The sequence below is a fragment of the Falco peregrinus genome, chromosome 8 (assembly GCF_023634155.1).
Source record: "Falco peregrinus isolate bFalPer1 chromosome 8, bFalPer1.pri, whole genome shotgun sequence".
In the NCBI taxonomy this organism is placed as follows: Eukaryota; Metazoa; Chordata; class Aves; order Falconiformes; family Falconidae; genus Falco; species Falco peregrinus.
Window position 1 is genome coordinate 5315334 of NC_073728.1, and position 288358 is coordinate 5603691.

At 39.1% G+C, this 288358-nt stretch overlaps 2 protein-coding genes across 2 annotated transcripts; one reads left to right on the top strand and one right to left on the bottom strand.

The window, feature by feature from the left end:
- Nucleotides 1-22693: 22693 nt before the first annotated feature.
- Nucleotides 22694-135732, top strand: COL5A2 (collagen type V alpha 2 chain). The gene is made up of 54 exons (XM_055812464.1): nt 22694-23264; nt 80421-80645; nt 82059-82072; nt 83385-83417; nt 84033-84065; nt 84744-84797; nt 88760-88870; nt 90611-90688; nt 92711-92755; nt 93264-93317; nt 93986-94039; nt 95433-95486; nt 97880-97933; nt 98677-98730; nt 99943-99987; nt 101187-101240; nt 102112-102156; nt 105200-105253; nt 106899-106997; nt 107446-107490; nt 107593-107691; nt 108129-108182; nt 109284-109391; nt 109889-109942; nt 110642-110740; nt 111469-111522; nt 112038-112136; nt 112246-112299; nt 112397-112450; nt 112948-113001; nt 113600-113653; nt 113974-114018; nt 114471-114569; nt 116252-116359; nt 116484-116537; nt 118318-118371; nt 118499-118552; nt 119578-119631; nt 120468-120575; nt 120683-120736; nt 120930-120983; nt 122078-122239; nt 122360-122467; nt 123425-123532; nt 123711-123764; nt 124096-124203; nt 124294-124347; nt 125642-125749; nt 126633-126686; nt 127392-127499; nt 129485-129776; nt 130700-130887; nt 132805-133029; nt 133901-135732. The coding sequence occupies exons 1-54, from the start codon at nt 23165-23167 to the stop codon at nt 134045-134047; spliced, it is 4488 nt and encodes a 1495-aa protein (XP_055668439.1). The 5' UTR covers nt 22694-23164; the 3' UTR covers nt 134048-135732.
- A 9654-nt stretch (nt 135733-145386) lies between these two features.
- On the bottom strand, nt 145387-198363 carry COL3A1 (collagen type III alpha 1 chain). Its single transcript, XM_055812349.1, has 51 exons — nt 198149-198363; nt 180057-180262; nt 178183-178218; nt 177440-177556; nt 175252-175326; nt 171575-171640; nt 170898-170951; nt 170621-170674; nt 169861-169914; nt 169650-169703; nt 169163-169216; nt 168606-168650; nt 168358-168411; nt 167337-167381; nt 166551-166604; nt 165970-166068; nt 165803-165847; nt 165582-165680; nt 164798-164851; nt 164555-164662; nt 163286-163339; nt 163060-163158; nt 161857-161910; nt 161403-161501; nt 161201-161254; nt 161011-161064; nt 160444-160497; nt 160023-160076; nt 159763-159807; nt 159573-159671; nt 159369-159476; nt 158776-158829; nt 157700-157753; nt 157544-157597; nt 156910-156963; nt 156468-156575; nt 156243-156296; nt 155679-155732; nt 154088-154249; nt 153846-153953; nt 152932-153039; nt 152493-152546; nt 152222-152329; nt 151557-151610; nt 151348-151455; nt 150051-150104; nt 149707-149814; nt 148741-149020; nt 148047-148234; nt 147616-147858; nt 145387-146599 (listed from the first exon to the last, which is right to left on the bottom strand). Exons 1-51 carry the CDS (start codon nt 198225-198227, stop codon nt 146453-146455), a joined length of 4380 nt encoding a protein of 1459 aa, XP_055668324.1. The 5' UTR covers nt 198228-198363; the 3' UTR covers nt 145387-146452.
- Between the last annotated feature and the right edge of the window lie 89995 nt (nt 198364-288358).

Sequence of the window (288358 nt, forward strand, 5' to 3'; positions counted from 1 at the left end):
AGATGCTTTCACTGTCATTGTACTAATAACTGAACTAATAGTAAGTGGGAGCTAAAGAAATTAAGATAAAAATCCACTCTTCTATTACATTTAATGACTTGAATCAAATGTTCATAGCTAGTTCCTGGGAAAAAGTTGCAGGAACTACAAATAATGTTTTTCACCTTTTGAACTCCATCCTTCTTGGTGTCCTGATGTGATCTCTGAGATATTCATCTTTAATTAAACTAGTATGGCCATTCCTAAGTCTGTGAGAACAGTCATAAAAAATGTAGCACAGTCCCTCTCCCTCCCCCCGCTTTGCTGAAGTAAAATGCAGACATTAGTATTTACAGCTGGAGGTTAAAACCCTTCACAAGGAGCAAGAAAGATGAGTCATTCCTGATTCATTTAATTATCTGGTTCTCCTTAGTCTTGTGGTGTGCAGCATCTCTCTAGCTGTCAAATTTTTGGCAACCGGTGTCCCAGTAAGTGTAATAGGCAGTTTCTTCTTTCTCTTAAGTGAAAATACAGCTGTCACTCCTGAGGGTGAAAGCAGGCAGGTTTGCAGTGGCCCCAAACCACGTCCTAAATGACATGGTTTAAGTCCCACAAATGCTTGTCAAGTGCTCCATCACCATCGGAGAACCAGCCTGCTGTTTGCTGCAGAAAGCAAATACATGATCATTTGGAGCCTTCTGTTCGATGGCACATGGCTGTTTCCTTCTATCCTGCGCAGCCGCAAATGTGGCAAGGCATCTCCTCTACAAGCGTAGGTAGGAAGAAATTCCATCAGATGATGAAATTTCTCAAAACTGTGTATCTTAGACAAATGCTTTCCTTGGCAGCATAGTTTCATGACTTGATCAGTCAGTGATGAGTATAAATTATATTCGTTCAGAACCCTCAGAGCTGTAGGAAAGCCAAACTGGCTTTCCAGGTTAAAAATAAGGCAGACTGAAGTGATAGTCCTATTTAAGAATAGTTAATAGTATCAGGGTGCAAGAAGATGGTCTATTGAAAAGTGTCTGTAAAATTATACCAAAACATAAAAGTAAATATAATATAATATATATTAAAAATTAATCCCATATCTATTAAGAAAGAGAAAATTACATCTCTGTTTATGGAATGATTTCATGTAACCATACAGCAGGATACAAATTCAATGAAATGACAGTGTAGAAAACAGTATTGCACAATTACTATGTTTTGTGTTTCCATGATGGACAGATAGATTTCTCTGCCTGGAAATGCCTTTAATATAATTGCTTCCTCTGTACATGCCATTCAGGTGACATGTCTAGCAAAAAGACAAAAAGAAAGCGTCCACAGGGAAATCCTGCACGTAAGTTGGGCGTGGCTGATGGAAGGGCAGCCTATTACAGCGTCTTATATCACGGTGGCAGGGCAGAATCATTCATCACTCTTTTTAAAGAGCAAGGATATGAGTTAATTGCATTTGTCCTTCCACATCAGGGTTCAGGTACCAAGTATAAAGAGGGCTGCCTGAAGTTTACTATCCATTAGACTTGCAGTGATAGAAAACCATTACAGTAGTGGGAAACTGAGTACAGAAAGAGTTCCAAAGGAAAAAGTTTCTCGTTTTATACAGTTCCTCAGTCTGTGTGGGTTCCCCGCTCACCAGAGAGCGTCCACAGAAGCTTGGCGAGGCAGGAAATGATGCGTAAATCATTACTGTAAGGTCAGTAAATTCACTGCTGGAAGTTAAAAGTTATTTGTGATCAGAGAATAGAAGTAAAAGCTATCAAATAGAGGCTGCAGAATTCAAATAAAATTTGAACAAGCAGACAAACTTTCTAACATGATCTGTGTGATTCTACGTTACGTTAATAAAGCTAATTTTATATTTGCCTGTTAGGTCTTTTCTGGAAATAAAAAATAGTTCCCACGTTAAAGGCAATATTTCTTTTTCTTTTTTTTATTGGAAGCTTTTACCCTCTGTATTTGTACCGAGTGATACTTCAGGTAAACCTATAAAATTTCACGTATGAAACTTAACTGCTGTCCTCCTACTTTTCTGCCAGCAGCCAACATGCTCCTGGCACCATAGCTGCTCTCGGATTCTTAACCCCGTTTGTTAGATGGATCTGGTACGTGGGCTTTTGGAGTGGGAGAGGAGCAATAGCACTGCAGAGCTCTCGGAGACTGCGTGCTGCCTACTTACGTTCCTGTGTAGCCCCCTGCACTTACCCACCCTTGTGTTACTTGCGAGCCGGGATGCAGCACACTCCTATCCAGGCTGGATAGGTATTTCACCATCAGGTGTGCCCAGATGGTTGACAAAGTGTGTGATGCCCAAGAGGCTTATTCAAGGAGTCTCACTTAATTCAAGAGCCCTGGTTAGCTCCCTGTTACCTGCTCATACTGTTACGTAAAGCTCGCTTCGCTTTCGTATTACAGAGCTCTCAGGACATGGACAGAGTCTTGGGAAGTAGCTTTACCCCACTCCGCAGCTAAAACACTGGCTCATAGAAGGAACTCAAGGTTTGATTTCTACTTCAGCTTTCTTCTGGAGCCTGTAATTTGTGGGTGTCCTACACAACTGACAAAAAACCAAAGTGCTTTTCCCCTGTGGGAGATCAACAGCCGGCATGTTCCTTCCTGCTCTGGGGCTGTGACTATCACATGATCACATGGAGGTTTTTAGGCACACAAATTAATTTAATGTTTTTCCTTGTCTCTTCTTTCCTCATTGTACTTATTTTGCATGTTTCTGCTTAATTCTTTCTTACATCTGAGTCGGGATGTCTCCCTTAGTGCCTATGGCCTTCATCTGATTACCAAGGAATGGTGTTAGGATGCTGAATTTACTGGCTCCAAACCCTCCTCTTCCCTCGGTAGCTCAAATTAAAGTGAATTACTTCTACATTATAAAAATAATTGAAACAGAAGACCTGAGCAGCACTGAGGACAGGAATGCTTTTGTGTGGAGGATGGTATGTGGGATTTTTTTTCTTTTTTTTCTTTTTCAAGACATGTAACCCATAGTGGTAGTCATCCAAAAATGTTTTTACGCATTTTGAGCTTGCACACCCAGGAATGATAGTGTACCTAAGGCAATGAATGGCCTTGGCTCTAGTTTTGCCTACTGCTGGCCTGTTCTTTTAAGCTTTGCCTGGTGTTGGTTTGGGGTGTGTTTTGTTTTGGTTTTGTGGTTTGTTTTTTTTTTTTTTTTTGTAAAGTGTAATGGTTTGACTTCTGGGCTATCAACTGCATTTGTCATGCAAATTAAGTATCTGACGTTTTTCTACACAGGCAAAGTGATGAAACACTCTGTTGCTATTGGCAAGCTTAGGTCAGGTATTGCTGATACTCCATATGGATCAGTGTGACCTGTCATGATATTCCATAATGTGGATTTTCCACTGTTTTCCAACATATTATCTGTGACTATATGCAGTTCTTAGTTATTGCTTAATTTCCCTTCAGTTAATTGCTAATCAGTTAATTTCAGATTTTTGGGTGTTGTGTTATGCTATAAACTATCCCCCCAATGTAACTGAAATATTTTTAAAAGGTTGAGGGCTGGATGGTTACCGATATCACTGGCAATTACCTGAGAATATTTTCACTCCACCTAAGTCAGACTCTATCGTGGATAATGATAAGTGGATTGTAAATGTGCTTATTTTTTTGAAAGTTCGTTATTCCAAAGAAACTTTGGCTTTTGAAAAGAAAGCTTCATTTTTACGTGTTTTGTGGCTCAGTTTTACTAGACTTAATTGAGGTCATAGCAATAACTGACTTAATTTATATGGCATTGGGGTGATAATTAAAAACTTAGATACAAAGAGTAGTCTGAAAATAAGCTGTCACTGAGCATCAGGTATAGATTATGGGCTCAATTAGGCTTCTTGTAATACTGAACCATACTAACAAAACTGGATCGGGGGGAGAGAGAAACTTATTTTTGCTAATGTGTGTCTGTGTTTCTGTGCTGCAAAGTAGGTGCTGACTAGGCACAGCGTTGTTACCAATCCATGCGGACATTCTTGGGATTTTCAGACATGGGTGGATTCAAGACAATGAAATCATTGGGACAGAGTCTTTGCATGGAAATTGTCCAATAAATGAGTAGAGTGAGTGGTTCTGGGCACCATACAAATGTAGGGAGTGAAGTGTAATTTAAATCAATACATTTGTTCGGTGGTTTTCTCTACTGATGCAATGCTTCCCTTCCAGGAGAGCAGGAAAGAGGATACAAGACAGGCATTTCTGAGTTGTCTGCCTTTGTTTCCCCTCCCTCTCCCTTCCCTCTTTGAAATAATAATAATAATAAAAAAAGGATCACTTGTAGTGAGGTTTGAGGCTCACCGTGCATTCACCATACTGTCTGTAGTGAAGTGCGGCCCTTTCTCCCCACAGTCTTGCTTTTCTCTGGGAATTGTGAACAAAGTCACTTTGGAGAGGAAGTTCGGTAGGGGGGTAAGGAGAGGAGGAAAGAGATTAAAACAATACAGTGTGGAAATATAAAGCACGTAGATAAGAAATCCTGGTTAGGAGGCTAAATATTTGTAAGCTCTCTTTGTGAGTATATGCCATAGCATTAGGTGAAACCATTGGCATAACAAAACCACTGTTATTGATTTCAGTTCTGGTCAAGACCTTCAGTCTTGAGTATCTTCCTTTCTTGTCTGAAACCAGGTGAGGTTCTGCTATCTTCTCGTCCCTTTCCCCTGCCTGTGTCTTAATAACCTTGTTTAACGGCAGTGTTCCAGTGTGTGGGTACGTGATAAGCTGATATATGAGTACCAGTTCACTGCACAGGGTTGAGACTTTTAGGAAGGATAAAAAAACCCCAGAAAGAAGTGTCAGGCTTAGACAGCTGGAGTTTTTAGGATGCGTCAGCTTATCAGCTGTGGGCAGAAAACAAGAAATCCTTGTCCATTTTCTAGGCTGCTCTACTGATGTGTGTCTGTGTGTTGGGAAGAGCTGAAATACTTTTATCCTAAACCCAAGGCACAGGTACCAAAGCATGAAAATTAGGGAATAAAGTAACTGGGCAATAAATACCATTGCATGGAATTAATGCCATTGCACAGTATTATAAAGCAAGGTATAGAATTGGCCTAGTTATGCAAATATTTTCAAAAGTAATTTTGGGTAAGTAAAGCTGTACTGCACCCCAAACACAGTATTGTTTCCCCTCCCCAAATCTGCCAAACACTCCTGAGCTTGGAGGGAAATAGGACCTTTTCTAAAATATATATTTAAAGAAGTGACCAAGCACAAGGAGTGTCCACGTAAATCGTGTTTTCTTCCAGCTTTGGCAGTTGTACGTTATCTTGTACTTAGGCAACATAATTTTATGCCAAGTTACTTTGGTTGACTTTGTTTGCTTGAAATACCTGTGGCAACCTCTCAGTTCATGGTCTTTGAGGTGACATGATGCATCTCAGTGACACGTTCATCTGAATGCAGTTGGAGAATTTTAAAAATAAGATCACTTTTACCTTTTAAAATAAAACTATCAAGGCAATAGTTTTGCAATTACTTCAGTTGCTTTCAAGAAATGTTATTTTTAAATGATCTTTTGCACATCCTCCAAAGATGAAAAAGCTTTGAAGTTTCATTTTATTAATACCTTGAGTTTTAAACCATGTTGATTTACTTTGGAACCATCTCTTCACTGGACATAAATAAAAAACAACTGCAAAAATGGAAAGCAAGTTGTAGTTTTCTGTCTCTCTTGTTTGCTTTTCACTTGATTTTCACTCTTTCTCTTTTTTCTTTTTCTCTTCAAATTACCAATATCTACTAGGTTAATTAAAAATAAGGATTCCTTTTTTGAGTTAAGTAGTAGACCATGCATTAAATTTGAGAAATATATCGGACATCCTTTCACAAGGCTTATGCCATTATATCTGCAAATTACAAAAGGTACTATTATTTCCTCAGAGCTTTCTTAGAGTCAGGAATACCAAGCTGATGAGTCAGAACCTCTTCACATTTCGCCTTTTAATAATTTTCCAGTTGCAATGGTTGTCTGTGGTGGTTTTTCTAAACCCCATAAATGTAAAAAAAAATTTCTAATTAAGTGGAAACAGACTGAAATGTGACTCATCCTACTTGTCAGGGATTGGTTTGCTGATGTAATTTTGCTTTCTATAGCCAAAACTTGGGAATAGTTATAACTAGACTAAGATGATATTATATTTCTATTCAAGTAAATTAAATCTCAATACTTTTAAAGAAAATTTTTCATGGGAATTACTTTCTTTCAGTCATCCTGTTATGAAGTAAATCTGAGCACTCCTCAAATCAGTCCTGTACTCCTGCACATCACATGAACCTCTTATTAGAGTTTACAAATCCAGTGGAGAATTTTTGAATGAAACAGCAGCTTTTATGCTCCATCAAGAGGGTTTCCTAGCAGATGACTGTGCAGCTGTAGTAACCTCATTGTTCAGGGCGAAGTGAGATTCTGCTTAGCATAACGCTGGATTTCCACCCTCCCTCTGTATTTTCTGGGGAACCTGGTTAAGAGGCAGAAGAAATACATTTTCAATGTTGCATTGCTTAAGAAATACACAAGGAGTTAATTTTTGAAAAGTTATAATTTCTTTGGTTCCAAAATGCCTTAGCTCACAGTCTCTTTGCTTGATTTATTATTTTATTAGCCTTGCTGGGAAAACAGACTTTTAAATACTTATGGGAGAAAGGGAGGAGGAGGAGGGAGGGAGGAGCAAACAGATGAGCATCTGAGAGAAGATCCTGTGAAATAAAATCAGCTTTTTGGGACACCACTGCAAAGTGAGTCATGCATTTGGTTAGGGACTCGTGGAAGTGGGACTGTTTAAAGGAGACAGCTGAGGGATGGCCCGAAGGGGAAAGGCAGGCAGAATGCTTGCTGTCTGATGAAAAGGGGAAATGTCAGGCATGTCTGCCACTTGAAGAAGGTGGGATGCTAAAGTGGGATGATTTATTTCATTCTGCTCATCTGGCCAGAATTGTCATCTTTGTAATTTGCAGATCTTTCAGTGTCCTAGGCTGGGTGCTTGCACTTAGCCTGCACAGGGGAGCCGCCTTCGGAGCCCTAAGCCTTGGCTCTGTGCTGGCCCAGGTGCATTCCCAAGGGAGTCACGCCTCCATTCTCTCTTTTCCTTAGCCCTTCTCCTGGATGCCTCCAGGGTGGAATCTTGCTGCTGTGTGTTCACTTACACATGCCTTATTCTCAGATCCAGTACCCTCCTTAGCCAGGACGTCAGCCTGTGACCTGCCATTTCCCTGGTCTTTTACCACGCATACGGCACGGAGTACAAGTGGAAGTCATTTGTACAGCATTAGTTGTAGAAATAAAAACTCACAGTTTAGGAATCCCTCTGGCAAAGTCGGGAAGTTGTGTTTCTGTGCCACAGCCTCTTCTAGCAACCATGCTACTCTTTAGTGTCTGATTAGCCAGAAATTGGGATGCATTTCTGCCTCTCTCGTTAGCTGCCACTGTTGCTGCGAGCCAGCATGCCGATACAGCTGGAAGGGAGTGTGCATGGAGAGCGGAGGGTGGCAGTGAGGTACACAGTGGAAAACATTTCTGTATGGAAAATAGGGACTGCAGGTACTTTGTGGGTACGTGCCATCTCCTTGCTTGCGCCTTGTGGTGTTAAACCAAATGTCTTGGATTTCAATTTATAGGTTTGCAGAAATAACAAATTAGCACAAAGATCTGAAATTGAATGTTCTCTTCAAGTGATGACTTTCAAAATATTATTACATGATGCAACATCGCTCACTAGAGAAATGGCAAATGTTAATTATTATTCATTGAAGTTACTAAGCTGTCCGTGCGCTCTCGTAACCCAGCAGATCCTGCCAGCTGCCCAGTTCATAAAATGGAACACGTCTCTCATTCACAGAAATAATTACTTTTGTCAGCATATTCTCTGTGACAGAAAATTTAGGCATGACTTAATGTGGCCTGGGATTATATTAACTACCGTATCGTTAACAAATGGTATGAAAAAGCAATACCACACGTTCAGCACCTATTTCCTTTACAAAATAGCGATATAGCTCACTTTTGGCCAACGTTCAAATACTGCGAGATGGGGCAAGTGGTAAAGGAATGTGAACAGAAATATTACAGCTGAATATGTAACGTATGATGTGCAGTCGGGCAGGGCAGTAGGGCAGGGAGGACCAGCAGGAGCTGGAATATCGATTCCATGGTAGTTCCCTCCTCAGCCTTGTGGGAACGATGTGTTGCTGTGCCTGAGATCAGCGTGTGCCCAGCTGCCAGGGCTCTGCAGAGGAACTGGTTGTGGTTCCCCTTGTCCTCTGCTTGGCTCTGCCTTAGCCCTGACCTGCTGTGAAAGCTGCTAGGGCTTTCATAGCAATTTAAAGTGATGCATTTGAAACCCTAGTGAGGGGAGTCCTAAGGAACATCTGCCAAACAAGGGGATGGGTTGTGTCCAACCCCTTATGCTGCTGCATGAGCCCTCCTGGTATCATCTCTACGTGCAGAGAGCGGAGCAGCTATGTCCATGCCCAGTTCCCCTCTTTCTAAGGGAGTGGGAAAGCTCAGAGAGCGAGAGGCTGAGCTGATCAGATGCACCCTCCTTCAAATTGGCACACGGGAGGCTACCAGCCCGAGTCCCTTGCTGCCCCCCGGCAGCATCGACACAACTGGAGGAGCTGCCACGTTGTAAGCCACAGCTGTTTGCAGCTCCCTATCTCATAACCAGAGCTAAGCCTCAAGCTAACATGAGCCCAAAGCCAAAAAAGCTGACTAGTCTGCTGAAACATACTATGGTTTTTCCCATTTTAAAATGTAATCTGGCCTACAGTCATAAAAGAGCCAGGAAAATGAGCAGTCATTCAAGAAGAGCTGCAGCTGTAGGCAAGTGTGTCTTGCCCTCAACAAATACGTGTAATGTCTAGTAAGTTTAATGAGACTTACACAGGTGCATTGATGACCTTGGGATTTCAAAATATTTTATGATTTTTGTTTGAACACTAGTGACTGAATTTTCCAAGCCTGGCACACAGCTGGTTTTCTCACAAAAATATATGTATATCTCCAGTTAACTATTTAAACCTTTCTTCACTTCTACAATGGGAACAGAGGATTGCACAGATGAAGAATTGTGCTGATTTTATTCCATTTGCACAAACAAGTTCTTTAATTAGTCCTTAAGTTCCTGAGTATACACATAATTATAATGCTGACCCAATTCACAGAAGTTCTGCATTCATCAAAGTGTGAAAAAATATTTACTTGAATCCTTTGCTAGCTCTTGTTTAAAAGTTCATTTGCATTTAAAGGTATACCATGACGGTACCGCACGGATGTGGAAAGGTATTCACTGGGAACTCTGAGCTAGCTGGCTAAATGGCAAATTACTTTAGTGCCTTAGGCATACACTTTGCTTTCAGAGATGGAGAAAACAGGTCAGTTTTGAGAATTCCAGGACCAGCAGAGAGAACTTGCCGAAGGACTGAGTTTCACAGGGCTGCTGCAGATCATCATGAATGTCTGCTAAAGAAGCAGCAGGTTAAACTTCAGTTATGTCTGTCCTTAATATTACAGATAAACTCACTTTCAAATAAAGATAGGATAAAACATTAAGACTTCACTTGTCAAGGTGAATATTGGACGCCTATATATTTAGGGTAGAATACTGTAGACAAGCCAAGCTATAGGATTAAAACCTTCCAGTAGTCCCTGCATAAATGTGAGTGAACACCAGACAGAACTATTTTTGGAATGTCCTTCTTATAGACAGTGGAGAATGATTTCCATGAGGGCTGATTAGTACCATAAACTTAATTTTTAATATCACTTAAAGTAATTGTTTCTGCAGTTCCTTTGAGTCATTTCTCAGCGTCATTAGAAAACAGCATTTGTCTTTTGCTTTTCTGACAGTTGCTGACCTCTGTGTTCAGAAAGGGAACTTTGTGCTGGCTCGAATCTGACTGTGAAAATGTGACTTTAGGTAAAGCTTGGAAATAAACAATTGCAAGCAGTCTTTAGATGGACTGAGGGATTTTACCGAAAGATCCACTCTTATAGAAACTAATGGTCCTTTGGGTACCACACATGGTATCTGGAGTTGCACAAACATTACAATAAGCATTGAAGGAGCATGCTATTGAAAATGATCTGACTTCATGAAAATAAAGGAATGATTCTAAATTATGTATCTGTTCTTTTCTTTCCCTTGTAGCATAACTTGGGGTATGTAGAGGGTTTTTTGGTTGGGTTTTTTTTTTGGTTTGGTGGTTTGTGGTTTTTTTTTTTTATTATTTCTGATACTTTAGATCTTGTAAAAAAAGTGCAGGATTCAGCTGTGTTCCTGTTTATACAGGCTTGTTCTCTGCCAAAGCAAACATTCGTCTGTGTGCCACCCTAAATACTTCCTCTGGTCTATGCGTGCATGTTAAGTTCAGCTTGGTCTTCTGATGGTCTGTTATAACGTATATGTAAGGTGGTGGGCTCTTAAAATTCTTTGGTTTAGGTTTAGCAGCAATTATTTGAACAGCCATTACAAGACTGTCATACCAACAGTGTGTTGGGCTCTCATAACCTCTACCTGCGGCTGTGGAGGATGTCAAATGCTCTATCTGGCTTATTTTTTGTCCACAGAATCTGTATTTCTTTATTTCACTGTTGACACACGGGCGGTTTGCCTCCAGCTGTGGTGGCAGGCATTTTCAAGGACGTGCTTTAGCAGGTCACTGGGCTGAATTTCTTCTAGCACTGATAGCGATGCTGCAGTGCAACGAGCCCTCTGGGATCTGTAGGTCCCACCCTCATTGGAAAGGGCTTGATTACGCAGATCGAGAGGTGATTTTTTCAGGGGCCTAAAAATTCTCTGACGAGGATATAAATAGTGTTCTTAAAAGTCTGTGGCACTGAGGAGAGGTCAGGAGTAACTTCCCCCCCCCCCCCCCCCCCCCCCCCCCGCTTCTGTGTGTTTTCTCTATATTAAAGTACTCTTGCAAGGTTATTCAGAAGAGCCTGTGTGCAAGCCTGAATCTAAGGTTTCAAAAAGGCTTAAAAAAAAAAAAAAAAAAAGGAGAGAAAGATATATTGAGTAAACTCAGCAAGGCCTGGAGAATGTTGAAGCCCAAGAAATATTTGACTAAATGCTTGTGACTTTTAAAGAGTTTGCCACATCCTTGAGTCAACACCTGCATGGAACCTTGCTGACTTCTGTGGGGCTTGTGACAGCTTTGACAACTATTCCTAAGAGAGTGTTGCAAGATAAGGCTGGGATCAATGTCTAGTTCATGTCAGGACTTTAGCTCTGACATGTAAGTGCTTGCTTTCTCTTCAGAGGGACATTGTCACAGGCTTCTTGAATGAAAATAAATGAGGTCAAGATTTTACATTTTTTCTCTTTATTCTCAGTAGAATAGGGCTAAGATTTCATGCCAGTCTCTTATTCTTGGGTATAAATCTAGAAACAGTTGGAAGAAGCAGATGATAAATCTGGAAAATTCTTCCACCTTCACTAGAAATGCATATGAATTGCCAAATTTTCTACTGCAGGTTATATGAGTGTATATTAGATAATAATAATAGATATTTAAAGCTTGTATTCCAGGTGCAAAAAGTAAGCTTTTATTAACATTAAGCAAAAGCATCTGTTCCGTCCTGCTTGAAGGTATCATTTGTGCAATTTAAACTTTACACTTCACAAGAGAATTACTGCAGTGTCGAATGTTGGAAGCATACCAAAGAAGTTGAAACAGCTTTTTCATCTGTGTTTTCTATCCAGTCTATGAGATGTTTGAATATAGGCATAAACATCACAATGAGACACTTAATTCCCGGTATCCTAAAATCTGTAGAACGTAAGTACTTTGTATTTAGGCCTCTTTTCTTAACAAATATGTGATTTGGAACGTATTTAGGAGACAGTATTATGTGAGGTTGTATTATTTGGCTTTGCTTATTTAATCCTTTTGAAGGTAACATGAAAGATTGTTAGGAATACCATAATGATACTGTAAAATGATAATACAAGATGAGACATCTCTAACCAACAAGCACGATTACAAGACACGCGAGTTGCAATGAGCTCATACCTATACTTCGTGTCGGTGGATGTGTTTGTGCTTGGGTTAAGTGAATAAAGCTTAGTCCAATAAAGTTTGAATATATGTGACAATTATAACTATAAAGTAGCGGACATGGAATAAAGCAGGCACAAGAAGTGTTAAAAACGTGACTTTCTATTGCAGGCCGGCAGAGCAGCCTGTAAGGCCGGGGCTGTGTCCCTGCGGGAGGCTCAGGAGCTGGTCTGCTCCCTGGGTTGCGGTGGGACACCGCACTGAGGGGTATCTTCCCATGTGCCTGGGAGGTCTGGGCAGGGGATCTGCATGGTAAATGCGTTAAGTGATGGAAATTGGCACAGTGAAAGAGAAAGAGGTCTGTGGGTTTTATCCGTGTTTTGTCCGGGGTTTTTGTATACACAGCTAAGTCTGCGTGGGCTTCACTCTGTGCAGCGGTGTTTGGACTTTTTTTTTTTTTTTTTTGCGTGCTGAACTAATGTGGGTGTAAACAAATGTCCTGGGGGATTTGAGGGAGAGTATGTGTGACATGGTATGGTACTTTTAAAGTACTTGAATACAAATTCTTTATACAAACCCTTGCTTTCTAACAAGAACCCTACATTTTTCCCCAGATACCAGTCATTAGCTGAGGGGAAAAAGGAAAGTCCAGTCACCCACTGTGGCTATTTTTTATCTCTGACTCCATTTTAAACCCTTACTGAATCAAGGGTTACATGGTGACTTTGTGTTCACGTGCTGCTGTGCCCTCAAGTTGAAGTATTTTACCTGCTGTCAGAAAAGACATCTTCAACAGGGAGACCGTTTATTTTTTTTTACCTACCATGGGAATTTTAGGGGTAGGGATCTTTGAGAAATAAATAAGTTATGCTACTAAGGAAATGTAAAATGATCTTTAAGCATTAATAACTATTTTATAAAACATCTGAAGCTCATCTGAGCTGTCATTCTTTAAAAAGGGTAAGAGGCTGGTTTCCTGAAATACATCATGAAAGCAATCAGTTGAGGCAAAATAAAACATACCAGTGAACAAGGAGGGTAGGTATTCCCCTGAACAATCTGTTTCAGCCCATTAACCAGTTGAAAATCCTCTTGCTGATGGGCCATAGCTTTGAAAATAAGCCTACCTCATAAAGAGTTCTGAAATACAATTTTTAAAAAAGGCTCAGTTAACACATTTTTTTCACAGCAAAAATTAAATGTGAATTTGATGGATTGTTTCTGAGTAAACTATGTTTTCAATTAGCACTTAAACTTGATGGATTGTTTCTGAGTAAACTATGTTTTCAGTTAGCACTTAATCTTTAAAGGCAGTGGGAAATGTGCTCCACACATGTATTCAAATCATAGTGCAATAAAGCTCATAAAAGCTATAAAATATTGGAAAGAGGACAGCATGGAAAGGAAATGGAAAAGTAAAGGAGGCAGAATGGACCTTTCTCCTTAATAAATCTGTTTTGCATTCTGTGTTTGAATCTAAAGTAACCAGGCAACTGTACTGACATTTATCTAATATTGTCCTGGGCTTATAGTTCCAATAGTGACACCAACACCCATGGTGCTAGAGCTATAGATGTCTTGGAGAAAGTTCTTGCTTTAGTTTTGTGTGAGCATGATTCATAAATCCAAGTCTGATATCCTTGACTCACACTAACGTTGATTCTTCCTCTTTTTTTTGTCTGTTACTTCCTTCTGCTGTTGTTGCTTTCCCCCTTTCTTTTATTAATCATCCATAATTTGGTCAATGTTGACAGAGTCTTTTCCTTGCTGCTTCCAAGAAAGAGAAATGCAATGTCCATGTCAACATGGGAAATGCTAGAATACATTGAAAATATGACAAGTTTTCCTTTTTTGTGTGGGTTTTTTTTTTTAAATGCTTTTAAATGTTTTGTTGTGGTTTTTGGTTTTTTTCCTCATTCCCTGGTTTTCCATTTGCCAGGCCTTACTGTCTGATAGAAATGGATCCTATTTTCCAGAAGAGGACTCGCTTTTGAGAGAGAATAGTCAGTATATAAATCACATTTTCCTGCTGGAAGAAAAACAACACTGGAAACAATCTAAAAAGATCATCTAGACTTTCCATCCTTTAAAGCAGGATAAACCCTATATGCATTATTCCTGGCCGTGTTTATCCAACGTTTTCTTTATAGGGCTCTCAGGAGGGGGCAAGCATAAGCTGCTCATCACCGTTTGTTGCTCTGGCCCCATGCAGCTGGTCGAGGGAAGTGCTCCAGATTCTGTGCATGCACAGAAAGACCACACTTGGTACAAAAGAAACCAAGATGCACATAGAAGAGAAAGGCCTACAAGTAGCTGAAGGAGCAGTGACTTGCCTGGCTAGGGCTGCTGATACACTGATGAGGTGTACAGTTTCTTTTAGTCAGTATGTATAGTTTCTCTTGGTCTGCTTTTGTTCCTCACCTCAAAAAAATTTGCACAATTCTGCATTCTCATTCTTTTGAGTGCTCAAGAGGGACAGAGTGATAGTGTAAAAGATGGCACCAAAGTAGTACAGATGTGTGCTTGTGCTGAGGATTTGAACCATAGTTTGTTTATTTTAGAAACGAGAGATTGGCTGGGACTACTACTGCTGCTAGCTACTACTACCACTTGTCAGGAGGGTGTTATGTTCAACACCCCAAGCAGGGGGATGCCTGTTTCTGTATCAACTTTTTTAGTTAATTAAACAGTGTATGAAAAGATTGTTTGAAAGGGTTAGAAACATCCATCCTGAGAGAAAACATGAATTCTGGAGCTGAACTATTGCTTCAACAGGGCCAGAGTTTCCCCATGGTGACTGCTGCTTTGATATGGTGTTGAGGATATCTGCTCCAAAATTATTAAATTTGTTTTTCTTTCTGGTTGTTACAAATATTAATTAAAGATATTAAATAATGCATTTTAAGAAGATTGCCTTACAAAAAGCTGAGCAATTCCAGTAAGATGCCCTGAGCAAGCTAAATTCCTTTTGTGAATGGAGCTGACACTTTTCCCAATTTTTGAGAGTAAGTGAAATCAAATGCTCTTTGACTATCCAGGAGAAAACCAGTATGATTAAAAATGGAGATTTTCTGGCAAATGTAAATGTAATGTATGACATTATATCAAACATTCACTAAACATCTGCTAAGGTTTTTCTTTTTACATGAGAGACAACATCCTGTGCAGATAGATCCCTTCAGTCCTCCTTCATAGTGTGTGTAAAGTCACAGGCCCTTTGTTTCGCATGGATGGAGTAATGAGTATGGTTTTGTAGGGGAGGAAAAAGTATTCTTTAGTTCGGTGGCCCTTTCCCTCGGTGCTTCCCTCTTAAGGGGGGGAATTCTCCTTGGCCTCAGCTCTACTTTTGGCTTGCATGGTGCCTCATCTGCTCAAGACAGTCCCTTCTGCAGACCACCCAGGGTGGTTCCCCCGTCGCTCCCTGGCAGATGGCAGGCTGAGAGCAACTGCTGAAAAAGTCTCATGTTTAAGCTAACCAACAAATTCCAGTATGTTTGGTTACCTTGGGGTTTATCTTATTTAGCAACTTAGTCTGCAGGGCTTGACCAGTAACTAACTTTCCTTGACACATTATATATACATACACACACACACACACACATATATATATATATATTTTTTTTCCTCTAAGGTTAATTTTACCATAGACTTACTGTGAGTAGCCTGGTGATTCTGAAATCCATCCTGGAGTGCTGATGCTGCTTCACCTATTCTCAATCCAAATCTGTAAGCCAACTCTGTTAATTGGCACATGGCGTGTACAGGCTTTTTTCAACATTTTAATTTTGCTGGGAAGTAAGGTGTAACTGGGGAGCGATGTGGTATGTAAGACTGCATCCTGAGCTTCCTGGTCTTGTTATGGGTAAGAATTTTGCTACAGACTTTATTCCCCAGGCCTGTCTCAAGTAAATGACTCTGTCAGCTTTGGATGTTCCACAGAATTAGCTATAAAGCTGAAGATCAATGCTTTAAAAAATAATAATGAAGTGTAACGATAGGGAAAAGAAAACAATTGGCCAGCGTATTTACTAGGCTTTGGTCAAATACTATGCAGTCTTAATTTGCAGCTGATGTTATGTTAGTCCATGAGACCAAAAATGGAAACCATGTGCTTTTGCCTTACCCAAACTGAAACTATTATAGAGCCAGGAGAGCTGAACATAGGTCTGGGCAGTGTCTTGTGATAATGTGGCTATTTTGCTTCCGATAGTGGAGGGCACATGCTCTTAGGGCCTTGCAAATAAATACTAGTGAATATAGGGTTCCACCTGTATGCAGCTTTTGATAAGGGTGTGGGCAGTAAGGGTATAAACGATATCCACATCGTCTTCCTATCTTCACTGGGTCATTAATGCTCCTCACACTTTGTGAGAATAAATTCTATAAAATGTTTGAATATGTGAAACCTGTGGTAATTACATCAATTTTAAATACCAGCAACAGATAAAAAACTTCAATAACTGTGGGTATAATCAATACATAAGGTTTTAATCATGCCCTTAGTTAACACAATTTAAACTCTAAATGACAGATACGGTGTTTTGTTTCTTAAAGACATGCCATGCTATACTAGGTCATGATGACAAGTTACCAAAGGGCTCATTTTGTGCTTGGGGCTGCAGTGAGCATATTAAAGCACAGTTCGGTTGTCTGGTACCTGTGACAGTAAGATGAAATAGTTCTATGTAGTCTTAGACATAGATTTTTAAATAAAAGAATGCCAGTGAAATGGATATAAAACAAACACTGTAGTCATCTTTTAAAACTGTGGATAAAGCTTTGAGGTGTTGACTAAGTAACCTTGAGCCTCAACACAGCTTATAACAAGCCTAACCCTAAAAGAGAAGAGAGGCTTGAAAATAAGCTTCCAGCTAAGTTCTTTGTTTATGGTCCTGTTGATTTCACTATTCCCTGGGTCAGAAAAATGATTGGAGATGGGAATCTGCTTGTTGGATGGGACTTTACGTTTGCATGCACCTTCAGTCAATGAGAAAGTACAGAGTAAACTATCTTAGGGTCTCAAGGTAAATTAACATTTAAAGAAAAAAAATATGTGAAGGCTTATAATCAGTTGGAGCCTATCTGAATTACATATTAGCATGTGCCCTTGCCATTTAAGCGAGTAGCTTGCTGTGACCCTTTTATGTTTTCACTTAATCAGTTTAAGTTCTTACGCAGAAGAAAGCTAGCTTGACAATGAATTTGTAATAAACAATGAAGTAACGATGCTGGTTTTCCTGTGCTAGGTAAAGAATAAGTGTAAATTACAGAAGGACTTCATGCAAGACTTTCCCTAATTATTCTTGATATTTTGCTTAGATTAATGCCGAGTTTCATTTAATTGAGGCATTCTGAAGGAAAGGCTGCCAGTGCTAATAACCTTACTGAGCTTATTGCGTTTGGAATCGCCCGTAGCAGAAGCAGATTTATGGTGACTGACATAATCCAAGACCCCACACCAGCAGTCTAATAGCAAAGTATCATCCTACTTCCCCAAATTAAAACTAACTGAAACATTACAAAGTTTGAATGTAACCAAGAAAGAGATATTTCCTCCCTCTTTTCTTTAAGGATTTACATTCATTTATTAAACCTTCCTACCCAAAAGCTGATGGGAAAATTCTGCAAGTGGGCAGTAACATTGCTGACGTAGCATTGTTTAAATTTCTAGCTGATACTGGATTTTTTTAGTGGATTTCTCAGCAGGAAGATTAGGATTTTGAGGTGATGCAGTCTGGGATCTAGTCTGTTTAAAGATCTGACTTAAAAGTAATATCATGTTCCTCTGTTTATGTTCTTGCCAATTTCTGTAGTTTCCTATTACATTTTCTTATTTTAAAGTACAGAATTTTCTGTCCTTTTACTATGTGAAAGACCTGTATAAAACAAGAAAACTGATTCCTTATGCAGTAAAGGGTCTTAAAAGTGCAAACTGAACACACTTCAAAGGAAGGGAACTATTTTTCTCTGGTACATTATTTCAGTCATATTCATTTTAATGGTTAATTCTAAGAACTAAGAGTAAAATATTTAATATGGACTATATTCTTGTGAGTTAAAAATGTGGTATGTCAATTTGCTGCTTTTTTTTTCTTTTAAGCTAAGTGTGTGATCGAAGAGCTTATACAAGGTGGAAATTTCAAACAGCACTTACTATGAATTTAACTGCCTACATAAAATTTGATAGCTTAAGCCAATGTGAGAGTTGCTCGCTTTGGTGAAACTGCGGCTTTTAAAAATCTTGCTGGTTTTTGAACAGATAATTTTTGAATTTGAGTACAGCTTCTTATCGATTTCCACAATTTCACCAATTTGCTATTGCTGCTAAAGACTGGTAGAGGATCTTTTTTGTAGCAGATAGCTTGGTCGTTTTTTGTCAGCTAGGTATAAATTTAAGACAAGAGCACTGTCACACTGTATGTAACAGTGTGAAAGGTCATTAAACTATTGAACAGAGACCCTCATGGATATTGGGATTTTAATTACTCATATGTATGCATCCTGTGAAGCATCCTAAGCTAACATTTGGGTTTTTTGGCCTGACTTGCAGATTTTTGAAAGGTGTAAGCGTGTGAATTATACTTCAATGTATTTCTGAGTCTTCACAATTACCTAATAGTATTCCCTGGCTTCATCTAACACCCAAAATGCTCTTTGACTCTTGAATAACTTTGAATTTCAGGTGTGATTTTTAGGTTAGATAACGTACAGTCCATACTTATTGGCTAAACCATAGGAATGGATATTAACAGACTGGATATTAGGAAGTATTTAGGTTTTGTTTTTTGTTTTTTGTTTTTTGTTTTTTTCCCAGAGTACTGTATCTTGACATGTCTAGAAGTGTCCTATCTTTGGGGACAGCCATTGCTTCATGAAGACATTTTAGAGCATATCATAAAGAAGCACACACTGCTTTTGTGCAAAGATTTTGCTCTTGTCATTTGCCTTCATTTGATATAAAGAATCCTGCAGATGGGAAAACATCTGGTTCCTCTAGCGTAAAGCATGAAACACGTCTCCTGTAAGGAAAGGCTGAGGGGGTTGGGGTTGTTCAGCCTGGAGAAGAGAAGCCTCTGGAGAGACCTTATCACGGCCTTTCAGTACCTACAGGGGGCTTATAAGAAAGATGGGGACAGACACTTTAGCAGGGCCTGGGGTGACAGGACAAGGGTTAATGGCTTTAAACTAAAAGAAGGTAGATTCAGACTAGATGTAAGGAGGAAATTTGTTATGATGAAGGTGGTGAAACACTGGCACCAGTGTCCCAGAGAGGTGGTAGATGCCCCATCCGTGGAAACACTCAAGGTCAGGTTGGAAGGGCTCTGAACAACCTGATCTAGTTGAAGATGTCTGCTCATTGCAGGAACTTGGGCTAAATGATCTTTAAATATCCCTTCCGACCCTAACTATTCTATGATTCCATTAGAAAGTGATCTTTTAATTATGTCATAACACTTTTTCATCTTCTGGGTGTCGAAAAGCAGCCACGAATTAGTATCTGAGACCATTCCAATTTCAAAATGTCTCCTGCTGGTAGAAAGAGCCTGGCTTTGTGTCCTCTGTTTCCAAATCTACTGCGATGGACTAGACAAAAAAATTTTTAGTCCTACCACTCCTGCAGTGGGTCTGTCTACTAAATCTGGGTTTGGTACATACTGTAAGCTTAATGTATAACAATGAGTAGAGTGAAAGTGTGTTGGAAGGGAACCAGCTCCTGGAGTTGGGGCTCTGGATTCTCCTCCCAAGGAATTTTCATCTTGTGTAAGTTTTCATTGGCACAGAAGAGAAATGAGCTCCAAAAAGTCTGTATCTGGCTTTACTTCTACTCAATGTTTGACCTTAGGCTAGTTTGCTAAATTCATTCCTCTGTTCTTACAGAATCCTAATAATTGATGGAAAAAGTGAAAAGTGGTTGGAGATAAGTTGCTGCATAAATATACAGTATTATTCTATGCAACGTTGGTTTCTCCCCTATGGAGAGGAGGAGGGGGGAGGTGACACTGAGCATACTTGGAATTATTTATCTGCCCACTCTTAATTGCCTAGTTTGACTCTGTATGCAGTGGTGCTAACGAAAGAATTTCTCTCACTTGTATCCAATGTGATGCTATCAAATAACTTAGGCTTAGAAGTGAATTTGTTTAAATGAAGAATGATAGGCTTAATGACTACTTATGACGCTTGGAATAAAATTGAAAACCTCTTCAAATGCAGATTCATGATGAAAGGAAGTGTTTTAAGGAGGAATTAAGGGGATGGATTCACTAAGTAATTTACATCCTTTTCTATTGTGTGTTCATCTGTTTTAGTTACGTGGCATAATTTGTTGGTGAGACAAAGGCAGAAATAGATTTGAAGGGCAACTTTCAGATATTGCTGTAGGAATCTCTCCAAAGGAGAGTCTAGGCTTGAAATGACAGAAGGTACCTTTGAAAATCTCTGTGTCCTCAGAAAAGAGTTCCATTAAAAATGGCAAAAGGGGTTCTTTTGATATTTTTTTTTTTCTTTCCCTCCCCCTCAGTGAGCTGTTGTAGGGGGGAAATATGTCACCATAATTCTATACTGGTTTTGTTCTGGGGTTTGCTTCAGGCTATAAGAAAGAAAGATTGTAAGGCTTATTCTTGCTGTGAATACACTGAGAATTTACCAACTTGTTGCAGCCTTGAGACTTGGGGAAATAAGTGTGAGTGATTGCTATTTAATTTTGAGGACAAAGTTAGCAACTATAAAGGCAAGGTTTACCACTGTGTGGCTGCGTCTGTGATACTGTGGTAGAGTCTGAATTCCCTGTGGTTTCACTGCAGCCTTCCCCAGGCTGCATGGAGGACTTTCAGCTGAGATGACTCTGAGCAGTTGTCAGCTTTATTATAAGAGGTCTCACATAAATCCCTTCCAGTTAGTAGCATATAGTTCAGAAACACCTATGTGGTTGTCTTAATGGTTTTTCATCAACAGGCACAGGAGACTTTTCAAAATGCTGTCCATAGTCTCAGCCTTTCTCCTCTTAAATTATTAACATTGAAATTTCTGCACGTAATACTGCAAGAGACAGGTTACCTCTAACTGTGCAAAACCTTGAGTTGTGTGGCTTTTACCATGTGTTATTTTCCTTTTCTAATGTATATAGTGGTTTTGCATCGTGTGATGTCACGTAGTGCTTTAGCGATGGCAGCGTGCTGTTATGGCTGAAAGCTCTCTCGTTTGCTGCTTTCTCATAACTAATGTGCATATAGAACAGTGCAAATGGCAAAGGTCACATCTGGTTCTAGACCAGATGCATCATCTCAAACACCTGATGTTTCCAGCCAGCACCATATAACATCAGCTTTCCAAGGGAGATTTCCTGGGGTTCTGCTGAAGTATTACATCTAAAACATAGGACTTTTGACACTAGTGACCCAGTGCAAGTACTCATGAAGCTGTCAAAACAGAATTTCACCTACAGCTGGGCAGGTTAACAATGTTACCTTTTGGTTTTCCAGTTCTGAGTTTCTCAGCTGATACTCAGTGATTGTTTGATTTTTCAAAATAAAATTGCAGTGGCTTGCACAGCTTCAGTATTTCTATTCTTTCTCCTGGTTACCACTCTTGAACAACAGGGAGGAGACTACCCTCCTGCAATCAAACCTTGTATGGGTTTAAGACTGCTGAGTCAAGACTGCTTGGTGCAAGAGAGCAGTGAATTTTGATTTTGTTCTCTTTCAGCATATTTTTACATCAATCTCTGTTTTTTTTTAGTTAGAGTGGGTTGAATGTAGTATGGCAGTGCTATACCATTTTCTGAGTTACCTTTCTTCCTCTGGGCATGCTGCTCTTTTGAAGAGACAGGAGAAGGCTTGATGGGCTTTAGGATTCTGCATCACTGGGAAGTGCTAAATCATGCTGGGATAACCAGACTGCTTCCAGTCCGCACGAATGCAAGTGGAGAGGTTTACTTCTCACCATATCCACTTTGTATGGCATTGTTCTCAAGCTGAAATGGCTGAAGATGGAAAACCTTCCAACAGATGAATCTGTGTTTCCCTGCAGCAGGTAGCATTCTTAGCAAATGAGGGGATTAGTGATGGAACTTCCTTTACACAGACCATTAGCACTGTGGGAAGAAGAAAACCTGGCATCCTACTCCCAGTTGCAAGTGATCCAAAAGGAGAGATTTTCTCAGTGCCTGCGCTAGAATGCTAATTCAGGCACGTTGTTGAGGGCTAAATATTAGGCTGGGGCTCAGGTAAGTTTCCAGTGTTCAGGGAATAGGAGTGGAGAGCCTCGGAGAACAGCAGGCGGTTGGATAGTTTGGGTTGTCATTCTGCTGTTAGAAGTATCGAGTGCCTTCCAGAGGTTTGCAAGAGTCTTCCCAGCTGATAGACAGTAAATAGAGAACATGCCAAGCATCTGAGGAAAGATTATTTGGAAAACTGGGAGAGATGATTCCCCTTTGGGGGGAAAGGGTGGTTATTTACAGGTTCCCTAAACAAGCTGCCTTGATAGCTCTGTGGCCCCTCTGAGGGACTGGTCTCATGTTTGATAATGCAGCTACAGCAAGGCGGGGGGGCAGTTATCAAGGGAGAGGAGGAAATCCTCCTCTCGGCAAGCTGGAAGGGATCAAGTTCCTAGTATGGGAATCTGCTCCAAAAGGGGCTATACCCTCTGTTCCCAGAAAGCCTGGGCTGGGTGTGTTAAAAGCAGAGCTTTCCCTCCCTGACAGCTTCATCCTGAGCTATGCTTTTGCTTTCGTAATAAATGGTCCTGGCCCAGCATATACACTGCACAGCAGCAGGAAAATATCCTGCAAGTGTAGTCGTAAAGAGAAAAGTTCAAGGAAGAGTGAAGCCAGCTCTGATTCGGTTATTTACCATCAATCAGGCTGTTGCTTGGCAGGGAGTGGATGATTAGGAGCTTGAATGAGCTGAAAAGGGGCAGGAAGAGAAGTGGAGGCAGCATTCTTCCTATTTAAAGCTGCATCCCCTGAAAGGAGTGTTTGCAGACTGCGCTGGAGCTGGTGCTGAAAAAAAAAGGGCTCGCAGACTTTGTGCTGGAACTGATGCTGAAAGGCAGCGAGACTCCCCAGCTGGCTTCATGGTGCTAAAATAACCTTATGTTTCTGCGCTTTTTGCTGCCCAGGAGGATACATGCCTCATAGCTAGGCGTGATGGCAATCTGGGTACAAACGAGAACTTTTTTCATCCTTGTTGCTTTATTAGGCCGATTTGTAACCATAAAAGCGCAAGAGGAGGAAGAATATGACGCTGGTGAGTTTCTCGCTCTCCCTCTAGAATGATTATAGTAATTCCCCGCTCTGTGCACGCAGTGGGCTCGCCGTGTGATCTGGGTGGTAAGCGGACTGGAAAACCTCTGGGGTGGAAGGGTAACAGGAGTTTTGCTTTTATAGACGTAAGTGAAGGGGGCTGAGAGGTTTGCGTCTCCAGCTTCTGGCCAGGAGACGGAGGGAGCTTGGAGCCGGGGCTCCGCGGGCGGCAGGCGGTGGGGTTGCGGGGGGCTGAGCCCCGCTGTCCCGGCTGGGGGGGCTGGGTCCTGCTGCCCACCCGGGGCTGCGGCCGTGGGGACGGTTGCAACAAAAGAAAGTGCCGGGGACGGGGCTGAAGGGAGAGCAAGCTGAGCTGGGAGAAGTAAACACAGAAGCCTCGCGCAGGGCGGAGTCGTTTGCGCTGAGCTACATCTGCATTCTCACATTCTTTGTTTTAGGGAAATAGAGAAACGTGGATTTCCTTAACTCCCCCCTCCTTTTTCCTCCTTTCTTTATTTTTCTTCTTTTTTCTTTTCTTTTTTTCTCTTCTTTTTTCCTCCTTTTTTCTTCCTTTTTAAATCTTTTTCCTTCTTTTAATCTTTTTTCCTTTTTTAAAAAACTTTTTTTTGTTGTTCTCTTTTTTTTTTTTTTTTTTTTTTTCTTTCTTTCTCCCCTGCCGCCTTTTCCTCTCCCTCTCTTTCCCCCTTTGCCTCCTTCCCCTGCTGTCGCTGGCGGGGCTGCCTGCTCCCCACCTTGGCAGAGCCGCGCTGGGTCCGGTCCCTAGCAAGCTCTGTGGGTGCAGGAGGGCTGGCAAGCTGCCTACCTGACCTGTGTAACCTGCGCTCCCTTGGGCTGCTTTCTGGCTGTCTGGATGTAATATTGGTCCAGTGCCTGAGAAAGGGAGACTGGTGGTCAGGGGAACGCGCTGTGCCAGCGCCCTTCCATCACTCCGGCTGGATGTCCTGCTGTACGTTGATTTCCTGAAATGTGAGCAGGCTGGTTACAGGACACTCCGTAGCTGTTGTACTCCTGAACGTACTTGCTAGGCTTCTCATACGTAACACCGGCTTCTATTCCAAATAATACCTAACAAAGGGATGAATACATTCCCCTACAATAGAACTCACAGTTATTTTATTGTGTGTTTTCAAGAGTTTTTCATTTTTCTCGTAACTGAACTTTTCTGATAATACGCGGCATTGCACAAGTGAGGAGGAATCAAAGCCCGATGAATAAAACAACACAGTAATTCTGAAACTTTTGTTCTACAAAGCAAAATGAGACTGTCCTGACTCTGCACAGCTGTGGAAGAAGTCCCATAGAGGGGGCACTTTGTATAATTTTCGGAGTATAATTCATGTACTTGCCATAAAGGGAGGCGAATATTATGCGTGTTTCGGTTACATATAACGCCCAAGAAAACACTTGTGAAAATATTGGCTTCATTTTTTGGTATCTGTTTTGTAAAAATGATAGCTTTTTTGCTGCTTAAAAAGAAAAAAAGACAGGTTTTATGTGAGATTTCTGTGGGGTTATTATGGGTCATTCACTAGTTTGTTGCTGTTATGGAAATTAGGGGATGAGCCAGTAATGTAGCAACACCTTCTGGGATGTACTTCCCATACGCTGATGGCTGAGAAAACGGAGAGGTACGTGGTAAGTCAGAGAGCAAAACATGTTGTAATGAATTAGTGACATCTGTTTGCACTTACTTCACTTATTCGTCTTCCTGTTTGAGAATGTAATAGCCCGTCTACCATTCAACAGTGTTCATTTTATTAAAAAAAAAATACAAACCCAAGCTATTTGAGTGTGTTGTGTGGGATGGTGCACAGTGAGGAAGAAGAGGGGGCGGTACATCCTACACATTGGTCTGGTTTAACTGTATAAACAAGGGGTTTAAATTTTTATTTAGCTCCTGATTGAAGCCCGCAGAAGCTGCAGAACGGGCAGGTTTTTACCCTTAGTTTGTCTTGGGTTTGGTACTTGTGCAGAGGTCTGACATTAGTGTACATTGTATTGTGCTGCAGCTGCTTCACTTCTCCACATTCAGTTGGTCCAGTGTGTCACCTGAATACAAGTGTTGTGGTAGACAAATATTGGAGGCATCTGTGGAAGCAGGGAAGGTGCTTCAGGAAGCTTATGTTAGAAAAAAACTGTCAGACTGCCAGAAAGTACATATACTAGTGTTTTACTGGTCATTTTTCATGCCAAATCCGAGAAAAAAACCATGAAGGACTAAACACCAGTTACCAACCTCAACCACAGTAGAAGAAAGAAATAGTTTTGGCAGATCTATGTTACAGAATTTATCAGGATAAGGGTGTGATATTGACAGATAAGTTGATTATAGTAAAGCAGGTAAAATGGTTGAAAACCAGTTTAATGTAAGCGCCATAATACTACCTCAGGACAAGTATACTGCTTAACATTTTCTTTTTTTGGCACTTACCATTGCTGTGCTTTTAAGTAACGCCAGTTTCTATATTAATTTTTTTCTCTTGGAACCATTGCAGATTGATCTGTTTTGTTCAGGAACGCTTGGCTGGTAGTGCTAGATAGTACACACACTTAAAAGGCAGGTAAAACCCTGGAAAACAGGCACTTTCAAACCTAGTGCAACAAAATTGGTCATCTTGAGATGGGCTGTTTTAAATGTGCCTATTTAAAAGTTATTTAGGAATAAAGTCGGCATTGCAAAATCCTAGAAAGACTGGAAGATCCTGGGTTTAATTCCTGTGTAGGGGCCCAGACTAGCTGAGAAATGCAGTAGGGCTAAAAACTGCCTAGGAGATGGCTGAAATTATGTGCCATTTAAGCCCTGAACACTTGGAAGCCCTGAATATTTGATGTAGGGATATCCACATGCTGTATGATTCCTCTTTCCTTAGGACTCAGGATAGAGGAAACTACTAGCAGTGCATGCTGCTGGGACCCTTTTCCCTCTACCTGTGAGGGTAAATGTGATTGCTTTCTTCAGAAAAGTTGTTTAAGAAAACTAGGAACACGCCTTCAGTGGAAAATCTGTTAACTTGAATCAGGGCTGAAATTGGGGGAATCGGCTCCTTCAAAAGGATTTGCCTGTGCCAAATTGCACATGGGCATGGCAGTGATGGTCCGTTGCCACCATCCCCTGTATTTCTCACTGCAGTCCTCCACTTGCCTTTAGGTTCTCATCAGTTTCTACAACACACCCTTGTCTGTGAATTTTGTGGCGATTTATCCTTCCCTGTCCCACTCCTGTAGTGTCAGCCCCACTTCAGCTGAGATGTGAGCCCTGGTATGAATTTAAAAGTATCTAATTTGCCTGGTTCAACAGCGTGAGCTAGCAAAGACAAACAATGGCCATTCCATTTGAGTTCATGTTTCTCTTTGCCTTCTCTGAATTCTCCAGGTCTTTCACTTTGCCTGGAAACTAGGCAAAGGAGAGAGGAGGATGGTCTGGCCTTAATGGAGACAGAAACAGCTCAGTTGGCTGAATAGGGGCTATTAAATATGTCCATTATTCCCTCACTGATATTAGTAGCCTCTTTTCTCCCTAAAGATGATGTCTCTGTTGCACAGTCTCCTCGCTGGGGCAAGTGTTGGGTATATGATGGCAAGGGAAATTCAGCTGTAGCTAGGAGGAGGTAAGCGAGTAACTGAGCATTCATGCCAGATGGTTCGTTGGTTTTTATGGGTCTTTCATCTTTGTAAATAGTCCTCAACGCTCCTAAGGAGAAGGATAATGATTTTATATGAAAGATGTGGGGACGAAATCGGTCTTGCTAATTCTCACAGTTTTAGCAAGAATCTTATGATACTTGGAATCATAGAATTGTTTAGATTGGAAAAGATGTTTAAGATCACTGAGTCCACCTGTTAACACAGCAGTGCCAAGGCCACCACTGAACCATGTCCTTAAGGGCTGCATCTGTGTGTTTTTTAAACCCCTCCAGGGATGGTGACCCTACCGCCTCCCTGGGCAGCCTGTCCCAGGGCTTCACCGCCCTTTTGGTGGAGAAATGTTCCCTCACACCCAACCTAAACCTCCCCTGGCGCAGGGAGGTTTACTGGGAATTCACAGTTCTTTGGGGTCTGACTTACGACTCCAGAATATTTGTGGTTGTGTTCCCTGCCTGTAAAAGTGTGGGAAGGAGATTCTACAGAGAAATTTCCCCAAGAAGAGTCTTCAAGAATATTCTTCCTGCTCAGACTAAGCAAACTTGTGCTCAAAGATATGGAATACGTAAAACTGAGGGTCATGTTAAGCTCTCCATATTAGCTTGTTTTTTTTAGAAAATACTTTGTGGTTGAAGAATAATTGTGTACTGTGGTCGTTAGTGCAGGCATATTTTTTTTGCCACAGTGTTTACAGATACAGATTATTGCCAAATGGTCATTTCATGCTCTCGTTTGCATTTTGGCACGCTCACACTTCATTTCTTAGTGAAGTCCTTTCATTTTTGTAATTTGTTTCAATATGATAACGTTTTATTTAGGTTTTTTGTTAATGTAAAACATTGCAGGATTGGTTCTGTTTAACAATCGTGTATATATAAACATAAAAATAAGCCCTTTTCAATTTGTTAACTCTTTAGAAGTTTTCAGAAAAAATAAATGTCCACTAAACCCCTCAATTTGTAATAAGATTTACCCAGGAAACCCTGCTTAGGAGCAGCTCCTGGTATATGAATAGTATTTAGTATTTCTCTCTGAGTTAACTAGAAGTTATATCATTTTTCTGTGGTTAGAATTAGAACTGGTCAACTCACCACATTACTTGGGTTTTGGTGTTTTGTGAGACAAGCAGCACAGGGATTCTTGTGTGTACGTGTGGGGGAGCAGAAACTCTGAAGGCAGACCTTCATGCAAGACTATGATCCTTTAAAAAAAACCGAGCAGATGTTCATGGCCTGTGTGCAACTATTTTTCCATATACAGAGAAAGGCAATGAACTCAGTGCCAAAAAATAATAAAGTAATAATAAAAAAATAGTCGAAATTCCAGCCAGAGGCATGTGATCTATCCTTATATGTACACTGATTGTTTCACCCATGTTTATCTTTGTGACCCTGCACATTTTTGTGTGTAAATTCCTGGTGATATACTATATTTTTCTCAGAAATTCTTCTTCGAAAGAATAAATGAAGGTGCCAATCCAGTGGATTCTCAGTTGGGTCAAGGAAGAGAGGCTGGGCTTGCACTTGAACTTATTTTATAGACAAAAGAACCGATTCTTAATCTAATGCACAGGCCAAAACCAAGTATCCTTGAGTGTAAAATGAGTAAGTTAATCAGATTAACTCAGAATTTCAGTTTTCAACAAAGGCTTCTTGGAGTTTGAACTTTCAGAGCACGAGGAAAGATTGTTGTACTGGCAGCCTGAAATCTCAAACTGCAACAGATCCGCCTTGTTAAACCGCCCTTTGAAGCCCTGGTGAGACTGTAACGTGCAGGAGGTCAGATACGATTTGAACTGCAACGTCTGATGCATTGATTCAAAGGGTAATGAGAAAGGAATGAGGAAAATGTGTTTGTTTCTGTCGTCAAAAATAAGTGTTAAGAAATCAGGTACTTTCAAGCTGGAGAAAAATGGCTTCTAAGTCACATAACACCTTGAGGATGAGAGGTACCTCAGAGGCGATGCTGTGTACTGTTTACATCTTTAATGTAATCAATACGTTGTGTCACAGATTATTCTGTGATTTATGCTTTTCCTGACTTAAATTCTGAGAAATGTGAAGAGTTAGTGCTGTTGCTGAGCTACCAGAAAGGATAAACCAGTGATACTGTCTATAGAAGTGACACAACAATTTGTTCATATAAATTCTTTTTTTATAGGTTGATTTATAGTTACAAAAACAATAGCATGCAGTAGGCTTTGGATGCTGATAAGCCCCCAGTGCTATGGTAATTAAAATATCCAAACCATTACTTACAATTATCTTTTCTTAGTAAGCAACGTACATTTTTCATAGCCTGCTGTGCTGTCTTTTATTCATGTAGTGAGAAACAATTCCATTATTCCACTACCCCACCCGCGTTTGCTGCGGAAAGGTCATGTGTTATATAAGCATGAAGACTAAGAATGGTTGTCAGAGGGCCAGCGGTGGGATGCTCCCTGTACGGGGAACCTCTATTCATGCACACCCTTGGGATTCCTTGTTTATTAGCTGCTGAAGATAGGTCTTGTCTTTGGAGGGCTGGTCTAAGCGTTGTTCCTTGGCCATGCTGCTGCCAGCTCAAACTTGATTGGAGTTTTGGAGAATTTGTGTTTTTTCTGCAGCTTTGTGTAAATAGTACAGTTGGGAGAATGACGTAATGGGGTTGGTTTTATACTGAAAAAATTCCACGGTGTTTTGTGTCTTTGCTAGTTTTCATTTATAGCCTTTGGATTATGTAACGGTAGCATGGGGGGACTAAAGAATTAATTTGAATCTCTGTGCCCCTGTTTTTTTGGATAATGTGACTGAGCAGAAACACAAGCAGCGACTGATACTGCTGGCAGGAATTCAGAGTTTTGGACATGAACTCGCTTAGAGTAGGAACAGAAGAGTAAACTGTCTCTCGGAGGCCTGTTCCCTGCTGTGCGGTAGATGTCTGGCTGAGAAGGTCCGTACAGTATCTTCTCCAACTGCTCTTTGGCCAGGAGCTGCCTGCCAGCGTCCTTCGGCAGGCTGCCCGTCTGAAGGGAGGCATTAACGGCACAATGGCAGCATGGTGCGGCGAGGGATTAAGGGAGATAAAAGGTATCGTCCTGAGTCTTTCCTGGGCCAGTTGCTCCAAGGTGAATACTGCACATTAGATGGTAACAAAAATAGAAGCTAAAAGCCAGGAAGAAACTGTTCCTCATTTAAGAAGGCCTGTCCCTGGATAGTTGTGTTACTACAGGTAACCTCAGAGGTTATGCTGAGGGTTTTGTTTAAAGCCGTCCTCCCTCTTCCAAGAAACCATAGAAGACCTTGACTGATATTTAATCACTTTCTAGTCTGAAGTCTTATGTCTCTTGTCCTGTTAAATATCCCAGTAGGTCAAGAAAAAATTTTTAAGGAAAAAAATAAAGCGGAAGCAGTGAACAGAAGCTGTGCTTGCTTGCTTGATTGCCTGTTTTCCACCCAGCTTTTCACAAATATTTCCTTTACAGGCTTCTACCAAATCTCTTGATCTGATGAAAATGTGATGTAATGACGTACTGATTGCTATCTTATGATAATTATTTTTGTCTCATTTTCTGTCTGTTTTAAAGTGTTATTTTTGTCAGCTGCAGTGCCTTAAGCATTCCAAATACTGAGTCTCGCATGCTCGATGGTTGGATAACAGCATTCCGTGGCGCATTGTTGAGATAAATAATTGAAATCTCACTGGCAAGAGGAACTTACTTCAGACTAGGATATATGATTAGGTTTGTTAGACATATAAGGATGATTTAGCCATCTTTAAGCCATCAGCGCTATTTTAGGTAAATCAAGTTACCTTGAATGATGAACATTCAGTTGACCCAAATTATGAATTTTAATTATCAGTAACAAGTAATACAATAAATAAAAATGTATTTTTTTTAATACAGTATGATCTATATTTGGCTTTCTCACATTAATGATGAGCCTCTTAGTAGGAAAGATACCACTGAGTGGCCGGATCATCTCACTCCTCCTCTAAAACTCCTGGCTGTTTTCTGAAATTCCTCTTCCCATCACAAAATGAGAACATACTTTAATGTCACTTATCTTCACGTGTGTCCCAGACCCAATGGTAGTGATGCTTTGCACAAGAGGTTAAGGTCAAGAAAGGAGAGCATTCTCTGTGGCAGCTGTGACCAGACCCATAGAAACCTGCCAACTAGATGAACTGAAACAGCGATTAACCGCTGAGGGCTCCAGCTAGCAAACCACCTTGTGGTTCTGGGGTTGTCCTGGCTTAATGTTACCTAACAGCATGGCTGCTGATCCCAAACTGGCTGAAGGTGCCTTTATTTAATAATGTATTATTGCTACAAGGCAAGCTCACTTATTACAGTTCTGGAAAAATCCTGATTTATTCAACAGGAACTTTGAAAATCAGTTAGACTTCAGGTCTTTGGAGATAGGAACAGATCTTTCCAAAATAGTTTAGGAGTCAGACTTGCAGATGGGACTGTAGCATCCCTAAGGGAGGACTTGAGCATCATTCATTGTGTGCACTGTTGAATTATAACTAACTTGGTTGTTGTTACCGGGCAAGGACGTTGCAGAGTTCCTGTTCCTGCCCCCCCCCCCCCCCCCCCAATAATTTTAAAAGGCTTTATGCTGTGTTGATGTAAAAATGAAAAATGTTTGATTGCTAGTAAAGCATTTGGCTCACTTTCTTAGGAAATCTTAAAGTTAGTATTGGCTTGAATGTTGCTGTGGTGAGCGGTGGGAGAATTAAATAAAGGTGTGTGATTGAGTAATGTATCTTCATTGTGGATGGAACCTCATGGGTTCACAGACAGTCTTCTGTAATCTGGACCAGGAAAGAAACAGGATGTTAACAAAATTCACAGATGATAATGAGTAATGAAATACTTGCCATCTGCGCAAAAATATGGGTAAGAAATACAAAGAAGAGAATTATCTTTAAAACGTGTAAGCTGGAGTGATGAAAACGACAGAGTTTGCGTTGTGCTCTGTAATCAGAGCAGGCTAAAACTAAGGAGGCTCTTCTTTGGCACATAGTAGGAATCGGTGAAGAGAAATGTGGTTCTTAGGATCCATTAGGCAGAAAAACACAAGGAAAAGAATGAGAGGCTTTTTTTCATCCTTCAGTAATCAAGTCCAATGTCAGCTTATGCGGTAATTTATGGGGGAAAAAAAAGGTGATAAAATGGAAATTTAGGTGACCCAGACTTGAATAAGACAGATGTTCTGAGGACTGAATGTCTTTTATTTGAGGTTTTTGCCATGTGCACACCTGCCAGACTGAGTAATCCTCAGTGTGTCCAAAGCTTTGAGAAGGGAAGATGAAGGGAAGCAAAAGAAGCAGGAGCTTCCAGAGAGGCATGGGGTGCCAGGTGCGGCTCGTGCCTCTTGAGGAGCTCTCGGCTCTGCGCGACTGAGGTGTTATTACCCTATTGTGACCTCAGGGTGAGGAAAAGGAGTGAAAATAGTTTGCATTTTCCACTCCTTCAGAGGCACAGACAGGAAGTAGTATCTCTCTTCCTTTGTATTAATTTTCCATTGAAGGAATGGCTTCTTTTATTACAAAATCCCCAAACCCAACACACTCTAATGCATGCATTGAAAATCTAGTGGTTTCTGAAAGCAAAGGTAATCAACTTCATGATGCAGTTAAAGAACCTGCAATGTTGAAGTTGTATTTTCTTTAACTCACGCAGACCGTACAAGAGCTTTTCACATGCTATATATCCAAATTGACAGTGTTTCTTCAGGCCTGTGAGGCGTTAAAACAATGTTTTTAACAAAGGGCTTACAAGTCAGAATTGTTGCATTATGCCTGCTTTGTATCTTATGGCACACAGCATCTGACATGTTAGCTATCCTATATTTTAATGATTGCTCGAACTGAGTCCCGAAGAGGAATCCATGTGGCAACAACTTCTGAAGACACCGTTAAGACTTTTACCGACTTTGTGTTCAAATCATAGCACTTTTGATGTCATCATTCCAAACATATCATACAAAAGACTCTAGGTTTTATATGTGAGATCTCATTTTGTCCATTAGTGCCGCCCCTTCCCCCCCCCCCCCCCCCCAATCTTAGTAAAAAAATATTTCAATTTCAAATTGCATGCACTAGGTAAAGAACACAATTCTGAATGTAGCTTATTGCTTCCTATTTATTTTAAAAATCGGTAATGTAGAACTCTCTCAAATTAGGAATGTTTGGGGTTACCAGTATACATGCTAAAATTCTAAAAATAAAATCATGTATATTTGTAACTTAATGTGCGTTAAATTTTAGAGTAGTGTAATAGGGAATGCATTTTATATATACACAGATATATATACACACACACATATATATAAAGTGTGGTGTCTTAAGACATCAGACATTCCCACTGTATAGGAACTACATTGCAAGGCAGATGCATCTCGCTGGTGAAAGTAATAGAGGATGATTTCCAGATGTTTAAATGCTTGCTTTGGCAAGAGTCAGAAAATACTGGAACACGCATTGGCAACAAAGGAAGAGAAGAGCTTGATGTAAGAGGCACCAAGCGTGGTGACAAGCAAGGCAGAACATGGAAAATGGAGCTATGTGGAGAAGGAAGAGCCAACACAACTGTATGGCTGCAGGGGCAGCACTGAATCTTGGAATTGTGCTGATGATTGGCAGAGTGCCTTCGGAAGCCCGCTTCAGGAATTAGAACTGAGATTAGGGAAATTGTCCTTTACCTTTTAAAACTTTTGCTGTAGTGATAGAAAATTTTATCTAAACCTGACCGCTGAGATTGAGTAGCTTGAGCATGCTTTGATTTCATGGTACCTTAAAGTGCAGGACCCTCCTATGAATTTGTGCGGTGCTGAGCACAAAGCATCCTTGATCTCAAATGAAGCCTGAGGGTACTACTGTAATATATGTACTGAGTCACCATGCTAATAATATATTTCTTCAATTGCATGGATTTTCGTGTTGAATAGCTGACTAGTTTCAGAAGTGGAATCTGGCTCCTCAGCAAAGAAATCTCTAGACAGTGAATCACACCTCTGTAGCCGTACCATGTTGTATCAAAATGTTCCCACTCCTTGGTTTTTTTTTTTTATTATTTTTTTGGGGGGGCAGGGTGCGATGGTGGGGAGAGAAGACTTAAACCTTGTTCTCCTCAAGCTGTGCATGGTTGCCCTTATGAAGAATGCTAGGGCCAGCCAGTGCTCTAATTTTTATTAGTAATATCTTTGTAACAGTTTTAGAATTGAGGCTATAGAGCACTTAGGGGTTTTTTTTGGTTGTGGGTATTTTTTTTTTTTCTTTCTTTCTTTTTCCAGCTGTTCTCTGTCTCTTTGAGCCTTCCCTGGTTTCCTAGGAAACCTTTGCAGGACAGAATTTGTCTATTTTATAGGCACTGTGCAAGATAGGCAGTTTATTTTGTTTGTGTTTGAAAGTAATGAATACAGAAAGTAAATATTTGGTGATCTAAATCTGCCATTCAGGAGAGTAATTTGGAAATCTGACTTGAAGCACATGAATAGCCTTATTTCTTGTAGTGAGGTGACTTCTGCGTAGTTTGTTTGCCCCTTAATGAATTAAAACTTTCATTATTTCAGTTTTTCATGTAAAAGAGGGCAACAGACATCAGGATCTATTTGTCTGAAGTAAGTATGAATTAGGAAAATTGACAGCAGTGAGTTACTTGTAATAAAAGAGTAGTTAGAAATCTTTTATCAATTACACTGAAAAATGTTAAGTGCACATAGAGATGATTTTCGTATAAGCAGTGTTTTTAAAATCTGTTATCCCTGGAGTATTAGAGCTATGCAGGCTTTCTGTAATAACCCCCCCAGACGAAGTCGTGCTGAGTTTTGCTATCCTTTTGCACAGATTCATGTGATTTTGACCGAAGATTGCTTTCAGTTGTGAGCAAATGTCACTACACAAACACAGCCTGGTTTCTGGTTTCAGGGGGACCCAAGGGAATCTCAGAGGCTTTGCTTTGAGTTTTCTCCATGCTCAGGTCTGACACAGAAAAAATCTTTGCATCATCTCAGTACAGAAAAGCAAGTTAAGGCTTTCAGGGTTCTAAAGATGGTCCACGTGCTTAGTATGACAGATGAACATCTGGTAAATTTTACATGAAGCTACAGGATGTTCAATAAAGACTTAAAACTGGGACAGAATTAAGCATGCCTGATCTGGATAGTGACTTGACATTTGGTGTGTGTAACATCCTAATCTGTAGCTCTGCCTGGGAGAAAGCCGCTGAGCGATGGCAGGAGGAGGAAATGTGACTGTGCCTGGGAAGGGGAGGCTCCTGCCGTCCCGCTTGCTAACAGGACATAGCTGTGGCTTAGGCTGTCTTATAAATGTCAGCGAGCGTTGCCTCAATGCCATGAGAAGAAACTTTCTGGTGTGATAGTTCCCTGCCTTTCTCCTACTGGGACAGGAATCAACTGAGAAATTCATGGCACACAGGGTTTCAAAATGCGATGTGAGAGAGCAAGATCCTGCTGCTCTGCTTCATGTCTGCATCAAATGTCCCTGCTTTCAAAACCCCGATTACTTCATTGGTACTACTTGGCGAGTAGGGGTCCCTTGAGAAAAGGAGTAAGACTTTTTAAAATGTTATTTATATTTTAGTCTACTTATCCTGTAGCTTAAATGTTTCAACTTCTGAAAAAGAAGTCTGAAAACATAGCTAAACCACATTACTGCTTTTGAGGTAAAGTTGGTCTGTACCCTGAAGGATGATGAGTTGAAGGGAAAGCATATGCTGTTAGGTAGGTAGTATTGTTACCCAGACTTACTAGCCACCGATACTCAGATTAGCTGGGACACTCCTAGGATCCAGGAGTGTGTAGCTTCCTCAAATAGTTACTTAAGGGCTTTGTTCTTGGAGAAAGCTGTGAGGCACTGTGCAGCAGTTACTGCAGTGAACTACAGGGTGAGTATAGGCCGTCTTGGGTCCGTGTGTAAAGGCCATTCTCCAGTTTGTCCGGTGTTTCCACCCCCAAGCAAGAAAAAAGGTTTGAATGGATCCCTACTCTCTCCCAGTGTAATGGTATAAAACTGAACCTGGGTAGGATTAATAGAGTGGTTCATCTTCTGGCTTTCAGTTGTTTACTTTGAAACCATAGGTTTGAGGCTGGGTTAGCAAAAGGGTAGACTTTTACTAAAAGTAGTTTCTAGGGACTGTTTGTTAGAACTATTGGCTTATACTTCTGGTCACAAAAAATAGGAATCAGAATGATTTTTAATTTTTTCCCTGAGTTGGATTTTGTTTCTTCATAAAATGGCTAAATTAACTCTCCATCTTATTCTTGGAAGGGTGTGTGTGTCTGCATTCTTTTTTTAATTTTTCTTTATTCTAATCTCCTCCCTCATGCAGGCTGAAAGACTGAAATTCCTCCTTGAAGTATGCAAGACTTAGAATTCTCGAAGTCATTTGTTTATACAGTGTGATGCAGTTCACAATGAAATGTAAATACCAGGACTCTGATGCTCCTGCTTTTGCAGCTAGCATTGATTTAAATCTGTTTATTAAAATGGCAGAATGAGCTTTAGGTCATTTTGTCACAGTCAGGCAAGACAAATAGGTAATTATTATAAGCCCTTTTGATACCTAACAAACCGTGATGTTTGAGGCTAGATCTTGCTTAGACCTGGTTCCCTTAGTCCTTGTCTCAGTAGGTAGAAGGTGAGGTTTTTTCCAGGGGTGGTGATGGTGGTATAAGTTTTCTTGTTTTTTTTTTTGGGGGGGGGAGTTTTGTTGTCTGTGTGGTTTTTTTTGTTGTTTTTTTTTTGTGGTGGTGGTGTGTGTGGGGTGGGGTGGTTTTTTTTGTTTTGCTTGTTGGTGTTTTGTTTTGGTTGGTTTGGTTTGATTTGGTTGCCATTTTCCTTTTTATTTTATCTTCCCCCTGGAGTTACCTAGTATAAATAAGGGGATCTGGCAAATGGTTTCAGAGCTAACGCAGGAGAAACTTTTCTTGCCCCTTTGTGTGTCCCATAAAAGCAATCCTTCGAGTACTGCTAGCCTTGCTCTGAGATGACAACAACAAATGGTATCCCACAACTCTGGTTAAGGCAAGTTTAATAAAAGAAATTGCATCAGTTGTTGCTGACAGTAGCCTCTGTCACATTGAAAAACATAGCTAATATCTTTGGCTTGTTTAGGAATAGCAGAATCAATTTTTCAGGAATACAGGTATTAAAAAGAAGAAGCAACAGCTGTGTAACCTGTAGGTCATTACAGACGCTATACCATTACAGCAATTAGAGTGGGTTTTTTTATGCAATGCAGCACAATCTCTTTGGGCATCTGAAATGTTTCTTTTAAGTCTTAATCAACTAAATATATTCCCTGTTCCTAAAGGGTGATGTAGGCGTGTGCCATTCTTCATGTATAGCTGTGCTATACATTTTTGTAGCCCAGTAGTAGATTTGGGGCTGGGAGAAGTTGCAGATCTAGTCATTATCCCTACTGATAGATGTACTACTGAAGAACACAAAATATTTCTTCAAAATGCCTTTTCCCTCTGTTCTACCTTACACTAGTTTTCTTGGGGTTTTTTTTTCCTTCTTTGTTTTCCTGTTCCTATCCTGTGGGAGACACGTGGGAGCCTGCTACCAGACAGCTCTGGTTTTGGAAATGGAATTGTCTTCATGCAAATTGCCCGACAGGCATTGTTTTTCTTTCAGTACAACTAAATGCACTCACTGCCGTACTATGACGAGTCTGACATGCTTGCAAAATACAGGGTTTTGTAGCCTGTGAAGTCTCTGCTATGTTGTATGCGATTAAAGCTCAAGTTACACGGTGCGCCAGTGCTTTAGGTGGTGCTTACTCAGAGAAACTTTCTGCAGCAAGAAGTGTGACTGGTGCCATGGAACATCCCTTATCTACTGAAAAGGAAAGATTTGGTGAAGCCTTGAATAGGCTGGTGTATGTGTTATTTAGGCTCTGTAAGAATGTTAAGAAGAAAAGAATAGAGAGTAGAAAAAATTTAAACATATTACAACTTCCATTGATCCAAACCGACTTTCCATTTTTGATTAAGGAGTATTCTCCCTGAGTTGCTGTGCGTTTGAGTTCTCTGTTTTTGTAACATGAATAGTGCAGCAATTACCTGAAATTAGTAAGCTGTTTGTTGTGTAGGAGTTTTCTAGTCAGTTTAAAGTGTTACCTGTATTCATAAGAAATTAATATTAAAAATTATGGTACCAGGACCTCAGGTGCTTGAGGTCTGATTTTAAGGGACTGAGTTTCTAAAGCAAGTTGTGAAGCCTGTGTGCAGCATAGTCTAGTTCAGCAGAATGCACCTCTGAGCCAGCACTACAGGCTCCTCTGATCCGTGCATCTTGGCGCTCAAACTCCCACAATGATTTTGTTCTTCAAGCACTGGTAGTTTTAAAACAGGAAGTAGAAAGTGGAAGATAAATTTTTCTCAAGATCTATTAACGTGCCTCGTTGATCGTATTTTAATATTCCTGTCTTAAGGAGAGTTTGAAATGGATTTTATTTCTGGATTATTTTGAAAGTATCGTATTTCTCTGTCATAGTAAAATGACAACCCCTTCCAAAACAGTCTACATACCAATGCCTTGTGCCTAAGTTTGGGTGTAAGGATGTTGCACTGCTCGTAAATAGGGGAATGGAAATGTAGAGCAATGAGATGTCTATCTCCAGCTGGTTCTGAATATTCTCTTTGGATGCTGATGAGGAGCACGCAGCAGGGAAGGCCCTCCCTACAGGTATATTCACGTAGTGACCACCTTTTGGGTAAGGGTCTTTCACAGTGAGCTCTAGACATCTGCTTTACGTCAGGAATGTTTGAACGTATAGCTCAGTGGCAAGAGGATGTCTTGCAAAAGGCTGTCACACATTTTCTTATGCTCTTTGGAAGACACTTCTCTTACCAGAGAGATGATTTAACTGCATGCTGTTCTGTTCTTTGACTGTTTATTAATAGATGAACATCTGGGATTTAATTTATTGCCCTTCAGATATTCTGAAGAGTAATTATGTTCTGAATGGAGCAATCGCAGGCTTTGTACCTTACAAGCTGGCTGCTCTGCCTCTGTGCCGGTCGCCGGTCTCCTCAGGGTGTATTGTTTTTGAGGAGAGCCTGCCAGTAACGAACGAGGCCTGTTTTCCATATTGACCTCAAACTGTACATAATTACCTAAATCCAGCCAACCATAACAATGAGGTGTGCATAGAAAATATGCTTCATAGAGGCATTTTATAGAGCTTGCAGTGCAGTTAAGTTGAAATTACATAGCTATTTATGGGAAATGTATGGTTAGTTATGCCCTCTGCTGCGCCTTCCCTCAGTTCCACGCCACAAAAGAAACACATCAGCTGTATCAGCACTGCTGTGAGGTTGGCTGCTGCCGTATTTTGGCTGGAAACGGTATTATTGAACAATAGGAATGCCTTTACGTCATTCTTTAATACCTTTGCAATAATGCTCATTTCCCAATGAGAGCAAGTTTAGCATAAAATGAATTTATTCTTTGACATTTTTAGTGCAGTCAATCAAGAGAGTCATTGCTCTGTATTCGTAAACATCTCCTGCCCGCTCCAGGCTTGATTGGCGAGCCTGTTGCTCAGCCCACAGTTAAGGGCCAGGGCATTAGGACTCTTACGAAGGTGCAGTTTCTCTCCAAAGTATGAGTGGGATGATGGAGGGAACTTCACTCTGGCAATGTGACATTTACTTAAGGCAGCGGAGCAGGATTTGGGCTTGCATGTGACTGGACATCCCTGCTGCTGAGCTGCCCCCTTCTTAGGGTGAGAAACGTGTTTTGGGCAGGGAATTTGCTTTTATTTGACTAAGATGTTGAATTTCTTCATTTTGCATGCCAGTTTTCCTTGCTCTGAGCAAGCTGAATAGTGACCAAATGAAAGTTCTTTTCATTGTAGGTGAATTACTTTGAGGGTAAAAATGAAGAATTGGTTTGTCTCCTATATACGGATTCCCATTTGTGAAAGAAACAATTAGTAAACTGATGATTGATTGATGATCCTAATTATGATACTGAGCTGACCTCTTCGTTGAAAAAGTTGAATAAACATGCCCATTTTTCTTGTTGTCCTTGATAGACTAGCATGAAAGTAAACAAAAGGATTAATTTCACATGAATGTTTCTAACAGTGGCGTTTTATTCCCACAACTAAGCTGATTGTGGAGTGGAAACTTAACTACGCATTTGATTCTTGTTCGACTTGGCACTGAACTAGCAACTCTAGGTATTTTACATGTAGTAGAAATATTTTTCATGCAGTAGGCATTGAAATAGCTTGAGGGAGAGACACCTGTGCAGATTTTCTGTATAACAAAGATAATAAACACTTTATTTGAATGTGTTATTAACAATTTTGTTGGGTTTGTGTTTTTGTGAGGTGTGGGGTTTTTTTGTTTTTTTGTTTTTTTGTTTTTTTTTTTAATGCAGCTCTCGGGAGGTTCATGTATTTTATTTATTTTTCCCTTTGGTCTGCAGTATGTAATATAAGTTCAGAGCTTGGGTGTGGCCGTAGGAAAATTGCTTGGAAATCAAAATCCCTGGAGCCGGTGCTGAGACCCAGGAGCAGTTGCTCATCCCAGGGTGACATCCAGGCTGCCGCTGTGTGCAGTGAGCCTGCTCTCCTTTCTTCTAGGCTGGCACCTTTAAATGCTTAAGCCAGTCTTTGTTATTTCTGAAATCAGCACAGAACCAGTGAAATAAAGGCAAGCCACCGTTTATTTACTTCAGCTTTCATGAAGCAGGCCTATCCCAAGCCCTAGGCAACCTGCCATCAATTATCCACACAATTCATAACAATGAAAGCAAAAAAGCAGCAAACCATACCCACATTTGCCAACTGCCTTGGCTTAGGGGAAATGAAATCATCCAGCCCCTTATGTTCCCTTAGGGCCTGCAACTCTGCCCCTATCAAACATTTGTTCCAAAAACAAGCTATGTCTCTGTTGGAGTTAAAAATGTACATCTTAATATATTGCAACAGATCATGAAATTTCCTAGCTTAGAAAGCCGGCAGTGCCAAGCTCCTCTTCTATAGACTATAATTTCCTTTCTGAAGAGAGAAGAAGCATCTGGACCTACTCAGTCCCCAGTGCAGTATTCCTCCTCCACGTCAGCAAGCTGGAGCTCCAGTGCGACTGGCCAGGGTCAGCTGTGGACTGCCTGGAATCTTCTTATTAAACAAGCCCAGAGTTTTGGATCTGGACCAAACCCCAGAACTGAACACACTGGGACGTTTGAAAAGTCCTTTTTCAAAACCAGAACTCTGTTGCAAAAGGTCATCGATGCACGCTGTGGACATTTCCCTGTCTGCTCTGAGTCTCAGACCTCAAGTACAAAAACTTCTCCCAGCAGAACTAACATTAAAAACTCAATTAACAGAGGGTTTTTCTTTCATTCATCTGTGCAACGAACAAGGGAAATAGGCTATGTTTTAACTTCTTGAGACCAGAATTAAACTGGCAGTTTAGGATTATTTTGGTTTAGTTAGAAAATATTGTTTAAAATGTTTGTTCTCAGCCACTGTCTCTTGGTAGAAATTTTCCAGTAATTAAACTTCTGTCAAAGGCCATAGTTGAATTGTGATAATACGAAGTTATAATGGGATGAATGGTAGATTTTTAATTTTGTGGAGAAGATGGTGTGATGTCTAATATCTGTCCTGGTTCTGTCTCCCTGGTTCTTTCTAGACTACTGTTCTTCTGACTTTGCTAAGAGAAAATACAGTAACATTATTCTTTGCACCAGATTAATGCAAGAATTGTTGGCCACTGACAGGCTAGGGTGGATGGAGATGTACAAATGGGACTCTCGGTAGATGTTGATTGGGGAGATTTGAACAAGATGCCCCCAATGGAGACGAATTGTCTCCTGACCCTATTGGCCTTAAAAAAAACCCACCCCAAAACCTCACACTAAAAGCACAACACCCACACCCCTCCAGCACCCCCAGAAAGACCCAACAGCAGTCTGGGCTTCCCGGTTTTCTAGATGCTGTGTTTGAAGCCAGCTCCCACCCAGCACTTTTCCAAAAGGCTTGGCTGAGCAGTGCTGAAACTGCCTGCATCTGTAGCGTGGATTCTTTGGGGTTATTTTTCAACACCAAACAATTTTGCAGTATGTTCTTCCTTTGATTGCAATGTCATACTTGGGTAACTAATGCATGAAAAAATGCACTGTCAAGTCAGATTATTTGACTTACTGTCATGACACTTCTGTTCGGAAGAGGCAGATCTGGGAATGGATCTTCATCTGGTGTGAATTACAGTGCTTCCATTACTTCAGTGGAATAACTTACACAAGCCAAAGGTCTGCAACATTATCCAGAGACCAGGTGTGCCACATGTTTTGGGTTTTTCTCCCCATTGTCTGTAAAACTGCAATGTATGTATTAATGACTGGAGGCTTTCTAGCGTGGTGCTGATCTGTTCGTTGTGGTGTGTGTAGCTAATGTTAATCACAGTTAGCAATCATGCAATGAAAATATTATCCTTGCTAATGCTTACCTTGCATATAAAGTACATCCGTAAATTTGGAAGTATTCCCTTACCTCCAGGCTGTAATTTGGGGATAGGAGAAACTCCCATAATGCACACACATTTAAAGTGAAAAAAAAACCCCAACAAACCCAACAAAAACACACACACAAAAAACCAAAACCACCAACAAGAAAAAAACAAATAAAAATGTAACAATTCATTGTTTGCTACTTTTTGGGCCTTCCTCCAATGCAGCCCTGAAATGCCTGAATTAACGCTTGGATTAGGGCCTTGTCCTGTTGTTGGGATGCCGTTAGTGGGCAGTTCCACAGTTTGCTATGTCCTAATTAGAGAACGTGAGAGAGACGTGCTCTCCCCTCCGGGGTGAGACGCCAGGCCCAGCTTTGACCTCACACGAGTGCTCAGTTGATGCGTTTCAGAAACCACGTAATGTTACGGGTGAAAATGGCTGGATGTAGAGCCTGGTGAAGCTTGCATCAGGTTCAAATGTGGGCAATGATACAGGCAGGTTTCGGTGCATTAATTCCTAATCTGTAGCAGATTATCTAGTATTTTCACCGACACCGCTGTAAACTTTTGGAAAGAGGACCAGATCTTTTTGCCTGATCGCTAAGGACTTGGTTAAGTTCTCACTGGGGCTTCCAAGTGTTGCCATAAAATAGATGCTGATGGTACTAATAAAACTACTAGTAATAGTAGCCATAGGAAGCTGGGCTGTCTCCTCCTGACTGAAATGTTTTATTATTTAAATAAAGTATTAGGACATCATCAAGCTTATGGTCCAGTAAAATGAATAAAATTAAACAGATTATTTATGTCCATGAATAACCATGTCATTCTTTCACATATTTTATGTTAAGCAGAAAAGCAGCTGATAAGATTAACATACAGATAAGAAGTTCAGGTAAATACAATTAGCTTGAGATCACGTCATATCCATATAGAAATTCCCTGATTGCTATGTGACACTTAATAGCATGGGGCAAGCTATAAAGCACATATAAAGGAATCTGTGTATGCATATGTGAGATAAAAGTAAAAAAAATGTTTATTACATTGCTGCTGAATGAATATTAGTGTAAATCATTTAAAAAGAAAAACAAGACATTGTGAATGTTGGCATGGTGAGATGTTATTTCTTTTCTTTCCCAACTTTTATGGGAACATTTAGGAACAATTTCCGCTTTAAAGATTCTTTCTTTTGTGGTCAAATTGCTGTATTTCCAAAGAAGAAGAAGCAGAAAACTGTATAAAATAAATTTAACTTGTTTTGAAAAATTAAGCTTTTAATTTCATCAAACTTTACTAGAAAAAAATGTACTTAAACATCAGGCTTTTTACCATTGGGAACTTTCTGAACTGATTTCCATGCCTAAGTATTCCTTAAAGCGATGAGATAAACAACCCCTGGCTCTTTCACAGTCTGTAGCTGCTTTTCTCCAAAGCTGGGAAGATCACCGCCCAGTGCCAGCTCATACCATCGATCATTGTCCCCGCTACAGTGCTGCCATGGATGTTTCCAGTATTGCTGACTTGATTCAAAATTTATGTAAATGGGTGAAAATGGACACAGGGCCAAAGAATTCACAAACCATGAAACTGGAGCAGGGGAAGAGTCGGGTCCTGTGTTGGGAGGAGATTTGTTGCTTTGCTGGTTCCTTGCTTTGCAGGATCCTAGGCCAGGACTGAAATGGGGAGGGTGAGGGGTGAGGAAGGGAAAAGGGAACTATATCTTTCTTTTAGCCTTGCTCTAAGTCAGCACACATTTCCATTAAAGCTTAAGGTTTTTTTTTTTCTTTTAAAGAGCCTCAATTTCTGTGCTATTTTTAGTGTTCTCTAGAACTGGCCCAAAGCTAAGTCATGTGGGTGGATGTAAGTTATTGTTAAATATTATTTATTTGTTAATAATACACCTTGTGTTCCAGAACAAAAATAACCAACGAAATGTACATAAACAAAGTATATTAATGGCATGACCTACTCTTGCAGCTGAGTATCACATCTTGAGATGTGATTTTTCCCTCCCCTCTTAAATGACTCTCTTCATTCCCCCTCACCGCCCCCACCCCCTTTAATAACATAACAGAAAAGGGCTGTAGTAGTTTGGGAAAATAGAAATACAGAGTATGACAATGACATCAGCTTTCTAAAATTCCATTCTGATAAGCATATGATTTTTTTTCTTTAATTCATATTTTTTTTCCAGTGGATAACATAAATGAAAAAGGCTGTAGTAGTTTGGGAAAAAGGAAGTATGAAGTATGACACTGACATCAGCTTTCTAAAATTCCATTCTGACAAGTAATTTCTTTAGTTACATTAGATCTGGACACAAGTGCAATCAAAATATTTTGTAGCCAGTACGGAGAGGCAGGAAATGCTGTTAATCTTTGTGGTCTGTGGTATTTATTTTTATAGCTATGGATTAAAGCAGTCTCATATGGTTGGTATGTTGAAGCTGAGAAGACATATATTTGATAGTACTTAATATCTTGGCATCACATCGGTTTCCATAATTGCCTTTTCATTATACTATGCTGCTGCTTTTTCTTTTCCAGTGAACCAGATATCACACTGGCAGTTACCTGAGGAGATAGGACTGGCTCACTGTATTAATATCTCTACTGTGAATGTAAAGATGGCAAAACCCTTTCAAAAGAAAAAAAAAATTAAATTTTACTTTTTCTATATTTATAAATTAATTCAAAGTAAAAAGTTTAATTTATTTGCTTATTTATTGTTCTACCTATTTGGGACATTCTTTGCCTCCAGTGCTAGAAGTGTGAGAACTTAAGAGTTCTAAATCTGAATGTCAGGAGTGTAGCTTTTCGTTTGGAAACATTTCTGAGTTGAGGTATGTTTGTCACTGCAGTGTAAGGAAAAAGACCACAGGTTCTGGCTGGTATTGCTGGAGAGTCAAGATACACAGTTCATTAAAAAAAAAAAAAAAAAAAAAAAAAAGTTGTGCTTTCCCATTGTTAGCGGTCTCTGGTTGTGTTCAAGGCAGTGTAAGTAACTGTGTAGCAGCTGATGCTCTTTTCATGACTGTGCTGATAAAGCTTTAGTGTGGAGAAATTACATTTCTTTTAGAGATATGGAGGGGACTGATGATAGACAGAAGTTTGTAGAGCAGAAGAAACAAGCAAAACTTACTGTGTAGTATTTAAGAGTAACATCTGTTCAAAAAGTGTGCATAGCAAGTTTAAAAAAATGGCTGTGGAGTATGTGTGTAGAAAGGAAACCAGTGGTATCCACCTAGACTGGAACTAAGCAAGTTGGAGGCAACCAGAAGCCATTTTTTCCACTGAAACAGCCACACCAAAGGATGAGATCCTTGCAGCAGAACTGCTTTGAGGAAAAAAGTACAAAAACTTGGGTACTGAACATCCATTGTTTGGACTTGATAATGGCTTTGCCAGCTCACGAGAAGAAATCAGACTGAAGCAGTACATTTGCTTGGTTGTTGTCTTCTGGCTCTCCCAGCTTTAGTTCGTTGAGCATGACAAAATATGACATGCAGTGTGTTACAGAGACTTTTGGCTGTGAAGTGCATAGTTTGGTCATTTTCAAGTTAAACTGAAAAAAACCAAAACCCACATACTTGTGGAGTGTCTGATAAAAACTGATGGATTTTTTTTTTTACTCAGTGGATGAAAGAGTAGGTGCTTGGATGCGTTCTTTCACTACTGGTGGTATTGCATGTGACGTAGCTGTATTTGCAGGTAATGGATATCTCACTCAAAAATCTCTAAGGTGCTTTTAAAAATTATTAGCAAAATGCGCTAGAGATATATAACTTGCTTGAGAAATATAACTCCATTCTTGCAGTATAATTAATCTCATTATAGTCCATTTCATTTATTTCATGACTTTTTAAGCAAAAGTGACAAGAAGTGAGGTGTGTGAGAGAGAAACTGGAACTAAAATGGTGACTAGGAGATGGCCAGATGATGTAAACCTAAAAAGTGAGCTTGGTCTTCTGGTGATATTATTTGTAGTGATGCGCTTTAGTCAGCTTGCTAACTCAGAGGGACTCACCTTACTTCAAAATTGGAGGAAGGTAAGCCCAGTTCCTTCAGATGTTTTTAGGACATGGCCAGAGAGGCAGATGAAATACAACATTACCCTTGGCAAACTTTAGGAACAAATTTCTTCACGTGGAACAGAACTGCATGACTTGTTACAATATATGATAAAACAAGCAATGGTGAAACAATCACAGAATATCTCAAGTTAAGGGACCCATAAGGATTGTTGAGTCCAACTCCTATGTTAAATGTTCCATGTTAACACCCAAATCAGCATTGCTGTTGAGAAGAAACTGAGCAACACAATAGGTTTCAGTTTGATATTGAAAACGCTTGCCGATTTTATAAAAGCTATTAAATTACACAAATTAGATGTTAAATAGAATCTAGCTAAAAAAAACCAAAAAAAGGTTATTTCCAACAGTGCAGACTAAGGTCAGCTTTCTGAAAAGTGACCTCTGGTTGGCCAGCCACAAAAAAAAAAAAAAAAAAAAAAAAAGGAAGGAATGTACTTGATGAGTAGCTGAGCTGTCCTCAAAGTATCTCAAGATGAATAGGCCTACTATTTCAGAGAGGTAAAGATTTCAGTGTTCTAAATTGGGAGACTTTTAGGCCTGAATTTGAAAGGAGCAATTTATTTGCCCTTTTTACTTCAGGTTGAGTGGTAGTTGTACATCATTTCATTAGAAAACAACAATAAAAGAAATCTTTCCAGCTGAGCAACCAGAAACAAGGGACAACTTTCAAATATTACACATTCTGCTACTCTAAAAGAGGAACAAAGTAATATTATATAACCTAGGGGTTTTTTTGAAACTTCAAAGTGCTTAATATCTTTTGATGGGATTAATTATGTCTTGAAAATATTTTATGTAAATTAAATGCCATCTTAGATTATTGCTGTTTCGTGGTACAATAGAAAAAGGTCTCCTTAAATTATGAATTTCACAAATATTTTTCTTGCAGAATATTAATCATAACTAAAACATAGCATGCTGAAATAATATTTACACATTTGAAATACTTAAGAATATATACATAATATATGTCTAATATAGAATTTATGTAATGCAAAGGTAAGCATCCTAATCTCTTTAGGAAGATATTGTGCAGGAACCTTAGCAGAGTCTGTCTTCTCAGAATTCATTCAATGAACAGAAAAAGAAATCAGCAGGAAAAACTAAATTTCTAAAGAGGTATCTGAATGTTTTCAGCATTAGTAATTTTTAGGCACGGTATCTGCGAATGCTGTCCCTGATTCCATTATGTGTGGTGCTACATCAGAGATTTGAAGTACCTAGGGATTAGCTACCAAACTCTGCCCTTTCTCCTGAAGGCACTACGTATCAGCAAAATATTTCCAATTTCATTAAAATTTGCAGCAAATGGTTTGTGTTAATTATGCAAACTAAATTCCTGGTAAATGATTTTCATGTTCCTAATACAACAAAAGACAAAGAATGGCTTAGGGCTCTAAATAATTTTACAACTGGAAGATTACCTAATAATTTGATTTGAATTCAGACATCAGGCTTTTGCAAAGCCAGACATGTGCAAGCTGAAACTGGAGTTGAGTCAAACCAAAGCACAAGTTATTCTACAGATATAAAAAAACACCTCCCAGCCCCGTGTGTAGGTTTTTCAAAAGTAGCATGAAGCTTGCGGGCTGGTGCCAACTGGGATCCTGAGTAGAACAGCATGACCGAACCTGCCAGTGAAACTGTGTGACAGCCTGTTGGATGTGGACAGGCGTTTGCACTCCTTAGAAAAGATGTTTTTCTCTAAGTCAAGAGAGGACCCTAAATATTGTTAATAAACTGAGGGTCAATGAATACAGCCACAAGTGAATTCCTCCTATGCTTACCTTAGTCAAAGTGGTTATGCAGACAGTATGCCTTTATCTATTGACAGTGGGTTTATCTCACTTTAATAAATCTACTGAACAGTTACAAAAATAAAAATAATAAATGGCAAATAAATTTCATTCTCAACAGCTTATTATTTTGGGGATTATTTTGTGAGCCGGGGATAACTAAGTAACAGGACTATGTAAAATTAAATGGGGCCGTTACCTGCTTTAGATACGCTGGGGCTATGGACACAGATAAATTGCTGTATGGACTCCCTCACAGGAGCACTGAATCGGTTTTCCCAGTCAGCACAACCTACTTGTTTTTATTCCATCCAGCCAAATAGTCTATTTTTTGATTTACTTCAGGGTGACACTGCCATGCTGTGCTGGATCCGGGATCAAATGCTTGCCTAGATGCAGGCATCTAGGGCCACTTGTGCAGCTGTAGTGTCCCCTGCTTTGCCTTCAGCTGCTAGCCTGGAAGACTGTGGGTCCCTCTGCATGTCCTGTGTTGTATCTGCTAGCCTTACTCAGAGGTTTCGCGTGCTTTGGCATGTAAAATATTACTAGATGACCTATATGTAAGCAACTGAATCGAGTCCAGTATATTGATGAATGTGTCCCTGTGCTAAGTTTTTCTTCTGCACTATCTGTATGTGGTTTTGTGCCTGCTTTGCACTTGAAGTAATAATTCAGACTTTATTTTTGTCGTGTGCAATCCCGCAACTGTTTTCTTGGAAGGTAATTCACAGACTCATTTAAGTTACTAACGCATTATAGAGCAGTATTTTGAATCTTATAAAATGCCAAGACATTCCTTGACTGAAGCATCTATTTTACCTGAAATTTTAATTAGTGTGAAGAGTTCATTAGAGAATTAGACAACTAATAAAGGTAGTGCAACTACAGAGTAAAACCAAGCACATTAATACTTGCATATGCTAAATCTATATTGAGAGGCTAACAGAACCAATAGAAAGCTGTATAACGTGTCATGAGGAACGCAGCCCAGAGCAAGGCGCCCCGGTTCCTGAGACTGAGCATCAGTCCTTGAAGGAAGTTGAGGATGTATCAGCCCAAAGGACCAAGTAAGAGGAGCCCAGGTTACAAGGGAGATGTGTAGAGCAGGAGAGCCAGAAGCTAGAGCAGGAACAAGGGCTCAGGAATCAAATTCAGCTGTAGCAGGATGTATGTCAGGCAGAAAGTAAACCCAACAGCCTCGCCTTACATAAATAGCATCTCCGACATGTCAGGATTTCAGTTTGAGGAAAATTGACTGTGAGTAGTGCAGACCTGCCAGAACCTGACAGTAAACATGCGACCAGTGGCAGGCCAGGACTCATCATTAAGCTTTTTCTGTTCTCGTGACTTGGAAAGGATTTTACAACTAAATACCTGAGGTCCCTTTTATTTATAATTGAGTTGTTTTCCACAAGGTGGGAAGGTAAACTAAGTTCAGATTGCTTGAAAATGCAAAAAAGGAGTGTTCCGTTTGACATGGTTGGATCAATGAATACAATGAATGCTTGGTACACCTGAAGTTGAGTAAATGTGAATTTATTAGCCGTGGAAGGCTTTTATGTTGTTTTGTGTGAGTATGTAGATGTTTTGTGGGAGGAGGATGTAGGAGCAAAGTTAGGATCTGGAACATGTTTACATGCTTCTTACACATCTAATGCTGATGTCAGGCTTTTCTTGGAAACTGGGGAAACTCATATGCAGTTAATTAAAGCTTGGTTACTAATAAAGCATTTTGAAATGGAAAACTAGAACTAAACACAAGGAACAATCTGATGCTGACAATATTAGATGAGGTTAATGTCATGAAACTGAAATATAGTTAATGCTGTGTTGCTCATAAAGATCTCATTTAGTTTTATGAAAAGTTAGCTGTTACAAATCTAAAACATGACTGCATAAGGACACATATTGCTAAGGTTGACTGCTGTTAAGCCCATATTTTATATGTAGAAGACCATAACCTCCCAAAACCAATAGATTAAATGCAGCCAAAATGTGGGAGGATGTTTTCTGTTTCTGTGCGGAGCAAATGAGCAGGTTGGCTTATAAGCACACGTGCACGGTTATTGCATTGACCCCTCGCTGCTCTCTGCAGGACCCGCGTTTGAGCGCACAGCCAAGACCTTCCCCTCAGCTCCATGGTTTATACATATTTGGTCATAGAATCATTTAGGTTGGAAAAGATCTCTGAGATCATCATCAGGTCCAACTGTTAACCCAGCACTGCCAAGCCCATCGCTAAACCATGTCCTTAAGCACCACAGCTACATGGGTTTTGAACACCTCCAGGGATGGTGACTCCACCATGCCCCTGGAGCCTGTTCCAATGCTTGACAACCCTTTTGGTGAGGAAATGTTTCCTAATATCCCATTTAAACCTCCCCTGGCATTACTTGCGGCTGTTCCCTCTTGTCCTGTTGCTTGTTACTTGGGAGAAGTGACTGACACACACACACACACACACACACCCCTACAGCCCCCGTCAGGCAGTTGTAGAGAGGTCCTGTAGGTCCTGTTTGAACAATCAAGTCTACATGCCCAAATGGGGTGCATGTGCAGCTTTACAGAGGAAAAGAATACCAGCTCATATGAAAAACTGTTCTGCAAGTCTTGTTTACACGTGCAGAGTTAATTAGCCCGGCTTTTTTTTTGTATGTGTTTGATGTAGGAAAATCTAATAGCTTGTGATGCCTCCACTTGCATCTTATTCATTTTGTTGTAAGGTTTACTTGGTACTCTGTGCGGAATGCTTGCAAGGAGGCTGTGGTTCTGTAGACACTGTGAAACCTGTCACTAAAGTAGAGTCATCCTGTATGTACTAGGGTCACAAATGAAATGGTGTTGCAGTGGTTTCATTGCACTTTCCAGCAAGCAAAACTCCGTGGGAACAGTGGAGTCTTGGCGATGTGACTTTTCCTCCCCTGCAAGCTGTGGTGGGGGCCTGGATCTGCTGAGAGAGGGTATCTAGCCACATCATGCCTTTTTCAGATGTAAGCCTCACACTCCGTGACTCAGACCTTGCTGGGAGGTGTGATCCAGCCACCACAACCTGAAAAGCTGCAAGATTTAAAGCAAGGAAGATTCAAGGTAGACAGCGTAAAAAAGCCTCTCGCGCAAGGAACGCTCATGTGAAGGTAGGGAGGAGGAATTCAGAGTTTTACATTCGTTCTTCTGCTCCACATGGCTTCTGCAGCGATGGCAGCAGGCCAGTGTCTTTGGTCTTCGTTATGGCTCGTTAGCATATGCAGTCAGCTACTGCAGTGCTAGTGCACAGGTTCTGGGTACTGCATGTTTTTTACTACAGTAATAAAGTGTAGAATATATAGGTTACAGTTTGCTTCATGCCTTTCATTTTTTTTTTTTTACCCTTGCATGAAAGATGTCAATGAGTTGGGCTGCAGTGGTGGGAACATGACAGGGTCTCTTTTTTTTGGAAAGTTGAGAGGATAAACCAAAGCAGAGTCTTCCTAAACGGTAGGATATGAGGAAATAAAGAGTTCAGGACACACTTCTAGCAAGGGACAACATACACATCAGGAACAAACACCTTGGTAGGCTATTTCAACATTATCAGAACTTTTCTATAGATTCAACTGAAAGTTTTAAACTTGAGATGACCTTTTTCTAGACTTCAAACTGGGATGGAACTCCATTTGGTTTATGGTAAAAGGCAAATATGTACTTGTCCATGAACAATTGCACTCTTTCTTTAACGTATAGATTTTTAGATTGATCTTCTCTGATTCAGTCTTTGGCATAAAAGTTCTACAACAGGGTATTAATGAATAAAACTGTGTATAATGGTAATGAGGCATTTTTTATAGATGCCCTTTGTCTATTTAGTTTCAGCTGCTTAAAACTGCAGTGTTTTAGTGGTTAGCAGGTGTATTGATAATTAAATAATTAAGTGCCAATTAAGTAATAAACACCAAAGGTAATTTTGGATTATTATCAGCCATCAAAATGAGTTTGTGTATTCTAAGTGAATCTATGAACTGCTTCAGTAGTATGAGATGAAATAAATTTGGGAACTGATTTTGTGCCAAAGTGAACAAAAAGATAGCTGTGTCCTCAGTGCCAAGAAGATGTGTTTTCACCACTAGATAATTAATATGCATTTACTCATGACAGTGTAGAAAAACAGCCTGGATTTTACTGTAAAGTAACTGTGAGATAGTGTTACTACAGTTATGGCTGATCTCATCTCCACTGGGATTTTACAGTACGTTTTTAATACTAGTTTTCCCACTGTAAAAAACAAACAAAAAATCCCACCAAAACAAAAAAATAAAAATAACTCTTCTGCTCCCAGTCAAAGAAACCAAATTTTTATTTATATAGGTTTTTTTATTATTTTTTAAGAATTAACTCTTAATCTATAGTTTTTCTTTTCCTAACCAAACACAATTCTATTCAGGAACGTGAATAAGACAGGACTAGTTTGAAACATGGTAGCCTAGACCGAGAGAGTGTCAGGGCTTGAGCTGATTATTTCTTTTCTGAAAGGAGAATATAGAATTTTAGGGCACGGTGAAGAAATATTTGGGGAATGAATGGGGCTGAAATTCAAGAGACAGAAGTACATGCTGAGCTTTGCTAAGAAAGTCATGCGCTCCTGAATATGCACTTCTGAAAGAATTACTGAAACAAAAATGTATCGGTATTTCCAATCCAAAACCTTATAAAATCTTGAGTCATGTTTAAAAAATCAAAATATTCATAAGCTTAGCTTTTTAGTTGCCTTTTGCAGTTGCTTAGTTTTTTGGGCTACCCTTCCTTTTTTTTTTTTTTTTTTTTTTTTTTAACAAGTTTGTTTCTATTCTCAAGGTCTCTTCCGCAGGCTTGGGGCTAGAATTATCTCTTTCTTTTCATGACAGCTTAAATCCTCATAAATTATATGACCCCAAATCTGTAGTTTTTTAAAAAAATACCATCCATCTTCCGGGTCATCATGAAATCATGGGAACAGATGGGGTAATGCATCCCCTGTACATCATTCCTTGGTGCTGACAGATGTGGTTGTTTGGGTTAGATGTGAAGTAGAATTATACTTCAAATTAGTATTCCATTTAATAATGGAATAATAATTATGCTTAATAATAATCTTTGGAAGGAGTTTTATTATTATAGTTATGATAAATGTGTATTACTCATGAATAGCAGGAGAAATAGATGATTTCTTGATTCATGGTGAAAGCCACGAATGTTATAGTAGCTGGTGTATAGTCATTTATTAATTCCATATAAATCAAACTTCAATTCTAAATGAAGATTTTAAAACTTTTGCCTTTTATTTGTAATGTATTCACTTTATTCAATGTTTTGAATTACACAATATACATAATTACTCAGAATAGGAAGGATTTAGAGCATATAACGTGCATTTGCTATACCTGGAAAGGTCCACCCAGGCTAAACCAAAATACAACACAGAGTAATATGTTTTCTAAATGCTTTTTTGGTACTATTGCTCTTCAAAATTTCCAAATCTATTAATTTATGCTGTTTCTGTAAGAAAAGGTGATACTTTTTTTTTTTTTTGGTATTTGGGGTTGCACTATACCATAATTTTTTCGTGTGTGTGTGAGAAAGAAAGAGAAGCTATGTAATGGATATTTGTCTAAATGAATTCTAGGGAGCTATTCTCCAGTCTATGGCTTCTGTTTCAGAAGTGAGCTTCTCTGCTGTTCCTGGCTACACTCACAGTTCGGATGAAAGACCTCTTTCCCCAAGCTATTTCTTGCTTGTGCACTCAGAGCGCATTAGTTAAAATGATTTAGCTGCCTTTTCCTTTTTGGTGATGTGCTGGCTGCTGAAAGCTGGTATCAGAGCTTGGAACACTGGTGTGTGGTACAGAGATGCTGAATAATGAGATAGCCTCTCCTTTGTAAAGCTAACGCAGATAGGAAGGGGTAGAACCATAAGCATTGGAACGGTGATTTCTGATAGTATTTTATATAATATGCCACCCTTTATATATGAACTAAATCAATAGGGGAATAGTATTAATACTGATTTGCCCCAGTGGGCTTATTTTTCTGCTCGTGGGCTGAGCGCTGGCTGGTGGTGTTTGGTTTCTTGGACACTGTTCTGGCTCACTCGTCAAATAATGTGTCTTCACAGGAAAAACTGTAGTGGTCTCTCAAACAGTGTAAAGACTCACGGTTGTTTGAACTCTCTGAATCCATCTCCTTTTATTGACACTGCTCCAAATATATTGATTTGTGCTTTAATGCAAGCTAGTTGCAAATGTAAGCTGGTTGTTCCTAGCTCCAAATATAATATGTTTTATTGTTGTAAGCTGAAGGAAGAGGTGAGAACTGATGTGACCTTTAGTTGTGCTATTTCATCTCCAGTGGAATTACTTGTATAGAAAAATGCTCTTCAGAAAGACCTAGTCCATTTGCAAGGGACCTTTTTTGTGAATTTTGCCACTCATGACCCACCGACTTGTAATGTGGATGATTCTGTGTAAGTGCCACATATGTCAATAAACTTGCGAGCGTTTTACATACGCTCTATGGTGGTCAGTGATGCTGGAAGACTCAATATGTGAAGATCCAATTTTAAACGTTTTTTTTAAATTGAAAACTTGAATTAGTTGAAATTTAACAGGCAGTAAACTGGGGGCATTGCTTTACTGAGAAGAAAATGCTCCATATGTGGCTGCTTTTAATTTTCCAAACGCGCTGCGTGGTGAGCATGCAGATACCACGCTTAGGAAACTCTGGAGTATACTCTATTGAAGGCTCTTTGGAGCTCCCTCCTACAGAACCAGCTGATGGTTTTTTTGTATGCCAGCATGGGTTTCTACAGATATTGTTGCATTTCTCTGCGTTTTCCTGTGATGCACGTTTAATTTCCTTTATAAAATAGGTGTCGGTTAATGCCCTGTGTGCCTGTGAAAACGATGTCCCTCACTGTCTGGTAGTGCTTGCTAGCCATCAGCTCTGCTCCCCCCAGGCTCCCCTTTGGCCATACAGTTGAGATTAAAAACAGGAGTGGTGCCAAGCAGCTGAAGTACTGCTGAGCTGAATGATGCATCTCCGCTGGATGATGCTTTTCTCTTGTGATGAATGGCACCGTTTCAGGTGCCATAGCCTAGATCAGAACTTTTTCTTTATTTTGAGTAAGTCGAGGTAATAACGTGAAACAGAAGGGAAGAAAATGCACGAGCAGTGATTTGTTGAGTGTAAATGGGAAGGAAAATAAACTCCGGCCAAGGCCTGAAAATGAATCTCATCGAGTTTTGCACTAACCTGGGGCCTTCAGACTGATTTTTATTCCACATTTTTTGGATTTAATCTGCCTTGGGATTTGGGAGATATTTTTAAAGAAATGGAATAGTTTTCTGAACTCTGGAAGACTGAAGCTATTTCTGTATGAAATAGCTTTCCTGGCTATGTCTCAGGTTCCCATATGTATTAAAATACTGGAAAATGTGCTTTTGTTCTTTTGTACTATGGTGGGATGTAATCAATTATAAAGGCATATGAAATGTAGACTTTATTTTCATTTCTTTTCCATGCTTGGGTTAGTAACTATCACTGTCAGGAGTTTTGTCTTATAAATCTCTCATATTTATCTGTTTCTCTGGGTACAAAATATATCTAAGGTACCAAATACATGGGAACTGCAGGGGTGCAGTGACTGCAGGAAAGGAAACCCAGAGAGATTTGCTAAGATCCCTGGGATAATGGCTTTTCAGCAGCTTTTAATGTGTGGGCCCTTAAAAATATCGGAAGTGCGGAGTTCTGTAGAGCAATATAAGTCTACAAACAACATATCTGATTTTCTTCCAACTTTCTTTAAGCCAAGGGGTTGAGGTACATCTCCTACCCACATCCCAGCTCCGTGTTGGGAGAAAAAGGCCAATTTCCACAATCTTGGCTTGCCCATTAACGTTGGGGGATGGCTTGGAAGGGGGCTCTGATGCTGCTGGTCAGGGCTCAGGTTTGGAATACTGGGGCATACTGCTGCGTCTGCGTTTCATGCACTTCATACGTAGGTGCAGGTATCTTCATGGACCCTTCTTTAATTTTTATTTTAAACCCAGAGACCACAGGTTCAAAACCACTTCACTGGACTGTGCTAGGGATGCTGCTTTGAGAGAATTGCCAATGTCTCTTCCAAATAAACTGGGAGAAAGCCTATAACCTATTTGTCATTAAAAGAGATTTATATGCAGAGAAAGGCAAATATTGGAGGAGAGCGGCTGAAACTGTACTGGAATTAGAATAAATTCTAAGTTTGGGCAGGGTGCTTAGTCTTCTATATGGAATTCATTTTTTTCCCTAGTACTTCTTGCATCCTCACAAGCTGTTTGTTGCTGAGCTCTTCTGTAGGTGCCTAGATAACTGCAGATAGCTCGAGCAAACACATTTTGAGTGTTAGAGCCTTATACCTCATGCCTCATTGAGAGAGTAGAACCAAGTATTTGCCCATGTTTCAGATGTATGGATGGAGACCACCTGGCATGAAGGTAATAGTTCAAAATATACCTGTTCTTACAAGCTGAACCTACCTTGCTGAGAAAATTGATACTGAGGCACAGTAGAAATGGAGACTTTTAGAAGATAATATTTACCATTGCTAGTTATATAGAGATACTCTGTGATTACTGTGCAATGTAGTAATGTTACTGTGAGTGGCTGTATATTATTTCTGCGCTCTGTACATTAACACTGATTACATGAAATCCCATTTGGAAATATAAGGAACAATGTAAATAATTTGGGTTTAAATATCTTCATATTGACTTATATGTAATTTATCGCATATATTTAATATGCACCATGATTGATATGCAGTTATTTCATTTGCTGATAGCTTGCAGTGCTATATGGAGGATTTTGTGAATTCAGGTTTGGTAGACACGTTTGTAATGGCTGTAAAGGTTATAATGGGAAACTGGAAGGAGATTTGCATGATTAAATTAAATCTGTTTGAATTGAGTATTGCTAGAAGTCACTGGCCATGACAGCAACACCATCCAAACCCAGGAAAAGAAAATCTTTTCTATGAATCTTCCTCAACATGCTTACTTTTCTCCTTCTTGGCAGGAAGGTTCCAGTCTGCTATACATTGATCACGATATATTCCACATTTTTTTTTTCCTTGTTACAGCAGTCTCAAATTTGTTTTATCTTTATGAAGTACAAACAGCTGGTTTCACACAGCTAAGTTAATTGCTGCTGTCTTTAATGCCTCTTTGTATTGCTTGACTTTGATAAATAAAAGATATATAGGACAGAATGATTATCAATAATATTGTATACTGCTAATACAGACATTCTGATCCCTGCTCTCAAATGAGTTTTAATTTTTTTAAAAATGTAAACCTACTATCCTAAGCTGGTACTGGCCTGCTCTTTTGTTTCAATGTCCATTTTTAACTGGTAAGAATAGTACTCCATGTCTGTTAAGTATAGTATGTTGAACCTGGTGCATTTCCAGAGTGGACTATTAGAAAGACAGAAAGAAATTCCATGCATATAAATCCATCAAAAATTCAGAATGAATGAAATCCGAGAGTGTTTGTGTCTGTTTTCCATTTATTGTATATGCTATCCAGCACAGAGCAGGATATTATAAAAAAATGTAATGTGTAAGTCATAAACTAAAATTTTGTGGGGGATTTTATTAATGGAAAGAAATAGGGAAACTAGTAGATCAGACTGTGGCTCGCGTTCCTCGAAGTCACGGACTCCTGAACATGCAAAGAAACTGAATCCTCACTTGAGGACAATTGGAACAGCAGTGTTTGTGGTAAAGTGCTACTCCAAGTGAGTAAGTTTCTATGAGATTTTGCAGCTTTTTACACCCTGTCCATGCTTCTATCTTTTGGTAAACAGTTAAATAATGTACTGTGTCAGTAATTTAGATTCATTAGTATTTGTCTTGTCAACAGAAGTTGTGTCGGGTCATTAAAAAATCCTTGGTTAGGCTCAGATCCATATTTTCAGAATTTCTTGGTAAATGTGAGGTGATACTTGGTTTCACTTAAAATAAGAAGAGAAGAAGGAATCCTGCGTTTCTGCTGTCTGCCATTAAAGACAGATGTCTAAAGTACTATGGATCTTGAGCAATGCGCTTGTTAAGTGCAAGTGTGTGTCTGTAGCCTAGCTGTGATTAGCAGCTAGCACCAGTGATAGTAAATAGCAGCAGGACTTATTTCTACGCACCATATGAAAGAGAACACCTGCAAGGCAGTGCTGCTAGTAAGCTGTAAATAGACAAGGCTGGAAGATAAATTTCTGCAGCATTGTTTTGATTTTTGCTATGTGTCTATAAGAGCTTTGAAGTTGTTCTGGCAAGCGATAATTGTGTTGTTGGCGTTGGGTGTCTCAGCATGTGTTCATTATGCTTTCTAACAGACATGAAGATTGCAAGTAAATTGAAATAAACCATTTAAAAATATGTTGTGCACTGTAGAGAGGAATTTTGAGGAATGCATGTAAATTTTAAGCACTCGCCACCTGCTTGCAGTACAAACAAGCTGATAGATGTTGCTTCCTTTTTGACCCTAAGCTATGGGTTACTTCTGGTGAAGGATTCCTCTAACGTAGAAGTCAGTGATGTCTTGGAGTAAGCATTTTTCAAAGTGGTATTTCAACTCCTTCATGCAGAAAGAGGTTAAGTGTCACTTGCTATAGTCAACTTCTTGGATTTCACTTTAAATATTTTGGTAATGGTGGGCGAGTTTTACTAGATGTGTTTCTTACACTTAGTGATGATGTAGCTGAAGCAGTCTAAACCTATAGGCAGAGCAAGGAAGATGGAGACTAAAATCAATGTTAATAGTTTGGTTTCTTAACTGTCAGCTCCTGGCAATATGCCATTACAAGGAATTATCTTTTTTTTTCCAAGAGAAAATCCAAGACTAAGCATCAGCAAGGGTCCACAGAGGTGTAGTTTCGTGTACCTTCATATGAACAGCTGATGTAGAAGTAGAAAATGGGTCATGTGCTAGAACTTTAGGTTGCAATCAGTGGTTTTCCAAGGTAGAGAGCTTTGATCTTTGTTAAACCATGAATCATCCTCTGGCTGTTTTGAAGTGTTCACCATGAGAAGCTGCAGTATGAGTGGGTGGATCTGGCAGGAAAAGACCAGTTATAGCTTAGGAAAAATGAGCTCCTATGATACAAAAATAGATATAAAACGTGGCACAGAAGCTCTTTTGTCTCTTGAGACCAGCAAACTTTCTGTGAGGGTGGAAATTCATGTGAAAATGCTTATTGGAGGTATTGATGAGAGGTTTACTAGTCATTCACTGAAGGAAAACGAAACAATACCCATACAGTGGCTTTTGAACCAGTGGGGATTGGGGAACCAAAAAATTCATCTGCAATAACTGAAGTCTAATCATGCTGTAAATTGAGCTAACCTTACCTTAAACACACACAGTTATGGTATTTTAAACAAAGCTTAGTTCTCAGAAATACTTTGTGAGAGGATTCAGTTTTAATTTTAAAGCTTTTCAAACAGATCTCCGTGAAGTGTGAGAGAATCATTGAAGAGTATTTAAGCCAGATTTTAGGGTTTGGTTTGGAAATGGATTCATCTGTTATTTCAGCACAGGCATCAGCAGAACAATTTAGGGAACAAGATGTGGCTTTGTTTTTAATTGGAAAAAGCATTAGTTATCTGTGTCTCATTCTTGTCAAGTTTCTGTCAGACTGCTTTGTGAGATCTGCAGTTTCCAATGAGCCTTAGTAACCACTGGACAATGTTTCGCTTTCTGCATTTTTTGAGAATAGGTTTCTGTGTACCTCTGTGTTTCAGAGTTACAGTAACTCATGCTTTTGAGCTGAGGATGCCCACAAAGCATGTGGTGACAGTCTAATAAATGTAGCTTTTCTTTAAAATAACCAGTTTGCATGTAAGGAAGCTTTTACATACCAAAGTGGCAATAAGCATCTGTAGTGGGGGGGAAGTAATCGGTCTGATTTGGTGATCAAAGACTAGTTAATTCATAAATCTCAATGAGTTGAGTCTTCAAAGTGCTCCATTGGTGCAGGCATCCAGGCAGTTCCTGGGGTGACTGCTGGTTTCAGCAGATCCTGGTGGCTTGTTGTCATCCCTCTGGCTCTGTGCCATCCTCACCTTGTTGTAGGAGCAGCACTTGAGCTGCGCCCAGGCTCCAGAGCTCACCCTGTGAGCATAGTGCAGGTCTGTGTGAAGATGCCCACGGAGAAAGTCCATCTGCCTGGGCAGGCAGAACCTTCTGCTGCGGTCCTTAAAGCACCCTCCTCTGCTGCTCTCTATTGACTCGTCAGGAGAAGAGAATTTACTGTTTAGGACTGCTTTGTTAGCCACTGTGAATTAGGTTCATTAGGCATCCCATGGTGTCCTGTGTGCTAAGAAATTAATAGAAATCCCAAGTTATGAAAATGCATAGGAGTGTCATTGGTGGCTTTTTTGACATCCTGTAACATCCCCAAACCTTACCTTGTTTTCAGATCTTGGAGGATGCCTGCTTATGGTCTGTTGTGATTTAGTGAAGTTTTGCTTCCCTCTGTTAGTATTTGAGGTGGAATGTCTGGTGCCAAGTTAAAATAATTTCCCCCTTTGTGGAGATGGGAAAGCTCCCACATGTTGGAAGGACCATTATAACGCAGATGTGTTAAGGCTGAATCTTACACAACTTGAGTCGACTATTAACTGCTTAACGTCAAAGACTGTGCTATATGCACTGAGCTCAGGGTGAAGCAGGGGTGTCAGAAGGCAAGCATGGAATAAACCTTGCTCGCTACTATGTGTAAGTACATAAGGTGTACACACCAAATGCAAAAAATTGGGACTATTTGTGTGTTTACTGCTTTTAAACTTAAATGGTTGGCCTGTCTTGAAAAGGGAATTTCACTGCTATGAAGAAGGCAGTATGGTGTTCATCTGCAAGCCATGGATTTCACCCCAGAACTTTTCTCCAGTATTTAAAGAATAATTCCTCCAAAGTATTTAAGTGAACTACTTATTCCATAGCACCAATACCAGTCCCCATAAAATTATATAGTTTGGAATAAAAAAAATAAATCATGTTGTCCAAATGTAAATATGGATATATATAAAATAATAATTTCTGTAGCACCTTGTTAAGTTTGTGAAAGATTATTCACTGGATTCTTGTATTTGGAGGTGAAAGTGACTGTTAGACCATCTGTTCTCTGGCCCTTTGTATATCACACTTCATTCATTCTCACCACTTTGCCCTTGAGCCCAGTATTCTGTGTTTGACCAAACTGTGTTTTTATTGATTACATCACTATTGAAAACATAGTGTGCCTCATTCTTCTAGTTTCTCAAGAATTGTTAAGGTACCTTTTAGTTTTTTTGATGGTTCCTCATCTATTTAATTGGAAAATGCAGTCTCTCAGACACACAGGTGAAGTTCTTGTTGGATTTTTGGTTCTCATCTGTGCTTATTGCTAATGTCAGTGGGGTCTTGTACGTCTTGTGGGGTCTAACGCCTTGTCTGTTCGCATGGTTTTGGAAGCCCCCAGCATTTGCTTAATATTTAAAGAGATGTATATTGCAATGTGTCATCTCTTGTTACCCACTGTTCCATTCCTAACATGACATATTTTGTGCTTCAGTAAAAGCATTAAAGCTCAACAGTGATTTCTGTTACTTAGAGTTTGAAAATTGGTTCATTATATCAGTATTCAGATGTACTAGAAATACTGTCCTAGTGGTGTTTGGGGTTTTTTTGAAGCCTACGATGTGGTTATTGCATGAAACTGGCCAGGGAGCTGGAGCCCTATTACAACTTAGCAGGTTGCGATGCTTCTTACAGAGGGTGAGAAGATTCCAGTTAATTTCAATGAGATCTAGTGGCTGTCCTTCGGTGATATTTAGCTGGGTGTGGGGAAAGGGCTGTGGAATCCCAGAACTGCTGCTAATCCAAGTGCGACGGGGCACGAGCGTGCAAGCGTCGCAGGAGTAGCTCCAGGGATCTTCCTCTGCTCCTGCCTTCTGTCATTTTTCTAACTTGTTCCTTCACTCTAATTGCATGTAATGAAGATAAAGATAACTTCCAACAGGGCAAACAAGTCCTCATGCAGATTTGTGGAAGGGTTCCACATCTCAAGTAAACTACATTAAATTATAGAGGCAATACACAAAAGTATTTACTTAAATTTAATAAGCAAGCTGGCTAAGAAATTGTAGAGGATTGAAATTATTTATGAGACAAATAATTAAATATGTTCAGAATCTAATCAATAAGCTTAGTTTTAATTACGTTTTTAATACTGTTTCTTTAAAAATGAGCCTACTTACATAATTAAGAAAAGATAAGATTAGTGCCATTAACTGAAATATTGTTTGAATCAGATCTTGAAATGTTATTACAGAATGCTGTATAGTTACTCTGGAGAATGTGCTTTCTACGAATATTTCTAATTGTGTACAGAGCTGATATACAGCAAACCAAAGCTTTTAATCCATGTGGCAGGTTGTATAGTAGAATCAATAAATGGCAGTGGCTAAGAATGCTTTTACAGTGTAAAAATTTGTTTGACCACGTGCACCCATCTGCATGAAATAATATTTTTTAATATTTAGGGATTGTGTATTCTCCTGATAAACAAATAGAAAGTAATGTGTGGAGGCATTTCTGGGTTTTGTATTAAAAATGGAAGAATATTAAGATTTTTAACTAGTTTCAATGGCCAGATGCTCAGCAGCTGTGCAGGATAATTTTTTATAATTGACTTTTATTATTTATTTATTTATTACTACTCCTTTATTAATGCCATAACTGTATCTCACTTGGCAGTCACCTTTCTGATTTGTTGGGAAGATTCTATAAGGTACAGCAAGTAATCTCTGCACTATGTCTTTTGTAAGTTGTTATATTTGAATTATAGACTGTACTGAGTGTAAACTATGCTGCTCTGCTTAATATCAAGTGTAATGGCCCCTGAAACAACATGGCTGTTTATATTCCTCAAGCGTTGATGTCCAAGGAATGCCTCAAAGTAAGGTTTACTTTTGAATGCAGTGTATTTATAACTTTGTGTTTGTTAAAACGGTGCTGCCAGACACACGGGACCATGCTATCTGGGTCGGTCTTGCAACTGTATAACGTATATTGTTCTTCTCGTACGTTTAAAAGATGCTTTGCATCCCCAGACCTCGTTGATACAGCCCCATTAAATCCCAGTCTTCTGAAAGATGACTAGATAATTAAAAAAAAAAAAAAACACCCAACAACCAAAGGTTACTTTGTAGTGCTCAAGGAGTAGTCTCTGTTTTGGCATAATATAATTTTAGCATTGTCAGACTTAGTCCTGATGATGGATATATTTCAGCTCACATATTTGCTCCAGGTAGAAGAAAATTAAATCAGAAAAACTGCAAAATATACTCCATAGTAGTTTTAAATTACTAGATTTCTAAATTGATTAGTTTTAATACTAAAATCAAATCATGGCGGTTTCTATGCAATACTGCAGTTTATCAGGTGTGCACAGTGGGGTGCATCTCATCTGGGAAATGGGTTTCTCCCAATTTGTCCAACAGTACATCGACAGGGAAGATTAACAAAGTAAACCCAAATTTATATCGGTTTCTTGTGTTCACACTTACTAGTACAGCGTTGTGCAGAAGGCTACACCCCTGCCAAAATATCACCGAGTTCAATGCCCAGCTTCATGACTCATCCACTGAGAAACAAAGCAGCGGTCTTCAAGTTCCTGAAAATTGCCTCTTCGGGGGATTTCCCAAACAGTTGATCTATTTAGGTTTTTTAATATGTAGAATTTTTTTTAATATGCACACACACACACAATTAATTATACTTATTTAATATTTTTATATTTATATTTTAATATGTATATAAAGCTATCACCAAGCTTTAGGTGGGTGTAACCTTTGTACATTGTCATGTTTCATGTACGAGAGCAACTGCAGTAGCTCACAGCATCTGATATAATACAGCCTTCCACAGCAGTAAAAAACCTCAACCCACCAACCACAAATAAACCCTGCCCCAAAGTCCCCGGTCAAGCAGTGAGCAAATTCCTTGTCAAGAAAGGATTTGTGGTCCAAACATTGGAGGGAATTTGAATACCCTGCAGTTTATAGCACAAGAAGAACTGAGAGCTAGTCAGTGTGAAGTGAGCTGTGTAAGTGCACAAAGGAGAGCCTCATCCAAATGTAATGAAGTTAAAAGATGTTTTTGTGATTGTTAAACTAGTGGGGTTTAAGCTATAAAGTTAAATTCTGCATTGCATCCAGAACTGAGTGTTAAGAGAAGCATTGCTATATTTACTTTTTACATAGGTCTTAAAAAAACCATTCATTTTCAATAGATGCAGTTTGTGCATTAATTTATCCCAGATAATCATCAGCTCTAGATCAAAGCAGCTAAAAGCTTTTGGGAAGGATAAAGCTGAACTGAGGTTTTCTGAAATGTAACTGAATGTTGTTTGTTAATTTGGGATTTGTTTCAGCAGTAATGAAACCTGTATGGGCTCATACATTAGAGAAAAGATTTCAAAACTTTTTTAGGACCTAGCGATTTCCATCTATCACCGCCATTTTATCTGTGTTATTTTCAGTTTCTAACACGTCTTATGCTTGGTTTACAGCTATTCATAAAAAATACATATTGCATTGTATATTTGTACGTAGGTGACACACTAATTGCACATAGATGACAGTATATGACAGATGATGTGCATTCTGACCCTGCATCAGTGAAGGCACGGCAGTTGTGCCATGAACATACACACAAGCAGCCCAAGAGGTGACCTTGCATAGTGACTCGTTTCTGGGTGGAGGTCAGTGACTGCTGAGATACTGTCACTTTGTCAGTCCGCGGCGAGAAACACCCCTCCTTCTCTCTTTCCCAACGTTGGCTCAGGAGTGACTATTTCCCCAATTTTTTCCAGGTTACTCCTGTGGTTGTATCTTGTTTGTTGATGTAGAAACGTTGCCTGCCAGCTTGAAAACTGCTGGAAACAGGGCAGCTTTCTATGGAAACGCTGACACAACTTTTATCTATAGCATAGCAATGTAGACCATCTGTTTCCAATGAGGTGGTTATCATCTTCCCTTGTCAGACTTATCACTACGAAAATAGTTTGCTCTCTTCTTCCATGCCTGTAACATGCAGCAGCGCGGTTGCAGACATGATAAGAAGGAGCTTTGTGAGGGGTAGTTTTCCCTTTTGACACCGTTGCCGTTGATATATCAATTTATGTATATTTCCTTGCCAGAGGCAAAAAGCTATATTCTTTTTTATATTCTCCCAGTTCAGCAGTTTTGGTAGTTCCTCAGGGATACAACACAGAGGACCACACTTAGACATGCATCTCATTCTGCAGCCCTTAAAATTGCTACATATCCTCTTGTTTAAAGAATGGTGCAGATGACTGTGCTGAAGAGGGGTTGCAAACAGTGAGAGAATCCGTCAGTGATGGTGCCGATCCCTTAACTTCAGCGCAACTGCAAGTGTTCGCGCAGACTGAGGGTGAGGGTCTGGGTGTTCCGTCTGTGCCGATCAGTCTTTTGCTCATTTAATGCAATTCTGCCTTTGTCACGTGTAATCATCAGATTTGTGACAACAGGTGGATGCTGGGGAGGGACTGTAAGCCTCGAAGTATTTTGCTTTAAACTTTGAATAAGGTCCTGGTGAATGAAAATAGAGAAGAATTGTGGGTGGTCTAGGAGTAGAAAATGAATTTATTACGTGCATCTAGTATACATTGCAACATTACTGGAAGTCTGAACTCTGACAGGAATTTCTGAAAAGAGCCAGGCAGCACAGTACTCTGCCAAGGAGATGTACGTTGGTGTGGTAGCGGCTCCTTTTTAGATCACCCTTTTCTTTAGGGCAGGATTTATGTTATACTTTTTTATATGTGTTTGCGCATATGTATATAATATACTATATAGCGTGCACATGCACACTAAATAGTATATACTATATAGTATATATGTAAATGTATGTACAGAAAAGACAGATAGCTGCTTTTGGCTGTTCATGGAGGTTTGGAAGGTCTGAGTGCAGCACACGTGCATGCCAGTTCTGCCTGGTATGAGATACAACAGGACCCTGTGATCTAGAAATTACCATGAACCTCTAGTGCACTTTGGGGATAGATGCCAGGTATTGCTCATCCTCTGGGAGCTTGCTTAGAACAGAGTGATAGGTATCTATGGGAAAAACAGATGCTGATCAAGGGACTGAAAGTGAAAATCTGTAACTGGTGTAAAGTGGGGAAGATCCAGTCTACTGATAGCTAATGATTTTTCAGAGCTGTGACTCTGAATCAGCTGAAAATGCAACACTGTATTTCCAGACTTTTTCAAGTGTAAGAAATCCGAGTACCTTTGGTGATGCTCTTGATGACTGTAATATTCTGAAGGAGCTAGAAGATTAGAATTCATGCAAAAGCTGTGGTAAATCTGAAGTATGATGGCCCTAATTGATCAACTGGATTTCGGTAGGTGGGTAGAACAAAACATGTTAATTCGCACCGAGGTGTTTTAGTCTTGCTTCACGCAGAAAGGAGAGTAGTGACTCAGGCAATAAAAGTCATCTCTTAAAGGACTTGAACATAAGTATCTTACAGGCTTTGAAGAACCGAGATAATGATCCCATTTCTGTCCTTATGATCATAATGAGCATTGGACTTTACTGTTGTTACCAAGAGCATGTTCCAATGTATTTAGTACTTTGCTGAACTGGACTCCTACTTCTAAACTGATGGTAAAAAAACAACAAACAAAACAAAGAGTTGTTTACTCCTAAATCGTTAGTTTCTTTTCTAATGAATGAGGTGTTGTGGATGACTTCTCCCTATGGAGTTACTGATGCTTACAAAACTTTATTGAGCAGTTCTGGAATGGGAAATTGTAGTGTTAAGGCATCTTCTTGATACAACACTGACAGATACGTAAGGTGGTGAAGTAAAGGAGAGATACTTTGGTTTGTTAGTTTTTTGTTGGTTTTTTTTTTTTTTTCTTTTTCCTTAGGGAAAGAGTTTCAGGGGAGGAATTTTGGGTTTGGAGGAAAAAGGTGAAGTGGAAGGGTTTTGTGGTTCAGAAAATGAAATTATGTGGAAGCATAAAAGATAGGAAATGAAGGCACTCTTGGAGGATGAGACAGACCTTGAAGCTCGGGTGATCCTGTGGTAAGCTGGAGTTTGTCTGAACCAAGCAAAATGTTATTTGAGCTTCTCCAGGGAGTCACTCAAAAAATATCGTAGAGAGCTTGTGGATGGTACCATGTTTGTATGCCAGGCTGCTGCTTCAATCACAGAATGCTGTTTAAATGCAAAACCTGTGATAATTCCCTACTCATGTAGAGTGCCCAGGGCCCTAGAGGGGACCTTTAGGTCCTTCATGAAAGGTCCTGGATGCTGAGGTTGAAAGAAGTAAAGGGGCTGTTCTTGTTGCTTGTATTGCAGTCTTAAACACTGTGTGAAAGATGTGGTCGGTGATGCGTTTCATGTACACAAATAGTCACTGCTAATGATCTACTGCATTAGAGAGGAAAAAATGGCACACTGAAAGGTGTTCATGCATGATGAGATTTCAGTGCCTCTAAATGTAACACAATAATGCTTTTCATGGTACTAAAGCCCACTGAAATTAATGGGTGTCTTTTGATTGATGCAAGTGGCTCTGTCCCCCAAGGGTTATCATTTAATAGCATTGAAGGCTAAGTAATAATAAAAAAGAGAGTATTTTTTTTTCAGCTCTCTATGCATTACCGTCATGTAATTTTGGAGATAGATAAGCTAGGTTGCATATTTTCACTGTTAAACTGAGTCCAAGGTGATGTGCAGGATTCCTGGCTTCCCGCTGGTGATTTCCACTTCAAAGCCCAAACCAGGTCTGGTCACATAAAACCGCAATTGTAAGTCAGGGTTCCCCATGTTCATACAGATTTCTGAGTGCAACAAAAGACGGAGTATTTACACCAGCAGAGGGGCACGGTCACAGGGTGCCCACATAGCCTGAATTGTTCCCTAAAAGTTGAGTCTAATATCTAAGTTGCATCCCTTACCCATGGATGCTTCACAGACTTTTATTCTTTTTCAAAAGAGAAAATGAACAGCATTTCTGTATTTTTATGCATTCACATGCACCTGATTGCAGCTCCTAACTCTAACCAGTTAACTGGTGCAAAAAGCTGTCAGTATTCATAGAGCTTTGCTTTGGAAAAAAAATGGTCTTGTAACTTGGATGCTGCTTTCTTGGGCTTTTAAAGGCTCATATCAAAGAAACAATAGTAGGATAAAATTAAAAAGATCTGAAAAATGATAAAGTAGTTTTGAAAGGAGGAACTACAGGAAATAGAAAGTAGATTAAGTTCAAAGCAAACAGTAGCTGGAGGTGATGACGGCTGGTTTGTTTTAAACTGTGCATCCCTACTTGAATTTTAATTCATTCAAAACCTTTTTAGTATGGACTATTTGCCTGACAAAAGTTCATAATGCTTCATCCCTGAAGTATGGAAGGATATCCAACAAATAAGAGCAGGAGAGCCTGCAGGAAAGCCTTTCATTTCCTCTGTCCCAGAAACCATAATCCTGCAGGAGGGCAAAGTAATGGCTGGTATGTATCTTTTCAAAGAACATTTATCAATGTTTTGCATCTAACTGCCGGGGTGGGTAGGATTTCTTCTTTACTGACTTTTTTTTTTTTTTTTTTTACATACAGATATTTTTTTTTAAATGCTCATTTTCGTTATGTATGGAGCAAGAATTGGGACAGTACCAAAGTCAAGTTAAAAATGAAATTGAAATAAAAATATGTGACTTTATTCAAATGCATAATGCAGGAACAGTCTCCGATAGGTAAAGATACCTCTATTTTTTTTTTTTTTCACACTGGATTTTTCTTACAATGCCTTATTAACAGTAACAAGGGTAACATTGCCATTTCCCACTGTTGCATAAAGGCAAAATAGGAAATGGGTTTGTTTCAACTTCCTTCTTAAACTTTAAGAAGTTATGCAACACTTATGAAAGTGGAGTAAGGATATTCTTTCCCTGACCTAGCTCTATTCTTCCTCTAGTAGGATTTAAATTAAAGTATGTTGGTCTGCAGACATGAGAGTTGACTTGAACCATCCTGGAAGCTGCCAGCCTGTGCTAGAGAGGAAGCTGCTTCTGGGTTTTCCCTAGCCAGGCCGGATGAATTGAGGCAACCTTGAAGAGGTGTCATGACTCAGTAATAATGAAAAAGATAGAATCAGGTCAGGTCAACAAAAATATTTTTTCTCAGCTTGACTTGGATGTTTTTTAACAAGGCTTTTTTGGTATAAAGTTTGCTCTAGCAAACCTCGATGTTTTCTTGACTGAAATAGGTCATTTCAAATATCCTGAAGATGAAAGGAAAGGCTTTCGAGTGGATGTATCTAATAAAAGCACCTTCCTTGGTATTCCAGTAATCCAGTGCTTTCCAACAGCAACAACAATAAAAAATTGTAGAAAAATTCCTGACTGGCTAATTGGCTTGCTTTTATATTCAGTCTGGAGGATTTTCTCATCCCTAACCTTTATAGAAATGAACTGGGCTATACTCACATGTTACTGACATTGTTACTTCTGCACACTGAAAGAAGGAAACTGCTGTTGCTTCTGTATAAGTAATAAATAAGTTTAACTTGTGTAGAAGTTAAACTCTGTCTTGGACATGAGATGCACCTGAACCACTGTCTCTTTCTCATGCACATGTGTGTGCTGGACTTCAGATTACACTTAAAACCAGGCTGCTCCTTTATAACCTTCATCCCTGCTGCCCTGCAGAAGGCAGCTAGGATGCCCTGAGGGCTGCCAAAGCCTTTCAATGTCATCTTGAAACCAGAAGTTGCTGACTGAGCTGTCTGAAGTGTGGTAAAGGTAATGGTAGCAGAACAGAAACAGAGGCTTTGTTCCTGGAATTTTAGCAGACTTTCTTGCTTACCATTCTTTTTTTTTCATTTTTCAGAGGCCCAGTGTTTCAGCAAATGAGTAGCTTTGCTGTACAAACAGCATATTACGAGTATAGCTTTCCAGCAATACCTTCCTACTCCACCCAAACACTGGGTAGTTTTTGCTGCAGTTTGAAATGCTGAGCCTGTTGGAATGCAAAGATTTTTAATTATGGAATTGAATTTTCTTACTAATTACAAATCTTTATTTTTAGTGGAAATAGAGGGTGATATCAGCAAGGATACATTTAGGGGATTACATGAGTCCACTTTGCAAACCGCAATGTAGAAAAGCTTTGTGGAAAAGGCAATGTGTAATGATAGGTTTCTATTGAACTTTGAAGTGTAGAGCTTCAAAGACAGAGGATGTTTGGGCAGCAGCAAGTGTGTTTCTCTTAGATGTAATAAGAAAAGACATCCATACACATTTTGTCTGACTTCAAAGGATCTAAATCCTACAAAACAAGGAAGGCAAACCAGTTCTTTTGCAGTGCATGGTTATTTTATCAGTTAGGCTTTGGGTTTTATAGCATATGTGAAACTAAAACAGTGGAATTTGTAAGAGTTTGGATAGATGGGTGCAGAGAAGACCAGACTGGAGTTTGGGGCTATTTAATGAATTTTCCCTTTGCTGTTTGTTAGATCTGATTGCCTTCTACAAGGAGATAATTGGCTTGGTGCGTGAAGGAAGAGCAGTGGATGCTGTTTACCTTTAGTTAGCAAGGCTTTTGATGGCATCTCCGGCAGCATCCGTAGGCAAACTGGGGAAATATTCGGTCCTGTATTTGGTATGGGACTGAAGGAGTGGACAAGGTGAATAATGAACACCTGGTGGGGCTATCAAGTTCAAAGAGGAATGGCTGGCAGTTCAAAGTCCAAAATCACAGAATCGTTTGGGTCGAAAAAGACCTTGAAGATCAAGTCCAACCATTAATTTAGCACTGCCAAGTCCACCACTAAACCACTCAAGGCTCAGTGCTGGGACCATCAAGAAATGGTTATTGCAGAACTTGGCTGACGGCACAATCTTACCCTGCATGGCTTGTTGCTTGGGCAATCTGTTGCTGGCTGACTGGACGACCAAGATGGCTTCTTGTGGATTTCCGATAGATTTGCTACAGGAATCCAAACGTCCTGTGAGTGGAAACTGTGTCGTGCTAATACTGGCACAGGAAGCAGTTAAGAGAATTTTCTTCACAGCCAAAATGCATTATTTTTAACTGATGCGCAGCAGTCCGAGATTGGATTTTGGAAAGATGAAAATCAACCGTTCATGGATTCCAGAACCATGAGCCAAAGTAGACAGTAGAGGAATATTACATTTTCATTATAATCTTGCTATTTTAGACTTAGGTTTAAATATATTAGAGGCAGTTCCATATGTCCTGGTAAAATTTGCTTCAATTTGCCATAGCAGCAGGCTGGGCAAAATTACCACCAACAGGGCATGTTTGCTTCCAGAATTGAGCCTCTTACGTTTTAGAAAATGTGCTAATTGCAGTTTTAATTCTGTTTTAATTTTAAAGACAGTGCCTATATTGCTGAACTTGTGTGTTCAGCAGCACTGAGCCCTGGCCCTGTTCTGCCTCCACTGATGGCAATGCTCTTGCTGCTTGTAAGCTCCTGGCCAAAAGATTCTGCTGTTTCTGTGGGACCAGCCTATCTTCATGCAAATGAGAGTGATTCTGCTTAAAATGTCGTCCCAGAGTCAAGAATGTGCTCCAACACTTTGCTTAGAAAAACAAATGATCTCTGTTGCCTCAAGCCTCTTTTGAAATAATAAAACATAACAATTGACCGTGATAAGCACTCCTTCCTTTTAGGCTTTTACTGCAATGAGTCAGGAAGAAAACTGTGGTACAGGCGGCTGTAGCTGAGCTGACTTCACTGTAACTACGCTGCATGACAAAGTCCAAGCTGGGCGCTTGTGGCCGCATGGGCTCGGGCAGAGACCGGGCACGCCGCTACTGACTTCAGCTTTTGACTGGTTTGCTCCAACTGCTGAAATTGCGGCAGTGTTTTTTCAGGTTTGCCCTGAATGCCTCCCCATTACAATCTGTGCACAGCCTTAGACATTTGGAAGTAATTTTATTTCCCACTGTATGCTTGAAGCTTGACTGCTGTCATCTGAGAACATTTGCATAAGTACCGCAGGCTCTTCAAACTCCCTCCTTCACCCTGCTCTCCTACAGGCACCAAGCAATGTGTCCAGCCATCCTAATTGTGAACCAAAGTAAACCCATGAAAAACAAAGTAAAAACATCTAATTGTATTCATGGCATAACTAGTGAGTTAGTTTAAGTGCTCTCAAGGTATGCAGATCTAAGACACTGCCGTACCCAACAGAAAAGGACCCGCCTGACCCATCTTTCAGCAACGTGTCACTGCTGCACAGTTCCCTGCCGGTAGCGTAAGATGTTTAGAAAGGTTGAGTCTGGTACAGTAGCTCAGGAACAGTGAGGTAAATATGCAGATACAAAATCATCAGATGATCTTAGGGAATTGAATAGTATAATAAACATTGGATAATGCTGTGGGACCAGCAAGAGAAATCCTTCTTACAGGAAGGGATCCCAATATATTCTGCCTTTTTATCTAGTGTGTGTTGAATCTTGTAATAAAAAAAAGTCTTTGATCATTCTGTGTTGGAAATTAATTTTATCCATCAAAAGGCAAGAAAAACTATTCACACTGATGGAGACATAATTACCTGACCCTGTGAGTTGGGGAAATAAGGACCTCCAAACCAAATGTAGGGTAGTGTTGCTTCCAGCCAGTAAAGGAAGCGGTGGAGAAGCAGCTGTGTACTTGGGATGTTAATTTAAAATTCATTCAGAGGAGTCTAACTGTATCCTAAGTGTAGTTTTTCCATTTCAGTTTTCCTTATTCAGCCAAATCTGGAATCACAATGCTGAGTGAAAACCAGAATCATTTATTTTGGCACAATTTTCTGGAAGAGACAAAACCCAGTTGCCAGATCACACTCTGAGAGCCCTTTACCTGGAAGATGACCTTCCCTCCCGAGTCAGGGTACATGGGTTTGCTGTTGCTTTCTGCCTCTGGGCTGTCGTGTAGAGCTTGGAGGTTGGACTTTCTTGGCTGATGAATCTCGGAAGTGACCTTCCTCCCCTTAGTGCCATCCAGAAGAGACTGGCCAGCTGCAAAGTGTATATCTTTAGTAAGGCTTTGGTTAACTGCTGTAGCAATTTCAACAGTTAATTAAGTCTCTGCTTGGGAACTGACTTGTACCTTGATACTTGGCAGTATTTATCATGACATTATTTGTGGACTTCTCAGGAAAAACAGTCGAGTCTGTAATTTTCCACTCCTAAAATATATGTTTTAAAATTATCTGCATCATTTAGGAGAACACCCTGGGACTTTTCTGCTTCTGAAACGAGGCACAGAGGGTTGCAGCTCCTTGTCTAGAGGGCTGACCCCCCCTGTCACATTGGAAACTCATTTGGAATTAAGACCATTCAGTGTCCATTAATCTGTGGAATGCTTTTAAACCATTATTGTCAACTTTGCAAATTATCCTCTAGGATTTTTTTAAAGCAGGAACTCTGCAGAACGGATTGAAGAACGCCACCTCTCTTTCCTAAGAAACAGTTCTGATATAACCCTGGTTTCCTACAGGTTTGTGTTTTAAACTGTGTTCCTGTGCCCATTTCCAAAAGTATATTGAGAGGGGTTTGTTGTTATCCACTTGTTCTATGAGGGAGTCTTGGTGGGGCACTAACCTGGAGCTCCCTTCTCTTCCTAACTGTGCGTGTTCGCAACATTTGCAGGAGCACAGTTGCCTTAGTGACCTGGTCTCTCGAGGTCTCTGTCAAACCTGGCCAAAATCAGCCACTGGAATCAAATGGGCTTGGGGCTGCGAATGTCACAGGGCAGCCAGTGGGGTCGCACAAGACTAATTTCATAGAATGATTTAGATTGGAAAAGATCTTTAAGATCACCAAGTCCAGCCGTTAACTCAGGACTGCCCAGCCCACCGCTGAACCATGGCCCTAAGCTCCACATCTACATGTCTTTTAAACCCCGCCAGGGATGGTGACCCCACCCCCGCCCTGGGCAGCCTGTCCCAGGACTTCACCATCCTTTTGGTGAAGAAATGTTCCCTCAGACCCAACCTAAACCTCCCCTGGCGCAACTTGGGGCTGTTTCCTCTAGTCCTGTGGCTTAGGAAACCATAGGGGAAATGCATGAAGACATGTTCACCCCGACCTTCAGCGGGTGTACAACACCACAGAGCCACAGACTTTGAGCAAGCCATCTTATTTTAGACCAGTGAATGTCTGTGCTGGTTATTCTATTAGACAGCCCTGTAATGAATAAATCCTCTGCATGATACTTTCGATGAATCTGTGTGTGTCGTTCATTGCTTGCTCTCCTGGCTATGCAGGGAGCCTTAAAATGACTTTGAAGCCACGGAGTGGACATTCATCTTATTGTAACCCTCAGTGAATTAGCAATGTGTTACAGACCTTGTTAGTGGTTAGTGTTTCCAAGAGAATGCTGGGTTATTTGGATTTAAGTGCAGTTGTACTGTAGCTGTTACCTGAAGCTCATAGAGACGTACGATGTATCCTGAATGGAAATGTCTGAATGCAAATTTGATTTAATTTTGACAGTCGAAGGTTTCCTATTAAGTGAATTGTGAATTGGTTCAGCCTTTTATTAGTAAGGGATTCCAGGTTCATCCTCGTGTATGTAAGTGTAAAGTACATGCGTACAATGTGAGCATTGATAATTGTTGACAATAATTGCTTCTGTACAACAGATGCAAAACAGGTTTTGTATTTGTCAGCGCTCCTGAAAATCACTTGATTTTCAAAATAATTGGTGTTTACCTTATAATTTGCATGGTGTGGTAATTTGGATAGTATTTTATTACCACTCAAAAAGAGTTATCAAAGATAAAAAACCAGGTGGTCCGATTCTTATTGGAGTAAATTAGAGGGGTTTTTTTCCATTCATTTAACGGGAACGGGATCAAGCTTTACATTACTGTTGCAACAGGCTGACAATAAAAGATTATTTAATGCCCAGTGCCTCTTGTCCCTCTCTTGGCAGTTGGCACCCGTGCATGACAGTACATCTGCAAAATGGTTGTTGGCACGTATCAGCTTTCACTTTGATTTATTTCTGCACCTCTGATATGTGAGTTAGCAGGATTAAATTTTGTAATTCATAACTTGAAACTTAGCTTTTCAAGTGCTAGGAATTTTTTTTTTCCCCAAACTTAAAAAATGCTGTATCTATGTAATCTTATGTTTCCTTACACTTTGTAGAAACTAGAATCTGGATGACAAAGAGAGGATGAGAAGCTACCTGCGCAAGCTGTTTTATTTCCAGCCCTTTTTTCATTAAATAACCATACCTCTTCTGTTCCAGTCTTTTTATATTAAGGAGCATAAAAACGTTGGGATTTGGTTACAGTATGCATCAAGAAGTCCCTCTTAGCAGAAGAAAATGTAAAACTGGCCGCCTGTGCTTTCAATACCAGTCATCATCTTTCTGCCTCTGTTGGTCTATGTTCTCTGCTGCTGTAGGTTTGTCAGCCTTTAGGCTCCTTTAATTATTGCATTGGTAGGACTAGTAAAAATGCAATGAAATGGAGCCTGCTTTGCTGACAAATCCCCTTTTTCCCCTTACCATTTCATTGATAAAGTTGTTAATGTGTGCAGAAAACCTATATATCTGCAGGTTTTGCTCCAGCCATTTTTCCCCCAAGCACTGAGAGTGTATTCCCTTCCAATGGTACACCCACCATCTCCTCAGCCGGGCGCCGGCAGACAACTGCTTCCATATCAGGTTGTCTGAAAGCAGAGACAGGTAATGGGACTGAAGTTTGCAGTTTTGCGGACGTTTCTGCAAGGAAAAATAAGACCTTAGGTTGTCAGCTTCAGCAAGCTGTTTGTACATGTGGAATAGTGTCTTTTCTCCCCCTTCTTACCCTTTGCTTTTAAAATATTTTTGCTCAAGACGCTGTGGTTTTCTACCTCCCTCTCCACCACGCTTAATTTTCTTGTGGTGTTATTTTCCTTCTTTTTTTCCTCTTTGTTCTGTCTGGTTCCATGCCCAGGCCTTTTCTGTTTCACTTGCAGACGCAAACCAGAAGTTGATGAAGACAATAAGGGTACAATCGTGTGGAGCGACTTTAAACAGCAAAGCAAGCAACACTGAATTTGCAGGTGTTGCTTTAAAAACGCTGTGTATTTGGTAGTGGAGGATTGAAACGGATTCATATGCTGGCTTTTAAAACACTGTCCTGTTGTTGGCCTCTTGAGGAGTTGAATTAACTTGGAGAGACATTTAATGGAAAGGAAAACAAGCTCAGCGTAACATGTCCAAAGCAAGGTGTGCCTTGCACACCTCTACTGGGCCTGAACTTCTTTGACTTGACGCATGCTTGTGCTGATTGATGGGCTTTGACGGCCATCTAGTGGCTGGCATGGGGGTTCTCCCCCTCCCCCCCACCCCCCACCCCCAAAATTTCTGTGGTCTCAAAACCGGGCCTGGGTATGTCAGTGCACGATGTGATTTTTAGTTCCAACCTGTTGATGTGTAGCCTCGGGGTATGATGGCTTCGTGTGTTGGCTGAACTGGCTATTTGACTTCTGGTCAAATAGTTCCACAGAGCGAAACTGAGACGCTGACAGATCAATGTATAGCAGAAAAGTAACGGCGTTGTTCTCACTGCGCTTTTCATGGAAATCCTCCTTCACGAAGGTTGGTTGTGCAAGCTCGTGGATGAATGAGGCCTTAAATATATCATCAGGCATTTCTTCTACCTTGCCTTTTATATTTGCAGGCTGCTTTGAAACTGATTTTCACCGACTTCAATGGATTCACAGCCCTGTGGATTCTCTAGTCGGGTCCAGTACCAGAGTTGTACTTTTTGTTGGTGAGAAAGGCATGAGGTACTAGGCTAGCGGAGCCTTTTGCCATACGCAGAATTCCCAAAGCTGCTTCTCAAACCCTTCCTCACCTTGTGTTACAACTGCAGGGGCAGCAAGAAGAGGTGACGTGAAGAGTTTGGGAACTGGTCTCTGTAATTAAAAAAACCAACTTGCAGATTTCCAAACCAGAGTGGAAATGACAGAACAATTCCTGTGTGTCTTTCCTGGTCTGGGTGTAGGTGGATAACGTGCCTGTGGTTCAGGTCTGAGAGTAAAATGTCAAACTGTGTTTGTGGAAGGAGATGGCTCTGAAATAGCTGCTCTTTGCAGGTTACTCTCTGTGCGATGCCGTCATAGCAAAAAGGAGAACAATAAGAACCAAAGTAATCAAAAGTTTTAAAATAAAAAAAGAAAAGATTACTGTTAAAATAATTACTGTTTTCTGGCAGTATTGTGGGGTGGGTTTGGGGTTTTTTTGGTTATCTTTTTAATGGTCAGCAACCTGATTGGAAAACGGACGGCTTCGTACGCTTCCAGGAGTTGGTCTGCACATTCCCCCCACCTTTGTCCTCCTTCCCTCCACCTTTGTCCCACTTCCCCCCACCTTTGTCCCACTTCCCCCACCGAGCAGCCCCCTGGCAGGAGCTGGGCACCACCTGGCTCAGCGCCGGTTTGCCGAAGCAGTTGCTACGTGGTTTATTTGAAGTTCTGACAGAATGCTGACTTGGGGCTCGGGAACTTTTGAAATTTCCTTTATGCAAACTGCTGCTCTTCTGAGCAGCGAGAGGAGTTCTGCGGGCGATACGTTAGGGAAGACACAGCCCATATGGCAGCCACCTGGGGGGGAAGGCAAACTGTGTCAGACAGTGCGCTGTGTCAGGCACCCAAGGGAGCGGCGAGGGCAGTGCTGTCCAAAACACGGCCTGCGCGTCGGGAGGTGATTCTCACCCTGTCAGAAATGGACTGTCCGGCGCACTCGGCCGAGGTCTGCAGCACCCCTGCAGCTGGTGTGCTGAACCAACCGACGAGGGGAGCTGACGCGGTGGGAGTTTGATTTCGGTCTCTGTTAGCGAGCTGCAGAAGTTAGGGATGGCAGGCAACAGTTCAATGAGACATCTGCTTCGTTTCTCCGAGCTTTGACATTGATGGAGTGACTGGGCTTGAGTTGAGGCATGAAACTGAAATTCCAAATCTGTTCGTATTTATTACTTTGTGATTTTCTGTTTACATCTGGTTTAAATTAGGACAGAAATGCATAGAACAGTGAAACTGGCCTTGTGCTTGGAGCTGCTAATTTGTACGCTAATTACAGGTTTTCCTTGAAAATAATGGTCGTGATCTTTGACTAGCAGGATGTGTCATGTATGTATAGTGCCTGTGTGCATATACTTATAAATATAATATTTTATATATATATATATATATATATATATATATAAAAATAGCCCCTATTCCCAGTCTTGTATCAGAAATTTTAGGGCTGTAGTGCTGTTTGGGAATTTTCAAATAATGGTTTTAACTGGATTGTACAGTTCCAAACACGTTGTTGATAGGAAGGTTTCTGTCATCAGATGGAGCTCCCACCCAGGTAAAAATAATCTCTGCAGCATGCCAGAGGTCAGAAGAATAATTTGGGGACTGCATGTGACAGCTTCCCTGAGTGTGACTCAGGGCACCTTGGCACAGAGTTCTTGGTTTGCAGGTTGGTGACCTGTCTAGGGACAGCCCAGGGACAGTTCATTGCTTTTGCAGGAGCTGGTATTCCTTTAGGGGCTGAAATATTTATTGGGCCAGTGATTGTTGTGGGGTTTTTTTTTGGTTTGTGTGTGGTGGTTGTTTTGGTTTTGTTTTTTTTTTCTGATGGAGCATTTTGTAAAATGTTGGATACCCCAAGAAAAGTTTCCACTTCACTTGATTTTTTTAATTCTTTATTAGACTTGTTTTATTTTCAGGGGGAAAATCTGAGACATACTCACCTCATGATTAAAAAACTAGTCCAGGTATTTGGAGTATTTGCCTACAGTGTAGGAAGAAACCAAAGGTATAGACTTAAGTATGGATAGAACAGTACCTAAACAGCTGGTTATGTCCTCTTAAATGCTGCCATCGGTCCAACGGGGAAATTTTTAAAATTTCTAAGTTATAAATTCGACACAGAGAATTTGTTCCACCTTGGTGACTGTAGATTGGTTGGAGAGGAGAGAGCAAAAATTATATTGAATGGCTTTCTAAATAATTAGTAAGAAATTGATTCTAAACTGGAATTCAAGGAAAAGAAAGAAAAGGAATAGCATTAAGACAAGAAACAAACATTCTGTGAACAGAGTGGATTAGGTTAAAAATTACATACGTAATTTGAATAAAATAGAATGACCTCGTTACAAATTTATGAATATATGCATAGATAGGACGTGTGCATCTAGTCAGTCAGTGCTGTTCCTATGTGAATGGCCACACAACAATGGTCTTCCATATATAGTTAATATATATAAGAAGTGTTTTGTATATAGTTGATGTATATCCATAGCAATGATTTATTATTGCTGGGGCAATGTGTAGGGCTATGACCAGCTGGATTATAAAACCTGAGCACAAGAAGTAGTTCGAGGAGCGTCTCTGTGCTCAGCTGGAGGCACTGCTGCAAGTGCCCTTGCGGTAGAGACCGCTGTTGCCACTGCTCAGTGACTGATTGTCCCGTTTGGAAAATGTGATTCTCCATGTTGGTATTCCCTTACACCAAGACCCCGGTAAATGAGGTTTTGTTGGGTTTTTTTCTTTTCTTTTCAACAAGCACTGCTGTGCCTGTTCCACACTGTGGTAGGGCTGGCTGTGCAGGCTACCTGCAGCAGGTAGGGCATGCTGTTTGGTACAGAAGTCTCACAGTTCTCCTCCCCAGGCATCTCTAATGCACAACAGTTGCAAAGAGCAGGCAAATGGCAGGAGTTCCTCAGCATGGAGTTAGCACTCCGCTGAGCAGAACGCCATCCCGAGGCTTGGGAGGCAATGTTCCTTTGATACTGCGGTGGGTTTGTGTGCTCCATGACGACTCTGTTTTACTCCTTTCTGATTAAGAGCTAAGGTGGTAAAGTAAGAAAGACATTTAACATGACTGATATTTAAAAATCCTTAACATCAACTTCAGCTATGCTAGTGGACTGTTTTCTTCGTGTATGTGGTGCTGCTTCTCATCTCCAGCTGTGCTTTTCCCTTGTCCAGACCTACTTCTCCTTTGATTTCGCAGTGGGAAAACATGTTGTATATTCTCTCTCCTATCTCAGGAGAAGATGTTGAAGAAATAGCCTGCACTCAGAATGGCCAGATGTACTTGAACAGGGATATTTGGAAGCCCTCACCATGCCAAATTTGCGTCTGTGACAATGGAGCTATTCTTTGCGATGAAATCCAGTGTCAAGACGTGCTGGAGTGTGAGAACCCGCAGGTGCCCCCGGGAGAGTGCTGTCCTGTGTGTCCCCACACAACACGCGACTTTGACACCACCATCGGTAAGATTGCTTTCCAGTTTGCTTTTTTTTTGAAAAGAGAGACAGCCCAGAGGGTCAGGAACCTCCTAATACTGCAATTTCTAATAGTATTTCCATGGCGAAGATTTAAATCTGAAAATAGTAGATACTTGGCAGTTATCTTCCATCTTGGGTTGCACCTGAGCTGGCTCTGGAAACAGTTTTCTTCTGACTGTGAATCTGGTATAAGCCCAAATGGTTTTATAATAAAAGGCTGATCTGGATTCCAGCTTGGTATTTCAGAGAAGTTGAATTCTGGCTGCTTTTTGTGGTTTATCTGGAACTGAAAGATAAATACAGTAAGATAAGTATATATAATAAGCACGTTAAGATAAATACATGTTTACTACATAATTTATATAATAAAATATGCGATACAAGGTCCCTCCAATAGGTGCATAAATATAAACACTAAAATGTAAGCAGTATAAAGTGTTTCCCCAAAGGGGAAACATGGACATGTGATCCTTTTGTGAGACATAAGAATACCAGTCCATTTCTCCTTCCTAGAGAGACTTGGATGAAGCAATCCCCCTCAATTTTCCTACAAGAATATCTCTTAACTTGGAATTAATGCTCATTAATACTGCGTATTGAATTATTCAAACTACGTTCTATATATAATAGTTAAAGCTATTTCTTCAGGAGAAATAATTGCTGATGATGAGCTTAATGTAGAGTAAAGCAGTGATAAAGAGCGTGGGACCTGTGTAATGGACCAATGGAGCAAGATATGACCAGCATTAATAAACAGATGGTGCATCCTGCTGTGTTTTGGGAGGCATTAGGTCAAGGCCACAAGGTACACATAATGAATAATCAAAGCAGTACGGAATCATTCCAGAATTCCTTACTGTTATTCAAGGTATTAATAAAACATTCCTCTGAAGGACCTTTGTGGGTATGAGTGTGGCTCTGAATGCAGGCATGTGATATTGCAGGTGCTTTTCAAACAAGGAAAGGTCAGAAATTGCTCGGTCAGCCCTATCTTTTAAAAAATACCACGTTATGTGTTGGGGGTCCAGCAATGCTGCTTGTATTGAAGTCAGTAATAAAGAATCCTTTGACTGCACTGACAACCATTAGGCCAGCTTCAGGCAATTCTCCCAAAATGGCTTGCCTGAAGTGCTTTTTCTGATTCTGTGCCATGATGAAAGAGGCTGAGAATCAGGGGCCATCACTGCCAACCTTTCCTGTTCCTCACCCTGAACACGGGAGTACGCGTATCCCTGGGGACTGCCCCAGCTCCCTGTAGGTGATACACCATCCTCCCTGCATCCAGGAGCAGGGGTGGCTCTAGCTGCAGCAACACCTTCACTCAACTCTTACCATGCTCTGTCTTTTAGAATAAAAACATTAATTTCCTCTCTTTTCTTCTTTTGTCCTTTTTAATAGGTAGAGGAAGAAAGGTAAGACTTCCTTATTTTTTTTTCTCTCTCTCTTATATTACAACTGTCAAAAGAATCATTTGCATCTCCTTGGAGCATTTCACAGATATTAAATATAATCTCTGTTAAACTCACCTAATTTTTCCTCTTGGTCTTCCTCAGCAGCTATGGAGATTGCAGTCCCCATGCAAAATATTCTGGGATGCAGGCAAAAATCCTGGTCTATAATATAGAGAATCCCCTGGCTGAAAATCCCTGCTGTCTACATCAAAGGCATTCCAGTTTCAGTAGTTTGGTTGTTTCATCTCTACCAATGCCACAAAATGAGGGAAGGGACCACTAGATCATCAGAAGCCAAACTATTAAAACTTCCAGCTTGTTTTTGTTGCTGAGACTCATCTGCTCCATGTGCAGCAGGCAGGCGCGGGACGATGCGTTCTTGCACAGAGCTGTGGTTCTGTGGGCAGCAGCTCTCACCATATGCAATTAAACAAAGATAAGATCTATTCTTATGAAAGAAATTAAATTATCTGCTGATAAATGAGCTTCTCAGTAAGCAACTACAAGAAATAATTGAAATAATTTTTAGGTGATCAAGTAGACACACTGACTGAAAGTGAGTAGCTCTCTGTGCAGAGGAAGTTCATGGAATTAAATGGACTGTAACCAACCTGTTATTACTTGATAAGCAAGGCAGGAAGTTTTTTATCTTTACAAATTTTTATTTTTTTTCCTTAATGAAATGGTTGCCACCAATCGGTCTAAACCCAGGTATTTTATGTAACATATAATCATCATCAACGCATTCAGCTCAAAGAAAAGTCAATTGGCAAATGCTGTGTCCTTCATGCTGAAGCTCTGCGGTATCACTTTGTGTTCTGTCCCTACACTGCAGGAGGACACGCAGCCTTTTTATGGCTGTAGATTTAATGACAGGAATTTTAATTTAATACCTTGAAGAAATGGAGTGTGAAGTCTTCTGTGGGCTCTGAATTTCATCTGAAGTAAATAATCCAATAACAGAACTACAATATGTTTTCTAGTACTTAAATATCTTTAATTAAATACCATTTTTTTAGTTTGAGGCTTCCTTCAGCCAGTATATTATGCAGTTAGAGAAAGTCTGTTAATTTATAGCCTTCATTTAATCAGTGTCCACTAAAAATAGTATGGATTAGCTATCACAGGTACTTTAATTTAGTAGCAGATGTATCCTTAGAGAAGTCTTAACATCTGTCACAGTCCCAGGGATGGTAGTGGTGAAACTGTTACTATTAATTGGACTTTCACGTGTTTTCTGCCATCTGATTTTTTTTGTATATTTTTCCTACAGGGACAAAAAGGAGAACCTGGAATAGTGCCACCTGTAAGTCTGGGGGTTTTGTCTTCATTTATCAGCATGCCCTAGAAGTGTATATTTTGGTGCTGTACAGCAGAATTGCAGTAATTAAGGAAATAAAACAAAAATGTACAGCCTAGGAATGAGAGGAAGGGGATTAATTGTGCTATTTCACATACGTAACATGAGGAATTCCTGTTAATTGCATATTGTTATTCTCATAGTTAAAATTTTATAGAGGTATAATGGTAAATTAAGTATTTTGAAGGTGTAGAGATGCTTGAGAAAACTGATGAAATAAATTGTCACTTTCTGTCTTTATTATCCCTTTCTAGCATGAAGACAAACAAAAGAATCAATAAGTGGGGAGTAAATCATTGTAAATCACTTACTTAATCTTTTTTAGAAGAACAATGATACTTCAGAGATTTTGTTCATATTGCTTATGAAAAGACTCCAAACTGGAAAGAGCTAACCAGTGGAATTTATATTTATTTTTTTTCTAAAAGCCTTACAACTTGCCTGATACTTCAGTTTTCTCTCTTGCTATTTACTTTTCAATAACTAATTTTCTGTAGGGTAGTTATGACAAATACAGCCATGATGTTATGTGGTAACTTGAATTTATATTGCTGCCTTTAGGTTTCAGGAATACGAGGCCGACCAGGACCAGCTGTGAGTGTTTTTTGAATCTTGCGTTTCTCTCGTGGTAGTGTTTTCCACTTTCTGCCCTTTCTTTTTGTGTTGCGAGGGTGATGGGAAGGAGGACCCTTCCGTGCCTGCAGTGGGTATGGGGGTGTCTGCAAAGCTGTTCGATTTGAGAGGGCAAGAAAATGATGGGTTTTTTTACTAGTCTTAGGTGAGCCCACGCACCCAAAGTGAAGGGATGTGTGCTTGCGGTACGGGCGTGCCTGAGGACCTTCATGCAGGGTCGATGCCGGGGAGTGCATTTCTAGCAGGGATTTAGCAGGAGCAGAAGGAGCTGCAGCGTGGTCCCCAGCTGCGGCGAAGCAGAGAGCAGCTCTGTGCTGGCTGGAGGGCTGTCTCAGACCTGCACATCTCCGCATTAAGAGCCTCCAGCACTGAGTAAACCTTTGCTAAATTAAGCTGTGGAGCACATGAGAGAGGAAACCATCCTGTAGATGTCTGCATCCTGGTTCTGCTCCCTTCAGGGCATGTACAACTGCGAAGAGATACTAAATCCTCTGTGATTGTAGCTGTTTCTTAAGGATGATGTGACAAAGGAAAACCCACAAATTAATTTCCAAATAAGCATGGCATTTCATATTTTGAGAGCTTTATTAATTGTTAGCTAGTTTAAAAGGTACTTAATATTTCTGATCTCTCTTTTAGGGACCTCCGGGCTCACAAGGACCACGAGGAGAACGAGGACCAAAGGGAAGACCTGTAAGTTATTGAGCATCTCAGAAATCAAGTACTGGACTAACCTCAAAAGGTTAGGTGGCTTAAACTGTCTCTGTGTCTTCTAGAGTTACCAGAACTTTCCTCATATTTTCCAAGAATCAGGTAACAAACCGAAAAACATTTATATTTCACCATTCTCTGGGTAGGCTGAAACCTGAATGTTTTGAGATAATCGACAGAGGTGTAGCAGTATTTCCACTAAAAGCTGTACTTTCTCAACAGGCTTTCTCAAAGTAGTGTCTGAGAGTATGGCTTTCTTCAGGTTGTTTTTTTTTTTAATTAAAAAACCAAACCCCAAAGAAACAAGAAAAACCAACAAAGCAAACCTGGAACATCACGCTTGCCTGTTTAAGAAGTTGCTGACTCTTTGCTGGTGCCTCGGAAGCAGTGTGAGCTGTGCGGCTCAGGGTGTTTCAGGAAAGGCAAAGCTCGGAAAGTTTGCAGGAGTTAATATGTGACTACATATGTTGGTATGCTGGTGAATAATATAATCAAGATTGCTCAGTGGAAATAAAGACTTCATAAGGAAATTTCAGCGTCTGCATGTGGAGAACCACAGAAAGGCCAAAAGGGAGTGCTGAAAATACCAAAGACGACACGTTCCTGCTGAAAAAGCTAGGTCAAAGAGTAGAAGCTGCTAAAAGTAGATTTAAAGAGTTGTATCGTGGTAAATTCTATGTGGATATTTTCCTATACATATATAGGGAGCAAGTCAAATCTGAGTGTAGGGATAGGTGTAAAGCTGGCTGCTTTGTGCTGTTCGTCCAGTGCGTACCTGTTGTCCGTAGCTGGTGGTGACACTTCTTCTCGGGCAGCTGGAGTAAGCGTGTCTCCTCTTAGAGGTGGATGCCAAGCCACTGTTGCTCCCAGGATCACCATAAGACATTTGTCTGATGGATGAGTACCAAGATGCTTAAAAAATTCTGGGAGTAATTGTGAAATCTTTTGGTGCGTGGAGGAATCTTGACTGTATTTATAGAGGCGTCTGAAGCGCTTTCCTAATGTGCAGTATTATCAATGAGATGCTAAATAATTTCTGATTCTGTGCCAGGTACCCTTTGTTTCTACAGAGGGGCGGCTAGAAGCACTTAAAATGCCAAAAGGCTGTAAATAGGTGTGAGTTCCCTTGACACAGGTTATTACAGGGCTTTCTGGGAATATCGGTGGATTAGGAAGCAGTCAGCTCCTTCGAAAATGTTAGGTCAAAGGTTCTGGTGAGCTGTGTGTAGGTCTGAGACCAAAGAGTACTGCTTTTAGATACAGAGGGACTGCCAGCGCAGGACTTTTCATTTATACTTGTGGCAAAAAAAAAAATATGTTAGCTCGCACCTGCAGTATATATTATGAAAACAACTCTGCATATTGTTTGCAACTTGTTTAAAATACTTTAGGGAGCAGGTAACTGTGTACAGACACCCTTTATAAAATTAGCCTGGGTAAATATGTTACTGACTGGTGATATTACAAAACCACTGAGCATATTTCCAAGTCATTTGTTTCTTTCTCTGGATTTTTTTACAATCTATTTTTATTCTTTAAATGGACTCCTCCTGACTAGTGAGCAGAGGGAACTCAGCTGTGCTGTGGATCTCTGACTTTTACAAAAGCAGGACCCTAGGGTGTAAAATGAATTCAGGAAGATTAGCATATTTTTTTTACTTCAGATTATTTGTCTGTGTAACAATGAGAGAGCAACAACTTGGGAATAGCATGTCTGCATTTGCAAAATGCATCTAGGGAGGGAGAATTTTGGAGCACGATAAAATTTTAGGTGTTTTACAAATGATCTTTTGAAGACAGAAAATAAGCTCGAGCATCCATGGAACCACTGATATTTTTTTGTTTTCCATATGGCATTTACACTCAGTTGCAATTGCAGTAGCAGTTAAAATAGTAGTTTGAGAGTATTCTACCTTAATCTGCATTTCCTCTTAGTCCATTACAGGCAAAAGCTGTAGTAGTTCCCGAACAGAGCAGCGGTGAGCAGGAATGAGTAAATTGAGTGTTTAATTGGTGCCACCTTGTGGCTTATATGAAATTTTTTTTTCCTTTTCCCTTATTTTTTACACCTCCCCCCCAACCTTGAGCTGTTGAAAGAAAATGAAAGGACTTCTTTTCATATACATATAAATAGATAAATGATAATAAATAAATAAATATTTTATTACAACCCTCCCCCCAAAGATTGGTTGTATACTGCTGGTTAGTTGCCACCTACAAATACAAACATGCTTTGGGGTTTTTGGTGGGAGGGTGCAGTGTTATTCTAAGTAGGCCGATTTTTGGTGACTAAAAAATAGGTCCTTTTTTGAGTTTTTGGGTGTTGAGGTGAGGGGTTGCAGTGTTACTCTTGAGGCAGTTTGATTTCTGGTGACTGAAAAATAGGTCTTTTTCTAAGAAGAAGTGGAAAAAAGACCATTTTCTATATCAGATTTTGTTAAGGTCTCTTGGTTTGGATATTGAAAATTAGTATAGAAGTTGCTTAATTCTTTAAAGGCAGCTGTGTTTTTTTCTCTAAGGCTTAGCTGTGCTTTCTTTTTGTGAACAAACAACAGAAGAGAACTCTTTTCCTCCTTTGTATGCAGTTTTAGCTTTGGCAGTGTACTTCTGTTTATATAAAAATGCTACATAATAAAGTTTTCTGCTAGAACCTTCTGCTTCCATCCAACACGCACAGATCTTCTCATTATCATGTACTTCAGAATACCGTCTGCTCAGAACTCATTCTGCAAGTAGCAAGCAGGGTGTGTGCGTGTTACGTGCATGGCTATAAGAAAAAATTCCGTCCGTCCCCCGTGTCCCGTCCCGTCCCCCCCCCCCCGATTGCTAGGCTTGGAGGAATTTCAGACCATAAAGACAGATTGAGATTTAAGAGGCTTAGCTCATTCACTGGGAGTTTTCAGGAATCCTGCTGTCAGTGCTATCTCAGTGGAGCCCTTTCCCAAGGGAATGCTTTTTCCTTAATGTGTGAACCATACTAGTTCACATTGTACTAATTCAGACACAAATTCCACTGAAACGTCTTGCAGACTGCAAGGAAACACAGTCCTCATCTCATGAAAATACAAGCAATCTGTCAGTTTATAATTGTGTTTGTAAAGATGACTCACTGAGCCAGGCTTCCAAAGTTTTATGTTTAAAGATCCTTTAAAAAGAAGAGCTCATTATACAGTATAAAATTTTTCCTCACTGTAGCCAAGCATTTTATTCTAACGAAGGAAACGGTAGTGACAAGCACTTTGAAGCTTGTATTTATGATTGAAGTATATCTTTATTGGCTCTATTGCTATTGGTTTTGTTCCACTAATGTTTTATTAGCTGCTTCCATATTTAATTTTTGTTCTGACGCAAGGTAAGATGAATGCAGTTTAGGAATCAAAAGTAGGTGGATCGAAACGGGAGCAGTGGGATGGCCTTCCAGCCTGTCCTGCGAGTAGTAGCTAGAGAGAACATTGACACTGGGGGATTTACTCTGCACATTTGGAGTGTAACTGCATTGAGAATTCAGCAATATTATGAGCTGTCTGAACCACCCATGATGTCAGGAGGCTGTAAAAAACCAGCCTAATGCTGGATTATGGGTATGTGTGTATACTAATGTAAGCTATATGTACTTTAGAAGTAAATTTGTGGTATTCTATATCTTGTACAAAGCCAAATAGTTTTTCAGGAAGAGTATGCTGTAGTAAGGAACGATAGGAAGCCAGAGTTTCTAAAAAAGCCTGTGACAGAAATTGCTGCAATTTACTTGTGTGTTGGATGTATAACTAATTTTTCCCAGTGTTGCTGATCTGAAGGTAGGAGCGGGTCTTGAGTGATGTTGTTTGTTTGAAGATATTTTTGTAGAGGTACAGATTTATTAAAAATGAGGCAGTTGTTTGGCAGTTTCAATGATATTAATGAAAGCCTTGACACGCTATTGGCATTTCTGATTTCTTTTCTAGGGCCCTCGTGGTCCTCAAGGGATTGATGGTGAACCTGGTATCCCTGGCCAGCCTGGTGACCCTGGTCCTCCAGGGCATCCTACCCACCCAGGACCAGATGGACTAAGCAGGGTAAGTTTTACACTTGCTTTAGCAGAAAGTGAAGTGAGTGTTGGGCCAGATCCACGTGATATAAAGAACAACTTCTCTTTGCTTCACCATGGAGGGCAGTGTCCACAGTTTCTGTCTCCCAGTCATGAGGCACAGCAGCTAGTGGCAGTGCAAAGTCCTGCCAAAAACCAGGACAAGTTGAATGGGAGAAACCTTGGAAAGGACACACCTTTTGCAATGGGTTTTAGCATCTAGAAAAGGCAAGGTGCCCAAATCTAAAACCCTCCGTAGGGTTCTGTTACTTCCACCTGACTTAAACCCAAGGGATCTGGGTAGAGTGAAACAGGTGTACCAATTTAGGAATACAGGAGAGAAAAAAAAAAAAAAAAAGAGATGAACTATAAATAACAGAATGACTGATGAGAGAAACTAAAATGTGGTTACGTATGCTTCTTGCTGGAATTGCTCAGACCAACACTGAGAAGATTAAGTAAGGAATTGTTTGTGAAAAGCAGGGCTAACCAGCCATACAGACATACAGACAAGGTGTTCTGCAAGACTTTTTCCTCCACTACCACCCCACCTCCCAGATTCCATGTAACACTAATTATGATTGATAATTAAACAAATATTTGAGTTTCTCAAGAATACTCAGTTACACATTTATTACCGTTTCAAAGATATCTGGTTTGATTTCTCACTCCATTGTTCCTGCAACATTACTGAAAACAGTAGAGTTATACTGGCAATAAATATTCACGTTAGGCCAATGGTTGCAAGTTTGGGCAGCATTTCTTCACTTAACCACTTTTCCAAATAGTCCTGAATCCAGCAGATTCAGCCCAAGTAAATATCTTCAGCACAGAGGAATCCCTTAGAGTCACAGAAGCACCAGGGTGGGTGTTGGACCACCATCCTTCATAGGCGTCCACAGAAAATGTGAAGGAATAGGTGTGGCCAGAGATCGAAGACATTTTTGGTTTGTACTCCTGTCTCTGAAGTTAGGCACTCTCCAGCCTTGCAGAAAATGTGTTTGGGGACCATTCTGATGTGGAACAAACTGTAACTCTTGGAAGACTTGAATGGCATTTGTGCTGTTGCTCCTCAGCCACTGTAAGCTCTGGGTTGCCATGAGTGAAGGTTTGGCTTTGAATGAAGCAAAATAAAACTGTTGATTTCAACTATGTGTTTGCGGAACAAGGAGGGCACTGAGGGTTCTCCCTGCTCCAACGCATTTGTCTCTGTGAATTGGCGTGAACAGCAGTGGCCTTCAGTTTTGCTGCATAAGGGCAACAGGCTTAAAAATTCTCATTTGCAATCATGAAATCAGCTAAATTTCCATTTAGCTGAAGATATTTCTAAATTTGAAGGAGGGTGAGTGGAAAAAATGAAAGGCTTAGAAGGCATAAAGGGATATTGCAGGTGAAGTTAAGGTGTGATTTAAATTAGGTGGTGGTAAAAGGAATCTAATTAATTTCATGAGAGGTTTTCCTCTTTTTAGGTCATTTTCCCATTTTTTAATATTAAAGTGGATATACAGTCAGATAGTAAGCAGATAATATGATGCATTCGAGCAGCCTTTGAAGCCTTAAACCACCTCAAACTTACAGGAAAGAAGTTCTATTTTAATGATTAAAACAAGAATTTAGTTGTTAGTGCTGCAAAGCCAATGAAAATAATGAAGATGCGGTCACATAGATTTCTGCCTTATGAACCATCAAAATGACTGACAGCTAAAATCACCCTTCTTATCTTTTTCAGCCATTTTCAGCTCAGATGGCAGGACTGGATGAGAAATCTGGGCTCGGCAGTCAGATGGGACTGATGCCTGGTGCAGTGGTAAGACCAGATTAGCTCCGTGCTTAGGACAGGGTGGCAGTGGAGTGCATATGCAAAAACCCAGAGGGGAATTCATCCTCTTCAACTTCCTATGCCTCTAGAACCTGGATGTACATTGGATTCTAGTGCAGTTTTGTACAGTACCTGGAAAAAAGTGGAAAAATATTCTTCTATTAAATGAAAAGTTTCCCCTCCCCAGCACTTCTAGCTTCTTGTTGTCTTCCTTCCCTCCTGAAATATAACAGCTGCTAACAGTAAGGTACAAGAAAGAAAACCAGCTCCTGATTTTCCCCTATCTTGAGTCACTGCAGAGTAACTGAAAAGTGCGAGGTATGACACAAAGCAGAATAAACAAGTAACTTTGAAGGCTTCTTTTCACATTGTAACATCAAAGACAGCTAGTTTTGGTAGTAATTACAAAAATTCTGAAACCAGCTCTTACCTGAAAGCTCTGCTTTATTATTTTAAGGCAGACATTCTGCTTCTCCAGTAGGTCCAGTTTTATCACTGGCATCTCTCACTGTCCTGATATACCCTTTACTTTTAGTGCATTGCTGACTTAATGGGAACATGGGATTTTTTTACCATCTGTGAAAGCAGTTTCACCACCCTTAGTTGTCTCTGCTAGAACTCGAGGGGTTGTTTTTGAATAGCATCTCTTCTCACTACATGTGTTTATCACATTGTGATATCTTGAAAATACTGTTACCCTCTTTGCTGTTACTTTGAACATTCGTTCTTAAGGAAACCATCCCTTAGGAACTGTACTGTCCATGAGTTTGTCCACCTGAATCTTGGTTTTAGTCACGTTTGAAAGATTCTACAGTTAATCTGATGTTTTGCCTTCGGGTTGACTTTTGTGGTGATTTCTTTGCTTTCCCTTTTTACAACTGTCTCTCTTCAGTAAATTTGTTGTGTGCGCGTACAATGATTTGTTCCACAAGTCTTATTCTGTTGCCCTCCATCGTTTTGCTTAATCCTTTCACTCAATTTGTCTTGAGGCATTTCATCTCTTATACTGCCTCTTCTTTTGTCATTCTTGAGTATGGTTCCTTTTGATATTAGTGTATCTAGGTCTCTCTAAGGCCTTACACAAAGTCTACTGAAGCCGTTTGGCACTCACTGTCTGGGTTGATTCCTTGTGTTCTGCAAAACCCTTTTTTCCTTTCCTTGTGAACTGAGTAACTGACAGCTGAACCATTGATTTTTGTTTTGTTTTGATGTCAATTAGAATTTTTAAATGACCTATTACTAACCCTTCTACAGCTGTTTTGTAAAAATCAGTAAAAATTAATGAATTGTGTGTAAAAGACATAAACCTGGAGCCTCTTTCAAAATTTAAGTTGTTGGCTGCTGTAGATATTTTTGTATTGCTAGAAGCAAGAGAATTAATTTCAAACAAGGTTATGTTTACTTCATAAGTTACAATTAAGCATACTATTTTTCCTAAAAATCCTATGAAACCTATTAAGGGGAAATCTGAATTTTCTGTAACAAACCACAGTCATTTGGAAGCTGTTTTGGTGGTTTCTGTGATTTATGAAAATAGATCCTTCCATCGCTGCTTCTCAGCTTGTGGCTGAGAACAGCAGCATTAATTTATTTTGTAATTGATTCCATTATGAGATTAATCTGAGTGATGGGGTTCCCTTCAAGGCAAGACTATTCCCCCCAAGTCTGTTCTGTTATTACATTTTTTTTTCAGTGGAGCTACACAGGCAACCTTGTTATTCTGGCTGATTCTGTAGACTTCCAGAAAGGAAGCAAGCCCATATTTTCAGCTGCTAGTGGATTTAAACTCCTGTGGCTTTTTGAATTTGAAGATTTCCATTCGGTCTGCTTCTGTATTTCATCTCGCCAGTCTCCTGAGTAAAAGCCTTTCTGAGGGTTTGACCATAGAAATGTTACCTGGGAGATCACTATCAAGCCATTTTGCTGTCTTTGGAGCAGCTTGGGGAACTACTTGGGGAACTACTTGGGCGAGGGTGTTTTCCAGTGTGTAACAAGTTATGTTTTCAATAGGGTCCAGTGGGTCCAAGAGGTCCTCAAGGTCTCCAAGGAAAACAAGTAAGTGCTTCACCTCAGGGGATTTAAGAAAATTGGCCAGAGGTGAAGGTCAAGCACAGAGTAACCAGCATGTGTGTCCACCTCTGAGGCAATGTCCATCTTCAATGATGCATCGTCGAGAGGAGAATCTAATCATACCACTCTCAGGGGCTCTGCTCCAGATGTACTCTGTGCACAGAGATTAAAAAGAACAATTCATTAGACCTCTAACAAGGTTTTAACCCAACACACATTTTTTATTGAGGGGACAGCAATGAAAATAGTGACTCTTCTGATTTCAGTACTAGCATGGTGGTGTTTCCCATGGTATTTGTGTATGGCACAGGGCTTATCTAAAGTCAGAGGGATTCTAGTATCCAGCTTTCACTCATTTTAAAATGTGAGCTGATTCTGAACTAGAATCCAGATTGTCCTGTGGGCTGTGATTTCCCTGATTGTGATTTTAATATATATCCTTACAATATTTTTTTTTTAATTTGTAACTGTATTCATCTTTCATTAATTTTAGGGTGGCGCTGGCCCCACAGGCCCACCTGGTGAACCTGGGGATCCAGGACCTATGGTAAGACCACTAAATACAAACATTTCTACAACAAAATTGCAAGCAATATGTTATACCTCCTTACTTCTGAACGGGTATTTTCTTCGCATTCTCTCAGCCAAAGCTGTTAAATAACTTCAGTCAAGAGCTGTGATGTTAAAAGCATGTTTTCCTGAATCAGAAAATTTGAATTTTGTTGAATATGCATAATAATGGCTATAGTATAGACAATAATTTTTTAAAATGTTTATACTATAATGTAATATATATTATACTATGCAGACTAAGGATGGCTAAACATCGGTGAAACTGTACCTGGTAGTGTAACTTACACAAAGGATAATAAGAATATTTCGGTTTTGGAGGCAATAAAATGATTCAAAAGTAAAAGCAAGAGCTAGAGATTTGGAACAATAGCAATTGTGATTTTTGGATGCTTTTTTTTTTTTTTTTTTTTTTTTTTTTTTTTTTTTTCTCCTAAAGAATCTGTCCTATGTTTTTAAATAACACAATGCAGGTTTCTTAGGGACAGGATGGTTAGAAAGAACACCACAAAATCAAGACATTGTGCTTAGGCATAAAATCATCCTTTTGCTACATCTCTTTTTATAAAACCAGACTTTGAAATGGAGCAAATAAATATTTTAGTGATGGCTAAATTGTATTCTCTACAAATGTTTATTTCTTAGGGTCCAGTTGGTTCTCGTGGACCAGAGGGACCTCCAGGCAAACCTGGTGAAGATGTAAGTTTGTTATTCTTTGTATCTTGTTTTACTTTTAATAAGACAAACAATTGGCATCTTTGAGACTGCCTAATCAGCAGATGTGCCTGTTGTAACTACTTATCTTTCTTTGTAATCTTACTCCTCATTAAGTGCAGTGTCATAACTATAAATCTTAGCAAGCCTTTTCAAAACCCTACTTGCTTTTCCTTACATGTCACCATTATACCTAAGGTTTAAGCACTGGCTCTTTATTATTTCTTGCCGCAACCAGTTCTTCAGCTGAGATGACTTTCTTGAAATCAGACATAATAATAATCCACAGTTGCGAGGGGGCAACTGGAGGCATCTCCTCTCTTTGGGATTCCATGATGACATAGAAGAACTGTAATGATAACAAACGCTTGGATCAGGATAATAACATTTTAGTATTTCATTTTGTTTAACTTCTTAATAATATGTTGTAACTGATTTTATGACTCTATCCATGTATATACACATATATGTAAAATGTATGTATTATGTTACCAAAGTATATATGTACTGCACAAAATAGCATAAGAATTTACCTGTAGATGTATATTATTTATTTGCAAAGCACACTAAATCCATCTGAATTGTAATTTGTAACTTGGAAGTGAGTTGAAGACTGCAGATGCCAGACAGACATTGTAGTATAAAAATTACCATAGCTTGTGTAACAGCGACTTTCCCATTAAACCATACAAGGAGTTATAAGAACCTTTGGAAGGAGTTAACTCACAGTGTAATGAAGCCAAATCTCCATACTGCTCTAAGAATGTCCTCTGTTTCCAATGTATGTGTGGATTTTATTTGATTGCACTCGTGAAGGAAGCACTTTACCTCCTCTCTGTCCAGAAAATACTCTCCTGAAACCTTTCATATTCCTGCGGCCTGCAGGGATGTTTGGTTGTGACTCTGGAGGACTTAGAGTAATCCTTGAAACATGCTCATTTGGTTCTACCATATTTTCTTTCCTATTGCATCACACAAAAAACAGTCGCTAACCTGGAATGAAATTATACAGTTTTAGTTGCTTTTGCTATGGAAAAGTAAAGCAATTTGACTCTGTGTGAGAATGTCTAAAGGTTGCCTCGTTAATTCACAGGCAAACTACATTGCAGTGCCATCTTGTGATGCTGAGATGCAGTTTGGAGTTCTCACAATTCATTGTTAAAACCCTTTTTTTTAAGATAGTGTGTCTAATGCACGTTGCTGGTCATGTGCAGTGGATTTATATCACTCAAATCATTATGGCAAAGAAAAAATATATAATACTGGTGTGAATGTCTGCATATGTTTGAATGGAAGAGTGATAAGAGTAGTTAATTTTCACATTTGCTATTTTCATGTGTTCCTTTTTTTTTTTTTTTTTTTTTCTTTCTTTCCTTAGGGTGAACCCGGTAGACCAGGACAATCCGGTGAGCCTGGATTTCCAGGATCTCCAGTAAGAGAAAGATAATTTACATTTTAGCAAAATAATCATACTCATGCCATCACTCTCTCTTCTAATAATGAGTGCAAAGCTCTGCCATTCAATTTCAGAAGTACTTGTGTTAGCTTACTCTCGTGATCCAGATGAGTGATAGCTCAGAACCAGACAGGTCCTTGAGTTAATCCTGAGAGGCATTTTGCATGTGTATGTTTCAGCTGTTCTATAGATGAAATATGCACCAAACAGATGATAGCACACACCAATTACACTCCATTTCCCAGTATTTCACATGGTCACTCAAAGCCATGTGCAGGAAGTGCTCAGAGGTCGTTAAAATGATGTCAGATTGGAGTGGCACTGTTTACCTTTACCTCGGTTTTATGTTCAGTGTTTACCTTTATAACAAGCAGTCCAAGGGCGAGGGGAAAGGCAGTTTTATCATAGACATATTTAATTTGGTTTTATATATTTTTTCAATATGCAAATGCAATTAAAGGGTTTCCAAATAATATGTACTTGTATTCCAGAGGATAATTGCCATTGGTCACTCTAGAAATAAAAGAAAAACATTTTGGCCCCTGTTAAGAGTTCTGCCTTCATTAGTCAAGTTTCTGTACCTGGAAAGGAGCTGTAGTGTGGCTGAAAAGGGGACAGATAAACCCCAGAATTGAAGCCACCTGACTCACATCACCTCTTGAGCTGCCTCTTTTTCTTTTAAAGTGTCCAGTTCTTGCCTGGCAATTTTGTTAGCAACTGGAGCTACGATCTCTTGGAGAGAGATCTGAGTTTTTAACAAGGAATTGTTGTTTCCTAAGATTTCCTCCTAAGTTTGATGGATCAAAGACAATGCTTTCTAAGCTGTTTGAGGCAGGTGTAGTCTGTGGAGTATTGTTCTGTTCAGATCAAGCTGTTTTGCTCGATAAAAACATCTTTTAGGAGGCTTTCTAATGAAGGAAAGACATACTGCAACTGCACACCGACACAAAAAAAAATATCTTTAAGAGTTTGTTGCAATTGCAGAGCACTCTAGAGAATAGCACTGAAGTTCCTGATAGTTTATCATGACAGTTGCCATCTCTTAATCAATGGCAAGGCTCACAGAGTGCTAGGGACACCCAATGGTTCTTTCCCCTTGTGCATGATTTGCCTCCTTGCCATGTGACTTGTCCCATGTGTGCGCTTCATCATTCAATTGCCCGAGTTCTGTAAGCTGCTATACATATACCACGGAGTGTGGGCCAAATAAATGCTTTTTATGGGCTACATTCAGGCTTAACAAGCATAATTTACATGCAAGACCTTGTATGACAACAGAGCTCGTTCTTCACTGAGAAACTCACGGAGTGTAAATAATTTCAAGAACTCTAATCAATTAATTCCAGAAATTTCATACCTTGATAAAGTCATTTTCCCTTTAGGTGTCTGCACACTGTGGAGTAATTTCCCACTGAACTTCATGATCAAACATTATGCGTATAGTTGGCTGTGGGAAGACAAAGACCTTTCGCACATTCCTTGATGCTAATAAGGGAGCAGCTAGTCTGTGGCTGAAGTTCTCTAATGCTGAGATCTCAGATGCTCTTTTTTGCTCTTCTGAATATCAGTGTTGCTTCATGATGCTTCGTTTTCTATAATATAGCTTTGTGATTTTTTGCTATTCTAAAATGTATGAAGTGTAACCTTTTTGAGAACTGTGATTCAGAGATACCATCAAGGAGGAAATGATATGCTGAAGCAGTTTGCTGAATTGTTGTTATCTGAGAAGGTGTTAATGTGATTTCTATTATAAATTCATGTGACCAGTATTCTGACATGAGGTTCCCTTCCGTTACTTAGTCTTTCCTGAGAAAGAAATTGGGAAACTTGGTAGGAAACAGTGCAAGGCAGCTGTGGTTTAATTGCTAAATGCGCTTTAGTAGCAGTTATTTATCGTGCTACTTGACTGACATGTTTTGAAAGAACATGTACAGTGTGCAGTTCGATCTCACTTTCTATTTTATTTTAAGTCATACCTCTGAGTTTTGATCTCTGTTTAATTAAGGTTTCTCCATATAAAGCCTCGACTCTTGTTCTAGCACTGGTTTTATTTTATTACTTCTATTAACATTTGAGGTTTGAATGTACACTGATGTAAATGATAAAGTTTTTCATGTCAGTGAAAACGTGCATAATGCTGAGACTGTCTTAGTCTCAAAGACTCAAAAAAATGAGTCCTTTATAGCTTGTTGGGCTATATCATCCGTGAGGCGCTCAAAGGCTATGCCTCGCTGTATTATGTCACCAAGGGGAGGGAGGGTTAGGAGTGTTGGTATTAATGCTGCTACCCTCTTCCCTGTTAGCAGCGTTATTGCTAGGTTTAGCTGCAGAAATCAAAATGTAATGGGTTTTGCCTTCTTCCTACTTAGGGGCCTCGAGGCTTTCCTGGTGCTCCTGGTCTCCCGGGTCTCAAGGGTCACAGGGTAAGAGACAAGGTTTCCCCTCTCCTTATAGACGATGTTTCCAGGCAGTTTCAGTGTAAAGATACTGAACTTTTTTTTTTTTTTTTTTTTCTTTTATGGTCAATTTGACTACACAGTAGACCTGCCAATTGTAGCACAATTACTGGCATGTGAGAGGAGGGCTTTGCAGAAAATGCGCTCTGTTCCCCTTTAAGCTGACCTCTGTATAATATTCTCTAGTGCTTTCTTCACTCTATTTTCAAATGTTCTGGGAATCTGGAAGGAGCTTGCATGAGCCCTGCCAAGCTTCAGGAGGCACAAACCTGACAGTTCTCTTGCTTTTTGGCAAGTCTTGCATTAGGGTGGGGAGCTTAGAGGTGGATATGTTTGCGACATGGAGTGATTACAAATTACCAAGTTTTCTGGCCAGAATTTTACTTTGGGGAGGAATAAATAGGTTTCCTGTGGCTCAGAGCCTCCTCCTTGTTGTTTTAGGATTTTTTTTTTTTTTCAAACATTCTTGTTTTAAAAAGGAAACCAAATCCAAGGAAATGTACCTTGTACAAATGGTTTCCATTTAGGAAATGTTTAAAAACTTTATTCCATCTGTGGGGTTTTTTTTCTTTATTTTTTCCTTTCTTACTGTTGCCACCTCAGATCCATCCTTAACACTTTAGTATTGAGGTATTTTAACAATAGTAGTTGGAATGCTCTCTGCGTGTATGTATATAAATGTAATTTCTCCATGTTTTTATAACTTACAGGGATTGAAAGGACTTGACGGTCCAAAAGGTGAAATTGGAGCAGCTGGAGCAAAGGTATTTTCACAGCCCAAAGAACTAAATGCTTCAGCTTGTGTCCTGTAATGCCAAAACAATGGAAGCTGGTAGATCTTTTGAACATGGCTTTGTACCCTCTCCTGTCAGCATGGGTTGTGTGGGGTGGGGAGGCTACATGGGATTGTCCATCTTTACTGTGCATTTGATCCACGTAAAAACTGCCACACAGTGACGTGTCTGGGCTTTAGACAGTAAGAGAGTTCAACAGCACCAGCCACAGTTTCAGCTGGGGCTCAGTTCTGGTTGCACGGGGTGAACTGACTGCAGCCTGTCTGTGACACCTACAGAATACCCAGGGCAACAAATCTGTTAACAGACAGCCCATGCACGTCTTGCAGTTTTCCACTCGGGCAGTCTGTGGTTCTTGTTGGCTTGATGTGACCAAGCTGCGAGAGGAAAACCAGTTTCCTGACTTTCTTTAACATATTAAAATAAAATAAATTCATAACTAAAACCTGACTCCTCTCTTGTGGGTTACCGAACTAGAGGTTGGCTTAAAAGAAACTGGTATTGGAAAGGACAGAGCAAGTATTTTATCAAGCTGACTAGTGTTCACCTAACAATTTCCTTCTCTTAGAATTTTTGACCCTCACTGGTAATGGCACCACCCTTACAACTTCAGCTCAAGGCAGTGATAACACAGGATAGCCAGCTGGAATCAATCCTTACAACAGGGATTAAAAGTTATTTTAAAGGAGCATAGAACGCATTTTTTTTGGCTTTTCCACAGTGATCAGCACTGATGCTAAAAAATTTTTGGTGGTAACCATAGGTGGAACAGAACTATTCCTTTAGGTTATAAACATAGTAAATGAAGTGAATCTTCCAAAATCTAAATTTAGATGTGAAATGGGTTGTTAAGGAGAGTTGGTGTAAGAAAAAAGACTTCTTTCTTGAGATTGCCTACTCCTTTCTGTGGAGGCACCAACAGTAGCAGGCTTGGTAGAGACAGTGCCATAGGTGGTGTGGGCAGTGCGGTAGGAACAGGTAGGAGTTAAATCTGCTTCACTGGGAACATGTAAATATGGCATTTCCCACCTGCCTGGGAAGCAGTGCCCCTGACGTGTGTGATGCACACAGGTGACCATGCAGATCTGTCTCTTAGGTCTAACATAAGCACAGAGGATACATGTGACTTCATTTCCCACTAACCCGTTTCCTCTAATTTTGTCATTTCATTTCCATTTCTAGGGAGAATCTGGACCAACAGGTGCCATGGGTGCAACGGGTCCTCTAGTGAGTGTCATGTGCATGGGATATTACAGAAGTGGCTTTAAGACTGTAAATGTTATTGCCAATAGGAATTTTTGGGGTTTGGAACTTTCTCTTAATTAGGGCTTTGTTTTCTATTACTCTAACAGTAAATTTGGTCCACTGTAAGCTGTTACTCTTCTCAGTTCAGAGACATAGATAATAACAATAAATGAGAGGGCTCAACAGAAACCTGAATGTAGGTTATGTGACTGTTTACTTACTCATGTAAATGTAAGATGACTTTTTTTTTTTAACATGCTGATGCTTCATATGGAGTGATATGGATGAGAAAAATTTTAGGTTACTGAGGTAGAAATGGAATAATTTAGGTCAGAAAGCCACTAGCTAAGAACACCACGGACAGCAGATTTGGGAGGTTATGGTGAGGATAAGCATGCATGACATAGAAGTGAAATGGAGAAAATTGTTCTCAGAGTAGTATTCATTCAAATGTGGTTTTGGCCATCTGAATACTTGTGATCAGTATAACACGCCAAAAATCAACTCTCAGCAGCACTTCTGGAAGCAAAGAACCTTTCTGATATCAGATAATGACATCTCTGAGTGAAGCACTATCTTGTGTCATGCAGAATGTAACATATCCCTACAGTGGAACCTAGCTTGTGAATGGCACATACTAAATGAGATTGCATTATTGACCCTGGTGAGCACATACAGAATTTATTCTAATGTGTTTAAAAACCTGGAAATACTGTTGGAACAGGAAAAGAGAAATTACAGTCTATTAAATTTCCACTAGGCAAGCCTGTGAGGCTGCAGGGATTTATGTAAGCTGCTGCTTCTTTCCTGCTATGGGACAAGATAAGCTACATCTGCAGGAGGGAAAAAAATAATTTGGTTCTGTAACTGTTGTTCGCATCATCTGTCCTTATCATGCCTGTAGTCTCAGTGAACCTCATCACATTCTTATTAAAAGCAAATAAAGAAGACTAAGCAGACCGCTGAAGAGCGATGCAGTGCAAAACTTATTTGAAGCAAAGGAAAAGTCAAGTATGTTTAAAAAAAAAAAAGTAAGAAGCAAAGGAATAAATAAAAATAAGAGGGGGTGACATGTTCTCTTCACTATTGGGGGAAAAAAAATGAAGTGAACTATATTTTCCCCTTTCTGTTACTCTGCCGTGATGAGCTCCTGAATGGTGCACTTTTTGTCCTTTCTTAAGGGACCTAGAGGAATGCCAGGAGAAAGAGGTCGAATTGGACCACAGGGTGCCCCTGTAAGTAGGATCTTCCTTCTCTCTCCTTGTAATTCTTCCCTTGTTTTACTTAAATTTAAATCCTTGAGCCTGACTATTTATTCATGTGACTGCTAGTCACTTCTGTGATGAGTTCTGCTGTAGCTTAAGAAAGTTAGGACTGAGCAAAGTTTTGTGGTGTGAGACCTTTACTATAAATTTCGAAAGTGAAAAACAGTTTTAAAAGGCAAATGCTAGCTGTGTGGTAATTTCTCATACCAGAGCTGCCCACGAGAGCAAATACCCTCACAACACTTTTGTCTGTGATACAGAAATGTAATCTTTGCTTCTGCAAAATTTCTTGTGAGAGGGTATTTTCACCAAAATATACTGAACTAGAAATAATATGTATTGATTTTTTTCTGGAAAAAGGTTTAAAATGAAAGTTTATGCATTCAATTTAAGTCTTATAATTTAATTCCAGGTGATAAAGCTGTCATCTTAAAAAATATTTTGATTTTTAGCAAAAAGAGAGATTAGTCTTGACATGAGGTCATTTTTGAGTAGACATTTCTTTCTGTTGCTTTACATCCAGTGTCAAGTATTTTTTTTTTTCTGGCATTTCTCCCCATGACTTTTACGTGCTCCGTTTACATTATGTGCTCCATACAATGACACTGTCAAAATACTGGCCTCCCTGAAACCCGAAAAAAATCCATTAACTTGAAGGGGAGCATAATTTCTTCCAGAAGTTTTCCATGCCAGTGTTTGGAGGGCTCTGCAATCCAGCATGTCTGTGATTGCTTTAGTATGTAAGGCTGTTATCAAAAATGCTATAAAACAATATATAAATAATAAAAAAATTTAATTAGACTTTTTGTAAATATTCTGTCTTGGCTATTTTCCTGTCTAGGGTGGACGTGGCCAGCATGGTATGCCTGGGAAGCCAGGGCCAATGGTAAGATTCTTTCTTCATCACCTATTTTTTTCACCGTGTATTTCCTACATGCCTTTTGACACTACCAAAAGAAGCACGAAATATTGTTGGCAGTTGCTGGTAACAGTTAAGTGCACCTGGAATTATCTGTTAAGCGATTCCTACTTCTACTCATTTCAGCTTTAGTGCTGTCCTCTGAGAAATGATACGCTGTGGTTGGCTTCATCTAAAGATTTTAGTTTGCAGAGGAGGAGGCAGTAGCATCTTCCCTGGAGGGGTGATGCTTTGCTGCTTTTATGAAGTGAGGTCCATATTGCAGGGAGATAAATGCCTTAAAGATACGCACTGTCATATAAAACAGTTTACAATTGCTTATTATATCTGCCTTCACATACAAAGTTGGCAAGTGAGATTGTACCCATTCTCAGTAAGAAATGTCACTCACTGATAGCAGAACCTGCTACCTGCAATTGATCCATTACAAAATGTGTAAAAGATAACCTTTTAATTATGGACCTAAATATGGACAATTTAATTGTGGACACGTTGAACTGAAGAACCAGAAGCCTATGTGTCAATGTCTGCCAAACTGGGAATGCCTGGCATGCGTGACTATGGAAGTTCTCACATGATTGCAATAGGGCTGAAGGTGATTGTGGTGGTTTTTAAAATGTGGATGTTGGTGTATCAAAGGGTGATAGTTTCAATCCTACAATCCAATCTCACAGTGCATTTGCAAAATGCATTTGAGTGAATTTGTGTGAGTATTAGGAAGCCAGCAGAATTATTCACATATATACAGCTGATTATGTGTTGCTTTTGCAAATGAAAGCTTGTGATTATTTTGTGCTATCTGTGCAAGGCCAGCTTCCACTTGAAAAATGTTGTATTCTTTTTTTATTTGCCTTTTTTGAAAGAATGAATTCCAGGATGTGGTGGACAGTTTCTGCCTGTTGATGTAGCTAACTTTAACCTTTACTACTTTGTGCTGATAGACTTAAAAAGAAAAAAACAAATCCCACCCCCCAAACACACCTGCCTGCAATTAAAATTTCATTTTTGTGCGTACTTTTTATTTAATACTGATATAAATCCTGAGAGAAATTCATTTACCTGTGTCATCTTAATAAACAGACTGTTTTATTAAAAACTTCATTAAGAAATAATTAACTGTAATAAAGCTCAAAAATGAGTGTGTTTAAAAGCTGCAAAGCTGAATTGTTTAGTATCTCATGAAAGAAGGGTAACTTGTCAGAAGAAGCTTTCAATCAATGAAAAGATTTTTCAGTATTGAGAACAAATTAAGAAGTTAAAAAAAGGTGGGTGCCGAGCTATGAAATTCTACATAAGGGTTGAAATTTTTCTTTGGCATAAAATAGGAGCTCAGCTTCAGTTAGACCAGATAATGGTTGGCTACCATTTTTGGTAAAATCCCATGTAGTGTCACAAGGGAGATGCTGGTACTTAATGCATGTGTTTCTCATTGGGGGAAGTGTCGATGAAATGCATTATTCTTTGGGTCAGTGCAGTGGCACACCGTAATGCTGGAATTCTTCCTGCAACAAGAGATTTGGCTGACATGTATTTGTGATCCAATAAAATGGAACATAGGTTTTTCAAAAAATATACTTTGTAGGCTGTTACCTCAGTTCTGTAGAAATCCAGTGCAAGGTCATGGCAGAAACGTTGTCTGTAATTAATGCTTAGTGGGACATATTGTTCTTATTAAGTTTGTCAGCAAAGCTTTATTGCGTAGAACATTTTTTACAGTATGCATCATATTTTATGAAAAGACAGAAAATCAGAAAGGATAAAGAGGAATCATCTGGGAGCCACGTTGTAGTGAATATTTATAACCACTGTGTGCCGCCATCCAGAGGGTTTATAATGCAGTAGAAAGATCTGTTGGATGTCTTATTCAGCACAGGAGGTGTTAAGGAAACAATTTACAAATTTACCCATAAAGGACTTAACTGGAAGTCTTATTTAACAAAACCAGACTTGCATCATCCCATACAGGTATATTCAAGTGTATACCCTCAAACTTCACTTTCTCATGGGTTTGGACAGTCTGCCATGTAATGTAGTCCCAGCTGTTTGCATCCCTGCTGGAATTTCAGATCCTCACAGCCACATAAGGTGTGCCTCTGAAGTGCAGTGCGCCAAGAATTTTGCTCTAGAACCAGAAATAGTTTAGTCACATCAATACTTTGGTCTGCTCAAGCTGTCAGCCCTTCTTAGATACAGCATCGCCCACCTCAAGGTACAAGGCTGTTTGGGAAGAGCTATACCCATTTTGGGAGTTGGAGATGTACCTCTAGCATAACCCAGCCTTTCCTCCACATTTTCCAGAAATACCTGCTGATCTCTGCACAAGGATCCAAGCAGTAAACTGTCTCTGCTCTACATCTTTGTCTATACAGCTTTGAAAATTTGATACAAACCCCATGTTTTAGTGCTTGCAAATGATTTTGGCTGGGAATCTCTATGGCACAGAAGAGTAGGAAGTAGGGCATGTAGTTGCATGGTCTTTAATTATATTTTCACTTGTCATGTTGCTTGCCTCAAAAATCATGTTTAGCAGCCCAGTTGTTTCAGTGACGATGTGGCTTGTATTTATCTTTTTTTTTTTCTGGATTACTATTTCAGATCTTAAATACTTGAAACTCTCCTTTGCTACATTCTGTAGAGCGAATTGTGATCACTTAACAAATATCTGATCTTTTCATTACCATACTACAGTAGTGTAGATATAAAAAGAGGATATGTTGTTAAAAACTAAAATTGAAAAACAATTGCCACATTAATTATCAGCTGTGTACATTGCAATTTGTGCATTAACAGATGAATCAAGAGCTGTAACTTTGCTGAAGTCAGTAAAGACTTGGTTAAAATACTGCACCACAATTCCATAAAACGTATGTATATCACTTAGAAAAAATATATTTATTGTTATTTTGGAACAAAAGTTTTATAACTAACAAATACATTTAATCCCAGAACCATATTTACCTGGATATTAATCTGTGTGATCTAAACAACATTGTCTGTCTGTCTTTTATAGGGCCCACTTGGCATAACAGGTTCTCCAGGTTTTCCAGGTGCTCCCGGTGTAAAGGTAAAAAAAAAAATTAAATATTTTTTATTATATCTAACAGCACGGAATTAAAAAACGTGTACTGGACTACACATTGATCAGACTGACGTTCACAGGTCCCTAAGAGTTGCACTGAAATCAGTCTTAGTCAAGACCTTGAGAGAGAAGACAGAAATCAGAAACCAAATGAAGCAGTTGCAGTTCACCACAGTTAGGAGACTTTGCTTTCTCTCTTGCTTGAGCTAAGGGGTGATTAGAAGCTGTGCCTCAGAAATCTTGTCCCGTATAGTCAAGGAATAACAAAATGCATTATTACAAGTTGTAAAGACTAGCATAAGATAGTATGGAAGCAGTACCTCCTAGTGCTGAAATTTCTAGTTTTGGCTGAGAACACATTTGAGATGACCTAGACTGGTAAGGCAGACACCTGAACCCCAGCTGAGATGTGCCACAGCTCATCATGATAGAGTAAACTAAGATGTCACGTTTTGTGGCTCTGTGTGATTGGGCTGAAATGGAAACCTTACACTGGCGCAGTGCTGTCACCGTGGGACTTTCCTCTTGTTTTTTAAGAAAGTGCTCCATTTTCCCCCACCCCAGCCTTGAGAATACATCCACAAAGACCAGCAAGACAACTTGTACAGCTTGCTTTTACTTCTTATACTTGCCCTCCACCCAGTTGTTCCTCTTTGTTCCTTTACACTCCTAAAACGTGATAGGAAAAAATTATATAAGAAGAAACTCTCAATTAGTCAGGTAGCCAAGTTCAGCAGATGTTTGGTGTTGTGAAGCTGGCAACATTCACAAAGCAGTCTTTTGGAAACAAGTCTTACTAAGAGTATTAACATGATGAATACAATTAAATGATAGAACTTTTAGTCCATGTTATAAAATGTTTTGGTGTGGCTAAGCATGACTTAATACCTAAACAAATGTTTGGAGAAGCTGTCACATGCTGAATCAATGAAAGCTTTTGAAAAGGAGGAGCTACCTTCAAGTTTGATCATCAGATGATGTAAAATTGGAATAGATGTTTTGAACTCAGAAAAGCTAAGCAGACTATGCAATGAAGATGTGGACTTCAGTTACGAAGATGTTATATTCACAGCCATCAGTTCCAAAAGGCAGTTTTCCTATATAAAGATAAAATTCAAAGGAGATGCTAGGAGGAATTTTTTCATTGGAGCATCCAGTCCAATTGTACAGGGATTTTATATTCAATATAGTGCTGCAACAGTAAGCTAATCTGTACCATGCAAAAAAACCCCACCCAGATGTGTTATCATTTCTCAGTCTTAGGCCTTGGCTGTTAATGAAACTAAAAATAATTTTCAAATTACAGATCCATACAGGAATTTTAGAGAGAGGTGTCTATCTGAAATGTTTGATCTGATTTGAGCCACTGGCTATAGTGCTGCTTCTCTGTGGGAAGTTTTCTTGTCCTTGTATACATTGAGAAAAAAAATCTGTTGGTCCTTTTAAAGTTTACATTCACATGGAAGTAGTAGAAGCAGAATTAAGTAAGCAATAATATATTTTAAGGAAAATAAACGATTTCAAAATCTGGATTGTTTTTCTCTTATAAACTCAGTATTCCTCCTTAGTTTGTAGAATTGCTTTTTTTGAGCAAAATAATCTCCATTTGTTTTCTCATGTGAAATCTTAGGGTGAAGCAGGTCCAACAGGTCCTCGTGGTCCTGAAGGTCCTCAAGGACAAAGAGGTGAAACGGGTCCACAGGGCCCAGCTGGATCACAAGGTCTTCCTGTAAGTATGTTAACTTGAGTTCCTCCCTGCTCAGCTTGTGCATGGTGCCTCTTTATAGGGGATTTTAATGCTCCACTGGATATTTTACTCAAAGTACTTTTTTTCCCAGGAAAGGAAAGGTCTCATTCATTTGTTTTGCGCTTATTTTGTTGAAAATAATTTTTTGTTATTTAATTAAAACAGCTTGGGAAACTGGAAGTTACAAAGCTTGATACAATCTCAATCCTAGAAGCACTTTAAAACAAGTGTAAATACAAGATCTTAAAGACTGAAAATCACATTAACTTGTGTGCTTTGTTATTTGCACATGTAGGCCATATGTTGCTGTGTTTATTTAATAGCCTTTATTGTCTGGTCTTGTAAAGTGGATAAAATAACAATCTTCTGCTTTTGTTATCAATACGCTCCTCATGAACATTAATGTTAATGATTGGTACATTATCTTTAGGGTACCGAAGGGACGGATGGTTCCCCAGGTGCGAAGGGCCCTACTGTAAGTAATCGTATCACCTGCTGAAGAAATTGTGTAAGTAAATTTATTTTGTTTATTCTTATTATGTTTCCTTACTGTGCTTGCCGTTTTTTCTGATTGTAGGGATCTCCAGGCACTGAAGGTCCCCTGGGTTTATCAGGTCCCCCCGGTTCCCCAGGACCACAGGGCAGTACCGGCCCACCTGGTATTCGAGGCCAGCCGGTAACCATGTCTTTCTCTCTTTGTATTGTTTTGCAAATGTGTCACTCTATGAAACTAAAACTGACTGGCAGTGGGGTTCCTTTAAATAGTAGCCTGCTAGTGAGTATGCTGAGATGTGGATCTTGTGAATCTTCTGTGTGTCCAAAATCCTGGTTTTGCTTTCTTAAAGGTCTAAGAAAGAAGAATGTCTATATAAACTTGGACAATCAGTAACGATTTTATCCTGAAATGGTCTCGTTTAAGTTTTTGTCTTCATAACATCATAATAAACAGCACACTAAGGGAGAAAACAAACAATTATAAGCATCCTGTTATATTGCCTACAACAAGTTACTAAATTAGGAAATATTTTTCTGTTTCATAGCATAATACAAAATAGCCAAATGATTTACGCAGAGTTTTAACTTTATGGATGTTATTCATGTGTTTGTCTTCAGGGAGACCCTGGTGTCCCAGGTTTCAAGGGAGAAGCAGGACCCAAAGGTGAACCTGTAAGTCTCCATAAGCTTTGTAAGATGAAAAGGGTTCACAAAGGCTTGTATGAGTATGTTGAATAGATTCTTACAGTTTTCAAGACACTTCTGGTGCTCAGAGATCACGAGAGTAATTATTGTGGAAGACAAACCACAGTGAACCTGGCTGGACAGTACTTACAAGGAATGGCGAAGGACGACATCCTTTCATGTTGTAAATGACCTACCCAATATAGGCCTTGCAGGACTCAAGGACAGAAAAATCAATGAGTTCATCTAGTGAGGTTTCTGTAGCACATGGAATGAGTGTGTTTTGATTTCCTCATCTCATATGAAGTGGATTCATGTGATTCTGGACATTTAAGAGCACACAGGTGTGTGTGCTAATCATAATTCAAAAGTCCTTTTTGGTTTGAGCTTACATTTAATACATTTTATACTTATGCAATTATGTATATATTAATTATATTGTACTTATACATTAAAATATTATACATATTTATACATCTATGGTATGAATAGCTGTTTAGCCCACAGCTAATATTTGTGAACAATTATTTGAGAACACGGCTTATTCCATGATGTAAGCATGTGAATTTTGGAAGAAAAGTGATTCTGCAGAGCTGGAGTCAGTCTGACTTGTCAACCAATCTTTAGTTTTCCTTTGTCAGTAGTTAAATGGTCAGGTTATAACTGACAAATACAGGTGAAGTAAGTTTCCTTACCCCTCACTGACTGTCTTCTCCTTTGAGAATTTCTAATAGAATCTCAATGAGTTTTGAATCCTTTGCAGCTTGGATAATTGATAATAATAAACAGAAATTGTTGTGTCTGAGCACAAAGGTGATTATAAGAAGCACTGTACACCCAGACTGCAGAATTACAGTTTATTCATAGTGCAATTCTTACTGATATATTAGCCTACAAACATTGTACAAGAAAGAAGCTGGTGCTGAAAAGCTTTATTTTTTTAACTGATTCGAAACCTAGCTTTTTTTTTCCTTCTTTATTTGGAAAAATATTGACGATGTTTAGAAGACAGTCTGTTTCAATATACCTGAGAAATGGTGAGCTTAACGATGTTTGTAATATTTTACAAAAAATTTTTACTTTCACTAGGGCCCACAAGGTCCCCAGGGTCCCATTGGCCCTATAGGTGAAGAAGGGAAAAGAGGTCCTCGAGGTGATCCAGGATCAGTAGGTCCACCAGGTCCAGTTGGAGAGAGGGTAAGCCATCCAAAGGAATAATATGTCTTGACAGATGCACTGCTAAGCTGAAAAACCTCTTGAACTAACCATGAATTTTCTTTACATTTCTTACCGTTTCATTGAGGGTGTAGTCAAACTTTGTTTTCATAATAGTAGTTAATACTGTGCATTATTTTTTACATTGAATATTTCCATTTGTGGATTCAGTGCACAGGCTAGTATGGTATGAGAAATCATGGAGATATGATGATCATATTGTGGATTTTTTGTACATGTACAAATGGTTACCTCGCTTTCAGTGAGGCTGTTCCCATAGAAGGAACTGTTCAGCGTGCAGGAATGAAACGCTGCTATTTTTACCACTCCAAGTGGTAAAAAAAACCCCAAGTTTGAAGTATTAAAGTAAGAAAGTGGTAAGGAAATAAACTGAACCCCTAAAGCATAAATTAGGACTTGATTTTCAATAAGTTACATAAAAATTAAGATAATAATCTTGTACCTATGACTTTTCCTAGGGTGCTCCTGGTAACCGTGGTTTTCCAGGTTCGGATGGCTTGCCTGGACCAAAGGTAAATGAAATTAAGGTGTCTGTCTTTTGCTGCGTCATCTGTTAAATTTTCATACATACAGATACATAGAAAGTGTTCCTTTAAAAATGTCAACTTCTGGGCAGATAGGTAGATCCTCAGAATCACTGGAAGTAGGATCAAAAGGAATTGACAAATGCCAAAAAGGGGGCTGAATTTTTTGAGACTAAAATTGGTTGGGGAAAAGTCACTTTTAGTTCCTGTGATGATCAGCTTTGCTTGCTTAATGCTACCTTGCGCTGAAGTGTGAATGGATGAGACATTAATCTGTTCTGTTGCTCAAATAGTAGATAACTATTTGAAAAATCACCTTTTCTTTGTGTGTGGTATAGTTATTCTAGACTTGTCCCTTGAACAGATGGGCTTATCTGTCTTTGACTTTCCTAACTGCTACTACACTTCCAGGGAAATGACTCACATATGTATGTGTAGTGTTTATGGAAATTCCTAACTTCTTGGTAAAAATACAGGGGTTCTAAAATTCTCATATAAATTTGCTTTATGGAAGAGACAACTTTTAAATAATAATTTTGGGAAAATATTATTATTAATAATAGTAGTATTAATGATTTGAAACTCTGTTTGTAAAAATAAGCCCTTAATAGAAGGATGTTTTATTTAACCTTCTCTTTACTGCTGCTGTTCTACCTGTTAACTAGTAGCCCATTGGTATCTTTCTAGGGTGCCCAAGGAGAGCGTGGTCCAGCAGGTTCTTCTGGTCCTAAAGGAGGTCAGGGAGATCCTGGGCGACCCGGTGAACCTGGCCTCCCAGGTGCTAGGGTAAGGAATTAATAGCAGTATACTATAAACCATGGCATTTTTCATTTTCAAAAGGCAACAATGAACTTTGCAGAATTAAGAAGCTGTTACGCAAGGACCGACTTGTTTCTCTTGCTTGTTGAGTGTGGCTACTCAAAGGGTAAAGGCCAAAACAGCTGTCTCTTTTCCTGCTGATGTTGGGAAGCACAGGTTCCATTTGCCTTCAAAAAATGACAGATAGCCCCAATTGAGACCATCTAATGCAATTGAAGGAATTATGCTTGTAAAGCACATCGTTGTCACAGATAACATGAATTGAAGGCCAAATTAACTGAAGGTCAATATTCATTAGATTGGTGATTGATAATTTACATAGCTGAGTGGTGCATGTCATCTAGATATTTTTTCAGGAAATATATTGGAGGAGATTTTGTAATATCACAAAATGAGAGAAAGGGAGCAACAAGTATAAAATGTGATACAGATCACTGGATAATGTTGACAGAAATAAAGATGAGCTTGTGAGAAGCACAAAAGGTATAAAAGCAAGAAGAGGGAGAATAAGAGAAGGGTAGATCAAAGGCAACAAGGGAATGAAGCTGTAAAGTGAAGAAGAGGATGAAGACCTTTGACACAGAGAAGTTTGTACTGTGGTAGTAACTGCACATATCTTTTGGGTCTATTTACATTTCTCTATTGTTCTAAAATTATAGGCACAACCTTAATGCTGATCTTGTTCCCTCTTTTAGGGTTTGACAGGAAATCCAGGTGTTCAAGGTCCTGAAGGAAAACTTGGCCCCTTGGTAAGCCACACAAAATTAGTCCTTTCAGTTAATGCCACTGTAATTCAAAGGTCCCAACTCACTGAAGTAATTTTTTTTTATGTTGAGTTTTCTTGATTTTTGAAGGTTCATCTTGTAACTATTCACTTTACATTCCTGACTTCAAAGTTAGCGCAGATACTGTTCCTTTATTTTCATCTGTGTAGCAGTGTCTATTGTTTAGCAGCTGCTGCAGTATTTTTAAGCCATTTTGAACTAAATATCTTTTCTAACTGTCTCTTTAAGGAAATGATAAAGTATTTGTGCATAATGGATCTGTGATAATAATTGAATAGTATTTGGTTAAATCCAGCAGTATGGCTAAAGCTATGTCTGCTTTAAAGACATTTTGACTGATAACTGTAGCACCAGACCAGTTTAATTTTTATATATTTTTTTTATATACACAAACATTTTCCAGAGGTAAATAGGTTCATTTTTTTTGATGTTCATAGATACATTTATAATTTAATGTGGAGTATGCTTTTCCTCTGTAGGGTGCTCCTGGAGAAGACGGACGCCCAGGTCCAGCAGGTTCAATAGGAATCAGGGGTCAGCCAGGCAGCATGGGCCTTCCTGGCCCAAAGGGTAGCAGTGTGAGTATGGCACCTGGTACCCAAGATCTCTTTAACTTTAAAATTTTGTGTATATTTTAATGAACAAAAAGAGTATCTAAACCCAGTAATTTTTATTTCTGCAAATTAGGGTGATCCTGGGAAACCTGGAGAAGCAGGCAATGCAGGTGTCCCAGGACAGAGAGTGAGTGCCGCTGGTTTTGCAGTGATGACAGAAAATGATGCTATTCTGTTACATATGTTGGCTATACAAGACTTCTTCCTGTGTCATTTTAATTTAGGGAGCCCCTGGTAAAGATGGTGAAGTTGGTCCTTCTGGTCCCGTTGGCCCACCAGTAAGTCAACTTTTACCACTCTCCCTGCCTGCCAGTTGCTCCATCATTCATTACTCTCTGCTTCTATGTTTGTATATCTTCATGACAGTTGTTGATTGTAAACCAAAAATCCCAGGAAATGTAAAGAAAAAAATTTCCTATAAAAATGAGAACCTTTGTATTGAAAAAGATATGTATTAGTAGCGTAATTCCTTCTACTGATCGTTACAAAAAATAGTGCAAGGAGCAAAATTTTCTCATAGTTCATTTTCCTAGCTTCCTTCGTTTCAATGGAACCAAGTGTTTTCCTGTCAGCACAGATTTTTTTGGGGGGAGGATCTTAACGATATAAGATTCGACTTAGTACATCTTTTAGATAGGGTGTATCTTGACCTGGGGTAAGTAAAAATTTATAATAAACAAATTCATAATTGAAAATACACATATTCAGAGAGAAGAAAAATTGTGGAGCCTTCCTGTGTTCCTCTACTGTATACTTATTCCTTTCTTTTGTGTAGGGTCTGGCAGGAGAAAGAGGAGAACAAGGCCCCCCAGGTCCTACAGGGTTTCAGGTATGTGCATTCATATTTTTAAAAGGAAAAAATAAACAACCATGTCTTTATCAACTGAAATTGGAGAAATTCAGTCAAGTGATGTACAACAAAACACAACTTCAGAATTATGGCAATGATATTCAGAATAATTAGTGATGCTTAGCTTTCACATTGGGTGTGCACTGAACTGAGCTGGCAAAGGCTTAAATACCAGTGTGGTATTCCTTGAGAAAACCTTTGTTGGTTTTCAGTTTTAATTTGGAGATTTTCCAAAGATGCTTCAAATATGGAGCAAAAGAATCGTTTTGATAATGAGGCATTAATTAAGTCAGTCTCTGTTTATAGAGAACTTTATTTTTAGGATTTATATGCGTACGTCCTACAAATGTTAAAGAGGGGCTGCCATCTCATTTGGAGGGGGGAAACACTTCGGTGCAATATTCATGTAACTGCTTCACTCAAGGATCTCTGAGGTCATATAAACCCTTGTTTGTATATTGTGTATATATATGTATAATGAGTATACTACTACATTCATGTTCTCAATGTCTTAGTTAAATTTGTATTTCCATAACTTTCTGTCATGTTAGTGACCATTGTATTTACTTTTTTACAGGGCTTGCCTGGGCCACCAGGTCCTCCAGGTGAGGGAGGAAAGCCAGGTGATCAGGTAATTTGTGTAATTTAACAAGAATTCACTTCATAAAGTAGTTTTACCTTTTCTTCTCTTTTAAATTTAATTTCTCATACTGTTTCAAAATACGTACTAATGTAGTCTGCAGACTGTCTGAGAACTGCTGTCAGATGAAATGATTACTAGAATCTGACCATCTTCTTGGACTGAATTGGACTATCTCATGGACAGCTAATATTCAGAGCTAGCCATCGACATTCACAGTACTTTGGAAATGAAAATTTTTCTCTCTAATTTCATTACTGTAAGGCTATGAATAATAGTTTCAGTCTCATGGTGAGTTCTGTCCTGCTTAGGGTGTGCCTGGAGATCCTGGAGCTGTTGGTCCATTGGGCCCTAGGGTAAGTGTTTTCTTTCAGAGTTTAAACATTCGTAACAGTTCTCTGAGGTTGAAAGTTAATATCTATTATGGAATTTAGCAGCTGAAGTGAATATTTGAGTTTTTCCCACCAACAAAATGGTTATACATATGGATAAGTTTTAAGATGGTTTCTGTAAAACCTACCACTTTCAATGATTTCATAGCTCGTGAAGGGGTGCTGAACACTAGCTGCTAAATGATTTGGTTTACTGATATGAAATGACAGTCTTTAGTTTGCTGAGCAATATGCTGTTTCCCCTAATTTTAACAATAAAGGTGAAAAGCTGGGGCTTTTTATGTGATCAGTTCTCCTAGAATTTGTTCACAGGCTCTTTGTTCAAAGAGCAGTGCTGCACTTATGGTGTATGTAGGATTTTGTCTGCCAGAACTACGCCCTGACTTCTAGATAAGTAATAATTTTCCACTTCGTAGGGAGAACGTGGCAATCCAGGGGAAAGAGGAGAACCAGGTGCATCAGGACTCCAGGGTGAAAAGGGAATGGCTGGAGGTCATGGCCCTGATGGTCCAAAGGTAAGTGGAATGGAGGTTTGTGTTGCTCAGTGATGTAATGTGTAATTCTGCTCATTTGCACGAACATAAAGGAGACAGCTTTTTTGTTAAAAAAGGGGTATCTTTTCATTAAAGTTTTCTTATTTATGTAGGAATTCTAGGAGAACATACAACTTACTCCAGTGTAACAGTATTAATAACTTGCAAGACTGGCCCCCGCAGCCAGCCTGGGGTGGCACCGTGCGGGGGAGCGCGGGGCTGCCCGGGGCAGGGGGCTGTGCAGGGGCAGGGCGCAGGCCGGGCCCAGGGCCCGAGGCCACCGTGTGAGGGTCCCCAGGGCTCAGCGCCGGGCCCTGCCCGCGGGTCACCCCAGCCCCAGGCAGCGCCGCAGGCCGGGGCACAGCGGCTGGGCAGGGCCGGGGGGAAAGGGCCCGGGGGGGGCGGCTGGGGCCGGCTGGGCACCAGCCCCCGGCCTGCCCGGGTGGCCGAGGCGGCCGGCAGCGCCCTGGCTGGTGTCCGGAGCGGCGTGGCCGGCAGGGCCGGGGCAGGGAGCGTGCCCTGCGCTGGGCACCGGTGCGGCCGCCCCTCGGGCCCCGGGGCAGCTTCGGGCCCCTCACGTCAGGCGGGACGCGGAGGGGCTGGAGCGTGTCCGGAGCTGGGCTGGGGGCTGGGGAAGGGGCTGGGGCACAAGGCTGATGGGGGGCGGCAGGGGGCACGGGGGGCTGTGGGCAGGGGGGGTCGGTCCCTTCTCCCAGGGAACAAGTGACAGGACAAGGGGAAACAGCCCCAGGTAGCGCCAGGGGAGGTTTAGGTTGGGTCTGAGGGAACATTTCTCCACCGAAAGGGCGGTGAAGCCCTGGGACAGGCTGCCCAGGGAGGTGGAGGGGTCACCATCCCCGGAGGGGTTTAAAAAACACACAGATGCAGCCCTTAGGGCCATGGTTCAGTGGTGGCCTTGGCAGTGCTGGGTTAGCGGCTGCACGTGATGATCTCAAAGATCTGTTTCAACCTAAAAGATTCTATGGTTCTATACTTAAATGTTGGGAAATCACATTTTGTATTAATTTATATAGGTCTGAAGCTTAAAATGTTTTTTTTGTTTGTTTTTCTCAGTAGAACTTGGCAAAGCCATTTCTGAATTGCAGAAAACCTTCTAGCAATGTTTCAAGGGCCATGTCAGTTTACACAGAGACACTTGGTAGGAAAAGAGAATGCTGAAAATGGCATGCCTTTCTTTCACCTGCAATTGATTTAATTAGGCTTAGGAAGGTCACTGCAAGTAGGTAGTACCTCTAGTAATGTAGGATCTGTAATAGAAATAAGCTGTGAGGAGGAAAGCATAAATAAAGCATGTCTGCCCCTGGCTACTTCTGCCAGACGCTACTTTGTGCAATAAGCCCATGTGGCATCAAGGTCAAGGTAGAAAGATGCTCGAGCTTCTTTTTTTGCCTGTTCTTATCCCCAGTATGCACTGAGTAAATACTGACATATTTGGAAGGACTATGGTATTACAACTGAACTTCCTGAGTAACACAATGGGAAAATAAAAGTATTTGGAAGTGAATAAAGTCCAAATTTAAGAGAAAATTATTACTGAAAACTGTACCCCAGAGATTTCAGCACAGACACAGTGTGTTCTTCAGCCTAGAGACAAAGATGCTTCTCAGATGAATAGACAGCAACTTGTTCTTTATTTGCTTCAGGGAAGCCCAGGCCCTAGTGGGACGCCTGGTGATCCAGGCCCACCGGGTCTTCAGGGTATGCCTGGAGAAAGAGGGATCGCTGGAACCCCTGGACCCAAGGGTGATAGAGTAAGTCTGTTTATTTCTGTTGCCCTGAGTAGAATCACCTATCTTTTCATACTGCAATTATTCCAGGGTATGAATTACCCAGCGTTCAGTGTCATAACTGAGACTCTCTGGGTATTTTCTATAGGGTGGCATAGGCGAGAAAGGTGCTGAAGGTACAGCTGGCAACGACGGGGCGAGAGTAAGTAAATCTATCGCTCTCTTTAGACCTACTCTTTACATGCCAGATTGTTTATTGTGCTAGGGGTACTCAGCTTTCAGCTCATAGAGCTCAACTTGGCGATATCATGAGTTGATAGTCGTTCTCATTACCCCTACCCTCCAAATTTTCAAGTTTTTCAAGACTGCTATGCACAGATGTCTGTGTTCCAATCCCTTGTTTTGTATCATCAGTTAAGAGTTAAGACGTCAAAGGAAAGGATTCCCAGAAGTGGTGGGTTGATTTGGGATACAGCTAAGCTCACTAGAGCAAAAACATGAAAAAAAGGGACTGGTGGAGATCAACAGCCAAAAATCAGACCTTCCAGCTCTGACTCTTGGACCAAGTCAGGTGCCTCCTTATTATTTGGATTCAGTTGCCCACAGTCTGTCCTGTGTTTCACGGGTGAAAGTTCCTGTAAATGTGCTAAGGCCCTTATGGGCAGTAAGTTGCTGACATGTCTGGAAAGCTTTGAATCTCCTGTGCATAAACAAAATGGTGAGTTTACTCAAGCCATGTTCAAAACATGTTGCACACACTCTTCTGCATAGACCAACTGTCCAGTAATCCCAAATGCACTGGGTTTGCTGTGTATGCACTGACCAGGTTTTCCTGGTTATTTGAGTTGCTTTTTACCTGAATTGCATATATCTGACATTCTTGGGTTTTGTAAACAAACTGGAGTACCAGCTGCTAGGCATTTGGAAATTTGAGGCATGTTCGAAAGATGAGGGTCTTGTCTGGACTAAATTTATAGTCAAAGAAAAAAAGATTTTTGCAGAAACCCTAGTATACAGGAGCACTAACTTAAAATTGTCAGCTATGAGCTGAAATTAGTTATGTAAGTCAGATATTGAAAGATATAGAACAGTTCTTACTCATTGTAAAGGCACATTTATAGCTTACAGTAACTAATGAACAGGTAAAGTAACGGTGAGCTAAGTGTACATCCCTGTTCTGAGCCAGGTATCTGCGGATATCTCTGCTACCTACCACTGGAGCATTGACGGCGTTGCAGTATTCTTTGTTAATGCCTCCTTTATTTGTATTTCTCTGCAGTCTGAACTAAGTTCCAGTGCAGTTATTTTGTGGGAGGGGGGATTTTGTTCAAAGCAAACTCGGTACAAGTTCGTGGTACTCCACTTCTACTGAAAGGGAGCTGTAATTGGGAGATCGAAGTATTCAAGTAGTATAGTTAGTGCTGTGAGATGATGTGGAGTTGATGGGTTTGGATGCAGAATTTGCAACCTGTTTGCCTAGCTGCCTCATGACGAGAAAAAACACACTTCTGAGGAGTTTGCAAGATATAAATGAACCTTTAAAAGTAATAATGGACACTTTAAAATTAATTTAAACAATTATATACTAGCATAAAAGAAAGAACTTCTGTGCAAGTAGGGAAAAATGACTTAATTTTTCCTGAAAGAGCAAAATAAAGCCAGGTGTTTGGGTTGGGTTGTTTTTTTGGTTGGTTTGTTTTTTGGTTTTTTTTATCATTGGCCTTATTCATAAACACTGTATAGAGGAGAGGATTAAATTAGTAAAGAAAGAGAAGAAAGAAGGTCTTTTGAGATGTGGGATTTTGGTCACTGGGAGAGGAAATGCAAGACAATTTTAGATAATGAAGATTCAACAAGTTTTCAGAGATAAAGAAGAAGAATTAAAGGAATGAAAAAGCATATGGAAATTTTAGTTCATGAAAAGTTTAACTGTTTTGAAGCATCACTTCTCTAACTTCCTTTCATCTTAATTTGTTCAAAAGGGTCTCCCTGGTCCTATAGGCCCAATGGGTCCAGCAGGTCCCACTGGTGAAAAGGTAAACAGATTTTTATTCCATTCCTTACTGAAGTTTCTTAATATTATTTTTTTGGCACTTTATTGGCACTTTTGCTATTTGTCAAATAAGTTACTTGGGAAATAATAACCTTTAATTTCACTTTAAGGGTGAACCAGGTCCTCGAGGTCTAGTTGGTCCTCCTGGCTCCCGTGGAAACCCCGTGAGTAAACATGTTGAGCTTTAGCCTGGCATAAGTTAACAATATCTAACAGTGATCCAGACTCCACACATTTGTCAAATTTGCTGATCTGTTTCCCTCTTTTTCTTCTGCTTTCTTTGTAGCCAAAATCTGTAGTTCTGTCTTGATGCTGTGCACAGGCAAAACTATTAGCAGATTCTATTCTTCTGTCCTATACTTGTTTTAGGGCAAACTCCACAGAGTTATGCTCATTTACCTCTTTCCTGAAAGTATGCCACCACTTTTAATTGTTTAAATGTTTTTAAAAGCATGCCCATACCAGATACTACTGTAATACAAATATTTAGATGGACAAAGTGCAGAGGTATACCTTAGTTCATCTAGTTCTGTTAACTCCTGTTATCTTCTGTCTATTTGAGATTTTAAGGGTTGACTTTGATTAGGGAATTAGAGGCTCAGCCCTTCTAGATCCTTCATGTTGCTTGGAATTGATTATGTCTCTCTCATAAATCAGAACAATCTTATTTCCAGTATAAACTGGAACAGCTTTCACCCCTCTAGGGAGTGCTGGAGCTTGGCAGCCTTCAACTCCTTCTTTTCCAAACAAATGTTGTGTGAAAAGCTGAGTTGAAGCAGCTCATAGCCCATTCTGACCTTGCAGAAGAATACATCTTTGAACTACTGTTGTTTTTTTTTCCCCAGTCTGATTGGAATGGTAGGTTGCATAAAGTGTGCGCTCTTCAGGTAATTGTGCTTTCTCTGGAAGTGGTTGTGAGCAGAATTTCTCCTACTGGAGTTTTAGCGCTTGCTCATGCCTTCCATCTCTTAAATTCTGAAACTGTAAATATAGTCTTGAACATATGGCAGATCTTAACATCGTGGTTAACTTTCTTTTATGATTAAAAGATATTTTGATTCAGGTTAATAGAGTAAAAGTATAATCACACATGACAGTAAATAGTTAACATCCTTTCTCGCATGTGTAACTGTAAATTGTACCGTATATGGAAAGACAAATGTTAAATACAGTTAATTTTTTTGACCAGGGCTCCCGAGGAGAAAATGGCCCAACTGGTGCTGTTGGTTTTGCTGGTCCTCCGGTATGTGTTTTGTAACACTAATGAGTTTCTTTTAGTCGTGCTTTGACATACTTAGTTTCCTTCATTATGAGTAATACTGCAGTGTTCTGGAACGTGAGTCACATTTTTGTTGCAAAAAGAGCTGTTTCTTTTTCCCATCAGTATATCAAGTAAAGAAAAAGGCCAGTAAATACCCTGGACAGTTGAAAAGTGGTTGTGTTGATAAAATTATGTAATTGTTCATTAGATTTCACATTTTTATGAATATGCTTTGTTGCTCCTTTGAGATTAAAATAAGGCAAGTAATAAAGTGTCATCTACTGAAGGTAGCAAAGATTTGTGCCATGAGCAGTGAAGACTGGAATGAGTTGATGGACCAAATGGAAGGTCTGTGAGTTTTCCAGTGAATACCCTAAACTTTCCCACAGCCTAAATATTCTGTTTCGGACCTTTCACACAGTGTCAGGCACCTGCTTCCCCTGATGGGGGAGAAAAAAAACCACTACTAGAAAAGGCAATGCTTATTCAGTCCCTTTTACTTTTAGGTATGTAATAGCTGCCGAGGAAAATAGAGAATCTAAAGAAAAGAAAAATGTGAGCTAGATAAGAAAGTATTTAAAATGGAAATACTGGCTTCACAGACTGCTCAGAAAATCTCATCCGTGGTCTTCTAAAGACTGTGCTGAGCTGTTACAGTTCTCTTGAACTGAACCGTTAGGCAAATGCAGTGTTTTCTGGGCTGATCTGTTCTCCTGCGATTTTTTACCTTTTAAGAATTCCCTACAAAATGACTTTGTTAGGTTGGAAAGATTTGGTATTCTCTGGCCTGATGTCTTTCTAAATACTATTTCTTATAGGGCCCTGATGGTCAGCCAGGTGTGAAAGGTGAACCTGGAGAACCTGGACAGAAAGGAGATGCTGGATCTCCAGGACCACAGGGTCTAGCTGGGTCTCCTGGTCCACCAGTAAGTATAAATAACATGGTCTGAGAAACAATGGCACAGGCTGATCTTGCTTATTTAAAATGTTTTGGGTGTTCACTATCAACTCTTTCTTTCTCCTTTCCTCTTAGGGTCCTCCAGGTGTTCCTGGTCTGAAAGGTGGTAGAGGAACCCAGGGTCCACCTGTAAGTAGATTTTAATTTGTGTGACCTGACAGCAGATAATCCGAGATTTTATGTAGCATGTGTATCATTCCTCATCTCAGCTTGTTTTTCACAGTTGGTAATATAACATTTGCTCATTAATTCAGCTGAGAAACATTTGAGGTAACCAGTGCTGTATTTCTTTCAATAAAATTGGCATTAAAATGTTCTTTAGGGTGCTACTGGATTCCCAGGTTCTGCTGGAAGAGTTGGGCCTCCAGGACCTACTGTAAGTCAGTTGTCATATTTTGACTAGGTCTGTTTTATATGGTAATTGAAAACCTAGAGATTAAATAAAGCAGGAAAGGTGAAGCAGTGTTTATGGCCTGATGCTATAGAAGAGAATAGCTTGTTGGCCTGACTTCTGTGACACCAGACTTCATGAAATAACACTCATTAGTCTTGAGCTTGATCCAGTGTTAGTGTGTCCAAATTAGTGCAAGACTTTTCACTGGGTTAAGTAGGCTTTGAGCTGTTCCAGCTGCTCTGATGACTTAATTGCTTACAGGAACAAAGCAACAACCTGTACCTTCCTGTACTTTTTATTTTTTTGTCCCTTCAATGGTGACTGGAGTTAGGAGAGTTTTTGGAAGAGGAAGAGACCTCTGCTAGTCTATGTCATTGGTGGAGTTACTCATAAAATCCATTAAAATAAATCATATATATATAAAAGAGAGAAACAAAACAAAAAAAACCCTTATCTAAACATTTTCAGAATCACTGAAAAAAAATAATTAGCTGTGGATCAGCAAGTGGGGGTTCAACTCCACACTGAGAATTGTGTTACTCCTTTCATATGCCTCTAAATGTTATGATGAGAAAAATAACTTGCCATTGTTGTGAGTTTATCAAAAGGTGAAGTTTATGGAAAACATAATATACATGTGAAGTCTTTTAAAGGTATTTGAGAAATGAACAAAGGTCCATTAAAACACTAATTTTGTACTGTGTGAATGAAAATTTTGACTATGGATTTCTGCTTGATGATATTGGAAAGAAGGGGAAAAAGTGAGTTTTCTAGAAGTAGTTGTACACCTGAGGTAAAAAAAAAAAAGGAAAAAAAGAATGTCTTTTTAAAGGAGGGAGTTTGAAACTGTAAATTGTAGGGGAGAGAGGGCAGAGATTAGACATGAGTTGATGAGATATTTATTTCATCTCATTTATTTGATCATAAATGAGATCATAAATGTTCTTAGCTCATTGACACTTTGGGCCTTCCTTACAATAGGCATGTTTATAGTTAATCAAAACACAGTCCTTAAGAATGTAATTGTCCTGATCAGAAAAGGGTCCAATGTAACAAGGTGTTTTAACTTGCTTTAGGGAGCTCCAGGGCCTGCTGGACCTATTGGTGAGCCAGGAAAAGAAGGTCCTCCAGGTCTTCGTGGTGATCCTGGTTCTCATGGCCGTGTGGGAGATCGAGGGCCAGCTGGGCCTCCTGGTGGTCCTGGAGACAAGGGTGATGCAGGGGATGATGGGCAACCGGTACGTGCTGGTTGATGTTACTGTTTCTCCCTAGGCCAACGCTAGGCTTGGTCTCATTGGCACTTATACTTATTGCTACTGAAATGATAGTAACCTTGCTTTATTCTTTGTGGATTTTAGGGCCCAGATGGCCCCCCTGGTCCAGCAGGAACTACTGGTCAAAGAGGTATTGTTGGTATGCCAGGACAGCGAGGGGAAAGGGGCATGCCAGGGCTGCCAGGTCCTGCAGTAAGTAACAACCAAGTCACTATGCCATCAACTTGGGCATTCTCATTGTCTTTGTGGGATTCTGAGCGCAGTGCCCCATAGCACAAGGGCAAAGCTGGAAAACTCCAATTGCAGGAGTGAATAGAGAGAGAACAGTAAATAACTAAATCTCATGCAAGTGCATGAGGTATGTTTTGTTTCTGCCATAATGGAAGATCTGAACCTGAATGAAGAGTAACTGGGTAATAACAAGACTTCTGGCTGAAAACTTCCTATTTGACTTAAAACCAGATCCTTGAAAAAAAACAACCCCAGGCTTTTCATTCAGGTGCCCAAAGGTCACCTGAATGTAAATATTCTGTGACTGCTATTTCAAAAATTGTGAACTACAATCTTTGTGCTCTCTTTGCTTTCGTGTAGGATTTCCAAGTATTTATTGGAAAGCCTAATGATCCAGGAGATCAAGTCATTAAAAGGGATGGTATGGACGATCTGCCATTACCACTAGATCCATAAAATCAATTTATAGTTAAAGTTAGCCAGAAGTTATTCCAGGCTAACAAGATTTGTTGATGTTGAGACAGAGAAAAAACAGTTACTTATTTCAAACTGCATTCTATTTTTTCAGAGTCCAAAAGACCATACCTATTGCAGTTAATGACATCAGACTTATTGACCATATCAAGGGAGTGGTGCTTGAAAGCGTCACTACTAGATAGAGCAACTTCAAGTGCAGCTTCTAGTCAATAAAAGCCTATTCAAAAGCAACTAACACAACTGAACTCTTTAAAGTGCACAGTATATTAAATTTATATTCAAAATCTATAAGAATGTTTTCCTTAATTACCATTTTCTTGAAGTTACAGGTGTGGATGGTATTTCAGACCTGATTAATGAGTAGTGCTTTGCAGGCAGCATTTTTTGTGTGCTTTCTTTGTTTTGTGATTAAAATTTTGATATATTTCTCATCTTTTTTAGGGCACACCAGGAAAACAAGGTCCCACAGGGCCACCTGGTGATAAAGGTCCGCCAGGACCTATTGGTCAGTCAGGTGCCACTGGTCCTGTGGGTGAAGCTGGTCCAGAAGTAAGTATTAGAGACTTGTAACATGAGAATTAAAAAAAAAAAAAAAAAAAAAAAAAGTCTAGTGGTTATTCTCCTTGAGTTGAAGTTAGAGATGGAGAACAACTTTCTACTTCTTCTTACAGAAATGCAAGACTACAGAGTTATTCAATAGCCCTATTTTTTTGTTCCATAATTCTAGGGACCTGCTGGTAATGATGGTACTCCTGGACGAGATGGAGCTGTTGGAGAACGTGTAAGGATATATTGTTTTCTTAAGTCACTTCTGGAGATCTCCATTTTATTACTGACTTACTGTAGATTTTCTCTTCATTCAGTTAACTTGAATGGAGAACTTGTTCTGAAAGCGTATCACAGCTTTCAATATGTAGTACCTTTGAAAGCTGAGGAAACATGGCTGAGCAGCTAAAAACACCTGCTTCCACAAACTCGGACCTGGGTTCTTACAGAAGGAATATCTTTATAGATTGAAATACCTAGAAAATAGATCGGCAATGCTAGAGTCCTGTTCCTTTGGTCTAGTCAAGTCTTCTTTAGATAAATAATGTTGACATTACGTTTCACAGGGTGATCGTGGTGAACCTGGCCCTGCAGGCTTACCAGGTTCCCCAGGGGGTCCAGGAACTCTGGGTCCTGTTGGCCCTCCAGGAGATGCAGGTCAAAGAGGTGAAACTGTAAGTGAGACTTTTAATATTTTGTATATCAAAAAAATGTGTATGCTTTTGTGCATTGTTTCACATATCTTCTATGTGCAATCTTTGTAGGGTTCTCGAGGTCCGATGGGTCCCCCAGGTCGTGTGGGAAAAAGAGGTTTGCCTGTAAGTTCTCCACAGTCACTGTGGTTTTGTCTGAGTTGCTTTATACAGGACAATGTACGAGAAACTGAACCCAAATTATAATGCTAAGCAGGGCTTCAGCTTTTAGTGTCCTGACTGCAAATCGATTTAGGTAGTCTTCTGAGCTGCAAATCTGTACTGATCTGTTTGCATACACTAGCGTTTCTACATTTTCTTTAAAAAGACTGCAGTGAAATAACAAATGCTTTGGAAGACTCTTCATTTGGAGTGTGTTGCTGTCCAAATGATGGTAGGACCCAAGCTGGCAAATGCCTGGAGCCTGTGACTGACAATTCAAGTAAGGGGTATTTAAATGAATGCTGAACAAAAAGGCACATTTTTAGGTTAAAATGGCAGAAATATAACAAAATCACCTGTTCTCATGAAACTGCTGTAATTCAGCGTATGAGATTCTGACTTTAGTCCAAATGGAAAAACAAACAAAACCCATCTTTTGGTGTTACATAACTCTTATACAATCCAAGCTTGGAACAAAAAAATTAATTGCAAACTTGGGAAATTCAAAAGAATGTTGTCCTGTCCCTAAGCAGATGTCATGAGAGACAGGAAAATTTATTGAGCAGTTTGTGATAATGATGCCATTGATAAACTATTTGGAATCTGGCACTGAGAAATTTAGCATGCAGTTCGGGCTGAGAAATATAGACTTGAAAGCAGAAGCCATATTTTCCAGGGATTTTTGAATTAGTGTGAAAAATTTGAAACTATCAAAAATACCAAGAATGGAATTGCGGCAATAATAGAATCAAGCTATTTGTACTGGGGAGCCTGAATATTGTTGTCTGTAGTTGGTGAATCTTAACTTCATCTGTATTTTAATTGTAGTGAAGGTAGAAGGAGCTGTAAGAAGTTAAGATGCAGCACAGAGGATTTTATACTGAAAATACATTTTATCACTATGACTCTGTGAGAAATCCATATTTTAATCTCCTCTAAGAAAATAATTTACGGTACCCAGTAAGGCAAAGAAATTTATCACCCTTAAAAAGCTTGTTACATAAATCATTTAGTATTATTATTACAGGTTTAGTTTATTTGACTGTATTATGAAGCTAAATGCACAACATTTTCTGTAGTTATTTACTTTTTGTTTGCTAAAAAATAAAGATTCTTGGAGGTGCCCCAGCATTACTTTCTTTCTGGCTTTAGAAGTGAAGGAGGTCTGAATGCAGTGTCTAAAAGCAAATGAGGGTGTTTTGAGGTTGAGCTTTTTTTCTCAGTTCAGAATTTTACATGTAATTGCTGGTATTTACAGGGTCCCCAAGGACCTCGTGGTGACAAAGGTGACAATGGAGATCGAGGTGATAGGGGCCAGAAAGGACACAGGGGTTTCACTGGGCTTCAAGGTCTTCCTGGTCCTCCTGTAAGTTGTTCTATTCTCACTATAATTTAATTTCCTTGGTAATTAAATAATGTATCAGGTACATAGTTATTTAAAACAAAACAAACAAACAAAAAAGCAAATTAGTTATTTTATTCCCACAAGGTGTTTGTGAGTGGCCTGGCTGTCTGCACTTGCTAATATATTTAATGTAATTTTACAATACTATTGCGTGGTGAGGTAAACCTGTACTTTGCGAGGTATGTGTTCTCTTACTCTTGTTCCATTTGTGCCAGTCCTGTAGTGACCGATCACTGACAGTCTATGATCTGCCAGCACAAGATGATAACAAAAGTTGATAGTTTCAGATGAGCATGTTAGACCATGAAATGCTTTTTGCCAGTGTTTGAACTCTTTACAGTCAAGAAATCAAATACAACATCCCATAAGGACTGCAATCATCTCTCTCACTAATATTTGCGAGAACTTCATTATTTCAGTGCCTACTGAATGGAAATGCCATGGAAAAAATGTTTTCCATTTGTTCACTGATCCTGTGCAAGAGCTGGAGTTTCAGCATGCAGTAAGAGAGTCAACAAAACCCCCTTCATAATCGCACCGTCACTTAGTCTTTGTAAGCCAATCTGATTCCAAATGCCATGAAAGCAAGGCTATTCTGCAGAAACAATTTATTTATAGTCAAGCACCAGTAAACTCTTTATAATCTAAATTGTGATTATGTTTTTTGTTCTGTGACAAGAGAGAACAATAGAATGAAAATTAATTGTAAGAAGGAAAGGTACTACGTACTACACATTGTTCATGTATGTTATCCTATTCATAGAGAACTGTGTATATCACACACTATTTCTTTAAAGGAATGTGCTTTGAATGTCATAATGGTGTGATAATTTCTTCTGTTTAGGGTCCTATTGGTGAACAGGGCAGTCCTGGCATTCCAGGCCCATTTGGTCCTCGGGTGAGTATAATGTTTCAGGCTTGTTTTTCTTGCTTGTTTGTTTCCACAATCAGATTTTTATAGCTGCTTCACTTTTATTTCACTGGCTTTTATTGCCTTCAGTATCATGTGGGGATTACCCTGCTACCTTTTGCTGAGAGACATTACCTTGTTTAATATAGTAAAGCTTTGACATGAGCGTAGTTTATAGCTGGGTAAAACAATCAGTTCAGAATAACTACAGGGCTACAGTCCCTTTTTACAGACACATTGCTGCAGCCGATGCAAACCCATATATGTAGCAGCTCTGCTAATTGCTACTCTGCCTTTAGTACCCCCATCTATGTCAGTCACCCGCAAGTAAAGGAGAAATATGACCCCCTTGGATGTACCCAAGTGACAGTGTATATATCTCTGAGTATGAACATACGTGGGCATCCAGCAGCTACTCCAGTCTGTGTAGCACCTGGAATTGAACCCAGTTATCTTTAGGAAAAGATACACAGCTGATCCGAGGTGTATTAGCTGAGGTGATTCACTTCCAAAGAACAGCTTTGAAACTGCCTTCTTATTTTTGAAGAAGAAAAAGGCTGTTTTTTAAAGGTTTGGTAATAGACACAAATAATTATATTGCTTCCTTAAAATATAGTGCTTGTAGAGAGCTGGGTTTTATAACCTTGTTATTAAATGCTAAAATACATTCCTTCTTGCTCTTATATTTTCTAGGGTCCTCCAGGTCCAGTTGGTCCTTCTGGCAAAGATGGAAGTCCCGGTCCACTTGGGCCAATTGGGCCTCCTGGTGTTAGAGGGAGTGTAGGAGAAGCTGGACCCGAGGTAAGATGACAGGAATATGGAGGGAAAAGGTTGCCTTCAAGTAATGAGGCTTTTTTGCAGTCCATTGCATCACTTTCTCAAACATCCGTGAGCTCAAGGCAAATGCTAAGATTTAATAATTTCTCCAACAAATAGCCAGGGTAGCTGTGTATTGAAAGGGCTCATTTCTTACTCCTTTTCATCTCCCTGTCCTGTGACAATCCCAGCCTCATCCATCTCTGCTCTCCCTAGGCTAACCTGGGGCTACTTCTGCAGTTAGCTCACCGGGTCCTGCTGGATCTGCAGTTCAGCATGGCTGTTTGGTGGGTTGAGTCCTAAAACCTCAGGTATAAGCACAGGTCTGTCAGTGTAGCTGGAACCAGCAGCAGTTCACAGTCAGTGTTGCCACAAATGTGCCACTGAATGCGAGCAGCCGTGTGACTGATTGCCAGCGGCATATTCCATCAGCCCTTGCTTGTGGTAAGGAAATCCATCAGTCCAAATGAATGGCCCAAACTTTCTCAGCCCAGCTGACCCTCAGTCTGACCTGGGGTTTACAGACATCAACCGTGGGCTGATTCACAACTAACAATTTGACCGTTTTGGAAGAAGTTCTAAACCTTTGCTAGATGCCCCAGGCATATTGCACGTTTACCAATTCATGATACCCTAAGCCATAAAGTGTAAGTTATGCTATCCCAAGGAAGATAAGTTAGAAGATTAGAGGAGTTGGAGAAAAGGGTGATTTGGATGATAGTGTGAGGGATTAAAAGACTGGTATTGCTAATTTTTGGGGAAAAGTAGAAAAGGTAGAATAAAATAATGAGCAAGACAGAGAAGGTGGTTTCTGCTGTTTTTTTGTCTCATAAGACATGTTTCCTGTGTTTATTGTGTGCTAATATTCACCCCATTTCATTTGCATTTCTGCCAATTATAAGTATTTCCACTTCTGCCAAGGCACCAAGACTTGAATAAGAAGTCTATGGTAGAGCATGAGATTGTGATGTGTTTCCAGATACTTCATCTGTGTAATGAGACAGTACAAGAAATATTAAAGACCAGTATTTTTAGTTTAGCTTTCCATGGTGGCTTGCATGCAACTATAAATTGGAACCAAAAAGCAAGAAATAAAAGTTAAAGTTTCATTTGTCAGATGCAGAGTGTGTTAATTTGGGTGTGTGCTGTGTAGTAAGCATTTGGAGCACTACTTGTAAATTCTGAAGTAATTACTATCAAAGTTCTGATGCACCAGAGCATCCAGCTTCAAATGAAGGTATGTTACAGATTTTCTGCTGCCAAAGAAGAGCTGGCAGAGCTTGCAGGTAGAGATGGGTTTATTAACAGATATGGTCTGTGTCAAGACTTAGTTACTTGGCCAGGTGTCACAACTCAGGTTGACAGAAGGACCTCGCAACCCATCATTTGGGAAAGTTGACTTAGGAAAACATCTCCTTTGCCAAGTGAGGATGATGGAGATTCTGTACATACCCGTGGCCAAAAAGCTCAGCACTGTGCTGGATAAATGTAAAGACGTTTCTAGTGCCAATATTCCCATCCAGGCTTTACTGATTGAAAATGTGCCAGAGGTGACTCGGGGGAAGCAGGATTTTTAGATTGCTCTAAAGATCACTTACAGCTGTTGGGAATTTTAAGAAATAAAGTTATTAGGCAGGGATCTTAACAAGGAGGGACAGATGGCTTAAAAAACCAGGATGAGGAGGCCCTTCCTTGGTGACTTTTTCCAGCTGTTAAGTCTGAAATCAAGAGTAAGAAGTTGTTGAGCAAGGTATTAAGAGAGGCAGAGAGTGCATGAAGCAGTCGCATGCAGTTTTAATCTCTTACCCCTGTTCCTGGAAATGTGACTTGTTTATCTGTATCTGAACATTCCCTGTGCATTAGGGTGACAGGCCCTGAAGTTTTGCTTTTTTTAGTGGCTGGTTTTGCTACCATTTTGCATAGTATTTACTCTGCTATGCCTCTAATTGCCTTTTTCTTTTTAAACTTAGGGTCCACCAGGTGATCCTGGCCCTCCTGGCCCTCCAGGACCTCCAGGCCATCTCACTGCTGCCATTGGTGACATTATGGGACACTACGATGATGCTATGGCAGATCCACTACCAGAGTTTACTGAAGATGAAGCAGCCCCAGATGATCATAATAAAACAGATCCAGGAGTCCATGCCACGCTGAAGTCACTGAGCAGCCAGATTGAGACTATGCGCAGCCCAGATGGTTCAAAAAAACACCCAGCACGGACTTGTGATGACCTGAAGCTGTGCCACCCATCCAAGAAGAGCGGTGCGTATAAACACACCATCTCCTGTATGGTGCCATATGATGCTGTCACGTTTCCAGTATATACTTGGTCACTGGAAAAACAATGGGTAATACAGATTTTGATGGCCTAAATTGACATTCACACTAGGAGCTTGAAACCTTCTCACAAAAAAATATTTCTTCTTGCCAATGAAGTATATATTCTGATGTATCCCATATTTATTTATTCAGATGTATGTTAAAATCTGAAACATTTTAGACTTCTGTGGAACACTACTTATCACCATGTTATCAAAGTGTTATCACCATGGAGTACCACTTACATGATGAAGATATAGATTGGTATGCCAGTTGTGAATATTTGCTTAATTGCTATTAGCTCAAACTGTTACTTATGGGCTGATGACCTATGAGTGCTTTCCATCCAGAATTCTTTGCTGCAGCTCCATACTGGCAATTTCTAGGTGGTGATGTGCTAACGTGCCATTTAGGAGTTTCCCTAATTTGTATGGATTATCAGTGGATAAATCAGAACCATTTGGAAGGCAGAGATAATTTGTGGCAGGCCTTACAGCTTTTGCCCCGTTGCCTGAAACTTTGCTTCCAGCATCAATATTAGGAGGGGCTGCTGTCAGTTTCTCATATGTAGACAAAATTGTCTTCTAGCCACTGTGTGTTCTTTGTGCACTTGGAGTGTTCAGGAGCTCTGCAATGGATTTAAACCACCTTAACCTTCAACAGCTTTCAAGTTTGAATGCCCTAGTTTTGAAATATTTGAAATACTGCTCAGCTTGTATCTTGAAGCAACATTTCAGTGTATAGTTGAAGCACACATCAAAATACATCAAACTGATACATGAAACATGTGCCTGTTTTGCCTTGTGTTCTGTACTGTGGCAACATACTTTTGCTACCACGTCCCTCACATTTTATGTTCTTTGTAGGTGAATATTGGATTGATCCTAACCAAGGATGTGTTGAAGATGCTATAAAAGTATACTGCAACATGGAAACTGGAGAGACCTGTATTTCTGCAAACCCATCTACTATACCACGTAAAACATGGTGGGCCAGCAGATTGTCTGACTTAAAGCCCATTTGGTATGGCCTTGATATGAACAGGGGATCACAGGTAACTAAAAATATTTAATGTCAAGAATTGACACCTGGCTTAGAAAAATCCTTCTGGTTTAGAACTTCATCTGCTATTCTGAGCAGATTCTGTTACAGTCACAACATTATTAACTATTGGTTGACTACCTTATATTCAGTTAGCTATTATTACCAAACAGTAAATATAGGAAATTGCTGGGAGAAACAATGCAAGGGCATCTAAGGCAGGATTGGCTATAAGTAGACCACTGCTGGAAAAGATTTATTTCTCTTGATCCCAAAAACATCGGCTTCTCTTGCAATCTATCTCAGCAACTCACTATCCCTGAAAAAGGTTACTTTTACCCTAATATATGATTTAAATCACTGCTGTTTTAATCAAATTCTACTTACTTTCTGAAAACTCTTTACTGCTAAAGAATACAAAATTACTTTATAAATTACTTTTAAAAGAAAGTATGATTGTTATCATATATGTAAGGATGCTCTATCAGCCTCCATGCAGACAAAAATTCCACTCAGCCTTCTGTTGGATTTTCCCTCTGTAGTAACTTCTAAAAGTAGGCTTATTGATCCTGCCAAAATAAGAGAAGTTTATGCTATGCAAAGTGATAATTAATTGAACAGCTTTTGCCATTTTTATTCCTAGTTCATCAAATCAGAAGTACAGAAAATGCATTCAATGGTTATTTCATAGGGAGTAATTAAATAACTTTAAAATAAATATTTGGTGTGTGAAGAATAATGCTGTTATCAGCTGGATTCCTGAAAGCAGTTCAGAACTTCAACAATTGAGAACAGATGTGGTGTTGAGAACAGATGTGATATTGATTGCTTTTGTGAGATGCTTTCACTTATTATTAAATTCAGGCGATCTTGTGCTGACCCAAGATGTCACAGTTGACGTTTAGCTGCCTGCAGAGCTACACATAGGGGTTTTGTAAGTCAGATGCTCTTTGAAGGTAGAAATTTTATTGAGAAATACTATAAAAGCATATTTCATTTTTGAAAACACTGTCAGATTTGATAACTGATAGCATGACCTGTGTGATAGTCATATGCACTCCTTACGGATTCTAAATAATAAATATGTCTGAGATTGCTAAACAGAGATAACACATTTTGTAAAAAATGACAGTGTCGATGCATAAGATTTTATCTTCACCAGTTTCGGTAAAGTTTACACATTTTAGTCATTGTTGATTGTTATGTTTTATGTTGCAATGATTCGTAAAACATGAATAAAATGGAACCTGCACAGATAGGGGAAAAAACCCAGTCTCAGGAATTTTAGAACTTTTGTTATTGGTAAAAAAATTGCTTCTGTTTTTTATAGAAGCAGTGGCACTTCATAAAGCTTTTGTCAAACTTCTGTGCAAATTAGTTAGCTGATAAGGCCCATAGGCAAATGTATAGTTATATTTATGTAGTCAAACTTTGGCTGTTTGTGATGCTTCTAAATACAATACAAAGCCTACAGAAAACAAGTTGCTAAAGTTGCAAATATATTGCTATATATAATAAAAATAATATAGCAACCACTGTAAAAGGGTTTTCTGTACTTGGTGTTTCTTACCTACTCTGAGGTTGCTCTAGTGCACTATTTCATGTGTAAAGTCTAGCTCCTACTGAATCCCTTTTTGAAACAAGGCAGAACTAAATCCAAACTTTGGTATGTCTATGGAAGCCCAGCTGCCTTTGAGTTGTTCAGCTGCAGAGCTTTATGGTCAAAATTCTCCACAATGAACCATCCCTGTTAAAGGCTGTCCTCAACTAGCAGCAAATAACAAAAGAAACCATTCTTAGATTTTATGTTATAGGGCTCCTGCTAGTCATGTCTGGAAAGGGTTACAATAATGACAGATGTTTCTAAAATCCGTGAACTCACAATGAAATATCATGTAATCTATGCTGATCTATTTCTTTGTCTTCGCAGTTTGTGTATGGGGATACAGCTGTCACTCAGATGACATTCCTGCGCCTCCTATCAAAGGAAGCTTCCCAGAATATCACTTACCTTTGTAAAAACAGCATTGGGTACATGGATGACCAGACAAAGAACCTGAAAAAAGCTGTAATTCTGAAAGGGGCCAATGACCTGGAGATCAAAGCAGAGGGAAACAGCCGGTTCAGATACACTGTTCTTCATGACAGCTGTTCTGTAAGTTTTAGGGTTTGGTCCTTTCTTATGGGGAAAAAGGACTTTTGTCCTTTTTCAGTTCTTCCTGAATCTAGAAAAAAATCATAGAATGAAATAATTAAAATGCTACAGAATTTTATTATGAACTGTCAAAGTAACTGAATAGGTGTTTTGTTACAATTTTAGCTTCACATAGTAGAGTCTGCCCTATTTAGAGGATATTTACAAATTGCTAGTTCTTAGGGAGTGTACTAAGATATGTGCCTTGCCATTTTACATTTCCCAGTATTTGTTTACTTCTGTGTGTAATCACACGAATTGGTCAGATAACCTGGAGCATTTGTCTGCCACTTGGGTAAGATTATTGCAACAACCCACTGGAGAAAACTCATTGGAAAGGAAAATGTTCCTCCCCAAAACTCTTTGTGGGCATAAAACCTAGCAAGTAGTTAATTTTTTTTAACGTTCAATAGCATTCTCAGCCAAGTCCGAGATACTGGCAAAGTATTTCTAAAATTAGTTTTGCATCTGAAATAAAATACTCTGTGCTTTAAAGTAATATAGCCCAAGATTATATGTGCAGGTGCATATTAACACCTAGAGAAGAATTTTATAACAGAAAGAAAAATCAGTCCAGCTCAAGGAGAAGTCCTGCTGTGTCAACCTGGTGGGTCTGTTCGCCACTGTAAAAAGATTTATATACATATATATATATATATACACACACACATATTTTAAGATAACCAAGATGCAGTACAAGGTGTTGCTCAGTGAAGATACAGTGAGACCCTTCTGAACTGTCAGACAACTGACTCACCAGCTGGAATTCAGGATGTTTCCAACATGAGCTCTGGCCTAAGCTTTTCTTTTTTCTTTTTCTTTCCTCCTCCAGAAACGTAATGGGAACGTGGGCAAGACTGTTTTTGAGTACAGAACACAGAACGTGGCACGCTTACCTATCATAGATATCGCACCGGTGGACATTGGCAGTACTGACCAGGAATTTGGAATTGAAATTGGGCCAGTTTGCTTTGTGTAAGAGGAAGGGGGGAAATTAACACACTACCCAGCAACAGCAGCCAATTAAACACGTGAACTTAGACTGATTGAAGTTAATCCTGGGACTCTTGAAGTAATGGCTGATATTAGATCAGCATTGTATATACGGTTCCTTTTAAATGCCCGGCCTCCTTTTGAATATTTATTTTACTTACAAACCTTCCGTTTTAAATGATTGAAACCAACTTTTTATTACAACAGTACAATTTTAAGAGGATCGATGACCACCTTTTAAAAGTAACATGATTCTTTTTCCTCGCTTTTGTTTCAAATTATTTTGAAATTTACAGGTATTCAAAAAAGATAGTTTTAATGTGGGACTTTGTAAAACTCTAAAGAGTATTTCTTTTGCTTGGTTGCATACTGAATAACGGAAAAGCAGAGCACTTCTTTTGTGACCCGTTGGCTATATTGCAGTCATAATTACTCCCTCTGCCCCAATTTGTCTTCCTGTGGTAGCCAGTATGATAACCATTCACAGAAATCTGTGTCTTTAGTAGAAGAAAATCTCTTCAAACAAGATCACCTTAATTTGGCATTGCCTTTCCTGCACTTTCCTATGTAACAGTCTGCTCAGAAGACTATTTAGGCATGATTAATTTATGAAGTAAAAACACTACTGGAGTAAATACGAGTTTTCAGTAGGGGTGTCCCATATCTTAAATTTTAAGGCCAGACTTCACTTCTCACAATGTATTTGTGTAAATCCATCAAATTATCCTTAATCTTCAAAACTCATCTTAAACCCAATACTTGTTGATTTTCCAGTACTTGCCCATCTAAGAAGCCATTACATATCAAATGATACAGATGTCTTATATATGGTGCCAATTTATGTATGTTGCAAGTCATTGACATGTATACCAGACCAATTGCTAATAAAGAGAAAGAACGTTTAGAAATTCATCGGTTTTAGCTGACATCCAGACATGCATCACCAGTAATTTGACTTACTGGCCTTGAGTTGTCAAGGCAAGAAAGTTCCATCGTTTCTTAGCATGAGCTACCTCATCTCTGGAAGTTGGGATGCATTAAATATTCCTGATTTTATTTTAGATATTAAAAGGTGCTATGCTTCTGTTGTTATTTTGAGCGAGGAGATAGGCAGGGCAAAAACGACAAAATAGTGATGGTGCTAAGTGACTCTAGAAGGCTGATGAAATAAAGATGCCTACTGTCAGTGTCATTTTCAGTGCTTAGCTGTTAGGCTTATGGTGTTTGACAGAGCAATGTTACAGTGCATTTATTTGTTGGTCATACAGTATATAGAATGTTTTGTACCACTAACATGCTTTATTTTGTAAAGTATGTGGGTACAAACTTACTTAGTTTTTTTGTTTCATTATTGCATCTGTGCTCTCCACGTTTTCTGTTTGTTCCTTACAAAAAAATAAAAAATAAACAGCTGGAGCCATCCCTAAAGAAAGTCATGCTCATAGCTTTATTCATGTATCTTTGCAAAGCATTTAATTAAATACGTGCTTCTCGCTGTAAGTGGTTTCCTTTTTGTAGAATTCCTTCCAGTGTCCCCCATACCAGTTCATTTCCAGGAAATTAAAAATAGAAATATTTAACTTTTGTTTTGTTGCTATTTGAATAACTCATTTGCAATGCATTCTCCTGAAGTATTTTACACAATGGAATATAAGGGTAGTTTGAACAATGCCCTCTGTGTCAGTTTTTTTGTTTGGTTTGTTTTTTGGGTTTTTTTTTTGTTTGTTTGTTTGTTTTTTACAAGATAGGCATCAATTTGTATGCATTATTCACCAGCAGTCCTAGTCAAGCTACCTAACTAGTGTTTGAGACTCCAGGGAAAGAGAATTTTTATTCAAGACTAAATAAAATGTGACTTAGCTAATTCCCAGTGTCAAAGTATGTTATTGCTGGTAGGAAACAGTTTCTGGACAAGCCACAAAACTGCATTGTAGTAAGGCAGGCAAGAATTTATGTTCCTTTGCTCCATCTGAAAGAGCAAGAACTTTGACGTTTTCCAGGTTGTCCATACAGGGCAGGTAGAAGCCTGGGAACAGGGGAGTTGACAGGGTCATGCTGACGTTATCTGCTTGCTTTTAGCACCCAAGCAGGAAGTCTGTGATGTTTTTTACTACCATTAAATAATTTCTATAAATATGTCACTCAGGAGTTAACTTAGTGGATCCTTGAGAAGTTCTAGACAACATTAATTTCACTGAATAATCTGAGGTGTATTGGATTGGTCCAACATGTTCATGCAAAGGTGGATATCCAGTGGCTGTGATCATATCTCTACAGGACAGTTATCCAGATGCAAAGAATAAATAACATTTGGAGCATAGATACATGTTCGAAAGTGCTTTTTAATCTCTAATTTTCATCACCAGAGTATTATAATCCATGATTAGTATAACTGTTTTATGTTGAAGGAGAAGAACATTTAATTATGAAGGATATGCTAGTTGTTTTTTTGTTTTGGTTTTTTCTTCTCAAGTCTCTTTTTACTGCTTTTTTTTGCCTTTTCAAGTCTCTCTTTCCTGCTCTATTTTCGTATGAAGCATGCAGTATTTCCTCAGCTGAGTGCCTTGAGCACTGAAAAAAGAGCTTTACCTGGAAAGCAGTCTAAGGTAATGTTCTGTAAAAAAACATTGCTGGAGAGTCACTGAAGCAAGGTGTCCCTTGAAGTGTGAGCTCCCAGGAAATCTGATCAGATAACTGAGGAGCAGTTGTAATACAAGTGGTCGGACTTTTGTTCCTCTCTTGACTAACTAAGTTTATAGCATGCATTCTATTACATCTCTTTCCCTGTTTAAACATTCCTCAAAGCACTGTAGAATCTTTTTAAGCAGACCAAAAAAAATTAAATAAAAATGGGTGGGGGGAATTTCACTGCTTTCAACTGTTTTACCCCTTATCTAGGCTATGTGGCATAGCCTCATGTAAATACAACTTTAATTTTATGAACCTAGAATGAATGAGCTGATAATTTGCAGAAGGCTGATTAACGTATAAAGTATCATTAAGTATCAGCTATGGCATTTAGGGCAGTTCTGTCTTGGTTGCAGATGGCCTCAGAAATGGTAGAAAAGTAATTTAAAGTGGTTACGGTAATATCAGAGATTGCATTTAAATTAAATTTGAGTTATAAGAATTGGTCATTGCTATTGTTTTCCATAACTGACCTGTCCTCAGCGAGAAATGAGTCCCAGGACTGCCAGTAGCTGATGCATCTCTTGGTTTCTGAAAAACAGTAGTGCAACGGTTGTGCAGCAATCATTTGCTAAAATCTCATCTAGAAGGTAAAATTCTGTTGCTCACTGCTCTTAATTTGGCACTCACTTTATGTTTACATCAGTGGTGGAGTTGATGCAGTAGTTTATCTTGAAATTTGTTTTCTTATGTAGATAAAGATGTAGATTCTTTTATAATTTGATTTTAACTCATCTGGATTTGCAATGTTTGTTCTGAAGGTGCTTGTATCATCACTGTCGTGCTTTTTTCACTGTGCCACTGAACTCTAGATATAAAATACCAGAGTCTGTATGTAATTACACAGCTGATTACAGACTTGGGACCAAGCAGAGCTTTATCTAGCGCAAGGGGCTGCGTCGGTGGAACGAGAGGTTTTCCTTTCTAATTCACTGAGAACAAAAAAGGCAGCCAATATGAAAAAAAAAACCAACCACAAAAAAAACCAGCTTTGGCCTATAGGGCTGTGAGTGGGTTTTATATACTAATATTTCACCTTCACAGCTTACAATTTTATGCAGCTGCAGAGTAGAATCCATTTTGGATTTCTTTCCCCAGGCAGCATCTCCTAACACAGACCACCTTTTACAGTGTGTTTTACTTTCAGATTTCTTTCAGGTTAAAACTTTGTAAGAATACAATCTTGATGGAGGAAAAAATGTGAAAGATCTTTCGGATATGCTCAGTGGACCTTGGGGGTTATGATAAAAGTTCACAAAAATGAAAAATCTTGCATATCTGCAAGCACTATGAGCAAAGAGCTGAGATTCAAGTGTTGCTGAGCATATCTTATTTTTGCTTTTATTCTGGTTTTAGTGATATTTCACCTTTATATTAAATATAGATTGTATTGAAGAGTTTAATAATGCCTTTTCCAAGGCTTTTTCTCTTATTATTGCTCAACATTTTCTCTTAATTTATTTTGAGCAGAAAGAGATGCAGAGGACAGAACTCATTACACTGCTATAGTACATTGGATACATCAGCTCAAATGGCCAATGGTTTAACTGGGCAGTATTAATATTGATTTATGTACTGTATAATTAATAGTATCAGTATTGTAAAAAGGAAAAGAATCCCCAACTGTTCCTTCTGTACTTCCTAGAGGAGCCCAGCTCTGACTGCCTACATCAAATGTGATCGTAGCCTCCCCACTGCATCAGAGCCTCCTCGCGCAGAGCTCTCTATACCGAGCACTTCTGGATGCTTGAAACGTAAGGCAAGCAAGGAACTGATGGCTTAAGTCCTCCCTGAGCAAGAGGGTTTTTTCAAATCAGTTTTGGATTTATACACCTACGTTTTAGGGTGACTGTGAAGAAGAGTTTGTATTTTGGCTGGAAGCTTGCTCTTTTAAAAGGCTGGTGGAACAGCGCCAGATTCAGGTCCTCCATCCTCCTTCCATACAGACCTTTTCCTTTCTCTTCTGCTTTGGTCATCTGCTCTAGCTCAGTGGTTATTCTTTTCTCTTGGGCTGCATGAGAGCATAAGTTCAAATCTCATGGCTTCTCCTGCCCAAACCCCTTCCTTGCCTATCTGTTAGCCTCCTTGAATCCATTATAAATACTCAGCTCAAAGTTTTTAAATACAAAAAGGATTCTGTAGAGTACCAGGGGTGCTACACACAGTAGAAGCATGCATCAAGCAACACAGAAGTGTGGGAAAGAAAATGTCATGGCATAGCTACAAACAATTCAAACAAAGTCTATAAGACATAGCAAGCAAATAGAGGAGAATGAGAAAGATTTATTTTTTCTTTTCCCTCTATGAAGGAAATTAAAGAGTCTAAAAGTGGGTGAAGGACAAAAAGCATTATTTTCCTTATTATGGTAGGGTAAGAGCCCCTAGGTTTCTTTTCTCTCTTGTAGCTGCCTGAGGTTAAGCAAAGTAGGTATTGGGCTGGTAAATGCTCACATTATCTGTGGATTTTTAACATTTTTTCAGGAAATGAAGGTTATACTGAAGGTTTAATATTTGCTAGGCCATTGGTCTCGGAGAGAAGGTATTTATGAAAAGAATATGATTCCAGGAAGACAGAGTAAAACAATTGAAAAAAAAAAAAAAAAAAAAGGAAAAAAAAAAAAGCAGAACTAAATATAATTATAGAAATGTTAATGGAAGAAAAAAGATTCCCTGTAAGTAGGCAAATACCATAGAGAGCACAAGGTAAAAGTGTATTAGACAATGATGGTTTTGTAAAGAATATTGACAAAAGACAAAACAAAAATCGGCAGTTCAATAGCTGGAATAGAAATGCCGAGGCAGCTGTGGACCCATAGAACCCAGCTGGCCAAACTGTGTGTTTGAGCTAGAAAAAAAATACATCAATTTGATTTTGCATTACTGTGTCCAGTGGATCGCAGTACACTTGCTAGGAGGCTAAACATCTTGTTGAAGTGTGTGATTTCAAGCATAACCTGCAAAGTTCAGAATATCCATAAAGGAGCCTTTTTAAGCAAAATTGCTAGATGCGTACCAGAGAATTAGATTCAGTTTCTTAAAAGGTAGTATGTTTCTAGCTCGCCTATTTCACCTGCTGTCATGCTATGCAGACATTTAGCTCATGTTAACATCAGAGGTAATGGTTGTTAATGTGTCAGATGGAGGCTGCGAGAACCTCTATGAAGAATACGATGAATTACAATTGAGAATCACCTGCATCGAACCCTATCCACCCCAAGAGAGCATACATATATGTGGTCACAGAGGGAAACTCGGTACAGAAGACCAGCTTTCTTGTGAAGCTGCTGCTCCTACCTGTGAGGTGGTGATTGGACAATATCTTTAGGAATAGTAAGAGAAATCTGATTTTTCCGCCAGCCAAAGAAAGGACACTTTCTTTGTGAAAAGACACAAAGGTGCTATAGTAGAGCCATTGGACTGGACAATGTTCAGGAGGACCTGGGCAAAATGATACAAAGATTAAACCCAAAATGCTTTATAGATTTATACAACATAGAAGACTCAGAGAGGTTGATTGCCAATCTGTCTGTTGTGCTATCAGCATTGTATGTTCTACCATTTGCTGGGAGAAAGTCTGGAAAACTATTAAGGTATCAGGCAACACTCTGAACAGGATGCTAGAAGAGAATTTTTTCCTCCACCCTCCACATTAATTTCTTGCACATTTGTTATTTCCTTGCTGATAGAGTAAGAAGCCACCTTTCTGTAAAGCTCTGGCTTGTTGTTTTCTAAGTAATACTTCATAATCATTATGATCTCTTGTGTTCTCAGTATCAGAATGGTGCACTATGAAATTTTATATTGCAAAATTTGTTCCTCAGCTGAGGTATTACTATCCATCCTCCAGGGAATTCTGAAGCATTATTTAGGAATGTTTGTGTAGGAAAAAAACCCAACAAAACCCCATGCAAGTTCACATGTGACCAAGCATCACAGAACTGCTTGTTGGCCATAGTCAATTAAGTGAAAAATCTGGAATCGTAATAATGTTCTCTTGTTGATTGAGTATGTATCAGAAGCTTCAGTAAAATATTTTTACATGTTTGGTAGGGAGCAATCTTCCCTGTGACAAAAACACAACATGGACAGAAGATTGTGACAATTGTAGGAGCCATCATTGTAATTTCAGAGCCTCTGCCCTCTAAAGGACATGCTGTGTGATTCTACACACATACAAAAATAAGTCAGTCAACAGCATTTTCTGCTGTCGTATCAGTTTAGCCATTTCCTGACGGAAATATTAACTTCTGCTTTGTGGATGCTACCAAACGGAATGGAGGAACGAGTCAACTTCTTCAGGTATCTTGGAGTTACTGTAACCAGGATAGTGAAGCTGAAATGTGAGTTATGATAGGAACATTCACAAAACCCCACTGAAACTGGAAAATCTCCAGTGCCTCCAAGAGCAATCCTTTAATGGCTCAGTTCTCAGTGCATGAGAATCCAGCAACAAAAGTTAAGTTTTGTCCTTTAATCCAGAGATGTCTGTGGCTAAGGATATACTGAAAGGAGGTCACGTGGTTTCTCATGAACCTCCTCTGGCAGAGAAATTTTGGATAAGCGTAGTTTTGCTAGGTAGCACTTACAGGGGGAAAAAAAAAAAAAAAAAAAGAAGAAAAGAAAAAAAGAAAAACATTATGACCAGTGGACTTCCGGAAAGGAGAGGCCATAAGCCGGAGTGGCTTCTGCGATGGGAAAGCAGCAGTGTGGCTTAGAGCCAATGATTCCAGAAGATTTTCTCCAGGCTGAAGCTATTACGGGACAAAAAGCAGGTAGGAAGACAAGACCACCAGGATGTTGATGTGGTGGATTTCATTCATCCTGGAACAGCAGTCCCTCAGTGTAGGGTGAGCTACATCTCGCCTCCTCCCAGCAAACAAGTAGGGAGACACACAGAAAGCAGCTCCATCACCCAAATGCTAAAGCCTCCTGCAAAGTATCTTCCTCTTCTGATACTTTTAAATCTAGGTTTCTACAGATTTTTGTTAAGAACATAATGAGATACAATTAAGGACATCTGATTACAAGCACATGTTGAATTAAAATGCTAAATCATAATATAAGTATTTCCTACATTACTGTAGCTTAAGATTTGTGCAACGAGTGCCTCATTGCTCACGTTTCCAGAAGAGAGGCACTTGCTTTAAGACTTGGAGCCTGCCAGACCAGACTTCTTTCCTGGTGAAAAGAAACAGGTATTGTGTTTCAAAGAATCAGGAGGGTTTCAGTCTTCGTTGAAATGGGTATGTTATCTGTAGTGAGAAATATATTCTGACTTGGTGACTACAATGAAGGTGTGTTACTGTCGTAAATAATAGCCAGTCCTCCAAAGTAACACATTTTCCAGCTTATATAACTAATAATGCAGCTGACGAGGTGCACTAAAAATCAGCTTTCTCTACGGAAGCTATCAGGACAGGCATAGAATGGCTAGTTGTTGGTTGGAAAGATCTTTCCTCTTCATGAATTCAAAATTCTTGCAGACAGCTCTTCCTCCAAGTTACTACTTGCAAGCAGAGGCTTAGGACTGTTTAGCTGCTTTCCCAACAAGGCGAGCGTTACAGGTCACACCGCTGCTTGATGTAGGTGTCTAGCTTCCTTTTCTTTGGAAGGAAAGTTGTTAATAATTAGCCAGCTTCCAGAAAAAAGATTCCTGGTAGCTGTTCAAATTCAGAAACCAGCACAACCCCATGCTAAGTGATTGCTTACCCTTGTCTGGTTCCAGGTGTGAACTTGGCACGGAGGTGAAAAGCTGTAGAGACACAAACTCATGGGATGGCTCATCTCTTCCCAGTAGCTGTCCCTAGGCTGTTGCCCCCCTGCCCCGGGAAGGACTGCTGGAGTCAACAGCTTCTGCAGTCATTTCTCAGGCTGCACCCGTCAAGGGTTGTGAGAGGGGGCTGGTGGGGGTGTTACAGCAGGGCCTGGAGCCATGCAGCTTCTAGATGGGATGGCTGCGGAGAACGCCTCGCCTACCACCCACAGGGAGGCAAGGCTACGTGATTCATACATGTATAACTAGCCATACAGGTGCGTATGATTTTTTTTTAAAAATAGGATGTAATAAGATAGCGCTTTCCCCCCCCCCCCCCCCCCCCCCCCCCCCCCCCGTTAGGAAAGGGTTGGATGGTTGTTGTCATGTTATGGTATTTTTAAGCATAATTTCCATAAAGTCCATAAGCAGAAGATGTTGAAATAGTTCCCGTGCCACAGACAATAGCCAGGGAGTCCACGTTCACCAGAAGAAAAGCTCTAGTGTCCTGGAAAAGAGCTACACCTTTAGGTGAGAACCTGCAATTAATGGAAAGGTGAGGCTCCAAAACAATATTAAAACCTAATTAGTGGTATCTTAAAGCTGTTGGTACGAGCCAGGAAAATCTTTGAGGCAGGTGCTTGTTTTTGTTTTTGTTTTTTTTTCCCTGTTGTTCTGTTTCTTTTTCCCGAAGAGCCATAATACGTGATGCTGTGAAGTGTACGAATATCAACTGGTGTAACAGGTAACGAGAATAAGAAGCTGTGGATCAGAAAGTGAGAAATTTCTTGCATTAGTCTCATTACTATGTGGGCAACTTCTTCCTTTGTTTTTTTTTTTTTTTATGCCTCTCTTTCAACTATGTAGACTACAGTATTCTTTTTTTCTTTTCTCCAACACAACTTTATATGCCAAAGGAAGGTGCACTTGAATATGTGCCTAAAAATATCAACCTGTCTTAGAGCTGGAAAACAGGAGTTTGTGGTTCTGTACAGCCTTGAAAGACCTCTACTAGTTACCTGCTCAAAAGTGGGTTATTCCCAGAAGTGCTGTAGTCTATGGACTTGATGTACTGCTCTGTAACAGTGAAAAATGGTGCTGCCAGCCTGAAAGAGTCAGGTAAGACTTTTCTTTTTTTTTAAAAAAAATATATTTCCAATGTAAAATAAAAGCTAGAGTCTTCCATAGTAAGTCAGAGTAAAAAAAAATAGGATTAGAATTTAAATCTTCCAAAGGCTAGCCTTATTTCCCAAGCTAATTCTTGTTTCGTATCCGTTTCATATTTCTATTACATCAAAGACCCTGCTACAATAATACAGAGGCATCAGAATTGTGGCGGCTTAATAAGTGATCTGCTGAAATAAATGAAAGTATGGGGGGTCAAGTAGATTATTTTATGTTGGTCTTGGCTATTTCTTTGTGTTTTCTACAAATGCTCCAGTAATCACCTTTCATTGGTACAAATTATTAATCAAAGACTTAATGACTGCGTCTTTTCTTTAGGAAAAAAGCCCCCAAATCTTCAATTTTAAGGTTGAGTAATTGTTACCAGCTATTCAATCAGCCACAGTAGTGCTGGAGATTACAGAGAACAGTTTTTTCCTGCCATGGGAATTAAGAACAGGTTTTTTTCAATGCCTTTTTCCACCAGGCAGCGTTCTTACCAGCCGCTTCCATAAAATTTCAACTCAAATCAAAAGACTCCCTACCATGTAATTTGTCAGATTAATATTATTACGTGCTTGTAATTCTCATGTTCCATAAACGGTAGCTATTTTCACCGTAAAAGTAGGAGGTTTTCTGCAAAAGCCAATATTTTTTTATGAATTGTTGGCACTATTCCTTTGTGTTGCACTAAAATACAGTCATGCCTGTGTTGATACCAAATTTGTGCTGTTAAGGTCTCCCCAGACCCTCAGTGTTTTGGTTCTTTGTGGGCACATCCAAATTCTTCGATGCCAGAGCAGGGCAGCATCTTAGCTCAGATCCAAATCTGGTGAGATTCCCTAAGAAACAGTATTTCTCTGCCCTTTTTTTCCCACTTGGTCCAATCCAGAAACTGTTCTCAGAGGATGCATAATCCACCCTCATCATTGAGAACCTTTAAGAATCTGAACATTTTTTCTCCCTATTTTTTTGTTGTTTGACCTTGTAGAAGGTCCTTAATGATTCTGGGCAGTGGAGCGTCACTTGGCAGTGCAGGCACGGTGTGGGGGCAGGCTTTGTATCTTCCTTCACAGGAAAGAGTGAGTAGCATCTGTCAGCGTCTACCTCTGGGAGAGGTTTCATGGCCCAGGTTCTGGTGTGCAGATAATTTCCTCCTTCTGGCCTGAAGCTCAGGCACTGCCAAACTGCTGTGGTAATTGATCTTGACTTTTTGCTAGAATCTAGCAATGACTTAGTTGTGCAGCTCCAGGGACCATAAAAAATATCCAGCTGCTTAGATTGTCAGCTTCATCAAACTGCTAGTGCCTCTAGCCTGTGCTGTAGGAGCCCCTTAGGCCATTATTTAAGCTGCCATCAGAAAGGGTGGCAGCCTGTGACTGCCTATTTATTTAGGCTGAAGCAGGTTTTCTAGGGGGGAGGAATGATTAAACTCTTGTTATTTCCTCCAAACTGGTCTGCCTAGGTGCATGGGAGCTGTTTTGGCTCTTGCTGTCAGAGCTGAATCCATGCTGATAGTCAGAGAAGCTCACCACGCTTGAAAAAAACTGAGCCACTGGCTGGGGAGAGGATTGGAAGAAGAAAGAATGAAAATTTCATAGTATGATGGCATAAACCTCATCCCTTAGGATTACCAAATTTTCCTTCAAAAAAGTGATCCTAGAAAAATAAGTGGTACCAAAGAAAGAGATACAAATATTGAAATAAATTTTAAAAGTCAGTTTTATGAAACAAGGAGTTTTATTAAGATATTTTATTATGTGTCTCTGTAAGGAATAGACCAACAACCATATAAAAGCTTACAAAGATGGTTAACCTTCAACACTATAAATGTGTTAACGTGACAGAAGAAGTTCACAATTTTGCATCTTTATTGATTTTACAGAGTGAAGGGAGAAAGTTCTCAACTAGGACATGCCAATGCTGATCTTTGACAGGAGACATTTACAATTGCTTTAAATCATTTGTTGTTTTTTTTTTTTTCTTTTTCTTTTTAAAGCAAGTCAATAACCCCGACTTGCAGAGTTAGGAGTGAAAAATACATTAGCACCATCATATTAGTCTTTTACACTTCCCTAATTTTAGTGGTCTTGACCAGCAACGACAGGAAAGTAGAGAAGCACCTTTGATAACAGAATACAATCCAACAATAAACTTATGGTGACTACTGACATTAAGGTATTGAACTCTTAAAAGACACTGTACTTTTTCACAGCTAATCAGTACAGAAATAGACAATTTTATACCAAATGATTCCACTGAATTGACCGATGGGTCCAAGGTGTTTTGACTGATTTGTTTGGATTTTTGGTTTGACTCATCAGACACATCCCAGTTTCTGTCCATGTTGAGGTAGTTGAAACAGGGAGGTCTTTTTAGCTTTATGGACTGCATCTTAGAAAGGAGGGTAAACTTTGGTACTGGGAGCAATCAGTGCTTTATAAATTGGCTAACATTCAACTAATAGAACACAGTGTTGTTTTATTAAGTGTTGAAGTTGTATTATAGCACCACGGAGACATGTTTTGAAGATGGAATTTGGTAAAAAAAAATAGAGCAAAAAAAGCATTTTTACTGTACTTTGTGTAATAGCAAAAAAAAAAAAAAAAACAAAAACAAACCCAAAACCAACCCTTGATCTCAAATTTATTTTTCCCCCAGAAATTTTGTTAATAAATAACTGGGATACAGATGGTCACCTGTAATAGCTGACAAGGCTAAAACAAAGGAGCACAGTTGGAGTGTGAATCTGTTTGCTGGGATTTCAGAAAGAGCAGAATCTTTGATTTACAAGAAGCAGACCGGGCCAATGTCCACACCAAATTCCTGATCAGGACCACCAATATCTATGGGTGCAATATCAACCACAGGCAACCTCATTGTCTTGCGCGTCCTGTATTCAAAGACTGTTTTACCCCATTCACCAGTGTGTTTCTGTGAAGTTAAAAAGAAAAGAAAAAAAGCCAACACGTTAGAGAAATCACTGTAGGGGTATGTGAAAGTTATCCTACAGTTTACTGCATTTCATACTTTCTCTTTCCATCTTAATGTGTCCCTCCCACCACTACGAAAGCTGGTCACAGTCTCTGTAGAAATGAACACGTAGTTAAATAGTCTTAATTTCTGGACCTTTTACGCGAGGTCTCGTGGGGCTGTAGGCCTTGGGGCTCAGAAGGGATGGGATCTCTGAGGGACCGTAGAGTACTCTGGAGCGGTGCCAGTGCCCTGACTTGTGACTGAGATGTGCTCTGCGTGCTGGGAGCGGGTACAGATGGCTACTCTGTTTGGGAAGTGGTTTTGGCCTCAGGAAAAAGTGTAATGAGGTAGCTGTTCAGGTTAAAGAAATGGCCACGGAGTAGGTATGTTCGTGCATCCCTAAAGGGCAGGTTTGCCGTATATGTCAGTGTTCATTGTGCCTTGGGGACCTTAAACAGCAGGAGGAGAAACTGTGGATGGTGCTACGGTGTTTTGTATTTGTTACTGAAAAGGCTGCAGATGCTTACAGCCTAGCACGCTTATTGATGTGACTGCTCCTCTCCCGTGCTTTCTGCTGCAGTGAGCAAGGCACAGAGAAGTTTCCCCCCTCCCACAATCATAGCCCATGGCTGGAATCAGCTAGCCTTGAAATTTTTTTAATTATTTTTTGTTACTTTTTAGTGACCAAGATGATTCCTACTACTCTTAGTTTTAATGTTGACATGGGATGGATCAAAACTTGGTCGCTGTCGACTTTGACTCTAAAGCACAGATTTAAATAGGAGTGCACCTCACTTTCTACAATTGCCACGGGAGTGACACGTCTTGTATGGAATCTCAGTTTCCTTGGTTAGGTGCAGCTGTGTCCTTGCCTTACCCAGGTCATGCAAAGCTCTCTCTTCCTTTATTATGGGTCTAGTCCTCTAGAGGGAACGGGTTATTAAACTACCACAGTAGAAGTCTTGTTTACTTACAGTACAGCCATCTTCCAGAACAGCATATGTGAACCTGCTGTTTCCTTCAGCCTTGATCTCACTTTCCACAGAGCTCATCAGTTTCAGAGCTTTTTTAACATTTCCACTGGCTTGATCCATGTAGGCGATGCTGTTCTTGCAGTGGTAGGTGATGTTCTGGGAGGCACGGCTAGAGAGGATGCGGAGGAAGGCCAGCTGAACTTCTGAGACATCCTCTGGAAGCTCAGGATCGCCGTAGCTGAACTGCAGAGTACAACACATGAGCAACAGGTTTGGTTTAATCATGTCTAGGGACAGTCCATATAGTTATCGTTTCACCCGCTAAATGTTTAGCCTAGTTTAATTTCAGGATTATTTTTAAGTACATTGTGATGAATGCGAGTACAATAGATGTACTACCTTTCGGGCTGTTAGCTGTGGTAATTCCGTACCTGAAAGCCTCCATTCATAGATTCTCCAAACCAAATGTGTTTCTTTCCACTGCTTTCGCTGGTCCACCAGTTTTTCCTCGGCACAGTGCTGGGGTTAGCACTGAGGCATGTCTCACCAGTTTCCATATTGCAGTATACTTTAATAGCATCCATTTTGCAGCCTTGGTTAGGATCAATCCAGTACTCTCCTAGAGGTAAAAAAAATAGTAATAAAGAAATATTAAGGGGCTTAATATATTTGGAGAAACATCTGACTGCATGATGGTGAGGCTTATTTCTATACCAGGTTCCTGAGCCAAATTAGGAAGCATATTAACTCTGACAAAAGCGTTGCCACAAAAAATAAGATGACATAAAAATATATTGCATTCATGTGAATACTATAAATAATATGGCTGACACTTGAAATAAAGATAGAACTTGGGTTTGGTTGTGGTTTTTTTTTCAAAATAATTATTTAAACATGTTTACTTACAAGCATTTAAGAATTGTAGTTGAAATCATTATATACACTGAGTAAATTAAAGTTCGAAATCATAATTACATTTATCCTGGTTATCATGATATTTGTTTAAAATAAAACAAGTCAAATTTTTATAACAGATCTATGCATTTAAATATTTAAAGACAATAGCGTTTATGAAAAACAAAATGAAGATCTGCTACTGCTGGTGAAAATAAAACCCAAACATACCACTTTTGAGCTCAGGATGGCAGAATTTCAGATCTCTGCAGTTACGAGCTGGATTCTTCTGTGACCCATCAGGACTAATGATATTTTCAATCTGGTTGTTAATTGATTTCATTGAAGATATGATGTCACCCAGATTGATATCATTTTCTTTTGGCTCATCTCGATATTCATACCCATAGCCCACTGGACCTTTTTCAGCACCACCCAGGGAAGCCACGCCACCACAACATGGACCAGGAGGACCAGGGGGACCAGAAGGACCAGGCTGGCCTGGTGGACCCTAAAAAAAAAAGGTGAACATAGTACTGAGTGGAGATTACAGGTTAAAACTAAGAGTCTGTGTAGGCCCTAATCTTAAGAAAATGTGAATTTTCACGTAAATATTTTATTTATTCATTAAATAATAGCAATTGTGACATATAAGTATCTGTTAGACTTTCCAGACCTTTATTTTCTTAAAATTGAGAATTTTTTTTCCTATTTTTTTTTTCAAGCTATGACTGTCCTTCTTCTGTCTGGGCTTTGAGAAGGAGAAGGAACCCTTTCCCCCAAAACCCAGAGAATAACTGTTTCTTGGCTTTAGGAGAAGTGACTATGCTAGTGACCTTTGCAGCACCATCCCCCCTACAGAAGTGTGGGAAACCCAATTTATAGCTTCCATATCACAAAGGGGGTCTGTGCTTTGAAGTGGGGACCCTGCCTCCCTGTTGGACACAGAAAGGTTGATGATTATGTGAGACTAATGCAACACCCAACACATCAATAGTTAGACGGAACTACAAATGATCTGTTTTTTTGTGCTGGTTTTTTTGTCTCCTTAATTTAGCCTTGGTAGCTAGATAAATCCTACAACAAACTCTGTCCATGAAATACAGAATTTTCTGAGGGAGATATTTAAATCAGAGAGTGCTCTGTGTTCGATGATTAATCCCTAAAGGTTTGGTTGAGTGTGCACAGTTTACTTACTGCAGGGCCACTGTCACCTCTGTTACCACGGGGGCCAGGAGGACCGATTGGACCTGGGTAGCCACCTCTACCATCTTTTCCAGGCTGCCCAGCTGGTCCTGGGGGACCCTAGAACAACGTTGAACACAAATAATATGGTCAAAATAGTTAACCGGATAATCTCAAATTCAGAAGTACTTTGTGAGATAAATCATACAGAAATGTTTGAAATATCAGGTGTTTTCTCTTTCTTCAGCTGTTGCCCATTAAAGTTTTTAAATCAGCTTTCTTTTTTTTTTTTTTTTTTTTTTTTTAAGCAGTCTGAATCTTCTTTCTAGTTACACTAAGTAAGGAGTTTTTCTTACCCTGGCACCTGAAGCTCCTGGACTTCCAATTGCACCTTGTGGACCCAGGGGACCCTATGAAGAAAATAAAAGTAAGTCATACACCTCCCAGTAATGTTTTGCAACTAGTTGGGTGTACCTTAAAGGCAGACATTGAAAACATCTTTAAGATTATATGAAACACATCCTTATAGAAAGACTATTTCAAATATGAGAGTGAATGGCTTTCATTCTGTCATTCTTTAGCCAGAAAAAAATATCTAAATATCCTCTAATGGAAAAATATTAATGAATGCGATATCCAAAATGCAAGAAAGCCAATGGACATCAATGAGCTTTGGAAGAATACATGGCTACAGGCTCATAATGCTGCAGTTGTAATCATATTACCACTAAAGTTATTTAAATGTTTTGACAAACACTCATGTTTTCAAATGCATTATAAAATTTGCTCTATTTATGCACCACAAAGGACTAAGCCATATGTTTAAAGATTATTGACCATCTCACTGTCATAATGTAAATGAGAATGTATCAGATTTTTTAAAAAATCATGTTATACATTAGATAACCGGTTATATTGTGTTGTTAAATAGGTTGGTATTGGTTGCATTTATAGTGAACACTTCTATCTTTTTGCCATCATTAGTAGATTAATTGTGTGAGTTTTGGTTTCTTGGTTCTCACTTGTACCCATGAGTGCTATTAATGGTTCTTTTCACTGTAAATCACTTTTAAAATTTTCATTTATCCTGAATACCTAGGGGCATGCCTGTCTATTACCCTTTGATTCTTTTAGCTATTAAGAACTGTTCAAAATGGTAATGCATGTTCACAGTTCACTGGTTTACTATTTCATGCCCATTTTGCCCTACTATTAATTACTGCAAAAGATACATGATAGAAGTGAGGTGTTTGGACTCCAAGTAGCTTTTTCATGGATTTAGTTGCCTGCCTAACATAGATTTCTAACAGGCAAAGATATTTTAACTCCTGTTTCTATCTTCTATAATTTAATCAGGAGTAAGCTATATAAATGAATGCAAAAAGTGTTTGTTCCAGGCAAAGGCAGGCACATAGATGAAAGGGAATATGGCAACCCCAGTTTTAGCTCCTAACAGCTTCTTCTAGTTCTTTATTAATAATTATTTCAGGTTGATTCAGGGAATCTGGACTTTTGAACTCATTTAACAATCCAATTATACAGATATTTTTTTTTCTTTCCTCAGTACATTATTTAAGGCTAACTATTTACCTGGGACCTAAACTACAGAAACTAAACCCAGCTGTAATTCCCAATCCAATGCAAAATACTTACAGGAGGACCAGGGAGACCGGGAGTACCAGGAAACCCTCTATGACCCTTTATGCCAATGCTGCCTCGTTCACCAGGTTCACCTTTGTCACCACGAGGACCTTGAGGACCCTTTAAGAGTAGATTTGCGACAAAAGGAACATATAAAGAAATACCCAAATAACATAATATGGTGAATTTATGATATTAAAAATACTTTAAATATAACTTACAACAGGACCACGAGTACCAGCAGGACCGGTAGAGCCAGGAGGGCCAGGTGGACCCTGTGACACAGTAAGAATATGGATCACTTGGTGTTGACTAGACTGCCTTTTTATTTCCAGATAAGCAATATGTTCAAAGCCAGCAGCTGTTTGGAAACAAGGGGAAGCTACACACACACACACACACACACACACTACAATCAGCAAGAATTTTGGCCAGTTCCTTTCTCTACCCACGTTCATCTTACTCAGCTGCTTGTAGGCACTGATACATACTACGTGCACTGGACTCCTTCACTTTGTGAGTTGCTCAGTGCTCAAGCTGTGCTGGTGTCATCACTTCTCAGAAATAACTTGAGGACTTCCAAAAGTTACTCCTTTAGTTCAAATAAATAACATCGCTTCTGCTGCATGAGCACCAGATGGGATGGAAATTAAGATAGGGCCTGGTGGGATGATGTGCTTTTTGGCATCCTAAGGAGTATGTGGATTTTAAGCTTAATTTATATGGAGTTATCAGGACCATAAACTGTGATGTCTTTCCCATTGATATTCTTATAAGAGAGGTCCTCAATGCCAGCAGGCTATGTCAGTAACAAATGTATGAATCTTTCAAGCTTCCTCTTTATTACTGCATGAAATAGACTTTGCATAGAAAAGGTATTTCTTACCTGAAATCCTCTTTCACCAGCTTTTCCAGGTGTACCACTGCTACCTGCAGGTCCAGGGTGACCAGGAGGTCCTGGAGGGCCAGGAGAGCCACTTTCACCACGGTCACCCTGCAGAGTAACAGTTGACAGGATAATAAATTTAGTGTGTTACAGAAGTACAGTGTAAAATGTATATTCATTGGAGCATAAGAGATTTAAGCACAGAACTATGTATATTGTCATCTCTACGTAACATTTTTTTGGCAATCTAAAGATGTTGGTGATTCCTTACTTTGCCTCCTGGGGATCCATCACGTCCAGGTGAGCCATCTGAGCCAGGGTTACCCTGGGAGGGAGACAGAGTGGTACAGTTTGTTCATAAATTGGATGAGGAGTAAACAGCTTGTACTCTAGTAAACTTAAATAATGCTTATCAAAGAAAGAGCATTTTCAAGAAGATAGAATTCCTGAAGGTGGATTGGCCCCTAAAAGATCTGGAAGACCTTCATTATTTTGTAGGCATCGGGCAATGCCATCTCTTGTTCAGTTCCAAGTGAGACGGAGCTGTGCAGAGACAGCAGGCTACACCACCTTACACAAAAATGTAACCTGCCCAGGTCCCTGTGCGTCAGGCACTTGAGGAAGGTTTGTGAACCTTGGAGCACCTTTACTCCCAGAATCTCCCATTTGTAACTCACAAGCTAGCAGGAAGGTCTAACGCATCTACTCACATCTCTGCCAGGCTCTCCAGGTAAGCCTCTCTGTCCAATAGGACCTTGTGGCCCAGGAGCACCGCGTTCTCCTGGGATACCGTTCGTGCCTGGTTTACCATCTTCACCCTGAAAAAAAAGGGAAGGGGTTTCATTGCAGATAAGGTACTTGGGAAATACTGTTCTACATCTTCAATTAAATATATGGTCGTTATGAAGGAGATCTAATAAAGTGAAGGGCCAGTGTGACTTTGGTGATTGTGAATACTGAAAACAAGAAAGATAAAAAAAAAAGTTTGGCCAAATTTATATTGCTGGTATTCTTCATGCAAGGCCATTGAACCCAAGGAACATTGCATATTGTATTTATTTCTCTTCTTATGTACCCAAAACCAATAGCCAAAACAGTTAACAAAAAAATGCCAGTCTGTCACTAATAAATAAATAAACCAAAAAAATACAAACCAAGCCTCACATCACTTTTTCTGGAGGGAACTGAAAGTATTTTTCTGTTGGGGTCATAATATTTAAGCAAGAAACATATTGAGAATTAAGGAAAGAGAAATATCTTGTGGTAGGTGAGACTACAACACACATCTTGTCTCAAGGAGAGTTTATAGTCCACAACCCTCCTTAAGCGTGTGAAGCTGGCTATATACTTCTAAGTAATCTGATTCAGGGCTCTTGGTAATAGAGATGAAAGCCAATCTCACATCCCACAGCTGCAGGTGACCGGACATTTTAAAGCCCAATCTTCTGCATGCAAAATACAAATAACTGTAGTTATAAATTCCGTAGTGTCTAGACTAAAAAGCATTTTTTTTAAAAAAATACAACACATTCATTACTTTTTGTATCTCTAGGCTATGCCTAGCGGCTGGATTACAGCCGTTGCGTTAGCTTTGAGGCTACTGCTGCAGTGAATGTGCTCTCACCTTGGCACCCGCCATACCGGGGGGGCCACTCGGGCCACGCAGACCTGGCAAACCTGTGCTACCCCGGCCACCAACGATGCCTTGAGGACCTGGTTCACCTGGTGCCCCCTGTTTAAGAAAAGGTCAGATCAGTCAATACTGAGCATCTTCAACATTCAGTCAGTGGGTTCTTATTCTTGAGAGATCAACCCCTGTTATTGGTATATACTGGTATAACAGTCCCCGGCTGGATGTATACTTACCCTTTCTCCTCGTGCGCCTGGTGACCCTTTTTCGCCTGGCGGGCCAGGCTCACCTCTTGTTCCAGCAGGTCCCGGGCTGCCAGGACCACCGGTACTACCAGGGGGTCCAGGAGGCCCATCTTTGCCTGCAGGTCCTGCATTACCAGGGGGACCTGGACTGCCCTGAAAATAATTTTTAAAAAAAGTGTGCGTGAGCTGTGTTCTCTGAAACAGTAGCATATGCTTATGGCATTGATCTTTGCTCATGAAAGCCAGCCAGACTTGAGTCATTGCCTGAAGGCAGATTTAGGGTCGAGCCTCTATGCACCCAAATCTGGTCTGGTCTTATAAAGGTAATCCTTTCAACTACCACTTTCAAAACTGATTTATTTTTTTTTTCTACCTACTGTCTGGACACATTGTTTGCATAACACAACACCTGCACATCTTGGATGCCCAGTGGTTGTAATGCATCTGACACAGGATACATGTTTCTTGCCTATGGCTCTGCCACAGAAATTTGAAAACCAGTAGCAGACCCTGCTAATTTCTTGACTCACTCATACCAGATACCTTTAAGGTGGTGTCTTGGACACGTGCAGAATGAAATGTCTTTCATTAGAACTATTGCCTTAACCAATCAATGGAAAGAGTTACGTTGACTTTAATGGTACCTTAAATAAAATCCTATTTTTTCTTTTTATTTAGCAATATTCAAATTTGCATTTGTCTGTAACTGTAAGACAGAAAATAAAAATCTGTTAAAAAAGAAAGAATTTTTCTTGCCTTATACCTCAGTTACCATAAAACAAAAGATTACTTACAATTTTGATTTCAAAATGCGTAAATGCATTGTGTTATTTATATTTTCTTAGTTTTTCAAGAATCAAAAATTGGAATCTAATTTTTACTATGTGAGTCAAAAGTAGGTGCATGTTGAACATGCAAGGGTATTATGAAACAGCTTTTCTTCACACACAGATATTGCATAAAATATTGTAATTAGCTGATGCACCAGCATACATTTTTACAATAGGACACTGCAGACTGGTAGACTAAACTTTACATGTAGGCCATATCATAAGAGAGAAACTTTGCCACAAGAATCTTTCTAAACTCCTCTGACCCAGGATAATTAAATCTTATGCGATTCCATTCCATACAGGCAACTAAAAAGATTTCTCAACAGTGAGCTACAAAACATAGTTTTGAAAATGCATACCAATTCAAGATTCTGAATTGAATATTTTTTTGCATCATAGAAAAGCAAGAGAGAAGACGGAATGACTGCCACAAACAGAAATACTCGGGGACCTGATCCAGGAGAAGGACTCCACTAACTCTGATGGGCTTTGGAGAACAAACCATAAAAGCAGGAGGAGTATCAAGACAGTTAAGTGAATGAATTGCTATTCCATATGAACTAAGAGGAGAGTAATCTCTTTTTTTGGAGATTTTTTTCCCCGAGTTGAAACATCATATTGAGAATGCTTTTGCTTACATCCTATTCATGTCAAGGTGCATACAGCTTAATATAATTTAATATATTAATATACATCTAAATATACGCACAAGGTAAGAATAAAATAAAAAAGGGGTTAAGACAACTTACATTGCTACCAGGGGGACCAGGTAGACCACGAGCACCAGGGAAACCAGCAGCACCCTACAAGAGATCAATACTTTTAGTTGTCCTTTTCTGAAGATTGGAAAAATATGAAAAAAATTATTTTTATACAACAGCTGAATACTAAATATATTTAGGTGTTTTGCTTAAAACCTGAATTAAAATATTAAATCTCCTGGAACAGAAAAAGAAATTAAAATTTTTATTGATTTTTTTTTTTCCCCTAAGGGAAGGTCCCATATGTTCCTCAAAGGTGAACTAATGGGCTCTGAGAAACTTGGCAAAGATGGCATGTAAATCTACTAAGTGTTGAGATAAGCCATTTTGAAGTTTTGGGTCACTGTGCCAAAAGTTATTTTGGCACCTTACTTATAGTAAAATCAATGTAATCCAGATCACTAAACACCTCAACTTTAATTACTCCTTCTAAAACACTTTAGTATCTGAAGTTCAAGAACAATTAAAGTCCCTGAAGCCCTTGTTTTTCATTTACATCACGTTTGTTGTAACAGAATCATTTAATAGCGACTAAGTCAAAGAACTACTCACAGGGCCTCCAGGAGATCCACGTTCTCCTTTTGTTCCTTGGGGACCAGGTGGACCCTACATGGAATGAAACAGATCAAGAAAATGACTTAATAAATAGATTAAAATTATAGGAAGTGTCATTAAGTTTTAGGCAATTCAGATGCTTGCACTCGGGCCCAGCCACCTTGAGGCTGAGGGAGAACTGAAGAAACCTCTGTGTAGCAATAAGGAACAGCAAAAACTTACTGGTGCACCAGGACCACCTTGTGGACCTGCAGCTCCAGGGGGTCCAGCCTCTCCTCTTAGACCAGGTGGGCCTCTTTCTCCTTTCCCACCAGGTTCTCCATTCTGGCCCTGTAGAAATATTATATTGTTTTATTACGACTCAAAAAAATGCAGATGATATCACTGTGCTGAGAAACCCTATCCAGATACTCTTCTGAAAAGAATTTAGATATTAGATGAAATGTGAATGCAATTGAATTCTATGGGTCTTCCAGTACAGGAAGGGAAGGATAAAGAAATGTTCTTCTGTGTGTGACTGAGTACAGAAAGAGTTGCAAATGAATCAAACTTATGTAGCGGGTATGTGTATTAAAAGGGTTACAGCAAGCCTTTCTGAGATATGGATGAACTTAAACTAAAAACAGATAATCACATTCAATTGCTTTTAGGAATTTATACTTACTGGAGCTCCAGGGAAGCCAGCAGGTCCAGGAAGACCTTGTTCTCCTCGTTCACCCTGTAGAAAACATGTTAGCAATGGAAGGTGTTAGAAAAATAGGCTTCACTTTACAAGTTAGAGAACACTGCAGAAGTTTCTTTGTTGTGTCATCCTTTGGAAGGAAAAAAGCCCTGTACAAAACAATATTTGCTCTTGAGATCTAAAAGAAACCTGTTTGAGAATTATCTAATAATAATCTAAAGTGTGGCAAACTGATTTCAGTTACACCTGTATAAACCCTGAACACAGCCCATATCCAACTGAGATCCAAATGCGCTGTTTTATCTAAAAAAAAAAAAAAGTATGAGCATTTAAAAAAGTTTACTTAACTGTAAGACAAGATGGAAACAACTACTGCTCACACTCTTGCCCTGACCTGTCACTGCAGCCATCCAACCCCTTTACAGTGTTAAAAGCACTGATTTTCTAGAGTCCTTAGTACCTGTAAATCCCAAGAGCCAACAGGAGCTAAATGTGCTTAGTTTATTTTGAAGTCAAGCCACATGCGTTCCTGATGGGATAGGTGCAACGCTGACGTCTATGCTAGGCTAGAGAAGCCATAGTAAAGTGATACTGGAAGAAAAGTACTCTCACTTACAGGACCACCACGGGAACCCATTGGACCAGGAGCACCTGCTGGACCAGTCTCTCCCTGTAAGGCACAAGAACAATTAGTAGCTGTTTTTCTTCTTCCCATGAGACGGCCACTGGTGTGACTTTACAGTATCAAACATCATTACAGAGGATGCTTTACCTTATCTCCAGGTGGGCCGGCAGGACCAGGAGGACCGATGGGACCTACATTACCCTAAATGATTAGAAAATAATATATTTTGAGTCAAAACATGAGAATGTTAATTCCTCTGCTTTGATAAATATAATTTCTGTTTCAGTGTAAACAGATTGCTAAAGATATTTAAATGGAAGTCTACAATGCCAGTGTGTTGTTGCACGCTACATTTTCGAGTGACACTCTGAGATGACACCATTTTGCGATGTGAGAGATCTCCACTTGATTGATCCTATTTTTTTTTTTTGTTGTTGTTGTTCCCAACAGTCTAAACTTAATCCAAACCCACCTGCAGTTAGTAGATCTCTCTCAATGGCAGACAATAAAAATTATGCCTTGCCCTAACTTTTCTTACAGATAATTGGTCCATGTTTCTTCAGTAAATGTTCAAAATCTCTTGACTAGCTCCCTGACCTTTTGCTTTCTTGAGAATTTAATGTGTACTTTATGGTTTGAAATACTTTTTTTCTCTATTTCCTCCAACTCATAGAAGCTGCATTTTTATACATTTTTCATACCTCATTATTTTGATGTATATACTGCTTGCATGTACTCATTAAATTATATGCATATATTTCAAGTGTCTATTTTATGTGTACATGCTATATAGATGTATAAATATATCCTATATAGTAACCTGCAGAAATATTCTGTGTGAGAATACTTACTATCATGATGTCTTTTTGTGCTTTATTATAACCAGCATTTTCCCCCTCAGTCAGCTGGGTGTATGAAGCTAGTAACATTTTCTCTACTTTTGTATTGCTGCTTTCCCTCCAAAACACTGTCCCAATTAATTGTAATCTTCTGCTTGCAAAAAAAATAATCTATTATATCTACCCAAGCAGCTGTACTCACAAAAACTAGTTTTAAGTCTAGTTTAGTTTTACGAAACCAGTTTGCGCTGCCAGGATGAAATACAATGGGGTTACTACTTTACCTTTCCTGACAATATTTATTAGCTGTAAGTTTACTTATGTTCTAAGCCTAGACTGTCTGAAGCTAACTGATAAATTGTTATGTGTTTAAAGACCACTCACTCTCTCTCCTCTTGCACCAGGAATGCCATCAGCACCTTTGCCACCAGGTTCTCCCTAGCAAGGATAAGATGTAAAAACCATAAGCAAAAAGCAAGCGTAAGACCAGCATAATAATGGGGGTGGGGAAAAAAGAATTAAAACATTATTGCAGAGAGGAACTCATACTGAGGGTATCTCGTAACCAGATTTTCTTATTGTGATCACACAAGTCTAAAATTGGGGATAACATTCTGCCCACTATTCTGCACCAGGTACTGAATACTTTGGTGGAAAAAAAACAAACCCAAATTGATTCAAAATGAAGTCTATGCCAAACTGTATGCCATGGTATAAGCTATTCCCACTGTTTATTAGCTTCATTAGAACTGTTAGGAGGTAGCCCTCCCCCAAGAGATCTAGCACAGCAAAATATCTAGCATATATTAAATCAGGTGGAAAATCCTATATTTCTTAATATATAGGATCCATATCACACTGCTATATCCATAGTATGTCTGAAATCAGACCAAAAGTGAAAATGTGAACAATCTCAGTGCTGTGTGGGAAACTAACACTAAATTAGCATAAAAATTGACAGAGTGTGGATGTGTTACCTTATCCCCTTTTGGCCCAGGGCTTCCGGAAGCGCCTCTTTCTCCTGGCATTCCCTGTAAGCCAGGCAGCCCTGTGCCTCCAGGGGGACCAGGGGGGCCAGGAGGACCCTACAGAGTAATAAAAAATAATTAGGGGTGGGTGGGTGGGTGTTGGAAATATTAACCCGAATGCTAGACATAATAGCAGGAAAGCAATTGTGGTACCTTGGCACCTTCTGAGCCAGCAGGGCCTGGGCCACCTCTTGCTCCAGGAGGTCCTGGGGCACCCTGTGCACCACGTTCACCTGGGATACCATTTTCACCCTGTGACAAAGAAACACATTATTCTTTGTTTTCAGGTTCGTAGTTCGTTAATTCATTTATGTCATTACAGAAATGTTGCTGTACGATTTACCTTAGGGCCTGGGAATCCTGGCCCTCCAATATCACCTTTTGGCCCCTGTTAATGAGAAAATAAGTGTAAGTTATCCATGCACTTAGTAAATCTGCATTGTGGTCGGCATCCTATTTCTTTCACCTAGTATCCCTAAAATCAGACTTCCCTGCTCTGCAGAGTGCTGATAGCTGTTTGAATTTGGAACTGTAATCTAAGAACAATTTCTCATTTATATTTTGTTACTTAAAAAAAATAAAAAATAAAAAAATATTACTTACTGGTTCTCCAGGCTTTCCATTCTCTCCAGCTGGTCCTGGTCCACCAGGCAATCCCTATATGGAAGAACGATTTTATCATCCATGTTACATAGATGAATTATATGTTTTCCTATCTAGCAAATTTTTTTGACACAAAGATGTGTGCCCAACTCATTGCAATCCTTTAGAGGGGAGGAGGTGATAATTGGATGGCTAGAGGTTTTAAGTGACATAATCTACTGAGCTAAGCCAACTGTTTTGCAGTTGTGAAATACTAAGCAATAACTTTTGTCAAGCAGTTGATCTGTCTTACTTCAAAATATGATGACATGCACCCTAATGAAAATGTTTAGAGGCCTCTTTTTTTTTTTCCTTTTCATTTTGCGTGTGTGTCAGTCTATGAAAAAGAATCAGAAACCAACAAACAATAAACACACAGCACCTGGAGGCCTGGTGGACCTGATGCTCCTGGTTCTCCTCTCTCCCCAGGAGCACCCTAGAGTCAAACAAAAGAGAAAAAAGAATTTTTCTGAGAACATTTCAACATACAAACACCTCCACACCACCTCTAATCTATGCCTCCTTATCATGATTTGATGGTGACATTGCACAATCCCAAAGACTAATGTATCTTGGTGTTCTGGTATTTGCTTTTTTCACTCCAACTGTTAGATGTAATTCAGCAGAGACATTTGTACTTGATACTAGTCTGAAATGCTATAAACATTAAAGGGAGCAGTAATACGCTTCAATTTGAAAAGCTGGTAGGATCCCCAAGAGCTCTAAATTGACTTTTCATCTCAACTTCTACAAGGTATACCTGACTCAGGTTTTGAGAACTTATTAAAATAATGGGAAAGAAGAGCTCTTCTATCTGTCTTCATAAAAGGAGATTTCTTCATGTAATTAAAAATATTTTCCTTCCCCTACATTTACAGTCTCTATCTACAGGTGCCAGACCACCTTGGCAATAACTCATAATTGCCTTTTATGAGACTATGACACTTACAGCAGGCCCAGGAGGACCTGGGAGGCCAACATCACCATTCTTCCCAGCAGGACCCTATAACAAGACAACAGGTAGGCTATGGTTATGGGTTGATATATATTTTAAAACACTCATAAAATTATTATTAATAATTAATATTATATCACTATTAAATTATAATATTATTAAACAAAATCTTTATGAAACTTACAGGTGTTCCAGGTGGTCCACCAGGGCCTCTTTCTCCATTCTTACCTGGCGCACCCTTACAAAAGAGAAAGATCGTATTTAAAACATTTTTCTGGTAAGTTTACAGTAAGCTGCAGCGTGAGATAGCCCCACTAAGGAGCAATTTATTTTAACATTTGGTTGATCAAGCAGAAGCACAGGAGAAATGGAGAAACCCCACTCACCTCATTGCCCTTAGGACCAGGGAAACCCATTACACCTGGTTGACCACGTGGGCCTGAGGGACCAGGTGGACCAGGGCGGCCAGAGTCACCCTGACTACCCTGGGATAAGCAAAAAAGAAATAAAGAAATGGCATCTGTTAGGAGAAATAAATTAATATTCATGACATTAAATAGTGAGTGAGGGTGAGATTAGGATAGCGATATTGTTATTCAAAACTTATTACATGTGTTGTATTTCAACTAAGCTTCTGTATACTCTGTATTTTAAATAGCATTAAATGATGAGATTTACAGAATATTATTACGAGATAGCATATAAAGTGATAATTAAGTAGTAATTAAACAAAAAAATGAGACAATTAATCTGACTGTGATAACATCTTGTCATGTAGATAGAGTGGGACGAGGGTAAGGTGAGTAGGACTAGTATTAAATATTTGCACGATGTACATACTGGAGGGCCAGGTTTCCCATCGCTTCCAGGGCTTCCTGGGATTCCGGGCAAACCCTGCAATTGAAGAAAACCAAGTGATATTCTTCATTTCGAAATGTGTATCATTAAGTTACAAAACTGAAATATATAACAATACATTTTAAACTACTTGCTTGATTTTCACTTCTTCAATAAAGATTAAAAGTCCTCCTGCTCCCCACCCCACCCCCCATCTCATCGGGGGAAAAATCAGAGAAAGCTAACAAATTCTTTTTTTAGGAGTTTATCACTTTCTCTGAGAGTTATTGTATATTATCCAGGCATTGGACAATAATCAATATGCACAAAACTTGTATTTTCTCATTACTTGGGAGGAAAACTAATTTCAGATGGTAAAAATCAAGGAATGAAACAATTTTGACTACATACCTCTACTTAAAAGCAAAACAATTTATAATGTATTTCAGTTAACTTCTTTTATGTTTTTAAATATTATTTTTGTTATATTTTAAATAATTTAATTTCATTTTGAATAAAATCTTGTTTAACTCCTGGAAGCCTGCAGTCAGACTAACTTTTGAATTTCAGTGTATTTGTTGCTAATTCTTAGTATAGTTCACAAAATGTTTTTACGTTCTGTACATATTACGCAATGGTGTATATTATCTCTGAAAATCTTCTTGATATGTACTATGAAAATCTGATCAACAGCTTATTTGCTTTAACTGCAAATAAGCAATAAATGTAATACTTAACTGTATTGAAATATATAAATTGATTTATACTTTAATTATTTAAATGTTAATTTGAAGCCTATTTAAATATATATGTATATGCCTATTAAATATAATAAACATAATGCCTTTTATAATTATAATGTTTGCTAAAATATAAATAGATAATAGAGAAAATCATCCAATGCTAATTGAGGTTAAAGCTGTATCTCATGATAGCACATGGCACACTCTAAGAACTGGGAGCACGTTCATCTTCAGAGATTCATTTTGTTCAGATTCATTAATTCAGCTTCCCCATCCACTTGTGACAGATGTTCTCTGAATGCCCCATGTCTCTGCATGGTTCTCTCTTGCGCTATGAATGTACGTACTCTACTGAAAGGAACTAACAGCAATTTTTTCTTAATTGGACACCTCTATTGCATCAACTCAGATGAGGCATCTCTAATGGAGTTTATCTCATTTTCTTTAAGATGTCCTGTCTTACTCTTATTCCAGGAAGCCCTGGGCCTCCATCCTGTCCACGCTCTCCTGCGGGTCCACTAGGGCCAGGAGGACCTGGGCTACCACGTTCACCTGCAGGACCCTGAAAAAGAGATGTTGACATTCACCATAAGGAAATCAGCATCATATTGAATCTGAAATTGTCCGTTCAAATTCAGATGGATTCTCCAGAAGTTTTGGATTTTGTTTTTTTAGAGGAAAACCCATACCTTTTCACCGGGAAGCCCATTGCTACCAGGTAAGCCACGGAAACCAGGGGAGCCCTGCCAAATAAAAGAACAAAATATGGATCATGGGCAATAGGACTTATGTAATGGCAACTGAGGGTTTTTTTTTCTAAACTATTAACCTTAGATATACTATTATGAAAATTAATGAAAGAAAGAGATGGAAATGACATTTCACCGTGACAAAAATGTCTACAGAATTATCTTTTCGGGATATATCCCTTCTGTTGAAATCATAGCCTGTCCTCCATTAGTTTTAACTGTCCCTGCATTAGTTACTTTATGTATGTTTCTAAATTCATATAAAAAATGAAACAACACTTTGTCTTGAACAATTATTTTCTTCTAATTCAAGATCTCTATAGTATTGTTTAAATATTTACATTTACTACTATCTTCATTGCTTACAAGAAATTTGAATTATAAAATTTAATTTGCAAACCATTTATATATTTAATATGATTAATTTGTTCACTGTGCATCTTCAGTTTCTTCATAGTTTCAGCAAATACTGTAATCAATTAATAAATTAAGAGTTATAAATAGCTCAAAACAATTTCATTTGATTCAGATGGGAACAGAAATCTAAAATTTGTAAGGATGTTGCTATTTAGTTTGTTGAATAAATCAATCCAGGAATTCCTTTGTGAGAATGCTCTTTGGAAAGTTCTTGAACCTACTAGCTAAAAAACCTGTTGGCACTAAAGATAGTATAATATAAGACGTCCTGACAATATTATTATTGATATTATTGACATTTAAGATCTATTGACAATGACAATGTTGGCATAAAAACATATCCTGAATGTAGAAGAATTAGTGTTATTTTCTCTTTCTAGAACTGAAATTTTGTGAATTGTTCATTTTTGATAATGGAGAAGTAATTTTGAAATTTGGTTGTTTGTTTTTTTTCTTTTCTTCCCCTCCTGCATAGTTGCCACAGTTTATGGTTGCTTTCCAGCACTAATCTTCTGATACAGCTTCCAGGTACATAAGATCACTGCTTCTCCAGTATCAGAAGAAGAAAAAAAATAAATTAATTACAGACTGAGATAGATGCAAGTGCTGCAATTCAGAGGAGGAGCTATATAAGAATTCTACCCAGTTTGGTAACCCAGTTTCCCATCTGGAATTTGCTGAGAACAGATATGGAGCCAAAGTTCTCCTCCAAATATTTTGAAGACCAGGTTTTGCTGTCCGTGTATTAACTCAAAATGTACCTGGGGTGCACGGTCATCTGCAGCAGCTTACCCTTTCTCCAGGCGTGCCAGGGATGCCGTTCTGGCCGGGTTCGCCGTTTGCGCCTCTTTTGCCTTCCTCACCGGGAGGTCCAGGAGCACCTGGGGTGCCGTTTTCACCCTGGCAACAGCAACAAGAAAGCCCACCAGTGAAGTCAGAAGTCTCCAAAAACACCCGCTGGGTGTTGTATAGGCAATGATTCTGGGTTCAGACTTCCTTGGAAGAGGACTCTGAACACATTTTAAAATCACTTACACGGTCGCCTTTTGGGCCTGGATCTCCTTTTGCACCATTCTTACCAGGTTCACCCTAAACAGGAGAAAATGCGAATAAAATTATGGGAGGCAACAGGTTAGTATTCTAGAGCTACTGGATGTACTAAAATACTAAGAAAAAGAAATCTTTCCATTTTTTTTCATTTTTATTATTTTACATTCTGCAAAGGACTTAGCTCAGAAACAGACATAAAATTTTACTCAGCGGTGTTTAAGATTGTATCACTTCTTTCCTTTACTGGATTTTTAAAAACCCTGCTATTTCAGACATCACTGAGACTTTTGCTTGAAATTCCTAAGTATTTTCTCTGACCAAGAACCATGTGTGGTGTAAAGCTGTCAGGGAAGAACCTGCTGGGGTAAATGGCAGTATAAGGGTACATACAACTCACTAGGGAGTAGCGAACTGTGGACTCAGGCAGGGGAATTCAAACAGGTGAAATTAGGATTTTAAAACAACAGATTTTGTCTAAAGTAGCCATTTTAAACAAGCTATTTTTTGTTGTGTGTTTCTGAATTGATAGATAGACCAGGAAAGCAAATAAATAGTATCATATTTACGTATAATTTTTATATATGACAATATATAAATGTGTAAAAGGTACATATATATTTATAAAAAATAATTACCTATTGTTTTTATAAAATAATTTATTAGACCCTCTCAAGTGAATAGGACAAGTTCAAGGGTTTTTTTAAGGGTGTCAGAACTACTTCCACTATATTTGTTTGTACAACCAGTGTAATGAACGTCAGTAACTCACCGGAGGGCCTTTTGCTCCAGGGGTTCCGCTTGTACCTGGAGGACCAGGAAGACCACGGCCTCCTGGCAGACCAGGTGCACCAGGAATGCCAGAAGGTCCCTGTAGAGAGTGAACAGCAGACAGAGATGATGAAAGCATGGCGTTACTGGACTCTGCCCAGTCCAAACAGAGATGCTCACCAACACAGGGCAGCAAAAGACAGCAATATGAAAAGTACTCACCATTTCACCCTTGCCACCAGGGCTTCCAGCTCTTCCAGGAGGGCCCTGAAAAAATAAATGTACAAATAACCAATGCTGCTAACCTAAGACTCAACCAAAGGACACATAGGGATTTGTGAAGAGCAGGTGGCACAACACTTCTCAGTTCCCGTGTGGTATTTATGTACCTGAGGCCCAGGTGGCCCAGCATGACCCTGAGGACCAGGTTCTCCTCTCTCTCCAGGGCTACCACTAGAACCAGCAGGACCAGGAGGACCAGCTTCACCCTAGAGACAAACAGTAAAAGGAGAAAAGGAATCCATTTCAGTCTTGTCTCCAGGGCAATCAGTATTAGCTTCATGGTTTGTTCCTCTACTGTGGCGTCTTTGCGTGATTTGGGAAGAAGGTTATCACCATCATCACTTGAGGGCAAAAGCCAAACTGGTGTGGCATGCTTGGTGCTGAGGCCCAAGGTACCCATGCACTCCAGCCAGCCCTGCACAGCCCCTCTAGCTGTGGGAATCTCACTTGAGCCCCTCCCATAGCGCAACATAAGGCTTGGGTCTACCACTTAGTGGTGTTTTGGGGAGGGTATTCATGAAGGTGATGAAAATAGAGTTTGTCTCATGCTGCATATGAAAAACACATCTGTTCTAGGCTTGCAAGCCGTGTAATAGCAGCCAGAAAAAGGAGGACTCATAAAATAAAGATGCAGGCTAATTACAGAAAGGACCAAATCCTATCTTAGTATGCATCTTTAGCTGAATACCTTAAAACCTGGAGAGCCTGGAAATCCTGCAGTTCCAGGGGGACCTGGGGGACCCTTAAAAGTGAAAGAAATACTATTAATGCAAAAGGTAAAAGCCATATGGAATTAATCTTAAGTTAAAGAAAAAAAGTCTAATTATGGGATTTTTCTCTGAGTAAGGAAACACCTGGCAAAATAGCAAATATAAATCATGCTGCAGAAGATGAAGTTTGGCTAGTCCTAAAATATCACACCTACACCTTAGTTACCCTTTTACATGTTCAGCTAAATTTCTGTGCTGTAAATTTAAAAACCATGAAAGCTATCATTAAAGAGATTCAGTTATAAAAAAATGTTCAAAATTTGTTCTAATTATAAAAAAGGTGTAGTAGAAAAAAAAAAGCCAATATACTTGTTACCTATACAAGTGGACATGCTCAGGTTTCTATGCAGATGGGAAAGAAAACTTTTTGCGCACCTCAAATAGCTAAATAATACAATTGATAAGACTATTCAAAATTTTATCTGCATAGAGAACAGCAGTTCTACCCATCTGTACGTTCTGTAAGAATAATCTCGTTCTGGATTTATGCATTTTCTGACTTTCAGTGTTAAAGTTCTCCTATTGCACTCTGTGCTTCAGGTATCTTAATCAACACAGATATGAAATCTAATTAAATAAAATCATCATTCTTAAACCAGTGCACCCCCAGCCTCGGGTTTGCTGGCACTGCAGAACATCAACTAGAAGTAATTAGACCTGTGCAACACAAATACTTAAAGTCAAACATCTGTAAAGTGTCTTACAGGTGGGCCTGCTGCTCCTGGAGATCCATCTTTGCCATGGGCACCCTGCAGAAAGAAGAGAGGCGTTGGGTACAGAGCGCTACCCCAGACACAGACCCACATGCATCATGCCCATCATCTTTTTGTATCTGTACATTCCCATTTGGTTTACCAAGACCCAAGGATTCCTCAACTGTGAAATTCTAAAATGATAATTAACTAAGTATTTTGTGAAGGAATATCCAGTGCTTTATGTGATCTGTACTGTAATGATGAGAGAGGAAGGTGCAAAAATGTATTTTTACTACATTTCTTAAGATGCTAACAGTTACAAAGCATCATCTGTGGGGACATTTCTTAAGGTTAAATGAATATAATCACAATACACGCATATTTCAAAGTAACAGTTACATGTAATTCACATAAAAGACTAAAATTTCACTCCAAAATCCTAACAGTGGTATGATTTAAATCCTGTTGCCTCTCTTGTAGACATGTTAGACCAGGTCTGCTGCTCAGGTTATATAGTGCATGTATGAACAACTTGCTGCTTATTATACTTCAGCTGTGCTTTGCTGATTGTGTTGAACGCTATGAACTCAGACTTCCTTCAGAGCAAAGAATGTACCTCCTAATCTGGGTCAAAAAGTAATTTTACCTTTTTCCTGCAGGTTACTTCTGAGATTGCATTTTTTCCTCTCTCTGCCTTCTGCTGATACCCTTTGCTTTGACTCCTCCTCCCTATTCCTCTTGGCTGAACCTGAGCTTATGCTGAAACACTGAACTCTCCTTTAATGTGCAATCTATTAATTTAAAATAAGGAAATAGAAAATAAGATGGTGACCACATCATGAGTTAGAAGAGTTATGTCTTTAATTGGGGACTGGAAAGTTTTCATGTATGATTTTACAGATGCTATATAGTTTTCTAATTCCCTGCATTACAACTGTTTTAAGGTAAATCTATGAAGTAGGGAATTCTCAACATATTGAAACAAAATGTGTGCTGCTTCTGGATAAGAACAACAGATGCAGTCACTTACAGGGCCACCAGGACTCCCGGGTCTTCCTCTTTCACCAGTTGGACCTCTTGGTCCCTAGAAAACATAAGAAAAGGAGTCTGTTAAACAACTTCCAAAATAATATGGCTGAGCAAAGAGACATTGCTCACATTTGTGTATCTCAGCATTGCTCAGTGCATGTGGTAGGGTAAATAAGTTAAAAGGAAGATGAGTAACTCAGTTAACTGGGAAGCACTTCCATTTAAATACTACAGGATATACATATTTACCGGTTGGCCTGGTACCCCAGCTGCTCCAGGAAGACCAGTTTCACCCTGTTATGGAAAGAAAATACCAATGACAGAATGAACTTTGGTGAAAACATTTTTTGGTTTGTTCAAGTGAAAGAGACACAGAAATGAGACAGCCCAATCCATTGCCCCATTCTGCATGGTGCTGACTGTCCTCAGCATGAACTGAGACCTGTGAGGCCTGAGAAGTCTAAGCAAGTGACAGAATAAAATAATAAAACAGAAAAAAACCACAATCATGAAGGGTCAGTCCTTTAATATTTTGCAACAAAGTCAGATGATCCAGGCATGCCCTTTCATTTTAGAATGTTATCACGGCTGGAAAATCACGATATGATGTGGTTCCAAAAACCTAATTCCTTCAGAATGAGTCTCATTCTTTTCATGGAGTCAATTATAATATATCAAAATAAGTCAATTAATTTCTTTAACATTTAATGGATTTTTATCATTATGTAATATGCAAAGCACAGCTATGTAACAAATTATGAGGATATTACTCTACCTATTACAAAGATGACACTATGGGGTTTTACCTTTGGACCAGGAGCACCACTGTCACCTTTGGCACCGTCTTTTCCATCAAAACCCTGTGGGAAAGGAAAACCATATCTGTGACTAGTGTTCCTCTTGTGTTCTGGGAAACTTGAGTCCTCTTGGCAAAATATTAAGCTTCAAGACAAACTCATATAAAAAGGCATATTTTTAATAATGAGTGCTATCAGCTATTGGACCACTTTTTGAACAACAGGTCTGATTCCTTCATCTCTCCATGGACATTAATTAAGAGTGGATGCTTTTCTGGAAAGCAGGCTTCAGCACAGCATTGGGGATGGAGCTCTACAGCAAGGTAACCAGATAAAATTTAACAGTCTTTACTACAGAAGGTCAGATTACATGGTCCAGAAATTGGCCTTTCATTCTATGATTCAGTCTCTTTAGCAAGGAATTGATTGAAAGAGCACAACAGTGCAACACCATAATTCAAGTAGAGCAACAGACTCAGCTATACTCAATACTTACTCGTTGACCTTTCATCCCAGGCACCCCAGGCATTCCAGGGTGTCCCTTGTGACCCTAAAAACACAAAGACACTATGATTAATAAAACAGAAATTTACTGTATGAAGAGCACAAACCAATGTTCATTGTGTGTCACGTTCACTTGAGTAATTTTAAATGGGAAAACAAAACCTTAGCTTAGAAGAACATTGTTATTGGGGGCTTTTCCATACCGGTATTCCAGGGATTCCACGGTCTCCATGTCTGCCTGGTCTTCCTGGTTCTCCCTAATAAAAGAAATTTGGGGTTTTTTTTTTCACTGTTGTGCTGTTGCTTCAGTTACTGACAAAGAACCAGTCTTAGTAGATCAAGGCGAGTTGGAATAAGCAGGTGGAACTTCACCAAAGACAGTGGGGAAGATTATAGCAGGGTTTGCTATATAACTGCCTCCTGAAAAACACTTACCAGGATTTAGAACTGCAGTTTTTAACAAGAAAACTTGTTTTTCATGGAAAAACACTCAAAACGGAGAAAAACTTTAGCTGCTTGTCTTGCCTTGTACTATACCTGTCCAGGACTCCCAGCTGTGGCTGTGACATAAAAGATGGTTTTAACAGCCTTAACTCTCAAAGCAAGATTTGACAGGAGCAGACAACTACTACTGCTGTCTGCTTTTCTTTTTAAGTGCCAATTATTTTGACACCAGATCAAAATAGCATAATTCACGCTTGGGGTTTTTTGTTTGTTTGGTTGGTTTTTTAAATATAAATTTGTCATTCAAATTGCCCACTAATACTGAATCTTTTTTGGAACGGACATTTATACCTACTGTAGGTCAAATCTAATTTCTTACAGTCATGTTGTCAAATTGGGAAATAGGGTGATGTTAACAATTCTTAAATGCAATGGAATCAAGTGCTCTGCTGTCTTACCATTTAATAAACTCTCTTTCTTGCCATTTATTAATCAGTGGATGAGTAATAGTGAACTTACATCTTTTCCTGGTGGACCAGCTGGGCCTATCATTCCAACAGGTCCTGGAGGTCCCTGTAGAAAAATAATTAATATTAACTATAATAATAAAAAAATATTAAGTCTCTTTCAAATTAAAAGCGCATTAGGTGCCATAAAATACTTGTAGATTTGACATACATGATAGTAAACAGACAGGATGAACTGACAATTTTAACCCACCCCAGTGATGAGACAGATTCATGCTTGTAAAATGTATAGCCTTTAGCAGATATAGTGAAAGGTAATGTATACGTACAGGAGGGCCAGGTTGCCCTGGTTCTCCGGGGGAACCTTGGTATCCAGCAGAGCCCTGTAATGCAGCAAAGAAACCAGTTATGATGTGAACAATTACATGCATCATTCCATGGTGTTAGTATATTTTATATTAATCTCATAATCATAAGGAAAATGGTAGTCAGAACTGTCAACAAATGACCAAAGGTGCAATCAGCAGAACCAAGCCAAATATACTTCGATGGAAAAAAGAATTAAAACTGTTCCTTTAAACGGAAATGTACATCAAAACCTCAGACCCTTTCCACATTCACTGAATGCGTATCAGGATTCCCACTTTCCTTTATCTCCTGTTAATTTTTTGCATGAATAATCATTTGGGAAAGTTAACAGAGGATGATAGGTGGTGGCATATCTTAAGGCAACCTTAGCTGAAACCCCACAGAATCACAGAAAGCTCAGGGGAACACGGGGACCCAAGGAAGCACAATATGCTGTGTATATAGCCCTCAGGCCACCGAGTCTTGGTGGTGCATAGGTGGTACAGCCCAATTAACAGGAGATTAAATTTATTCATAACGTTCTTCAGCATAGTATCTAGATTTATCGGTTGAACATGTACCTAATATTTACAACAGAGGAAAGGAGAAGCTCATATAAAAGAATATGAGAGGATTATGAAAAGATTAATTTACTTACAGGGGGACCTGCATGACCAGGCGGGCCAGGGGGGCCACTGGGGCCAGGGGGTCCTGGAAAGCCACTCTATAGTGTAGATTAAAGGATAGTCATTATATTCATGTAATACAGCAATAAAGCTTACTGTAGCTGTAATAGTCACCAATAACTGTGAAATAAATTTTACATATTATTACAGAGAAAAATCCACGGTGAGAAGCCCTTGGTGCAGTAAGAACCAGAAGCAGCAGTACATACACATTGCCAGATGCACCATCTAGTACCTACAGTCACTCCAGAAAAGGGATCACTGGGTTTCCCTTTGCAGCCTTAGCTAACATACTCCAAAAGATATTTTCAAAGCTGTAATTTTTGTCTTTTGAATCACTATTCGCCTCTCTAGACCCCCAGAAGGATGCTCACAGCTCAGCTTTTCAGCTGCCTAAACTGGAAGAATAGATAACTGGAACTCTTAATTTCTTAAACAGAGTAAATGAGCTTCAGCTTCTCTGCCATGTAACAGTTTTATTAGCCTAATGCTACATGTTTAGTGGTGCAGCCATAGTCTAGCGATGCCAGCTTGTGCTTTCTAAAACTAATTTAAAAATTTCTCACCTGCATTTCAGGAGCTATATTACACAAAGATACACCACCCTTTAAAAGAACTTTGTATGATGAACTCTGTTTATGACTAGACTTCTTAGGACTTACTTTATTAGGTATACTTTATTAAAGCTGTATTTTTGTTGTTGTCAGTAAGGCAAGCATTTTCACCAGTGAAATCTTTTCTGAACTTTAACAGCAGTAAGCCATAAGAAGTAAATGATGTCTAGGATAAGCAAAGGAATGAAATCTCAATATACATATAGTTTAACTCAAATCAGTAATACTGTTCCTTCTTTTAACTGGTAAAAAGAGGGTAAAATATTACTAAGGAAATTCTCAGTTTGGGAAGAGTGCTGTTATTTTTACTTCCTGTACCAACAACCACAAAAGCATTTGACACAGCAAAACAGAAAACGATTGAAAGCTAGCACAGTGGTTTACTGCACCTGTATATGGTCCTTTAAAAAAAGCTTTTTGTTAAATTAAACTCTTCATGGGTTTGATACAGCCAAAACAATTGAAGTATATGAATTACATGAGAATCACTGTCTGCTGCAGTACTGGCAGTATATTCCACAGCTTAATATTGCATGTCATGTGTTTCATGGGAAATTTTCATATTGTGTCAGAATATTACAGATTGTACATGATTTGCATCTATTACAGATATTACACGAACCTAATTTTCATAATACAAGATTAATAGCATTGCTATACTATGCTAGTATACATCATATAGGATACTACTATACTACAAATATACTATGTTAATATTAGTTCACAGATTGTCTTGTGTCTAAAAAAGAGAATTATTGTAATATTTGGTATTTTCTAGGACAAGAAGCACACCACGTGGCAGAGCAGTCAGTGCCTGGGTAAATCGGGTTGCCTTCAACATGTGAATACGAGCAGTCCCTTGCTGTTAATTGTTAGAACTCATTTAGTGTAAAATAACTCTGGATTCAATGTGAATTGGAGCCATCAATTCATCATTTGCAATCAATTGATTAGACAATATGGCTATAAACCAACAATACATTATTTTTTTTCAAGGTGCACACTGAGGAGATAAACTGATAGTTAGGTATAACATTTGTTTGCTGCTAGCACCTCCAGACTGTGAACAAATGAGCATGTTTGCTTTAGAATATGGGCACTGGTGGAAAGAGACCAAGGCAATATGTGAAGGTTATATGAGCAAATAAAGAAAAACTGTGACGTAAAGTCCAAAACCAGCCTGCAAGCAGCAGAAAGGCAGTGGGAGGACAGCGATGGAGAGATGTGTGACTGAGGAAAGAGCAGGCATGGCAACCGCCCATGGACAAATGGTAGTGCTGTAGCTGGCGTGTTTTATTTTATTACCCTTCCAAATTATTTCAGTTCGGATATTTGTTCAAACTGAGTGTTTAAGTTGAAAATTGATAAATTAAATGTATAAATTAATAAATAAAATAAGCTATGTCATGTTCACAATAAAAACAATTTAGTTCTAGTGATTTTAGTCACATCTGCCTGTAACTGCTCTGTTGCTTTGCAGTCATGTATTGCATGATGCAATATAAAAGGACATATGACCTGAAAGTATACAGACAATCCTGGCTGAACACATCCTAGGGTGCCCAGTTAAGTTGTTTGGGTTTTTTTAGTGGGTTTTTTTTGTTTGTTTGTTTGTTTTTTAACCAAAATTCAGGTGTCAGAGCACAAGAAACCCCTAAGGACCTCCAGGAAAAATGCCCAAATAGAAAGGAGTAACCATAATTGTTAACTGAAAGGTATCTTGCTTATCTGCCTGTTTCAGCACATCCCATATTAAGACACCAAGTAGCAAAATGCAGGTGGTATGATAAGCTGTGGTCAAAAGCTGTGAAGAGCTGAATACGAATAAATGAACAAACAAATACAAGAACGGATGGTTGAAGAAGACCAGTGCATGGATGATCATATTAGCAAATGAACGAAGTAGAAATAAACAAGTTAAGATAAAGGTGAGAAAACAATGAACTACATTTCAGAAAAAACAGCTGTCATGATTAGTAAAATTTATTTCACAAGATGATGTGATGGAAGCCTGAGAAATGGAAACGTATCAGCTTGGAACTGCCTCGATGTGTTGCAACACGTATTACCCAAACCTTGTTATGCAGTGTTGGACTGAAAATAATGATTATGCTTAATGAAGCAGCAGCCAATTTCAAATAACAGCAATTCGCCACATCCTCTATATAACAGATTGCTTGAATCAAGAACACTCCATGTCGTCAGTGCTGAATATTTCTAAATCCCTGTGCCTAAAAGGAAAATCATAAGGTGCAACATTCAAATTTATTTTACATGGGGAAAGTAGCTCATGCATAAGTCTCTCAGGCAACCCATGCTTTATCTCACAAAAAAAAACCAAAAACCAAAACAAACCCAAAAAACCAAACAAAAACAACCACTGTGAAAAGCTTGGCTAGGCCAAGCAGGCAGATACAGCATCCTTAGTACACAGTCTGAATAGCTGTGGGTAAAAAAAAATGGTAATTGTAAAATGAAAAAGCAAAAAGCTTTTGATTGCTTCTGGGATGAAAAGGAGATTGTAAGAGGGGTTTACTTGTTATCAGGCAAATCTGAGTTGTGGGAAAGTAAACAAGTGTGGACTATAATACTGAGTAAAGGCAGAATGCTGCTGAATAGGTAAAGGAAGATTAGGGACAGTGGAAGAGGTAAAAAAGTGGTGGAAGGGAGAGAAGTAATTAGCATAAGAATACCAGAGCAGATAAATGAGGAACATATGCAAGGGAGAAAGGAATAAATGTTTAGGTAGCTTATAACAGTGAATCAGAGAGAGATTAGGAAAAAGGCGGCAAGAAAAGGAAGAAAGAGAAAAGGCATAAAACCCAGATGATCTATAGTTACTTTCTAGAATGATATTGCCAAGCAAACTGCTGCCTTACATCGCATTCCGCTTGCAGGCAACAATTAAATTAAAACTTATCTTGTTAAATTAAAATCAGGATACATACACATCCAAGGTATAATCTACAAGCAGAAAAATTATTCTTTAAAAAAAAAAAAAAAGAAAGGACAGCAAAAGGGCTATATCATCTTACAATGGGCTGCGGTGGGTAACCAATACCAACGGAACCGGCCTTCACATCATAGGAGTCATACTGTGGAGAAAAACTCTGTAAAAGAAATAGAGAAAAACAGAAAGGGGAAAAAAAAAAAAAAAAGAAAAAAGAAAGAAAAAAGAAAAAAGGTGATTGCTACAAATCAAATAAGTCTTTTCTTACATTAGAATGGCAAATGTATGGAAATAACTCATTTGTATCTATTGAGTAGCACTTGTTTGACATATAGCTGCCATATATTTAAATCATCCATAAGAGAAGCCCATATTTCTTTTGAGGTCATGGTAACATTAACTCCCTACACTGTGTGAATCCAATTTTCAGCTTGGCAGCTGAGCCTCAGCTGAACCAAAAAATTACCATTCTGTCTCCTTTTATTCTTGTTTGACTCCTTTTAAGCCTTCCCCCCATTTTCTCTATCAAACTCTTTTCTGTTGGACTTAGGTGTTCTCAAGCGCTCTAGAAAGTTGATGAAATTTTTTCTGTTCTACTAAAGGATGCAACAGTTTATCATTACTTTCCTAATTTCTTTTGTCTGTGACTAACAAATGTCTAATTTTGAAGTATTTTGTAGCAAAAAATCTTTTACCTGTGTATAAATTTCTCCTTCCCTGAACTACAAATAATATTTTTACCTCATGTGTGGGAACTTCCAGATCTCAGAAAACTGAGGTTTACACTTTTTTCCTAATGCCATTTTCCATCTTTCCCTTTCTCTCTTCCCATTCACTATGTCACTCCATATAATTCAAATACAATCATCACTTTTGAGCCCAAGCAGCCAAGCCTCAATGCTTTTGACAATTTCTCTGAAGCAAATGGAAGCTTAGTCCAAGGTACGGAGTGAAAACTTGTCCTGTGGGTCTTCCTGAGAGCAGATAGCATCTTTGACAGACCCATTTGCATCAAGTACTGCTTAAAAAAACCTATAAATTCTACAGTCATTTTTCCAATGAATTCCTGTGTAAACTCCTTAATTGGCATATATTGATTTTATCATGCAGCTATTAGCAAACTTAATTGAATAATATGGCGTTAATGCAGTTTAGGCATTAATGGCACATAGGTGGTTGAGCAGGAAAGGTTGAAGGAATGCAGTGTTCTGCCTGAGAACCCAAACCACTGTGGAACCCGTTCCTTTGCTGACCAGGTACAAGACTCCCGTGCTAGCGATATCAGCCCTCTCATCAGGATTCAACAGCACATCTTTGATACAGGGTCAGAATGGGTGACTATTCAGCATATCATCCTCTCCCATGTCTGCATCTGCCAACCCAAGCCCAGTACCTCTCTTGGTATATTATTGTGATGTCCATTGGGGCTGGTTAATCCAGGGTTGATCCATGGGTACCTCTCCCCGAAGCTCAGTCCCTTTTAGAACTAAATACACCCAAGATGTCTTTCCTTGGTTTCCGGCTTACCTGAGAGTGGGAAGCTTAAGCGGAAGCTATAAGCTATGGCCTATGCTCAAAAGTAGCGATTGTGTTGATATAGAATTCCTATGTTTTGTGCTAAAGCAATCCCACCTTGTAAAGCTAGGCTTGCTTGATTGCATGGGAGACAACATCATCTCTCAACAAAGTGCTAGCTGTGGCTCAGCTCCCTTAACAAATTGAACTGCACAGAAACAGGTTAAAATTAGCTCTTTTGCTGAGTCTGCCGCACTCTTCAGAAGAGAATTCAAGATTCAGTGAGCCAGAAATAAAGATGGAGTATGACAAATTGCACCTACATGGCACTTCCCTGTGAGCAGAGGACCTGTGTTTCAGTCTAGTCACCTGGGAATGTTTCTTTATTAAATGTGCATTGGATAAAATATAGGAAGGTAAGAGACTTCCCTAACCATTTACCTCGAGGAGATATACTTCCTCCTGCAAACTTTCTGGTCAGAATATTTCTGAGTTGCATAAGTCCTTCCTCAGATCTGACTCCAAAAGTTTTAAAAAATAAGGCAGAGATTCAATTACACTCCAGCCAAATTTCATGGACAGACCCCCAAAACTACAACAAAAACCCACCTACCACTCAGCTGTGTTTTTCAAAGGTGCAAATGAGAATCAGATGCCACTGAAAGCAAAATACATGTAAAGGTGCAAGGGAGAGGTGCCTATAGTATTGCTTTGTATGCTTATGAGCAAGGCAGTAGCTCAACGTAACGATGACTTACGCCTCCGCTTATGCTGGGACACGACTGGCAGACCCCGGGAGGGCCAGGAGCTCCAGGACTCCCCGGTTGTCCCGGAGGGCCAGGGGAACCATTTCTGCCTGGAACCCCAGGAGGACCCTGCAAAGACACAAACAGAGCAGATACAGACATTGGCACCCGCCTCCAACTGCAAGGGCATGGCGGGACAAATCCTTCCATTCATAACATGCAGCCTGTGTGACTGCAGTGGGAAACTTTCTCTTTTAAACGTCACTAAGGCTGCAAATGGACATTCAGGAAAGACATAGACTAGGCAGTAGACAAAATTCGTACATGGAAACCCTTCTTAGTTGCTGGAGCCTTATTGCAGCTGATATTTGATCAAACACACTAGAAATATTAAACAGGTCAATTCCTGAATCTAAAATGACTACTGCTAGTGGAGTCCATAGATTTCCCGCCCCACACCCCCCCACACACCCCCAGGGGAAAATACAACAAAAAATAACAAATGTCATATATTTCGGACTAAACTCTCTCTCTCTGTTTTTCCAGTTTAAATCTTTGCAAGTTTTTTTGAAGCTAAAGGGCTATTTCAACATAACAATATGGCATAGTCCTGCAGACAGTGCAGACATCAATGAAAGCTGGATATCTCAGCAGCTTGAATAGAAGATATAGCAGTAAAGGGATCGGTTCTTGGTTTTGTCAGTTTCCCTGGAAAAAATAAAAGGAAAATAATAATAATAATAATTTGCACTTACAGGGTCTCCTTTGGGGCCTTGGGTTACTCCAGGAACCTAAAAAAAAAAAAAAAAAAAAAAAAAAAGTAGTTACATTAAAAAAGAAAATCAAAACCTGAAAACCTGAATATCTGTCTCTGTGTGTGTGTGTGTGTGTGTGTGTGTGTGTAACCAAGAGGAAAACACATTTGAACATTGGAATATAATTTTATCAAATGAATTTAATTTATTCTTCTTCAGCATACTTAGAAGCTGTAGGGTTTTTGATCAGTCTATCTGCATTTTCATGGTTCATCCATAAAGCTACACCTCTTCTATAGTCAAAAACATGACACTAATGATGTCAGTAGAGCTTTGCCATAGGGTACCATGGGGACAGAAGTCCACTGTGGAAAGCTGAACAGGACAGTTTTCTTGTATCCTTCTCAGTCCAGCATGTCAAGCATGATAATGTAACTAATCTGAATTTCTTAGATCTACTTCTCCAAGTTATTTATTTTTAAATTAATAATTCAGGTACCTGTTATTATCTGGAGTCTAAATTCACAGTTCAGAACAGTTTTTATGTGTTCAGTCGAGAGTGGTAGCAAATACTACTCAGCTGAAACCCTCTTGGATCTTTCAAAGCTGGCATTTCCCTATACACCTTCCCTGGTCAGCGGGACAGCTTCCAGTGGGCTTATCTAACTCTTATATATTGAAGGCAGAGGCTGGAGGAAGTAGTCCCCATGTCCTTTATTATCAGGAACAACAGAACTGATTCAAGAGTCTCCAGACTCAGCAAGTGAGGGAGATGTGCTTAAATCTCCAGCACGCTTGTATGTACCATTTGTTTACACCTCCAAAACTGTTTGGTGAAGTAGCTCAGGTAATCCTGGAAGCAGTAGAACTGCACTCACACAGCACAACTAACACTAGGCGATGTGTTTGTATCTGACATTTCATGTTTAAGCAGATAGACCACAGAGCTGCAGAAATACATCTCCTCCCTTTCTGCTCCAGATACACGTTTTTCACACTCTTATCTTCTGGATAAGAGTCTTCAATGTGGCTGTGGAAATCTGCGTACTCTAACAGAATCTCATAGATCTTAAACAAGGATGAGATGTTCAGATAACCCTAGAGGTGGGGATAGCTGGCTCGCCTACTCACTGAAGTGGTTTAGGCAGGGGACTTGGCATGCACTAACATTCTTGATTTTCCTGAGGTTAAGTTGCTGCTGGTTTATGTCATGTTGGTGTCTATAAACAAGATGATGATAAATTAGGGATGTAGGGCTTGAATAACCTTTCCTTTACAGGGCATTAAAGTCGGCAATAACTCTGCAAAAGGAAATTTACTCTGTGGTGGTGTAGAATTGATTTGATAACGCAGGCTCACAGTATGCTGTGAAACTTATCTAACTTTCTTTAACTCTGTGTTGGCATTAATTTCATAGATCTAGATTGAGCATGCACTCAACAAATAAGCGGTTTGCATTATTCCTATGTTTCTTTGTAAAATGAAAAATATAATGGTTAATTGTTGCCCTCTGTCTCTTTCTACTATTTATCTGGGCCTGTTGTCTAAGTAAAAGTGGGTTGAAGGACTTCATGCTTTCAGCTGCACAGCCCAAAGGACTAACAAATATTTTATCAGATCTGGTACTAATTCTCTGATAGAATACAGAAGCATTCTTGAATTTAACAAGACACAACTCTGTGAAAGTTCAAGCTGTTTTTTTTAACATGAGTTGGCAAAATCTGCCCATCCTAAGTATTTGCCTAGAGTCAGAAAGTGGCATTCTTAGCATTTAAAAGAAAAGCGTTTAAAAGCATCTAAAAGAAAGTGAATTGAGGTTGACATGGATCAAGAAGGCAGCAACACCAAAGTAATAACACTGAGAACAAATTTACTCTTGTAGGTTGTGGTGTTGTTTGTGGACAAACTGGACAGCACTCTCCAAAGGGAATCTCTGGGTTGGGACAGTCCAGCTCCTGGTCATCACAGATGATGTCATCACAGAGAACAGATCCTGAGTCGCACACACAGATTTGGCATGGCTCTGGCTTCCAAACATCCCTGTCAGCGTAAACCTGCCCAAGATGGGTACATCCTATGACTGGAAAGAAAGACAAAATAGCATTCAATATTATTTCAAAGGTATTTTCCAAATCAAAGATGAATAAGATGAGAGTTGTTAGGTAGTCTCATTTGTTTTCTACTGTAATATAGTCTATGGGTATGAAGTACAAGGCTAAATACTTCTTTTCAGACACTGGGAGGATCTGTTACAGTAATTGCAGAGTCTGCTCTGAATCTATAAATAGACATCAACGGAAACCTCCTGGAGCTGATCCAAAGCCCAATTAAATCTTTGATAATCTTCTGCCTCAAGTAATTTTAGTGTGAGACTGTGTAACTGTGTAATTAGCAATTGAATTCTCTGCTGCAGCTAAAAAGCAAACGTGCCAATTCTTTCAGACAAGTGTGTCATTGGCCCCCGTGCGCCAACACGAGCACTTACACACGGATGTGGAATCAGCCATCTGCCCAGCATGAACCCTTGTTGCTAGCATCTTGCATGAATAGCTAGCACCAAGTGTTTTCAAAGTGTTTTTCGAAAGCCAGCGTATGCGATAGATCTAAAAGAATGTTCACATCAATTGCCCAAATGGCTTGCAATTATTGTATCATCTGGCCTGCTCCAATGTTACAAGTGTCTGTATTTTCAGAAAAAAACATCGTTCATCTGTATATTCATGACTTTGTGAATTCCTTCCAACAGCTATTCTACTGATAAAATGTGTTGTAAATAATGAAACTGAAGAGACTGATGAAAACCAGCTTCAAACTTTACATTTTGGGTTTGTATTTTTAGAGAAACAAAATCCAGAAAACCTGATCATTTAAGAAACCATTATGAAAATAACACTACGAAGTTAGACAAGCTCCTTGTAAGTTTTGTAGAACTATTAGAAATCCCAGATTACACATATGAGTATCAGTGAACTTTCTGAATAATGGAATAAGATATTTTCCATGAATAATTCAAAATAATTCAGTTTACAGACACAAAATTCTGGGGGAAGAGCTATTTAGGTACCTGCATAGTCCTTGAAACTTTAATATCAGAGTAAGTTACCTACTACACATCACCCTTGAAAAAAGGAAAAAAAAAAAAAAAAAAAAAAAAGCCAAAAGATGTACTTCAAAGCTCTGACATTAAAATTACCACTGACTCCAGACAGACAATTCTGAATGCCATCACATTGTTGCAATGGTCATAATTACACAGTACGAGACTGAGTCAAACTTACAGTGCAGTCCATTCCTACAGGTTATTCTTTTCTCACATGCAATGACTTTCATCTCTGCTTTTTCTCTTTTCTACTACTGTGTTACCACCCTGGTCACTTTTTTCCTCTTTCCATTCTTCGTTTTTCTATGTTGTGGGTATCTGTCTCCATACCCACACCCCCATGTCTTTGGCATGGTGCAGACTTGGACACGTTTCCTCTCTTCTCATGCTGCTTCTGCCTCAGTTCCTTTTTTCTCTATTTGGTTTCATCTTTCATATAACACGTAACTTCCCTCTTCATCTTCCCTGAATCCTCTTGTCTTTTGTACCTGAACAGCTCACCTTCTTTATTGCCATTTACTCAGCTGAGCTTAGTTTTTCATTCTCTGCTCCCTTCCCAGTGCCTCGCTTGCTCATCTGCTTCTCCTTGTCCGTATTAACCTGACTTTTCCTTCTGGGTCACCCGTGACTTTCATCACCTCCTGGCAGGAGCTCTGTAAGGGTGATGGGCAACACAGCCAAGGCTTCTTGGCTCACTGAGTGGAGAACCAGAGCGGGGATCTCAGAACAGGGCACTGCATGGCACAGGAGGTTTCTTTCCCTAGTTTCAACCCCACTACAGGCTTTCTGCATACACCAACTTGTGTTATTTCTGCGCTTCAATTACAAAAGAAGCAAACAGGAATATGGTGCCTTGTCAAGGCTGACACACTACTTACGGTTAAAGTTGGTTTTTGACCACCAGTTGGATTAGAACAACAAGATGCAAAAAGCTTCAAAAATCCTTTTCAGACATTTTCAAGTCAATGTTTTTTTCTTTGTCCGATATCTGTCTGGGAGCCAGTATTTTACCTTCCTTTGACAACACACACACAAAAAAATCTTAAAAGCTAAACCATTCCAGTGGCATATGAAAACCAATCCTCCTCAGACATTTCCTACCAGTTAGAAATTCACTTTTTCCCTTTTCCTTTGCTTCTCCACCTTTTGGGCCTCATCAGAAAGTTCAGGTCCTGCACAACAGAGGTGGAGAAGTGCTTATTTCCAGGTCAGCATCTTCCTCACACCCGTCGTGACACAGGGTCACGGCCTCAGAGGATGCCGTTTCAAAGGACACTGCCTAATAACCACCACCCCGGGAGAGGATCTAGACATCCTTTCTTAGTCTGCCAAGCCTCATTTAGCTTCTAAAAAATTTGCCTGGTTTCCCAGCTCTCACACTACAGAATCATGTCAGTGGATCCCAGTTAAATAAGCTGATTATCTGCTTAATTAATTGCTGTTTCTGCGAGAATCATTTTCCTTCTTTAACAAACCAGGATTTCACTGTGGGCAGTTACTTAGGAAAAAACCAAACTGTCCAGCCTTGACAAATGTTTCCTGACAAACAAGCAGGCTGACATGTATTTTAAAAATGAGAAGTGCAGCGTTATGAATGAAATCATCTTTACAGTCTCTCCAATGACTCACGAAGAAACCTGAATTTTAAAGTGGCAAAAGCTGAGCAGATCAGTGCACGAGCTGCTCACTGTATACAAGACGACCTCAAAAGCAGTGTCCTGCGGGAGGCAGAATACTACCAAAGCTAGCGGGGAGGTTAGAGCTTGTTATCTGTCTAATAGGAGCTGGTTGGATACACCCAAAAGAGCAGGGGTGGGCATGGATCCACTTCACCCCAGAGCAATGCTCAGCTGTCACTCTGCTTAAGCACTTCCGAGCTCCACAGGTTAAAACATCCTTCTAATTTACAAACCTAACGAGGAAGAGAAAAGATGATTTTTCTTTAGTTTAGGGCAGAACATAGTTTATACATAATTGTTAAATAAAAATACCATGATACAGAGCTAAAAACTTCACAGTGTCACCACGAGCACATGTAATGTACAGTTATATGAATTGCATACACATATTAAAAACAAATACTTTACACACACTTCACTTCTGTGCTCATAAGATGTGTTTGATTATTTTTATTATTCCAGTTTCAGCTCTCGGTATCACCTTCATACTTTCAAATCCTCAATTTTTTTGAAACTATGTGTTTAAGACAGCACGGTTCTTATTCACTAGGAAATTCATATCCAAGAACTTGTATTTCCATGTGTCAATTTTTTCTTCCACCTTACTTCATTTTCATTGATTTGTTTTGTTGTTTTGTTCTTTCCAGTAATGTGATCCTGCTGCCCTACAGCAAAGAGGGCAGCCCAAATGGGGAGCAGAAAACGGCCGTCTTTCCCATATTTTCACTCTGCTGGTTAGAAAAGATTTTTTTTTTCAAGACACCTGCTCTTTCCTGAAGCAAAGACTTTTCTCAGTAACCAATTTTTCACACAGAGAATACTGATCTTTCCATATTTTAGTTAACAATATAGATGAAAATGACACATAAAATGTGTCACGAAATGACTGACATCATTTTACAGTAATAAGGAAATAAAGCAGATGCGTTTTACGAGGTTGTCATTCAGTTATTCTACAGTAGATGGCATCATTTAACAGAAAGAAAAAAGACAAAAAAAATCGAAGACATATGGATATAATGACATTCATATTTGCTTCTGACTTTCTGGACATTGTTAAATGAATTAAGAAATCAGCTTGGAGAGCTGCAATGAAAATCGTTGTGGCCTTTGGCAGAATGAAGGTATTAAATAGGTTTCCAAAGGAAACTTACATCTGGGAAGACTTAGTCTGTTCAACACCCCCTCTGTGCTCAGATGTAGATCTGTGTGTCAGCGTGTTATGACATAATGCATTTTGCATTGCGCATAAAGATTAACCGTTAGCTCCAAAATCCTTTGGAAAGCTGATTTGTGCTAAAGCACTGGCAAATAACATATAGGAATAATAAAGTTATAAAAAAGCTGACTTGACTACATCTAGACTTGGAGTAAAACAGTCACACACATGCCTTAGCCAGGTTTTCTTATTGATTCAAAAATATATATTAGCCTAAGATTCAAAAAAATATTAGAAATAAACGGCGTTCTTCTATGGCAGAGCAAAATCTTCTTCTTCTTCCCCAAGCGCTAAATATGGTGGCTATACAGCCCTTCACTTCTATAGGAGTTATTGTAGTGGTTTGTTGGAAGCTGTGTCAATCTCTGATTCATTGTACAAAGCATTAAAGTTTAATATTTGAAAGCCTGAATATCTCTGCATTTATGCTGTTTACTGAGCATTCACATTTTTAAAGGTTTTGCTGTGAGTAGCATTTCCCTGAGCTGGCCTAAAAAGTGAAGAAAATTTAAAAAGGCAACACTATCTTTGTCATACGCTGGGTTTGAATTATTTCCCATTTTCTAAGCAGATTAGCATCTGTATGTAAGCAGACCAATAGCAAAAGGAAATCACCAACTGTGAAAGGAAAATCACCATTCAATCCCAAAGAACCTCTAAGCGTGGTACATAAAAGAGCCCAAATGTGTACAAGGGAAAACAAGTATGGTGGCTGTAAGCCCGGAGGATGACAGACATCCTATGGGACATAATCCCCGTTCCAGTGAGGTGAATGAGAGTTTGTTATCGAGGGCTATGACCTGAGAAGCTGACCCGTTCTGTAGTTGCTTTTGGCTTTGCATTTGTGCAAGCGCCCTGATCATGACTTTGCTACATTTATATGGCAAAAGGAAAAAATCTCCTAATAGTAACCTCAAAACCCACAGGCTTTTCCACATTGGACAAAGCAAATGTCCAGCTATCGCATTAGTATTAGTAGCAGACTCACATATCCCATTTGCAGAGATGTGACTAAATGCTTAGAAATTCTAGAACATCTTGAACTTGTCTGGTTCTGCCTGAGAGAGGGCAAGAGTCCACGCAGAGGTGACTCACGCTTCTGCAGCGGCCGCTCCGTGGTGGCTTGGGAAGCAAAACTGAGGAGCTTTGATCTGCGAGAATCTCATCACAAACACAATGACTCAAGCAAATGGGTTTTGCTGTTATTTAAAATGAACCTGGTAAAGGCTAAAGCACTGAGCTGAAGGCCACCTTGCCTCTAAGTCTGGATCCAAAGCCTGCTGAAGCCAGGAAGGGTCTCTCTGTTGCTTTTAATGTCCTTCTAATGGTACAAAGCCTGTGCTGCCTTACTCTCACCTAGTTTTGCTCATTTGCTTTACAGCATGGCTACTTCAAAAACAGTTTTTACATTTCTTCTACAGTAAATACATCTATTTATTGTGTATTCCACCACTGTTCTGTACATTGGACAAAGGACAAAGTAGAAAAGAGATATATTGCTCATTTTCAGTGGTGATGCTTTAATTTCCCCCTACGCTGGAGTAGATGCTTTCCATTTACTGAGCAGAAAAGAATGCCACAGCGCCTATCCCAAAGCAAATGGCTCGGGCTCCCTATCTGGTATTATGACGATGTTTAGAAGAAAATCAACCATAGTCATTCTATCCCATGATCAGTAATGGAAACAAATGGACTCTCATAATGAACTAGTTGACTTGCTGAGCCAGAATAGCCTGCTTTGTCTGCAGGTTTCTCTGTCACGTAGGAGCTGGGTACTCAAAAAGTCTGAAATAATGTCTCACAGAAATAATGTTTCACAGAACTCTGGAAAAGAGGTGGAAATACAAGAAATAGCTTAACAAGATTTTTTTTTTTTCTTTCCAACTACAAGATCTACAGACATTCTCTCAACTGGAATTGTCTTAAACCAACCAGCTAATTGATTGAATCCATTTCACATGGTGCATGAACACATAAGGGCCAATTCGGGTGTACCTACCTATTAGGATGTTTTCAGATTTAATGGTACTCGTGTTCTATTTTGTAACGCCTGTCCACCATGTGGATGGATACCAGGAATGAAACCTCAATTGATAAAACACTTAAATGCAGGCTGTGAAAAATCAGAGCAGGTCCATCTTAAAAATGCTTTCCTCCTCCATGTCCTGTAGGAGCAATAACTGCTATTGGGTGGAATGGAAAAAGAATATGAATGAATTGTTCACAGATTTCCCAAGTTTCACACCAAAAAGGACAGCTACATCCTGTGCTTTCAGACTGAAACCAATGCTTTCCTACTTCTAGGGACGCTTGCCTGCCAAACAAGCTGGCGTTTGAACAGTTCTGCCACTGTGCCAGTCCCAAACGTTTTCCTCTTTACTCAGATGCAGAGCAAGAAAGAGAAATGCCGGGTAACCGTAATGCTGTACTTGTCTGTCAGAGGTATTGCGGAAAGGAGACATGCACTGTCTCACTGGCAATGTATAGCAGCGGCTGGATTCTTAGGCAAAGGCTCAGTCTGTCATGTAGCCAAACTGTCCTTGCTCTGGGACCCACCCAATCTGTCTTTCAGATTACAAAATGGAAAAAAAAAAAAAAAATCAACCCAGGCCTGCACTGGTACAAACAAGTATTTGCATTTTAAACAAATCGTAGCTTGTTCCCTTCATTTGTCTTTATAAGCTCCAAATGCTGAAACCTTTCTGCAGCTTTTACATTTTAGAAATATCAGGATTAAAAAAGATCCATATGGCATATTTGCTACCAAGTAAAACACAAAATGCCTCTGTTTTCCTTACATCTTATTAGCCTTTTCCTAATCTTTCAAAGCGTCATTCATGTTAAGAACTCTTATTTTTCCTCCTTTTATCTTTAGAGGCCTCTTGTTCTTCTCAAAGGTAACATGGTCTAAAGCAGCTGAATCTCTGTCACATTGTTCTGCCTCAACGTCAATGTTTCACAACTGGCTCTATTCAGGCACATATGTTGACATCCTTGAAAGCTGTTCTTCATGCAACTTCTAAAGGTCACCCTGCGACATAAGTCTTGCTCTGAAATAGGGACCAGCAACAGCCCATCAGCGATACTGTTACACAACAGCCCCACTGGCTTCAGCTGGTGTCTGGCTGAAAAAAGAGTTTTCTTGTTGCAGAACTGCTAATAGGAAAACAAAGGGCAAGGAGGGTTTTTTCATTTGTTTACTGGTGGGGGTTGTTTTGGCAGAACTGTCATTTCCATCTGAGTCATACTAGAGGCAAGACAGAGCAGCCTGCTACGTATCTATCGCCTTGCTGCTTTTTGGGGGGTTGCCCAGAGTATTGTCATAGCTGCTCCTGAACTTATAAATGTCATTTTGAGGAACACATCCGATGGATGCAAGAGATAGTTCCAGTCCTTTTGTTTTTAACTATTTATTCCTCGACAATGTCATGGCCTAAATTGTTCTTTGTAAGGGAGGAAGATATTCCTGAATGACCATCTGTATTGAGATGTTATTCTAAGATTTTGTCTCCGAAGTCCTCTCTCGACAGGTTGACTCTGTAGCTCAAACTGTTATATTTAAACTTCTGCCCTTTTAGTCAAGATAGACCTCTTTTGCTATAATCTGCAGAATGCGTATCATTCATTCCTGATTAAGGGTAAAACACTGCCTGATCAGAACCTTTCTTGATTTTACTGGGTTTAGTATTAGACCTAAAAACCACCAACTACTAATTATTTTGGCGGGAACTGAGGGTCATCTGTGCCTGACAGATCAAGCCTTTTAATAAAGGTAACCATTTGCATTAGAGTAGGACATGCAGTAAGAAAGAATTTAATCTTAATTCAATGCATTCAATACCTTTTAGAGGGACCATTGCATAATTTTCCAGTCACTCTTCCAAGTATTGGTAAAATGCCTATGAGATTTTTCCATCCCCTCTGTTCTTACATTACAATATTTTTTGGCACATCACCTTTCGTGCCATTTGGTGTCACTCTAAAAATAAGCAGCAGGCTGCAATCACTTTATTTGTGGCTATTTACTTTTAGCGCTGGCATAAATTCTCACTACTCTGCAGTAATCTGATTTTAATGTGCTTCTTGTCTTTAGAGCGAATGATGCCAAATGGCAGAAAGACTTGTGTCTTAAACCAAACAGAGACTGACATAAATTCGAGGTTTGATGGGATTACTGATGATTTTATGAATTTATTAGTTTCTTTAAACATACGTCCTTGGGCAATCAATGAAGACTTCTACAGTCAGAGTCGAAGCATCAAGACAATCTTAACCTGAACACTTCCAATTCTATCCAGAAGCTGGCCTAACATATTTCTAAAGAAAAGCAATAGCCTCATGCTCCAATTATTAGGATCAATTGAGTGGAAAAAAATACCAAAACCCAGCACATTTTGTCAGAACTTTCAAAAATACCCCAAACAAACCACCCCCAAGGTTTATCTTAAAGACATACTTCTGTATTTCTGATTTTAGCCAGGACCAGGAATAGTTTATAACAGAGGAGTGTTCTTTGCAACGGTTCTTGCAGTAGGTCTGTCCTGGCAAGAATAAAGAAAAAACTACAAAACTCATGGTATACTAGCAGGTTTCCCCGACTGTACAACTGCTCTGACAGATCCAAAGTATCATGAAATCGAGTTTCAGTTTCTGAGCTGCTAAGTGAAAGGGAACCACTGGAAACTGATAATTGTTACAGCCTGCTCTACATAGCACCTCCTGCAAAACACTGAACTACTTAATTGAAGATACTTGAAGCTTCTCACAAGATAAAACCCAAAAGCCAGGGGTGGGGGTGGAGGGGAAAGTATGATTTTTGTTTTTCATCGCATGACTTTGTAATTAAAACAATTTTTATCAGTTGATTAAGGTTTCAAGTGGGACACGATCTTTGCTTTCCCCTTAGCTCAGCGAGAGGGCTAACAATTTTATGCAATGCTGTTTCTGTGGTTTGCCTTGGAAGAGATCAGCTTGATTCAATGCTTCTCTCCTGAGACAGAAACAGATGGGAAATGTTACAATGCAGTATAGTACATATGGTAACATCATTTATATTTTCAGATACATTGGACAAAGTCAGCCCCAATATAACTCCATGGCCATAGTGAATTTACATCAGAGATGAGTAAAGCAGCAGGGGGTCAGATTCTACACTAACATAACTCCCTGCACAATTTTATTGATTTCCCTGTAATTTCAGAAGTTGGACGTAAACAAAGAGTTTGCTGCTTTTATTTCATATCGCTGTGATGGATTAAAGAGCTCTGGCGTATTGTCTAAAGAAAAGAATCTTATCTTTGGCTGCCAATAAATTAAAGATATTTGTAATTCAGCAGATTGGGGGCGAGGGGAGGGGGGATTCTGAACGCATAGAGCATCACTAGCCTAGTTTCATCTGCAAAACACTTTGTATTCATTCACTCCTTGTTCCAGTTTGTGCTAATTCACCCCACATCCATTTTGGACAGTTTGTTGGATACAGATGGCAGTATTTGAAATTCTTCTTAATCTGCCTCACAGAGGATATTAAATGGCTATTTGTACACTGGATACAACGTTCTTATTGTCAACTCCCTAAGGCTACTAAAGTGAGTATTGTGAGGGTTTTCTCAGGGTACCAAAGACAACTTTCTTAATTTTGGAGCCACTTTCAAGTATCAAGTCCTATGTCATGTTTCAAGCATGAAGACCTTAGAATCTTCCTAACTAATGCCCTCATCAGGTGAAGGTCCACACTTTTGGCGTGGTGAAGAGCCCACAAGCACAGAGCTGATGTTTCATTAATATCAGGGGTCAGCAGCATTGCTACTGAAGCGGCTGCCTGAAGCCTGGCACACGTGTAGCTCTCCCTGCTCTGTGCAGGCTGAGGATAAACAGTGCCGCATGGCAGGGAGGGATGGACCCTCTGCAGCAGACAAGCCAGATCCGCCGGAATTTATCTGTCCCAGTCCTTAAAAGGTGTGAGTGGAAAAGCCTGGGCCAGAGATAAATGAAGAGGCTGTTCTTTTTTTTTTTTTTTTTTTTTTTTTCCCCTGATTCTTCACTAAAAGAAGTTTACAATTCCCTTTCTCTCCTCAGCTGCTCTAACAGGAAAAGAATCTGTTGGACTTCAACGCCTCTCTTCTTTCTTTTCTCTCCCCCCCCTCCCCCGCCCCATTTCTGCTGTTCTGCTCATACAAAAAAGAGGGATCTACAAAGAGGACCACCCTGCCAATGACCAGGCCTACAATATTGTGCAAAGAATCTTCGAAATGTCTGAGCAGAATTCAATTACTCTTTTCAAAGATTTGCAATTCCCACTACACAGCCTATTGTTTGCTTTCACTAGGACATTCTTCTCTTAAACAGCTGGCACAGGATGACTACTGCTCTGTAGGGAAACAAGCAAACACCATACTGTAGATTTAAAGCCAAAGACAGGAAAAAAACATATTTTTTTTTAAAAGAGCCTCTCATGAACATAGAAGTGTTTTCCAAGACAATATTAATTCTATTTTCACTGCTTACAGCTGAAGGAAAGCATGGGGGATGTAGTTCATTCTCCTTTGATGCTCAGCATGGCTATTACACTGAACATCAAAGGAACAGTGAGCAATGCTTCCCATATTATCCTTTAGCTGTGCTCGGGTGAGCAATTGCTTCTCTCGTGTCTGTTTGAAAAAGAAGCTGCAATTTTACTCTTGCCTCTTTTCCTAAAAGAAAATGGAAAGAATGAAAAGAGAAGCAGCAGCACAAAGGGAAAGAACAGAGGAACATAGAAGTTTGCAGCAGACAGCCTGCTAGTGCACCAACTGGTCACTGGGTGTGAACTGTGGGGAATTTCAGTGGGAACTAATTATGTCCAGAAGTTTTCCAAGAGCTGCCAGTGCTGAACTGCTGTGGGAAGTAGTTTCCAGGCGCAGTTCAGCCTTTCACAGCTACTGCTGTGAATATAGACAGGATGTTCCTGTGATTCTTCTGCCCTGTGCAATGCTAGGGCTGGGAATAAAGTGGGGCCTGAAGCCACCATAGCAGCCGACAGAAGTTTTGCACATGGAAGGAAATATTTTGCTGCCTGGCAGGAAAGCAGAGGTGCCTGTGCCACCCTCCAGGGTGGGATGCACAGTGACTGAAAGAGACAAACCAGTCACAGAAAGGGACAGGTTTCCTGTGGCTGCGGACAGCTTTGTATTACCCTGAAGGCCGTTCTGGTACAAACTCAACCAAAGCCTTAAATCTACAAGTCTTGTCCCCCATTTCTTGAAAGTCATTTGAGTGCCCCTTTAGCTACAAGAAAAAAATCTAGGCTTTCAAAATAAAGGAAAACATTCACCCTTAAAATATGTATCTTTTCATTATCATCACATTCTTCCTGTTCAATGTCCCCCCGCAAGTTGTTTCCTCCCTGGCAGCCACCTCTTCACAGGGTACTTGTGTGAATCAAAGCAAGACAAGAAATGTGCAGGCGTTGTTAAAGGAGGTACCGTTTTCATTCTCATTCTTATAGTTCATGTTTAAATGAAGGGTTTGACGTAAATGAGGGAAAATGGAAGTAGTCTTTTAGCTAATCTGAAAGGCATCTCCTCTGCTAAACTAAACAAAGCCAGAAGTCCCAGAGCTGAATTTTATCCAAACTACAGGCAACAAGCGGTTGTTGTTGGAGGGGGTTATATCATGTTTTCCATTGTCATTTTGACATGAAACAGGCAGAGGCTTCCACTTCGCAAACTTGGAGACAAGAAGATTGGCTCTGAAGTCAAAATAAATAAATTAAAGCAGTGTTTGGAAGAACGTTAGGTTTTCTCAAAGCAAAATGGAGAGAACCTTTCCTACGAAACACAAGATGAGAAAAAATAACGACTGCTTGAAAATATAAATGGAAAATATAATCTGCTGTGCCTCTGTGTATAAGATGTATTGCTCTACAGTTAATGACAGTTCATTCTGCCTTGCACCCTTTCAGCATTTAAGATAGGATAAGCACACCTCTCCATCTCTCCATCTGTTATGCTTACAGAAAAGATTTTCTGACTCCTGTAAGACATAATTTTTTACTCTCTGTGGAAATTGTAAATTCATTAGCCACAGCCTAAAGCAATGTAAGTGTTAATCTTTGAAATGGTTATACAGTCTCAAAGCAATGTGAGAAATATTAATGGCGTGGTCCATACACATAAATATGGAAACCTATTTCTCTGAAAAGCAAAGGGTCTGACTGTGCTAAATGGAGAAAGATCAGGAAATTATGTGGGAGTTCTTTATAGATTTTTCCAGGGACAAAGCACTGCTTGTCAGAGATGCTGTAGAAAGGACAGAAAGTAAAGCTTCACAATCCCTATGCATGGAAAGATTCAATGGAAGCAAGAGAATCCATGGAGGAGTAGCTGTCCTGCAGTAGTCGCTAAGTCAGAGTGCTGTATCTAGCAGCAGCATGGCCATGGAGAGCCAAGTGGAGTGAGTTACCACACAGCATCTCTGCAACAGAGGTAACATCACCTCGAGCAGCGCAGCCCCAAACAGCCTTCTCTCCAGGAGGAATCCACTGGATCCCCTGGACTTGAGATGGGCAGCATGCTGAGGGCCAGGGGCTGCAGCACTCTTCTGTACCTACCCACACTACCCTCAACACCTTGAGCTGAAGGTATAGAAGCAAAATAACACTTCTTGTGCCGCTCCTGGAGCAGGAATCACGTCTGTGCCCAGTTCTCCTTCTGTACATGGTGTATTATCACAGATGTGTCAAAGGAGGGGTAGGCTGGCGAAGTATTGCAGCAGGCAAGATGATGACACTAAATTTTTTGTTCCATTTTGGGTTGAAGGTTATTTGTCATCTGCCAAAACCCAAAATCTGGATGCCTCAAAGCTGTAGACATACAGATGGTGGGTACTGAACTCTAAACCATGTTGAAGTTGTGCAATCTACAATTTGCCAAGCTACCACAAGGAGAATAAGCCAATAGTCATCATGTTGAGTCAGAAAAGATTCTATAATACCCTTTTCAAGTCTAAGTTTTATTTCCCTGGGTGATAATATATTGAATTTTGCTCCACCACAAGACATTTCTGCAATGATGTGGGAATCTAATCCAGCTAGTTTAGGACCAACACCCCACCCCCCCACCCCCACCCCCCATTTTCTTAATACCATATCTTTTGCCTGGTTTCTTAAACAAGAATGACTAAAGGACAGCATAATCTGGAGTATTAATGGGCATAACCATTGCGCTAATTTCCAATTCTGTGGGTTTTGACGGACTATTACTTCAAATCAACAAATTAAAACTGGCAACTGTTACAGCAGCTGTGGCTTGTGCTCTTCTCCAGACTACTAACCTACCACAAAAACATCAAGAGCATTACAGTTTTCATGGTGCCCGCCAGCCTGGGAAAGCACGCTTTGTTATTGTTTCCCCCTACTGGTAGGCTGAACCTTTCAACTCTGAAATCTAAAATGCTAAATGACAGGCTGCATCATTTCCGTCACTGACCTACAGCATACTTTCCCAATTATGAAGCCAGGTATATCCCATTTTCTGCACTTTTCTGATCAGGAAAAAGTTCAAACAATAATAGTACATATCTGGGACTACAACTAATAGGTCAGTCCTGTTTATCAGCCACTCTGGGAAACAAAAAAAAGAGATAGTAAGTCGCTCCTTCCTTTCTCTTGAATAACATTAATTAAAGCTAACACCCAGATTTTGCAAGGGACACCTGGCTACCTATTTCAAACCTCAAAACTTTGGCAGAAGCTGGAAGAGGAAATAGGATCTGTTTGTAATCTGCAGCAGTAAGAGGGGAGAAAATGTAATGACTCTGACCGAGGCATCAACAGCGATATTCATGCCAGGGACAACACCCTTCTACCTCTGCCTCTTCCCTCGTAATAAAGCGGTGCACGTTTCCAACTCCACCTCCTCTTTTAAAAAAATCTGTCTACATAGATTTGGTCTCAAATCAAAAACAAATCTGGAAAATAATGAAAGGGATATATAATGGTCTCATTTTCCTAAGGCTAATATCTTCCAGGGATGTGTGATCTAAAATGTGTTTATGAAATTTGTCGTATTTCCAAGAACATATATATAATGCTTAGAGGGGGGTGGATTCCCCAGGCTTTCATTTAGCATGATTTTTCCAGACCAGAAAGGAATGTTTCAATTTTCCTAAGTACAACCTTGCCTGCCGTGTGCATTGTAAAAAGCAGTTAGGAAAAATGGAAGAGCAGCATTAGAGCCCTGCTCTTTCATACCTTCACAGAGTCCAGGTTACTTATGATGGTGTAATTATCTTTTGGCACACAGACATACATCATCTGGTTTTACCTTTAACATTCTGGAGGGGCACTTTTCTGTGTTACCAAAGCCTCTGAGGAAAGATAGTTGCGAGTGTCATTAGCAGTACCATTAAATTAGCTAATTTATCAACAAGAATGCAATATGTGCAATGTTGCATACAGGTAAGTGCTAAAAATGTCAAGTCCGGCAGTTTCACAGATACACTGCGACTGTGCAGCACCCATCTACTTCATTACCTGTCTAACCCTTTCTGATTAATGAAAGAAGAAAGCAAAATGGTTAAAAAAATCTGTTGGTAAGTTTTCCTAAAATATCATCCTAAAATCATTCCTAAAATATCATAAAAACCCCATCAACCCTTCTTTTCTGGGGCATCAGAAGTGGGCGCTCAGCAGAAGTTCTTTGCACGCTGCCTTCTGAAACCTACAGATAGCAGTTATATTTCATTTTAAAACTTCTGTTTGCTAAAGAAAGCAATATGAAAGGCCAGGAAGTCTTCTCAGAGATATTTTAGGATTCAGTCATTACCTTAGAAATGAGCTTCCTGAACAAACATCCAATATAATACTTACACTGCAAGGAAAACACTACATTACATTAGAACAAAAAAATATTCTGAATAATAGTAATGAAAGGTTTCTGGCTCTGCTCTTACACTGCTTTTAGAGCTGTAGACTTTTTCTGATGACCTCAGTGAGGTTCCTCAAGGACTATGGGGTGTATGTAGGAGAAGTGTCAAGTTCCAGGTGACTGAGACATCCCTTAACCCTCTTAGATGCAGCTGACACAGGCCCAAATCCATCTGACCTCCCTTTTGGCACCAAAGGCCGCATAGCTGTGCACGTGCTTCCTTTGTAGTCAGTGGAAATTGCCAAATACCTCCGGTCTGTCCAGCTAAAATTTATTCTGTCTTCTGGAAGTAGCTGTCTTGACTGACTGTACAAACTCAAGATAAATGGGATGAATGCAGGCTGTAAGGCTAGCAAATGCTTGCACGAATCCTGCTGGCTTGGGTAGTGGATAGATTTCTTTCCTAAAGCAGCATTCCAAGTTCTTACACTTTTGGGTAGTTTAATATGCACTTAATATACGTTGCTGGAATCTGAATCATCTGTCATGTCTGAAGCACCAGCTTCATGTCATGTCACCCACCTGGAGGCATTTTATCTTGAGCATGGTCAGAGCTTGCAAATGCTTCACACTACCTTGGCACACATCAGGAGACCTGAACTGCATCAAGGTGATTTCATTTGCAGTCTAAAAGCATCCTAGTGGGCTACCAGGACATGCAGCTTTTGTTTATGGAAGTCACAGAAAATTCCTTGTTCCACAATATCCAGATCCCAAGCTTTTGCAGAGGTTCACCCTGAGGCTGTATTCAAATCTCCATTCCTAGCTATTACAGCGAGACAAAGAAACATATAGCCCAGAGATACATCTGACTATCCTAAACTTAGTGTATACTGAGCAGTTTCCTTAATATCTTGCCAAGTCTTGTCTCCTGGCAGGCTCTCCCAAGGAAAATTTTATATTGACTTACATTTGATACTAACCATATAAACATTTTTCTTGACAAGAGAGAGCATTTTAGCATGTCTGGAAATTCTCTTTTGAATCGTGGAAAATTTGGTTTCCCAGCCCATTGCCGCCCTGCACATGATTTAGTGATGCTAATAAGCAACTCCTTCAGTTATTATTTTCTGTGAGAAAAGCATATTCAAATGTGTGGAAAGGAACATTCCAAACAGAGGACAGGACTAGATACTTTAAGGGATAACTGGTGTATTATCAGTGTCTCTGTGCAACCTCATCCTTGTAAGTAGTATGGAAGTTAGCCCAGTAATGAAATGTTACCACACAAGAAACAGGAATGTGGCAGAAAAATGAGAATACTCCCTCACACTTCGTTTGTATATTGTTCTTCTACCCAAAAATTACAATTTCTTGAGTCAAATAAGTGTTGCATGTCAGAAACATCTAGGGATATGACCAGAGCGAAGGAAAGAGACCTGGCACTCAGAGGGGATTTGCTTAATGGGAAAAATAAAACTGATTTTAGAAGTATCCTTCTTTTAGAAGGATAAAGACCTCCTTAGTCCTTAACCCTCTGAAGATACATAGATATATATATACACACACACACACACACATAATGCATATTAAATATATGCAATACGAGTATCATTTGATGCTGTAAGCAGACAAAACACAGCATACATTTGGCTCAAAGTCTGTAATATTTTCTTCACTGAAGAATATTGAAGAGAGAGTTTATATATAGGAAGGGCAGAAGCAGAAAAGCTCAGTTCACAGTGTATGACGTTTTTTCTCTACAGAACATCTTCATATGCATTGTGGGGTTGTTTTAAGATACTTTACAAGGCTTAGCCATGCCTGTGCTTGGTGAGGGGGCTGGTATTTGGGCATGCTGCTGTTGCAGATGTAGTTACCTGATTTGCTCACGCACAGAGCCCCCTGAGCTCCAACTGCTCTGCTGCCAGGAGCCTGCTGGTAGATTCACAGCCACCCCTTCAGCAGAGGTGCCTTTCCAGGTACGCTGAGGCAGAGAGGTTTGCCGTGAAATAGCTAAAGTAATCTTTTTTCACGATTTGTATCATACAGAGTAGGGTAGGGTATGGTTTTAAACGCATTTGTCTTTCGTCTCCTGCACTACAGTTTATTTGGCTGCTTCTTTACCAAGTTACTTGTAATGTTATTCATTGCCTCAATGCAGGAATAAATCCATTGCTGATCTTTTATATTTACAAGAAAAGATGTTTTATCTTAAGGAAGGTCTGGTTTACAATGTCTGGCAAGCAGGAACAGAGCACATCCAAAAAAGGTCAGCTGTACTTGTGGAATGTCATCTGTTTAACTTAAATACTCATACCACACTTATCTGCACTCTGTGTTGAGTTATTGTATACAAAGTATTCTTTTTCCCCTCTAAATTCCACATTCACTTGGGTTTTGGTGTTCTTGCTCTCTGTAAACATGCACATACATACTTGCACAGACTCCCAGATACCATCAGCTGCTAATCAGTCTCATGAGGGACCGAAACAGCCTGCAGATGCACAACTCTATTTCAGCTGAGGGAATTAATTTACCCTCCTGCTTTATGTCAAAGTAAAAATCCCATAAGCTGACATATTTTCCTATCTCGTTCTTAAAAAATGTTTCATCCAAACTGATTAGAAATTTCAGGCTGTTTTCCACACGCAAATCGTTTAAACAAACCCCCACGCTGCCAGTGGAAAACACACAAGTACAAAGGAGAACTCCAAATAAAAAAGCTGGAAGCACAGACTTACTGCTTGTGACAAATAACTTCCAGGCAGCACAGAGCTAACAGTTAAAATGTTATTCCAAGAGTCAGAAATAGCTTAAAAACTCTCCCGTGTCTGTAATAGGAAAGCAAGTAAGAACAAGAACAATTGCAGCTAAGGCAGACGGCGCCGTACAGTCCTTTTAACCACAGCAGAAAGCAAAGTGAAGAGAAACCTTTGGGATGGTAATGCAAACTCCTGCAGCTTCCAGCTTCAGCATTGGGTGTCTGACTGCTGAACTACTGAAGGAAAAGTGTTCTGGTGAGATTTGTGACTACGCATTTCTTACAAGCTATTAAAATCATTGGTGAAAATAAAAATAAAATAAAAACATTAAATCATAAGAAGCTTGAATTACTCACCGTCTTGTTGTGCCAAAATAACTGAGGGTTGAAACACGGCAAGAATGAGCAAAGTTACTTTTTGCACAAAGCTCATCATGTCTAAATATTAGACATGAGACTCTCTGTGCAAAAATAAAAAGGGGGGGGGAAGAAAAATCTATTCAAAATAGCAACATCGGTTGTTCCCTGCCCTTCCAGCACCGGGCCATGTACAGAACTCAGCCACAAGCATTCCCCAGCTTTGGCCTTAAATAGGAAAAAAATTGGCTTACTTTACTTTTCCACCCCCTTTACTGAAACATGAGAAGAAGACCCATCCCCTAACAGTAAATGAATGATTAATATTTCTCTTGGCTTTGCAGAAGAATAAAGTCAACTAAACAAGATACACAGCACATCTGGAACTTTTGTGTGCATACAAAATGCATACTGAGACTGTACATGAACAGTTAGTGTGCGCTATATGAGAGAGAGAGAGGCATGTGAAAAAAGAGTCCTGTGGCAAAGTCTCTGTGGTAAAGCATTTTTTCATGGTAATTAGGAGTCAATGGGTACAGCCCCAAGAGGGTTTATAATTCTTAGCGCTCCCTAACAAAGATAAAAGGTAAGTACCTGACATGCCACAGACTGAAAGAATCCCAGAAGTGGAGGAGCAAACCTGGGTAATTCTGCTGATGGGTAATCAAAGTTAATGAAAAGGAGGTCTGAACATTGCAATGCTTCTGTTCCAGTGCTTTTCTCACCATCTCTGCCTCATGCCATGATTTTATGTGACCTGGGGAGAAAGCAAACATTTAATAAAATTATGAAGAAAACAAGATCTCAAATCAGAAGCACCAATCTCCCAACTAAAACTTTTCAAATAATTGTTTGACGCTGTCATTGCAACATTTGAAAGGAATGCAGAACAAGTACTACCTTTTTCTTTACTGTTCGCACCTCAAACAAGAAAGTATAATGGACAAAAAAAAAAAAAAATCTGGAGATTGCTAATCCCTTTTAAGCCTAGTTCTTTCTTTATTCCCTGCAAAACTTTACCAAGAATAGGATCAGAACACACAAACTTATTTCCCAAGTATAATGGCTTAACAGGTTTTGTTACAAACGTAGTTTTGCTGGGAATATGGCTTTAAGTACATGTTTGGGAGACTCCAAAGTGAATGTAGAGAGCTGTGCCAGCGTGCATCTCTGCTAAAACAATGACCAAACTAATTGCTGCTCTCAGTCGATTGATTTGATCCAGATCATTAACTGCAGGAATGCTCATTCATTTGTTCTTAAGTGTTGCTGAGATTACAGTGACCCAGGGAACCGTCCCACCCATCAATAATTCATTAATGTCACGAACTGTCATCCCCAAAAAGGGACCTCTGTATGCATAACAAAATAAGAGCGGTTTGAGGTTACCTTTTAATCTGATAGGTATTGGATCTCATTTCAAAACCTATTTATCTGATATACATTTGTACTTAAACTGGAAAGTCCTTTTCTGCTGGGGTCACCTGAGGTGGAAAAGGTTGAAGTATGAAAAGTATGAAAAGACATTAAATTAATTTGATGCCACTCTCAACATACCCTGAGGTTCTCTTCTATGTCTTACACACTCATAAACTATGAATGGCTTGATACGTTTCCAAGAAATTACACACCACTTTTTTGCATGAATTAAATACCTCCCAGTTTTCCACATTGTCTGTGTTGGGATGGCAGAATTATTTCATGCAGTTTTAGGTTTCCATATCCAGTCTTATACTACTGAACAGGTTATTTGGTTTAGAAACTCCAAGTAGCTACAATGAGCAGACAGATAACCACCTCCTGTTGAGCTACCCCAAAACATAAACCAAAATGCTTCACATTTTTATGCACAGGTCTATAAGGTTTTCTTCTCTTTTGGAGTTATGCTCAGGACATAAATTAGAACCACAATATCTAATAACACCTGGATTGATTTGTTTGATTCTCTTCAATAAAAATGTACAGACCAAGCACTGGATCCAAATCATCGTCAGGTATGGCATAAGAATTAAACTAAACTAACTGTTCAGCCAAATTGCATGCAGATCAGTTTTTTATTGCCACTCTGTTTTCTGTATTAATGCCTACATGTTTGTTACAGTGAGTGTTTAATTTTCGGGAAACTTAATGAATGTTACGTGGTAGTGTTCACATTTAAATAGCCAAGGAAAAATTCAAGAGAAAATTGATCACAGTCTTTGACTTAAAGCCCCTTCCAGATCGAATTATACAATTTTTTCAGACCATTTGACCACAATAAACATTTATCTACATTTCTTAAGTTTATCCTTTCAGAAAAAGAGAACTCTTCCTGTGACTCCATTATTTTCACTAACACTTCCCTTCAAATTTTACAGAAAAACATCTGATTGTTCGAGTAAAATTTCAATTCTAAGAACAGTTCTGGATTGTTCACTTTGGATATTAAACTAGTCTCTAACTAGATTATGAACCCAGGTTTACCCGTGACACATCTCCCATAGGTGTTGGAGTATCAATCTATGTACTTGCATTTGTACAGAAACGAATCCTGAGGTTTCTGTATAGAAGCATAACCAATATCACTTAATGATTGCATCCCATAAAACCCAAAATAACCTATGGACCTTATCTTCCTTGGGGTTTTGCAGTATATTTGCTGTGGTCCAGCAAACAATGAATGGCAATGCTCAGCTACACTGGATTTTGTCATTAGTGTTACCTTCACCTAACAGTGGTTGTAGAATTGATTTTATAATTCTAGCATAAACCCAGGAGGCAACTGCCATTTACCATCCTGAGTCAATTCCTTTTGACTAGGCATTCACCATTTTTGTTTGTTTTAATTACCTGGCCTGAACAGCCTGTGGCACAACTTTCCTTGAACATCTGTGGACATTTCTTGATCAAAGGCTTCCTTTTCATATCCTCTGCACGGAAACAGGCCCCCCAGAAACTCAGCTGTGTTGATTCTTGGGTCTTGCAGGCAGTATTGGAGTATTTAGTAAGTAGCTCTTGGTTAACGCTCACCTTCCTGGGGATATCATGTCTTGGCATCTGGACTAAACAGAAAAAAGGTATTCCTATCAGATTCAGAGAATATTTGCAGGAGGGGGGACACCTGGAACAGTTACTTGTAAAAGTTATTGAACATATTTTTGCTTTACTGCAGATACCACGAAAGATGTGTGGACCAAAACTATTGACCAACCTCTATGTCAGATGGAGTATTCATGCTGCTCCTGCAATTTTGGATTCCTTGTGCACGGTTGAGTCTTGTGGTTAGTGACACTCTGCCGTGAAAGACAAATGAGAGACACACACTTACATATTTATCAGGTGACCTCAGACCTGCCTCCTCAAAAGGTCAGTTCTTAAGCAAATGTTCCAAGAGTTACTTTAAAAGCTTGTGAAGTTCTGACCTATAGATCAGGCTGGCAGCTATCCCTTGTTTCCAAGAAAGCTTAATCTGAACCAAGAATCTTCAGGTTTTGTTGTCATAATTACCTTGTCAGGAACAAGTAGCTTCTGTTCTGTGTGGATTTTGATGATAGTAAAGAATCTCAGAATTTAAGAAGGAGCATACAGTTTCACAAAAGCAAAATATTGCAAATAGTGATCAAAACCACAATGGTGGGGTGTTAGGTAAGTGTAGCGAAGCTTTTTTTCCCCCAAATTGTACTTAGTAAAAAAACACACACTGCTCAGATTCAACTATGACAGTTTTCTCTTTAGAAACATCTTTTTAAAAAAAAACATTTGACCTACAAGAAAAGCTGAATCTAGAGCCACTAAACAAAAAACTCTGTGCACCTCTTCAAACATCCCTACTTATGAGCTAGAAGTAATGCGAATTATGACTGAATGTCTTAACAGACAATTACAGGAATTAAGGTGGCCAAGTCAATGAAACCATTTCAATTCTTTTCCCATCTTGCCATTTTCACTGGAATTATTTCCTAAGACAATGGAAAATCAGCTTTTGAGAAGCAGCTTCTTGTTCACATACACTTTGTTTTCAGCTTCGCACAGCTTCGGTGGCTTTCACAAATGAAAAATCTCTTTTTTCAAAAGTCCTGTGCAGATTAAATAAAATCCTTCATGAGTCATGTTGGGAACTAACTGTGTCACAGCACAGCTGTGAAGGCTCTTAAGGCAGAGCCAACACTATGACTGCATATGGGTGAAGCAGACAGCACCCACAGCATTTTCTCTTCACAGCAGGAGGGACACAAGCCAAAGCAGTTTAATGACCTTTGGGTGTACCAAATGCTGGGGAATTCAAAATCTACGGCCAGGGCGTGGTTTTTCTGCACTGAACACGCACCTACTCTTGTCGCCAATGATGGAATCTGTTAATGTAGAACATTGGCCCAATGCCTTTGTGAGGATGCTCCTCCTTTTCACCGAGGTGTCAAAATTGTTTTGCAAGGAATTTTTTCTTCTTGTCTCTAATTCAGATTTCCACTGTACAACTGGAAAAAAAAACAGACCTTCACTTTTTAAAGAAATACCACAGTCCTACCCACCTAAGGAAGTACTTAATGAAATGGCTACTAGAATTTGTGGCAGGAGAGTGTCTTATAAGGGCTTTTGTGCTCTACAACTTGTGCTTGTGTGACATCAAAATAATACAAAATGGCAGAAAATATTTACAAATTTAAGAATAAATTTAGTTGTGAACTGGTATCTGTTTAGTTTTGCATAATCACAAAAAAATCACGTTTTGCTATATCTCTAAGCAACAAAAACCTGTTAAATCTATCACAAGAGCAGTCTGGGAATGAATTATCATAAAAAGCAGGTTATCCTTTTACCACAGGGTTCCCGTGGAAAGCGAGGGTGCATTATGCAAATCAAAACAGTCACTCTGCTGGCTCTGCCCAGGGACCATTTGCTGCCTCTGTTGTCTCTGCTCAAATCACTGTTGCTCCAGGCAGTCCATGTAGCTTCCCAGGAGAGCTCCAGCATACTGTGTTTCAGGTACTGGGTCGTATGGGACTCAGCATTGGAACGTTCCAGGTTTTAGGCTTCAGCATTAGCAATCCAGCATATTTTACAAACAATTTTTGGTTTTGCCTTTTAAAAAGAAAAGAAGAAACAATAACTGTAAGATACGGCCAAGATTTTTTAAAAAATTATTGTTTCACATTTTTCAGTTTGCTGATTTATTGTTTTTCTAATGAGGGCATAAATATTCTTGTTTGAGTTTAGTGAAGAGTAACAAAAGGCCATCCGTACTCATATGACTCATCCTTTAGAAAAAACAGAATAGAGAAGATCACAGGATTTAATGTTTTAACTCTTGATCTGTTCAGCATTAACATAATCAGAAGCAAAAGAAATTAGCAAGGCAAAGCAATTGAATTTTTAGAAAAAATATATTTCAAATGAAGGCCGCTGGAGATGTGCAAGTAGGTCAGAGAAAATGGCAATATGAGAGTCTTCCACTAAAAATGAAACCCCAGTCTGGAATAAAAAATGAAATAGCAGTCTTCAAGAGTAGTGTCAGACCAGTTTTCACTGGCCGATGATATGAGGCAGGTATGACGTTCTCTTCTGGACTCAAGTGCTCCACGTGTCCCAAAAAGCACACTGATTTCCTAGAATGGAGAAGCAGCATCCAGCTGTTTCGCTGGAAGGAGGGAAGTGTACCACACTGGGCCAGCCCTGCTGCTGCTCGCGCCGGTGGGTGGGTGGCCTGGGAGGCCGACTGCAAGGATTCTCTCGACATCTATTTTATGGGATTTTTTCTGATCCCTGACCTCTTGTCACATTCTTTTCTCTGCTGTTAAGTCTAGTATATTGTCATAGAGCCTGTCATACATCTGCTGCTGGAAAGTGGTAGTATCACTTAGGAATTAATCTCTCTAATGTCATGCATGGAAGTTCAGTTTAGATACATGGGTTGATCTGTTCTGCTTTTTACAGGTAGTTTCAAAAGTCCCTTTCCTTTCAAGATGAATCTTGTCCTAAGAAAGCTATTGCCACCTGGTATTTGAAACCCTCAAAATCTGTGAAATAACATCAAGTGTAATGTCAGATAAAGAAGATATTTAAACAAAATTATACATAGGTATGTAGTTTTACTACTGCTCTGAACTCATTTTACGGCTAAGCTCTATATGGACTTGCAGGTTTTGGTTTAGTATTACAGAACAGAAAACTCTAGTTCAAACCTACCAACTCTATGTCGGTAAGACATGTTTGGGCTATGTTAAGCACATCTGGGAAAGTTTTGTTAGGTACTCTGAGTAGAAAGATACCACAAAACCACCCCAAAGTAGTAACAACAAAGTTGTGGTGGACTCTGGTGACCAAGCTAAATACTTAGGAAGAATCATCTGGAAAACAGAATGAAAATACCACACCATTCATTCTTTTTCATCCCTTCATCCCTGCCAATTCAGTTGCAAAAAAGTGGTAACAATACAATTATTTTTATATTCTTACTTGAAACACTTCTGCTAATGTATTTGATTTAAACTATTTTGTCAATCAAAAAATTGTTATGCCTCATTTGAAATCCATTTACTCTTTGTTTACTAAAGACAAGAGATGCTTTTGATCTCCTTTCCTAAGATTTGTGTCTCATAGAAAAGTGGAAATAAATATAATAGAAAAAATATTTTTTTAAAAAATTAGAACAATAAAACATTTTTTTTTTAATAAACAGCTTTGAGGTGTGAAATCTTCTTACTCCATAATATATGAATGTATTCTTCTCAGCAGATAATTTCCTACACACATGGAAAATTCAGGGAAGTGTCTACTCCAATTAATGAAATCCATATTTGAAGGCATTAAATATCCTTTTTTTCAAACGGAAGAACAGTGAATAGCCTGGTATGAATATACTGAAAAACAAGACTACAAGGCTAGTATCGTGATTACAGAAAAGTATTGTAGTCATGATTTTGAGAGCAAAGAATTAAAAGTATGCCTTTAAATGAAAATCCATGTAACCTCACCTTCTCAGCCCCAGCTGAACTCCCTGTCCTCAAAAGGATATTCCATCAAACTCTTGCTAGAGATCAGTCAAGCTCCAGGACCCATGCTATCAAAGACATCTTGCATGCAGAAAATTAAAAGAAGCAGCAGTGGAAAGAATCTCTCAGCGAATGCCACTATATCTGATTAGTATTTATTTTAAGATTAGAGATCTGCTTTGGGTCATTCTTTCCCAATGGCAGCAGTATGTTGTTTACTGTGGCGGCAGTGTTCAGCCGGTTCAGTGGGTATTGTAGGAGGGAAAGATGATCTTGACTGGGGAGGTGGTGGAATCACCATCCCTGGAGGTGTTTCAAAACACAGTAGATGGGCTGCATAGGGACATGGTTTAGTGGTGAGCTTAGCAGTGTTGGGTTCACAGTTGGACTTGATGATCTTAACGGTCTTTTCCAACCAAAATAATTCTGTGATTCTATGACTGTAAAGAGATGCCCCAGTGGGAACCCAGGAGTATACAAATCCCCCCTCTCCTGGGCAATTCTGCACCTCACTGGCATGGAAAGAGTGCCAGACCCCAGCCATCCACCCCACATCTCCCCCATGTTCCCAAGACCAGCAGAACACACAGCTGTCGGGAATTTATGAAACGAGCGGACTGAAAATCTGACCTGCTGTTACGGAAATCTCGGGTTCTTTGCACAACAGAGAATTAAGCCTGTTTCCATTCCCAGAGCTTCTGGTGCTGGTTTTGATTTAGAAATTGCACTTCCTAATTTATAAAGGTCAGGAGGGCAGTGTTGTTATTGTACTATCTTTCCCATAAGCTGCCTTACTGTGCCTCTTTAAGTTTTGCCATTGTGAACAAACCCACCACATACTGTTATTTTTCCAGCTCCCAAGATATCACCCATGACCATTTTAACTACTCAGAAAGTGGAGGAAAGTTTTTTCCTTTGGAAAAGTAATGAAATTTCAAAATTACTAATTGCTTTACAGATACCGTATCCAGATCTCTGAGAACCTTATCAAATGTCATCTTTGCCTTAAGCAAATGGGAAACAACAACATAAGGAAGATATATTCTAAAAATACAAAATAAAGATGGGAGCAGAATCCTGGTCCTGATCTAGTTCTGTAGCTAATGAATTAGTGTGTGGAGGTTGTCGTGTACCTCAGATTTGGTCCTTACCAGCCAAATGACACTCACCATTATTCCTCAGAAACGTAGCTGGCATTCCCATCAAACTCATGGTACCTTTGGAGCCAGGGTTGGACCATCAGAGAGCGAAACAGTAAATCCTTTTGAAGCTTTATGCTGCTGATTCGTTAGTTCTCTGCCAATGTCCAGATAGTGCAGATCATCAGATTCAGACCTTGTAAACTTTTGGCTGCCCTTCTGAAGAAAAAGAAAAGATCTTTCTTAAATACAGACACAGTGTAGAACAGATTTCTGAGGATGTATTTAATTAACACTCTTATAATGGTTAACATCTTTAAAAATTTGCATGACTATCACCTCCAGAGAGCTGTACTGCTGTTGATGTTTATGCTCTGAGCTAAATCAGGCGTTGCAATGCAAAAGCTATTAAGAAACTAACAGATTTCACTGATCGATACAAAAAAATTCAATATGAATGCTAATTGATTTTTTTGCCCCTCGCCTGTTCTTCTGAGTGAGTGGAGTTCCTTCCATTTTCATGATTCAAGGTCATTGCCTTAAGGAAACAATAAAAACCCAGAAGGATCTTGCCTGATGCTTTCTATCAGTGTCTGCTCTACTGCTTTTTAGCCTGGGGCAACCTTCTAGTAGCCTTCTGTGGGTGCGTGCACACACGTGTGCCTGGGCGCGACAGATTTCAGAGCGCACTGTGATACAAAACAAGCACCCTGTAGGTTGTGAATTATGAAAAAAAAAATACTGACACGTGTATTTACTTGCTCTGCCTCACAAAACAGAGTAAAAGATCCTTCCCTTTTAAACAGCCTCGCAGTTTTCTCTTACACACCCTTCCCACGCACTGTCAAGTGGCAAGGTGCCCGGCTCTGGGACCTGGGGGCTGGAAAGCCAAAGGCCCACCGCGGGCTGCTGCGCAGGTGCAGGAATGCACAACAGCACCTTCAGACCTTAGTGGAAAAAAGCAGCAGCAAATTTGCCACACATTGCAACAGGTTGTCATGCGATGCAGCACTGGTGCGAGGCTTTGTGCTGTTGTATAGACACTTTCTGCTGTAAAACAGCAAGAAGCGCATGCGTGTTACACCACTACCGCTTGTCACTTGTAAAACTTAATGAGAAAGAAAGAACATGGAAAGGTTTATGAACTACTGGGATAGATCCTGACTATCTTCGAAGTTAGAGCTGCCCCTGCTTTCTGTGTTAGTAGCTCCTGTGTAGCAGGTACCCACTCCGGCCACACCAGACTCCCGGCTCCGCAGGGATAGTGCACATCGACAGAACAAACTACAAGGGCACAGAAATGTCCAGAAAATGGAAGCAGCATCATCGTATGTTTGGTAAGAATGTCTAACAACTACACCGTGTAGTCTAAAAAGGGACGCCAGGGGATATTGCTGTAAAACGTTTTGCATGTAGGTACCTTCTGTTTAAGATAATATCTCACAAATTATGTCACAGTAAAGCCTGAGTGTACCTACCTCTCAGTGCAGACCATACTATGATACAAATAAACCACTAGTTACAACATTATTTTTGTTTGTACTTAGGTAGCTACGCAGATCCCAGAGAACTTGCTATCCAGTAAGCTGGCAAGCTACATAAAGTAATGCACGATCTGAAAATTACTCTGGAAATAGAGTTGGAGCATACGGTCATTCTTCAACATACTCACCACAGGCTCATGATAAAGTATGAACAAGGTTACTTAGCTACACCCTGTAGTACAAGGTGTGTGCATATTAACAGTAGATTTATGCCACCATCATGTTAGTGCTCAGAGAATTTTCAAATTTTAGTTTTAAACCACTTTCTAATGAAGATGGACAGCATTCAAAATTTTGACAGTGGATTTTGTTCATATTCATTTTTGTTAAACTGAATAAAATGTCATGTAGGTGGAAAACCAACATATATTTAAATCAAACACCTCCTATATGCAAGTGCAGGAGGAGGGGGGAATGGGGTACTTTCTATTCCGCTCCGCCCCCCCCCCCCCCCCCCAAGTTAGGATGAGGTGTCTTTTGTGTCTTTTCAGAGCTTTTCTCTAAAACTTTATTGAAACATTGTTTTTAAATGAATGGCAGTTAGGAAAATTCAGCTCACCAATGTCTTTGGAAAGCTGCAAAGCTGTCAGCAGCCATACCTTAATACTCATGAGATGTTTCTCATGTGGTGCTTGTAAAAGTACATAAGTAGTGTGGACTGAAATCTCTGCTAGGCAAAGAGTAAAAAAATATTTCAAACCATAAGAATTCAAAGAATTTGTCCTTGGATGACTTCTAATGTTATCAATCTAACGATGTGCACTAGTTTTACTTTGGATCTAGTGCATTGGCTATTTTGAAATACAATAAGAAATCCAGTTTTAATCTATTCATGCAGAGTTAATGACCCCTCAAAAGGGAAAAAAATAGCTATTAGGCCTTCCCAGAAACACTGCATCTGGTTCTTTCTGGAACTGATATTGAGGTCTGATATTCTGATAGATTTCAGGCTGAAAGAAAATTTTGAAGATTCTTTTTGGAATAAATCATAAGTCCAAAACACATAGATACTCATTATGCATGTGTTAAAGTAGGTGTGAATTACATTTATAGAGGTATCCAGGTCTTCTTAATGAACTGAATAGTGGAAAGAAAGCATAAACAAGCAAGAATCTTGCTCTATTTTCTGTTTCTGTGAGTCAGGCAAAAATGGCACTTGAAAGAGATTATATTCTCTCACTGTAGCTACCACTTCAGGAATGGCTGTGGGAAATGATGTTGGATGTAGAAGAAAATGAGAAGAGACTGTGTTCTGCAATTTTTAAATGCAATGCATCCTTTTCAATGAGCTGAATAATACATAAGCCACACCCCTGAATATGTCAAGCACAGTATAAACATCACAGCCTTATTGTATCATTACAAAGAGACTTGCCACACTCCTTACTGCTGAAGGACTTTTGACTTCCCAAAAGTTACACTTACTGTATCTAGGCTGCCTTGATCTCCTTGGGAATCCTCATTCAAATCCATCCAAATTGTGCCTTGCTAGGCACAAAAAAAGATTTTTCAAAAATTGCTATCAATTTGTCTTGAGATATCATCTACTAGGAAGTAGAAATAGGATCCCTATACATATTGCTTTATTTTCAACAGTAGGAATCTGTGCCCACCTCTAAAATACAAGGCTCCCAACAGCATTTGGGTGGTTCGGACACCTGCCATTTTCACTTACACCCCCCCCCCCCCCCCCCCTTTTTTTTTTTGAGCTTCTGATCTGGTTCTCTAATTGCACATCGTTTGATTAGCAAAGAGCACCACTAACATCTGGAATCAAGTTGGACAAAAGGAAAAAACCCAACAATGAAGTTTAGGATGAGCTATTCGGACCTGTGATAGCTGAAGAGCCTTGCTCTCCAAAACCCCTCACGCCTGTCCCGGGAGAGCGATAAAGCAGCCCCACAGCCAGCCAGCAAGGCACAAACTAGACATTTTGCATCAACAAGTCACTACTTGGCTGACCCTGCAGTCTCTCAGCTCTCTTGAGGGAATCAAGAGCTAGAAGCTGCTCGCTTTTTTAACAGTTCAGAGTTTCACAGTCATCACACTAATGATTTCTTTTTTTAACCGCTTAACACAATAACAATTTGAGGATGTCTAAATCAGTGCTTCCTTCTGTGGTCTATTTCACTGCAAATACATTTGTAGCATGAACAGAAAAGTGTGCCCCAAAGAGCTTACATTATTTCATCTTTGCCTTTTGCTTTGACAGTTAGGTCAAATTCAAATTAACTCCTCAATTTTCATGATTTAGCATTAATTTCAGATATAAGAAATATGTGTTTTTAAAGAAACCTTGTAATTTTTAAGCTGTAAGAACTTAAAATTATTTTCACGCATGTGAGATCATAAAATCAGTATTGTAAAATACTTCTCTCACGTATGATATATTCACACATTAATATAAATATTTTTAATATTTTCACTAGTGATCTTTGTCTTTAGACAGCTCTATTTCCATGAAAGCATGTTTGCTAACCTCTTTTGGGTTAATTGGGCAATTCTGCATTTTTGTTCTCCCTTCAAACATGATTAATGATATTCATCTGAACGTGAGGCAGAACTTCTTTCCCTGGAGGGTGGCAGAGCCCTGGCACAGCTGCCCGGAGAGGCTGTGGGGTCTCCTTCCCTGCAGACATTCACATCCCGCCTGGATGTGACCCTGCTTTGGCAAGGGTTAGACTGGATGGTCTCCAGAGGTCCCTTCAACCCTGACCAGTCTGACATTCTGTGGGTATTGCTGGAGCGCCCAGGAAGAGGGATGCAGGGACTGTAGGACTCAGCTTTTGGTAAGATCCAGACCAGACAGAGGTTGACATTTGAGCCATGGACTCTTGTGAATGGAAGAAAACCACGAGCTACCTCAGATCACACTAGGATGAAGCAGGAATGCAGAGGCCTGACACTTTGGCCACGCCGTCCCCGCTGGGCTGCTGTGCCAGTGGAGGGGCCTGCCAGGAGCACATAGGAGGGCAGCAGCAGCTCTGCTCCTCTTTCCCAACTCATGGGCAATGCCAGCAACCACAGAGCAGCACGTTTTCTTTAGCACCTGACAATCTCCACACATTGAACTGAGCCAGAATAAGACATTTTGACAAATTAATAAATGAAATGCATGGTGGCTGAAATAAATTGATGTAAGGACTGGCCCATTTGTGCTCCAGAACACTCTGGAAGGAGCTAACCCCACAGCAAACCCACTTCATGGACCTTTAGGCTTTGCAGTTCAGTGCATCAAAAGTTTAGGGATGTCCAAGTTTTGGGCTTGTAAAAAATTTCTTAATAAAAAGCACCTTGGAAATCAGGTTTAGTGTTTAATTCCATTGATTTTTATAATGATAAAATTATATACTTGAATATCAGACAAATATCTTATTTTCTTAGGAACAGGATAATAGCAGTTAAATTTCTCTGCAATCTTGTGAACCTATTTATATCATTTTATGTTTTGAGCATATTCTCTTGGACCAGATCTTTTTTCTTAATTGTCTTTGACTCACCTACCTGATGGTAGAATTCCTGATCTGAAAACATTAACTGCCAGTCTGTTTATCCTAATGACACAAACCAGCTTTTTCAAAAATATCAGCTTCTTTAAGGTATGAACCTGTTCTTTCTGCTTTTTAAAAAAATCTTTTTATACATAATATTTTTTAAACCAATATGTTTTTATATAATGTATCTGATTGCACACTGACCTTGCTTTTCAAAGCTTTGGTCTGGTTCATGAGATGACTGCCTTGGAAAGCATGTTTGGACGTCCAAGTCATTTTCACAGTTGTTAACTTATCCATTCCCCGATCTCTGTGTACTTTGGGAAGGACAGGGCCTGGACAGAGTCGCAGCTATTCAGCTGAGAATTTGAAAAGCAAAAGAACCACCCACAAAATGACCAGCCAGTTCCTTCAGACGTTGCTGCAGCAGAAGCAGAGGTGTATCGATCCATCTGCTAACCTTTCACTAAGCTACTCATACGAGCAAATTTCTGGCATGTCTAGGAATAAAATGACCTTACTGTGAATCTGTTTTTCTGCATATGATCTTCCTGAAGGACACATGTTTATTTAAAAGCTGCTTTGATGTTTTTGGAAAATTTATGGCCAATGTCTTGGCTGAGAAGCTGCCTGGAGATTTCTTTTATAGGGAACGTATTTTTTTTGCAACATTTCTTCATAAATTTATCAAAACCAGAAATACTGTGTGTAAACTCAGCGATTATTCTAACTCACTGAGATAAATTGGTATTTTTGGTGCTGCAGTCATATGCATGTGTGGTGATGTGGTGGTTTCTTGTTATGCAATACATGGACATTAATTTATCTGAAACCCTTAAACTGATACGTTGATCGATTAGTTACCGAGTGCCTAACTAAAAACAGGGTGAAAGTGGGCTGGAAATTTGCATCAGGGTTGAATGTCTATGAAATCTAGACTTTGAAAAGCCCTCTGATGATCAGAACACACAAAACCGAGCACTAATGTAGAGGAGTGTTTGCAAAAGCTATTGTGTGTTCCTCTGGAATGTTTGGATTGCAGCTCCTTTATCCCAGCCACATCTGCCTTCTCCATTCTCAGTTGAGTTTTACACCTCTGCCTTGTTCACTGTCCCACAGTTTTATTTCTGTCTTCAATGTTCCTGTTCCATATTATCTATTCAGATAACCCAAGGAAAAGTGTAACTGATATTTTTAAAGAAAATACTACTGATGAACCATTTCCTGCAACATAATTAGAAGATTTCAGACTATGGTTGACTGAGTTTTCTGAGCCAGTTAAAAAATCTAGGTAACTAGATCTCTACATTGCATATAAAAAATTACTTTCTACTTGTGCTGGCATATATAAAACCATGGGGGGGGTTATTGTGTTTAAAAATTCTGTTTTCCTTAAAACACCCATAGTAGTATCTGGACATAAAGTTAGTCATAACTCCCCAGTTTTTGCTTTCATACTTCATCACTTTGGTCTTCCCTAATACCATAATCTTCAACTGGCCAAGCATCTTTTTTTCTAGTAAAACATTTCACTGACTTCCTCTAGAGTGCTAATTATCAAATGCCCTTTTAGTACCCTTACCCAGCTCATTAAAAAAGACTTTCCAGGCTTCTTTCCTAGCTTCTGTGAAATTAAGCAAAAGAGCAATATTTAGACACATTTTTTTCTGCATGTCTACAAAAGTTCCCACTAACACTCCTCTCTTTTGTGGAGGTCTTACTGTCAGAGAAGCATGAAAGTTTTACAAAAAACATACAAAAGCTCTCACAAAAGTTTATCTTAAAGCATTTTTTTTTTTTCTGGAAGAAGTGAAAAATATTTTCTTCTTGACCCCTGTATTAAATAACACCCATTTTGTTATTGCCCTTTACTTTCTGAATTTACACCTACTGAAAGTACCATTCAAAGCCCCTCTACAGTCAGCAAAGCTATAGACTTCACCAAAGAAAGCAATGCAAAGTTTAAAACATCCCATGCAAATTGATACATATGGAAAGTTTGCTGTAAATTAAGTTGGGAAGACTTGTTTAGAAAAAATTTTGAATCTCTAGTGTTCTGTTTATGTGATACTGAGGCTTGAGTGTTTACTTTATCAGTCTGTGTTTACAATGGGTTTGTGGACATTAGATTAGACAGCAACAAGATCTGTAAAAGCCTGGGAAAAAATGAACACTTCTTATTTCTAGAAAACACTTAAACTGTCAATAACTTTTGATATTGTACGGGCTACTAAATGTGTGTCATAAATAAGGTGAGGCAAACAAGTTTCAGCTGCTGAACAAAATAAATCAGTTCAGAATGAATCACTACAAGTTACTTCTGGGGTTGGTTGCTTTTGGTTGTGGTTGTTTGGTTGTTTTTGGTTTTTTTTTCCAGCTGTAGGGTATTCTTTTTAAGGCACTCACATCCAGAAGAGCTCCTGCTTCTTTCCCCAGAGCCTGAGACAAATGGATTAGAATTTGCAGTTTGATGTCCTAGATTTATGGCCTGTTTCAAATATAAAAATAAAATGTGTTTATGATTATAACTAATATATTAGAAGGTCAAAGTTCAAAATTACTTTTTTGATTCAGTGGAATGATTTGAACTAAGTCTCCTAATTTCTGGGAAAGTGTCCTTCAAAGCCAACAAGGTATTTTGAAGTAAGTACCTGCTGGTTCCTGTAGTTGAATCTGTTCCGCTTGCTTTCATGGAGACCAAGCAGTCAAGACAACCTAGAAGTTAATGTTAGGGAGAGGTTGTGAGCACCCGAATTAAAATTGCATTTATATAGGTCACAAACAATTACTTCTGTGTAAAACATATTTTAGCACAAATATTTTTTCATATTTAATGTGTTTTCTAACTATGTAGAACCTGTGTTCAGTCCTGGAACTGTGTTTCATATAATTATGCATTTGCCTCGGGGCTTTCTTTATTCTCTACGGCTTTCATGACATTTAATGAGAATAGAAATATAAGATACAAGGTGTTAATAATAACAGTATGTGTCCACATGTTAGGCAACTGATTTGGTGAGTCTTGAAATTTAAAAAGTTGCTCAGAATCCCCAAAGAGAGGCATTGAACAGTTATTTAGAGAACTGACTTAGTGTTTTTTTCTTGTTTGGAACAGATCAGTTGCAGTTTGACTGCAATTTCCTTAAAAGATGCAGGAAAGACGAAAAAGCAGGCCCTGGATATCTGTGCAGATACTGATACACCCAAACATTTGGTTTTCCTCTACAACTTTGTGAGCATAGCAGCAGAAACTTTGGACCTACTATGTATCTCTAACCAGGAAAAGGCATTAATCTTGGATTACCTAGAAACCTTATGCCCAAAAGGATTTTCAGTAGCAAACTACCATTTTTATGATAGAACTGATAGATCTTGTGCTTTGCTACATTTTATGATACAACTGATAGATCTTGTGCTTTGCTACATTGATGAAGGGTTTACCCGAGCCTGGTTTTGAGGGCCAAATGTCATTAAGATTCTACTGTCAGGAAAATAGTAATTGTAAATCTGTCCAAATCTAAAAAGCATCATCCCTTGTGCAGGAAAAGAGGGCTGATTCAGGATTGAGACAGTGTGGGAGGTGGCCCACAGAGCTTCATCACCACATTGTTCAACTTCTTGAAGACAAGAAAAGCTCTGGTCTGGGGGCTATGTCAATAAAGGCAAAGCTCTGCTGGAAAAAAAAAATGAGAAAACTGTGTTTTCTAATTTCTAATTTTCTAATTTCTAATTTTACCCTTTACCCTGTCCTACCACCTAGAGAGTGAACTACGAAAAATTCTGGTGCAAATTAATTTGATGAACAATTGAAGAATAAGCTTAAAAAATTATTTTTTTTTCAGTTCCAATGTATTTTTAAACCAAAAACTCTGGTTGCGGTCTCAGTCTGAAAGGAGAACATGCAGAATCTCCTAGTTTTTATATTAGCTAGGGTGAACAAGACATGCAGAATCTGCAGATGAGAGGCCTTTCTTCCACAGGATTTTTGTTTAAAGTGATAAATCCTGCTTTGCTTTTGGCATGGCACAAAATGCTGATAGCCAAAGAATTAAAAACTGCACGGCAGTGCACAATCGTGCGCTGGCAGATGGGTAAAGTAGATGACCTAATAAGCCCTTTCCACTTCTAGTCTCCAAGATTATGTGAGTATACTCAAGAGAATTGTCTTTTTATTAAATAGCCAACCGAAGATGAGCTTGTTTGGAAAATTATCAAAAGAAATAATTCTCCATGAAGGCCTGTGAGCTGTTGACACAGCATTTGATGGCATCCAGACTAGTAGGCAATGTCTACAGGCAGGCCAAACTGGAGAGCTGTTTTGACTACAGCATTTAGCAAACCTAATAAATATTTCCCCCCTATATGCCAGGGATAGAATAACAGAGAACAGCATGACACACCAACTTTTTAAGTTTTTCAGTGATCTGAGTAACATTTTGTAACGGTTCACATAATATTTCATAAAAATGTAATGCTCTGCTTCACTTTTCTACTTTTATTAGAAATCTAGACTTTTAGCGTAGTTACGCCTGAATACCAGTCAAAATAATGCTTTGCTAAACTACTTGCCAAATTCTATTAAAATGTTTCATTCTGCACCTCTTCTTTGTAGCATATTAATAAGATGAAAATGAAAAAGTATCAAAGACCTTACAGGGATTTGCAAACTATTTAATTTGGAGTGTAAAATCAAATTAGTCTCATTACATTTAGCTTAATTGTTTCACTAGAGCTCTTGAACAACTGTAGGATTCAAACCGACATCACTACTCAGGGTGGATGCTGGTCGTGTTCTCATGGCCTGGGTTAGAATCCACCGATTTAATCATTTCAGGAGCTGTTACATGGTAGGTGCAAGTCTGTTTCTTGCATGGTACATATTTTGCTCCTCAAAAGAAATATGCCTTCCTGGGAAATTGGCTAATGTTTACTTTAGGATGATTTTCAATTCAAAGTGATATGGAAAAATTTGTTAAATTAATTTGAAATTTTCTTAGATAAAATACCTTCAATCTTTGTGTGTCCCCTGATTTCTGAGTAGTTCCAGCCACTAGCACGTGCTGATGCGAGCTGGCTAACATTTGAAGAAGGCTCTGCCCAGCACAGATCTCTATGTTATCTATATGAAGTGGAAGCACAGCACTTGAGTGAAAGCAACAAAAGCTTGACGGACATAAGCAGACCACAGAAAGCTGTGAACTGTGTTACCATACTCGAAGAATGATGATCATTTTCCAGGTAAATATGCTCTAATTCAGTCAGACTTTGTGCCATAGATGTTCTGTTTCTCTGAAGACTTCCCACCTGCTTCCTACCAGGCCTGCCTGGCTCTTGAGGAAATAGTGCAACAATTTTTGTTTCGAGTGCCCACAGTTTTACAAATACGAGAAACTTAAAAACTGTTTGTGTCCAGGATGTTCCTCTGATAATACTTCCACTTTCTACTGCTTATGTAGTACTTGGAATACGAACTGAATGTAATGGCACCCCGAGGTACAACAGTCAGCAAGCTGCTCTTTCCTCAAAGACTGGGCAAGAAAATAGCTGCTAATACTAGGATAAGCTAGAGCTCCTTCTGCACACGATTTGCTTCAGAAAGAGTGAATAAATTATTAGGCATTACCATTTCCACTTCCTGCTTGCTGCTTTTTTACGTAATACTGTAAAACAAAAGTCTGGTAGCATTTTTCACATGCAAACTTCATGACATTCAACTACAACACCATATGCTGTTGGCAAGAACAATCATCTTCACCAGAGACAATGAATGGGTTTGTGGTTTTTTGTTGTTTGTTGTTTTGTTTTTTTTTTTTTCCAGATCCTAACATACAACTGCCTGTTTTGTTCTTTGTTGGGTTTGGGTTTTTTTTGTGGGTTTTTTTTCTTTTTTTTTTTTTTTTTACTGTGCCATCACTGGGCCCTGTGGAACAGATTCTGGATTGGAAGATGTATATGTAAAGTCAGTCTTCTCAGATGGAGCTGTTCTGCAGCTGTGAGCAGCTACGGATGATGATAATGCACAGTGTGCAAGTGTCCTTTATACAGGCTGAGGGGTGGGTTTTCAACATGGAATACCACAAAGGAAGCAGCTGCTGCTGCTTGGTTTGGCAAGAAACACGCTTAGCAACTTAAAAGATTTCTAAAAGATGTTGATTTAGAAATCAAGACCCAATGATTCAAAGTAATAGGGCTATGTTACAAACCCATGTATCCTATAAATATAAACAGTTAAATTAAGGCTGCTCTTGATGAATATAAGGCAACATGATGTGGTCTAAAAGGATTGTAGTTCTTAGACCACATGTTTTCTTAGGGGATGTGAGATGCTACCTAGGGGAAAACATATTTCCTGATGGCGTGGGTAGCATGGGATTTTATACTGAACCTTTTGTAAAGCTCTGTGTCATGGAAGCCAGTAAAAACCATAAACCTCAGCTTTGCTAGATAGCGCTGCTCCTTGAATTGGTGTTGTTTTCGTTGTTGGAGGGTAATTCTCCACAAGGATAGTCGAGGAATCTGACTCTATTAAATGGATGTTTTACATTAGAGACCATCTCAGTATATATTTATGATCACTTCATATGTAAGATATATTTATAAAACACACTCAGACTTTGACTGTGTATCTTCATATTCACACCTCATAGCCCATGGATCAGGAAAAGTAAATACACATTATTACACATACTACATGGGTATTTGTGTATCCAAATCTCCATAATGGGGTAACAAGACATGAACTAATTCAATGGGTGATATTGAAAAGCATTAAACTGAGTATCAGTATAGCAGAAAAAGGAAGGTAGTGCCTTGTCTCACTTCTGATGCTTAACTCCATGCAGCGTAACAGTACATGTGGGTAACTTGCGAGCAGATTTAAGCAACTTTAAAACAGAGGTGACGATGAAATGACAACTTGACAATGGAAGAAGAGAATATGTAACCAGAAGGGAACGTCAGACTATGCGAAACCCATTCCCTAAAAAATCAGCTGTTGTCACAGCTCAGTCTTAACTAGTCATAAGGCTTATGTCAGTCTGTCAGAGAAATGGACCTGATTTTAAAACACAGGCATGACATAAACAAAAAAAAAAGTCAATTCAGTGTCTTCTCCTCAGGCAGATTAGATAAGTTTTAAAGCAAAATATATCTGTCAGTTAATTGGTAAGAAAACAGAATAGGACTCTTAACTAACTCAGAAAACAAAGGGTATGAGATATACGAGTGGCTGACTGCTAGCTTAACTTCTTTTTGGAGCAGGATTACTCTACTATGAAAACTGTAGGGGCTTAAAACTTCCATAGTCTCAACTGCACATCATTTAACTAAAGACTTGGTCAGAAACAAAGAAAACAAATAATGCCAATCATTGTTAGCCCTTTAGTCTTGTACCAGTATGAAGAATATGAAATGGATCTAATTCAGTAAATTAAAAGAACAGAAAATCTTTTCTGAATTACAGCTGTTAGAATGAATTGAAATAACATACTGTGCATATTTATGTGGTCTGCGTCTCGATGTCCCCGTGTCCATGGCCAATTTCATCTGCTGCTGGCTTCTATGCAGGCAAACTATTTCTTCATGTCCTAAGCTGATGACACAAAGTCATTATTAAAAATGTGTCTCCTCTTTTCTCTAAGAGAAAAAGCTTAAATTTTACTCTTTTTACATCTTCTAATTTCTGCAAATTCCTGTAATTATGAAAAACAGTGCTATGTGCCATTCCCATCTAAACCCACTGATAACAGTAATAACAGCAACCTTTTAAATGCCCTGGTCTTGCTCTTGTCACTGTTATCTGTCATACACACAAAGCCCTACAAAACCAATGAACTCGGTGCATGTTTTACTTCTGTGAACGTAGATAAATGGTTACTACATTATATACTTATGTATCCTCTATAATATATAAATAATTTCATTTATTCTCTCCCTATTTTCCTCCCAGTATTCCCTGAAATAATCTGCTGTCATGTGACTTTGATTTCAATTTTAAGAACTCAGTAGTGAGAGGGACCGTTCCACTGTGCTTCAGAAAGACATCTAAAATCTTGAATGCTTTTTGTTATAACAGCTATTGAATAAAGTCATTTATTTATATTTTCATATAGTCCTATAGTTGCCCAATAAGGTTATTAACACTTGCAAATTTAAATGAGCTAGGCTCTAGATGCCTAGAGATTTACAACAGAAATCACCTGATTTGTAAATATTTTTAGCCATTTAAGACTAACACACAGACTAGCGTTGTCAATGTGGCCTTGCTTCATGAAGAAAACCTAACAGGGAATCTACGTACACAGATAAGAAAACTGTCACGCTCCTAGGCAAAACATCTTTGTAAATCTGTGATAAGTCCAGCACATGTGCTATGTTCAGAGATGTTTCTACAGAATTAGCAGGCAGTTGCAATTTAGCACAGACTTGATTAGTCTGGCTGATGGTTCACTGCTGAGTAGCCAAAGTTCTTCCCTTCACTGAACATGTTAACTGTTCACCTAACACTGCTTTTTTAACGATGAACCACTGCATATCAGGGATTTTTCTGCAAAATACAGTGTGTATCACGTAGCACAAGAATATTTTTTTCCCTATATTGGATCAAACTAAAGGCCATTTTAGCCCCAGATTCTAGTTTGAGCAGTGACCAACAGCAGATCCTTTGGGAAGAGTGTTAGAGCAGGGCAATTACAAACTGATACTCTCCTGGAGTAAAATTGCTTCTAGCAATTTACAGCTAGGGGATTTCCTAAGCCACAAGTGGTGTTTTGTGATTAATAGCTTCCAAATGTGATTTTCTTTTCCCCCCTCCCCCGTGAGTCCTCCAGGAGTGAACCTATACAAACAGCATTCAGAGCATCTCATGGCAAGGACCATGGACTTGGCAATTTGAACCTTGTTCAAATGTTATGTGTTATGTGAAGAAATAATGTGTTTGTGTAGTTTAGTACTGCCACTTGCTAGTTTCATTCAATGTCCTCTAGCTCAGGGCAGCTCAGAACCATTCCTTATTTATCTCTTTTGTTCTTCTCATTGTTTTATAAACCACTACAAAATCTTCTTTCAACCATTTGCCTTTCAGGCTGAGGAGTGTTGGTCCAATTGTTGACAATGTGTGATCTCAAAGCCTCCTCTGGCAACTGGGAGACAAAGGTAGGAAATTGCTCTGTGCTCAGGCAACAGGGACCTGGAGAGAAACAGAATGTTGCCCTTTCCTTTTTTTCCTCAAAAGTGTTCAGCTTGTCACCTATATGGCCACTCTGGTTGATGAGAGATTTGTTATCATGTCAGAAACCAAAATTACTCTCTGACTTCGGAGACAAACTCAGAACTTACCCGAAGCAACAGTGAGGGTTGGGTCAGAAATGGGCAGAGAAGTGCCAGAATATTTCATGTAAATTGTGCCTGAACTTGTTCTTTTTGGAATTGTTCCTTTTGACTTCTTTTTTGTTTGGTTGATTTATTTTTTTAATCTTTAAAAATTATAAGGTAAGACTGTATAACTGTAAATGCACCAAAATGTACTGTTCAAAATCTTTACATTGCACAAAGGTCTCAAACCATTAAAAAACATAGTAAGCAGTTTGGTACTATGCACAAAAATCACTAGAAAGTACAGAATATTTGCTTTTTCAAAAATTAGCTGTTTTGGTCAGGATTGTTGGAAATAATTGGGCTGAAAAGGAACCATCTGACACACTCATCAGAAGATGCTAAAATGCAAACAATAATTTCCTGAAAAGACAACCTAACAAGACACATTTAATCGTTGCCCACTGTGTATTTCAGCATCATATAACCAATTATTTCACACTGTTCTTTTAAAATACTTTCTAAATTTTCATTTATTGCTCAACATTTAAACTTCAGGCCAGTCATGAGCTACAGCTTCAGCAAAATTCATTCATACTGATTGACAAAACTGGAGTATTGTCCCTTCAGTCTGTGCACTGCCTCAGCTATACTTCATCCTTTAAGGTGCCGCATTCATAAGGACATACAGATATTTCAGATCCAAGGCTTTTATGTTTCAGCCCTGTTCTCTGTTTCAGGCCCTGCTGTATTCTGAGAAGATTAAATACCAAAATTATGCATAATGCCAAAAAAATGGCCAATTTTAAGGAAGCAAAGAATCACCACTGGCTGCAAAAGCATGACTTATCACAAAAGAGTCAGCCAGCCCCACCTTGGTTGAGCTGTATTTTTCTATCTTTGGCAGATTAGAAATTAGGATATACAAGAACAAGGATTTCAAAATGCTGAATGAATAGATAGGCTCAGATAATCTGTTGGTACACGGATTTGTTTAATTATAACTTAAGCACTAAGAGATGTGTAGCTTTAGAATTGCTTGTTCTTCCAAGGTTGTCAAAAGTTCAAACTTGTTTAAATGAGCCAGTGTTCCTACGTTTTTTACTGAGATTGCTTACAGTACCTGCAACAGAAAACTAAGCTTATTGTTCTCAAAACTGAAAAATAAGATAGGGAATTATTTATGGTTGAGATTAGGAAAAGGTGCTATGGGAGTCTAATGGATTACAGAAGAATTGAGCCTTGCTGTCCAAAATTGGAAATAAAAGATTATGATACTACAAAAATGATATGGGAAAGAAAATATACAGGCATCCCATGCAGGAAAAGCATCGTAACACCAGCCTTCCAGTTTTTTGTGTCTTAAACACAGGGAATTTATTTGCAGCAGCAAAAAAAACCCCACCAAAAGCCAAAATTATTATCTACTATATGAAAATTAAGAGCCCATCACCACAGGATACTGTGGCAGCTTTAACTCCTACATTTTTTATGAATATTCTGTGGCTGCAATCAAGTTTAACATTACAGGGTTAAGCTTTAGTTGTGATGTGGGTAAATAAGGGTGGGAAGAATTTTGAATCTTGTAATGCCAAAATAATAATAATAAAAAATAATTAAACCGTCTCTACTCTATATGGGCTATTGGGATTTAATGTTAATAAGAAACACAAAGCGTCTCTGGTTTAAATGTATTCAAAAGCTTTCTGTGCTATCTTTTAAGAGAAGTCTTTCACTCACATTTGCCTTGAATTCCATTTCTCGGGTGTTGCTTCTCGTTTTGTTTCTCTTCTCTGTCTACAGGTTAATGTAGCCAGGAAGTTGCACAGATCTTGTTTGAGGTTCTCTTGCTTAGCTTCCCCATATTTCCACCTAATTGCATAAAAGCAAGAAAGGTATTGTGGTTAAACAAGGTCCTCGTCCAGCAAAGCTTTTACACTTAATATGAAATACTTGAATACTCTTAGTTAGATCAGGACCCTTCACAGCAGTGCTTTGCACCATATAAAGACCTGCCTTCCAGATTTTCACCTAACCTATTTAGGCTAATTTTAACATAATCTATTAGCCTAAACAATACTCTAAATTCAATGTTCTATATTGAATCTTTATTAGCATGTGAACAGCTCTATGTAAAGAAAAAGTATGCACTGAAAAAATGGGATTAAAATATCGGCATCATGATGCGGTTTCACTAAATGCTGTTAGAAGTATCAGTGACAAAACCTGCAAGAAGAAATATGGTAGCCTGCAGGAATGCACTCTGGCAACAGTGCTGGACTGCAACACAGATTATCAAGAAAATTATCCCTTTGGGCTCATGCAGACACTTTGCTATGTATGACACAATTAGCAGCAAAATACAAGCACATAATTTAACCAGTAAAAGGTGTCCTTGCACATTATTATTATTTATTGTGTATCCTAAAAAAGAGGGCTAGGATAAAGGATGGCGCTAACTATCAGTATGACAATTCATAAATGCACAGCAGACAGCATGGTCTAAGGGTCTTGAAGATTTTGCTGGTATAAGTACTTGAAAGAGAAAAAGAATTTGTGGCAAAAAAGAAATTGAAGCCTATGGATTTCTGAATGGCATAAGAACACCTGAAGTAAAAATCTTGCACATAGTAGACAAAATGTTTTTCCTCTCCACTTAGTCCAGGATTTTTTGGAAGTATGTTTTGTGAAGGCTGAGATGCTATTAGCAGAAAGCAGAAGGAATGAATGGAAAGGTCAGTCATGTGCAGCAGCAATAGTTTCTTCTGAGAGCCTCCTGTTTTGGAGGACTCATTACTTTGCTCTCTCCAATCACAGTCTTTTAAATCAACCTTTGTCAGCTGCATGGCTGCCTTCCATACATTCTGGCTCCGGAGGAACGGGGGTTCATTGACTTGCCAGAGATGTGAGCTGAAGCGTGGGAAGGTTTGTGTCCTATAAAATAATTCAGCTATGCCAGAGAAAAGTAATAGCCAAAATCAGAGGAGTCTGTATTTCTTAAAGTGAATACAGCAGTGAAATATCTATTGGAGAGGGTAAGAGCCCTTTATAGCCTCATTCAGACAGAACTGCAAGGCTGTGGTAGAGGAAACTCTAGCCACAACGGTGGTGCTCCAAGCGATAGCAAACTACTACCATTATTTCCCTATAGGGGTGCTCCTTGCAAGGGTTTTATGCAATGCAGATAACAGCTAAAATTAATCAACTCAAAACTATATTTTAATAATTAACTGAAAACTTCCATTATTATTAGCCATCTGTGTTTTATCAGAGGCTGAAGTGGAAAGGTTGGAACAAGGCTAGAACTGCCATTGTGATCTTGCACTGTCTTTCAGCCAGGTTTTAAATGTCATACCTGTGTTAGCACAAAATGTCAGGCAGGAAAATGGGCACAAACACCAGAGCTCCTTCCTCGCAATTACGTGCTTTGTGCCTGGCCAGCTCTAGATTAAAAAATGAAACTACCTAAGATGTTGTCTGTGGAACTCAATATATACAAATGCAACATATTGAATTTAGGACAATCAGTTGTTTCACATATAGGTATTGATACAGGCTGAAAGTTACCCAACTGTATTTATAATCAAAATGACGGGTGGCTGTTACCTACTCCTGGAACCAAGAGATAACAAGTGGGAAATTCTACATGTGCAAAGGCAATAAAATAAATAAAAATCATAAGTGTATAAGAAACAAGAATGCATTTAAACTAGTCACAGGGAGACTTCAGAAAAAAAATCCATGTAACTGCTGATAAAAACTTGCTCTTCAATTTGCACTCAGTATGAATTATGCCTTTGCAACCTTGGAAAATAGTATATAAATATATGGATTCATAAAACATTTGAAGAAAAATTTCATGTACCTCCCAAACAACTTCACAAATTCAGAATTTTTGCAGGATACCATCTGGAGATTTATAAATAAAAATAATTTACTTCAGAAAAAGAGGTATTTTTTTCTATACTTTTCTATGTCACTTTTCTCAGCTAGAACTCTGTCAAGTCTTGGTCCATCATAAGTTAGTCTGAACTAGCTTAGGTTCTTGAGGGAAAACACTGTCAGAAAAGCATTCAGAACAACGGGAGAAAAAGATGATTTTAAGGAGCATAGAGGTCTAAGGAAAAAAAATGGAAGCAAAGATAAAGCAAAGGAAAAGAGACAAGGGAGTCTGAAGTATTCAGAGGACTTTTCTTTTTTCCTCTAAAGATTTCCAAGAGTAAATTCAGTCTTCTACATTAGTAATCAATGGGACATCTGTTACTTTTTGGCTGAGTACACAAAATCTGGACAGGAGAAAGCAAGCAGAGACAATAAGAGGAAACAGAAGTTAAAATATTTACGAAACACACATCTAAATTTGGAATAACAACATTATGGAATAAATGAATAAAACACATTTCTTCTGTATTTCATAAGTGATGAGTGGATTATAACAAAATATGCATAGAAGATACCTTTACCATTTATAAACTGGCCTAAAAAAATTATTTGTGAAAAGAATTTTCTCATGCAAGTACAAAAATTATAGCATTGTGTTTTTGAGTTATTTACATAAGTCAGCTGTCCTGTGAAACTCTGCTAGAAGTCAAATTTCACCTTTTCTTAGTCTGTATCTTCTTATGCATGACCAAAACTTGGGCAAAATTGAATGAGGCTTTGTTTTATGGCAAGAAAAGGGAGATCATAATAGGATGAAAAAACTCTAATTTCCTTCGATACCCTTGCCTGAGATATGGAGCTAACTTCCCAGTAATGAAGGATGAACACCCTACCCAGCTCAGCCTTACAGCCAGAAATTCTGAGTGGCTTGAATTGAATCATGGTCTACTGTAGAAGTATATAAGAGCAGCAAGCACCTAATGTCTGTCTCGTTTGCAAAGAAACAGAATACCTGAACAGCTTCCCTAACCTGAGCAGAGCCAAGCTTCTGCCCGCAAATCCTTACCTCTGCATGGATTTCCACTGACATCATTGGACTGTGTAGGTAATTGCATATGCAAACAGATTTATCTGAAGGTTATGGGCCAGGGCTCGTGTCTGCTGAGTTGTCTGGTTTGCTGTATTCATCTGGGAGTCTTTTCAGTTTTGGACATTAAAGGTTGCTGCTCTGTCCCCAGAAATTTTCCTTTCTCATTCCTCTCTCCAACTGACTGCTGAATTCTTGGGATGGAAAATGCCAGAGAGAACAAGATTTTCTGAAAGTCATACTTTATGAAGCAAGAATTTGGCCTTATCCTATGCCCACTTAAATCATGCTATGTATACAAAGGAAGACAAATATGTGAACACAACAAACTAAATTCAGATTTAGACTGAAAAAAAAATCTTGGAGAGAAATGATAAATGCTACAAAGACTGTTTCAATACCTAGGCTTCACTACCACTGTTAAAAGGCAGCCCTGAAAGGAATTCTAGTACTATTGTTCCTTCCTGTGTTTCCAGCAAAGCAGTAAATCAGTATGCGCTACTTGGAAAGTCAGTTATAGAAGTTATAGAAGTCCAGATTATTTGATGGCATTTACAGAGATTTGGCTCATACCTAAATCACATACTGTATTTAAGTACTTAAGAGAGAGAGATATCCATGCCATGATACATGATAATTATAAGCAGTATTGAAACAAAAAGATATTTTAAACCAAAAATTCATTATGATTTTCATAAATCTGGAAGACCATCTCCCAAACGACAAAATTATGCCTCAAGAAACTTTATATTTCATTTATGCTAAAAAAATCCCACCCCACAGCCAAAAAAACCATTAAAAGCCACTCTTCAGGCATTCTTACTTCTATTAGTTGCAGACAGAATGTCCTAATGAGAGAAAAGAGAACAAATGTTTGCCTTTGAAGATTTGACCAGTTTTACATTCCTGAGCATTTTGCATTTGATCCTGATTTATGATGTCAGAGGGTAGGATGCTTCCAAAGCATTTTCTTTGAGTGCTTCATTTCTACTTTAGTGGAATATCACCACAGACTGTTTCCAGTTTCTCATTACGAGACTGATAATTTTAGAAAGGAAATTAGTGAGCAGTAAAAATAATGATACATTTCCATTATGGCTGTACTTTTAAACTGGCAAAGAAAAAACACTAAGAGATAACCAGAATCTGGTACTGAGTTGTGACTTCTATTCCTTGAATAAATAGCCAGGTATTCATCCAAATACTTGCCTGGAAGCTATGACACTTTTGGCATTCATGTGTAGCCTGACTGATTCTTCACAATCTCACAAGTATTATGCTGTGTAGAAGACCACTTTGAAGCAGGAAGAGCTACTGTGCAAGAGCTGAAGTTTGCCTCGAAGACAGAGCAAACAGTGCTTACGTGTCTTCTTGCTCTGAGCTGTATCCAGAGCATTTCTGGGTGACGGGGAATGAGGTCCATGCTCCCCATGACCATACCACCAAGGGCTGAGGTCATGCACGCCTGCCCTAGTAGCACTCTCCTTCTGGCACAGACCTAGGTGACTGCTCTTTTGCAAGCACTGCTGTTTCTGCCTCACTCCCATTTGGCCTACAAGTTATAGAGACTCAGCTTGCCAGAATACAACTCCGAGCTGTAAAAGTGTGGTTTTTACATTTAGGTTGCTTGGCCAAATGCATCTGTCGCCTTTCAATCACGATAACTGTTAAAACTTTGAAAAACCAGAGAATAGAGCTGACAGTTATACTTGGCTGATGTAAGAGCTTTCCTATACCTCTGCAAATGTCGCTTTTAATAGCAAAAAGGCAATAAAAGATGCAGTGACTGAGAAATCACATGTAGAGGTGGCTTTAAGCCACAGGATTCACGCCTGTTTTATATTTCAGTTCCTTCCCATACCAATTTGAGAATGTTTAGCTCTGTGATTCAGCTCATGGTTAAGCAGAAGAGAACCACGACTTTCAGTTGATGGCACAATAGTCTGTAAGAAGATGAATACTAGAGTTTGAGCTGTTCTCCTTTGCAGCAAAAAGGCTTAAAATGCAAATTCAAGCTGTGCTGAGCACAAAGGCACTGTGCAAGCTGAAATTAATATTCACATCTGTCCAGTCCCCCTCCATGCCCTCCCCATGCCCACTTACATGGAAATACAAAACTGCCTCAGAACATCAGATCTGACAGAACTATGTTGTCACGAGGCAGCATATCAAAGTAGCAGATGTAGCTTCAGGCCGGTTTGCCCTTATGTTTACTTCTGATGCAAACTGGGGGGTGAGGTGGGGGTGGTAGTGACAGAGAGTGATAGGAAATCTTGGGAACTGCGCAATATTTTTTTGCTTTTTGTCAGAGAAAAGAATGTTTTTAAAGTGATCTTCCCAGATACCTATTTTTACTGAAATATTTTAAAATTGTTGCTTTGCCTTTGCTCATCTTCTGAATTGCTTCAGAGAAATTTCAGAGGGCATGCCCTCATTTCAAAGTGTCACTGTAATACCAAGGGAGACTGGCTACCGCAAGAAAGTACAGCTGTTAGTGTGTCTTAAAAAAACCCAAACTACAGATTGTCAGAGAAAACCTTAAAATTGAGTTCCAGTGGATATAAGCTCTGAGTATCCAGCCCATAAAGTCCTACTGGTTTCAGTCAAATTTGGCCACCTAAGTAAAATTGAATTAGTGAAAGGATGTGAATCAAAGTCCTGTTATTTCTTTCTCAACTACTTATCAAGAAAAGATAGGGTAAGCTAGAACACCCGCATGCATCTGTTCAAGTGCTAGAAGGAACGACTTGTATGGCATGTTTGGGAAACGAACATAAGACAGAAGCTTGATCACAGTGTCCAAATACACCACTATAGATGCCAAAAGTCCAAAACATTGACAAAATTACTGAGATAAACAATTTGACTGTAAACATCATATGGTATAAATAGATGAGAAAAAGAAGGAATGAAGAAAAGTACAGAGAGGAGGGAAGGAAACTAAGTACACTTAGGCAATGGCTTAAATTAAATTGTAGTTGTGTGGTTTATGTCTGAAACTATAAACCCTTAAGTAATATTGAAGTACACTTAAAAATATTTAGAAAAATTAATGTTTTGTTCCAAGTAGAAATCTATGAAATATTTAAATGTAAACAAATAAGAAATTATTCTGATTTATTAAAAGTTTTCAGACCATGAGAACGAATCTTTGTCTCCTACATGGCAGCTTTGAAAAACCTAACAGACACACCTCATTTCAAGGGAAACAAATAACAACCTAAACTGATTTAAAGTATTATTAGTCCCAGGAAAAAATACAAGAATTTTGTTTTATGCCCCTGAAGAGATCTTTTCCAAGCTAATGCATAAAAGAAGTGGTGGGTTTTTCTCATGACTTTATTTACCTAGCGTAGAGAAACAGAACATGGATTGCTTGAGGGAAATGAGTTGATGCTGTAACTCAGATCAAGTGATGTGAAAAGCTACAAAGGAGCTAGGCAGTCACTCCTCTCACTGCCGGGTGGGAAAAACTCTCAGTAAAATTGTTTATATCTTACAGCGGGACACAAGGTCCTAGGCACTTTGAATCTTGTTTTGACATAAATTTTACTTTAGTCATTCATAAAAGATTTCACTGGTGTCCATTGACACCACTGAGGCCAAAACCAGACTAAAGGCATATTGCGCAAATTCCATTTAAGAGCTTGAGAGCTGTAGCAAACAAAGTATGATAACTGAGTTTGGATGGCAACATTGTTTACAAAAAGGATTGCCTGCCCATATATATAGACCGCATCAATATTTCTTTTAAAGCAAAATAATTTTCTGAAAGCCAAATTCACTCACACAATCTCTATTAAGACTGATTTGGGTTATTGCCATTTTACATGTCTGACAGGTGGGCCATAACAACTTTAGTGCTTTTGTTTTTTAATGACTTACATAACTTAAGATGTCATTGGAGTGACTTCATGTTCGTTCTATAAATGTTATAAATGTAGTGCATTATTTTTTCAGATCTACTACGCAGAGAGGACTAGAAATTAAACAAAAAAATATTATGTTAATAGACTCTAGTTTCTCTGCAATGTTATCGTGGTGCTGATGAAAACACTGAAAAGGCCTGAGGTGACCAATGGTGAAAGTTTCTCCCTAAGGAAATAAAACCATGAGTCCTTATAGGATGATAAGGAAATGGAAATCACATCTGCAATGGCCAACCTAACACTTATAACAGAGCTTCCCTTAGAGCTTTTAAAAATAAACTTGTTTGAAGCAAAGTCAAAAGTGGTCCCCTGCAGCATGTATGTGTACACTGCATGCATGTTCCTGTAGTGATAGGTAACTCTTTTGGCCTTGTTTCAATTACCACAACTATAAAAACTGGACAGTTCTCAGCTTCCAAAGAACGTGTTATATATGCTCCTAGAGCATGTACTGCACTGGGGCTGCCTTGTGTTTAGTTGTTCAGCTGTCTAGTTCTTGGATCAAAATCAAGTCTGGGGAGAAAACAGGCACAGAGTTATCCGGTCGAAGGCAGTTCTGGGCACGCATGGGAGCAATGCCCTGAGTACATAAAGATTTGTAATGTCAAACAACAAGATGCCTAGGTGATAGTTGGCAGCAGCTTTTACTCTCTCTTTCTTTTTTTCCCTCTCTCTTTTTTTTTTTCTTCTTTTCTTTTCTTTTTTTTTTTTAAATAAACTTTTGGTCCTAAAGGCTCAGTTTACCCAGGTTCTTTCTTGGGGTGCTAAGGTCTAGTTAAGGTGAGACTTACATTCTGATGCATACGACTCTGAGCCATCAACACCATAAGTCAACAAATACTTGAGAAAAGCTGCTACTCCACCAGGAGTAGCAGTATCAGTTTGAATTTCTGGCACTGTTTCTATTTTGCTGATTTGGTGAAAATTTGGCCTCTTTTGGTCCTGCCAGCCAGCAGGATTCAGTAGGTACTGAATTCAGCAGCAGCATACTAGGTACTGCACAACTGTTCCTAATGAATAAGTATTTTCTTCCCATTTAATACAAAACTCTCATTTTTTAATCCTAGTACTAGAAAATTAATTGCATCACTGTCTGTTACAGGGTCATACAGTATTTTGACATTTTTGCATGTTTTTTCAAATGTCTTCTAAATTGTGCTTGCAATTTTAAAACTAGATATATAAGCATATATAATACACAAATTAAAGACATGAAACAGTCTACCTTTATTGAATGACTTTTTAGAAACTGTTATGTGCTGTTATCATATGACTCAAAGAACTCTCGCGCATTCTCCAAACAGCTTATGCAACTGGAACACATGAACAGAGGAAAGTCCAGTGTCATACTTAAGGTTTACTCATACCCAGAGCTGACCTTGCAGTGAAATTGAAAAACAGACAAATTTCTCTTAGAACAGTCCTCATATAAATCGTAAAAACCCTCTCAAACTCAGTAATAAGAGTTTTTTGTTCAGGAAGCTAAAGTGTTTCTTTAAAGCTGCATGCACATACATGAAAAATGCAGACCGTAATAAGATACACTATTTTATATCCTGATTTGTTAATCAGTTATCTATCTTGGATAAAAATAAGTGCTGATTTACTTGTTGAACTTTGCTTAGGACATTCCAGACTGAAGCTAATGCCACAACTAATACAAAATATGAAAGGCAAACTAAACAGTCTTTAAAAAAAAAAAAAAAAAAAAAAAAGTACTCAAGACTGCATTTTCTTCTCAAAATTAGTCACAGAGAAAGTGGTGTGTGTCTCAAACCATGTTTTTACTATTCCTAGCCAAATCAACAATTTGCATTATTTCTAGCATTCAGCATGTGAAGCAGAGCACACAGATGTATGCCTGTCAGCTTTTCCAGTGCAACACACAAATATTTTCCTTCCACAGAGAACTAGGTCCTTGACTCAGTGTCTTAGTAAGCAGACGTTATTCATTATAACACAACACAGCTGTAATTCAGATTTCATTTACATTACTTTCTTTCAATGAGTCAAGCTGCACATTTAGATGAACAGAATACTATGTCCTTAATACATTTTACGGAAAAGAATGGAAAATGACTCATGTTTTTGAAGGGGTTCAAAGAGTTACAGACATGGCTTTCTCAGCATGCCTAACCTAACTGCACTTCATTTAAAAATAATAATAATGCCGTTTATGGATATGTCTTAACACCATCATGACATTGATTATAAAGTTGAAGATTTAAGTGTGTTACCCCACACAGCCTTTACTATCACTGTGCAAACAGCAAAGCTGTTTCCTTTCCTTTGCCTCAAGAACATGGAATATACTGGGTGGAGAGCTATTTTGGTTTTGCTTCTTTTGCCAAAGGCTTGTAAAATGATGGATAAAATGAAAACAACAGCAGAATCAGTAGTGAAGTAAGTATAAAATCTAAATGAATCCTTGCCTGTTAGGTAAAATTCCATCTACCCAGCAGAACACTGGGGGCAGGCTGGCTAATGTTTTAGTGCCTCCTGTTACTTCTACAGCATAATGTGTTGATATCTATCATATAGTGGGTTCAAGATATATTTTAGCTATGGCTCTGAATAAAACTGGAGCTTCAGCTCTGTTAAAATCAAAGTAAACACCACTCCTACCCCCTGCTATTATCTGGCTTTAATTCAGTCTGTGTTTATACAAAGTCTCCTTAAAGTAAAAGACCTTAAGTAAAGCTGGAAAATCTGAATGAATTCATAAGGATTTGTGCCTAACACGACATCAGTATGTAATATCAAATCAATCTTAACTTTTGGCGCTTTTATAAGGTTTCTGTGCTTCCACCACTTGCAAGTATCAGAGGATCAACATCGCAATAATGAAAGATAAAAGAAATAGGGGCTTGAAAATGATGCTCCAAAAGTGGTTCTGACAAGGTAGACTACAGAACCCAACATCAACATCAAAACATGCACAGTGGGGAGCAACAGCTGTTCCAGAAGGCACAGGAGGAATCATCACTTCTATGGATGTTATTTAAACCTCCCAGAACCTTGAGGCTCAGGATGCTGCATATCATCTGTAAAACAACACCCGTCACAGACGGTTAAGAATATCTGAAAGCCTTTCTCGTATGAAAGACACTTACTACTTCCAGCCTGGAATTCACAGGTGAGGAGCAGGCAGCCTCCGCTTTGCTGCAGCTCCCAAAAGCACACAGCAGTTGCTTTGCCCCTCCACCTCCTGCCACTACTGAAGGTAGCATGTCTGGCTCTAAGCTGCCCCCAGAGCCTATTCCCACCTTCCAGCAGAGTCAGGGCTCCCACAGTGCACAGTACCATAGCCAACTTCCCTACAATTCAAGACAAAATGTTATTTTCATTCCATTCCATGCAAAGCAAGTTCATGCAATTTCAGGAAGCGATGGGTGCCCAGAACAGGTTGCAAGGTGAGCTCCTCAAACGCCATACTCCACTGGCCTAAAGCACATAAAAATGGGTGTTTGGCCAGGCAAAGTCTAGGCAGTGTCAACTTTTCCATAATGCACCAGACACCTCTCAGACTCACTAGCTATAGTATAGCAGCTATACTCAGGCTATAGTAGCCTCTACCCCTGGTCTGGTAGACACCCATTAGGAAATGCAACCCTGAGGTCAAGTAGTTCCACCTAAGTATCAAAGATCCTTCATTTAAACCAAGGGGAATTAAGGTATATTTTTAATCTTATGTGAGGGACAGTAGCTGCAGGCTAAGGAATTTGAGCGATGCTCCAAAATTGTTTTGAAAAGTGAAAACCTGCCACAGTTCATCACCTTCAACTGCATACAAATGTGAGCCATGTGTACAATGCAACAGATGTTCCTTCAGCTGTTCCAGGTGCAGGAAAGACAGGATTTAACCGAATATTCATTACACCTGGAGGCTGAAGTTGCTGTGGATCATCTCAAGCATAGCACTTGCAACACTTGTGAAGGTTCAGTGTTATTCTCAGGAGAGACCTGGATGGCTGATACTATCAGTGAGGATGTGGAAAGCAAAAGAAGTAAAACCAAAGAAAAATATACTGGCAATACCACACAGTACTTAGGAGAGAGTAACTCAGATGCAGTGAAGCACTTGGTTTACAAATCCATATGGCATCATAACTACAGATCGATGAACAATATGCTGAACTTCCACCTGAAACCTGATTCATAAATGCATGAGAATGGAAAAAAATAAACAACTAAAATTCTCCAAGCTCCACAATAAAATAGGCTAACTAATGAATTGATTTATTACTTCTGTTAAAAAAAAAATACTTCAAAGAGCTCTTCTATCATTTTTCAGTTTCAGAGGCACTCTGCCCTACCTCATTTCAATTCTATTGTTTTGCCTATTTCAACAGCATTAATATTGTGAGTTCTGGTTTTCTAAACAGATGTAGTTACCTATAGCTGCTAAAACTGACCATATGAAGTTCCTACATTTTGTCTTAACTAAGAAAAAGAAAACTAAACTCTTAAAGACAAAGGATTTTTACATTAAAATTGCTTATTTGAATAAGGCTTCACACTGGGTCTGTCCAAACTGCAGCCAGTGTAATTTGTACAATTTGTTCATATATAGTTAGCTTAAATATATGTAAAAAAAAATACTGCCCAGCTAAACTCTGTACTAATGTCCCTCAGGAGCTCAAATAGACTATCCATCCGACTTCCACTTGGACCTTAATTTTAATTTAAACATTTAAAAAAATGAGAAGCTTATGAAGAAGAGCCATAACTAAGAAACTTAAATCACACCCAAAGTCTTTGCACAAAATGTGCTGTCCTTTGAAATCATTAGAAAGAGCATTTAAGAGTTATATTTTCACAGACTAAGATAGAACCTGTGAACACTCAAGGTTATTTTCAGAGAAAAGATTTGATGTGACATTACTCTTTGGCCTTTCCTGGCACATATTCTGTAATGTAAGCCTATAACCCAGCCTTGCGGATTGGCAAGAAAATGTTAAGCATGCTGTTACCTTTTAGGATTTAATCTTACATGGCCTAGTAGAAAGGATTTTTTCCTCCTCTGTATCTCAGGACTGTTTATCTTTTCCCAGACAGCTTCTGCAAACATGAAATTGTGATGGCAGAAGTAGTTCCAAACTTAGATTGTGTTTACTTTTTATTCTGCAACTAATCAGTCTATGGATTAGTCATGAACTGTAGGGGATCTTCTATCACTCCAGAAATCTGCACGTTCAGGAAGCTCTTTGGAATTTTTTTAATTATAAAAAAATCAAAGTCTTAAGATACCTCAGTTTTCATTCACTGAAATAATTTGGGTTAAGTGGTGACCATCTGCCTTTTTGTGTAATGTAGCCTTCACATTTCATTTATGAAGATATATTGCCCTCCTTTTGGACTCTTGCAGAAATCATACATTTGGCCAGTAGGTCACAATTAAACATAATCTCCAAGGCATGAAAAAAACAAGTAAGAACAGGTTTCGGTCATACAGTGACACTGCTGTATGGGATCAGAACTCTGACTGTTCTGACTTCCATCTCCCATAATAGCTGGCATCACCTGCTTCCAAGAAAAGCATAGAACTTCCTTGCAGAGCAGCTACAGGGTAACAAATCATAAAATTAGTCTTTCCTCCTGATCTGTCATTGACAAAGGTTTGTTTATACACAACTGTATATAATTTCTTCCAAACCCTCTTTCTTCTTGTGCTGTACTGTAAATATTTTCATAACTAACTTACTCATGAGACTATCCAACTAAAAACTCTGAAAAGTTTACGATTCTTCAGTATGCATTTTTATTGACATTTGAAGTAGAATATTTTGGGAAGCAAATCAAAAAAATAATTAAATTCAGCATCTTGGAAATTGTTTGTGGCAAAATGTCATCAGTGGCCCTTCCTGCATGCCACGCATATGTAGCTGAACAGCATGGATGTAGGTGCCTCTGCCTTCACTTTCAAGCATTGCCTGCTATGACATTAAGCAAAGTAATTCATTCACTATGAAGAACCTATTTCTAGTACTTTGTACTGTCACCATTTACTTGTTTAGAGCACATATTTAACACTAGAAAACATAAAAAGATGAATACTTTTATTTTTGTAAATATATCAGATAATTCTCTATGATAACATCATATTAAACAACCCAGTAAATTTCCAAGGTCTCCTCCTTCCAACTGCTTCTTTTCTATTACAAAAAACAGAGCAAATGTGTTGGTTTTAACTCCACTTTATCCACCCCATTTGTAATTCCACTGCCTTCAGTGGGCACTCCAGAGAGGGCTTTGTCCTGTCACTTGCACTAAAGATGTTAGGCTCCATGATATCATTTTTTACACAGTTATACGTAAAAACTAATTTCCTCAGATTTTTTATTCTGTAACAGAGAAAGATACTGTTGCAATACTCATTAACACAGACTTGGTGGAGAAGAGTGAATAAATTCTATATACAGGCATGTCAAACGCTATGAAATTTGATGAAAGCAAATTAAATCCTTTCAAATTCACCCATATCAAATAAGGTGAAATTTACATACTAAAGAAAAAGATGAAAAAGAAATAAAAAAAAAATCAGTTGGAGAGTACAACAGTGCATATCTGTCTTTGTATGCAACGCTGCAACACACACCGACCGAACTAATTTACTGAGTTAACCATGCAAAAGCACCTATGGAGGCTATCTGAATTAAACACCTGTATCTTTCAAGCAGATTCCTGACCTAAAAGTTGTACCATCATTTTTGTCACAGGAACATTTCAGCCAAGACTCACTCAGCAAGCAGGGAATTTGATAGCAGAGAAGAGAAAAGGTGCAGCATTCACTGCAGAATATTCTCTCAAAGAACTGCAGACCTCAAACGCAAATCACCCTGAGTTGCAAATACTCATCCTGGGTCTGATCTGAATCAGACCCACACGTACCCTACCACTAAAAATTTTTGAAAGCTGTGGATATGTATGGACAGACATATATTCCTAAAGCTGCACAGTATGCTAAGAACTTGTTTTTGCAGGTTGTATTTCAAACTAAAAATAATCACTAAATTTCTTATGGGTTTTCTTTCATTCAGAAAGAAATCCCAATAATCCAGAGTAGAGATAGGTATTGAGGGAAGAGAGTGACTCACTGCAATGGCATAATGGTATAGCCACCGTCATTTTGAAGCTCAGAAGCTCTTAATGATAGGAATCTGAGTGCTACTTAGTGTTTCTTCCACCATAGACAGATGGGATAAAATAAAACATGTTTGGTTTTACTCTTGTGAAATCACTGGTTGTCTCTTTTCCAGTCTTTTCCTATAGAGCATCATGTTTCTTTCTTTTCACATGTGGCCTTTCTTTTCATTGATTGGGTCATTTTTGAGTTGTTCATTTTTTTTTTCCATTAAATTGTTTTTTTCTCATTAATATTAGAATGCCATAAACGTCTTCGCTCCTGGCGTTCTAACCTGGGCTCTACTCAGTCCAACACTTCATTTTTTTGCCAAACTATTTAGTCTAAAATGGAGTTGTAAGGAAACGGTCTGGAGAAGCAGGGAATACATGTAGAAGGCCCATCAGAAAGAGGAAATCCCAGTGACAGGTCATCCAGTCTATGCTTTTGTCACAGTATCCTGAGAGGCACCCAGCACGCATGACACGGTGACTGAGGAGGAACGGGCTCCACTCCTCTTCCTCCCCTAGTGATTCTTAGGGATACTAAATCTGAGATGCCTCTTCTCTTACATCCTTCTCTTTAATATTCACACTCTCTTCTGAAACTCTCAAATTACTCCATAGAAAACTCCCCTGCACCCCTCACTAAAAAAATGATGCAAAAGTTTTCAGCTGCATCTTGTGGTTTTGCCCTTGCTTCCCTGTACTTCAGAGTGCAATATCCTATCACAGGTACTACACAAGCGTGAACAGCACTTAGCTGGTCTGCCAGAAAGGTTCTAATCTGAGCGGGTTGGGATCCAGCCGTAAAAAGAAAAAGGAAAAAAATAAGCGCTCATAATATTTTCTGATTATTGCTTCCTGTTTTTTTTTTTTTTTCTTTAGTGTACTTGTTCTGCTTAGAATCCACAGAATACCTATTTATCCACATATTTTGCTGTGAACTATAATTGCTGCTACTGTATGCACAGTATAGTATGTTCTTAAACCATCTAGGAGGCCATGAGAACTTTCGTCTCTAAAAGGAAAGCCAAGAAATTCTGAATAGTATTTCTGCTTTGCCATGTGAAACAAATTGTTTTCCTCAACAATTCAATGAAATTATTTTAGTGATTAAACCAGAAAAATTTGCAAGGCTTTTTGACTAATTTTATTAAGCCTTCTTAGTAGTCTCTAAATTTAGCTAACAAAATGTCGAGACACTGATAGTTTTGAAAGCTAATTTTATCCAATATTTACAATAATATGGCTTACAGAGTTGAACTGAAATGTATAAATGGAATCAATCACCTACATTGGCCGATAGACTAATTCCATTGACCTCAAGAGAATACAATATGCTCTAAAAACTGGCCTTTTAGGAAAAGGGAATTTAGCCTATGAGAAAATTAATTAGATTTCAAAAGAAAAAAAATTGATAGGGATAATTCCATGTTGTAAAAAGGTAGATATTCTCCTTTACACATGCTTGTTTCTTGGTGAAAAAGTTTAAATACTTCTCTATTAATAAATTATGGCCCCACAGAAGAACTGGATTTGATGTAAAAGAGAAAAACAGAATCCCCAGGGAAAGATAAATGTTTATATTGCAGAAGAGCTGCATGTCTGGTACAGTAGCATTTCCTTATCAGGATGAGGCATTGCTAAATTGATGCTTAATTCTCATCTGGCATTTTTACCCCTCTCCTCTTTGGCTTTGTCTTTTAGAAAATATAGGGACATCTCACATTTTAAGACCATATTATGGCATCCAAAACTGGCAGGATTTAAACATAACTATTCTATAAAACTATGCCCTCAAAATAAATCCAAGTATTTCTAATTTTATATTTGTAAAATAAAGCCATTGCTCATGGTGTTAATTTTCTGCAGAAGAACCTTTCAAGTGAAGTAGATTTTTATGATTCACATGAATTAATGGGAATGTTCGTGCTCCTTAAAACTGATTGTGGAACAGCCGCTAGTGCAAAGTAACGATTAGAGTGCATGATAGCATTAACCGAGAATTCCCATTTAGCCTTGTTTTGCTCTGCCTATTTTAGGACTTAACTATTTTTATAACTGTTCAAAAATAAACACTGCTTGTTTTCTGTAATAGAGAGAAATAAAGTAACCCAGAATAAAATAATAATAATAATACAAGTCTGGACAATTTGGATTTAAATGTGTAACACTGGCATATCAACATCTGCACAGCAGTTTTTTCTCTTCTAATTTCCAAATTGTGTGCTGGAGAAGCATATCAACATACCATCTCACATACAATTACTCAGAGTAATGGAAATCATACCACGTAGGATAAAAATAAACAGACATCTATTAAATCTTTCGCACTCTGGAATTGTACTTATATACTTTGCTTTCTTTGTTTGCATATACGTACAGCTGTTTTGGATGACTCTTTCCATTCAAGGCTCTTATAGACCATTTAGACACTACATCACCGCATTGTAGTTTCCTGATGAAAAATTTAATGCTCTGTCATTATTGCTATAAATTTCTTTAACTAGTTATGTAATTATTATTTTTATTTGGTAGCAATTTACAAGTGTGAGCATGAGAAGATTGTTGTATATCCAAACCTCTGCAAACAGAAAGATGCAACTATCTGAGGGGATGAAGCCCTGGATTCCAAAGACATACCACAACCAATGAAATGGAGATGGAAGTTTTAAACATCTCATTTTCTTTGGTTCATTCTTGCACAGTACTGAAGTATAATGGTAATATGAACCATGCTAATGTATGTGTGTGTGTAAAACCAGTCCTTTGAAAATATTAAAAATTCCTAATGGTCCGTTATCTGAAATGAGCTCATCACAAAACTACTTCAGCTGCTTTTGGCTTAGGCAGAAACGAGCCAGAGCACTGACTAATACGTGGCTTAGTTAAGATGGTTCTGAAAAGATGACTATAATCATCGTCAGCACCAATGCTTTATTCTTAGTTGGATTAAATTAGTTGCTACCTGCTTCCAGCCACTGTTAGGTGCAAGATGAACTTTTCTAAACTGTTTTCAATTACACTCTGGTTCTTTGCACAGATGTCACAAACCCATCACATTTGCATTGTTTGTCCTTTCTTGAGTGCCAAATAAATGGAATTTCTGAGTCATTTTTGCACAATACCTTTTGCAGCTGTCTTTCGTGAATCTTTTTCAGAAGATCTGTGTATGTTTGATTTGAAATAATTATTTCCCCCTAAACTCCCATTAGACTTTACTTCAGGTCAACATACCATAACTTTCACTTCTGTAGAAGCTACGACAGTTTGATCATCCTTTAGAAAATTCGTGTCACTATACATTTTCTCTGTGTTGCTGTACATTTCTCTGATCATTTTTATGAACTTAAATAGTGGTAAATTTTGAAAACCTGACCCATTCCCCAACACTTTCAACCTATCTTTTGATGAGCCTGTATAAGAGGTTTCAAACAGTTTGTCATTCTAGCGTTATTTACCATTTTTTTACATCTGCTCTCACTTCTGTTTGCATTTGTCTCCCCTCCTCAGCACCTTCAGTAGTTTACACTTGTAGAGAGGTTGTGACACCTGGCAATTGCTTGTATAGTACAAGGTCTTAAAGGCAGGGCAATGACATTAGCTCACTGTAAAGTTCTTTAGGAAAGTTATTTTTTTTTGTTTATTTTAATCACATCTGATGAATTCTGAGACAGGATCAAAAAGCTTTGCTGGGCGACACAGACACATACAGAAGACATAAGTCTACAGGCACCGGTACCCATCTATTTTCTGACTGCTGTCCTGCTCGTGGCTGCATGGTCCTGATGCCTCTCAGCTCTCCAGATCCTTGCTGACAAGGTGTAAATCTTTCTTGACTTACTGCAAGGTCCAACTAGCTTATGAGAAATCTCAGAGGAGGGATTTCTTGGAAATAGGGATGAGAGCAGAAGCACAGCAGCCATCAGTCAGACTGACCTAGCTTTAAGAAACTTGCATTTTACATGTGGAGAGGCTGTGTGAGTTCAACTGTATGCTGTCAGCTGGAAATAAGCCATCATCTATCCACAACATGAAGAGATCTTGTGGGTGCTCTATGTCCCAACTCTGTATAAAAATCAATGACTCAGTTTAAGTCACTTATGGTTTCTAACTTGTATTTCTTAACCTAATGTGCCCTGTATCCAATCAATATTGCTCCTACCGTTTATAATGTGCTGCAACAAAACTCTTCAGGAAGAATGTTAAGCAAGAAAAGATTCTTCTGCTTGTGGTGGTTGCAACCAACGCTAGCTTAAATGACATTGTGTGGTTTCTTAGCATTTGACTTACGTATGGAATGCATTTCTGCATCACATGCTTCCTTGTTGGAATACATTACAAGCAGCCAGTGGATGCAAAAAGCACTTTCTTTTGATCAGGGAACTGATTATTATTGATGGAATACTGTAGGTAGCCAAATCCAGGGCTGTATTATTCTCACCAGTATTATTCTCACTAGTACTTCAACCAGTTTTGGTGGTTGTTTGATCCTTCCATCACTTTCTGATAACTATTCCACCATAAAAAAACCAACCAAACAAACAATCCAAACCTGTTCTTTCAACAGCTATAAAAATCAGTTTGTCATTCGTAAGGTTTTTTTTTATTTGATCCTGAGATTTATATCATTGAATGAGTATGACTACTCACAGAACTCCCACAGCACCCATTTTATCCTTTAAGCAACCAGGCAAGAACTTACAGATTGTGGGTTTTGGCCAACCTTGTGAAGTTTAAAAGTCTAGCCTATTTCTCCTCTTGTCTTTCTTTTGACAAACTGCATTCCAAGAAGCATAGCAATGCTGTGATAACTCTAAGGAAACAATCAAGAAAGCATAGCTGGTCAAAACACACACAAAACCAACTAAACTGGAAAGGAAGCTAAGACTAAAGAAACTTTTCTTTCACTAGCTGCATTACAGTAGATGATCACTTTTAATTGATGTGTTCTCTCTACCATAGTAAAAAGCTTTGTGCATAAACACCAGCTTTGCAAAACATCTGCAATCTATAAACATAAACACATAAAATGAACTCGATTAACATCAGATATATACATTTCCTTTTGTTGACAGTCTTCTGATCTTTTTCCCCCTTCATATTTTCTCCTAGAACAAACAACCTTTTTTCAAGGAAAAAACCTCTTTTGCATCTAAGATTTTCCTCCTGTATCAAGTTAACAAAAAACCCGACAAAAAAAACCCAACCACAACAACAAAAAAAACCCCAAACCCCACATCAAAACCAAAACACCACCAGCAAAAAACCCAGATGTCCACATCTAAAGTCAGGTTTAAAGGCCACTTTAAAACCCATTCCCCTTTGTGGTGCTCCTCACACTGAGTTGAATGAAACACTGATGCTTCAACTTCTAAAGACCATGGGGAGCTATTTTTCCCCTTATTTCAGTCTATGTCTATGTGGAATTTGTTTTGCATTTTGAAACCCAAAGGCTTGTCTAAATCCAAAGCAAAACAAAATGCAGGAGAGTACCAGCGGCTCGCTGCAAACCCTCACACAGTCCCATCCAGGTCACAGCTCTGCCGGCTTCCCTTGCAAAGCCAAAGAGGAGGCAGCTTCCAGTGTGTGTGGTGATGAGAAAGTGGGTGGCCAAAGGTTAGAATCCAGAGTTCACCACAATGTGATGTGGATTCAAAGAAGTTTTATGTGGTTTGCTTGGCAAAGCTTAGGCAGCTTTGCTTACATCCACACCTTCCCTAGTTTGTAGGGCTTCTTTTGTTTCTTTTTTATTTTTTTTTTTTTCTGAGAAGCTCAAACAGTGTCTTACAATATCAGTTTTCAGCTTGCAGCCACAGTAGGATGAATTCAAAGAGCAGCTGCCAGCAGTTTTTACTTCATTCTGGTCCACACCTAATCACTTTTTTATACCAATCTGCAAGAAATCATTTCAGCCAAGAACTTCAGGCTCAAACCTGTTGGCTTGAGCTGCTTCAAAGGTGATTTACATTTGCATTTTCACAATGGCTTTTGTAAAAAAATTATGCTTCCTAACGTTATTGTTCTTTGAAAATGTATTCCCAGTCTGCATTGCCTTTGCACTGCATTTCAGTGGACTGATTAGTAAGTGGCGAGTGATGCCTGGTCACCTTAGCAGCCAATGGCTAAGCAGAGCTGCAAGTTAAACTTGAAGGGTCTTGTTTGACAGAGTTTTAATCATCAGACAACAGCTCTCATAGCTCTCATCTATATGAATTAGAATTATGTATGTAGCACTGCACAACACTGAACACTCTTAACTCCTTATTTCAAGGATTTTTTTTTGAACATTTTAATAGTGGCAAAAAGGCAGTGGAAAGAAAAATACATTTTCAGTGCTGATGCAAAAGTATACATACTGCTCTGAACACCGACTCACACACACACGCACACTGTGGACCATACTGGTAGCATCCGCTTTATCACATTTACCCCAAGTGTATCATCACATAGTTCCACTTTTGGAGCTTTGCGCAGCTCTAGCTCCTTACGTTAAAATTACCCAAGACCAAACTCTATCTGACACTGATATGGAAGCAGTAGAATAAGAAGGAAGAATCTTAGACAAAACAGTTCTGTCACTTCTGAAAATGATGCAAAGGAGAATAATAATGCTTTTTGTTTGAAAACATTTCATATCTCAAGCCAGGGAGCAAAGTGTTGGAATTTCACAGGACATAGCCTAACATACTTCACTTGTGAAAATCCACCAAAACCTGCTGAATGCATAAACATTTGAAACACTAAGCCTGCACATGCTTATTGGGATTTGCCTCTTCATCATTACTCCAGGGACTCCATCTGTCCTGGAACCTGGCCAGGGATTCATCAGGGATCCTCTGAAACTGGAGCTCTGGGTTGTACTGGTCTCTGCAAAGTCATAGCACTGGAATGAAGTTCTCTCGCTCCCGTATTTTCAGTTATTCATATTAGTCTTTAGTCATTAAACTGTTATGACTAATAATTGTAACTATAATCTTTATTAAGCTGTTATCAACATCTGTACAAGCAATGTGGTGCTCAGCTTGGCCTGAGTGATCTTAATCTGTGCAGAAACCTGATGAAGAGGGTTCCCATGTGCTTGAAAATTTCCTGTTGTACCAAGAAAACAAGAACTACTGAAAATGTAAGCACAGCCCTGGATCTTTCTGTCACTGTTCTTCAGGCAAGTATGGGAAGATTTATGGTGACCATCTGGACCTATTTTGGTTCTTATCAAGCAACAGAGTTGTTCCCTGCCCCCCCAACCCCCACCCCCCCCTTTCTTTCCAGCTCTTTGAGTGACTCATCCACTAATGTTTAGCCACAGCTTTTTGTCTTTGCCAGAATGAGTTTCCACTGACCAATACACCAGTGGCGGGGGGGGGGGGGGGGTGGGGGGGGGGGAAGAGCTTAATTGCATCTCCAGCTTTGTATGGTTCATGCAAGAAACCTCACTGTTTTAATAATGGAAATTTCAAAACGCCTTTATTTAGTTCTCAATAATACTTGCCCAGGTCTTAAAAGCCAGACAGATCATTCAGGAAGGACAGAAATAGGTCAAGCAAAGTTACTTAAGTAAAATGGACTGCACCTTACTTAGAAGCCTTTTGGGCTGCTTTGTTGGTTTGGGGGGTTTTGGGTGGGGTGGGGATATTCGTTAGAAAAAAGGAATGGATAAAATCTGAAATTTCATCACCTTGATGAGGTCTCACTTGATGAGAATCACAGGAAGAAAGATTTTGAATAGAAATTCACAGGAAGGGTAAGTGAATAAAAAATTAACTAGAAAGTGACCTAGTTAAAGTTAGAAGCCAGATGGCTCAGTAGAAAATACCAAATACTGTATTAATGGAAAAACTTTCCTATCCTTATATACAAAGAGTCAAAATGGCTTGCCATCTGATGGATTATCAGACTTCACTCACTTTTTAAAAGCTCATACATCTTTGCAGCTAAGAAAATATTTTGTGCAACAATCACAGTAAATAGATGGAAGATGACAAAAAATATTAAGGCAATCTATACTTGATTACATACATAACAGGCTAGAAAGCAACAGGCTGTAGCATGCTAGGTGGTTAAATTTTCATAAGAAATGTTTGCTAAAAACTATAAATAATAGTTACTGATGTCAACTACCATTATGCAAAACATTGCAAAGGAAGGGAAGTTTGAAGCACTTAATTTGCTTAGTGACAGCAAAAGAAATCAGCCCATTCCTACCATATATCAGCAGCTAGCTACAGACTTTGGTTAGTTGTGAAAATGGGGTCATACATGTGCAGAGACAGGATTTACCATTCTCAGCAGAGGGGTATACAAGATATACCCCTGTAGTTCACTCACTTTATACAGTGACAGTTACAGATAGGTATGGACAAAATGCTTGAACATTTTGATATGGCAGCAAATTCCTGAGGGTGCGTGGTGAGTAATTCCATAGAGTTGAACTGTTGACCCAAAACATGTATTATTTACATTTCAAAAAGAAAAAGCACATTGGATATAGTACAAGATTTTTCTTGTCAAGCTTGAGAGCAAACACATAAATCAATGATACGTGGCCAAGATATTCCAAAATAACAGATCATTTTAGGTGCCAAAGCTGACATGAATAAAAGACCTTATTTACAGGAAAGACTGCCTGAAGGTCTATTACATAAGATGTGAACTTAATTTTCTTTTCCCTGTATTTTGGCATTATAAATGCTTGCAATATTAACAGCATTATGGACTTTGATCGGTTCTGTTTGCAATGACTGGTCTTTATGAGAATCAATAAAAAAGTATTGATGTCTTAAACCTTAGAATTTTCTTGAGAAGAATCAGGCAGATATCTTCTGTTCAATACAAGGGTAGGTGATCTAGCCCAGACATGCCTGACATAACTGAATCAATCAGAAAACATATCCATAGAATACATTTTCAAGGTTTACCCTTTATGAATACATTTATAGCAGCAGCGTATATTACTTGTCTCCCAAACAGTAGATGAACTCTACAGTCCTTCCAAATGTTCCCAGGTCCCCTTTTTACAGCTTACCCCTCCCACTCTCTAGTTTGATTTTCTGCTAAATATTTAATTTGTAATCCAGCTCAAATCCCCTTGAATGTAGCACGTAGCTTTTGCAAGCAGGCATACCACTTAGCAAGAATGGCATCCATACCGAATACCAACAATAGAGATGCTCCCTACATCTGAAATACCCACCTAACATCTAAGTGAGACTCTCTTTCATCATAATTTCTGTTGTAATTGGAAAATCTACAGCCAAAATGCCTGACAGGCCACTTCCAGGGACAGCACAGAGTTCCCTGGTATTAACACCAGAGAAAAGAGGCTCCGTGCATGCTAAAGCTCCACAGTACCTGAGCTCTATTTCTGCCCTAATCCCTCAGTACGGAATCACAGTCATGACACCAAGATTTCCATTCCAGTTTACTTCTCATATTTTTAACTTATCTTGATTTTCCCATGGAGATATATTTTCACACATACACAAAACACCACACAAAAAAACCCCTGTATGCTTTGTGGCAGTCATGAAACTGTTTTGGAGAAAACCGGAACTAAGACAAGGCATTTCAGTCAGAAAGTTTGAAAATTAACATCTTTTTGACTGTTTACGAAGTGGCTTGTGCACTGGTAGCTTTGGTAAGGAGAGTTTGCTAAAAGATGTTAAATTTTGAAGCCTTTATTCACAAGTTACTTGGCAACATTTGCTTACACCCTCTAAAAATCTAGGATTTCCCATTTTTCAGGATGTGTGAACACAGTTCCCACTGTCACTGTTAGATTTAAAAAGAAGAGTCTTGACCTAAAATCTGTGCAGTCCAGCCTATTCCAGTGACAACCGAAGGCGCCTGTTGACATACTCAAGGGCAACACTGTTGGTCTGAATAACAATGTAACAGACCTGGAGAGACTGCCGGAGTGGGCTCACAGGGTTGTATCAACAGAAGCACAGACAGTAGGTCAAGGAAAGTCATCACTTCCCTCGATTCAGCATTCCTTAGACCACATCTAGCATACTACATCCAGTTTTGCACCCTTCCATTCATGAAAAACACAGGTAACCTTGAGTGAGTTCAGTAGAGGGCTGCTGCGATAGTCAGGACTGCAGCACTTGCCCTGTGAGGGCAGGCAAGGGGAACTGGGCTGGTTTCTCCTGGAGAAGGAGCAACTTCAGATAAATCAGAAAATTAAGCCAGGCTCTTTGCAGTGGTATATGGTAGGAGGATGAGGAGCATGGGTATAAGTTGAGAAAAAGAGGTCAGGTTGGGTAAAAGGAAAAGCTTTTTTTATCATGAGGATGAAAACATTGGAACAGGATGTCCAGACTGGTTATACAGTCAAAACCTGTCTGGATAAAGGCCTGAGTAATTTGGTCTGACCTCATAGCTGCCCTAATTTGAGCAGAAGGTCAGACTAGAGACCTCTTATGATCCTAAATGTACATATTAGCATACATTTGTCTGGAAGTGCTTGGCCATAAATGCTGTGCAAGGATATGCAGATAATGTGAATAATAATCCACGTAGTATGGGGCTTTCACTGGCAAATCCAAGCCAGGGGATTCTCATTCCTCAGGATGACCTGCACCTAGCTTAAGCTGGGCCCTCAATCTTCCCAAGACCTAGGGTCCTGGATAGTCTCCCTCATTGATTTTTCCTTAGGTTGTTCACCTCATTGCTGCAAAAGTATAGGATATTTTTACAGATGGCTAGAAAGATAGAAATTTCTGAAAACATTATACAAGGAAAGTTAGGAAGCAGCCTAAACAAAACCTAGATAAGCTATTTCAATGTTTCGCACTGCTATTACCGTGCCCTTTATGTTGTGATACATACAAGACTTATACATCATGACAGCAAATCACTTTGCAAGGTAAAACTTAAGCCAGATGCCCCTGCAGTTGGCCTTTCTATGCTTCTAAAGGGAGTTGCCAACTAATGGATGGAAATAATTTAACAACAGGCATGTGACTGGGCAGACAAAAGGAACTGGCTGTATCTACAGTGAACACAGCATCCTGCGTGACTATGACTTCTGTGTCTATGAGGACCTCTGCCTGGCACTGACCATCATTGCCTGACTCTCCATACTGCCTGTTACTTCATGACATTGCCAGGGCCTCATTCTGCTTGGACTATACTAGCGTATACTGGGGAGATGTATTGGAAGCTCCTGGAGAGCTGACTGTTCATCTCTGCAAACATTATTCTACCACTACCGCAGAAATTTGAAACACACCCTTCAAATTTTCCATTTATATTCACAATGTACCATCTCTGCAAACAAAAAAAAAGAGGAGGGGGGGGGGGGGATGGAAAAAAAGGAGAAAGAGCCTGTTGGGACTAAATGGACTGAACTGACACCTCTGCCAGGACTAGGTCTCAGGGTCTCAGAGGACAGTTTTGGAGACAAGTGCTTTGTTGGCCACCAAACTTCTGGGAACTGCAAAGCAGTCTATGCAGTAAACCATAAGTTTATATAAGGGGAAAGTGCTGAAGTTTTTGTGATTATAAGGTCTTTTAAAATCAATAGGCCCCAACAATGCTCACTTACACTGGGGAGGTTAGAGCCCTCACTCGGTATAGCAGCTGTCCCTCGGAATGACTTGTTATTCTTTATCAGCTGCGTGATGACTCTGCCCGGGTCACAGCACACATTTTTTTAATCCAAAGACTCTGGTCTAGTACACCGCAGCTGGCTTGAGAATGCTTCATCTTTTACTGCAATTGCAGAGAAGTTTGGCTGATGCCTATAGAACATTGGTTCCAGCTAACTTCCCTTGCTTGGATAAAAATTCGGGTTTGGCTTTTACAAAATTTGTTTAGAAACGTACAAAGTTTGTCAGGCAAAAACACAATGTCATGCAACTCTATTTTACATAACATCTAACTGAGGTCCCCTGTCTTGGGACACAGAGGTTGTGCAGGCATGGACATACTGCTTGTGTATTTATAGCTATACAGAATTAATCTTAGGCACTATCATAACACAAAAATTTCAGCTACCTGTGTAGTGAAAAAGTATGAACAGATAGCACTGCTTAATCACTGTGGTGGCCAAGTGGACAATGCACAGGGAGGAGTGAATTATTTTGTTTTCTCTAGTTTCCATAACTCATCTTTCCTACTTCTGACTTCTGTCTCCAAACTGAAGTTGTTTCTTTTTCATTTCAGAGACATTCTTTATTACATGTACTATTTTTCTGTAGAAAGATTGTGATTAGATTTTTCATGCTAACAAACCTCTAAATTTAAGCATAATTGTAAATGACCCATGCTTACATGTTACTTTCAAAATTGTACAAGTTATATGTAAACTTAATTTTTTATTTTTAATTTATTTTCCCTGCCTTTGGCTGCTTTGTAAGGAATATTTGTCAGGATTTTTTGACATGAAGTGTTACAGTGAGATAATTTTTTCCTTTTAGAAAATGTTATTTTCAGAAGGGTTTTGAAAGGATTCTACAGATGGGATTTATATAACTATGTCATATATTTTAAAGGTAGGGAAACAAGAAAATTACAGCTCACTGTCTACCTGTGCCAGATATAGTAGTAAAATATTTCATATGTACATATAAGAGAACTGTTTTTGACACAGAGTCACTCTACAGAGGAGAATTTGCTCTGGCCTTTGAGCGAGAGCTACACTGAAGAGTTTCAGTGATTCTCTGTACACTTACTGACTCAATGAAAAACCACCACTCCACCTCACTGAACAGCCAGCATAAAGGAAACTATGATTTTATTAAGTACTAACAACCTTTCAAAAAAACTGTATTAAATAATTCAAGTCACAATAAATAATGATAATTCAGGTGCCTCTCTCTTATATTCCTGATGAGAACCACCACAAAGACTCTTGAATCTGAAACACAAAATACAGCTGCTTTCATTCCTGGTAATGATTCATCGCTGAATAGCTCCCAAGAGGAAGAAGTATAGTACAGTGGAATCAGGAGTTACCAGTGTAATCATGAAAGATCACTGTCAGGATGGAATTACTGTACTCCGTGTACTCTCTCACATTAAAGGGAAGACAGTATGTTTTACTAGCTGTGAGCATCTTGCCAACAGATCCTTTGCAGCGTTTTGTGGCACTGTCTTAAGAATTGCTCTACTACAGAGCCTGCGCTCCATCCCACAGGCATAAATCCTTAGGCCACAGGCAAGTGTTTGCCTGATTTGTCAAATTTGCAATGGTTTGAGACAAGGCATTTGCAAAACAGTCTTTCAAGGCTCAGAATACATTTTAAAATTGGACCAGATACTTAATTGGCAAATGTTCTTTCTGGACAAGGTATTGTGGGTAAGTCAGTCAGTGTGCCTAGTCCCACCCTGAGCATGTCCTAGAAGATGTGTCCCACCCTCCCACTGTGTTCCCCGCTATAGCATGACCACCATTACTTGGTACCAGCAGTAAAGAAATTCACAAAGGCTATGCAATCGCATTAGTCTTCAAATAATGACTTCTCTAATATATGACAATATTGGAGAAAGTATCTAAGTTCTCCTGCTTTTAATATATTTATATATTTAATATATTTGTAAGCATTATCTGCTCATTTTACCTGAGCATAAGAATTCACACACCAGTCTATTTGTTCACTGTTTGTGCTTATCATTTCCAGAGCAATGAAATTTTGCAGACATTCATTTATTGGTCTATATCCACTTTGGGCAAAATCACCATCATCAGATTGTTATCACCACAGCTGGACACAATCACCTTCTCTTAACGTTGGTCTGTTTGTGGGATGGAGCAGTAGGTTCATTTTGTTGAATGTAAATGCCTTATCCTCTCACCCAGTGCCTACCCAGTGCCTACCCAGTGAAGAGATAGACATAAATTCTATTTGTGCATTTTATGTAGGGATGTAGATTTTGTGGCTTAAAGAACAGAGTTTTTTGGGGGTGAAGAGGATTTAAATTTAGATTTGTCCCTCCAGATTATAGAAATTCAGAGATACAGAAAGCCTAACATTTAGTTCTGAAATTGGATGTTTAAAAATAAAAATTAAAAAAAATAATTACACAGAAAGGAAATTTATGAATATATAAATTTCCCTCTCTAATTTTATTTGTGTTTAGGATTCCAGGTCACTAGATTAGTTAAGACCACATTGCTGTGGTAATTTGAAAAATGGACAACTACAGGTCTTGGAAGAAAAAGAGAAAGTGATGACATAACAGAAAGGATAATAGTATAGGATAATTTAAGCCCTTAAAAAAATAAAAAAAAATTAAAAAAATAATTTAAAAAATTACGTACAGAATGTTAACATGAGTAAAAGTTGCTGGCACAAACAGAACACAAGAAAAGGAATAACAATATAAGGTATTATTTCACTTACAAATTCTTTTAGATGCTGCTAAACACTTACAGTATAGAGCCCCAGGCATGATTAATATCTTATACTAAGCACGACAAGCCCTAAGATACGAGCCTGAAGAACTCACACCATGGATTCATGAAACAGAGTTCAAAACTAAGTGAATAATTTCAATTTTAGGCAAAATACTGCAATGTCCATTCTGCACAAATCTGAGACACAAAATAAACTCAAACCTCCCCAAATACTTAAATCTATTGTCCTTTCTTGGAGGATACAACCCCTGCAGTAACTGCATAATTAGCAGTTGCTTTCAAGAACTGTTGGAAAATAGTGTGGTTTTGTTGGGTTTTTTGTGGTTGTTTTGGGTTTTTTTAAAATAAATATACAATGTAGTTACCAAATTTCAGACAATCCATTACAACAAATAGGAAAGTCTGAACCAAGAAGCTGAATTCCCCCCAAAGAGTAACTGGAAAACACAAGAGCTAATCATATACCCATTTGGGATATGAAAGGGTTTGTGGTCCTTTCCACTACCAGAAAGGGACTATCTGACAGATGAATGAGGTGTTCCTTAGCGAAGACAACCACAGTTAGTCACTAAAATACTTTCCTGACTATGAAAGAATAATGTGGTTTTAAGATGTCCAACTGATAATAGTAATAGCAGTTTGCTATTTGGAATATGCATGCTTTTCATGGGAACAAGCACAAAAATTCTGTATAGATCTTTAATTTCATACTACAGATGTTACTTGAGCCAGTTATATAGCAACTTCCCAGAAAAACATCAACATTACTTGAATTTTTATACATATATATATATATATATATATATAAAAATCTATGTCTACGAGCTGAAGGCTTACAAGATGTTAAAAGTAATCTTGACTGGAAAAAAATCATTCTGTAGCATCATTTGAGCAGAGCAAACAGAAACTGCTGCCTTCAGAGACAGAAGGCATAATACCAATACCAATTTAATGTTTTGTGCAGTCATCACTATCCCTGTTGCATCTATGTATTCCTCTGACTGGCATTTTTGCCATTTGCCTGCTGTCCTTTTCTGTTTCAGCTCCTGAAGTCTGACCTGGCCCTAGTGATTTTAGTGAGAGCTTTGCCACTGAATTTAGTAACCACCTGGTCTTTCTCACCCTATTGTTGAATATTGTTGAATAATTTCAGCAACACCGTTTAGTACTAGTGTTTCTGGTGTCTATTACTGTCCTTCTTACATTTCTATATAGCAGTTCTTTGCCCAGCTAAATCTCTTTAAAATGAGCTTCCAGTATTTCAGTAAATCCAGACTAATCTTTTTAAAAATACAAAATTAATACATAAAAATAAACACACCCCACCACCCTTCCCACCCCCAAACAACCACAACAACCTCCAAAAAACAAAAGCACGCCACCAACCAACCAATCAAAAAAAAATATACAACTTCACTACTCTTCCCTGTTCCGTTCCCAGGATTATAATTTTGGTGGAATTGAGGACTCTTTTTTTCCCTTCCCCTTTCCCTGCAAACTGTACATGTTCTTCAGTCTTCATGCATTTCCCACTGTCCGCACTCTCTAAATCTGTCAGTTTGTAGCCACCTTTCCCTTTGACTATAGACAGCTTCTCTTGGTCTCACTGCAACTGAGGCTTTGCAGCATGTCCAAGGTGAAACTACTGAAATTCACTTTTCTGTCTCAACATTGTTAACATTTGTCTTTTTCTAAATCCATTTACCTTGTGCATTCCAACTCCAGAGTTAAGCTTTTTATGCTTGTTTACAAAGCATGTTGAGTGTGCTGCTTTCTCATTACAGCATTCATTACTGCATTTCTGAAATGCTAACATTAATCTAGCAGTTTATGATTTCAAGTTGTTCACATTTCATGTTAGCCATCTCCTTTTATATTTGTTTTAGAAGTCTTTATTTTTTTGGTTAATCTGTTCTTTATTTTGGCAGCTCTTCTATAAAAATTTATTCCTAGGGTACTCTGAGATTTTGTTTGGTTTTGTTTCTGTCTCTAGATTTCAACATCCATTTGGATACAGACACAGGAATTGTTACAGCATTGATGATCAGCTACATCTCTCTCAAATGTAATTCACTTCACTGAACAATACTCTGTTCTTTTACCAAACTCTAATTACAGTTCCATTAGTCTTTATTTTTGACAGCTGAACACTATCTGTCTGACATATACCAAAAAAGATAACATGCAAATCTGCTTTTGTTTCTTTCCCTCATGTTAAGGTTCTGTAGCACTAATTCCCATGTTCGGTCTCATGGGGAAGACTGGCTTTTCATTTTATTTATGTTATCTTCTCTTGGGAACAAGGGACACTTATATTTGTTATTTAGAAACAGTCAATTAATTCTATAAATCCCCTGGAACTACAGTATTAAGTCTTGCATCCATTTAGCCCATTGTGTTTTCAGCTCTGCAGGAAGCCCACAGGAATAGCCGGCATATTTTCCCAGCAAAATCCTGAGCATTGAAGTCTTGGTCTTGAACTTGGGTCTTATTTTAGTGCTGCAGAATATCATTTCAGGTTTATACAAAGAAAGTCTACAACATTTACAGTCTCAGCAGCCGTTCCTTATGAACAGCTACTACCAGAATGGATGACTTAAATTTAGATGCATTAAAAAACTTGAAGGTGAGGTTGCTATTTCCCTAACACTTCAATTAATTTGTAGTTTGCAGCTGTTTGCTTTCTTGACCAAAGCCATAGTTTGGCTTGATGATAAAGACAATGTTTCCACAGAAAAGTAAATTGAGTATCATCAGCAAAACTGTCAGCTAGGCAGCTGACTCTTTGCTTTCCCAAGAAATGGGAGAGACAGAACCACAGGCATATGGCACTTCCAGCATGGAGCTGACTAACAAACCAAACTACAATTTAATCAGCAATTCCAAGCAAATATTCGGAGCAAAATGTCAGCATTGGAATATAGAAGTCCTTGAATCCTACACCGAAAATAAAAAGACCATGCCTACCGTCTAAGTCATTGGCAAAAGAGATACAGAGAACCTGTTCCCCTGAACCAACCAGTATTAGAAAAAGTTGAGCAACAATGTGATCTATGCAACAACCTTGCTACTACCTTTACTTTGATCTCAAGTCTGACCTGCACAGGAGCAATTCCATATCAGAAATCTGTTTACATAGTGATACTGTTATCCTCACTTCCTACCATGTTGGCATTGTTTGCAGGAAATTACCAGTATGGTACAGTAATATCATGGAACAATCACATTAACTTCAGCAAGAACTGCCAAGAAAGACAGTATCTGGCCCTGGATTATTTTCTTGTCCTATATGTGTATGTTAATCCGCACAGCAAGCTGGCTGATTCGCTGCAACACACTCCAACATAGAAGCTCTACAGCTGCATTAGCATAATGCTGCAGCTGAGTTAAGACCACTGGCCAGGACCATCACATGACACCAGACAGCTTCTGGCCAAAGCCACACTCTGACAGCCAGTTCGAGTAAGGTCAGAGGAGTTCGTGCCTGTGTCTGCTAGTGTTGCCATCCCTGTGCCTGCCATAACAAGTCTTCTAACACTTACTAAATCTGTGGAGTACTTCTCATTTCTCTGTGCAGAACTTTCAAAGAAGGTTCCAAATATGCAAAATATTATTTGAACAGGTACATAAAACCATGCTGTGTTGCTTCTCCGTAAGAAGACCTGAAGCATTCTGGAAATCAGAATGGCAGTGTTCAAGATATGTCTGTACTGAATCTCCTTTTTTCTATTTTCTTACTTTTCCCTCTACCTTTGTCCCACCTCTGATGTATGACCCACATTCAGATTGACTGAGTAGCATGTTTGTGACTTACATTCCATTCAATGATACCACCAAAATAATCTTTTCTCCCCAACAAATGCGTAGAAAAGCTTATCTACAACTCTTAATACTTAGTTACATATCTACTTAATTAGTACTGCAAAACAACAGTGAAAATCAGGTAAAATTAAATATTAAAACCAATGACTTCTACAAATAAAGTGACACAAGCTCTGTTTGTTATTGGCAGAGGTGTTATTTACAATAACTTCATTTTGTCCTGGGTATTAAAACTGCGGTTAGGACAGACGCTGAATGACTGCTGCATAATAGTGTCAGACATGTCAAGGACTATAAAGAATTTCTCATGGTCTTTTAAAGAATTTTCTCATGATCTTTTGAAAGAACATCTGGCCTTGCTTATGCAGAGATGTTCAGGAAAGACTCAATTAGCTGTGTAAAGCTAATGAGCATAAGTTAAAGCACATTCAAAATCCAAATAGGATCATCTGCAAGGGGATTTGAGATGCTGCAGCTCATGACCACTAATCCTCCACCAGTCACTGAGTCATCCATAGATGTCCTAAATATTTCCACACAGAGCTAGTTACATGAAGAAAAATTCTGTATTCCCCCTCTGGACTCTACTGATTTCCATAAAATAAGAGCTAAAGCCTCATCAATTGCACTATTCAAACCACAGAATCTCACTTTTTACACTGGAAAGACTTACTCTTCCCCCTTTTGTAAGTGAAAGATGACTCACCCCAAGGCTGTATAATACTATCAGAAAGCGAGTAACGACATTGTTTATTGTTGCACTAATCTATCTAGTTGTGACCCACATCAAAACCGTTTCACATTTTCTCCAGCAAAGCTAAACTTCCAAAACAGGGGATAGAACATTGTTTACTTATATGAAACAATTGTTTAACAAAAGAAAAACATGTATCCAAAACCACTCATACACCAAGCTTGTTGGCCTGCATTTTTATTGCTTTTAGGACAGTTTTCTTTTCGTGTTTTTCTCAGCAGAGCAATCCCAACAAACTGGGTTCAACAGGCTCCACTGAAATATACCATTAATTTCATTACTTAATTCTGAAAAAAGGTGTTTTCAGTGGCAGAAACAAAATCAAAAGGCAATTTCACAATGTCATACAGCAATGAAAAATTTTTGTATCTGATTATCTAACAATAACTTTTGGCTTTACACAGGTAACCATGTCCCACAAAATGTAAAAGAAATCCCAAGCCTAATTAATAAAATACTACTTACAGGTGACAGACTTTGGGTTCAGGGAATAAAAAAACAAACAAACAAACAAAAGTGTGGTGGCTTCAAGAACTCACTATCCACAGAAAATATACGGATTTTTTTTTTTACTTCAGTTGGCAGTTTGCTTACATGATTTTCTATTGTAGCCTCGGTGTATGTAATTTTGATTTCTGTATTTAATACATCTCTTGTTTGTACTATTTTCATGAAACCTTGTGTCAAAGCCTATGGCTCATATACCTATACTAACGTTTGAGAAGAGAAGAAGGATAAATAAGCCACTGAGGTCTACCTTTCTAAAATGAATGGGACCTTAGAAATATGTTCTTCCTGGCAAGAAAAAAAACACACATTCTGGTAGCAACAGTTGTTTGATTAACTAGATGCAGAAAAAGTTAGAACATCAATGGTTTTCTCTCCATATAGGATGATATGGGGAGTACCAGCAGAATGACTAAAGAATAAAATTACATGAAAAATTACAAAGATTATGAAAACACCAACATTTTTTCCAAGAGCTGCTGTTTGGTTTTTCCCAGCACGATGGTAATGCCACAAAAGATTTATTTTTTTTAAAAAAAACAGCATGACTAAACTTTTCATAACTTTGCACCAGACATAGAAGAATAAGTTTCCAAACCTAGAATATTACTCTTCCCTATTGGAATGGAAAAATGATTGCTCCAACAGACACCTACAGTCTTATTAGACTGACCTCAGCATTAGGTGAGATTCAGGACACATTTTAAGAGAATATTTTAAAACACTGTCATGACTGGAAAATAAGGCATAATGAAATGTAGGCCTCACAAATATACATTGCACCAGAATATCTTTCATAAGACAAAAGGTATTTAAAATGAAGGAAACAAAATAGATCTATGCTTTCTAGATTCTACTGAAGTATTTAATATTGCATCACACAGTATACTGCTAGTTGTCCTGAATTTCATATGCAAAAGTAGTGAGAAGAAAGGAAGTTTGGCTAAACGGGAGGTAACTAGTGGTGCTGTTGAAGGAGGAAACAGGACTCCCTAAATGATTAGTTATGAGGCACATTTTTATAAAGTTAACACTAATCAAACCACAGACCTCAATGAGTTAAAGCTGGGAACACTGTCAGCAAAGTGATCTATCAGATTTGATATCTAAACAATAGGTATGATAGAAATGGGACTAAGCCAAGTATAAGAAAATGTAAACCCATGCATAAACCCAAGCACTTCAGGCTTAACAGGAACAATGTAATTAGTTAAAACCAGAGAAGGATTAAAACCTGGATGCAATAGGCAACAACAGTAGGCATATGAACCATCAACACCGGTTGATGCAGTGTTGGAAACTTTCCCACAATATTGAACAAGCAGAGTGTGGCTTGTTCTTTTTTAAGAAAGATGAATTCAAATAAGGATAGGCTGAAAGATCTTTAAAGGAAAACAGTCCACTATTTTACAAGGTGAAACAAAATTTTGCTCCTTCAGCCTGATGAAATAAAGAGTAGAAAGGCTGTAAACAGCAGCATGTAGAAGTGCACAATTTCAAAACAAAAATGTGAGTTTTCAAATTGGGAAGAGGTCCCATGTACAGGAGTAAGAGGATGTAGATAAGTTTTCTGGTTGGTTTGATCAAGGAAGATCCTTCCATTCTTATTCCAGTGTTAACAGATGCTTAGGTCTGTAACTCATGTTGCAGACCACTTTTCTATCTGCTAAATCATAAATCTCCAGAGGAAGTTTTGTACTTCCCAGACTAAGTATCTTCTAAAACAGATTAGTAATGAAAGCTCTCTTTGCAGAACACCCAATTTTAACAAAAAGAGCACAGTTTTTTTTAAAAAATGAAAGTATATTGAATGTATTTTGGCTAGCTTTACTAGTCAAACATCTAAATAAAAAGGCTAAACACATCTCAGAACTTACGGTGATGGTCAGGATCAAACTGTGAAATGACATCTTACAGTTTACCAGCTTTCACACATGAATCTGCTCTGCATTTGGACTGGTGAGATGGTGAAGTTATTTTATTGATCCCTCTTTGTAGTTAGAAGCTGAGCTTGTTATTTTACAGAATCTTCATTTTTACTGGTTTCAGCTAAAGAGATGCACATATTTGACTAAATAAATAATAATAAGATATTACTGCTGATTCAACAAGTGATGACAGCATACTTGGTTAACTAACTCAGAAGGGCAAGGCATATAGGAAAGCAAACTTCATTTTGTATTTGGGAATCATTATGCTAAATATTATTTGCCAGATTCCTTGTTATTATATATCACCCTTGTTATGTTGAAGTTAATAAACTGCTCTTAACTTACACTAACCAAAGATCTAATCATCATATTATAAGAAAAAAAGATTAATATGTGTAATTATAGAACATCAAACTGCCTTTTCAGAGTAAACCATTAACATTTGTTCTCTGTGTTCCTGAATAAAATCTCTTCCTACTTTCTGTCTTACTGTGTTAATTGCCTATCTTCTTTATTTTTAGCTTTTTATTATTTTCATCTGTTTACATGGAAAGTCTGAAGATTTTCTGTCTTGGACAATGGGTGAAAACCAAACACAATTTTCATTAAAAGGCAGAACACTGCAAAGCCATAAATGGAAATCAAACCAGCTAAACATATCTACTAAAAAAGCAACAATTCCCCAAGCTCTTAGTGTTGACTTAATATTTCTCCCATCAGAAACCACTGGAAGACAACTACTTCCCCAAACCCAAACTAAGCCCACAGCAAGTGCTTCTATTGGAAGACTTTACACTGAAGATAACACAGAGGTGTCTGTTCTTCCTGTGTTTATCCTGTGGCATTGGCACGTGGTTTTCTGTTTGTTTACCTGTTCTTTTCCTCGTTAAGGCTAGATTTTTTTAACGCCAACTATTTCTCTACACCTCAAGATGTATTTTCATTACTCAGAACTCAATGGTTGACACTATATTAGCCCCTTTACTGTTTCTTAGCTATTTCAGGGAAACTCAGATGCTATGGTAAGTAAAAAGAATGCAGCTGCTGTTCTGATTCCACAACAGTCAGCTTTTCCCAATAATACTGGCATCAACTGCTCAGTTATTAGGCCAGCTTTTCCTAGGAATTGCAGGTGTCATTTCACTGTCTGTCCTACAAACATGCATAGTACATTTTTCTTTTCTACTATATACTGTGATATTATACTACTGTACAGATAAGTAGTCTTTAAGAGGTAACAATTTCATTTTCTCCAATCACGTCTATGTAAGTCCATTAACTACACAATTATCTAAGCTTTTATTATTTATTTCAGCTGGTCAGTCATCACTTATGCAGTTACAAAGTGTGACAATAGTAATAATGTGCTGCTGCTTTTTAACCTCTTCCTATTGGGAGGTATGCCACTGCTACCAATGAATAGAAACTATTCTGAAGTCAGATAATACCAAAGTGAAGGAATAAAGAATAAATCAATGACTATTTCTGCATTTGATTGTATCACCAAGTATTTGGACATTTATTTATATGACGTATCAGTCATAAGAAAAGGGTAACAACGATGTAGGCATCTCCCACAGAGGTACGTGCCCCGTGGCACTACTCAGTCATAGCAATGACTCATTTTATGGCTTCTTCCAGTTACAGGAGGTGTGAAAACTATGACTATATTCACTTAATTTAGAAGTACTCCCTCTCCTTAGTCTAATCTTTTGATGACCCGAAACAAATGAAACTTGATAAGGACTAGTAGTGCTGGAAAGTGAAATTCTTGAAGCAATTAAAGCAGCATACTAACATCTATTACTCATGAAAGCGGCGCCTCTGCCTTGTTTGTAATGAGAATGGGCAGTGTTATTTGTTACTGAAACTGAGGAAAGTTACTGAAAAGTCCTCTGGCTGTGCTATCAATGAAGTGACAGCCAAGAAGTGCTAGTGCTAGCCTAACCTAGCAAAGATGTCCAACATACTGTTCATATAGTTAATTTACTTGGATTGTGCCCTAAAAACTCTCTCAGTTTGGGGAATTCACGTAAATTTTGTGCAAGAGCCTCAAAATTGCATTTGGGCATGAAAACACTGGTTAGGAATGGAAAATGACCATTCGCTATGATGGTCAGTTTAAGGGGCAAAAATCAAAGCCAGAAATTGATACCTTGATTTATGCTGGTCATGCCGACAGTCTTGCAGAGCATACATGAAGGAACTTCAGACAGACCAGTACCCATGCTTTGCTTTGGTTAACACCAATAGTTTTAGATACTTAGAACCATGATACCACAGAGTCCAAGCTTTGGTGTGTGCAAGGTAACTCTACTATGGTATAAAACAAATGAGAGAAAGTGACTACAGAGATTTTAGGACAGCTGGAGTCTAGCCTATGGTTTGTTTCAGAATTAGGGTTACATGACATGAAACAAACCAAATGTTTCATGTGGTGGAAAGCAGTAAATTCGAAGTGATTGCACCATTCCTTATTCATTAGCTCTCTCTGAACTAATAATATGCAATTAGTTAATTCTATAAACAGTCAGTCAGTCAGTCATGAAGTATTCATGTACTTCACGTGAGGACAGCATTCATGTATCATTTACGTATTATTGAGCCATTAACAGAAATGACTGCATTAATGCTATCCTGCAGCTGTTGGTGGATGTGCAAGAAGATGCCACATCAACAAGAATGTGACTGAAGATTCGAAGCATTAGGAAAATGTTTGCCTTAGAACAGGGAGAGATGTGAGGCTTAAGAACTCATCAGTGGTAGGTTAAAAGACAGCTGTATACTTCTGGGTTGCTTAAGCAGCTTTGTATGAGCTTAGGCATGATTTTCTAAGCAAAGAAAAAACTGGCTACTGACCCAGAACCTCACTTTCATACAATGTCTTTGCTACAAGAGTAGACTCCTTTATTATATAGGCTATTGTCCATATGCCACAGTCTTTTGGGGTTTTTGGAAGTCTATCAAGTGTTCCTTGAACATTGCCAACAGGGTGGACTAGGATACTATTATGCAATTCAGAAAAAAATGGTAGAGTATTAACATGGATAAACTGAAGCCTAAACAGGATTCACAGAGTTTGTACATGTTATATTTTTGGTGATACTACTCATATGGTCATGGAATTCCATTAATTAAGGTGCCAGGTCCTCACAGATTCAAGAATTATGTTGCTGCTTCAAAACCAAGTTTCCTGTTTGGTTGTCATCTGAAATTAAAATTCGGTCATTAAAATGTAACCATGAAACGCTAATAAGTCTTAAACAAAGGCTTCTTCTCAGGGCCTATTTATGTCAGTCACTATTAAAGTCCTTTGTTATCTTCAAGGGACAAAGAATATTTTGCTGATAACCATGACAAATAAAAATAAAATCCTTCCTGTCAAAAGCTGCAAAGTACACAGTATACCAATGTGGAATCCTCACATCGCAGAGGATTATCCTTGAACAGTATTAGAAAGCTTTCTGATGATCAAGTTCAGCACTGAAGTCTACTGAAAATTAAATGTAATTTCTAATCAGTCTTTTAAAAAAATTGTCTCTGCATAGCTCTTTATAGTGGCTTCCAAAAGAGTAAAGTATTAATAGCTGTAAAGAAATAGAGAAAATTTCTTCTATTCTTTGTTTTTAATCAGCCAAAGGGTTAAAAAAAACCTATTTCCCAGAAACATCATATTTTCCTATATTTATTCTTTCTTTAAGCCTCCTATATCCTTCTATATTTTTACAGCATAACTTCTCTTTATGTAAAATACGCCAAATGCTGCATTATTACATCTCTGATTGAATGTTTTGCTTCATATCTACCTCTGCCAACTTCCATTTTTGCACAAAAATGGGATTCCAGTTATTTACATTAGAATTCACCATATTCCATGGAATGAAATGCATTATTTCACTAAGTTGCCCATGTACTCTTCTACTATTGCAGATTTACCTTCAAAGGAATATAGATAACCTTTCTTAAGTATTTTTCTCCTTGTCCTCTTATTTGCTTATTTCCTTTTTATTTTATTTATTTATTTATTTATTAGTATAGCAGCCCCTGCACTCAGGAAGCTTCCTTGTGTTTTTCTTCTGTGACCATTATTTCACAGCTCCAGTGGGGCCACTGTACCACAACCTACATTTTGTCAGATATTTCAGAATAAAATACTTATACCAAAACACTAACATAGGTTAGCTACAGGTTTAGGTGGTATGTATTAGCTGCAAGCGGTTTCTTCCTTGCCTTCTTCCAGTATTTATCCCTTCTCCTACGTGGGCACAGGAGCATAGAAGATGAACACCCAAGCAAAGCAAGGTAACAAGATGATATGGTTCAACTTCTGCCTTATACAGAGGAGGAAGACCTCACGTAGACAAAATCTCCATAAACACCCAACCTAAACATGCTGAATACATATGGTGGTATATCTCATCATATTCTTCATAGACTGCAAGCCTTTGCTTAATACCTTAAATTTATTAATCTTGGCTTTCCTGAAGAGAATTAAATTTTTGCAACACAACACTTTCACAATCCATGCAGAATGTACTTGCTGCCTAGGATGAACTGTATTTCACCAGTATCCTCATGGGTTTTGTACCCCTCTGTGATTTCAAAATTGTTTTGCAACTCTGTTGCAACTCTGCTCCAACAGCAGAGTGGCATGTGCATGAGTGGCACACGTTGAACTTCAAAAGTAAGATCCAGTATCTCAGTAGGAAAGACTGTCCACTGAGGAAAAACAGCTATATGGATGCACCACTCCAACTTCAGTGATTGTGCAATGAAGTTACCAAGCTGACCTAACCATAATCCTGTCTTGAATTGAGCTTGGGGTGGACAGAGAGCCTGCTGGAGCAGTCAGCTCTAACAAAATACAGCAGTCTGGCCTTGGAGCTGGCTGTGTTGGAGGCTTAATAGTGTGCAACGGCTGCAGACCTTTCATTACTTTTTAGAGCTTTCGTTACCCAAAATTTAATTGGAAACAAATACACATATCCCATGTCCAAAGATATGACATCTGGAATACCAGAGATTTTGTTTTGGGAGAGAGTGGTACAAAAGAAGATCACGTTAAAACATTGATTGTTTTTTCCTTTGGTGTGGAGATTTATGCCCTGCACTAAAATGTTTATTGATTAATAGGTTGCATCCTCATCACTTTTCTTCCCACTTTTATCAGTTTGAATATACAGCCTAGAATTCATTATTACATCATGCATCTGAAATTACTCACAAAATCTAGTGTTACTGAGCCATTGCCAGTTTGAGTAACCCTGTTTAATTAAAGGCATATTTCCTCAAGGACAAGAAAGGTAAACTTAATGCAGGGAGAGAAACTAATCAGAAACAAAGACCTTGATAATGTATTTTGAAAAAAAATATGAAAGTTTTGAACTACTGAGCAGAATTGTTGGCAAGGAAAGAATAAGTTATTATTAAAAACCAGAAGCATAATTGACCTACACACAAACATAAATGGAAGAGTAAAAACAAGCATAAAATTAGGTGATGTGTAAGCAGATTTCCTTCTTTCTTTAATGTGTGGGACTAAAAAAGCTGTCATTATCTTCTTGTTCAGCTATAAAGTTGCTGGAGGAATCAGTCTGATTTATATGAATAGTCTTGATTTACAGGTGCACTCATACTAGATTTCTATTATAAAAAAATGTTTCAAAGCACATAATAAGTGATTTCTGTATCTTTGCAAAGTGACCTGGACAAAATTGGCCTCCCAGTCTACCTCACTACTGATGCAATGGAATACAGGTTTTGTCTCCATTTAGTGGAGTAGGGGGGTTGGAGTAAAAGCAGTAAGGTTAATGTCTTTTGAACAATTACTAGTACAAGACTGAGTCATATTCTATTTAAAGACAATCCTGTGACTTGGTTCTCTACTAGATTTCTAAATTACTGAATTTCTAAATTACTGAATCTTTAAAGTACGATTTGAAGACCTACACTAGAAATTTGAGTCTGATTTCATTTGTACCAGTGCAAATACTGGAGTAATTCACTTTTAAGAGATAATTATCTTTAATGCAGCAAATACTGTATAAGGCAAACTAAAATTATTATTTGCTTTTTTGTTGCGGCTTTTTTTTTTTTTGGTTGTTTTTTTTGAACCATAAGTATAGCTGACTTGTCATTTATGTTGTAACTTCAGTGGCTATTAGTTTTGGAAAATATAAGGAAAATAACTATGATAAGAAACTGAATAAGGAAATATTTGAGATTAAATAAGGAGAAAAAATAATTAAAGTTTAGACGAGAGGGAAGTGAACCAAAGTAACACAGCATTACTGCAGTTTATCCATGTATCACTAAAACTATAATTATTATTTTGTACTGAAGACTAAGATACTTTACCTTCACATTAAATAATGATCAAGCCATTATGAAAAGGGTAAAATAAATTAAATAATACTACTAAACATTGTTGTGTATAAGCAATTTACATATCAATTATTCATACATACATACATATATAATTTGGGAATTCAGTGAGTTCAATACAATAGTTTCATGTTTACTATTACCATCCAAAATTTCACTAAAAATTTGGATAAAACAGAAGGATAGATTTTCTCTATTACATGTATTTATACAAGGATTAATTTTAAAAATATATCTATTTTTTGTTCTTATCACTTCAGTACTACTGGTTTCTTTGGCTTTTATATCCCCTAGAAAGCAGAAGAGAAGAATAAACTTACTGAGCCGCACTGATGCATCTGATTCCCCTGAAAGCATATATCATCCTAGCATTGACATCCACAAAAAAAAATTCTCCAAAGCTAGCTAAAGTACAGAAGTTAAACAAATTCGTATAAGATTTACTTAAATATTTCTGGATGTCTCAACTAACAGTTAAAAACATACATATTCTATGCTGTTATTAACAGCGCTGGAAGAATTCATATTGTATTTCCAAGAGTAGCTCACATAAATAATTTCAGAGAAATGCATGCATAAGGGGAGCTCACATCACATCAGATGTTTATGCATGATCATATCTGGTCATATATTCCTTACTACTCGCATCTCAACATTCATAAATGCTGAATAAGATGGATTAATGCTGTTTATGTTCTCAGTTTATAGTGTGTGCATAGAATGAAGATAAAGAAATAAATTAGTTCATTTTGTGAATATCTAGGTTAATTTGATGCTGTAATGCCTTGAAATTCATAGCATTTCTACTGTCTGTAGACTACCTGTTCCACATAAATACTATCTAAACAGAAGTGGAAGGATACATTTCACATAACTGAACTACCAACGAATTCTAAAATGTAATAAGTTTCATAGCTTAAATTTAGTCAGATTCAGTTTTCTGGAAATAAAAAAAAAAGTGCACAGGCTGGTTATTTTCCCCCAATGTGAATGTACTATGAAACTAGGTACTATAAAAAAAGGGTTTCTCCATGATTTTTGAGGTCAAAGATGATTTTTGCCATTTAAATTATTTTGTCAGCTATGAAGTATGCAGGTTTTAAAGTCAGACAGCAAAGCCCATTAAAAGTGTGCTGAAGAAATTTTTAGTTAGTTTTGTTAACAAAACCTTTGAACTTATGAAGGATTTATAGTATGTTAATATCAAATAATACAATACTATTAAAACTCCCAGAAAAGAGGAAAACTGATTTTTGAAGTGATGTGGCTGATGTCTTTCTTCCTCCACTACCTGTTCTGCAGAAGAGGGAAAGGCACCTCAGCAACGGGACAGGGCAAATCAGAGCTGAATACAACTGCAGAAGGTGGCACAAAGATGGCATTGAACGTGATGGTAGATTGGCACCTGGCAATGCAATGACTCCTACTATCTGACTTCTTTTTTGGAGTATATTTACTGAAGAGGCATTTTGCAAATGTAATAGAAATGCACCAGCTCTTTATCAGGACATCATCATTTTTCATCTCTGTGGGCCCAGCTCAGCTGGATTTATTCAGGATAAATAGCACTTTATGGTCCAAAGAGTCCTTCCAAAAAAACATTTGTACTAGGACTCCGTGCTGCTCATCACAAATAGGGTGGTCCGTCACAAAAAAATAAAGAGGAAGAAGAAAAAAAAGGTGACCTTGTGGAAGGTCTCTGGCTCTCTGAGGTAAACGTACCAGTCTTTACAATGAGACACTGTATATGATTGTTACTTGGGTTTGGGCTTTGGTTGTTGGGGGTTTTTTTTCCCTAAAACAATATTTGCACACAGATGTTCGCTTTCTGAATGGAAATCTTTTTCTGGCAGTTTTGAAGGCCATCTTGTGGCCATGGCATTTCATTGTTGTGCCTCAAAACAATTTGTTTTGATAAAGGGACAAATTCTGCACTCCCAGCTCTATCACTCAATACTAACATCGGGGAAGACATCAGCACAACCGGGTTCAAGTGAGGTAAGCAGTCAGATTTATAAAACAAACTCCCATTCAAGCTGTACAGTCATTCTGCTTATATTACAATTTAAAACAGGATTTTATTTTTTTAATATTATTTTTAAATAGGTATTTGATTACGCATATGAGGAAGGCTTCAAAGCACAAGGGATTCCCACCAGCAATCAAATGTTGTTCTCCCCCCAACACTAGGTGATAATTGCAGCTCCTGCACACCCATTAAAGCAGTCCAGCACTCGGAGTTAATTAGACATCAGGGTGTCTAATGAGGCAGTTTTCCATAAACAGCAAAATCTCTGATGAAACAGCCTTGTCATTTGCAACAGAATGCTATTATTGCCTCAAGGAAGGACCTGAAGGACTTGATCCAAATCCTCAAGGTATCTTTTCCTGTATTGCATACGCAGTCCCACAGAAGCAACCAGGAATTTGGTAAGGGGTGTGAGGGGAGAGTCAGTCACTAAAAAGACAGAGGAGAAAAGGAAAAAAAAATACTTAAAAAGGACTGGTATGACACTAATAGATGTACACCAGAACACTTCTAAAACGACAACATAATGTAATCATCCTTCCCCAGACCTCATGGCAAAAGGTTTTGAAGGTTTTTAGGTGTACACTAAGCTGATGGTTGTTTTACTACAGACACACAAATGCATATCTGTAACCTCTGTAAGTACAATGTGCTTCACTGTATTGTGACAGAGCTATTTATTTCTTTCTATATTCTTAGTTATAATTCACATCAAAATATTTAATCTATTTAGAGAATTTGAAACACTTTTGAAGATTCTAAATAAAATAGTATGTCATGGCCTCTGGTCCATGTTAGATCACCTTTAATGTCTCATTTTGTTTTATAAAAACTGATCTTGATAAGAGAGAAATTTCAGCTTATTCTGTTTGGAAACAACAGGTGTTCAACAACTGAACTTTCTGATGAAGAGCTTCCTAGTCACCAATAATTTTTCCATTAACTAAAGGAAATTATACTATGAATCTTGAAAGTACCAAACATTTCTAAAAGGATAATTCATTATTACACACGCTGGACTACTTCTTTTACCTGTAAGAGCCTTTAGCATTCCAGAACCTAGTACAGCAGGACAGTGACTAAGGGGTGATGCCCTTAGCTGGTATTGCAATAGGAATAATAATGATACGCTATCATGTGACTCTTTCAAAGTCAATTTTAAAGCAAAAATAACTCCAGAAAACAATTGTTTTTATCATTCTAAAAATGCTAATGAAGAAATTACATACTCTCAGTTTTGGGACAGATGAAAACAATACAGCTTAATGTTGATGTCAGTCTTCCGCAGAGCTTAATGACATGTGTATTAACTGCGGGCCTTACTTTGCAGTGACAACATGTGGACTTGAAAAAAACGCTTGCTAGAAGCTCAAATAAGCATTGGACAAGAGCATCTCGTCTAGCAAGGCCAGGTCTCACAAAAACCTGGCAAATCTGCTATGTCTGTACCCTCTAGTGCCTCTCTGCTGTTGCCAGAATATATTTTGTCTATATCCACCCAGCAGCTCTCAGCCTAGCTTCTGCCACATCCTAAGAGAGATTCTATTTGTGTCCCCAAAAGGGAACCACAAGCTTCAGGAAGTAGCAGCGTCTCCACAGCGGAACATATGAGAGGTGCCTCTGACGAAATCACATTGTGATACATTTATAAATCCACCAAGATTGATTGAAAATGCATGCTGGGTGGAAGAAACAAGGGGGGGGGAGGGGGGAAGTTCATCATCACCTGGAAGTGATTTACAAGGCTGTGCTGTACTTGGTAACAAATTAAGATTTCCCAAACATGTAAACATTTCTCTGTGAACTGCTGAAGTCATAGGTTCCATTTTTTGGGGGCAGTCAGGAGAGAGCAAGCTGGTCATCATCATATCACCACAGAATAGAAAGTCCTTTTTCTTGGCCACTGACCTACTGAGCAGGTGACCTATACAGTGCTTTGAATAGGGACTGTCATGGATGCACAATACTTCGTTAAATGGTTATTTTCCCCCTGTCATTCAAGTCCCAGTAGTTTCAAAAAGATATATTTTTTTTTCCTTCCTATCAGGTACAGTTTATAGCACACCTGTATTTTATGGCCGAAGCAAGATGGAAGATGCTAAAGGCAGAAAGCTGCTTGTTTGTAGCAATGAGAGATGTATTATAGCATCAGAAGTAAAGGTCTGAGCTGCATAATTATAAACTGTCAGTGATATTTCTAGATTTTCCTCAGACTAACTCATTCCATATACTGTGTTGGAGTAACTGAGAAAAATCACTTCCATGAACTTCAGCTGTTGTGGCAGTGAAAGTGATAATTCAACGGTTGGTTTTCAGCTGGTCCCTAATATAGGAAACAGTGTTAAATAGAAGAGGGCAGCTTTTTAAAAGCTGAAGGTGTTGTGACCATGACCATTGGATCATTGGTGTCTCTGGCTTCTTGTTAAATCCCAGCGTGAGAAAGCCTGCCCTTGTTATTTCCAACCTTTGGTTGAACTTGTTTTTATCTTTTCCAGTTGTGAGGCTGTAAGAATATAGCTGTAGCTATCAGTAAGACCATCCAAACTAATTTAAAAAAAAATGTTTAGCAATGGGCCTGTTTAGAGAAGAGAAGGCTGAGAGGGGACCTTATCAATTAAGAAATCTTGAGGGTGAACATCAAGAGGATGGGGCCAGGCTCTTTTTGGTGGTGCACAGTGACAGGACAAGGGGCCACGGGCCCAAACTGCAGCACAAGAAGTTCCATCTGAACGTGAGGCAGAACTTCTTTCCCTGGAGGGTGGCAGAGCCCTGGCACAGCTGCCCGGAGAGGCTGTGGGGTCTCCTTCCCTGCAGACATTCACATCCCGCCTGGACGTGACTCTGTGCAACCTGCTCTGGGTGACCATGCTTTAGCAGGGGATTGGACTAGATGGTCTCCAGAGGTCACTTCAACCCTTACCAGTCTGACATTTCATATGCAAAGGCTTTTGGGGAAAATTCATCTGAAAACAGTTCTGCAATGCCTAATAAACAAAAGCTGTGATTGCAGTGGGGGTCTGAGTGTTACAGAGGCCTCAAACCAGGACACTAAGGACCACAGTTTGCATCAATACAGGCACAGTTCTGGCAATTGAGGAGAAGCATTAATTGTGAGAGATTAAGAGAAAACAGTATCTCTTCTTTCTCTAAAAGGTATGGTAAGAAGCCTACCCAGTTCTTCAGAAAGCACCCTTATTGAACAACTGCTACTGATGCCCGAAGTCTTCAGCACCCAGGGTTTTTTTAGTGTTGAACCTAAAAAACACTACCAAGTTTGCATATGAGACACACATTTTTACTGTTTTGTTGTACTAGGTCTGGTTATTTTTTTTCCTAATTAATTAAGTTAATTTTCTTCCTAACAGCCAGTAGGGTGCTGTGTTTTGTGACTAAATCCATGTCAACAGCACACCAATGTTTCAGTTTTTGCTGAACAGTGCTTGCACAGCATCAAGAATTTCTCCATATCTCACTCCGACCCACCACCAAGTAGACTGAGAGGGGACACAGCTGGGACAGCTGATCCCAACTGACCAAAGCGATATTCCATACCACATAAGATCATGCTTAGCAATAACACCCGAGGGTGACAGGAGGGAAAAGTCTTGCTGAAGTAACTGCTGCTGCCAGTGAATTTTGCTTGCACAGCACTGTGAAAAATTCTTTGGACTGGTGCAAGCTGCATTCAGTGTCATGCTCCTCTATTTGTTTCCTTTTATGACTTCAAGCATATCACATAAGCAAAGTTTTATTGACTTAAATGCATCACAGTCATGGAAAAGAAAAAAGAAAATAAAACAACACCAAACCCCTCTAATTAATGTAGCTAAACTGTGAAAAGCACTTGAACACACAGTAATTTCCATTTTCATATAATTAGTCTAATGGGGAAGCCCAAAGGAAATCTGTCATCATAAACAAGACACCTTTTCAATGTTGGTGGTGCCTTACTCTTTCTGGCTAAACATACTCTGTCCTACTATGATTATCCTATCCACACCCACATGGGAGGCATCCTAACAGCCTTCAAAGCATCCCATTTTTTTCCATAGGCAATTAGATTATTCTGGTTATCCCACTCACCCTTACAGCATCCCCACAAGTCTCGCCAGAACTTACACCACACAAAAACTCCACTTACATAAAGTACATTGCCTCCCTTAAACAGGAGCCAGCAGCCAGGACCTGAATTTGCTGCTCAGAGGCAGCAAATGCCTTGGAAAGAGAGATTCCACCTCATGACTTAGCCTGTCTGCTAACTAAGAAGGGTAAGATTTTCTTTGAAAGGCTTTGGCTAAGGGCACTCATATGAGCCTGTTTTGATAATATTTTTACAAGCACTCTACCAGATAAATTAAACAGCTGAGAAAATCCCAATTGGTTTCACACAAAAACTGAACTCAAGAAGAAGAGCACACAGTCTATTTAGCTATTCCAAATTACTTCCTAAATCAAGATTAAGGGCTAAGGCCTATGACAATAGAGGATAAGCTACCCACAAAGGAAAATCCCAAAGAGAAAGGAATTCTATTCAAGCCTCCCACTAGGACCTGCAGGACTGATCTTAAGGTAAGGCTTTTAGATAAGCTGCCTTTGGAAAAGGTCCTACAGAGGCTTAGAACGGCCTGACATTAGATGAGTGTCTGTTCCAAAAACTACGGAACATCCCTTTACTCATTTCTACATCTTTTGAACTGAAATAATTTGAGGCAGAAGAGATGCATCCCCAGATTCTTTTCAACCTCAAAGTCATTTTGTGTTCCAGCCACAATCCTCCATAATAAGGTTGTACCAAGTCCAGTGCTACTGTGGTCATGCAGATCTGCAACAAAATCTCAAGAATTTTCATGTTTAATACCCCCTTGCTGAATACCAAGGCTAGGCTGCAGAAGCTGCTGTGGAAACTTTGTACGTCTCCCTCACAGGACTAAGCAAGCCTATGGCAAACTATGATCAGCCCCAATACAAATGATTACTACTTCAAGAGGCCAAGAGGCATGTCAGGGAGACGTGACAGTGGGCACTTCACAGTGCTGCTTTGTGGCATTTGTATTAACATACTTGGGTGCTCTCAGCTTTGCAGTTCTGGGTACAAATAGTTTTCTGTAATAAAAAAGTCAAAGGAGCACACTGTTTCGATTATGATTACAATTTTGTAGGGAGAAAATAAGTGTTATTCAGCGCAATTCCAGGATTCAGTTTGCCCTACATTTTCATACTGTAATTTAATTAAGAAAAAAAAAAACAAAAACAAAAACAAAACCTGCATAACTTTGTCCATCAAATCACATGAAAATATTTCCAGTTCATACCTAAAGTCTTGCCACTGAAATCAATAGATCTGCTTGTCAGGTTACCTAAACACAGAACATTTGGATTGGGATCACATCTAGTCCCTAATGGATGATATCTATCCTGGCTTTTGTCCAGTATCTTTCCACTTCTTAATATGGAACAACTGTAAAGAGGGATCAATGTACAATTACATATAGTAAACATGGTGGGGAAAAAAGACACACACAGACAGGATATAGTTGTTTCCAGGATGATGCTGAGCGAAGAGCATTTGGGTGTCCTAGGAAGGAAGGAATAAGAGGAGGAAGGTAGTTCTTAGGAAGCTGAGTCTGTTTTCTCCCTGCTGTTTCTTGGAGTTTCTAGGCACTAACCACATTCTTCTTGTTCAGCTCAACTATTTTTACTCAGGATGCTAAATTTTATAGCCTGAAGTAGAAGCTTCTGAGTGCAGTGTGAATTTTTCAGTTATTTGAACACTGCAAGCTATTTTTATGTCCTTGAGAAAAAGAATGAAATCAGGATAGCAGAAAGCCTGTATTAAAACTATGCATTTTGTCCTCTGCAGTGATTTCCACAGGTGTTTCATCTACTTTTTCATTCCACTTATACAAGTACTGATGTAACTATTAGAGCAATCATTATTTTTTTCCCCAAAGCCTTTCTTTGTTTTGTAAATCAAAATTGGTCACTATATAAAAACATTTCAGCGAAAATTTAGTTACAAAGAACTTTATGGAATACGCTCTTGAGTCAGGGAATATTGCTTTGAAACAGAAGGGTGTATTCATCCACTCATTGTGGGATATTGCAAACTCCTGGGCTAGAAAGCAGCAGATTCTGTAATATTCTATATTGTACCATGGTCTGTAGTTTTGGGTTAATGAATCTTCAATTAGATGCAACGTTAAAAATTGAGACTTAAACCTAGAGAGATGTATGTCTGGTGTGACTCCTCATTACAAGTCCAGGTGAAGCAAAACCACTTCTATTTGCCATGTGTTTTAATCATAGCCTATGAGTTAATAAAACATCTCCTTCCAGCACAGCTACACTTCTGCATTCTCAGAAAATATTGATAATTTTTATGGACAGTTCTGATACACATGAATGTAAGAATACACAGAAAGAAAACAAAGAATATGAGAATATTGCCGGAAAGAGACAAGCACAGAGTGAAGAATATTGCTAGTCACTACCAAAAAAATTATTGCCTCCTATCACAAGAAAATGGGAATGTTCCACTAAGTAAATCAGTGTCTGTAACATGAAGTAACTCTTCCCAAGATTTTAGAACAAGACAGAGAACTGAAAACTGTAGGTTAGTGGAAACTTCCTGGGAGAACTTTGCACTAATTTTATTCTGAAAGTTACATGCTACCTTTTTTTGGAACTTACACCTAAAATTAAATAACCATGGACCATTTTGAAAACTTGAACACATGTCAATTTGCTTTTGCTTTGTTACTAGGATTAGTTAAAGCTGAACTGCTTTATCCTTAGATAATTCCCTTTCAACGGATGGGATAAGCAGAATGGTAAGTGACAGGCAATAACATGGAAAGCGCTTGGTAAGAACCTCAAATGCTTCCTTGAGTGTTCACCACAAAGCACGTAGGTATTCTATAGCAACCTGGAAAGTCCTGCTAGCAGCATAAAATTTAATTTTTTTACTTTGCTTCTGGCAAGGATGCAGGAATTCTCCTTTGAATTCAGCATGCTGGATGGACATTGGTTAACAGCCAGCTACACATGAGCTAGCAGTATGCCCGGGTGGCCGAGGCGGCCGGCAGCGCCCTGGCTGGTGTCCGGAGCGGCGTGGCCGGCAGGGCCGGGGCAGGGAGCGTGCCCTGCGCTGGGCACCGGTGCGGCCGCCCCTCGAGCCCCGGGGCAGCTTCGGGCCCCTCACGTCAGGCGGGACGCGGAGGGGCTGGAGCGTGTCCGGAGCTGGGCTGGGGGCTGGGGAAGGGGCTGGGGCACAAGGCTGATGGGGGGGCTGGGGGCACTGGGGGGTGGGGGGCAGCTTGGAGAAGAGGAGGCTCAGGGGGGCCCTGATCGCTCCCTGCAGCTGCCTGACAGGGGCTGTGGGCAGGGGGGGTCGGTCCCTTCTCCCAGGGAACAAGCGACAGGACAAGGGGAAATGGCCTCAAGTTGCACCAGGGGAGGCTTAGATATTAAGAAAAGTTTCTTCACCAAAAGGGTTGTCAAGAACAGGGACAAGCCGCCCAGGGAGGCGGTGGGGTCACCATCCCAGGAGGTATTTAAAAGACACCGTAGCTGTGGTGCTTAGGGACAGGGTTCAGTGGTGGGCTTGGCACTGCTGGGTTAATGGTTGGACTTGATGAGCTTAAAGGTCTTTTCCAACCTAACTGATTCTACGATTATTCAGTCAGAGGTAGATAGAAGAAAAGAGTTCATTCACTTCTATGTTTTTTTGGAGGAGTAAATAATCTTTATTTGAGTGGATTTTCTCTTCTGTGAACAAAAATAAAGGTAGGTGCCAGCTCACATCACAGCACTCTCATTGCTCACTTGTCTACTGATTTTGCAAGAATGTGTGGCTCGGCTACCTCTAAAGATGGTTAGGGTTTGAGAGAGGGTGTAGTTGAATATTCAACCATTCTACCGATGACTGCAAAACATCCAGGGCTGCTTGTCTTGTAAGAATGCCTTCTACTGACTTTTTTAGAATTGATCATTAATTTCCACATTTGCAACATGTCACCTGAAGGTTATCAAGAACTTCCTGCAGTTGAACAGTGATTTCTCTGATGGGCTTTACTTCTAGATCCTTTCTAATGTACTGGTCAGTGTTATTTGGCAGTGAAATCTGGGGATACGGGACAGAAAGGGAAAACAGTTCATTTCTAGTAAAACTGCTGATTTTGACAGATTTTAATTTCTCCTTTCTTGGGCAGGAGATATTTAATGAAAGAAAGACAAACAGCACTGAGGCATTTACTATCTAAAAATAATGTTTTTTTGCCCTATTCTATTATCTTTGCTTACTTTGGAAAGTTTTTTTCTCACTGATTTGATTCCATAAACAAAAGAATTCCATAAACAAGGCAGGACACAAGAGAACACCACAACTCCTTCTTCCCTTAGGAGTCTTCATTTTTTTAATTGTTCTCTTTCACATCTACTTTGTTATCATGGAAACCTTTTGGGCAGTGGGGTTAGGAAACCAGTCTTTACTGGGTTGATTACACAGCTTTTCAGACCTAAAAGATACCTCACACTGCCATAAGTACAAACTAATGGCTGTTCAGATGTTGCAGAACTGAAGAACATTTAGTTTGAAATTGTGTGGAATGATCAGAGAGATTAAAAGTCCCAAAGTTATGGGGCAATGCAGATGGGGGAGGGGCAGTATTCCACTGATCATATGCTTTATTTCTAGGCTACTGTTACCTTTATGTATTAATGCATTACTACAGCAGCTAAGGTGACACAAACAGGGGGGAAAGATAGCATTAGAAACAGAAGCTAGTGGATAAGACTATGGTACCTGGAAATGACTACTACTGCAAAAAAGAAAAATCAAAGTAAGGCTTAACTGCTTATGAAAAACTTCAGAGAACGCCTGCAAGTATGTTGCAAGGTAAGGACAGTGTTGTCACAAAACCACTGATCTTTTCCTATCTATTCATTCATTCCCATTAACTTCCATTTATTCAGTAGTTCCAGGTAGCAGAATCTGTTCAATCATGAAACTGTAAATTTTTTTGTGTTACTGCTCCCCTTCCCTGGAAGAAGGCCATCCTCTTACCCAAAAAAGCTTACCCACAGTGTGAATACTGTATTTTTTCCACACCTAAACACACTTGGATATTTTTCTTGAAGTGAAATACGATCACAAGATCAATACACTAATATCCTGCAAATGTTCTATATTAAAACCGAAATGTATAGGATATGAAATGATCTCTGGATGTGCAAACAAGGGGAAAGTATAACTGTGGAGCATACTGCAGCATCAGTCAGAGAGACAAATTCCATTTTCAGAGATAATAAACACACTGAAGTAGTTAAACAATCAGGTATTGGTTATGTGGACCACTCATTCCTGTGAAATGAATGCACATAGACACCTGCCTCCACACCACCCTTCGTGAAAACCTGAAGCAGCTTAGCTGAAATATATAGAGAATTAACTGCTAGTGGTACAATGAAACACATCCATGCCATAACTCTTCTTACTCTAAAAAAAATAAAATATATATACTGAACAAGATTTATCTATGCTTTAAAATCCATTACTAAGCCAGATAAAGATATCTTTCTATGAGCTTTTTAAGAGTACAATGATTGCAGGCTTCTCCTATAATGATCCTTCTCTTATACACTGCAGAGGACATTCACACCACTTCCTTAAGATGTTGCAATGTTATAATGTCCAGTATATTTTCACTATGGTGAGACTGGTTTAATATTGCACTTTAGTAAGAACAGACACTTGGCATCACCACTATTCTGACCATCCCAGACGTTTGTTCAGAGATGGTCAAAGTTTTGGCAGGGCAAGAATTTGATCTTCAGAAAAAGTTCAGTACTTAGCCTTCACTCGTTAAAAAGAAATAATAATAATAATAATAATAAAATAATTGGCTCCAGAAATATGTACTAAGTTTCCTGAGCTGCTGATTCATCTTGGTGGAGCTCCACACATGTGTCGTGAGTTCCAAAAACATCTTCCCTGTGTATACAAGCCCTGGCCAAAGGCATTACAGAATCCAAACTTCGGCTGACAGCATCCAGAAATGTTTTGCAAGCCTGAAGCATTGCACTGTAGGAACAGCACTGCAAACTCAACACAGACAATATGCTACGCCCACAATGCAAAGAGTGGTCTGTGTTTTGAAAATGTAAGCATGACTTTCCCCCAGTTTTTGTGCCATTTTGGGGCACCATAACCATCTTCTCTAACGAGGATTTCCTGGTACTGCCTCTGGAAAATTCTTACAACATGCCAATGCCATGCCTGGGACAAAGAAAGGCTTAGTCTACTGCTTTCAGAGTGTCTGAACAAAACAGATGTTTTGGGGGGAACATTCCCTGCTACACATGCTACAGCCAACCCAAAGTTATATTAATGTATATGGAAGTAAGAGCAGAGCTCAGCTAGGCCCTGCTCTAGGAACTGGCAGTGACTCCTCGAAATTTCCTCTCCAATTTTCTCTAGAACAAACAAGTATTTGCTGCTGCCAAGATCCCAGCCCTGGTACTGCTTTTTCTGTTACATAGGCTGAGAAGCAGCCTCACTTGCACACATAACTGAACAAAACCCAGAGCATGGCAAACCTAAAACACTTGTGATACTAAAGAGCACTTATGAAGGTAAAAGAACAGTGCTAGAATTGTTCTACCTGAGGACCCTGCACTGCTTAAAGTTATAATATGAACAAGATTAAGTTTGCATCTATACCTTGGTAATGGAAATAGCAGCTTAGAAATTTCACATATAGGAAACTAACCATATAATACCCAGTTATGTATTTGGGATATAGCTTAACCCAGTACAGTATTTTAACGGTGAAAAGTCTGAATTCAACCCATACTTTAATGACAGATGCAACAATATTTCTGCAGTGAAAACAGTTAACCTGTGATTCAAATGAACACTTTTAAATAGCATAGATGATTATCTATAGGCCTTTTATAAAAAGTCACACAGTTTTCAAAGCCTTTTTATTTGGTCAATAGATCTTTTGATGGTAAAAAGTTTGCAACTGGAAAACAAGTTTGTCTCAGTCTTAGAAGCAAAAATCACTTATTCCATTATCCAGGCTACACACTCAGGCCAGACCCAGAAGACAACGTTTGCATCTGAGTGACCATACACATAAAAAGAGAGATCCCAATGAGTCTGCCCAGTTCTCTTCCGTAGCTAAGCCATACATTGAGAACAGTTTTATAAGGGAAAACTAGGTACCAGTATTAAAGCAAGCAACAACAAAACAGAAGAATGAAGTAAGGAGCTCTTGTACCATTTCCTCCTTAATCATCCTAGTACTAAGTTTTGAATTTAGCATAGTGCCAGCTAAAGGGACCGACTATAAGGAGGGGTCAGAGTAGGTTGGCTTTAAGAAATTAGTAGTAAAGATGAATCAAGAAATACCTACTAACTATTTATATTTGCATCTGATTCACTTTGGATTTTACCATTGAATTTTTAAAATTATCTGTCTCTCTTCACATTCTCTCTTATCTGTCAAATAATAACTTTATTCTTTAGAATGGTTCAGTCAAATTACTCCATGTTTCCAAAACACTAAATCACATTCATGTGAAGTACTGAACTATTTTGTCATAAAATCTAAGTGTCATATGGTACCAGACAGGAGCAGAGGAATTTATGCTGGAAGAATTGCACCGCAGCATAGATTTGCTTTACTTTTCCCAATTTAAAAACAACACTCCAAAGCAAAAAACAAGGTGATGTGTAATACTACAAAGAGGTTGTATTTTGCCCCAGTTCTTACATTTTACAAAAAACCCAGAAGCAGTAAACTCCATACTCCACACAACAAAAGGCAAATTCTGGTAATTTACTGTCAAAGTTCAATAGTGTCCCCCTTGTTTTCCTTCAATCTTCTGTCAGTCCCTTCCCAAAATGTCCCATCAGACACCCAAATAATTTTCCTTATATTCTGATGATCTGAGGTTTCATGAATAGGTCAGCACTACAGCCCCTTCTTTATCTAACAGTACAATTCCGACTTCTGTTCAGATATAATTTGACTTTTTTTTTGCATATGCAGTAACTCCCTGGCATACTGTCCTACTGAAATAAGAGATGCCATTCATGGTTACTATTAACATGCATGCATAATTACGTTGAAAACAACCACTTCATTTCTAAGTCTAAAACATTACAGAAATTCAGAGTATAAAGCAAAAAAAAAATATGTTTATAGTTAGGATCCAGGTTTTACCAGCAACCAAAAATCAGACCCATCTACTCTAAATGCCACCCTTCTAACTAGTGAGCTACAAGAGGATAACCATGCTGTTTAAGTAATTTTTGAACCTTACCTTTTAAAGATATGAAAATTGCATACCAGAATTTTGCCACAGATCATCTTCTTAAGTTTACAGCAATATCGTGTTAGGCATATTAAAAGAACATTTTTTTACTCGAGTTTTTCCAAGTGATATATGCAATCTATGACTTAATTTTGGCATTCTCCTCTTTTTCATGCAACTAACTCAGCCAGAATGTTACGTGAACACAGTATTTTACATTTAATTTCTCATAACTAAAGAAACTATGTCTTTTTGTGCAAGCTTTTTTTTGGTTTTAGGGTTTGGTTTTTTTTTTTTTGGGGGGGGGGGGGGGGGGCAGGGGGTTGGCTGCATTATTCACCCTATACCTAAGAATACTTCATTACTTGGATTGCCTACATATAACCTTCTGTCCCTTGGCTGTTTTCCTTGCTTGGAAATACCTTGCTAAGACATCTGGGCTCATGGCAGTTGCTTCAGCCATCTCATCCATAAGGACAAATTCTGAATTTGTAACTTCTTAATGGCTGGAAATAACAGCCTTATCTGTTTTGGTTTTTGGTTTTGTTTTTTTTTTCTTCATTACAGCAGACTGTTACTGCAACCAGGAGACAGAAGAAATGCAGCTCCTAAAGATGTAAATGCAGAGTTGGTTTTAATGGAAAATAAGTCTATTTTTCATTCCTCAGTATTTTCCATTGCTGTGTTTCTGCAGCATGGAAACTGGAAATCTTCCTTTGTAAAGCAGAACAGAGTAACACTCATAAAATTTACTATGCCAGCAAGACAGTTCTCAGTGTGATGTTTAACTGATGACTAAACACCAGCAGTCAAAATCACTTTTTGCAACAAAGTTTACCATGAGCTGGATGTAACATACACCCTAGAGTTTTTCCCCTGCTGAAGAAACATAGGCAGAGCTAGAGTCATGGTATTGCTACACAGAGCATGTCTCCACCTTTATTGAGCACAAATGCATGTCTGGAGTAAAATTTTGCTCAAAGTCACCTGAAAAGTCATATTGTGTCCCCCTCCCATACTTATTTAATTATTGCATGAAATAAATGTAAATGGATAGAGTATGCTTTTCATTAATAGTATTGCAGTGTTAGTTTCTCAAGTGACAAAAGAAAGATTTTCACTAAAAGGTGAACAGCAAACGACAGTGCCTGTAAGGAAGTTTATTAAACATGACCAATTCATAAAGAATTATGTAAACCAGACTTCGCACAATACAGAAGAAAAAATGCAGTGTACTTGTAGTCACTCATTACTGTACATAATAAAGAAGAGGGAGCTTTTATTTAAAAATTGAGGTTATACTAGTGCTGCCAAATCTAAATTCACAGAAAATTGAAGTCTAATTAATTTAGTACTTTCATCAAAGAATGCTGCAGAAAAATAAATTCAGTGTCATCTACTGATATCAAATTACCCAAACTCTTAGAATATTTAATGCAAGATAATTGATGCATCTGGGCACATTCATACATTAATCTACTCTCATCTGGCCTAGAAATTGAATTGCCTCACTTCTCAGAGAGCCGCAGCATGCTTGACATCAAGGACAGTACAGGGTTTTCAACCTGGCTTGTTGCAAAGTTATGTAAAAGACTGACATTAGGTTTAGACTCAGTTGAAAAATATATTTACCCAGGAAGTTTTAGGTACAGGAAGAAACCCTGAAATACAGAACTGTCCATAGCAGCAAACTTTAGGCACTGAAGAGGATCACCTAAACACTGCCTTAAGGCTACATCAAAGTTTTTATTTCAAAATAGTGGTGCTTAAAACGAGACATCAATTTTATTTCACATAGCCTAACAGACAAAACCGGCTGGAAGCCAGCCTCACACTCTGTTTCAGAACTGTTCTGGGAAACAAATACAGTAGCGCCACTTGCATCCTGCATTAAACAACAGCTTGAGTTACAGGTAAAATCGTTCATTACTCCTGCAGGTTTATGTCACTGTTAGTGAAGGATGCAATGAGGAAGGGGGAACTTCCTAGGAATGAATTACCAGGTAAAGACCTTCCAAACTGCAATGGGGACTAGCAACTTAGATGACTTGTAAAAAGCTAGCCACAGAAATCTCAAGCAAGATTTTGCTGTGAAACTCTCTAAGGAAATCTGTCTTTTGAGCTCCACATACACCTCCATAAAGGCATCTTTGAAATGCTTCTTTCATGGGTTTCTCTTTTCCAAATTAGATTCACTGAATTTGTCCTATATTTTTTCAATTTAAAAATCAAACAATCTGCTCTCTGTTTGGGAGGGAGCTGGTGCAACAGAGTGGTTTGTACATAAGAGTGATAAATATCACTGTATGGTCAAACACTGCCATAAGGAGGACACAAACTAAAACTCTGACTTCAAAGGCTTCTCTAAGTAGATGTAATCCGCACACGTCCAGAATGTTAACAAGTCAGCCCTGGATGAGAAGCACATTCCTCTGTCAAGGACCCCTGGTGCAGAGTCCCATGAAAGGCCTGTTGACAGTCATCTGGTTTTGCATACAGGACACCTCGCTTAGAATGAGAGAGCAAAGAGCCCTGTGTAACAAAGAGAAGCCAGAACCAAACAATTTATGGCTGAAATGTGAAAAATAAATTTAATTCCTTGTTGCAAAGGCAGGAGACCATAGCGCAAAGGCACTCAATTCTCCCAAAGAACATATGTCCAAATGACTCCCAAAACACATCAAAGATTCAAATAAGATCACTTTCAGCACACCACACGAGCCCCATGGCTGATGTGAGGAAGGAGAAATCCACTGAACAAAAATTTCTAGGAACATCCCACCTGTGTCTCTTCTCATTTACAGAATAATACTTTCCTAATGCTCAGCTATACAAGCATATTCTCTCCAGGGGTTTCCAAAATAAATAAAGCATGCTGATTTGCTGCCTTTAGCGTGAAGGCAGCGTAAATAGAACAAAAGCAGGTAGGCTCTGGAGAAATACAGAAAAGCTTAAAGAAATATTTACAAAGACTTGAAGCATAAGTGTTAACATGAATATAGATTGCATAGACAGTATTCCCATGAAAACACACAGTTCAAGTGAGGCTCTTCCAGCCTGGGCTCACAGATTAAAAGCAGGGTGTGAAACATTTAATGTTCCTGGACTTCCTCCTTTCCTCCCCACCCAAGCCTTCCAAATTTATCTGGAAAGCAGATATTTTTCAACAGCTAGCATCCTATGGAGGAAAAAAATAAATAAAAAATATCTCTAGGCCTGAGTAAATACATACACCGTAAAGAGAATCTGGCAACGCTTCTACTGTCTGGGTCTTGTTAAACTCCTACTGACACTCATGCTTGCATTGTGCAAAAGAACAGAAAAGGTCAGGTGCATTCCTAAACTAAAGTGGTGCCAAAGTTTCTTTTAGATAAATTTATGGTCAGTCATTTACATATATAATTAATTTATTGAGCTTTTCCTCAGAATTGTTGAAATTAAATGTCAGTTAAATAAATTACACAACAAAAAATGTGTATATACAGCAAAGAATTCAGACAACTCTCAATGCTACAGAGGCATTCCTCACACTCAGTACTCAGGATTTTAAGGACAAGATCATCTCTGTTCTTGAGTCTGTTTTTTGGCAATAGAAGTCTACAAACTCAAATCAATATTTTATTGTGAAAATTAGCAGGGTTTATGTTTAGACTTACAGTATTCTTATTGGAAGGCTACTCCAGAAAGGTTTTAAAGCTTCTTTCTACACTCCAGATTAAAACAACTGTGATCCAGTCTATACACATCTGTTCTTGTGCGAACCTTGACTGAGGGGAAAAAAGTCCTCTAACAAATAGCTGGCAAGCACAGCAGCGACCTTAAAACCGAGCTTTGTAGCTGAAGCAAACCAAGGTCCTCTAGTCTCTCCTAGCCCCCCTGACCATCTTGGTAATAGCTTACTGCATTTACTTCACCTTTATTTTTCTCTAATGTCTGCATCCAAATGGCATTAGGGCACCAGTGTTCTGGGTCATTTCCAAAAGGCCCTTTGTACACCACCACTTGCACCCCTCCATCAAGCCCCTGTGTTCTCACCTCATCGTACGACTGCAGCAGCTGTGCCTGCTTGAACAGGAGGGGAAGGAGGAGGAAGCACGACACCTCAGCTCCACTTTGAGACAGAAGAGAAGTTTTAGCCAAGGAGGGAAAGCACAATCTCCTCCTTCAGCCCTTGTTTTTCACCCCTCAGTGAGCACCCTATGAAGTGCTGAGGTGAGCGGTGCCGGCAAGATCAGTGGCAGAGCACTCCGGTATGGTGCAGGGAGGAGTTCCCGAACCGGGATCATCTCAGGGGAATGAGAGAGACACTGGGAGCCCACCACGTCTGCCGCAGCAGCTGGTGGGGCTGGGACCAAATACAGCCAAGGCTCCCCCCGTACAGCAGCAGCCCCTGGGGAGTGCTAGCAGCCAGGGCTGGCAAACAGGGCTAGGTGTTGCAGCTGGCATGGGAAGGGCACTGAAGCTTTGCTAGCTTGACCAGAGAGCAATGGTACCCACCTGGCAGAAAGCCATGGCCTCTCAAATGTCTGCACCCACCATGGCTGACACGGCTGCCCAGGCAGAGCTTTGGTGGGAAGGCTCAGCCACGCTCCTGAGGGCGCACTCCTGAGGGAGCAGGCCAGGCAAGGGCCGCCTCAGCTCAGCGGCAGAGCTGCAGGGCCTACCAGGGAGCCTGAGGGAAAGCGATAAGGAGCACTGCACCCTGCCTCCCTGGGACAGGCCTGTCAGGCGCACGGTGACTGGGGGGATGATAAACCCCCAGCAGACTCTGAACTTGGTTGAGACTTGATGCTTCAGCTGGTGCACATAAATCTATGGGGCCCAATGGGATCCATCCCAGAGTACTGAAGGAGCTGGCCTTCTCTCATCACAGGACCTCTCTGCTATTTTTTTAGTGGTCTTGAGAGTCTTGAGAGGTCCCAGTCAACTGGAAGCTGGCAAATATTATTCCAATTTTCAAGAAGGGTAAGAAGGAACACCCCTGTAATTACAGGCCTGTCAGTCTCACTTCAGCGCCTGGTAAAATTACAGAGGTTTTTCTGGGAGTTATTGGGAAACACCTGAGACACAACACAGTCATTGGACATAGCATGGGTTCATGAGGAGAAGATCCTGCTTAACCAACTTGATTTCCTTTTATGACGAGGTCACCCATCTCGCCGGCCAAGAGAAGCCAGCAGATGTGGTGGGGGTTGGATTTTAGCCAAGCTGTTGGTATGGTCTCTCACAGTATCCTCTGGATGACCTGTCCCGCTCACAGCCAGACAAGCCCATGACACGCTGGGTGAGCCGTTGGCTGATGGGCCGGGCCTAAAGGGTTACAGTAAATGGGGCTACATCAGGCAGGCAGCCAGCCACCAGTGGGGTTCCCCAGGGCTCAATTTTAGCGCCAGTGCTCTTCAGTGTTTTTATAAATGATCTGGATGCAGGAATCAAATGTACATTAATAAGTTTGCCGATGATACTAAACTAGGAGGAGCTGTGGACTCCCTTGAGGGTAGAGAGGCCTTTCAGAGGGGATCTGGACAGACTAGGGAGCTGGGGAGTCGCCAAACAAATTATGAAATTTAACAAGAACAGGTGCTGGATTCTTCATGTGGGATGGGGTAATCCTACTTATATGTACATACTGAGGGGTGAGGCTGGAGAGCAGTCCCATGGAAAGGGATCTGGGGGTTTAGGCCGATAGCAAGTTGAATAGGAGTCAGTATCATGCCCTGTCAGCCAAAAGGGCCAAACATGTCCTGGGGTGCACCCACCAAGCACAGTATGGTGAGCCCGTCAAGGGAGGTGACTGTCCCACTCTGCACCAATGCAGCCCCACATCAAGTACTGTGTGCAATTTTGGGTGCCTCAATATGAATAAGATGTCAGACTCTTACAGTGCATCCAGAGGACGACAAACGAATTCTTAAGCACACTGATGTTTTTCAAAAGGAAGGCAGGTGTGGTAGTGCTAAATGAGCATATGCACCTCCTGTAAAGATGAAGGGGTGGGGTATTTTTGGGTTTTTTTTCAAGAAAAAACTGTTGGTAAAGCTTTCTTGTAACATCTTCTAATCTTGTATTATAGCTATAGAAGGACTATACTTGATGTGCCGATACTTTAGTAAACTTCCTGCTTTCCAAGCAAGTGCCACTTGTACTAACCTTATGCTACTAATTACCTTTGCTATATATTCTAGATGAAAGGGCATATGCACAATAGATGATAAATGAAAGCAGTTGTTCCTTAAAGCCACATTAATACGGCAACAAATGAGCTTTGAATTTTGGCGTTGAGTTCTGTACATATTGTCACAGCAGTTTCTCAAAGGAATAAACTAGACCTTTAAACTACCAACAAAGTACATCTGTGAAATCATATTTTCATTTCAGTGGAAATTTTATTACTAACTTCAATAAGTCCAGAGACTGCATCTTTAACCATATATTTCATCTAAAAGTCTGCACTGAATCACATCACACTATAAAAAGTCTTTGAAATGGTGGACACTCCCTAGCACAAACATAACATGCTGTGGATGCTTCTAAATCACCATTACTAATGTCCTGTCTCACATTCACACCTTGCCCAAACAGGAGCACTTACAAAGTTCAGGTGAACTGCTAAATGGTCAAAGTTAAACAATGTGGTTTAAATCTGTTCAACACTACTGCTGAGACACTTCAGAAGGTAAGCAGACTTTAGTTTCTGTTAGCTGAAGGATGTTGAGGTACAGCAAATTTAAGTCAGCATATACTTTTAGTCATGGCCCATGTGTTTAGTTTAGAAGTAAAGGAGGGGAGGGGGAAAGTTAAAAAAAAAAATTAAAAAATTTTTAAAAAAAGGAACTTAAAAGGAACTTATTTCCAAAAAAAGATTCATCTCTGGGGATGTCTAAATAGCCCTAATTCAGAACAGACTCTTGATTCAACAGATTACCCTAAACAACCTATCAAGAAATTCACTTCTCAAAAATAAAAATGTGTCAAATCCATTCGTGTGAAGAACATGATTTGGCTTTTTTTTGTTGTTTTTTTTTCCTACTGAGATGTTTTGAATCAACTGCTTTTCAGAACTGATATGCCAGCAGACAAAATGGGTTTCTAAAGGGTTTTACAGCTCTCCTTTTGCCATAATTAAACCACAATAAAATGCTGAATGGGAAGATAGTTAAAATTCAAAATAGAGCATTTTAGTGGGAAATTTCTTAAATTGTTATGAATTTTATTTAACATTGTTATAAAGAAAAAAAAAATCTTCTTTATTGTGTATGTCAGGGTTTTCCTGCGTTTGGCAGAACTGTTTAGTTAGAATTTTGTTGATGTTCTGACTCTGAGGCCAAAAGTAGAATTAAGCAGTATTCAAACATTTTTCTGTTTCCCAAACTAGTACAAAAGTCAAAAAGCCCTCAAAAGTTTGAGCCTGTTCTTCCTCAGCAAATTGATGCCTCTCACTTCAAGGCTTGGACAGAAGATGACATCACAGGGGTGTTTGGGACATCTACCCGGTGGAAAGCCAAGGTCAGGAAAAGTTTTAGGGACTTGAGTTGCAACAGAGGGCAGGGGTGTAGGACTGCACAAGGGCAAAAAAATCTGACAGTAATGTCTTGCATTGCATAGAATTGTTTCCAGGAGGTATTTGGGAACAGTGCTCCCTGTTTGCATGCTTTACTGTTCTCCAGAGGAGGGAGGCTCATTAAGGAGCCTGCTGTAGTTCTAATTTGTAGCATATGAATATCTCTGATATTTAGTTTCAAGTACAGAGCTTTTTCAGACAAGAGAGGATGAATGAAAAAGCAGTATTTTCACAGGCTACAAACCCATATACACTAGTTCAAACATCCAGAAATTAAAGGGAATCAGACCCAAAATTTGAGTAGTGACTGATCTACACATTCTCAGACTATCTTGGTGACAACTTTTTGGAGAATGCTAATAGATGGCATCTTGGGTGATAATGGTCATAAGCTGCAATGTTCAAAATGAGCAATAAGAAGCGCCAAAATAAGTATCATGGATCTCTAAGATGCAGACTTCAGTAAGCCCAGAGAATTGGCATGTGAGCTCTCATAGAAAGTAAATAAAAAACCAGAAAGAAACAGAATTGGATATTTCTCAATGGCAAGGCAGATGAGAAAACAGGAGTTTGAAATAACTGAGAAGCCAAGTAACAAACTGGGATAAAACCTCCCAGGAGTCAGTTACAGGAAGACAATTCTAGCCCAGTCCAATGTCTCATCTCCTTCTGTCAATCTCTTAATAATAATAATAATAAAAACAAAAACAAAAAGGCATAAGAACAAGCAGGTAACAAAACAAAAAAAAAATAGTCCTGGTGGTGAGAAGGTACTATTTTGAGCTAAACAGGGAATTAACACTTTAAAGATTACTTAGTTACAATGAGTATTTTGAAAATTGGAATCTCACATATTTAGAGAATTGGCTCTTGTTATCTCAAAGGCAGTAGAATTACCTTTGAGAACTGGTAGAAATTATAGAAGACTGGAAAAGGACAAATATAGTGCTAAACATTTAATATGATGCGTGTGAGAACTCAGTTCCAGGAAAAATAGGGGACTGTCTTCAGCCCGTTAAGGATAAAAGGATCCGAGTAATATCCAGTCTGGATTTGTTGAGAACAAATGGGGTATAGCCAATCCAATATCTTTTCTGGACAGTAGTATAAGCCTTGCGGATAACAGAGAAACCTCAAATTTAATAAAAGCTTGCCCTTATTTCACATGACAGTCTGACAAACTGGAGAAAGAAGACATTGACAAAACTAGTAAGTGGAAGGTAGAAACCACAGAGGTTTTATTATTGATCCTCTGACAAGGTGAAAGTGGGGCTGTATGCAGAACACCGTGTTCTTCTGTCTGCTCTGGAGCCAGTGCTTCGCTCTATTTCAGTTAGCGATCTAGATGACAGAACTGAGACCATGCTTATCAGATTTTCAGGAGTATGCTGGAGGACAAGGTAAGAATTTAAAATGATCTGAGAAGCTGGAGATCAGGACTGGAAAAGCAGAATTCCATTCAACAGGAAGAACTGCAGAAGTACTGCACCTAGAAAGTCACATTTGTTCCAGTCACCTGTGAGCTCTGTCCTCTGAAGAAGGGACATATGGGTGTTACTTTGCATCACAATCAGAATGTGACTCATTGATGTCATACTCTGAAGAAAAGACAAGCACTACAGAGAAACAGAAGGCTACATTTAAAAAAAAACAACCCACAGTGGAAGAATTATTTCACCCAAAACAAAGCATTATTTGAATTGTTGCCACTACAAGAAATTTGTAGATCATTTGAAAAAAAGTTCAAAGGGAAGCAGTATAAATGATTTAGAGATCAGATGTAAGTAGATTTTTTTTAATCAATAGCTTAAGAACATTGGGACAGAAACTGGACTTCAAACTGTACTCTACAACTTAGAGAATAAAGCTGAAAGAAACCAAGATGTATGAAGGAGAGAAGAATTGTTTAAAGGGCAGAACATATAGAAATGGGCTTCAAATACATGAAGACAAAGCAGAATATATTCTCCATGTTCACTGTGGACAGAGAAACCAATGGCAGGCCTAAAGTAGAAAGAGGGGGAAGAAACTGGACTAGACCACATTTCCTAACAAT

What these genes read in the sequence shown, in the direction of transcription:
- COL5A2 (XM_055812464.1), top strand. Translation starts at nt 23,165, where the DNA reads ATGGCAATCTGGGTACAAACGAGAACTTTTTTCATCCTTGTTGCTTTA. An exon ending in ATGGAGCTGTTGGAGAACGT is followed by an intron (nt 123,765 to 124,095) that starts GTAAGGATATAT and finishes TACGTTTCACAG; the next exon opens with GGTGATCGTGGTGAACCTGG. An exon ending in CAGGTCAAAGAGGTGAAACT is followed by an intron (nt 124,204 to 124,293) that starts GTAAGTGAGACT and finishes CAATCTTTGTAG; the next exon opens with GGTTCTCGAGGTCCGATGGG.
- COL3A1 (XM_055812349.1), bottom strand. Translation starts at nt 198,227, where the DNA reads ATGATGAGCTTTGTGCAAAAAGTAACTTTGCTCATTCTTGCCGTGTTT. An exon ending in TATTTTGGCACAACAAGACG is followed by an intron (nt 180,263 to 198,148) that starts GTGAGTAATTCA and finishes CTTTCTTTCCAG; the next exon opens with TCATAGGATGTACCCATCTT. An exon ending in CCATCCTGAGCTCAAAAGTG is followed by an intron (nt 148,235 to 148,740) that starts GTATGTTTGGGT and finishes TTTTACCTCTAG; the next exon opens with GAGAGTACTGGATTGATCCT.